This window comes from Xyrauchen texanus, chromosome 28, assembly GCF_025860055.1.
Source record: "Xyrauchen texanus isolate HMW12.3.18 chromosome 28, RBS_HiC_50CHRs, whole genome shotgun sequence".
In the NCBI taxonomy this organism is placed as follows: Eukaryota; Metazoa; Chordata; class Actinopteri; order Cypriniformes; family Catostomidae; genus Xyrauchen; species Xyrauchen texanus.
Window position 1 is genome coordinate 18,715,600 of NC_068303.1, and position 288,358 is coordinate 19,003,957.

Sequence of the window (288,358 nt, forward strand, 5' to 3'; positions counted from 1 at the left end):
TTCCTGTATTACAACACAACGAACAACAACATAACGGAAATGGAGTTCAGGAAATGGTAACTGGTCTGATTGTTGGTGCATCCTAGATAGTGATGTTTAGTTTGTTAATAAAATACTAAAAATAACAGGCCATAGGTATAACAAGTGAAAACAAGTGTTTTGCTCTAGGTTAAGTTGCAATGTTCTAATTATCCACTAATAAGTAGTGTCCTTACATATAAGGGACTGAGATTAATTATTTGGTGAACTGAGTAAGATAACAGGGCTTTATGTATAATTTTAAAAGTCTTTACACATGTTAAATATAATTTTGGCCTAGATTTTGCTCCAGATTTAATTTAAATTAACTGTAATTTCAGCTGCCATGTACTGATAACTGCTGTGATAGCACAAATAAATATATTTGGCATGCTTTTGAAGGTACTGTATGTGCTGTGTATTCCTGTTGTTCTGGTCCTCTGGGAATCTGATTGGTGATATTTATCTAAAATTGTAAAAAAACAAACAAAAAAAAAAACAAGAAAAAAAAAAGAAAATATTTTACTGAACTTTTGCTTATGTTTTTACTATTCTTACTAGTTTTAATTAAGTTACTCAAAAGTCTTAAAGTTCTTTAAACTTTGGCTTTGAATCCTACTAACTCAAAATTATCAAGTACAAAATTGCGGCTGTGTGGAATACCCATAAGCCCTTGCGCTTGAATAAATTATATGTTTGGTCAAAAAAAGGGATTTAAAAAGAAAAATAATCATTATTTAAAAAAATATATACAGTATATAGTTTTAATTCTTATGACTATTGTAGTTGTTTTGTTGTAGCTGGTTGATAGTTTTGATTTGTGTGCAGTCCCCATTAGGGTGATTAATGTCACCTCTGGTGAACTTTGAGCCTGTTAAATATAAGACATTCTATTATACTATAGAAGTTCTGAGGAGAATCCAATGTGCTATATGGTTAACAGAGATTCCAGTCATAATTTCCCCTATACTGTTTAAGACATGCTAAAACTAAATAAAAATAATACAATAAAAGCAATGATACTTTAATCATAGATGAGTTAAGTTTACTTGTAACTAGTTAACAATATTTAAAAAAATTAAGTTCATTGCATTTGTGCCAAATAAGTCACGGAATGGGTGGGGGAAGACAAAGGACCCAAAAGCAGAGATGACAGTTCAATTGGATATATTAACAAATTAATCAAAGTCAAGGAAAGGCGCTACTGGCACCGGCTGCAGAAGACAGATATCCAACGAGCCGCTATGAGCTACTGAAGAGTGTGTTCGTGTGATGAGTGTGTGCATTGTGGTAGTCAGGAGCAATCCGAATAGAGTCATTTGAAGCTGGTGTTGTGCGAAGCAAAACCCAGACGATTCTCCCGAGACTCGGGCAGAAACCGAGCCTCCTCCACATAAACTGGGCACAGAACTGGTGAGAGAGATGGCAAGTAGGCAGTTAACCATACCTCTAAAAACGGGCAACCAACAGACACACGAGCACGCTCCAACTACACCAGAGAGCACAGTTAACATTGACAGCGAACAATAAACTGGCCAAGAGGGGAAACACAAGGAACAAGTAGGGAGTGCAATCAGAGTGAAGCAGGTGGAAAGAGTGAGTAAATCATTGCCGTCATCAGCATCTCCCTGAGAACGATTTGCGTTCCCATGGTCAGCGGCTCCACCTGCAAGACACGATGGAGTGAGAAATACAAACAACCGTATAAGCTGGCACAAATGCCAGAACCGTGACAAAATAAGTATGTTTACTTACAAAAAGCATGCAAACCGAAGTTCAACTAATTTGATTTTTCAACAGCAGCACTGACACACTTCACTTCACTTGTCTATGTTCACATCTGTCAGTATAACTTGGTTTAGTTTGAGAATATTTCCAGTTACGTAGTAAAAATAGACAAAATTCCTGGTCATTTTGCTTCCAAAATGCCAGTTATTAAAAATGTACTTATAGAAGCTTGGTCTATGACCTCATGCTTGCGGCCAAATCACAACCATGCTGATAATTAGTACAATAAGGGGTCAGTATCTGGTTTGGCCACCAGATTTGCCATTTCTTGCTGTGAGATGTTACCCCACTTATAAGGCACTTGCAAGTTCCCGGACATTTCTGGGGGCAATGGCCCTAGCCCTCACATTCCGATCCGACAGGTCCCAGACTCAATGGGATTGAGATCTGGGCTCTTTGCTGGCCATGGCAGAACACTGACATCCTGTCTTGCAGGAAATCAGGCACCGAACGAGCAGTATGGCTGATGGCCTTGTCATGCTGGAGGGTCATGTCAGGATGAGCCTGCAGGAAGGGTACCACACGAGGGAGAAGGATGTCTTCCCTGTAACGCACAGCGTTGAGATTGCCTACAATGACAACAAGCTCAGTCTGATGATGCTGTGACACACCACCACAGACCACGACGGACCCTAAACCTCCAAATCGGTCCCGCTCCAGAGTACAGACCTCGGTGTAACACTCATTCCTTCGACGATAAATGCAAGTCTGACCATCACCCCTGGTGAGACAAAACCACGACTTATCAGTGAAGAGCACTTTTTCCCAGTCCTGTCTGGTCCAGCCGGTGATATCTGGTAAGGACCTGCCTTACAACAGGCCTACAAGCCCTCAGTCCAGCCTCTCTCAGCATATTGCAGATAGTCTGAGCACTGATGGAGGGATTGTGCATTCCTGGTGTAACTCGGGCAGTTGTACCTGTCCCGCAGGTGTGATATTCAGATGTACCGATCCTGTGCAGGTGTTGTTACATGAGGTCTGCCACTGCGAGGATGATCAGCTGTCCTTCCTATCTCCCTGTAGCGCTGTCTTAGGCATCTCACTGTACAGACATTGCAATTTATTTCCCTGGCCACATCTGCAGTACTCATGCCTCCATGCAGCATGCCTAAGGCACATTCACCCAGATGAGCAGGGACCCTGGGCATCTTTCTTTTGGTGTTTTTCAGAGTCAGTAGAAAGCTCTCTTTAGTGTCCTAAGTTTTTATAACTGTGACCTTAATTGCCTACCGTCTGTAAGTTAGTGTCTTAACGACCGTTTCACAGATGTATGTTCATTAATTGTTTATGGTTCATTGAACAAGCATGGGACACATTGTTTAAACCCTTTAATATAATGATTTGTAAAGTTATTTTGATTTTTACAAAATTATCTTTAAAATACAGTGTCCTGAAAAAGGAACGTTTCTTTTTTTGCTGAGTTTATATATATAAAATAACAGTAACGTTAATTCATTTCAACCTGAGGGGCACTGTTATTTACCCTGTAGGGTCCCCTGGAGGTAAATTGGTACGTGTTCCTGATTTGGGTATAGCAGCACATAGCTCTATTTGGGACTATGGAATAGAATAGCCTATGAGAACCCTCCATCCTCAGATTTCTGCACCTAATGAAGAATTCATGAAGATGCCATTGGAGTCGGACTGGAGTCGAGTGTAACAACACACAACATCCCTGCCATTTCTAAGCACTTAATATGCTCAGTCTATTACCACACTTGGGGCCTGATCCACTTTCTAGCCAGCTCAAGTTCCCTATCTCTTAATAAGTTGACCCCACTGAATAATTCAAGTTCTAGTTTATAAAAGAGGTGGACACATATATTGACCCAGGCTCTGTTATGTTGTATCTACATCTTTAGACCTGACAATGTGTATTTGCTCATGTGCATTTGTGATTTCCCCCCTTTTTCTTTTTTTTTCTTTCTTTTTTTTTTATTTTTTTTTATCTAACTCCCTTCCCCACTGAATTTCCTTGGATAAAGATTGACAAAAATACTTTCTCCATCGCCATAATTCCTCTATATGTGAGAGAACTATGGCTGTTTGGTGAAAATTGCTTTCAAAGGTGCCATCACTCAGGGGGCCACAAGGTAGAGTTTTTACTTTGATTGAGTGATGGCCACGCATACAGTTTCATGTTATCTTACTCCTATTCCTTTAAAATCAGTACCTTGCTATTCTCTGAGTATGAGACCTTGATATTCCACTGTTTTCACACAGCTCTTCAGTGGTGGACAGTAACGAAGTAAATGTAATTCGTTACTGTACTTAAGTAGCTTTTTTGCATATCTGTACTTTACTGAAGTATTTAAATTTGGGGAGACTTTTACTTTAACTCCACTACATTTCAAAGTCAAATATCTTACTTTTTACTCTACTACATTTTCAAAATCAGCCGTTCCTTTTTATTTATGAGTGGATAAAACTGGTAACTGGTCAAACGAGCCACCAATCACGGTACAGCGTGTGCACGCTTTGTTTTGAACTTGCCTTGGCGGCATCTACTAAGCGCGAACCAGGGGTGCGTTTCCCAAAAGCATCGTTAGCCAACTATGGTCGCAAGTTCCGTCGTTATCATCATAGTTCAACGAGTCGGTGTTTCCCGAAACCATCGTTCCAACAAACATTCGCAAACAGCATCGCAGAGTTGTGTGGTTGGAACGACAGCTCTCGACCTGTGGTTAGAAGCAGAGTTTCTTGTTATTATAACATGTGGGCTTAATAAATTATTATCTTGAGCCAAATAAGCAAGATGACATTCAGTACAATCAGTATCTTCTATTTAGAAGACATACAAATGTCCTTTATGTCTTTTAGTTTGTCAATAGATTTAAAGCACCGTTTTTGAAGAGTGCGCATGTGTGAACGTGCTCTAGTGCGTAAGAACGAGCCTATGATTGAATCTGGAAATAAATAACTGAGAAAAATATGAGATAGTCCTCAGATGACATGTCCGTAATTTATAGCAAAACATCTAGCATTAATTCGATCGCAAACAGATTCATTAAAAGTAGTTTTTACTCCACCACATGTGTGACATCATTAACCAATGTGGTTGAACAACCAATTTGCGACAATACGGTTTCGGGAAACAGTCGTGACTAGCAAGTTGATTTCTTCAACAGTGCATCGTACTACGGTAGTGGAGCAGCAAGTTACGTCGTTGTATGGGAAACGCACCCCAGAGCCATTAAAAATGAGAGTTGCGAACATAGACGGTTGCGACAGTGATCTCGCCGCCACGCGGTCACGTGATTCGTGTAGCTCTCAATAGTTCCAAACAAATTGTGTTGCCAATGATTTTAAGCGGGGCAGAGAGCAGCAGCTATTATTGCAGCAATTATCGGTAAATATTGACGCATAATTTACATTGCTTATTATGTTGACACTAAAATGACTTGCATATAATAGCATTTTTTTTCTGGGGAGTAGCAGAAACACTGCATTAATACGTTTTTGTGTTTAATTTTGGAGGGAAATTGGCTGCTCCCATAACATAAAATATATATATATATATTTATATATATTCTATGTGTGTGTGTATATATATATATACACTCACCTAAAGGATTATTAGGAACACCATACTAATACTGTGTTTGACCCCCTTTCGCCTTCAGAACTGCCTTAATTCTACGTGGCATTGATTCAACAAGGTGCTGAAAGCATTCTTTAGAAATGTTGGCCCATATTGATAGGATAGCATCTTGCAGTTGATGGAGATTTGTGGGATGCACATCCAGGGCACGAAGCTCCCGTTCCACCACATCCCAAAGATGCTCTATTGGGTTGAGATCTGGTGACTGTGGGGGCCATTTTAGTACAGTGAACTCATTGTCATGTTCAAGAAACCAATTTGAAATGATTCGAGCTTTGTGACATGGTGTATTATCCTGCTGGAAGTAGCCATCAGAGGATGGGTACATGGTGGCCATAAAGGGATGGACATGGTCAGACACAATGCTCAGGTAGGCCGTGGCATTTAAACGATGCCCAATTGGCACTAAGGGGCCTAAAGTGTGCCAAGAAAACATCCCCCACACCATTACACCACCACCACCAGCCTGCACAGTGGTAACAAGGCATGATGGATCCATGTTCTCATTCTGTTTACGCCAAATTCTGACTCTACCATCTGAATGTCTCAACAGAAATCGAGACTCATCAGACCAGGCAACATTTTTCCAGTCTTCAACTGTCCAATTTTGGTGAGCTCTTGCAAATTGTAGCCTCTTTTTCCTATTTGTAGTGGAGATGAGTGGTACCCGGTGGGGTCTTCTGCTGTTGTAGCCCATCCGCCTCAAGGTTGTGCGAGTGGTTATTTCAGGCAAAGTTACTCTTCTATCAGCTTGAATCAGTCGGCCCATTCTCCTCTGACCTCTAGCATCAACAAGGCATTTTCGCCCACAGGACTGCCGCATACTGGATGTTTTTCCCTTTTCACACCATTCTTTGTAAACCCTAGAAATGGTTGTGCGTGAAAATCCCAGTAACTGAGCAGATTGTGAAATACTCAGACCGGCCCGTCTGGCACCAACAACCATGCCACGCTCAAAATTGCTTAAATCACCTTTCTTTCCCATTCTGACATTCAGTTTGGAGTTCAGGAGATTGTCTTGACCAGGACCACACCCCTAAATGCATTGAAGCAACTGCCATGTGATTGGTTGATTAGATAATTGCATTAATGAGAAATTGAACAGGGGTTCCTAATAATCCTTTAGGTGAGTGTATATATGTGTGCGTGTGTCTGTATATATATATATATATATATATATATATATATATATTTAATGGTGTTGTGCAGGTTTATGTGAATGTAGCCTATCATAACATTAGGATGTTAATAATTATGACCATAGACACTCGAGAAAAATATATACAATAAATACTGTAAATGTATTATACCTTATGGGAACAGTCCCCTTCCCTCCAAAATTAAACACACAAAAAATTTATTCAATTCAAATATATATATATATACACACATCTGACTAATTAATGTCATTTTATTAATAGATTGGTGTGCCAAGAGTGACATTAGTCTTCATGTAGATTGAGTTAAGCAAGAGTCTTGTGAAAAATTATAATAGGACATTATGGCCATAAAAAATCATAGTACTTGGATACTTAAGTACATTTGAAGGCAAATACTTTTGTACTTTTACTCAAGTGAATGTTTAAAGGCAGCACTTCTACTTTTACTTGAGAAATATTTTACCTTGAGTATCTTTACTTTAACTCAAGTACATGGTATGTGTACTTCGTCCACCACTGCAGCTCTTGGGAAGTCTGCTGGATTCCAAAAAAAAAGCAGTTAATCTATGCGATAAATGTACTATATTGCATGTAGTGGTTGGCATTTATATAAAAAAAATATATTATTATTTTTTATTTTTAAATGCCTAAAAGCTGTGAGCTAAGAGCTATATATATATACTATATATATATATATATATATATATATATATATATATATATATATATATATATATATATATATATATATATATATATACACATACATACGTACACTGCTGAGCCAAAACATTATGACCTCTCAGAGGTGAAGCAAATAACAAAAATTTATAAGGTGAAGGAGGTTGATCATCTCCTAACAAGGCCACATGTCAAGGCCTGGGTAGATTAGATGATAAGTGAACAATCAGTTCTTGTATACAACATGTTGAATGCTGGAGAAATGGGCAGGAGTAAAGACCTAAGTGACTTTGACAAGGGCCAAAATGTTATGGCCAGATGACTGGGTCAGAGCATCTCTTAAATGCCAAGGCTTGTGGGGTGCTCCTGGTCAGCATTGGTGTGTACCTACCGACAATTGTCCGAGGAGGGACAAACTACAAACTGGCAACAGGGTGTTGGGCGCCCAAGGCTCATCGACACTGCACACATTGTTTAGGAATGGTTTGAGGAACATGTTGAAGAGTTCAAGGTGTTGCCCTGACCTCCAAATTCCCCAAATCTCAATCTGAATGAGCATCTGTAGGATGTGCTAGACCAACAAGTCCGATCCATGGTGGCTCCACCTCACAACTTACAGTACTTGAAGGATCTGCTGATAAAGTCTTGGTGCCAGATACCACTGTACACCTTCAGGGGTCTTGTAGAGATCCACCCCATCAGGCCTTCAGAATTTCCACAGAATCCCTTGACAGTGTAAGTGATTAGGCATCTAAAATCAGATTGTCAGATTCATCAGCCAGTCAGATGGATTTATTTGTTCTGGTGGGTGTGGTCTTTAGGATATGTCCCAGTCCTGGCCTTCTAGCTAGCCTTTAGTGGCGCAATCACGCTTTAAGTGATGCATGTAATTTGAAAGCGAAGAGCTCGAGATCTAGCTGTTATTGCCATTGAGAAAGAGATCCTTATTTTGTACTTAATTGATTAATTAAACAGGACAGGAGGATTCATTTTCACTTCAAGCAAATTGAAAGGTGCTTTTTGCATTTTTATAATAACATCAGGAGTTTTCTAAGTGTAATTTAGGCTGTTTGAGCATTCAAACAGGGGTGAGGGGTGTACTCACTTTTGTGAGATACTGTATATGTATATATATATATAAATATATATATAGACACACACATATAAGTCATAGAGCAAGTGATGAGTGACCTACTAATTAGACACATATACTTGTAATGAGTTATGCAGTTCAAGGTTCCACATTAACCCTCCAACAACCCTGGCCTTTGCCTAAAATGAAGTTCATATATTTAGAGAAAAGAAAAGTCATCCATTCATATGTAATTAGAAGATATTGCTAAATGCTGAAGATGTGGGCTACTGTACATTAGTATTAACCCTTTTAATATTTGTATGTTATAGTGAGCATTGGCAGAGGAATCAATAGAAGATACATTTACAGAGCCATTGGCTGCCAAGTATCAGCTTTTAAATAATAGCAAGAATGACTATGCATAATAAACTGAGAAAAAAACTAGGCACAGAAGGATAAACCATACATTATAAGGTCAGCTTGTTCATTGAGACAAAAAGGAATGGCTTTACAATTATCACGCTCATGTCTTAACATGAATTTTCTGTATTTTCAGCAAATATCCAATTATCAAAATTCTAAAGCTGGAGTTAAGTTTGGTCAATGGACATTTCACTTTCACAAAACTTGCCTTTCTTATATTTTTTCTTGGATTCAGCTCATTTAAGTGGTATTTCAAAGTAAGTGACAATGTAAAAAGGTCACTTAATCAATGTACAATCATGCATCGGGTATGGCATAGTGCAAATTCATAACTGCCTGTATGTTAAAATGTATAGGTCTCTGAATAAGTAAAATACTGTAACATGGCCATAAGAAAGAATATTCTGTTGTATTCTTATATTGATTGTTAGTCTGTTACAGCAATAACAAGACATTTTATAGGCAAAATCCTTGTCCCCTTACAGGAAAATGATGAAAACTACACAAATTATTGGTGTTTTCATTTCGACCTAAGAAAACCTCAGTGCGCCTAACTGTTGTCTGACTAACTGGCAGAATATCTCACCTCCTGAATGTTAAGGAGTACGTTTTCAATGCCTGAGGCAGCTCTACACACCTTGCATATCATGCAAGTTATTTTGCCTCTCACTCCGTGCCTCAATCTATCTGTTACTCTGTCAAGGCTAATATACATTTAAAAACGAGGCAACGTTGGCACTTTTATGCCCGTCCTCACTTTCCTGAGTATCATCTGCACTCTGATGACTGCAGATGCTCATATCAGCTATATTTAGAGCTGTATATATAGACAACATCCAATGCAGTCAATCTAATGACAGCTGTGAGAAAAAAGTGTGTATGTTTTGAAGAAAATATGGTGTGATATGCTGATACTGTGCTAGAATCAGGGATTAACCAGTGCTTGGTGCAAGAATTGCCACTGAAATTGTCATACATGCCCCAGCTATTTAAAATGCGGGAGTGTTAGATAATTTTGTCATGCAATGTATTTAATTTATTTGTTGATCTGCAATCCCCGTCTCGATACGGCTCAGCTGAGGGAAGAACTGACAGACACAAATGGTATCAAATCCTTTCTTCCACGTTTATTGTTCCAGCATTCTGCTATATGGTCCAGAAAACCACATTCCACTGGACCCCTACCAATGAAATAGTTCTTTACCTTATATGGGGGTGACATACATGTTTGAGGCTACGTGCGAAACTTGAGAACGGAGACAAAAACAGAACATCTTTGGAACAGGAAACAATTGTAGATACCCTCAACAAAAGAAGTGTAAAAGAGGCCTTCATTATTCCACATTACATCACCAGAGAAGTTGTTGAGAAGCATTAATTATTCCACAGGGAGCAAAAAATGCCTCTGTAATTCCTAATTATTTAATCTGTTAAAGGAATGTTCAAATCCAATAAAAGTGAAACTCAATCGATAGCATTAGAGGTATAATGCTGATTACCACAAAAAATTATTTTGACATGTCCCTCCTTTTCTTTATATAAAAAAAATCTGTGTTACAGTGAAGCACTTACAATGGAAGTGAATGGGGCCAATTCGTAAATGTTAACTTAATATAAATTTCAAAAATATGAAAAGATTTAATACAGTAAGTGTGGGTGAGAAGTACTTTTTTTTACAAAAAATCTCTCTTTCACCTTTACGTTCTTCTTCTTTGGTCTTTGGCGGTTCACACTCTTTGTGCTTATCACCACCTTCTGGGCAGGAAGGATAATTGAAATTAAAAAAGGACTAAATTATTGATCTGTTTCTCACCCACACCTATCTTTATCTTCAGAAGATATGGATTTAACCAAAGGAGTCGTATGGATTCATTTTATGCTGCCTTTATTTGCTTTTTAGACCTTGAAAGTTCAGGCCACCATTCATTTGAGGTTGGATCTTCAGAGCTGAGATATTCTTCTAAAAACCTTTTTTTTTCAGCAGAAGAAGGAAAGACACACATCTGGGATGGCATGAGGTTAAGGGATAATATAATTTTCATTTCATCTTGAGAAAAAAGTTGTTGAATGTGCAGCTAATAAATTAATATAAAATAATAATAATAATAATACAATAGAATCTTATATGAAAACAATGAACGCTTCTAAATCAAACTAAATCAGTGATTTCAAACACTAAATCTAAATCTACAGTGATAATAGACAGTATTGAGTTGTACAATGTAACATAGTGGTTGGACAAATATTTCAAATGTAGTCTAGAAGTGTTTACAGTTGTGATATATTGTGCAATATTTGTAGCTACTTTTGTATTTGATGATGTCCTTGTTTTTTTCCCATGTAGATTCAGGTCAGTCACATTATTCCAGGACTGATTGCAGGCAAATACACAGTAGGCCTACATGAAATGCATCCCTGATACAGATACCTTAGCTCAGATTACATATTTATGTACTACAAAAACTAATTAATGTTTAGGGAATACTTCTTCTGTAGCAACACCACCTTACCCTTTTTAATTTTTTTTATACGTGGTTCGTACAATCTCAGCCCACGGTTCCTCTTATAAATGTTTAATGCAAGGGCTTCAGAAGACTCATGCAGGGCTCACCCAGATAATTTTGCAGTTTTATCTTCCTTTTTGAACTGTTACAGAGAGCAAATAAACACTTTCAGGTGATTTGAGAGATTTGTGTGTGTGTGTAACATATTATTTGCTTCGTCTAATAACAATTGAAGTCAATGTTCCCTACCATGACAGAAAAACAAATGTGTGTGAGTGTTTCATACATTGACAAACTTTGTGCTGTTGCTTTTAATTATTCATGATTATTCTCAAATGTAAGACCAAATACTGTACACTCTCTGCACATTTTTTCCTCAACATGACATTTCTGTCAGTAGCCCTTCTTTAGGTTTAAGGCTAAACAGGCTTGCAGCCCATGCTGAAATGAAGCTCTGCCCTTTGGGATTGGGTCATTGTTATACAGGCCGTGCACAAGAAGTAAGGTGGAAGGATGGTTGTCCCATGTATAACAGCTGAGGGAATATCTGAACCTCTGAACCTATGATTCATCTTAATGAGTACATTAGTGGGTGAAGTCTCTTCCCAAAACCTGCATCTCATTTTGAGGATATTCTAGTGGTTAAAGGAATATTCCAGGTTCATTACAAGTTAAGCTCAATCGATAGCATTTGTGACACAGTTTTGATTACAGCAAAAAATTATTTTCCTTTTCTTTAAAAAAACTAAAACAGATGTTACAGTGAGACACTTACAATGTGCCAATTTTTGGAGGGTTTAAAGACAGAGATGTGAAACTAATAATTTTATAAAAGCACACATACATTTTTCTGTTAAAACTAATTTACTATTTGAGCTGTAAAGTTGTTTAAATCGTTATTTTTACTGTCGTTTTAGGGTTTGTTGACATTACATTGTCATGGCAACAAAGTTGTAAAATGAGATATAAATTTAATCATAAAAGGTCAGTAAGTGTTTGCCTCACTTGAACCCAGGATTTTTTTCTTTTTTTTTTCTTTTTTCTGGTTCTCAATATGGTCTTATTTCATTCCATTACATTGCAGCAAGTACTAGAAAAGATTTATGTTTCCTCTAACACCTTCCATCACAATATTCAGATCTGAAATGTAGGTGGTGCTCTAACTCATCTCAGCCCTCAAATATGTGCTTTTCCATAGAAATTCAGTCTAATTTTCAGCTCATGCACCACCCCAATTGTTTCATCAAACAACTCAGCCAATGGGAGGAGTTCCGGTAACACTTTAGATTACAGCCCTTATTTAAAGTGTAAGTACACAGAATTTACGGCGTACCTATTAGTAATAACAGTGTACCTATAAATTACTTACGTGTAGGAACAATATGCAAAGTTTGGGGAATAAATATATATATTATTACAAAAGGTACGCAGTGTATGTAATTGCCAAATTGCTCGGAAACGTAAGATTGTTGTTCAGCATATTAGGTCATACATACCACGTAGTATTTGAATATATATATATATATAGGTCTAGGTATTTTTTTAACCACAGGGTACATATTCTATTATTGCAGGATACATGATGGAAATTACAACAACAACAAAACAAAACAGCAAAACTTGAAATCTAGGGAAATGAGTTAATGAGTTTCTGCTATGATTTTATTTAGAATTATCAATGTAGGCTAATTACCTTATGAAAGTGTTTTGCATATAGTCCATCTCAGCTGCAAGATACGCCAGAACCCCTAGGCAAGGCAACTAGGGAAAACAAGGCAAGCAAAATTAGAACTATTGCAAAATATTTGTCTGTAGTTACTGTGTAAATATACCATTTTCCGTGTTGTTACTTTGTAAGTCAAACTTGTTACCCCCTTGTTCCATGTAGTTACAGGGTAAGTGCAACATCTGCGGGCTGTAAATTGAAGTGGTGCTTGTAACTCCCTTGTTTCACGTAGTTACAGAGTAAGTACAACTTTTGCGGGCTGTAATTTAAAGTGGTGCTTGTTACCCCCTTGTTTCACGTTGTTACAGAGTAAGTACAACATCTGTGGGCTGTAATTTAAAGTGGTGCTTGTAACCCCCTTGTTTCACGTAGTTTCAAAGTACAACATCTGCGAGCTGTAATTTAAAATGGTGCTTGTTACCCCCTTGTTTCATGTAGTTACATAGTAAGTACAATGTCAGTGGGCTGTAATTTAAAGTGGTGCTTGTAAACCCCTTGTTCACGTAGTTACAGAGTAAGTACAACATATGCAGGCTGTAATTTAAAGTGGTGCTTGTAACCCCCTTGTTTCACGAAGGTACAGAGTAAGTACAACATTTGCGGGCTGTAATTTAAAGTGGTGCTTGTTGCCCCCTTGTTCTGTATACATTGTAAATCCCAACTCGCTCACTCTACTTACATTTTTTGTGGAAACGGCTTGCACATAAAACCTTTAGTTTAGTACAGCACAGTAACATGAATGTTTTGAGTACACTTGACCCAAATTTAGGTGTTGTTTCTACTCAAAGATTTTAAATGGTAAATGGTCTGCACTTATATAGCACATTTTTAACTTTAGCAGTATTCAAAGCACTTTCACTGTGTCTCATTCACTCATTCACACACCAATGACAGCATAGTTGCCATGCAAGGTGCTAGCCTGCCATTGGGAGCAACTTGGGGTTCAGTGTCTTGCCCGAGGACACTTTGGCATGTGGAGTCATGTGGGCTGGAAATCGAACCACCAACCCTGTGATTAGCAGCCGACCCACTCTACCACCTGAGCCACAGCCGCCCCACAACCTGAACCACAGCCGACCCACAATATAACAATATAATTTTAAATGAAGTACTGTATTTACAATGTATTTCACAATGTATTTGCAGATAAATCATAGCAGAAACTCATTAACTCATTTTCCTAGATTTCAAGTTTTGTTGTTCAGTAATTTACATAATTTATCCTGTAATAATAGAATATGACCCCGTGGTTAAAAAATACCTAGGCCTATATATATATATATATATATATATATATATATATATATATATATATATATATATATAAAATAATATAATACCAAGGTATTATTACAAAAATGTATGCAGTGTATGTTCTTGCTAAAATGCTCGCAAACGTAAGATTGTTTTTTAGCATAGTAGGTCATACATACCACGTAATATATATATATATATATCAGTCAGATCCATAAATATTGGGACAGTGACACAATTCTAATGTTTTTGGCTCTATACACCACCACAATGGATTTGAAATGAAAAGAACAAAATGTGCTTTAACTGCAGACTTTTAGCTTTAATTTGAGGGTATTTACATCCAAAGCAGGTGAACGGTGTAGGAATTACAACAGTTTGTATATGTGCCTCCCACTTTTTAAGGGACCAAAAGTAATGGGACAATTGGCTGCTCAGCTGTTCCATGGCCAGGTGTGTGTTATTCCCTCATTATCCCATTTACAAGGAGCAGATAAAAGGTCCAGAGTTCATTTCAAGTGTGCTATTTGCATTTGGAAACTGTTGCTGTCAACTCTCAATATGAGATCCAAAGAGCTGTCACTATCAGTGAAGCAAGCCATCATTAGGCTGAAAAATCAAAACAAACCCATCAGAGAGATAGCAAAAACATTAGGTGTGGCCAAATCAACTGTTAACATTCTTAAAAAGAAAGAACGCACCGGTGAGCTCAGCAACACCAAAAGACCCGGAAGACCGCGGACTGTGGTGGATGACCAAAGAATTCTTTCCCTGGTGAAGAAAACACCCTTCACAACAGTTGGCCAGATCAAGAACACTCTCCAGGAGGTAGGAGTATGTGTGTCAAAGTCAACAATCAAGAGAAGACTTCACCAGAGTGAATTCAGAGGGTTCACCACAAGATGTAAACCATTGTAAAAAAGCCTTCACAGTTCTGGAACAACATCCTATGGACAGATGAGACAAAGATCAGCTTGTACCAGAGTGATGGGAAGAGAAGTGTGTGGAGAAGGAAAGGAACTGCTCATGATCCAAAGCATACCACCTCATCAGTGAAGCATGGTGGTGGTAGTGTCATGGCGTGGGCATGTATGGCTGCCAATGGAACTGGTTCTCTTGTATTTATTGATGATGTGACTGCTGACAAAAGCAGCAGGATGAATTCTGAAGTGTTTCGGGCAATATTATCTGCTCATATTCAGCCAAATGCTTCAGAACTCATTGGATGGCGCTTCACAGTACAGATGGACAATGACCCGAAGCATACTGCGAAAGCAACCAAAGACTTTTTTAAGGGAGTGGAATGTTATGCAATGGCCAAGTCAATCACCTGACCTGAATCCGATTGAGCATGCATTTCACTTGCTGAAGACAAAACTGAAGGGAAAATGCCCCAAGAACAAGCAGGAACTGAAGCAGTAGAGGCCTGGCAGAGCATCACCAGGGATGAAACCCAGCGTCTGGTGATGTCTATGCGTTCCAGACTTCAGGCTGTAATTGACTGCAAAGGATTTGCAACCAAGTATTAAAAAGTGAAAGTTTGATTTATTATTGTTAATCTGTCCCATTACTTTTGGTCCCTTAAAAAGTGGGAGGCACATATACAAACTGTTGTAATTCCTACACCGTTCACCTAATTTGGAGGTAAATACCCTCAAATTAAAGCTGAAAGTCTGCAGTTTAAGCACATTTTGTTCGTTTCATTTCAAATCCATTGTGGTGGTGTATAGAGCCAAAAAGATTATAATTGTGTTGATGTCCCAATATTTATGGACCTGACTGTATATATATATATATATATATATATATATATATATATATATATATATATATATATATATATATATATATATAAAAAATATTAGAATAGTTACCCCATAGTTATAAAATACTTATAGTATAAATAATTTGTAATTTTACATGTTGTTATCCCTTTATTCCTCATACTTTGCATATTGCTCACTTATACCTACACGTAAGTAATTTATAGGTACACTATTATTACAAAAAGGTATGCTGTAAATTCTGCATATAATTTCGGTAGTACACCAAAATGACAATAGTCATATTATAATGGTCACTTGTTATAGTTTACTTCTATTTTGTTTCTTCATCAAATAGCAATGTCAAATGTAAATCACGTCAATTACTGAAACATCAGCTCCACCCTGAGTAAGAAATATAGTAATAACATGTAAAATATATATTTGTACATGCATATGGGATATATAATTCACAATTGTTGCACAGAAAATCAACGCGTTAGTATTTATTTGTATCTCATTCACAATGATAATGATTGGACCTTGTTGACTGGAGTTTACCAAGGCCTAGATGTAGTTGCACAAGGAATACAATGAATGATATATTTTCAGTTGTATTCTTCAAAGAGTGAGCATATTATAATTGTAAATTATTTTTTTTTATTCTGTTCAGCTCTGTAAATCCATAACACAGTTACATACTGATGATCCATTGTAATCACCCAGGACCAGTCACTTCACATTTGCTGGTGCTATTCATCAATGATTATGTGAAGGGAAGTGATTAGTGAAATTAATCAACCATATGGTGATTCATACAGTGTTGAGCCGGCATTCTGTTTACCGTTCCCCATTGATCAGCTATTCAAATGCAGAGCATGAGTCTTCTGACATCCTGCTATCCAATCCAATTGGGTCTGTGTTCATGAAGATGCCAGTGTCATTCTAATGAGAAACTGCATGGGGCTTCTGTATGGTTTTGAGGGGCATATGAACAGTTATCTATATAGTTTCTAGGCAAAAGTACGGCCAACAGTCTGAAAAATCTCTGTCCTTTCAATTATCTATCCTCCTCCAGTGGGAAATGACGATGATGTGTAATTTTTTTTAAAAACCAGTTGATGAAATGTAATAGATGGGAATAACCCTAATAAAGAAAGTTACTGTAAGGTTAATGAATATTACTAAAAATACATTTGGTGAATACATTTGGCATGTTGTTTTATCAAATTTGGCTCTAATAATACTTTCTTCAAAAACTCACATAAAATAATTAAGGGCTGTCAACAATCTTCAATTTTTAGACACATATCCATTGCTGAGGGACCCAACAAATGGGGATGCAGTAATTGGCAAATAAACTGTTAAGATAGTGTCAAACATCCTCCTATTCTGTCTCTCTAGCTTCGTGTAATGTGCAGGGCTGGACTGGTAATCTGGCATTTTCCCGGTGGGCCCGATCAGGAACGGTCATCGGGAGAACCGAGGGGCCAGTGGGTCAACCGCGATGCGGGCCGAATGGGCCACGATAAGCTAAAATGAGCCGCTGCATTATGCAGAACGGACCACAAAACAGCACCGGGATATGCAGAAAAGGATAGCGAAACCCCCCAATACCCCGCTCAACAATTTTTGGGCCTGTTACTATGTAAAATCCCAGTCCAGCCCTGGTAATGTGTGATTACATCTCTCATCATTGCCTCTCACTCACTCACACACACACATACATACACACTTATGCACATGAACCTGTTCCATAGCAACACAAAATTAAATTAGATCTCCTGGACCCAATCTGAAATTCATTAAAGACATCTCTGGAAATAACGTTTTATTCTAACGCACCTGGTAAAAGCAGATAGACACTCTCTTGAGTCACAGAGCAGGTGAACCTCTTATGAACTAAAATTTTGCCATTACTGGTTTGCAATATGTGCTTTGTGTTAAACCACAAGCAATAAGATTTATTTTTTACAGTTTATGGGCTCTCTATTTGGCTTTGTTTTTTTATAGATTGTTTGAGTTTACATTTTTAATGATTTCCCATCGATATCATTCATTCACTGACCAGTGCAGACCATATAATCTATTCCTGAAGAATTAAAAATAGCATGATTAAAAAAAATACTTCTTCGTTGAAATGAAAAATATATATAGTACAGTGGGGTCCACTAGTGAAAATGCTTTATTGTGGATTTTTTTTACTTCTTTTTTTTTCATTAAAAATAATATTATCAGCATAACAATTTGATTGAAAAGTTGAATTGCAAAAGTACCATGACTATAAAAATTTGGAAAAGTATTATTATATTTGGTATAACTTAATATTGACTAACCCTCTTTTGCTTAAATGACAGCGTGCATGTTAACTGGCATGGACTCCACAAGTGCTGATGATCCATGTTATCCCAGCATGATTTGAGAATGTTCCAAAGAGCATCTTGTGTGTATCAATGGAAGTAAGGGAATCTGGACAGTTGTACAATTTTAATTTAGGATTTCTGAGAGTTATGCTCAATGTCACAAATGTGCTCATTTGATAAATGATATAGAAAAAGTGCAGAATTTTAAATGTTTCTTATTCATTTTTTACATCATAGTTTTTCATTGTTTAAAATGCTTCAAAATCCTAAAGCTTTCTATTTATGTTCAGGTTTAAATTAGGCTTTAAAGTGCGGCCTCAGGCTTTTAGAATCCACTGTATATTATTAACAAATAGATTGAAAACGGCACATAATAGATGATGAATGCTTCTTACTCATACTGCTACCTCTAGAGCTTCATTTAGCAGTCATCTCAGCTTTGAGGAAATTACTGATGTGAGCATGTACAAATAGTATGGAAAAAGGAGAGAATAGCAGGCTCAATTACCTTTTGATGCGATGCACCCACTCCTGGGACTCCAGCGTAGTGTTCGAGCCTCTTATAAAACTGTCTATATCAATATGACATTCCTTTTTGTTTCCACTACACTCTTCCATGAATAAAAATTACAGATTTTCATGGACTTCATGCATAATCTTTTATTGGTCCTTTTCAACCCCCCAACCCACCCTTATGAATAACTGAAGCTATGCATGTTTCCTTTCCACCGTGTCTCTTGCCTTTTCAAGCTTTCCCTATTTTTTAAATTGCATGCATGAGAGATAGTGACTTTCATCCTGGTGTGTCTCTCATCCCAGTAGGGCATCAGTCCTCCATATCATTACAGAACTTGCCACCACTTTTTACATACCCACAATGTCTCTGTCTAGTTTCATGATGTAGACTGCTGATACTGCTACTTTTGTGCTCAGACAATATTGTTGAAAAAACACTGAAGGGATATGCAAACCATGTTGAATCAAGAGTACAAAGTGTATATGATTGAATGATATTGCTATTGAGAAAACATTCTCTAAAGAAATGCAGGGCTATACATTTGTGCGGTCACTCAGTGTGCAAGGAACAAAAGTACTGCACAATACAGCTCCTTTTTTGGTCTTCATTGTTCTTTATTTCACACTCTCAGGCTATTTACTTCATGCAGGCAAAAGAGTTCAAATGAACTCATCCCATATACCTATCTCTTCCTCTGTGTTCTCTCTCAGTCTCCCATTATGTAGCTGCTGTATGCTGACCAGTGGCTGTGCTGTATTAATATTGGCTGACATGGCTTCGGTTTCTTCCCCACAATGCTCTATTTCTGTCACAATCACTGCTCTCATGCCTAAGAGGGTTTCTTCTAACCATTCTACTCTTTTCTCAATGTTTCTGCACTGTATCTGGATTGCCTTAGCTGTCAAATACTGAAATGTTTTACACATATGTTCAAGGTCCACTCCATAATTGTTTGTTTATGTTGTGCTTGCCGATATGGCAATCATTTTAGATTTATATTGATAGCTAGTGTGTGAATGCAGCATCATGCAAATCTATAGTTTTCAGTTACCAATGGAATTATAGAGATGTGCTATTCCCAGTCATCTAAAATATATTAATTCGGATGGTCATGTGATGTGATCTCAACACGGCATCATGTGGCAGACCAGCTCTTCATGTCACGTGAAAGTACAACATTTTTAACATATTTTCCAAAAGTACTATTTCTTTCGTCTGTAAAAAAAACAATTAAAAACATTGAGAAAATAATTACTGAGTGCACCATTGAATTTCTAAAGAAAAGAGTCATTTTGATCAGCAAATCCTAGAGTATTTGTCCAGGCCTCACACAATACAGAAGATCCGAATGTGTGATGACATTAGAACTAATTTACTGCATTAACACTGCCTAAATCTCTTCTGTTATTGTTGTTAACATTTTAATTGTTCGATATGTTTCCACTCCTCAACAAGCTCTAAAGATGCTGACTCCCTCTGTTTTTTCAGTTTATGTCTGCATTCTGATATCAATGCCATTGTGTTGCTGTGTTTGCTTTACATCCTATATATTGTGATTTTATTGAACTTTTGTTCATTTCATGTACATTTAAGATGACATAAAGATAAGTTACTAATTTATACACACAAAAGGTTTAATTGTCATTGTAACTGATATACTATAGAGCATTTAGAAAATGAAATATATAAAATAATAGATGTAACAATACCTAAACATTTGTAAAACACAGACTGATTACTAGACTGTATAATACTAGACTAATTAAATTGACCCAATTTTAGAATATATGCTTCTTTATCTAAAACATATCTCTGAAAATTAAGCTTTTACGCATTCCATAAGAGACACAACAGACAAGTGAATTACAATAATTGAAAGGCAAATACAAAAGCCAGTATCACAAGCACATTGCTGCAATATGCAAAATACATTTCTTACTGACTTTTTTTAGACATCCATAATGTGATGTAATGATGGAGCTGATGCCGCAGATAATTCCAAAGTAATCGGGTGCATATTGATTTAGCAAGTGCTTGATAAAAACACAATCAATTGGGCGGCTGAACATGACAGAGAGTGTCTTGCTTGGACAGTTGTGATGTATGAGTTTCTCTCCTAATGATAGATGCCCAGCAGCTACATTATGCTGACACTTTTGCATCATTTTAAATAAATTACAAATTTTATATTGTATACATTTGTATTGTTTACATGCATCATTCTGCCGCTGACAGAACAGTCTCTGGGAGCCGTGGTATACTCTGGGGGCTTTGGGGGTGGAGCCGTGGAGAGCACTGGCAGAAACAGAAGAGAAGGTGCCCTTCTTCCTACTCTTTCTCCTTCGGCCAGCACAGAGCGTGGTTACGTGGATGGTCGAGGCTACAGGCGCTGGCTCTGGCTCGCTGACTGTGGCAGGCATGGGCTCTGGCTCACTGACCGTGGCCGCTACTGCAGCAGTGAATCGACCACTGGAAACATGATAGGATGAGCCCCCCCAAGAAAATTATTTAGGGTTGTTGAACGGAGTGGAGTTACCTTGGAGACAGGGGCCGTGGAAGGCCTGGAGACAGGGGCCGTGGAAGGCCTGGAGACAGGGGCCGTGGATGGCCTGGAGACAGGGGCCGTGGAAGGCCTGGAGACAGGGGCCGTGGATGGCCTGGAGACAGGGGCCGTGGATGGCCTGGAGATGTCCATTGTGGGAGGAGATTCAAAGTCCTCATCCTCCACACCCACAGTGAAAGGTGAGCCACTAAGTTTCAGTGCCACCTCCACAAAGTTGCACAGTGTCCAGTGAGGACCCGCCGGAGGCATCCGCTCCTTCAGCGCACTATTCAGACCAGCTCTGAAGAAATAGACCAGAGAGTGGTCCTCATAGTGCACCAAATTAGCAAGATGGAGAAACTCACGCACGTGATCCTCGACTGGACGATCTCCTTGATTGAGGAGGAGGATTCTCACAGCTGGTATATCCATAGTATGGGTCAGTCCTTCTGTAACGTTTGGTGTCCTAGGAGTCATGAGGAGACGCAGGAGTAGGAACTTTAAATACTTTAATTACCATCACTGGAGTGGAACAAATGCAAGAGTAACATCAAACATAACAATACAATTCAAGGACTGACAACTACTGACAAAACTAGAGGGTATATATACACACTTGAAACTTGATGAGGGAATGACATACATGTGGGGATAAAGAGGGAGTGATCAGGGCAGTGACTTCTGATTTAGCCTCACCAAACAGAATTGCAAAAATAATGGCCTTTCTCCTGCTGTTTTCCCTTGGTTGGACAAACAAATAGTCCCACCCTAAACTCCCTCTATTTTTTGACCCAATGTTGCTGTGTCAGGCTGGTTAGGATTCTCAAAAGAACAGAGCAATGTTTTGATAGCATCTCAGAGCCACAGTGTTTAGACTTTTCAGTGAGGTTAACCTATGGCTTGTGTAGTTGACTCTGCACACTAAGCTGGGATAGGAAAAGGTCTAAACATCCCAAAAATTACACACTTCACCGTGAAGTCACTTTGAATGACTTTTAAGCAAAGACATTCAAATGGCTGAATTTAATTATTTAGAATACTGTATGTGCAAAACATGTGTGTAAACATCTGTAACACACACACAAACACACGTGCACAAAAAGACTAAATGCAATTATGTTCAGTATTGGTTTTGCTCATCCCTCAAACAGATGTAATTTTAGGATACAAATCTGTGCTAATATCCCAGTGCAGCACTTGAAATATTTGATTTATCAAATTTGGAATCTGTAATTATACTTTTAAAATTGCTTATAGTCTAGCCTGAAAAAAATATAAGTGTTAAGTCATTTTCAATAAAGAAATGCTAACAAGAAGCTCTTCTGTGAGGGCCAGATACCAGTGTATATAGAAATTTATAGCTACTATCATGGTCAGGATTATCTAAACTGGAGAACAGATAATGAGAAGGTTATGCATGAAAATTCTGGTCAAAGATATTAAATATTTTGTGTTCTATGCCTGGAAAATCACTACTCCTTAACACAAAACATTTGTTTTTCATTCTTAATTGTTATTGAGAATGCTTCATCTTGGGTCTGGATTAATGGTTATGAATGTGTTTGAGTGTATGCTTGGGCACGAGTGTGAAGGAATTTACTTTTCCCGTAAGTCTATGGTTGCATGTGGATATAGGCCCCTTGTTTCCCATTGAGGCAGGTGAGTAATGTCTTAACATCAGCAATGGACCTATCAACTTTATTGCAGTTGTAAGGTGCTTTGCATTTGTGGGCACTTATGGTTTGAAACATGAATAATGCAAACTGGTTATCATTTTAGAAAAACGTTGTGTGAGAGCACTTCAAATGATTCACATGCTGAGAAAATGTGCACTCCTGGCACAAGATTTAACTGCCTGTGGAATACTTGTTGAGAAACTAAAGGAAAGGAATTTTAAAGAATCTTTTAGGTGGTTTTATGACCTTATGTTCTACTTGCATGTTGGTCATCTATTCACAAAACAGAGATGAACTATAGTTCAATATTATAATCATAATATTTAATTAGATTAGTTGAAACTAAAGAATTGGCATGACAGAATAAGCAGACTGTAAGGTTATAAAACCTGGTGCTCTACTGTGATATAGCGATCACTTTATAAAAAAAAAATTTTCTATGAATGTATATTTACTACTCCATGCGGTTCAGTTTGTTGGAAAGATGGACGTCAATTAGCTTCTTTTATAGACTTTGGATTAAAATTAATATGCTGTTTGTAACTATTCTATTGCATTTCAGGAGATGCCCACATGTGAAATTTGTGTAATCTTGAATTCTCTTAATCTTGTATCTCAGAATCTTCAATCTTAATATCCCAAAACTGAGTAAAACCTTTTATTATTTTACTTTTATTGTTAGTTTACATCAAAAAGTATCTGATCAGGTGCGACATGTAAAAAAAGCGTATTTGTATCAAAATACAAAGTCAAGTCGGACTTGAAGTATAACTGTAACCTAATAGACCTACTGCTGATTAGTATATCATTAATATTAATCAAACAACAAAACAAATAAACCACTCACTGCTCTTTGCACTGTTTCTTTAAACATTAGTTAAAACTGTCATAATGTAAAGAGAGGCTGGTGAGATTTAGAATGTGTACCCCCAAGTTTTTAGATCATTGCTTTGCCCCTGCATCTGAAAAACCAGCTTAACCAGGTTCTATCTGTAATTTATTGCATATGTATGTAAATGAAGTCATTGGCATTCTTTTCTATGTAAATAAGGCTTATTAGAGAATCTACCTTATTTACAAAAGTCTGCTCTATGTGCCTGTGTGACGCTCTTGTTCTACCAGCTCCGTACGGGACTCGAACTTAGGTCTCCGGCGTGGGAGGCGGGTGCTCTAACAAGGAGGCTAAAAGCTACAGATTAGAGTCAGTCGCTAGTGCACCTCTTGAGGTCAGGAGAGTGAGGTTTACACACTTCACCAGCTGGCTCCTGTTACACCTGACACAATTATCGTTGTGCTATAACACCTAGTGAAAACAGGTGGTAAAATTGTTTTTAACAAAGATGATTGTACACATTTTTTAGTGATCATGTAATTTTCTGAAAGATGATGATCAGCAGGCACAGCTCATTCACTGATAATTCCCACAATTAACATTTTTGGAACATTTCAGGTAGGCAGAGCAAGAAAGTGCATTTTGCAAGTAAAATGTTAACATATTGTCTTATTGTAAGTTCACAAAGATGCCTTGTTTCATTTTAAGACATTACTGTGAATGTTTTTCGTGCCAAAAATTCAGATTTTATATTTATATAGACTTGAGGCTGTTACAACTGCATGCAATGTCACTTTTTTCAGGAGATAAAGCAAAGACCACACAGAATCAATCTGCAGAACCATTTGCCTGAAATCATAACAGTTCTCTCATCTTGACATGAGGGCCTTCCATCAGAAGAATCCTCTCAAAGAGCTCATCCACCTACCTCTGCAAACCTTTCTGTAGGTGTCTGACCTTTGGTGGGCTCAAGGGCTAGCCAGTATACTTATTAGTTATACAGACTAAATAACCCTGAAGGGTCAAAAAAAAAAAAAAGAAAGAAAAAGGCTATTATTATCTTTTCCGTACTCACTGTATATTCTAAATCTTCTGTACTCTGTTTAGTAATGTAGTATTTAATTAAATAACTGTTTGTTAAATTAACTGTGGAATGTAGAAATAGATGGAGTATATTCCCATTGCTGTGAATCCTGCTGAATTAATTATATACAACAGCCAGGTGTGATGAGAAAGTATACACACCACATCTAACAGGACTGAATGGATGTCTGCCCAATATTACATGCCTGTGCTTTCCAACATCCTCTCTATGTCATGGACTGTGGACTGGATATCTTAAAAATGTTCACAGGCTTTGTCTGAATCACAAGATTTTGTGATCGGATAGAAATTCTATCAACTTTTGTATTGACACAGTGATACAGAGATGAAAAATAAATGGTAAGACTTCCATCCATCACTCTGATTTTTACAGTCTGAAGATAATGGCAAGAACTGGACATATAGAAAAACTCTTAAATTTATCATGTTACATTATCTTTGTCTTTCATATTGACTTCATTGTCATCATATCATATCTTGCACACATGTAAATATTTTCAGGAGACATCTTATTAAATGAATAATAAATAAACTCATAACATAGGTATTCGGAGATTAAGCAAGGCAAGCCTACACAATGATCAATGACAATTTTTGGAACGTTTGGAGTAGCAGGGAGGTGTCCATCCTGGTCTAAGCAGATATCCACTGGGCTGCAGACTTGGCCATGACTCCTCCATCCTGACTACACTACTTACAGTACTGTTTTTGCTCAACACTTCTTGGATGACATCATGAAAGTAATCAAATTCAAAACCCATGCTCATTTACTATATTGTGAATCAATGAAATGAAAAAAATAAAATAAAATAAAAAATTTACAGTGGAGTCCACTTGAGAACAATATGTTTTCCCCCATTACAAATTAGATTATCTGCATTACAATTTGAGTGAAAAGTTGAAATGAAAATTTTAAATAAATTTCAGAATTTGGAATTTCCCCATTGTCACACTTTATTTTACAGACTTCTTGTTACAGTGTAATTACACAAGTAAGTACTAAGTAATATTAATCAACAACATGTACTTACTATAGGTTTAGAGTTCAGGTTTGGCTTAAGATTAGTTGCTGGTAATTATGCATAGCCTACATTACTGTTATTACTATAATCACTACATGTAATATGTATAACAAGGACACTGTAAAATAAAGTGTTACCTGTCCCCCTTTTAATGACAGCATGGACATGAGCTTGACTCCACAATTTTGTGTGAAAACTGATCATCTGTGTTATCCCAGCATTATTTGAGAATGGTCTAAGGAGCATCTTGAGTGCTTTAATGGTAGCAGCAAAATCTGATATGGAGTTAATTAGTAATCAAAGGATCAAAGGAACATTGCAATGAAAATAAATTATTTTATTAGTAACCTACAGATAGTGCAGAATTTTACAAATTTTGTGTCCTTTTTATTAGTAATGTTTCATTGTTTTACATTTTTCAAAATTCAAAAAATATATATCCAGGTTTAAATTTGCTTTTGAACCCCAGAATTTCAGTGTGAATTCAGACATACACTCACTGAGCACTTTAGGAACACCTGTACAAATGTAACATTTTTAGTTTATGAGATTATCTAATCAGCCAATCATGTGGTAGCAGTGCAATGCATAAAATCATAGCGATACGGGTCAGGACATTTTAATGTTCACATCAACCATCAGAATGGGGAAAAAGTGATCTCAGTGATTTTGACCATGGCATGATTGTTGGTGCCAGACAGGCTGGTTTGAGTATTTCTGTAACTGCTGATTTATTGGGATTTTCATGCACAACAGTCTCTAGAGTTTACTCAGAATGGTGCCAGAAACAAAAATCATCCAGTGAGCAGCAGTTCTGTTGATGAGAGAGAGAGAGAGAGAGAGAGAGAGAGAGAGAGAGAGAGAGAGAGAGAGAGAGAGAGAGAGAGAGAGAGAGAGAGAGAGAGAGAGAGAGAGAGAGAGTGAGAGCAATGGAGAATGGCCAGATTGGTTCAAGCTGACAGAAAGGCTATGGTAACTCAGATAACCACTCTGTACAATTGTAGTGAACAGAATAGCATCTCAGAATGCACAACACATCAAACCTTGAGGCAGATGGGCTACAACAGCAGAAGACCACGTCAGGCACTTTATTAGGACTATAGTTTTCCTAATAAAGTGCTTGTGAGTGTATGACTGTACATTATTGAATTCATTAAAGCATGTGAACATAAACATTATATTGCTTTGGGATAAAGGCGGGCATAAAAGTCTCTATGGGGCACAGCATGATTTACACAATTATAGGGCATGTTTATACATGAACATCCTTTGTTGTTCCTGGTTAGCAGAGAGGAACATGTCCAACTAGCTATCATCAAAGGAAGAAGACAGTTCTCTTAACAGTGTGTATATTAAGCAGATGTGCAAACTTTTGTCTTGCTCTAGTTTAAAATTAAGAAAAAGTGGCATTGGCTAAATTTACTTCAGTAGTAAAATAGTTTTCGGTTGTCCTCTAGTGGTGATATTGACCTAAGTATGACATGCCATACTGCTTTCTAACAGTTGAAATGTGAGAGTGTTGTGGAGCTCTGGGGCCAATAAAGACACTGCTGACAGCCTGCCAGCCTGTTTATTCTAAATGGCAGCATCAATATGCCCCTGAGCAATAGGAGAGCTTTGGATATGCTATGACACTATCAGGGTAGTTGTGGCTCTGCATCACTTGTGCTTTTGACATGTAAAATCAGATTTTTCTCGTACCTTCTAGACCGTAGATGTGCACATATAATATATATAAACAAACATGAATATGTGTGCATTGCTTATCACTTTTTGTGCATTTTCTGATGTAAAAATAGAGAATACTGATAAATACAGTTTAATTAGGTTTATTGTATCTGATTAAGGCTATTGCAGATTAGTCTAAATTTAAAATAACTGAAAATGCAAAGGGGTTGAGGGATGTGTAGAACTTTGAGAATGATGGATGTTCCATCCATCCATCCATCCATCCATCTTCAACCGCTTATCCGAAGTCGGGTCGCGGGGGCAGCTGCTCCAGTAGGGGGCCCCAAACTTCCCTATCCCGAGCCACATTAACCAACTCTGACTGGGGGACCCCGAGGCGTTCCCAGGCCAGTGTGGAGATGTAATCTCTCCACCTAGTCCTGGGTCTTCCCGAGGCCTCCTCCCAGCTGGACGTGCCTGAAACACCTCCCTAGGGAGGCGGCCAGGGGCATCCTTACCAGATGCCCAAACCACCTCAACTGACTCCTTTCAACGCAAAGGAGCAGCGGCTCTACTCGAGCTCCTCACGGATGACTGAGCTCCTCACCCTATCTCTAAGGGAGAAGCCCGCCACCCTTCTGAGGAAGCCCATTTGGCCGCTTGTACTCGTGACCTAGTTCTTTCGGTCATGACCCAACCTTCATGACCATAGGTGAGGGTAGGAACAAAAATTGACCGGTAGATCGAGAGCTTTGCCTTCGGCTCAGCTCTCTTTTACGTGACTAATGGTGCGATAGAGCGAGTGCAATACCGCCCCGCTGCCCGATTCTCCGGCCAACCTCCCGCTCCATTGTCCCCTCACTCGAGAACAAGACCCCGAGGTACTTGAACTCCTTCACTTGGGGCAAAACTTCATTCCCTACCTGGAGTACGCACTCCATCGGTTTCCTGATGGATGTTCCAATTCTGCGGAAATCTTCTGAGCTTTTTGGGGAGTTCTGCGGGCACAGATTCTATGTGGGGTTGCTTATCTTTCATAAATATAAACCAATGTGAACATTGTTCCAGGAATGAAGGTATATTGCCTCTATTTAAAATAGCTGGTAAATTGCCCAATTCAGATAATTTAATTAGCCATTTATGACTATTATGGCTTTTGCTGCATCTGTAAATGTTAAAAGCCTCACAGAAATTTGGCATTTCATGATTCAGGCTTGTTCTTGCTTTTGGAGCTTTTACTGTTCAAATTCTAACTAGCTATAACTGTCAGAATCTCTGTTTCAGTGGCAGTAACAGATTTCACCGCTTCTTTTTGGTGGTGATAAACTGCTCTACTGGGTTAAAGCCTGGTTGTGTGTTTGCTGACATCTCAGCCATTGTATATGATGAGAGGAAGGCTGTCGAGCCATGAAATATTAATGGATATCTAGTCACACATGGTGTGCGCACATATACACAATTTTATATTTATAAATCTGAATTGTACACAGTATTAGTAGTAAGTAGTAAGACTGTATAAGACTGAATGAATTTGGGTATTTTTTTTAAAAAAGACAAAAAGTAATTCAGGACAATTATTCAGAACTCCTCTTCTAATGATCTATTATTAAGTGAGATCTTCTCAAGCACACCCGTGAGAGGCTCCGTTAGAGTGAATTAAGTAATAAGCATTTTAGTGGTTCTCGTCTATATGAGAGATTTCTCTAATTGTCTGCTAAAAGACATTACACATTAAACTCAAATTATAGATGGCACTGTCTGTCCATTTCTTGGAGGAAGGGTTGTGATTTTATCCTGCTGAACAAGTAATTTCTTCACTGCTTTGATAATGGAAAGTTTTATATGGGAAGAAAAAAAGCAGGCTTATTTCTGTCATTTAGTGGAGTGGTTATGTTGGCTTAAATGGGTTGAGATAGCTTTTATGAACATTAGGATGCATCTGAAGAACTGATTGGACCTCTTCAATATCTGTTGTGTAGTCAACTTTATAACAGTTGCAAAGCTAATATATTTCTAAAAGTTAACAGTAGCTCTTGAAGGTTTTGAAATTATCATTGTGGCCTACCACAAGAAGTTTTTGTAATCAACACGATAACACAGGATAACACAAATGGACATAAAAATCAACCCCATTTATCCAAATTTCTGACAATTAAATCGGAAAGAGTAGGTTGATTTTTCTTCAGCTAAAATCGGTCTGTGCGTACCGAAATTTGAAATTTGGCAAATTTGCTGCTAGTTGCCAAAGCGCTAAATTTTGTTGGGTATATGGGCACGTGTGAGCTCCATTTTCTGGGTGAAATGTCCAGGGAGCTTGTTTTCAGTTGAACAGGATGCAATACAGTGAAGAGGAAAGCATATTTTATAAACTGTACCCCTCTAACCCAAACCCCAAACCTAACCAACAGTGGAGTGAAAATTTAATGTTAGAGGCGCAACCTCCGAATCATGCTTATCACTGATTATGCAAACACAATTACTACTTTTATTTTATGTGGTGTGACATTTTTTTTTTTAGATGAAATCAATGACAATTTGACAATTAATCAACTCAAAATGTCCAAGTGTGATCATTAAACAGGAAAAGGATGTCATATAATTAAATAATATACAGTATGCATGTGCAGCGTGCTTCATGAACAAGAGGTGCCGCTGTGATCTTTGGAATGCTCTTGGGAGGCTATTTCCAGTCATGCCTGTGCAGCTCCAATCTACTTGAATGGGGAAACACAGAAATCTCTAAAATGGTTGGTCAAGATTACGATCAAAGAAAATATTTCAAATCAGCAGTAAAATCTGACATATTATCATAAATTGTGCTTCTTTACCACAGATTAGGCCAAAAAAAAAAGCTAATTTCCCAGCTTGCATGGGTAATTTGCATGCACATTCTCAAGATGATAGACAGGAGATATCTGTATCTAAAAGGTGATTGGCTCTTTTACCTGTAAGGCTGGACCTCCTTTCTACATCTGTTTACCGTTGGGCGCTGGCTTCTTGGTTGAGCGTTTCAATTTCTCCCATTCATTTAAATAGAAGTGGCCCATCTCTGCTAAACAGTCTTTGGTGCTACTCATAATGTGTGTATTTAATGTATGAGCAGCAGATAACTCCCATTAACTCCTTCTCCAGAGCAGCTCTGAGATTTCAGCTTGCAAGTATTCCAGCATTACATTTGGAATGGGAAATTTGTTAAAAACAACCTTTAAAAACATGAAGAACACAAAAGGGCTGCCAAAACAAAAGTTCTTCCAAAATAAAAGCTCTGTTCAACTGGATGCATGAAACTGGAAACGTAACGACAGAAAAATATTACTATGGAATAAATGTTTTTTTTATATTCAAAGTAGTGTAATACAACTAATACAAATAATTTAATATGAAGGCATTGTATAAAATTGGTAGTATAGTTTGTATAATAATACTATAATATATATATTATTGGGCCCTGCGATGGACTGGCGACCTGTCCAGGGTGTCCCCCGCCTTTCGCCCAATGTTAGCTGGGATAGGCTCCAGCCCCCCACGACCCTGTACACAGGATAAGCGGTTGACGATGGATGGATGGATGGATATGTTATTGGCAGCCCCCAGGGGTGGAAAGAGTTCTGAAAAATCATACTCAAGTAGAAGTACTGTTACTTTCCAAAAATGTAGTGTGAGTAGAGTAAAAGTAGCTGTCCTAAAAACTACTCAAGTAAGAGTAAAAGTGTAGCTCATGTAAAGGTTCTCATGGGTAGTGAAAAAGTAGTTGCAAAACTTATGCCCCATTATAATGAACACTGTATGCAAACTTTTAAAATACATCATTTATCTATGATAAACACTACATTAATCTGATTCCAAAAAATAAAAGAGAGACATGATAAAAGAAATGAAAATATTAAAAAGTTATTTTCAATACACTGATCACCATTTTAAATCGTAATGTATGAAACAATTATATTAAAATCACTTTATGTGTATGGTTTACATTTCCCTTAACTCTTTCCCCGCCAGCGTTTTTAAAAAAAGTTGCCAGCCACCACCAGGGTTTTTGGCGATTTTCGCTAAATATAATGGCCCGCAGAATATTTTCTTCCATGAATATATGAAGATGCTATATATCAAAATAAAGATCTGAGCCTCTGCTTTTAGGCAAAAAACGATTTTATTTTATCTTAATTTGTTCTTTTTTTATTACCACTTGAACAGAGGTAGGTTTTGTCAAAAACAACATTTCGGACAAAAAGCTGAGAAAAAGGCATTTTTATCAAACAAGTGCTTTAGTATTAGTATGGTGTTCCACTTCACGTTTGAGACGATCGCAGTCTGTTTCTTTGATCAAAGAGTTGCGTACTCTTTCAAAACATGCGCGCGGGTCTTCCTTACCGTATACCACCTAAAACACGGATACCCGGAAAATTCCGTGTTTGGTGGGGAAGCGTTTTTTCATAAAACCCGGAAAATTCCGTGTTTGGCGGGGAAAGAATTAATGCCGACATAGCGTTATTGTTGTGCATAAAACATGTTCAAAACAATGCAAGGAATGCAAAAAAAATAAAATCCTAAATAAGCAGGATCACTTGGCATGTCTTGTCCTGCACAATAGAGGAAGTAGAGCAGGCATGGGAAAAGTTGTTTGGTACAGGGGCTACATCATGCTTAAAAAGGAATGAAAACTATCTCATCATTTACTCACCCTCATGCCATCCTGGATGTGTCTGACTTTATTTCTTCTGCAGAAGACAAATTAAGATTTTTAGAAGAATATCTCAGCTCTTTTGGTCCATAAAATGAAAGTGAATCGGTGGTAAAAATTTGAAGCTCCACAAATCACATAAATCAGCATAAAATTTGTCTAATCCATGTGACTCCAGTGGTTAAATAGATGTCTTCAGAAGCGATATGATCGATGTGGTAAAAAAAAGATTTAATTCCTTTTTTTACTAATTCTCCTCCCTGCTCAGTCAATCTCCACTTTAAATTTCACATTCTTATTGTGTTTTTGGTGATTTACATTCTTCATGAATATCGCCACCTACTGCGAAAATAAAAGAATTACTAGCTAAAATGGACTTAATTATGGATCTGTTTCTCACCCACACCTGTCATATTAATTGTGAAGATTCTTCTAAAATTCTTAATTTGTGTTCTGAAGAAAGAAAGTCATAGATAGATGGCATGAGGGTGAGTAAATGATAAGATAATTATTTATTTAAGTAGCACATGGGTTCCACTTTGATTTAGTTCTTGTATGTTTTAAGCCAAGAAATAGTTCTGCATCAGAATGATGCATGATGCACAATTTTCTGTATCTTTATAAAGGCTATGCATAATTATAATTTTTTTTATTATCTCTATATCAGGTCAGTATTATTAAAAAACATTTTACAAATATTTTATTCTATTACATTAATATTTTAAAGCTACTCAAGTTATTCAGCCAAAAGTAGTGAGGTGTTTTCTCGTTTACTTGTTATTGTTGTTTGATTAATAGCCTTTATATGACAGAACTAATTCGGTTACGTGCACAATTCAAGTCCAACATTTTGTTGCAAATACGCTTTTTCCCCCACTGTTTAAATTCACTTTAGACATAAACGACTGTGTATAAATTAAATCCTCATCAACATGGGCATTGGCGGAATTATAAAGTGTACTTGATCATTCAGGCGTGTACCCGCATTAGCACTCAACATTAGCCTCCTGTCAATCAAAAAGCGCAGCGACAGTCGTCAGGAAATAAAAGTCAATCTTTTATATTTCATCTAGATCAAACAACCAGTGGTGCTCTTGCTATCATGATTGATGTAATGAACATCCCTGTTCTAGATGTAGATCATAGCCCTATAGATAAAACTGCATTAACCTCTCACATCAGCCCAATAATATCAGTGACTGATAGTTAAATTACAGGCTACGTAATAGACACACAGAATCTAGAAAGCAGAAATATGAAACGTACCTTATATATATTGTCTTTATTTTCTATTCAATTTTTAATTATTATTTGTAATTATTATCTATGTATTGTTGCTGTGTTTGTGCACTGGAAGCTCCTGTCAGCAAGACAAATTCCTTGTATGTGTAAGCATACTTGGCAATAAAGCTGATTCTGATTCTGATACTGACGTACCATGGCAGATATCGTATCAAAGACAACATTTTGGTATAGGAGCAACCCACCATCTGAACCAGTGTCAAAAACTAAAGCCAGCGTGTGCATGATAGAGATTGAACGGCAGCCAGAGAAAATAGTTCAGAGACTTTGAACTTCAGCTTTCACGTTGTTTTATATTTATAGTGTCTAATACATTGGCAAGTTTCTCTTGACAATAAAGCTTGATATACATTTTTATTTGCCCATTTGAAAAAAGTCCACTGGAAAACAGTATTATGTTTTGCCCAACTTTTAATTACAGCATGTCAGCTCATTTTATGGGATGTAGACATTTACTCAACGTTTTATATATAAAAATGTGTCTATTTTAAATATTTTAAATAAATTATGAATAAGTTATTTAAGACTAAGTATGAAGTAAATATTTTTTTTTATAATTTAAAAATATATATTTTTGTAATGTACCATCTACCATGATTAATCACAAGTAATCACAGGAACAGTGTGATTAATTCTTTTTTATTATTATTATCAATATATATGTAGTGAGTGTGAGTGTGAGTGTATGTCTGTCTATGTGTGGCCCTGCGATGGACTGGCGACCTGTCCAGGGTGTCCCCCGCCTTTCGCCCAATGTTAGCTGGGATAGGCTCCAGCCCCCCGCGACCCTGTACACAGGATAAGCGGTTGACGATGGATGGAATATATATGTACTGTATATACATAATTTTGTTTTTAAAGTAAAAAATAAGCATATTTTGTAGGGGCCATGAACCAGTTTGAAGTATAATTGTACCCAAGATATTACCAGCTATGTACCATGCCTTGACATTATTGCAGACTCCAAAAAATACAATTTCTTGTCTTTTTTGTCCAGGTCTTTTCAGACTTCCTGCTACGCTATGCCTGGAATAACCCTCATGTTTACAGATTGTTCAGAGCAGGAGGTTGTACTCCCTTGGGTAAAGTATGCACATCGTGTCAAGTCTGTGCTAGCCCTCTGTTTGTCCCGGCGGGACGTACTTCAAGGACACAGCTCCATCAACCCCTGCTCACACAGACACTAACACAACACATTAGCATAATTGGGTGTGAAAATTGCTACTCAAAATGTCTTTGTCTTCCTCTTCTTATTCAAAAGCCATGAGCGGTCAGAAACGGTCATATGATCTAACTCTTTGTAACTAGTGGAGTAAAGCATTCTTGTGGAGGCATCGGATTGATATGAAAACCTGCCGCAAGATTGCCACGAAGCAGTTCATAAGCAAGAGTGTGTATTTGTGTCTTCCCTTTGTCAGTGTGTCTGCTGGACACATCCGGGAGTATTTTATTCTGAGGCAAAGATCAGTAAACTTGGAGAATCTGCGGTCCCGGCAGGGGGCTGTTAAGCCGAACAAACCCATGGTGTTATGACAGACTGAAATTAATGTACTGCATGCTCGCTTCTGTGGCCATTTACAGCAACTTTCTCAACTCAAAACAGGCCATACAAAGAGGAAAATAAAGATAAAGGCATGATTTATTATTGAAGTATTATTGAGCATAACGCAACTGATGTTTTACAAATGTTTATGCAACTGAATATCTCCTCATGCAAATACAGATACATATTTGTAGCTGTTTTGCTTTTTTTTTTACACATTTACTAAATAATGAGAGCCATTGTGGAATCCCTGATCGTGTGCAGAAATTAATTTAATCCTTTTTCTAGTTCGAGTAGTGCACACTTCAGTACCATATAAACATCTCTAATGTTCAAGTAAATAATTTATAATGCCCAATGATTACAATTCCAAAACTATATTTCAGTATTGTTGTTTACTCTCCAGTATTCCAGTGTCTTTATATTAAAAAGGTGAAGTGTGTAATTTCTGTACCACTACCTTCACTAAAAGAACTGCAAAAATAATAATCAAAATCTTATTCAGGTAGATGTAATTCCAGTATAAGGTACCTAAACCTGTAAGACTGGGTTGCCATCTACTTCCTTCAACTACAGCAAGTGAAACTTACACACTCCATTACTCATTCAGTACTTGTACAAGACAGGGACATACATTACTCAGACTGGGGATGTAACACACAGAGCAGATGTCATATGGCTTTGGACACCTCTAGTGTTAGTTCTTGCCATGGGCTGTGGTTTGGAGTGTGAATATGATTCATTCATCTTAATTTCATCACAAAGTCTGTGCCATCCTCTTACGTTATTTTTCTTTCTACAGATATGTATACTTATCCATTTCAATTTTACAACACCATCCTACTTTTTATGTAGGGGTGAAATAGTCAAGGCCCATTGATAACCCCTTTGTGAGAACTTCAGTGTTGGATTGTATGAATGAGACAGCAGATTTAATTAGTCCTGGACAGGGGTGGAAAGAGTACTGAAAAATAATACTCAAGTAAAAGTACTGTTACTTCTTAAAAAATGCAGTTTGAGTAGAGTAAAAGTACCTGTCCTAAAAAACTACTCAAGTAAGAGTAAAAGAGTAGCTCATTTAAAAGTAATCATGAGTAGTGAGTATTGAGTACTAAGTTGCAAAAGCTATGCCCCTTTATAATAAAAATTTGATGCTGCAATTTAAAAATTTAGCATACATACTGTAATTTACGTTCCCTTTTATGGATGTTTTCCAGAAAGAATAAAAAATATACTGTAGGTATTTTATAGGTGTTTGTGACAGCCAACTTTTAAAATACGTCACTTATCTATTATACTGTAAACACTACACGAATCTGATTTAAAAATAAAGTTGCTATATGCTATACTACACAAAAGATCAGCCTGTTTATGACAGAATTTCAATATCTGTCACTTCTACTGCAGGTCAACATTTTTAAATGTTTGCATTAATAGTCAAGATTTCTTCGATAGAATTTTCTATAATTCTTCTATAGAATTTTTCTGGCGGTATTGGCCATAGGGAAAGTGCTGGAGGGATTGTTACATCTCAAAGTGGGGGGCACCCAGACTGACCTGGGCCCCCTCTCCAATGGGGGCCCTCACTGCATCTACATCTGCACCTCAGCGCCTAAACTGGTAAACTTTGATGGTCAGGAAGGCCTTTTTGGGCTGCAGTGGAACTGGAGAGCCAGTGCTGCATTTGGACGGGAGAGCCATACTGTGTTAGAATGAGAGAGTAGAACTGCATTTGGATTTTGAGAGCCATATTGCATTTGAACGGTGTTATGTATACCCTGTCTTGTTTTTTCGTTGCCCTTTGTTTGTCATTTTTGTCACTTTTGTAGCTCCTTAGTTTTCACTTTTGGCACCCTTGTACTACATAGTCTTGTTTTCCCTTGTGTTCACTGTTCATTGTTTTCACCTGCCCTTGTTAATTTGTCATTTGCTTCTGTTAATCACCTTGTCATCTAGTTTGTGTTCTGGTTGTTCATTGGCCCCTTTGTCTCACATTCTTGTATTTAAACCCTGTCTGTTTGTTCAGTCTCTGTCAGTCGTTGTTTGTTAATGGAGGTATGTTGTTAGCCTGGTATGTGTTCCCTGCCTGAGTTCTCTGTTTGTGTTCATCGTGTTTAGTTTTCAGTTTTATGTTTTATTTCCCCATTGAGGGTTGTTCCTTTGTGTTTACTTGTTTGTTTATTTAATAAATTCTTAACTGCATTTGGATCCGCATCTCCTCGTCTGCCTCTCTGCTCAAGCGTTACAGAACGACTGACCCAACAATGGATCCAGCGGTTCTCCGGGCAAGCTGCCGCCTCCTGGACCTGAAGCAAGGAAGCCGCCTGGTGGAGGATCACATTAGGGACTTCCTGTACCTGGTGGGTGCCACCGACTTTCCTGACTCCTCCCTGGTGGTGTTTTTCCAGGCTAGCCTGACCGGTTCAGCTCCAAGAGCGGTTGCCCACGACGACGCGTGGCTGGACGCTCGGCGAGTTCATGGAGGAGACACTTCTGGTATGCGGCTCGCTGCTTACTGTGGGTGTGGTTGAGGATCCTGCCTCTACTCCCACGGCGGTGACCCTCCAGTCGTCCTTGGCTCGTCCTCTTCCACCTGCCCCACCGGTCCGCGAGCTCGCCCCCACGCCTGTCGTCGTCCATGAGCCAGCACGGTCAACTTCGTCCGCCCAGAGGAGGAAAAGACGGGTTTCCGCCTCCCGGCCCACGCCTGCCCCGGTCTGCGAGCCAGAGCCTACGCCTGCCCCGGTCTGCGAGCCAGAGCCTACGCCTGTCACCGTGAGCGAGCCAGAGCCTACGCCTGTCACCGTGAGCGAGCCAGAGCCTACGCCTGTCACCGTGAGCGAGCCAGAGCCTATGCATGTCACGGTGAGCGAGCCTGCGCCCACGCCAGCCACGGCCAGCGAGCCTGAGGCCACGCTGACCAGGAACAGTGTCCCAGCTTCGCCAGTCGCATCAGCCCGGAGGAAGAGGAGAAGGGGAAAGGTCTCTGCTCTCCAGCCTCCGCCTGCCGCAGTCCCATGCCCTAAATCCCTCTTGGCTCTGCTCTCAGCGCCCAGCGAACCTAAACTGGCGCATACCACGGTAACCCAGCCAGTGCCTGTCGCCTCAGAGGTCAGTGAGCCAGTGCCTGTCGCCTCAGAGGTCAGTGAGCCAGCACCTGTAGCCTCGACCGTCCCTGAGCCAGCGCCTGTAGCCTCGACCATCCCTGAGCCAGCGCCTGTAGCCTCGACCGTCCCTGAGCCAGCGCCTGTAGCCTCGACCGTCCCTGAGCCAGTGCCAGTAGCCGTAACCGTCCAAGAGCCAGTGCCTGAAGCCTCGACCGTCCAAGAGCCAGTGCCAGTAGCCATGATCGTCCAAGAGCCAGTGCCAGTAGCCATGACATCCAAGAGCCAGCGCCAGTAGCCGTGACCGTCCAAGAGCCAGCGCCAGTAGCCGTGACCGTCCAAGAGCCAGCGCCAGTAGCCGTGACCGTCCAAGAGCCAGCGTCAGTGGCCGTGACCGTCCAAGAGCCAGCGCCAGTAGCCAGGACCGTCCTAGAGCCAGCGCCTCTCGAGCCTTCCAGGGCTCCTCCTCCCGAGCCTTCCAGAGCGCCGCCTTCCGAGTTACCCAAGCTTTCCAGAGCTCCGCCTTCCGAGCTTTCCAGAGCTCCGCCTTCCGAGTTTCCCGAGCTTTCCAGAGCTCCGCCTTCCGAGCTTTCCAGAGCTCCGCCTTCCGGGCTTTCCAGAGCTCCGCCTTCCGAGCTTTCCAGAGCTCCGCCTTCCGAGCTTTCCAGAGCTCCGCCTCCCGAGCTTTCCAGAGCTCCGCCTCCCGAGCCTTCCAGGGCTCCGCCTCCAGTCTCGAGCCTTCCAGGGCTCCGCCTCCAGCCTCTCGAGCCTTCCAGGGCTCCGCCCCTCAAGCCTCACAAGCCTTCCAGGGCTCCGCCCCTCAAGCCTCTCGAGCCACCCAGGGCTCCGCCTCCCAGGCCTCTCGAGCCACCCAGGGCTCCGCCTCCCAGGCCTCTCGAGCCACCCAGGGCTCCGCCTCTCGAGCCTTCCAGGGCTCCACCCCTCAAGCCTCTCGAGCCTGCCAGGGCTCCACCTCCCAGGCCTCTCGAGCCACCCAGGGCTCCGCCTCTCGAGCCTTCCAGGGCTTCGCCTCTCAAGCCTTCCAGGGCTCCGCCCCTCAAGCCTCTTGAGCCACCCAGGGCTCCGCCTCTCGAGCTTTCCAGGGCTCCGCCCCTCAAGCCTCTCGAGCCTTCTAGGGCTCCTCCTCTGAAACCTCCTACGGCGCCACCCCCTTCGGCCCCGCCTCCAGAGACTTCTAGGTCTCCGCCTCTTCAGCCTCTTACGGCGCCACCTTCCTTGGCCCCGCCTCCTGAGCCTTCCTCGGCGCAACCTCCAGAGCCTCCCACGGCTCCGCCTCTTGGGCCTCCTGAGCCAGCATTGGCTCCGCCTTCCTCAGCCCCGTGTCCTAGCTCTTCCAGGGCTCCGCCTCCAGAATCTCCCGAGCCTCCCACGGCTCTGCCTCCCGAGCCTCCTTCAGCTCAGCCTCCTGCGGCTCTTCTCCTCGAGCCTCCCTCGGCTCTGCCTCCAGAGCCTCCGATGGCTCCACCTCCAGAGCCTCTTAAGCCTCCTACTGCCTCCAGAACCTCCCAGGCTCTGCCTCCCGAGCCTTCTATGGCTCTGCCTCCCGAGCCTCCTCGGCTCCACCTCCAGAGCCCCTCGGCTCTGCCCCAGAACTCCAGAGCCTTCCAGGTCCCAGCTCCTAAAGCCTCCCATGGTGCCTCCCTCAGCTCGCCTTCTGAGCCTTCAAGCCATCACCCCCTCGGCTGCCTCTCGAGCCTCCCTTGGCTCCGCCTCAGAAGTCCCCTTTGGCTCCGCCCCTCGCGGCTCCGCCGGCCTCCCCAGTGGCCACTCCTCCTCCCAGGCCCCCTGAACCGGTCCTTGCACCACGGCCATCTCCTAGGCCACCAAGACCGGCCTCTGTCCTGTGGCCACCTCCCAGGTTCCCCAAACCGGCCCTTGGCCCACGGCCTCCTCCCAGGCCCCCTGAACCGGCCCTTGCCTTATGGCCAGCCCCCGGGCCATCTAAACCTGTCCCTGCCCGGTCAATACCACCCCGGCCTCCTAAACCTGTCCCTTTGTGCCCCCGTGGACTGCCTTATTGCCCCTTGTGCCCCCATGGACTGTCTCATCTCCCTTTGTGCCCCGTGGACTGTCTCATTTCCCCTCGTGGCCCCCTTGGACTTCCTGCCTGCCCTTTGTGCCCCCTTGGACTTCCTGCCTACCCTCTGTGCCCCTTGGACTGCCTCCTTGTTCTTGTGCCCCCCCTGGTCTGCCTGTCTGCCCCCGGTGCCATCAGTTTGTTTTCTGTGGGTTTTCTGTCTTTTGTCTTGGGTTTTTAGGATCGTCTGGAAGCCGATCCTTTGAGGGGGGGGCTCTGTTATGTATACCCTGTCTTGTTTTTTCGTTGCCCTTTGTTTGTCATTTTTGTCACTTTTGTAGCTCCTTAGTTTTCACTTTTGGCACCCTTGTAACTCCATAGTCTTGTTTTCCCTCGTGTTCACTGTTCATTGTTTTCACCTGCCGTTGTTAATTTGTCATTTGCTTCTGTTAATCACCTTGTCATCTAGTTTGTGTTCTGGTTGTTCATTGGCCCCTTTGTCTCACATTCTTGTATTTAAACCCTGTCTGTTTGTTCAGTCTCTGTCAGTTGTTGTTTGTTAATGGAGGTATGTTGTTAGCCTGGTATGTGTTCTCTGTTTGTGTTCATCGTGTTTAGTTTTCAGTTTTATGTTTTATTTCCCCATTGAGGGTTGTTCCTTTGTGTTTACTTGTTTGTTTATTTAATAAATTCTTAACTGCATTTGGATCCGCATCTCCTCGTCTGCCTCTCTGCTCAAGCGTTACAAACGGGAAGGCCGTACTGATTCGAACCGAGAGCCCATGACCTGGACATGGTGTCTCTCGCAACGGGAGAGCTCTTGCTGCATTTAGAGGAAGTGATTATTTTTGCTTTAAATGAGAGCCCTCCCTCTCTGTGATTTATACAGGCTGAATCCTCAAGAGGGGGACTGCACGGCATTCAATGTGAGAGCAAGTAATTCAAGTGAGAATGTTTTTTGCTGCATTTTACAGAGCTTGCTCAGTGCTGCAATTAGCTGAAACCACAAGCATGTGCCCGCATGGCATTTGTTTAAGGGAAAAACAGAGGCGTAGGAGTGGAGAAGTGTTCTTTGAGGAAGGGTGGTGTGCTGACTGCCTCTAGGGAGATGAGTTTTCGAATTTCCCCACGATTAGGTGTTGCAAGACACCTACAAAAACGCTGTATGAAAGCTTGTAGAGACAGAGACATGGTAAGCGTGGTGTCTGCAGACACCTAGGCTTGATTGTTTCCTTGATTAAGTGACTTGAACGTATGTGAAGCAATATCAGGATACAGGCTTGCATGTGAATTATGATATGAATGGGCTGAATCCTCAGCACAGGACTGCACTGCATTCAAAGGGGGAGCATGCAATTCATGGGAAAGTTTTAGGTGTATTTTTACTGTGCTTACTCTGAGCTGTGAGGCGGCTGGGTCTGCATGCGTGGGCCCGCACGGCATGTAATATTAGAATACTTGATTCTTGAGGAAGTGAATATGTTCTGTATTTTAAAGGAGCTCTCTAGCACGGGATCACATGGCATTTTACAGGAGGAGCCCGATTCCATGTGAAAAGTTTATGCTGGTATAAACAAGAACAAATTCTGCAATATGAATGGGTTGAGTCATCAAGGGTGGCATTCGACGTAAGAGCATATGGTAATCTATGTTTGAATGAAATTGATTGGTGCAGATGTGCGGCTTATGGTGAAATGTTTAGGGAACACCTGAAACTGCCCGATTGTGTCAATCACTGGGTGGGTAATGGTTTGTTTGGTATGAGTGGCACAATGTTGGTTACAGGGCTGTGGATGCCAAGAGGCATGGCTTGAAGACGTGCCGCGGTTGTGGCCTATGAATGGTGCATTGCGCTATTTTGCAATGTAATAGAAGACACCACAGTTGTGGAGCTTGGACAGCACATTGCACTGTTTGCGGTGTAGTGGGATTTGTCGCATGGCCTGAAAGAAGCCACAGTTGCAGTGCATGGATGGTGCAGTTTCATCTTTTAAGCTTTATAGAATGTAATAATATCTGTTTATGTTAATAAAAGTTCTTATATGGAATATCTATGATTTACAGTGAAGAAAGTACGTGGGTTCTTTTCTAAAATATCGGCAAAACAAGTTTAAACTTGGTTCAATAAGCCTGTATATGTTGGACATTTAACAGGTTGATGAATACACATCCTCACACGTTTAACACACTTCTTAAGCATACAAATTTTGGTACTTAGAAATTAAAACCCACATACAATTGATAATATTTGACTTCAGTATGATCATATTCCATATCAAAACTTAATAATAGACATTTCCATTGAACAATATTATTTACTGTGTTCAAAATAAATGCAAAGACATAATTTTCACTGTATGACGTTATTTTTATTCACTTATCCTTTCACAAACAGTAGTGCATTCGCGGTGGTGATGGAGATGGGTCCCGTTCCTCCCGCTATATCTTATATGGTGGTCTTGATCACATAAGATCATCGTTGAATCATATTTGACTTCATATATGCCACAGCGACAGCACTTTGGAAATTAAAAACAGTTTATAAAACTCCATATGAACAAATGCCAGCTGAATACCAATGACAAAACAATAATCTGGCATTTCAATATAAGAAAATAAATAAATAAGTTTCATAACTTGTTACATACTGATTGTTAAATAGGATGGTGTTTGTTGTTCCCAGAGGCTGAGTAACTTGAAATAAATTCATGAGATGCATTTTAGGAGTGTGCCATCACAATTATGGGTTGATTTTTCTTCTTCGTCTTTGTACTTTTCCTTCAAGACAACACTTTATTGTGCTTTATCTGGTAAAAATATCAGACATATTTCTCACAAAAGACTTATTTGAAATTATATTTTATTTGAATATCAAACACAGTATGATTAAATTACAATTAGGTTTGGTCCATGGGAGAGAACCTTTCACTCGTCGTCTTGGGAACGATCATAGTTTTTGTAAACAATGGCAGTCTGGGAGTGATTTTTGAATGGCTTTTACTGCAATTCTGTTTGGTGCAGCTAGTAGTGCAAAAATGACACACTTCACCTTTAAGACATACATAGAAACTGTCTCTTAGAGCAATAAGCCGACACTATGTATATTTGAGAAGTAAGCAGCACTACGTTTGACTGGTGTTATATAGAGTAATTGTGTTACCTGATTATTTCATATCATTAGTCATACAAAGCACAATTGTTCTGTTTAACGGTGCTGTAAATGATTTTTACATGGAAAGGTATGCCAAATTATTTGCTATTCCTTGAAAGATATTAATGAAATAAGTGTCCTGAGATCTCTAATTGGTCTCTGTAACAGCTCTAGACTCTATAAACAGAAAACAAAAATCAGTCCACGGGCTGCAGACAATGACGCTTTATGCCTGTCAATCATTTTGCACATTCTCATAGCATTGTAGTTAAAGCGAATTAGTGAGTCATATTGCCATTTTTATGCCATGTTGCTCATAGCAGTTGTCAGTTGAGGGCGCTTTTTTCTGCTGTTGTTTCTGACAACCATTTCTGCTCATGTCTGTCTCAAAGCTCATTTGGTATCTTTGGAGTGCAGGGTTTTGGAAAAAGGGGGTGTGGCTAATCCAACGGCTCAGTTTGACAGCATGTGGAAATTCTAGAATGCTTAAAATCGTTTACAGCACCTTTAAATAAGCACCAGTAAAAAAGTATAGTAACAATCTATAAAATAAATAACTTATGTCTATTTGCTAGGAAAAAAATTAAACTAATTTATTGGTGCTGTGGAGTGAGACAAAAAGAAGTTTTGTGAATAGGTCAGAGCTGAACTTTATCATGAATAAAGCATGGATGTTGACTAATCAGCATCCAGGACCAGAACTATCCATTAGCAATGTGCCCAAAGCTAAAAACCTTATTCGGAAAGGCACGAATAATATATAAAATAATATAAAAAATATATGTATGACTGATTATCCAAAAAGCACAATAAACATATCCAAAATTTTAACGAACTAAATAATGGTGTCTTATCATAAAAATTCCTGATAGAATTACGGAACTTCCACTTGTTTGTAGGCTATATTGAATTTATTATCATTTCTTTTAATGTTTGAATTTGTATTTATTATTCACTTCAAAATGTGTGCTTGACATTTTACATATTGCTTGACATCTCTTGTTGTTTGACATGCACAGACAAAGATATAATATATCTGAAATACCAGGAGAAACCACAACATATTCCACAGTTAATGTAATGTAATTTATAATTGAATCTTCATCTTGTTGGGGGAAAAGAAATTAATAAAATAATGTTTTTAAAAATAATAATTGTATTTTACGTGTATTTTTTTTAAATAATTATAACTATTAATATTAAAAGGCATATATAAGGCATATTTAATTAATAGAAACTAAATGTAAGAGTAACATTTAAAAATGGGCATTTCATTCAGTTTTGATGCACTTCCGGAGGAAGCCCACACCCGAAACTATCCGAATACAGAGATACAAATACAAATACAAATACAGATAATGGATTCGCTGCACACCCCTACAATCCATTTTATATTATTCTATACTGTAAATTATCTATAGAAAACAGATACCCTGATGGTATAATAAACAAACAAACATCCCTTAATTTCTAATTCTAAATAAGATATCCTGCTTTATTTAATCAGCATTCATAGCAACATTAACTGATTATTACCTTAGCAGAAACAATTCTAAACTGTTGCTGTATACAACCAGACTTCATAGTGATGTATTTAGTTTACTGGCAGTGGAGACAGAGGAACACAGCTGGATAGTGCAATGCAATTAGCATACTGCTCCAGCCACCACCAATCAGCAGAACCTAACATCATTACTGTCTGTATGCTACATGATCTGTTTCACTGAGAGGTGAATCAATTACATGGAATTAACCTTGCCTGGAATACAAAACAATTCCAGTATGAAAAGAATGTTCAATATGAATTTAAATCAAAAATAAACTTTGGATCAATTATAGCGCATCTAAGAACTAACATCAACAAACAAGAGTGTCCAAGTTAGGAGAAATAAACCTGGCATCAAAATAATTAAAAGTGCTGGTTCCTAGACCAACATGATCCTGTAACACCATTAAACTGGATTAATCAGTGGTAAATCATATTTCCAATGACTGGCTTTGAAGATACTTGCACGGAAATAGATAATGGCACTTCTGTTTAACCCAGGGGTCAGATTTTTTCATATACAGATCGCAGTAGTTTATGAGAAGAGGGCTTTGATTAGATTCTTCTATCCAATTACTCCCAATGTCATTATCATTACATCAGCTCGCTCTGGATTTAGCACCCTTCACAATGTAAAACAGTTTACTTCTCTGTGTTCTTTCTATTAGTGTGAGTGAATCTTTTATAAGAACTAAACATGTTTTGCTGAAAGCAGATCGAAACATGTTTAGATGTCATTTACCATTGCCATGTCAGCAAATTAGTCAAGTTCATCTAAGAAATCTGAACCAAACTATGGTTTAAGAATAAGATAGCCTTATCACTAATAGGGACACATTGTTGATTCCAGACCAGAATGTAACTGTTATGTGAACCTATTTAGTTCTGGTATTAAGGTTGTTCCATTTCTATAAGCTTCACTATAGACCAGGACATTGTGAAAACACAATCACAATTCATATTTTGTGTTAACAGCAAAAAATGTCTCATTGTGTGGGATTAAAAAGCATAATGAAACATCCTCGAGAGTGACTATGGAGAGTGGCTGTAACTTACACCACCAATCACAATTCATTAACCTCTTATTCTCCATAAAGAGCTGGTGTGTCACCACAATTTAACTCACTAACCTGATTTAAATGGCCAGTGTCATATTGACCAAGACACATGCATGTAATTAACCCATGAAACCAAAGACTGAATAAAGTCATTCAACCAAGAACATGATGGCAACGCATGCCTAATAGCAGGTAGTCATTATATGGAATGTAATTACAGAAGAGCAAGTAAACTGAACTAAAAACAAATCAATTCTGGACTCCAGTTAGAGAATTTGTAGTTGTCTGACAATAAATTAAATTCTGAGCTCTACAAAGACATAGGCTACAAGAGGAAATGTGGCCATTATCTGCTTTTTGACAAATATGCATGTCTGTGGAGGCCTGGAGACAATCACTGTAGTCTTATAATCTAATCTAATAAATAAAAGGTACAAAGCTATGTAAAGGTAAAAGGTTCAAATAAGAATGACACTATAAAAGATATTAAAAAAATAAAAGATCAAGGGTGTATTTTTTTTAGCATAAAATAATTGATGTGGAAAAGAAACCATAAGCAATTTATCAGTTGATTTCCTGAAAAGTGTAAATAATCTATCAAAACAGACTGATTAAACGGCAACAAGAGATGAAATGTTATGTTGCTGAAATCGGTCTGTGTTTACCGAAATTCGAACCACTGCCCCCTGTGGCTGAATCTGGAAGTGTTGTTAAGGTGATTTGTTCACAGGGTGGTTGTATTTTTAGATATGGTCAACATACAGTCAACAAGAATGCATACTGTGTTAATCCTACCCTCAAACCAAACCCCCAACCCTAAACCAAACCATCAGTGCAGTACATTTTTTATTTTAGAGCGAAAATGCAACCTCCGAATCATACTCACCACTGTTTATGTGAGTGCAATTACTTCTTGGTTTACATGACACCAGAACCTGTGTGTTTGAGAAACTTGTTTGAGAACAATCATTATTTTGCAGTTCCGTTTGGTGACACTAGTGACATAGAAATTATACTTTAGCTTTATGTTGAACAACCTTTATCTGGTTTAAAAAAGATGTATAAATTAATACAAAATTATGTACAAACTACACTATTTACAACAGAGGCTGGAATAATTATTTAAAATTCTTCTACACTGAATCAGTTACATTCTTTATATTCCTTCCATATGAATATATCATGAAAAGAATGTGCCATCACTGCAAATACATGTTTTCATCTACTCATTGCATTCATTATTATTATGTTCAGAAACAAGTGTGAAAAAGGCTGGATCCATCTTCAAATTTGTGGGCATATACCATAGACATGTGTCACACATAATTCAAGCACTCCTAAACTTCCTCTGCATCAAAAGCTCCTCTGCTTAATAAGAACTGACAAGGCATGAAGTGAAACGATTGAGACAACGAGCTCTTGCAACTGCACTCACCTCACAGGACTCTGTGTTGTACAGTCCAGTAGTGAAACTATGATACTAGTGCTTCAGCTATGGGTGTGACGTCCAATGACCCACTCTAAAGGCACATGCTCTAACACCAAAGCCACCAGCTAAAATACAGTGTTAGCATGTATATTTTATATAATTGGTAAGGGATCCTATTAAAAACAAAGCATTTTCTTTGCATGCTCTTAACTCAGGTTTCTAAATGAAATCTGACAGATTTCACTGCAAATCAAGTAATTCTGACTTTGCCAATTGCATATGCCAACAATGTAATACTGTATGCATGAAGCTCTGTAATTTCATAGCATTAAAGCACATCCTGTTGAAACGACCAGCATGCAGGGCTGTAACCGCAATATAATCAGATATGGCCAAATCCCCCCCGCCCCATATTTTTATGGAACATAAAATGATAAATAATGAATGATATTTTAAGCAGCTCTATTCCATAGAATAACAGTTTATAGTGAGCAGGTGCTTTCAGATTTCAAAAAGGACTGAGACTATAAAGCACTATTAAAGGTTTGGTATAAAGATTTCACAACAGTAGACCATATGACTTGTGGACTTTACTCCAAGCTTTCTGGGGCCATAGAAAAGCTTGTTGTATCTAATTTTATGTTGTTTTATTGATGTTTGATGCTTTGGACCTTGACAGCAGTGGTCAATATGAAGTGTTTTTAAAAGAGCATCGTTTGGATTCTTGAAGTAAAGATTGTTTTAAGATTCCATGTAGGGAAAAAACTGTGAGGGACAACTTGAGGACAGTAAATCATTTTGTGTATTTTCATTTTGCAAGCCAGCTGATGTCATGTCACTTTACATATACATCAGTGATTAAAAGAAATTAAAATTATATTAGTCTTTTCTTTGATACAGCACAAAAAAGAAAGAAAAGATGACTGAAATAGGCAAACTGCTAACAATGCAGACATAGTGTTTGTCTTGTACTTTGTGAACTTAAAAAAAACATATCATTAAAAAAAAATAATTATCAAATTTTTACCATATTTAAAAAACGCATTTAAAGTCTTTATTCAGACAATTATTGCATTTACCGCATTTTCGTTTTAAAGGACCGAGGCACCAGTGACTCCCCCACCCCCAAAATGATCATTCTGGTTTACGTTTTTCTTTTCAATAGGGCTTGCTTTCTTAACCAGTTTGGTTTCATTCAGAGAGAACTCTACAGTTTCATGAATTATTTCTCCTTTTCTCATGCTATAGTCAGGCATCACATGCAAGACTCACGAAAGCTGTCTTGGCAATTGACAGGCCTGTGATATATGAGAACATGCTATATGGGAGAAGTGAAGAGCAGCCAAGATTGATCAGAGCTCAAGACAGTAGCTGAAATTTTTCAGGAACAGTTAGTATGAAAACTCTCAGCTTCTTTCTTTTTATTGGCTCCATCCTCCTCAATGTGGGTAATTGAGGTTGTGCAGGGGGATGGAGTCAGGGGGAATCTATTTCAGCTCGACATAAGGTAAAAAGTATAATTGGATGGATGGCCGTGTCGTGAATGCAAAATCCTCATGCCTCAGCGAAATGTGGTGGGTAATGTTTGCCTTATCTTCTCAGTCACACCTCCTTTGTGCCTGAAGGAGCATCTTCTGAGGTTATAAGGAGACAAATCAAATAGGCGAAGAAGATTACAGCTGTTTTGGTCACATTGTAAGCATGCCTGGCTGCATGTACAGCGGTTTAATGTCCATTTTCGTTTCCACACTGCTCAGTCCAAAGAAAATTTATTTTGCTCAGAGATTGCTCCTTCAAAGCTCACAAGACTTACTATATCAGCGATCTCTAACCCGGTCTTATGATAAGTTGTAATAGTACGAGATAGGGAAATCGTCCAAAATGGTATAAGTTAATACATATGACTTTTTCCATGGAGAAAAATAAACAAACCAACAAACCATTTTATTGCTATTATTCCAAAGTTTAACCCCAAAGCTAAACCTAGCCATTAAGTCTAACCTAAACTGACCCATGATTTTATAACTTTTGTGTACCATGGAAGGAAGAAAATCAGGTTTGGAAGGAGATGAGGGAAGCAGTTTACAGGTTATTGACATATATCGATACTTTCTATTGAAATAAATATTTGGAATGAATCCCGTAGCTTGGACTGACAAAATGCAGATTAAAAGTTATGCTTCTGACACTAGATGTCAAGAAAAATAGTAACAAGTTCCTTTGCAGCCAAATTATTTGGCAAAGTAATGTCAAATATCATATTTCACTCACAGCTTCTTTGCAAGACATGGCCATTGACTGAATTATTTACCGTGGATAATGATGACTTAAGAGGGGTCCCCAAATCAATATAGTGTTGAGACATCCCAAGCATGAAGGGGACTTTGTGACACTCTACATTGATTGTGCCCTATCAACAGGGTTGGGAGGGTTACTTTTGAAATGTATTCCACTACAGATACAGAATACATACTGTAAAAATGTAATTTGTAACATATTCCATTAGATTACCTAAGGTAAGTAACATATTCTAAAAACTTGGGATTACTTCTTTAGCACTGGTAGATTTGTTCCCTTGTTTTGACTAAAATCTCTGCCAGGACAGTAAGACAAAATACATATGTTCAAAATACATTCTCTGAAAAACCTAAATATCTTATGCAGTGTTGCTTTGAAAACAAGATAAAGACAATTGATCTTTTTTTAATGATTTTTACTGAAAAACAATACAATAATTCTAGTCAAGACTAATATTTTTTCCCTAATATCAAAGGTCTTACTAGAGAGAAAAAAAAAAATATGATCTAACAAGGATTTTCTTGATAAAAAATTATCTGATCATGCCTGTTCATGGGTTTCTGTAGCTCAACTGGTACAGCATGGTGCTCGCAACACCAAGATCATGAGTTCCATTTCCAGGGAACACACAAACTGATAAAATGCATACCCTGAATGCACTGTAAGTCACTTTGGATAAAAGCTTCTGCCAGATGCATAAATGTAAATGCATGTAAAATGGCTAGAAATAGTATTTTGGCTTAGCATAAAGCTAAATATTCACATGACAATTTACAGTTTATTTTCATTTCTGCTGCTCCAAGATTCAAACTTACTTCTCTGTCTGCTTGTATTAAATTAACATCTTAATAAATTATTTTCACCACTGTCCAAACACTCTTTCGATCACATAATTTACATGGATTAAGGTTTTCCAACTGAATAGACTAAATATTAAATGAAACAAATGACAATAAAATGCAAAGTAATCTCTTAAGTAATCAAAATACTTTTTGAATGTAACTGATTCTGATTACCAACGATTTAAATTGTAATTGTAGTGGAATACAGTTACTAATTTTTTGTATTTTAAATATGTAATCCCATTACATGTATTCCGTTACTCCCTAACCCTGCCTATCAATACCCCCAGCTGGTTTTTAAACCTGTCATCTCTGATCATACATTCACTAGCCATTTTGGGTCCTGCTCCCTGAAAGTCAGCAACAGTGTACAGATTCTAATAAAAAAATAGCTTCTTTTTATTCAGAACAGCACTCTGAAGAGTGAGCCTTTATTGATTTTCCTGCTGCACCAGGAGGTAGCACCAAGACTCCTGTCAGTTCAGTAATTTCCCAGATTTTGAAGTTGCTGTGACAGTTTTTTTGAAAGCAGGTTGATGATGCAGGTGTGCAGGGTTGGGAGGGTTACTTTTGAAATGTATTCCACTACAGATTACAGAATACATGCTGTAAGATATAATTTGTAACGTATTTCATTAGATTAGTCAAGGTAAGTAACGTATTCTAAAAACTTTGTATTACTTCTTCAGCACTGGTAGATATTTTCCCTTGTTTTGAATAAAATCTCTGCCAGTACAGTAAGACAAAATAAACATGTTAAAAATACATTCTCTAAAAAACCTAAATATTTTATGCAGTGTTGTTTCTAAAACAAGATCAATCAAATTGATCTTGTTTTAAGGATTTTTTAAATATTTTTACAGGAAAAATATTGGAAAAAATATATTTCTATTTTTTCTGCTCCAAACTTACTTCTCTAACTTCTCGTATGAATGTAACACATCACAAGAAAGTGTTTCACCGCTGTTCAAATGCACTTTGGATTGCATCATTTATATGTATAAATGTTTTCCAACCGAAAGGACTAAATATTAGATGAAACAAATGACAATAAAATGCAAAGTAATCTCTTCAGTAATCAAAATACTTTTTGAATGTAACTGTATTCTAATTACTAATGATTTAAATTTTAACTGTAGTGGAATACAGTTACTTATATTTCATATACGTAATCCCGTTACATGTATTCCGTTACTCCCCAACCCTGCCAGTGTGGTAGTTTCATGTACAGTACCTACCTTTGCAATGCCTTGCACTTTTGCTAATATTCTTTTCTTGTGACAGCTATGGATCGCGAATGGCCATCTCGGTGTGGAGCACTCCAAATCTTTTGCTGTTTTTGTTTGTTTGTCCTGTGTTTAGTCATTTATTTTTACAATCAGTTTTACCAGGGATGAACTGCTGAACATTTAGCATCACATACCAGACAGTCTTTTCCCAGTTTTTGACCAGTCAGTCACTTTGCTGGACATTTTAGTTGGAGGAGCAGCAGTGCTGTTTAAGTACTCTAAGAAACGGAAGCGAGCCGGCGCGCTGGTCAAGCTCCGACAGAGCAGCTTTCTAAAAGCACTGCCGAGTATTCATCTAAAGAATCTCTGTTCTCTTCCTAACAAAACGGACAAACTACTTCTCCTCCATAATACAAACAAGGACTATTCAAACTCTGCTGCCTTGTTCTTCAAAGAAACCTGGCTGAGTGAAGCCATTCCAGACAGCGCATTACATCTGCCAGGCTTCCAGCTGTTCAGAGTGGATTGCAGAGCAGAGTTTTCCTCGTTCATTCTGGTGAGTGTTTACATTCCTCCAAAAGTGGGTGTGAGCACCATGCTGAATCAGCTGGCTGATCAGATCACAGACACGGAACAGGAATACTCAGACTCACTTATTATAATTCTTGGGGATTTTAACAAAGCAAACCTCACAGGTGAACTGCCAAATTACAAACAGAACATTACATGTCCAACTGGAGAAAGAAATATACTGGATCACTGCACACAACATTAAAGGATGCATATCACTCTGTTCCTAGAGCAACTTTGGGACTCTCTGATCACTGTCTGGTTTATTTTCTTCTGACCTACAGGCAGAAACTTAAATCAGCCAAGCATGTAGTAAGGACTGCACTGATTGGAGTGTTTTTGTAGCTGCAGACACCAATCTGGCTGAGCTCACAGATATTGTGACATCATATATCAGTTTCTGAGAGGATATGTGCATTTCTACTAGGACTTATTTAACGTTAAACAATGACAAACCATGATTTACAGCAAAACTTAGACAGCTTCGTCAGGCCAAAGTGGATGCTTACAGAAGTGGGAATAAAATCTTGTACAATTAGGCCAAAAACACACTGACATCTGACCTTCTCTTGGCACAAACATCATCACCTCCCTCCTCCCCCCTCCTGCTACTCAACCTGCACTTAAGATCTGTGAAGAGAATGTGTGCCGGGCTTTCGGAAACAAAATACAAAGAAAGCATCAGGCACTGACGTTGTTTCACACATCTGTTTAAAAGCTTGTGCAGACAAGCTGGCCCCATCTTCACACAGATCTTCAACAGATCACAAGAGCAGTATGAAGTTCTCTGCTTCTTCAAATGCTCCACCATCATCCCTGTCCCAAAGAAACCCAAGATCAAAGGACTTAATGACTACAGACCTGTCACTCTGATGTCTGGGATCATGAAGTCATTTGAGAGACTGGTATTGGCCCACTTGAAGGACATCACTGGACCCTTTCTGGACCCCCTTCAATTTGCTTATTGAGCAAATAACTCTGTGGATAATCCTGTCAACATGAGATTGCATTATATCCTTAAACATCTGGACAGACCAGGGACATATGCAATGATCCTTTTTGTGGAATCAGTTTGGCTTTAAACACCATTATCCCAGCTATTCTTTGGACTAAATTAAACCACTACTCTGTTCCCACGTCTATCTGTCAGTGGAACACCAGCTTTCTGACAGACAGGTAGCAGTTAGTGAGACTGGGGAAATTCACTTCCAGCACCTGTACGATCAGCACTGGTGCCCCCCAGGGATGTGTGCTCTCCCCACTACTCTTCTCCCTGTACACCAACGACTGCATCGAGAAGGACACCTCTGTCAAGATCCTGAAGTCTCGAGACACTACTGTCACTGGCCTCATCCTAGATGCAGGTGTGTCTGAACATGCTTAAAACAGTGGAGATGATTGTGGACTTCAGGAGAAACACCCCTGCATAAAGAGCATACAGCTTACAGAGCACTGTGCACCAGAAAAGCCAGGCACAGGAACAGCTTTTTCCCTCAGGCTATCCATCTCATGAACAGTGAAAACTTCCCAACAAGCTTAGTCAATTACATTTATTTAACATATCCTACCTCTTCTGCACTTTACAATCCTTGCACTATCTGTATATAACATATTGTGTTTGTATATATGTATATTTTTGTGTCAAATTGTATATTTTTATAAATACTTTATTTTCTATTCAATAATTTTTTTCTTTATTCTATTTTGTCTCGTTGTTATATTGTTTGTGCACTGGAAGCTTCTGTCACCAAGTCAAATTCCTTGTATGTGTAAGCATACTTGTCAATAAAGCTCATTCTGATTCTGATACTGATAAGAAGCAAAACGTTTGGAAGGAAGGGTTTGAAGTTGGAAAAAAATAATGTGAATTAAAAATGGATTACATAAATTGTTCTAATTGTGTGTGTTTATATGCACGTTCTTACACTGATAAGTCTTAATAAACCAGCAATGTTTAAGGCCATGTAAAGGTCATGTTCCTTTATTGGGTTAAGGTAAGGTTATATTGAAAACACTTCAAGCAAAAAGCAATCTGCACACATAGATTTTTGACCATTACCCTGATTTTTTTACAGGCTTATCCAATGTTTTTAGCACATTCCTTTGTATGTTTTGACTTCAAAAGTTGATAATTATCTGTGAATATAAATCTCATGTAAACACAATTTTCTTGCATTGTCATTTTCTTTTTTATAAGCTGTTTTTTGGTAGTTAACAGCATATTGTTATGCATGTAATCACACTGACTCAAGAGAAAATTTTCAGGCCACCATTTTTTTCTGTTAGCATTTTATTTTAAGATTAAAGTGTTTGATTGATTTTACCCAACATATGGCCCTATTTTAAGCATAAAAGCATTAAGCACAGCCTAAACTCATAAGCACAAAGTCAATGGGTATGGCCATGAAGTTTTGGTATTTTTGTGCAAGACTGCGCTAAAGCTAGGCACAAGTGGGTTTGGCAAAATCGTGCTCGCAAGGCGCTAATCGGGTCAATGGAGGTTCTTCTCCGGCACCATCACTTCCTAATATACAGTCCATTCCCTGTCAAGCCCCAGCGATATAAACAAAGACAGTACATTCTTAAGAATTTGGTAGTGTAAATGAACTATAGACAAGAATAAAAATATGGATTTACATTATTTTGTGTGTCCTTGTTAAATTATGACACGTGCCTTTCATACGAATGGAAAATGTGGTTCAGGATATGAATGTAGCTAAGCTCCGTTAAATTATAGACAATGAAAGTATTATAAATTATTTTCATCTACTGACACACAAATCATGGCTAGTACTAACAGTGATTGTATCGGCACGCACTTCACTTCTACCGGTCGACACTGATTTTGAAAACATTTATTTTTCAAATTTTCCACTCGCAGTGCAGCACACATCTGCACATCAGACAGGCAGACACACTGACAGCCAGACAGAAGCCCCTCCCAGCTCCTATCCCAGTTGTATTTTTCTAGGCTTGTGTGGAGGTGAGTGGTGATGAACAAAAGACTAAGCTACCAGTGCCTCAACTTTACAGCTAGTTAGCCAAAGACAAATATTTTTTACTTGTTGCTTGCTAACATTAATGATTCGAAGTTAGATAAAGTTTATCTAAGGCAATATATCATGGCCACACAGGCTAATGTACTATATTTAATGGAGACAATACAGGTGCATACAGTAAAACATTTTGTCTAATATCATCATCACAAACGACACATTGATATGTAAATCTGGCATTAACTAATTATAATGTGCTAAATTGCATACATTCAATAAGGCACTGCAGGTGAATAGGATAAACAAAATAACTTAAGCACATCACCCATAAAGCATATGGTGTATTCCAATAACACCAAAATAATTAAAACGATTTATTGCAAAATAAAAAAATTGTTAGTGAAACTATGTCCCTCTCCTTGGTGCAGTCATTTATTCTAAATATATACTTGAAACTAATAGCATAGAAAACATACACATTGTGGAATAGTTTCCTTTGCTGTTGCCTGCTCTTGTGATAAACCCAGTGAATACTAAACACCATGCTCTCTGTGTGAACTGTTATTTTGTAGAAATCCATTGAGAATGAAACAATTGCATGAGTGTGAGGGAATTAAAATAAATTGGTAAGGAAGTCAGAGTTGTGTTAATATATTTGACATTTTGTTTAAAAAAAAAATGTTTTAAATAAATAATTATGAGAAATGCCCTCTTTTTCCACTTGACCCCTTGCCCCCCAAAATGTCTGTAAACATCCCTGCATGTGGTTGTAAGACCAATGACTCTTCCATCCCAGAAGTTCAAGGGGTTCTGTGGAAAATACCTGCAGACAACTGTGCTGCTTACAGAAAGAAGGCTTTGTTTCAGTTCAATGTCCTTGAAAGCATGTTATATGTATAAGACATGTCAGATGACAATGTAGAGAGTGTTGGTGGCATGTTTCTTTCCAGTCCAAATGCTTTTTTCTTTTACTGGCCTTTGTAGGAATGATATGACTCATTTGACTAATTAGAGTGCATCATTGAACTGATTTCGTTTTTTTTCTATCTCATCCTACAGAAAAGACTGAATACTTAGTTAAATATATATTTTATACTTATGCCCGAGTTCTGGAGCCAGTGATGCTCTAGACCAGGGGTGCCCAATACGTCGATCGCGATCTACCAGTCGATCGCAAAGGCAATGCTGGTAGATCGCACACAATTTAAATGTACTTTCGTTAAATTTTAATAAAAATAAATATAATGTCTTTCCTTCTTTTAGTTTCTGTCTGACTTGCACTTGACGAGTAAATATTGACCAGGCGAGGTTTTGTTTATTCAGTTGCCATGATAACTAGGTTTGCGCATACGTGCCTTCCAAGGACTTCTGAGAATAGAGCGCGAAATTGCGATGCTACTGCCTGAATTAGGCAAAACTGAATGGAATCAGACATCTCGCGCTCTGTTCTCAGAAGTCCCATCTCGCGCTCTGTTCTCAGAAGCCTGGTCAATATTTACTCGTCATCAGAATAAGGTAATTGCCCTAGCTATTGTAATCTATTGTGCTGTAGGTGTTTTGGGTTTATTTTTTAAACTGAATGATATCAACATTGAACATTATTATATATTTTTTTATTAATTAGAAGATGAATTCCATGTAGGGATACATGCAGTAGTCCCAACAAGCATTTTCTTATTTTAAATGAAACTGTGTTTTTTTAGTTGGTATATCTTATTGAGTTGGTCATTTAAAAGTAGATCATCACACAAAAAAGTGTAGGCACCCCTGCTCTAGACACTGGCAATGGTGGCTGGCCCTTCAGACTCCTTAGATCCAGAGGTCTGTTTGATGTCTGAGGCAGAAGTCTGCCTACACAATTGACCCCAGGCACAGAGACTGGGCCTTGATATTCCAAAGCTGTTCCTTCTCTATTTTTACTTCTATGAGCCAGAATCATTAAGTCAAATGTGCAATCTGTATTTGTTTCTCAATAAAAAAAAAGCAACCTGACTTCATAGAATGAATGTAACTAAACTACATTTTCGTTTTAAGTGCTGTTTTCTATATTTTGTTGTAGTTTCCTGGTGAAATGAACACTAGAGGCGCTACACCAACTGTGTGTTTTATTCATTTTCACTTAAATCAGGGGTAGGTTACTATGGTTGATTATGACTTATTATGAACACATATTTTTCGCTCTATTAATCACACCCTGCTATGTTATGATATAGAAACACTTTTACTCTAACGCATCATTTGAAAACGCTTGTATTGTATTACAGACCCACTTACATTTACACATCATGATTAGCTTCCGCTCTAGCTTACCTGATAGAGTGTTTGACTTTGGACTTAGAAACTCAGTCTCGATCATAGCCAAGGACACTCGGAGTGAGAGTGAAATGAGATGCCATAGAAGTGATGCGAAATGATGTGGTTGTTTTAGTAAATGTACTTTTAATGTCGAATTTGGTTTTAAAACACTAACTTTTAGGTTTAAGCCTTGGATAAGAGTGAGGATACCTGTTTTGTTTATCTCTCATTTATCTTTTAGGACACTATTGGTTAGGTTTAGTATAAAGTTTTAGATTAACGAGGTACGTGTCACTCTTTAAAACATCGACCTAATATTCACTTTCAAAACCTTGTCTGATTACAACATAATTTCTCTGGCTTTCGGTGCCCACCACTAGACATTTCTCTTGGAAACTGCAGCCAAATGTGTAATGAAGCACACAATTTTTAATTGCAAAAAATGTTGCAATTGTCAAGTAAATTTCATGAGGTCAGGCTGAAAAAAGGTTTTACACAAAGAAATGCATAGCACATCGCAAAAATATTTTATCAGGTCACCTTAAAATGTGCTTCATGTGGTAACATCTAAATAAACCTTTTCAATTTTTACATCTTTTAATCATCCTTAATACATTAAGTTACACCAACAAAACTAATTTTAAGAGTTAGATCAGGTAAAAATATCTCCTAAAGGTAACAATTAAAGGTTACCACTTTTTACAGTGTAGTGGCTACGATCTTGAGATAACATGAACAGCCATGTCTTAGAGTTTTAGGTCTCAGTATAAAGTCAAAGGGGTATATACAGATATATGTATACGTATATAAACCCCTTCAACCCCTGGGGATGGGATGAATATGAACCAGTGAAATTCAAAGCGTCTTTAAAATGAGCATCTTTAATCTGAAAAAAAAAAAGCAATGCATTTCCTTGTCATTGCACTCTGAAATAAAATCATAAAGGTAGTATGGAGCAGGAATGTAAATGAGTGGTGCTAAGTTCATTTATAGTACAGTGGATTGGATATAATTAAGTATGAGAAACTGAATAAAAACAGAGAAGAAGATGCGAGAAACCAGAGGAAACCAGATGCACATAAATAGGTCAGAAAAGGCAAAGAATTCAACATTTGGATTTGACCTTGTTCTCTTAGATGGAGCTGTATTCTTCCACCTTGAGAATCCCAGGAGCCATTTGAGGGATTTTCTCCCTCTGTGTCTGTCCAAGCATGTTTATTTCTTCAGGACCCCAGTGGGCTTCAATGTGAGAGCAGCTTTTTCCATTCCAATATGAAAGACATTATCATGGTTAATGGGCTGGAACAAGAAATGGCACAGTATGGGAATCGTCCAGATTTAGAACTGCAAACTCCAAAGCCTACTCTCATTTTACAGAGAAGGATGAATGAAACCAATGCATGCACAAATATATATTTTTAAATACTTGTTAGCTCTAACAGAAAGGAGAGATTTCAAAAAGTCAATTTAGGTGTACAGTGTGGCTTTATAGTTTTCCCTTCAAAAAATTTATGTTCAAACAACCTTGCAAAGCTGTGATTTAAACAACAATAATCTTCAATATGCCAAGTCTATTTAGACTTGGCATAGGTTTTTACGCCAGATGCCCTTCCTGAAACATCCCTCAGTATCTGGGTGTCTATTTAAACATCAACAACAATAATAAGTAATCACTTTACCATTTAATCACATGTAATTACACTAGTCAATCTATAATAACAACAATTAGACCTTGCTGTTAAGAAAAGGGGATTGAAATATCACTAACGACAATGCAGGTCAGCAAAAGCAACAAATGCCTTTGTTACAGTCTAATTAATTTCACACATTAGGACTAAAATCATGAAGGAAATCAGTGGACCTCCAGTTAAATAAAGGGAACTTAATTTGCCAGCAGTTCATTCAAATAATAAATACAGCCTCGTTCATTTAAAGCAATATTCTCACCCAATCACACAGAAAGGAATAATACATATGGCATACAGTTTTATAACCACAACAAGGTGCCTTGATGTCTTTTTTTCCCAGACCTATTTTAAAAACTCAAGCTTTTTAAACTCAAGCATCCTGTGTTTTACAACTACATGATTTACACACACTCTCCTGACACTTTAATGATATGGCTTAGATTCAAATGCCATCAATATTAATGAAAATATAGCATTGTGAAGGGAATGGGTGAGAAGGCGATTACACAGTATCTTCAATATTGTCGCTTAAATAGTGCAATAGGACCACAAGACAGGCCTCCAAAGTACACAAAAATGTCAGGGATCAAAGGGTAAGGGAATAGGAAGTACTGTAGATAAGCAAAAGAGACAAGGGATTAGAATGATGGCTCTGAAAAGCTGTGGTCTACAGTGGTTTATTATGCAGATGCCCTGGTCACTCTTGTCAAAGCCAGTGCTGTTGGAGCATATAAAAGCATTCACATTGTGAGATCTTGTTAAGTTTTTGATGTTGGTGGGGCTGAAAAGGAGACATCTCATTGCATACCAGATTTCCTGAGAAAACATGTTGATTTCTAAAAAAATAATGGTTACATTTAAATTGGATACTAATAGACATGGTAAAGGAGAGACTGTATATTCTTAGAATTGTTGAATATTGCTGTGCTGCTTGTCTGTTATTTGTATTTGCAGACCTTTTAGGGAGCACCAAAAAATATTTGTTGAAACCAGACAATACCTCATTGATATCCTCCATTCATTTCCATATTAGTTAATTACTTGTTTAGTGTTGGTCTAGCTTTTTGGAGGGCACACTGTAGTATGGTCTTTCTGGTGAAGCTGGTTGACCACAGCTAGTTAAGAAGTCTGGTGGGGACACCAGCAAACCATCTGAAACACCAGTTGGAAACTTTGAAACTGTATCTTCCTAAGCTACTCATAACTTAACTAAAAGGGATAATTCACCCAAAAATTTTAATTCTCTCATCATTTACTCACCCTCATGCCATCCCAGATGTGTATGACTTAGTTTCTTTTACAGAACACAAACAAAGATTTTTAGAAGAATAATTCAGCTCTGTAGGTCCATACAATTCAAGTGAATGGTGACCAGACCTTTCAAGCTCCAAAAAGCACATAAAGGTAGCATAAAAGTAATCAATACTACTCCCTTGGTTAAATCTCTGTCTTCAGAAGCAATTTAATCACTTTAGGTGAGAAACAAATCAATATTTAAATCTTTTTTACTATAAATCTCCACTTTCACTTCCATAACATGAAAGTGAAGATTTAGAGTAGAAAATAACTTAAATATTGATTTGTTTCTGACCCAAATAAATCATATAACTTAAGATTTAACTATTAATTTGGATGACTTTTTTGCTGCCATTATGTTATTTTCTTTTACCATTTTCTGGTCACCATTCACTGGACATACAGAGCTAAAAAATTATTCTAAAGATCTTCGTTTGTGTTCAGCAGAACAAAGAAAGTCATACACATCTGGGATGGCATGAGGGTGAGTAAATGATGAGAGAATTTTAACTTTTGTGTGAACTCTCCCATTAAAGTAATTAAACTACACATTTTCTTTAAAAGAAAGAAGAGTAAGTTACTAAACAAATACTACAAGTTACTAAAAAAAGTTACCTAACTACTTAAGTTATTTTAAGAAGAAAATAAGTAATAAATATATAAAGACAAGATTATGTTATTTAACTTGAGTGAATTTAAACAATTAGGGTGACAACATTAACATAAACTAGAAAACACGCTTTTTTATATAACTTGAAATATCGAAATATAATGTTGAAATATAGTTATAAACAGCAGTATTTTTCAAAATATTTTGATTAAAAAAAGAAGGTAAAGTCCCTTTAAGGCTGCAGCAAATCATTTATTGTAGTGAATCATTTATGTGAACCCCTCATTTACATGCAACATCCGAATGAACTGACTTACTAAAATTATTTGGAGTTATCAACGTTAAGTACAGTATAAAATAATTGTTTTGTAACCTGTTCATTTACAGGAACTATCAAAAAGAACCAATTCATTTAAATTATTCAGATCCTAGTACTATAGTACTTTGCATGTGTGTGTGAAAGAGAGGACGGTTTAGGTTAGCACCTTTGATAGCATGGTTCTGTAACGATTGAGCAGCGAGGCAGACGAGGAGATGCGGATCCAAATGCAGTTAGACTTTATTTAATAAACAAGTAAACACAAAGGAACAACCCTCAATGGGGAAATAAAACATAAAACCGAAAACTAAACACAATGAAAACAAACAGAGAACTCAAGGCAACAAAACAGAGAACTCAGGCAGGGAACACATACCAGGCTAACAACAAATAACGATAGACAAGGACTGAACCAAAAACCAGGGTATAAATACATGAACATAGGAAAAAGGGGCCAATGAACAAACAGAACTCAAACAAGATAACAAGGTGATAAACAGAAGCAAAATGGCAAATTAACGAGGGCAGGTGCAAACAATGAACGTGAACACGAAAGCTAACAGAGAAACTATGGAGTTACACAAGGGACAAAAGTGAAAACTAAGGAATGCAAAAGTGACAAAAATGGCAAACAAAAGGGCAACAGTGAAACAAGACAAGGTAAACATAACAGAGCCCTCCCTCAAAGGATCAGATTCCAGACGATCCTAAGGAACAAAAAACGAAGGACAGAAAACCCACAAAAAATAAAATGAGGGCACAAGGGGCAGACAGGCAGACCGGGGGGGGTACAAGAACAAGAAGGCAGTCCAAGGGGCACAGAGGGCAGGCAGGAAGTCCAAAGGGGCAACGAGTGGCAGACAGGCAGTCCAGGGGGGCAAAGAGGGGCAGACAGGCAGTCCAAGGTGTTAGTTCAAAAGATAACTCCACGTTTAGATCAAACACTTTTTTATTGCCTCTTTCCCCAAACCCAGGAACAACCACACCACCTCAAATAACTCTTCCTCTCTCCCCCGAAGAGGGGTGCTACTTCCACCCTGCTCCCACAACAGTACCCCCTTATGGCGAGATATGCCATTAAGATAACACACAGGAGTAACAATCTCCCTCTCTTTAAAGAGAAAAAAAAAAAAAAAAAAAACGACCAGCTAACCTGTCATGGTGTATTAAATAAGAACAACAATATAACATAAAAGGTTATTAGTAAAGGGAGGGGAAACTCATGCTTGAGTTCATTTAACAGTCCAGCATCCTTCATAGAGAGCCTTAAGAAGTGAGGTTGAGGAAGCTCCCTTTTTTGTAAGACAGTCTGCAAGTTGATCTTTTATTTCAGACCATAACACTTGACCAACCCTCTTAATTTGGATCAGTTCTTTTATCGAACTGATTTCCAAACGCAGTCTTTTCTCAGCAACAAACTTAGTAGACTTCAGTGCATCTACAAGAGAGAAATTATCGGTGACACAGATTATGGGTACAGGAGAAACAGTACAACCAGCATTCAGTTCAGAAAACAGAGTTGACAAAAAATTGCATTATCAATCCCTCAGACATAGCAAGCGTTTCACCTGCAAGAGTGCTTCTGACAACTCTCTTAATTCTCTTAGATTGCCATGAAATTGGAGAGAACTGCCCATTTTCACCCATCAAAACAATGAAGTACCCACCTTGAGTACCCCCATCTGAAAGATTTGCAAACGATGCATCAGTGAATGTAACCATTTTTAAGTTACTGTCTTTCCCAAGCTGTTGAAAATTCTACTGAACTGACTTTTTCTTGAGTTTACAGACTACCCTGTTAGCTTCATTAATGTTCTGAACTGTAGCTTGTTTGAGACAAGATGCCAAATTACTTGCATCAAACATGACATCAGGCCTGCTCTGTCTAGCAACCCACAGAAGTTGACCTATCTTTGACCTAAGTTGTTCTCTCTCCTCTTCTGTGAGAGGTGAAGCGGACTCTGCTGCTCGTGAAGGTGTGATATGTATGGGCTGTAGGTGCTGAATGTATGTCATTTGGTGTATTTGTACCTTCTTACCCAAAGTCACAAAATCCACACCCACATAGGAAAAGTTATTGTGAGCTTCACGACCTACATTGAACTTTGACCTAAGGTAAGGTATGACACTCTCTGAAAACAGCTGTGAACCTCCCCATATGAAATCATCAACGTGACAAGCAAGTACACCAGTTACCTTCGTGTCCTCATCAAGCCAGTAGAAAACTGCAGGGTCAACCTTAGACACAATACCTCCTGCTTCAGTCATAATGCTTTTAACTCTGTTATACCAATACAATGAGGCATCAGCTAAACCATACACACATTTTCTTAGTTTCCAAAGTGTCCCTGTGCCATTGGCCTCCAGTGGTGGTTTGATAAAAATGTCTCTGGACAGCTCCATGCCTTGTAGGAAGGCAGATTTTATGTCCATTGAGTGAAGTTCCCATTGTCTTTGACATAACACTGCCACTAGAAGTCTCAGTGACTCTGAGGCACAAGTCGGCGAGTCCTTTTGCAGCTCAGAAACTTGTAGCTCCTCAAATCCTCGTGCAACAAGTCTTGCTTTGGGAACTAATCCATTTTCAGCCTCTTTCAAAGTGCACACCCATCGAGTGGAGACGCACTTTTGTCCTTTGTCCTCAACTTCTTCAAACACCTCGTTCTGTCTCCAATTTTGTATTTCCTTTTCTTTTGCTTCATCAAAAGACACATCCTTAGTCACAAAAACATCCTCGTGTGTATCCGAATTTGAAGCCTCTTTCTGGACACGAAGATCCTCTAATTGTGACAGATCTGCTGATTCACTGTTACCAGCTACCTCCGCGAGGCTCAAGTAGCTCCAAGTTATACCAGTTCTTATATTTTCCATTGGCTTTTCCAGCACATCCTAGCACCTTTGCTGTTTGTGAAACACCACTTGCTTGATTTCTAAATGTCACAATTTGTCCAGTCTTTATGTTAATGTTTCCAATGTCTGGTCTCTCTGCTTCTGCATTTTCAACAGCAGGTAAAGGATCATTCTCTGCGTTTTCTACATTTGTCTCTTCTTCAATGATGTCCACTGTACGTTGTCCTTGGTTATTCTCCTCAGAGACAATCTGAGGCTCTTCATTTTCATGAGTAACTATTCTTAACCTTAGTTGGTGCACTCTGACACAGGTGCCTCCATGTCTGACAAAAACAACTGCACTATCCTGTCCAATGACCACTCCAGGCCCTTTCCATTCTGGACAGTCCACTCGTTTGTAATAAACCTTATCTCCAGGTTCAGTATCGCTCGTCAGTGGGCCGTAACTGTTTCTTTAGAGCTCTCCGTATCCTCTCCGAACATTCAGCTTCTGTAAAAGCCTTTCTTGCAGCATGCAGGGCTGAAATGTGCTTAGCAACCCATTCACTCTTGGTAGTCCCCTCTAGAGCCGGTGCTTTGTCTATTAACACTGAGGGCAGATTAGGATTCTGCCCGAACCCCAGCTGATGTGGACTGTACCCATGGACACTTTGCATACAGTTCTTTGCCATCAAGGCCCAGTCCATTGCAGTGCTCCAGTCACATTCAGTACTAGCTTTCACTTTCATAATGATCTCAGTTAGGGTTTGATTATGACGCTCCAACAGTCCATTGCTCTAGGGGCTGTAGGCAGGTGTTGTCTTAACTTCAATATTAAAGTTCTCGGCCATGTCTCTCACTTCTTCATTATTAAACTCGCCACCATTGTCACTGAATAGCTTTTGCGGTGGGCCATGTACACTAATCCAATCGTGGATAAAATGCTTGACAATTTCAGAAGCCCTCTTGGTGATGAGGACACTACCAGCACTAAAACGAGTAAACTGGTCAATAATGTGTAGGTACCAGACCCCTGGCTCAAGCTCGTGCAAATCTATAGCAACTGTTTCATTATACGTAGATGCCAGTGGTAATCCGACAGCAGGTTTCGGTTTGGTTCTACAGTATTTCTGACATGCTTCACATTGGTTTATGATCTTTTGCAACAGGCTGGGGCATTCTGCGTCCTTGTTGCCAGAATTATCCATCAGTCTTAGTAGTTTGTCTGCAGAGGCATGCCCAAACTGTTTATGAAGCTTTTCCAAAACTTTCATCTTCTCACTTGTGTTCATCTTGTCTGTGATTGACAATATTTCATCTTCAACAGTTAATATCTGATCAGAGTGAGCAGGATTTTTATTTTCATTGTCCACAATGTTCACACAATAATGTCCAGAGCTTGTAAAGTCTAGTTTGACCGGCTGGTTGAACATTACTGCGCTGTCATTTTCCATGTCCAGAACGGTCCCTGCCCTTTTTAATGATGTCTTACTCAAAAGCAGGGGGATGTTTACAGGTACCACTTCTGTTTCAATATTACACTTCATGTTGCCAAACTTTGCAGGAATCTTGACTCTTTTTCCTGAGTAAACTACTTTTCCATCTCCAAACTTGAAAGGCCTATGACTTTCTGCTTCTGTTTCTTTCATCATCTTTACACTTTTCTTCTGTAATACAGTACTGTAGTTGTCAAGCCACTCTTGTCCACAGACTGTCCTAGTACAAGCAGTGTCTATTATTGCTGAGCCATACCATTCGGTCATGAATATTTCTGCATCTGTCGGTGATTCTTTGGTGTACAGAGTAATATTACACTCTTCCATGTCAGTTTTATCTTCTGTAATCTTAACACTCTCACCTTTATGCGGACAATCATTGACCCAGTGATATGTACTTTGGCACACTGCACATTTCGATCGCCGTCCGTACTTATCTAGCGGGTTAGTACCGGGCTGTGGAGTTTTCTGGTGAGCGCTTTGCTGCCAGGACTTACTTTTCTGCCGTCGCTGCTCTGTCACAAACACGGACTCCTGGCTGATACTTTGTGCTGCCGCGCTCGTTTTTCCGCCAAATATTCTCTTCAGAGCGGACTTCATCGAGGCATAAGTTAAGTCAGTGCATGCAGTTAGAGCCAACTGCCTATCCGTCGTATCCAAACACGCAGTATCCAAAAGCTTAAAAGCTAAAACTGCGTCGGGTAGCTCCATGTTGTACTTTGTCATCCGAGAATAGCGCTGTTCGAAATCAATAATATAGTCCGCCATGGACATGTTCGCTTCTTTCATAATCCGGTCGAAATCTGAGTAAGCATCGTAGATCCTGTCCTTTTCCTCTTTAAGGAACAAAGCATCCAGTTTCACTAACAAAGTGGTCATTCCAGTGTCTTTATTTAGATCATCTACCGGAATTTCCATCGCTGTATCCCGCGCCCTTCCTGATAGCACCAGGGCGACGGCAAGAGCTTGTTTTTTTTTTTCCAAATCGGTAACTCTGGTCCAAATGTTGACTTCATTCTTCCAGCTTTCGTAGGGTTTTCCTTCTTCAAACGTTGGTGGAACCCTGTAGTAAGCAGCCATCCTCTGCTACCAATGTTAGTTCAAAAGATAACTCCACGTTTAGATCAAACACTTTTTTATTGCCTCTTTCCCCAAACCCAGGAACAACCACACCACCTCAAATAACTCTTCCTCTCTCCCCCGAAGAGGGGTGCTACTTCCACCCTGCTCCCACAACAGTACCCCCTTATGGCGAGATATGCCATTAAGATAACACACAGGAGTAACACAAGGAGGCCGAGAGGACAGGCAAGCAGTCTATGGGGGCACAAAGGGACAGGTTTAGGGTTGCCAGGGAGGTATCGACCGGGCAGGGACAGGTTTAGATGGCCCGGGGGCTGGCCATAAGGCAAGGGCCGGCTCAGGGGGCCTAGGAGGAGGCCACAGGACAGAGGCCGGTTTCGGTGGCCTAGTAGATGGCCATGGGGCAAGGACCAGTTCAGGAGGTCTGGGAGCTGGCCTCAGGGCAAGGACCGGTTCAGGAGGCTTGGGACCTGGCCACAGGGCAAGGACTGGTGCAGGAGGTCTGGGAGCTGACCTCAGGGCAAGGACGGGCTCCGGTGGCCTGGGAGCTGGCCAAAGGGCAAGGATAGGTTCAGGAGGCCTGGGAGCTGGCCACAGGGCAGGGACAGGTTCAGGGGGCCTGGGAGTTGACCACGGGATGTGGGTAGGCTTGGGGGTCCTGGGTGGTGGCCACAGGATAGGGGCCGGCGGAGCCGCGTGAGGCGGAGCCAAGGAGGACTTCGGAGGTGGAGCCGTAGAAGACTTGGGAGGCGGCGCCGAAGGAGGCGTAGCCAGGACCGTGGGGGGCTTAGGAGGCGGAGCCGGAGGCGAGGCCGAGGGTGGCTCTTGCGGCGGGGCGGAGGGAGGCGGCGCCGTAGGAGGTTCTTCTGATGGTGAGCTGGAAGGAGCCTCTAGAGGCGAGGCCCTAGGAGTCTCTGGGGGCGGAGCCGCGGGAGGCTGAGCCGTAGGAGCCTCGGGAGGCAGAGCCGTGGGAGGCGGAGCCGTAGGAGGTTCGGGAGGCGGAGCCGCAAGAGGCTGAGCCATAGGAGGCTCGGGAGGCAGAGCCGTGGGAGGCGGAGCCATAGGAGGCTCGGTAGGCGGAGCTGTGGTAGGCGGAGCCATAGGAGGCTCGGGGGTGGAGCCCTGGAGGGCTCGAGAGACTTGAGGGGTGGAGCCCTGAAAGGCTCGTGAGGCTTGAGGGGCGGAGCCCTGGAGGGCTCGTGAGCCTCGAGAGACGGAGCCCTGGAAGGCTCGAGAGACTTGAGAGGCAGAGCCCTAGGAGGCTCGGAAGGAGGAGCCCTGGAAGACTCGAGACTTGAGAGACGGGGCCCTAGGAGGCTCGGGAGGAGGAGCCCTGGAATGCTCAAGAGAGTTGGGAGGCGGAGCCCTGGAAGGCTCGGGAGGCAGAGCTCTGGAAAGCTCGGAAGGCAGAGTACTAGGAAGCTCGGAAGGCGGAGCTCTGGAAAGCTCGGAAGGCGAAGCACTGGGAAGCTCAAGAGGAGCTGACTCTTGGACGGGCGTGACCACCGGCGTTGGCCTTTGGACGGTCGTGGCTACTGGCGCTGGCTCTTGGACGGTCATGGCTACTGGCGCTGGCTCGGGGACGGTCATGGCCACAGGCGCTGGCTCGGGGACGGTCGAGGCCACAGGCGCTGGCTCGGGGACGGTCGAGGCCACAGGCGCTGGCTCGGGGACGGTCGAGGCCACAGGCGCTGGCTCGGGGACGGTCGAGGCCACAGGCGCTGGCTCGGGGACGGTCGAGGCCACAGGCGCTGGCTCGGGGACGGTCGAGGCTACAGGCGCTGGCTCACTGACCTCTGAGGCGACAGACTCTGGCTGGGTTACCGTGGTATGTGGCGGCTTGGGTTCGCTGGGCGCTGAGGGCAGAGCCAAGGGGGGTTTAGGGCACGGGGCTGCGGCAGGCGGAGGCTGGAGAGCAGAGACCTTTCCCCTTCTCCTCTTCCTCCGGGCTGATGCGACTGGCGAAGCTGGGACGCTGTTCCTGGTCAGCGTGGCTTCAGGCTCGCTGGCCGTGGCTGGCAAGGGCTCAGGCTCGCTGACCATGGCTGACGAGGGTTCAGGCTCGCTGACGGTAGAGGCCGTAGGCGCTGGCTCGCTCACAGTGACATGCGTGGCGCTGGCTCGCTCACAGTGACAGGCGTGGACGCTGGCTCGCAGACCGGGGCAGGCGTGGACGCTGGGGCAGGCATGACAGGGTGAGCCTGGGACGGCTAAAGAGTCGCCTCAGTAGGTGGAGAGGTAGAGTCCTTCCCAGCATGGCCCACAGTCAGCAGGGAGCCGCACAACAGTAGGGTCACCTCCAGGAAGTCGCGGAGAGTCCAGCCGCGTGATGCCGGCGGCGGCCGCTCCTTCAGCCAGCCACACAGGTTGTCCCTGAAGACCACAAGGGAGGTGTCCGGGAAGTCCGTAACAGCCGCAAGTTTAAGGAAGTCGCGGACGTGGGCCTCAATCGGACGGTCCTCTTGCCTCAGGCAGAGCAGGTGGAATCTGGCACGTAAAACCGCTGGATCCATGGTGGTCTATCGTTCTGTAACGATTGAGCAGCGAGGCAGACGAGGAGATGCGGATCCAAATGCAGTTAGATTTTATTCAATAAACAAGTAAACACAAAGGAACAACCCTCAATGGGGAAATAAAACATAAAACCGAAAACTAAACACGATGAAAACAAACAGAGAACTCAGGCAACAAAACAGAGAACTCAGGCAGGGAACACATACCAGGCTAACAACAAACAACGATAGACAAGGACTGAACCAAAAACCAGGGTATAAATACATGAACATAGGAAAAAGGGGCCAATGAACAAACAGAACTCAAACAAGATAACAAGGTGATAAACAGAAGCAAAATGGCAAATTAACGAGGGCAGGTGCAAACAATGAACGTGAACACGAAAGCTAACAGAGAGACTATGGAGTTACACAAGGGACAAAAGTGAAAACTAAGGAATGCAAAAGTGACAAAAATGGCAAACAAAAGGGCAAAAGTGAAACAAGACAAGGTAAACATAACAGGTTCCATCGCTGCGTGAGCAATACAGTGTGAAAAATGTCATGTTGTGCGATGCTAAACTGCTACTTATTGGAAAATTTTGCTTGTTACAGGAAAAGCTATGCTATAGAGTTGTTCAGCTTGTAGTCCAAAAACCAGGAAGAGAATTTGTTCCCTCTTTTGAACTTATAAGAAAAATAAGGTCTGTGTTAAACATTACTTGACGATATGTAGACGCTTTGTTCTACAAAATAAATTACCTGATGTGAATTTTGAAGCTGTATTGAATGACATACTTTTTTTTTTAAATGCACAGCGGCTTCAAAATTCAAGTTTGAGGTATGATTGTGTGCAATGTATGTTGTATAAAAGTGTACACTCATCATCAAGTAATGTTTACCACAGACCTTATTTTACTCTTTAAGTTCAAAAACCGCATTATAAAAACCCATAGGAAAATCCAGAGGGAACCTATGGTGAATTACTTATGAGTTCACATACATGTGACATCATGGAACAGAACAGCTCTGTTGTAAAATAGCTGAGCTTCTAATGACAGTTACTATGAAACAAGGTGTTATTTCATTAAATGCCAAACCAGATAAAGCTTCTATTATAGAGGTCTATCTCTCTTCTAACTATTGACTATAAACTAATTACATCAGTATTCACTAAAGATTAAGAAAAGGTTTAAATAATGTGATTAATGAATATCAATCAGGTTTTTTAAAAGGTTGTCATATAACTAACAATATTAGGCTGATGCTTGACCCTTTGGGCTATGCTGAGAATGATTCTATTATTTTCTTCTTTGACTACAAAGCGTTCGATAGAACATGAGATCCTGTTTAAAGCTTTTTGGATTTGGAGATTTTTTTTTAAAAGTTGTTAAAATGTTTTTCACAGATATTAACAGTTCTGTGATTGTCAATACCTCTATCTCCAAAAGATTTAACATTAATTGTGGAGTACATCAAGGATGCCCATTCGCCCCATTTTTATCTATTTTTGTTGGCAGTCAAATTATTATCAGTTGGTATTGTTAAAATTAATCAAACTCAAGGTCTTACGATTTTTGTTAAGGAATTCAAAATATCCAAATTTGCAGATGACACTACTTTATTTATAAACATTTTGTGTCAATGACATTTGATTGTCATTTTATACATACAAATGATGCGATCCAAATTTGAACAGCGGTGAAACACTTTCTTATGATGTGTTACATTCATACGAGCAGACAGAGAAGTAAGTTTGAATTAAGTTTGGAGCAGAAGAAATAGAAATAAACCTTGTGTAAATTTTACGCTAAGCTAAAATGCTATTTCTAGCCATTTTACATGCACATGTTACCAGACACGATCATATTTTTTTATCAAGAAAATTCACGTTGGATCATAATTTCTTTGATATTTGGGCAAAAATTGTATTCTTGATAATAATATTTGTATTGTTTTCCTGTAAAATATATATTTTTTAAATCCTTAAAACAAGATAATTTAGATTTATATTGTTTTAGAAATAACACTGCATAAGATATGTTTTTGAACATAAATGCACAGAGAATGTACTTTTAGCATGTGTATTTTGTCTTACTGTACTTGCAGTGTTTTTATAGTCAAAACAAGTGAAAAAATACAAAGTATTTAGAATACGCTACTGACCTTGAGTAATCTAACGGAAAACGTTACAAATTACATTTTACAGCATGAATTCTGTAATCTGTAGTGGAATACATTTCAAAAGTAACCCTCCAAACCCTGCTTTATCTTTATTTGTTAAAGACTCTATTTGTAAAGATATTAATAATATTATTTATTATTTTATTTTGAATAATAAATCTCAGAGATTAAAAAAGGTAATTACCAATAAGTAAGCTGAAGGAGATCTGGAGGATATTCACTTCGGGGATGTAAATAACACTTTCAAAATAAATTGGCTTAAAAGATTTCTACTCGATCCTCATTCAAATTGGAACCATATCCCTTGAAATTTTGGTTAATATGGTGAATAGTTTCACCAGCAAGCTCTTCTTACTTGGAAGATTTACTTCACCCATATTTTTTCTCCTCACACCTCTTTGCTTTAGAATAATTAATATAATAACTAATATAACTACTACAAATAGATGTTTATTGTTACTTAATTGTTTTAACAGAGACATAAGTCACCTTGTGACAGGGCGGAGACATGACGGACATGTCCGTAAACGATCTCTCTTTCGTCGCACCACCGTACACAATCGGCCTTTATCCCTCTCGGAGGCTTAATATCTTTTCTGCAATCTTCAAGAATGTTAAATAACAAAAAAATCCAAAGATTGTATATGATATTTATTCTCAAAACCATAAAAATCCCCTGCTATATTAAACAATATATTTTGTATGTTTGGAATGTATAATGCTATATGATTTATTTTCATATTTTGTGTTAAACATCACCAATTAAAAAAAGTAGTAAAGTGTGTAACATCGGTACTGTTAGTTATTTCCCAACACTGCAAAGCGCAACATATGGTGGTGACCAGGGCTGGACTGGTAATCTGGCATACCTGCTATTTTCCCGGTGGGCCGACGCACTTTGGGGCCGATCAGGGGCAGACCGAGCGAGCCAGTGGGTCGGCTGCAAAATGGCGCTACGATATGCAGAAAAGGACAGCGAACACCCCCCGCACAACTTCTGGGCCAGTTGCTATGTAAAATCCCAGGCTGATTTCTCTTCCCAGTCCAGCCCTGGTGGTGACAATGCTGGCCTTTTCAACAGTGTTTTCAGACCTGAATGAGCTGTGCCTCTGATGCAGCTGACAGCTAATTGACACAAACAGCTAACTGTTTCTCTGACAGTGATCAGATGACAATGTTTAATTAAGATGGAGGGAATATGTGTTTGAAGGAGGGAGGGAGAAAAAAATGTATTGCTCATGGCTGTCTTCTGGGCATGGGCTAATTCGCTTTCAAATGAGTTTATAAACCCTGTTTCATCTGAACTGACGAAGCACAACAAACAGTAAAAAATTATATATAGTCTCCACTCATGGGCTGAAAAAATATCTAGTTAAGGAAACTCATTTTAAAATATTCAATGGGGTATACCTGTCAAGTGAATTTTTAAGACAACGGTTTAATTTTGAAGAAAATGCCTGTACTTTTTGTCAAATTGACAGAGACAACTGATCGTCTTTTTTTTTTCTTGTTTTTCTTCAAATACTTTTTGGGAAAATATGTCTTATTGGTTGAATCTAAGATTCACTCACTGCCCACTTTTGCTAGGAAACATGTTATGTTTGGAATGCTGTTGGACGAGAAAATAAATGAATTTCTTAATGTAATGTTGATACTGGGCACATTTTTCATTCATAAGTCCAAATGTATGAAGACAAAACCTTATTTTTCTGTATTTAAAAGAGAATTGATTTGTAATTTCTTTCCAGCGTTGGAATGTATGAAAAGTAAAAATGCCCAGAAATTGGCTGGAATAATAAGAGACCTTGAGCTCTTAAAAGAGGAATAAAGAGACCCCTCTGTATTTGTATTTTATACATTTAATTTATTTTATTTTAACTGATATGTGCCTTGCTTAATACTCATTTACCTGTACTTACCAATGCCACTGTAGATGTACATTCTGTTTTTTGTTCTGTTCTTGGTGTTCAATAAAAAAATTAAGTTAAAGTTGATTGTTTCCTTTTATTTAATTAGCATTAAATGTGCTTTAACAGCATTTGCTTCAGATAAAGAAGTTAGAGATCAGTTAAAGCGGTGGATTTATTAGCCATACTCGCTAACATAGCCAGCATCTGCAGTTTTTTCTCTCTCAATTGATTGAACTATTGATTGATTCTTATGTTTACTTTATATATTATAATTGTCTATACCATAGTATGTCTTCTAAAAAAAAAAAAAATGTAAACTCCATATTTAGATGTAACATTATCACTGTTAAAGGAGACAATAAATAGATTACAAATAAAAGTTAAACGATCGTAACAAATAAGCATCCCAGGAAACGATCTACAAACAATAAAAGAACATCACTTATAATGTTAATTGTGCAAAAGCAAAACAAATTTAACAGATTGATTCTTAAAGAGTAGGTGCTGATAACCTGGTTATAATCCTGCTGAATATACTCGAGGCAGAGAAACAGCAGGAGAAAGCTGTTGTTGTTGCTGCTGCTGACCCTGAGCTGCCTAAATACGACCAAAGCTTTGAATCAGAACACTAATAAGATTCGTCACGACATCTGGATATTCTCTCTGCTAAATGTGACATGGCAAATCATTACATGAGATGACCTAGATACACGTACATTTTGTCTACAATGCTCACACTGTGAGCATTGTAAGAACTTAAGTAGCTTGTGAACAGGTTCGTTGAGCAATGGAGGAGTCAGGAGACAGAGAAGCAGGTTTGAAATCAGCACTTTCATTTCTTTCACGAACATACGACGGTCACCGCCGTAGAAATGTAAACATAAACAGAACAATATCACACTCAGTCTGTGGAGCTTTCTGGATCCACACTCACTCACTCACTCACACTCTCTCTCTCTCTCTCTCTCTCTCTCTCTCTCTCTCTCTCTCTCTCTCTCTCTCTCTCTCTCTCTCTCTCTCTCTCTCTCTCTCTCTCTCCACACTTGGCGTCCCTTTAAATGTATCTCTCCGTATCACTACAACAAGACACAGGTGTTAGAGATAATTACAAACCAGGTGACAAGCCTTACCGCTCTCTCTCTCTCTCTCTCTCTCCCGCAGACTGACACACGACCCCGCCCCCAAGTCACATAGCTGTATAACGCAGGGTTAAGAATATAGGGGATGTGAACATTTTATATTTCAAAACTTTATATTTAAAGACAGAACACATGCACGTTTGTTACGATCGTTTAACTTTTTATGTCATATATTTATTGTCTCCTTTAACAGTGATAATGTTACATCTAAATATGGAGTTTACATTTTTTTTTTAGAAGACAACATACTATGGTATAGACAATTATAATATACAAAAGTAAACATAAGAATCAATCAATAGTCCAATCAATTGAGAGAGAAAAAACTGCAGATGCTGGCTATGTTAGCGAGTATGGCTAATAAATCCACCGCTTTAACTGATCTCTAACTTCTTTATCTGAAGCAAATGCTGTTAAAGCACATTTAATGCTAATTAAATAAAAGGAAACAATCAACTTTACATACCTGAGATCCACCTGCATGCCTGTGCTCAGCCATGACGTTTGAGCCGCGTCTCAAGCTAATGACGTAACTTCCAGGGAGGCATCACCGAGCCCGTTGTACACGCCCCAATCCCCTGACTCCACCCCCACGTCAAAACAGTGCCATAAAGTGAAACGCAGAGAAAAGTGAAGCGCAAAGGCAAAACGATATCACGAGCTCACACGTGATGGAAATGCAGATTAAAAGGAGCGTTGCAAAATAATTAGTAGGCATTGCAAAGAAAAAGATGTGTGGCAAAATCATTGCTGCCTAAAAATCTGTTGCAGAGATAAAAAAGGATCAAAGTTCTTTAGTTTCTTTTACAACAGTCATTGATTTTTGCAATTAATTATATATTGGTTTTTACTATATTTTCTTTATATTTTGCAATTCTTTATTTTTGTTTGCAAAACTTTCTTTTTTCTCTCGATATTTTATTTTACGTTTGTGATACTTAATTTTTGTTTTCAAAAAAAAGTTTTTTTTTGCTCAATACTTTTTTCTTTTGCAAAACTTTATTATATTTTGCAATACTTTATATTTTTGCAAATATATGTGGCATGGAATTGATCCCATAGGAACTCCTTCAATACTTTTTAAAAGAGTACAAAAGAGGACATTTCTGCAAATTCTAGGCAAAGGGTGAATACTTTGAAGATGCTAAAATATATTAAAGTTTTTAGTTTTTGTTTAGTCACAACATAATTCCCATAGTTCCATTTATGTTATTCCATAGATGAATTAACTATTATCCTAAAATGTGAAGAAAAAAAATAATAATAAATAATGAGAGTTTTTCAAAACTTTTGACACTTTTGACAGTGTACATTTGTAATATTTTATTTTGTTATCAATGTACAGTACGGTTCTACTCTTTAACATTAGTAAATTCATTCCTGTATTTACTGTGCATTTTCAAATTGAGAATCAATGGGTTCATCCAAAATGTGAAAAATGTTGCTTTCAGAGGCTTTATATTGAGTTAGGATGAAAATAAGATGCATTTCAAACTGTTGAGACCAGAGCAGACAGACAGCACACTGGAGGATTAAGTCATTCACTGAATAGCTTTCTAAATAAAAAGCATCCTAGCTCTCTATGCAGCTAAGAGCATTCAATCCAAATTTCCTATCAAATGTCAAGTTTCAGGCTGCAGAAGATTTTTGAAACACTCAACATGTTTGGCAGACATGAGACAATGGTAATCAGTACATAGATTCAGAAATTGTCTTGAAAAATGTATTTTAAATTGGAAGTGATTGGATGACCTTGGCCACTACTTTAATTCAGAATTAATTATGCTAATAATTTCTGTAACGTCTCAAAAACATGAAACACTCCTGGGAACATAATAAACAATTTGATGAAAAAAATAGCACTTTCTATAGCTTGGAATTATTGAAAATTTTACAATTTAGTCCTGCTGTCCACATATGTATACATTCTCAGGTAAACTATTAGCTCTAGAATGTATTTATTATTTAGCTGGTTTATTAGGTGCTACTAGTTTCAAATCAAAAGGGGAAGTGGGAAATGCACAGAGCAGTCACGCTCGAGTTTCAGAAGTTTAATGCCAATTTGTACTCATGCACGTACATTGATAACTTCACAAAAAAGTAACAATAAGTACCATGGTACTGCCATGTTTTTTTATATTTACCATGGAATTCTTGAAAGTCCCTTTCAGCACAGTTTATATACATTTCAGTTATCAAAGTGCCAAGGTATTACCTTCTTATATCATCACTACCGATACCACCACAGTCCTTTTTGGTAAGGGTATTTTACTCTACACAATAAAAAGAATAGTGCCTTATCCTGCTGAAAAGATGTTTTCTATTTCAATTCTATATAGCCATTGTCATGCTCATTGTACAAGATTATTCATTTCTCCTGTCATGCATTTCATAGTGTTTCCCCATTTGTACTAGTTTTCTGTATAAATTCGAAAAGTATTGTGTCAAAGGATGGAATTGAAATACCACGGACTCCTCCTCCATTTTGTCTGCTTTGGTTGCACATATTCAGTAGGTGAAAGAGAACTCAATCACATTCGTTGCCTGGAGGATGGACTGTCTGCTTTTGAACCTGCCCTCCCCCATCCGTGTGTGTTATGAACAGAAGAAGACAGATCTATATATATATATATATATATATATATATATATATATATATATATATATATAGAGAGAGAGAGAGAGAGAGAGAGAGAGAGAGAGAGAGAGAGAGAGAGCGAGAGAGAGAGAGAGAGCGAGAGAATGCTCTCCCTGTTGGAGACTCTGAAGTTTAGGTGTGACTTTAATGAGATTTTTTTAACATCATAACGATGGCCTTGTCTGTCCTATATTATTTCAGATGTAATTTCCTTATGTTGTAGTTTAATATGTTATAAAAAAAAAAAAAGTTTATTCGTCTTTATTGCAACAATTATTTTAATTTGTCCTCTATCCTTGATGTCTATTTTATTAGCTAAATATGAATTAAGCATATTATGAATACCCATCCCTTTATGATGACCAGGGATTCACTACTTTTTTTTTTGGTAATAGAAGATATGAAGTTATTGGTCAGCAGATTTTCTAGGACCTCTCAGTGACTTTCGGTGACCCATTATGACAGGAATGATTATATGTCTTCAGAGGGACTCATTAAAACAGCTCTATTAATTTGATGAGGCCACCTGCTCAGGAGAGAGAGAAAGAGCAGGTGAAATATCACACCAATGGAATCAGTCATAAAGGGAGTTTACCCTGTTGGCCTATAAAGCTTTAAGGTCTCTGTGCATCTAGTGATATTCTATATACTCACTGTACTTGAGAGCCTAATTGAATCAGTAAACTTAGAAACCCATTATTCATCATTCATACCTCAAAACCTGGTAGACATCAATCTGTGGTGTGATTATATTCTCAAATTTGTTTTGGATCTAGCCATCTGTGTAGAATCATCTCTTCAACAGCACTCTTGTGTCTAGTAACAACTATTAACAACTGCACAGTGAACAATTGCTTTAATGGGAAGCAGTCATTACTTTACACATTCTTTTTCTTTTTGCACAGATGAGATTATCAGAGAGAACGTCTTGGTTACTGTCATAACCTCCATTCCATGATGGAGGGAACGAGATGATGTATCGATGTAGTGACACTAGGGGTCCCTCTTAGGAGCCTCAAACACCTCTGATCTTTGAGAAAAGGCAAATGGGAATTGGCAAATGGAATTTGCATGCCACTCCCCCGGACATACAGGTATAAAAGGAGCTGCCTCACAACCACTCATTCGCGCTGAGGAGCCGAGACAGGGTCCCGGCCACACCCTGGGCCTGGTATGCCAAAGCGATGGCATCCTCAATCCAGTGGGCAAGTCTCTGTTTGAAGACAGAGTTCCCTTTCCTTTGTCCGCCAAAGCAAAGAGCTGCTCAGAGCCTCTAAAGCTCTGCGTGTGGTCCAAGTAGATGCGCAAAGCATCCACTAGACACAGCAAAGATAAGGCTGGGTCTGCCTCCTCCCAGGGCAGCACTTGCCTAAATGGGGTCATGGTAACCTTGGGCACATAGCCCGGTCGGGGTCTCAAGACCACGTGAGAGTACTCCAGACCGAACTCCAGGCAGGTGTTGCTGACAGAGAACGCCTGCAGGTCCCCAACCCTCAGGATGTTTGCGTAGTCAGGAGGGCAGTCTTCAATGATACAACCTTTAGCTCAACTGACTCTAGGGACCAGCAGGACCACGGAGAGATCCCATGAGGGAATGAGGCGTGGCATAAGAGGATTCAGCCTCCTCATGCCTCTAAAAAACCTGATGATCAGGTCGTGCTTCCCGAGGGACTTACCGTCTGGCACACCATGATGAGGTGGTCGGTAAGTCCTTCGGGAAGCACAAAAAGTGCCTCGTCCCTCATTGTCACAAAATGGTGAAACTCATAAATATTAATTAGTTTATGTGCAGATAACATCAGATAATCTTTACTGTTTTGATAAAGAGTTGTTCTTGATGGCCAGTTCTCTGTTATCAAAGCTCTGGGGTTTTGTTAGTAGATAAATATATTATTTTTTTGGATTCTAATCAGCCATAATACTTAAACTTTTTAATTGAATCACAATTGCATCTGTACAAATGTGTTTGCATTTTGCTTTGCAATTTAACTGGGAAGAAGCACAAGCAAACAGCACCGCTGGATCGCCACTTATTAAATCACAAGAACAAAATGGAAATGGACACTTACCTGACGAAAGCCATTTAAAAAACTGGCAGGAAAAAATGGGCAAAGGCAAAAAGTGGTAGGGACATGTCCCACCTCTACCACCCCAAAATGATGCTTTTGAGTATCTTAGTAAAAAAAAAAAAAAAGCCTGTATAAAGATACTATAGGAATACATGGAAGTGAATGTTTTTCTCCAAGGCAAGATGACATTTCTGTTGTTGTCTGAAAAGCTGGCCTTGCTGCCTTTACTTAAAAATAGGCAATTTGCTAATTTGAAATGCCTTTTCAATCTATTTGAGTAAATCAAATGCCAAAGAAAGTCAAGCTTCAGCAATGATTGTATCCACAATACATTTAAACATTATGGAAATTATATATCATATAATTTCAATCGTACTCTTTAAAATATAATTGTCAGTACCCATATAAAGACTAGAAATATTTTTAAGAGATAAATAAAATACACTTCTCCAGTAAATTATAAAGAGGAAACATTATTTGTATTTATACACAATTTTATGATAATGCAAACTTAGGAGTCTATACATGTTTTTTAAAAAAGGCTTAAAAAACTGTACAATACAAAGCTGAAACACTGAGAAAATGTCATATATTTTAAATAGTAAAAGTTTAAAATGCTTGGCAAATCTGTTAAATGTAAATTATTAGTAGCAATCACAGAATAAGGTATAAAAGAAAGAGAAACATGAAATTATTTTGAAAGAATAAATAAAGATCTCATGCAGCAACTTTTAAATAAAGAATCATTCAAAAACATAAAAAGTAATTCAATAAATTCAAACAAATTCTTCACAAACCAAATAATCTCTTTTCTTTTTGTTTGTTCTTCATTTCTATTTAAGAAACAGCAGACACACTTCTTTCAAGAGACATTCACATCAGAGACTGAAGATAATTCAGCGGACCAAGTATGGAGAAAGTCCTGTGTAGTGAAGATGTCAACAGATAATAGCGGTTTGTATATTTTAACATTTTGAAGTTTATATTCAAAGGGAAGGAAGGTATTATCTTTTAAAGTTCAGGTAAATACAGTGGAATTATTTACCACGTTAAAATTTGCTGGATGTTGCATGATTAGAGAAGAACAAACACATGCATACATATCATTCTGATGCATTTAGATACATACAGTACACACACGCACATACTGACATGAATCCGTACAAACACACTTCAGTCAGATGTTCTGAGAAGTGTTTGAGACAAGCTCTAATTTATGATCGGTCACCAGCTGCACCAATCAACTAAACAATCTGTCTCCAGGAAGAAAGTCATGTCGTCTGCGGTCCTTTCATAATGCAGAGAAACAACTGTAACTAAATAAACAGATGACAGTGGCACAGCTTCTGCATCTTTATCCAATCAAGTGACATCTCACCAACTGGGGACAAACATGGCTTCAAAATAAATCAAGGGGACCCATGACGTTTTTGCATGATGCAGAAGAAACATTGCATGTTAACAAGTTCTATTGTTGTGGTTATTTAGAGTTTATAAAAGGCAAGAATTTGGGGGGTTTAAACTTTTTTTTTTTAATTTTTTTTTTTACTTTTTTGTTTAATACTAAAAACTATATATTTTTTTACACACTTTAGATCATAAATACACTATACACTGCAATACGATGCAAAATACTTTTGTTTCTCAAAGGGAACATGATAAATGTAGTTTACTTGGGAAAGTTGGTTTAAATACTAGCACCAATCGAAAACAAAGATACTTCTTGGGATTCTTTCAGTTTAAGGCACTTTCTTGTAACATTAAAAATATCTCAGGACTCAGCTCCAATTTTATTTTCTCTGTTTCTTTTTCAGCATTTTAGGGAGCTTATGACCTGGCCGACTGTTTCAATACCTTCATTTGTTGCATTTGCCAAAATAGGCAACCCCACAAAAAAAAAATAACTCCTCCACACTCTTCAAAAGTCTAATTTTTTCTTCAATACAAGCTTACCCAACAGTTATCTGCAAGCTAGCTTGTTAAATGATTTACTTAATCACAAGTCACACAATGTTTTGTCTCTCAGACCTCCATCTCCTGTTGTCCAATTTGTCCTGGGATTGTGGGCACCGCAATGTCGAAGCAGGTCTCCATCATCACTCGAGACTTGCATAGATTGAGACAAAAATCTAGCTCTCCTGTGGCCTGAGCCAAAGCCTCTAAGTAATCCTGTGACTCCTGGTCCAGATCTGGGTCCACATCAACTATTAAATACAGAAAAAAAAAAAGAAAGAAAAGTGAAATAGAAAAATATTAAACAGTAATTTCAATAATAGTTTTGAAACAGTATTTTACACCAGTGATTCTGGCTTTGATTTAGCATTTAGATTTTACATTTGATGTCAAGTGACAAACCAAACACATCACCAGAATCTTTAATAATATTAAAGTAACACAAATGTCCTTGAAATCAAACATGGCAATGTATTATTCTTGACACAAACTGCAAAGGTCTAACAATATACAAAAAATATTTTAACATGACACAATCTAAACTTGCTAGTTGACTTCACATGAAAAATTTGAGGAAGATTGACAATTTTGAAAAAGCATAAACAGCAGCACGTTATATTTACCAGCCTAACATATAGAACAAACGCTGGGCCAAGTGTTATTTTAGTAAAAGCAATTTTTCATGTGACCCTATCAGAGCAGAATTGCAACCCATTTTATTTTTAATAATTTGGCAAAATTACAGGTTGATCGGAAATGACACCCAATACAAATGTTTCGCAGACAAGTGATATTTACCTTGAACTTTCTTTGTTTTCTTAAAAAATTACTTGTTTCTTATTTCATCTTAAAGGGATAGTTCACCCAAAAATTTTAATTCTCTCATTTACTCACCCTCATGCCATCCCAGATGTGTATGACTTTTTCTTCTGCAGAACAAAAAACAAAGATTTTTAGACGAATATGTCAGCTCTGTAGGTCCTTACAATTCAAGTGATTGGTGATTGAAATCATTTGAATCTACAAAAATCACATAAAGGCAGCATAAAAGTAATTCATAAGACTCCATAAGAAGTGATCATATCGCTTCTGAAGATATTAATTAAACCACTGTAGTCTTATGGATTACTTTTAGGCAGCATTTACATGCTTTTTGGAGCTTGAAAGGTCTGGTCACCATTTACTTGCATTGTATGGACCTACAGAGCTGAGATATAACTCTAAAAATCTTTTATTGTGTTCTGCAGAAGAAAGAAAGTCATACGCATCTGGTATGGAATTAGGACAGGTAAAAGATGAGAGATTTTTCATTTTTTGGTGAACTATCCCTTTAAGCATGCTTTTTACTGACACTTTTGTAAACTTGGTTAAGGTAGTGGTTAAGGGACACGTAAGGTTCTTCTGAAAACTTTATAAGGGGGCAAATTGTTTGATGTGGTGGACATGATGCCATGTCCAATGTATATAAATAATTTTCCCACAATAAATATTGGAATGTTTTTTGTTTGTTTATTTCACTTCTTTTTAGATTATCATAGTTCAATTTATGCAATAACTTGTAATTGTTAATGGATTTTCTTATTGTACTATTGAAAGTCTGAGTCAATCTAAAATCTATAAATAAAAGGCATTTGCAAAATACCAAAAATAAATGATGGCCTTGTAAAAAGCCAGGTCAGGTTTAATGTGACATACAAATATCAAAAAGAAACAAGTTTAAATCTTTTATATTAATATAAAAATCAACCCTTGAGGCATGAAAATGCCAGCAGTTGAAGAAACATCCTTATATAAATATCTTTAAATAAATATATCCAGATAGAGGTGATAGTTATGGGAAAAGGGCTTATAGAAACACCATCATCATTTTACTGGGCTCTGAAGAGGGGCCTGATTTATACAGCATGACAGCCCCAATCATGGATTTACCCAAGACAGCAGTCACAGATGAATGGTAAACATCTCCTAGCCATTGGGCAGGTAGTGATTGCCGAAGAGGAAAAATAATACCTTACTGATTCAAGAAAACACACACCCCTTAGACACGTATATTCACACTGACGGAGTCCCACTATCTATCACCTTTTATCTTCTCTATTATTATTTTACATTTCAAGATTCCTGTTTTTCTCCCACATACAGTTTACAAAAGCATTTGTTCTAGCAAAGCAGATGCAGCTAGCAGAGGCAGCTATTGTTGTATTGGTGCTTTGTAATACTCAAGTTGCATCTTCTCTCTTCTTTTTTCTAACTGAGGGGCAATTACACAGAGATGCAGAATCAACAAAGCTTTGTTGCTGCAGACTCTAAAATGTATTCTTATTGTAATGTAATTAATTCAAAGCAAAGTAAATAATACAAACAACTTTATTCAGCAATATCTTCTTCAAATAACTATCTTGCACTATTTGAGACTGAAGCTCTTTGTATTTGTTTGAGAAAATCCTGAAGTAAAATATTTAAAAGAAATTTAAAATGCTGCTTGTGTAATGTGGTAACTCTCATACTCCGGTCATTGTTAACCCAAAGGTTAGACGTTGAAAAGTCTTTGTCCTGAGTTAGTAGATGTTACTACTTCAAACACCTCAACAAATCTTTTCACAGTTTAGGTTTATTTTAAATATTCTCAAGTCACACTGTTAGACTTCTCTTCTGAGACAATGGTTTAAAGTTTTAGGTTTTTAACAAATTTCTGTGAATGCACCAGCACTCACTGTTTCCCCTATCATGCAAATCGCTAGCACAATTTCAAATGCTTCAATTAGAGTCAAAAAGGGAGCCATTAATCTATATGACATTACTGGGAAGACTATGCAGAGGAAGACGCATGATAAAATGTATCATTCCTATGCTTTATGCATGTTAAAGACTTGTCATAAGAAAGTATATGCTGGCTAAAAGCATGCAAAATTTGCAGTATAAACAGAATGCTTTATATGAATATCACAACAATGAGTTCTGTGAATTCCCAGCCAAAAGGGCATAAATAAAGTGTGTTACATTCTATGATGGTAGTCAAATGTACATATGGCACACAATAAAAATACTACCTCTCATCAGTATTGACCACACGAGTAGTGTAAATGTATCATGGTTATATTGTTTGTCGCAGGGATAATAAGACACTTAACATACATTCTCCAATCCACTTGCTGGGGTCCATCATTAGACGAGTCTTGGCATCCTCCAACTCCTTTTTCAGCTTGTCGTGCTTGGCCCTTAGCTCCCTGATCTGCTGCTGCCTCTTCTCCAGCATCCTAAGGCGGGCGTTGAAGTACTGCAAACCCTGCAAGTGTGGGACAGTGGTAGTGTGAGCTGTGAGTAAGCTGTGCACAGTAAACCACAGACCTACACATGTAGTAAGTGTCTGCTAGTCTCTGTTTGTGGCCCTCCTCACAGTATACAGTGAAGGGGCTTTAACTGAATTGATTCAATGCTCACTAACCTATACAAAGTTTCTAAATCCTCAGTCCTTTGGTCAGATTAATTAGGGCCAAGCTGGAAAAAAACTCCTAGAGGCACATTTGTTTAAGGGATTAAAAAGGGAGATCAAGTTCAAGACATAGAGGTGACTGAAAGGTTGAATTACAGGACAGATATTTATCCTTACTCCTATCATGTGTATTCCATCATTGACAGGTGGGCATTAGACAGTTTCAAATGAAATCACTTTTTTTTTGTTTAATACAGGGACGTGTTAAATATAATTGTTAATATAAACTACAGTTTTTGTACAAATGTGTCAACTTTTATCTCGGTTGAGCAGCACAGACTATTAATTTATTCGCATTGGGGTCACCCTCAGGTATAAGCACTTTATTTTATGTTTTCATTCAACATGTATGTTCATTCAAATTGAATCAAGCCCACTATACAAATGGCCAAGGTAAACATGCTTACCAAAATGAGTAAGCCAATCAGCTTCTTCCTAAAGTTACGCTATCTGATGTGTCAACACAAAGTTAACTACAAAACTAATGCATTATGAAGCGCTAAAATTAATCTCTGCATTATATATATATATTTATTAAGCAATGTAGACTGCCGTGTCTACATTACAATTGCCTTCAGGTTAAGATTGTTGTCTTTGCTGGTCAGATTAGTAAATTGCTGCTGTCCATTCCAGTGGTTCTGAACTGTGGGAAGAGTCATGTGTGAGGCCTGTGATGTTGAAACTGCTGTAATAACTGGAAATATTTTTGTTGTATGTCAAAACAAGCTCTTCTGGCACTATAGTTCATTGTATGAACTATAAAAATGCTCTGCTCAATATATGACAATCTTTAATTTGTGTGATATGAGCAATATTACTGTTCTGAATTTAAAACAATTTGGATCATGAAGTTTGCCATTGTGACAATTGGCAAACTTCAATAATAATGTGTATTAAAAATCTTTGATGCTTGCTCAGTCTCAAAGCCAACGGCACATGCTTGGTTTAACAGTAGGTTTATTTTTTGTAATCTACTGTACTAATACCACCATGCTATATGTAAATATCCCAGCTGTGTGAACAACAGATGATGAAAAACTCATTAAAGCTGCCATTATGGAAATGCCCACTGCACATAGGATGCAATTTCACAATGTATATCTCGGTCTCAAACTGCATAAATATACTGTAACCTAGAAGTTATATAACCTTCTACCTACACACATATACACAGACTCACATAAAACAAGAGGGCGAACAGCCAAATGATCATAAATCATTTGATCATAAAAATGATCTTTATGATCAAATTGCTTCACATTAATAAACACAGATTTTTGTCCTCTCAATTGAAAATAAATCAGAGCGCCATTCGACTGAGTTACTGTTGTTTCCTCTCGTCTTCTCCACACAATTGACTGTGAGATCAGGGTTGGGAAACTCACAGGGAAACAGTTAATGACCCATGGACGTGCTATGTGGAGTGGGCCATAAAGACCGATCAGGCAGCCCACAGATTGTAAGGCCACACCTCATTCATCACTGACCCCGCTTACCCCTCCCCACTGTTCTAATCTATTTCCAATTCTTTCTGTCCTACACACCAGTCATCCCTGTCTAACTCAAGCTATCAGTCCAATCTCAAATCAATTAGCCAACATAAGTAATTATCCCAGAGATAAGCTTTATTCCTGACCATTGAAAATTTCACAGGATGTGATAGAAACAGCAGAAAATGCTTTGATACTTTCGATTTTAGTCTAAATTCGAATCTAATTTTGTGGGCTTTTCTGTCATTTACGCCATCATACTGGGACCCTGCTGCACAGAAAAATTAAGTTAAAGCTCTATCACATAAACAGGAAACTATGGCAGGATTGTTTTATGAAGAATACAAAATTAAAATGTAATTTGCATAACACAAAGGTGTAATAACTTTACTCCAAATCCACTTGAATTGAGTCATACCTAATTTTTATTGCTTGTCACATAGACTACTAGAACACATTAACAGTTTAATTTTTCCTTTTGACTTTAGGTATATACTTAATATAAAATGCATCTTTGCGTGTATCACAGTCAGTCGCAGTATGCATTGAACATATCCGACCGTGCATGAGACAGAATGGCAAGAGAAAATATTAAGTATATCCTATCCTTACCTCCTTAAGGTAACAACTGCACATTTACTTTTTATACAAAGAGCATGCAAATAGCACAAATTGCATACTAACCAGAATGCACATGCCAAGCGTTCTTTGACATACAGAGTCTTCTTACCTCTGTCAGCCCTTCTTTGCGTCTCTGAAAGCGTTCAACATCATCAATCTCATACACTTTGATCTCAAAGGGCTCCTTCATAGTCCCCCCCAGTGGAGGAAGATCCACCCACTGGCCTGCGGCACCAACTTTCCTGCCCAGGGAAGAGGTGTCTGGCAGGGGAGCCGGAATCAGTCGGCGTCGCTGTAGGCCTGGAGGAGTCACACAGGGCAATGTGGGACAATGATGAACAGCAGAGTTTGTGGGCATTCTTTTAAATATGTATGAGTCTTGAAAGTGGGTACAGCATTTAAGGCTGTAGTGATTCCAGCTTATGTTGATTATATATGCATTAGGAGCAAGACAGGATTATTTGCACCAGCATCAAATATTCTTAATAAGGTTGGGTGCATAAATCAATTAGTCTAAAATGGCTAGACTGGATGCTTTATATTACACACACACATATACATACATACATATATACACTCACCTAAAGGATTATTAGGAACCCCTGTTCAATTTCTCATTAATGCAATTATCTAATCAACCAATCACATGGCAGTTGCTTCAATGCATTTAGGGGTGTGGTCCTGGTCAAGACAATCTCCTGAACTCCAAACTGAATGTAAGAATGCGAAAGAAAGATGATTTAAGCAATTTTGAGCGTGGCATGTTTGTTGGTGCCAGACGGGCCGGTCTGAGTATTTCACAATCTACTCAGTTACTGGGATTTTCACGCACAACCATTTCTAGGTTTTACAAAGAATGGTGTGAAAAGGGAAAAACATCCAGTATGTGGCAGTCCTGTGGGCAAAAATGCCTTGTTGATGCTAGAGGTCAGAGGAGAATGGGCCGACTGATTCAAGCTGATAGAAGAGCAACTTTGCCTGAAATAACCACTCATTACAACCGAGGTATGCAGCAAAGCATTTGTGAAGCCACAACACGCACAACCTTGAGGCGGATGTGCTACAACAGCAGAAGACCCCACCGGGTACCACTCATCTCCACTACAAATAGGAAAAAGAGGCTACAATTTGCAAGAGCTCACCAAAATTGGACAGTTGAAGACTGGAAAAATGTTGCCTGGTCTGATGAGTCTCGATTTCTGTTGAGACATTCAGATGGTAGAGTCAGAATTTGACGTAAACAGAATGAGAACATGGATCCATCATGCCTTGTTACCACTGTGCAGGCTGGTGGTGGTGGTGTAATGGTGTGGGGGATGTTTTCTTGGCACACTTTAGGCCCCTTAGTGCCAATTGGGCATCGTTTAAATGCCACGGCCTACCTGAGCATTGTTTCTGACCATGTCCATCCCTTTATGGCCACCATGTACCCATCCTCTGATGGCTACTTCCAGCAGGATAATGCACCATGTCACAAAGCTCGAATCATTTCAAATTGGTTTCTTGAACATGACAATGAGTTCACTGTACTAAAATGGCCCCCACAGTCACCAGATCTCAACCCAATAGAGCATCTTTGGGATGTGGTGGAACGGGAGCTTCGTGCCCTGGATGTGAATCCCACAAATCTCCATCAACTGCAAGATGCTATCCTATCAATATGGGCCAACATTTCTAAAGAATGCTTTCAGCACCTTGTTGAATCAATGCCACGTAGAATTAAGGCAGTTCTGAAGGCGAAAGGGGGTCAAACACAGTATTAGTATGGTGTTCCTAATAATCCTTTAGGTGAGTGTATAGTTATTGGATAAACAAGGATGGATGGATGGATGGATGGATGCTTGGACCGATATGTTTCCACTGAGAAAGCTGATCTTCAGAAAGCTGACGGCATCTCTACTTGGGTGTGGCAACAGGTGATCACACACGCTCAGTCTCTCTCTCTCTCTCTCTCACACACACACACACACACACACAAACACAAACACGCTTGCGGTTCCTGTAGTGAATGACTCTTGCCCACCGGCTTCTGCGAAATAGGGAGAAAAACCCCCGCTTGGACCGCTATTTGACCACTGAGAAAGCTGATCTTCAGAAAGCTGACGGCATCTCTGCTTGGGTGTGGCAACAGGTGATCACACATGCTCAGTCTCTCTCTCACTCTCTTTCTCACACACACACATCCATCAATCCATCTTTGTTTATCCAATAAACAGCACAAGCTGTGATACAATTTCTGAAGTGAACTTTATTAATTACTAACGAAGGCTTTTATGCATCATTTGGTTTCTGATTTTGATCTGGCGCGTAATAAAGTAGTTCCACGTAAAAATTTGTTTTTATCACTGTACTTGGTTTTTCCTCATTTTTTTAATTTACTTGTTCATTAAATATATATTTAAGTAATATCACACGAGCAATTGTGCTACATGGCCTTAAATCAGCACTGCTGTGATTTGGCCACAGGCACAAGAACGCAGGGCCATATCGCACTCTTGCTCATGTGGTATTGCTTATGTATATATATATATATATATATATATATGTATGTATGTATGTATGTATGTATGTATGTATGTATGTACATATGTATGTATACATCTTTACATTCAAATTCAAATTTAAATAGGTATGTATCATATTAAATAATAATCAGAATCAAATGTCTAGACTGTTAATGGCCAGCTACATAAATTATGTTCAAGTGTAGAAACATGCTTCAGTGCATTGTAGAAATGTTGTTCTAACTTTTGTCTAATAAACAAATGAAAGAGCCCAAAAATTACTCTTTTTATATCTATGATAGGAATAATCTATTGAATTCTACACCAGTGAGGGCATAAATCCAGAGTGTTTTGTTAATAAAACCTACCATTGGATCTCTTTTTTGGAGATTTTGAGGCCTTTGTTCGGCTCGACGTGGATACTCCACTCTCACTCATTGAGTCATGAGCAGATGATGCACTGCCTGTGGTTTCACTGTCCCTGATCATGCTCTCATAGCCACTACTGCCTCCACTGTGATAAAAAAGGGCAGTGCGGCCCATGGCTGGTGGCAGTTCACCACTAAGTACACTGCTGTTGTCACTTCCATGGCCGCTACTGTAGCGTTGAGGACGGCGAGGGGCAGTAATCTTACTGTACGGAGAGGGCAGAGGAGCAGCCAGTGGTTTCTCGCTGGCTGATCTGGCATTATTGTTGCCATCTGCTGGGTCAGAACCCCTGAGGTGTTTCTTGGAGCTACCAACTGCTAATTCGCTGACCCGACTATTGGCTGCACGAATTGCTTGCTTTGTGCCCATAATAGTGCCCCTCCCTGGTTTACCATTGGAGCCTGTGACTGAGCGAGTTGGGGCTTTTCCAGTTGGAGGTAGACTGGTGTTCCGTGCAGCTGAGACGGCAAGGATCTTGGTGGATGAGCTCACAGACTTTGCTTTGTTGCCATTCCCAACAATGGCTCTAGGAGTTATACTGGTTTTTAGCTGTCCAAGCTTACTAATTCCAATGGTAGATGGAGGAGAAGTGGTAGCATGTATAGATATGGAACTTTGAGTCCCAAGTTTTGGTACCATTTTACTAGATTTGCCAGTGCTGCTGATACTGACGTTACTGTTCTCTCTTGAGGTTCCTGATTTTGCACTTACTGATGTTAAACTGTTACACCTTTCAAGGGATATGAGACTACCAAAATGCCTATCATTGTCTTCTTTACCTCTATGTGATCTGAGATTAGAAGCTGTCCTCAGACTGGATGATTTAAAGCTGAAGGATTCCACCCTAACTCGAACATCAAAGTTCTCCTCGGAAACTGATGATCTGGAGGAAGAGGATCTTGTTCCATCATTACCCACAGACTTTAAGGCACTAGGAGACAACATAATACGTGTTTTCTGGTCCAGGCTAGACTTTCTGACAGGTGGAGCAGGGGGTGACATGCTTCCAGACTTAGGGAGCATACTACCCTTCTGTCCATTAGCTCTCTTTCCTAAAGATGAGAATTTCAAGCTTCCAGTTGTTTGTGAGGCATTACCCCATTTTGTCTCAGAGGAGCTATGGGGCACAGACACCATGCCAAGTGTGGTGGCTCCTCGCCTGAGCTGAGGCATCTTACTTAGATCTCCTTTCTTAATGCTGGATTTTTCACAACCATCCACAACCCTTTGAGATGTTGACAATGTATGCATTTTTGGAGGGCGAGGTACACTGTTGCTATTCCCAGTTGTCTTTCTAGATGGAATGCCACTCATGCCATTTTTCGGTGGCTTGCTAGCAGGGCTAAACTCAGAATTTCTGGCTGAATATAACCCACTACTTGTGTGGATCCATTGTTCATCTATTCTGCTTCCTTGGTGTTTTAGATCATGGCTATAGCTACTACTAGAGGATGAAGTTTGTGTGCTGTTTCTGGGGAGAGAAGAGGGAGAAATGTATGAGATCTGGGCAGAATGTGAAGTAGTAAGTCTATTAGATCTTAATAACTTTGGACCACCAAGGGTTGCTTTGGTACTGTCATGAGACAGAGGGCACTTCGATATGGACAATTTGTCAGTGGTTGCAGTATCATAGTCTAGTTCCGAAAAACAAATTCCACTGCCACCTGAACAGCTATTTGTTCTTTGTTGGGAGAAAGACTCAACATGTAAACCACCAGGTAAATCCATCATGGAGCTGTTGTCTGGTCCCCTGCGCAAAGCCTTTGAAGAGAGGCTTGTTTCAGAAATTGTGTCATCATTACTTGGGGTACAAATGTTTGTTATGCAAGCCCAGGAGCTGATTGAAGATTGTGCTTGTGTGGTGCATCCAGCTGTAAGCTCCTCTTGTGACTTTGAAGCAGCAGCTTGATTCAGCTGGGACCTGCTCATCTGGGATGTGTAAGCATCAAACTCATCATTGATGCTACTGATTATGCTAACAGGGCGCGAGCCAGATGCCAGAGCCTGCAAAGAGCAGTCGTTGTTAAAGCTCATGATGCTAGAGGGTCGCCCATTGTCTGGAACCAGACCAGCAGGCAACTCCTCGACCACAGTATACACAAGCTCATCCTCTCCATTAAGCTCCACCGGCTGTTGCAGTGTGACTGTAGTCCTTAAAACATCTCTATCAAAGCACCTGTTCCTTAGACCAGCACGTAGGTGGTTCACCTCCATAGGACTTCTACTAAGGTGATGGGCTCTGTCAAGAATTTGGGAGCCACGTTCTCCCTGAATAAGGTCTTGCCGGCTCATACCCCGTGGAGTTGTTTGTGTAGCTAAACCACAGTCTGGGTTTCTTGAGATGTTCTGCAATGAGGTAGAAGCATTGGATTTTTGTATAGGCCGTTTATTGAGGGGGACTTTTTCTCTCACAACAGGCTCAGTATCTTGCAGAATCTTGTTGGCATCAGATGTGTCCCCATGTTGCAGCTGCGCAGGCTTTTGTAGAGAGGACTTGGCTGTCCTGGCCAACACTGAAGTCCCTTCTGCCACTTTGTCTGCTGCAGATTTGGGGACAATCTGTTGGCCTTTTTCTTCGCTAGTAAAAACAGATGAGCTCTCACTGCCATCAATACACTCAAGCCGTACTTGTAACTCCGCAAAGGTGTTGCATTTGAAATGGTCTCCATCAGACTTGGGTCCTTCCTTTACATGCCTTTTGTTTAGGGAGGGAATGATAGGAACAAATGCTGGGGGGCCTTCATTGTCGCTAAGTTCACGGTCAGAGATAGGGGCCCCACCGGGTCCCACATAGATCACCGTATCACATGAGTGCTCACTGCTGGAGGAGTAATCTGGGTCATTGGAAAGCAGTGCAGGATGGTCTGGGTCAAGAGCCACAGTACAAGGGTGAAAGGGACTTCGTCTGATGTGTCCTTCTTCACAGGAGCTCTCCCCTCCAGAGGAACTGGATGCATACTGAACAGAATAACATACCACATAGGCATCAATATACTTTTGCTGGCATATACTGTAGCTGTTTCACACTGTGCAATCAATTCTGAGATTGAAACGGTGTGTCAATATCAACAAAGAGAGACTAAATAAGTTGTCAATACAATTCATTGGTTTGTAAGTTATGCAGGCAAAGGATTTGAGACCAGATCTATAAACTATTAATATATTCTGTAAAAGCAGCTTAATTATTATTTAAAATTGCCTCAGTAATAGGAATGCTACATGACATTCCCCCTAAGGAACAAATGCATTGATTACATGACATTGGCCACTGATAAATTTAGCAGTTAAATTATCACCTCAACATTTGTTTCTCTGACATATCAATTATTCTTTAAAATGTCAATGGTTCTGATGTACAAATTCCATTTGTCATCTACAAAAATCAATCAGGAAAAACAGAAAAAATTATTATTAGCAAGAGTCACACAAGAGTATGAAATCATGATCTACTCCTGATTGTTTACAGATCAAAATGAGAAAAAAAGCTTGCTTCATTAGAAATTTTATTTCCAACTGCTTTCATAATGTTGTCTTGAACAAAGTGTAGAGCAATTCTAATTGTCTTATAAGGTAATGTAGGCCCCATAAATTGTGACCATATGACATAATGAAATGTTGCAACGTCACATGTTCTTGCGACATTACATTTTGTCATACGATGCGCAAGAACCACTGAGGTCTGATGTTTTCAGCGTAGCCGACTTTATTAATGGTATGATTTGATTAAATCATAAGTTAAATAAGTTAAAAACTTAAATTACAGTCAATCATAACAAGTGATCATATGCCTTCAAAAGACTTGATATATGACATTGTATTACTTTTATGACACTTTTGGCTGCTTTACAAAGCATTAAATCGAGTCTCCATAAAATGAGGATCTATTCATTAAAATTATTTCCTTATGTGTTCCACAGAAAAGAAAAAAGTTCTGTGGGTTTGGAACAATGTAGTCCTACTTTGTCTTTTATGAATGTACACACACATTCATACAATATTATGAAGGATCAATGTATAAGTTTAAATGGATTCACATACCTTGGATTTCTTTTTCCTCATGCGGTGTATGCGGGAGGCAAGCTGCACAGTGGTGAGAGATTCGGCATAATTGGCTGGCGAGTCAGAGATGTGGGCGATCATGGTAGTTCTGCAGTTGATGTTGCCCAGCGATTCCCTTAGTAGCATGGTGAGCTTGCTGTCTCTGAATTATACATAAAAAAAAAATCTTCTTTTTAGCTAGAAAGGAAGCTAGGCCATTCAACGTTCTACCCTTCATGGAAAGATCATGGAAAGGTTGTCTAAAAATAGTGGATTATGAATCACACTTGAATAAAAGGCAAGCAAAGAAAATGGGCTCCCCTGACTATTAGAAATCCCTCCTTTTTATTCTCACTTTCTAGTGGCCTGTTTTATTATAATTATTATTCTGGTGTGGAGGATGTCCTTTTTTGCAGCCCCTTTTAAAATAAAAAGATAAATGTGTTGCTCTGTTTACTATCCATTGAGTCTTTATAAGTTCTTTCAGCAAAAATCTATGTGGCAGGGCAGAGTGCGGAGGGCGGGGCCGGGTCGTGATTCCACACACCCGGCCCCTAATCAGGCTAATCAAGCCTCAGAGAGGGATAATGGATGAGAGAGAGAGATTTACAGACAGCTGTCCAACACCTTTGTGTGTTTGTCTTTTTGTTTAAATTTCGTATTAAAATATTATTTATATTCTCAAGCCGGTTCTCGCCTCCTCCTTTCCATTAACCCCTTTACACTGGTGCCGAAATCCGGGAAGGAGGAGGGATGCGCCGTAGCACAGTCCTCGCATGCCGGTTCTCTTTTCCATTAACCCCTTTACAATCTCCAATCCTCCTGGACCACATTCCCATCAATACATTCCACCTTAGTTCAATTTACCCCCTCTCACTGGCTGCCTTCTCTCCCTTCAAAGTTGGTTAATTGGCTTCATTGATCTGAGAAGTGAGAGAATTACATCCTAGCATGATGACTCATTGGATGCTTTAAGACAAACCACAACTATTAACAGTGGTCTATCATGTTCCACTTTTTCCTTACAGTGATAATCTGAACCATTATTGGTAGGGCATACCTGTATGGCACATGCTTTGCTCCGTTGGCCAAGGCTAGGATAACATTTCCGAGGGCACCCAAGGACAGACACTGGCCTCTTCCGCCATCTCGTGTTTGGCTCAAATCAGACTCACAACTGCCCAAGTCCAAGAGATGCAGCCGGCTCTGACCACTAGACACTATGCAGAAAGTTGTGCACAACATGTTAAGAATCTGACTGCCATTGTCCATGTAAAAACCTTCAAAGTGTTTTATCGAAAGACATAGATTTAATGCATGGACTGGAGTCATATGTATTAGATTTATGTTGCATTTATGTTATTTTTGGAGCTTGAAATTTCAGGTCACCATTCACTTGCTTTGTACAGTATGGGCCTTCAGATCTGAGATATTCTTCTTAAAATATTTGGTTGTCATAAGAAAGTCATAAGCAGCTGGGATGGCAAGAGGGTGAATAAATGATGAGAGAGTTTTCATTTTGGGGTGAGCTATCCTTTAAGTTGGGAAAGGATAATGGATTTTAACATAAAACAAACTTCACACAGCACCTTTAAGACAGTTTTTCATTTTTTTTTTTTTTATTATTATTTTATGTCTTGGTAACCTTTCAAAGGCCACAAGCACTGCATGGCACTTTGTTGTGGGTGACCTTATTAGAAAGCAGTTGGATATAGCATCTCTAGTATGTAAGTGATGATTCAACATTATTGGAAGTCCATCAAAAAAAGCAATAAAAGTAAGTACAGTTAGTTAGATTACAGCCCCATGTAGGTCACTAGACCAAAATTCATTCAGTATCATTACAGGAGAGAAATGATGCTCTCATTTCACTTTGAGATAGAGGCCATTAACATCACGTCAGCAAGATTTAGAAAGCCAGCGCTCTAGAAAGAGACCCTGAGGAGTGGGAATGCAAACGAAGTTCTCATTTCATACTGTGCTCAATAAACATTTCTGCAGAGAAGACTCCAGCCTCATTACATATTACAATCTATTCTGGCTAGTGTCAATGACAAGCACCCAGCCCGCATTGCAGCAACAGGAGTGCAATACTAATGATTATTCGAATATTGACTTGCTGACTTGACAGGTTGGTGTGGTGATGTGGGCATGGCCGAGTGATGTCTGTGGAGAGTGAGGCCGGGAAAGAATGAGCAGTAAGGATTGATACCTCTGGAGGTGAGAGAGAGAGAGAAAGGAGAGAGAGAGAGAGACATGCAGCATTGTTTACGTGTGTGCATTTACATTGTGCTGAAAAGCAAACCTTTTGATGTTATGTTGAAAAATTTGTAAAATAAAGAATTTATTTTGGACATTTACCCAGCCTTCTCTTCCTCCACATAAATGTCCAAAGTAAATTCTTTATTTCTTACGCACTTTTCAGTGTAACATCAAAATGTTTGCTTTTCAGCACAACGTAAATGCAAATAATGCTGTGTGCCTGTGCCTCTCTCTCTCTCTCTCTCTCTCTCTCTCTCTCTCTCTCTCTCTACTACGCCAGTCCTGGATTGCCCTTTTATCCCGCTCTCACTGCAACACAAAACAGCTGTTAGAGATAATTTCTCTCAGGTGTCAATCCTTAGTGCTCTTCCTCTCCCGGCCTCATTCCACAGAAGTCGCTCGGCCACACCAACATCACCACAGATGCTACACTCAGTAATGAAAATGTGCTAACCCTTCTTGTTAGTGTTCACGTAAAGCCGACTAAATAGAGGTACCTAATACTCTGTGTGAACAAGGAGAGCATGGTAATGGAAAGTCCAGGGATTTGAAAACCTCAAAATTCTAGTGATGTATAAAAACATATTTTAATATAAGGGGTAACAACTTAATTTGTGTAGTGGAGGTAAATTGGTCCTGAAGCAAAAGGATATTAAAGGGATAGTTCAGGTCATCATTTGCTCATGCTCATGATGTTCCAAATCCATATAACTTTCTTCTTTGGAACACAAAAGTAGATGGTAGGCAGAATATCATTGACTGACAGCTTCAGTCACCATTCACTTTCATTGTATGAATACAAAATATGCGTTGAAAATGAATTATCCTTTTGTGTTCCATGGAAGAAAGAAAGTCATATGAGATGGAACAAAGGGTGAGAAAATAATGACAAAATTATATTATAGATATTATGACTGTTCTAAACATACAGTATTTTTGCATTTTGAAATTACAACATTGAAAGTAAAAATCTTGTGTTAAGACAATAATAATTTTGCAATTGGATACTGAATAGCTTAATCATTTTATTAAATTCAATAAATTAGCTTTCCTTTTCTGGTATTCCTAAATAAACATGGGGAATAAGATCACAGGGAGTCATACTTCCTGCTTTGGTGCTCTTCTCCGTACGGTACTGAGAAAGGTGCAGGGTAAAGAGCATGTGAGAATTCTGACGGTCTTCTTCCTTACAGTCCCATCTGTTAGTGCTGCGTGCTGCCAGAGCTGCATCCAGTAAAAATGCCGCCCTCTCTGCAGAGTATGCCCGCAACTCACTCTGGTTCTGCAGCTGGATATAGAAAAAGAGTGTGAGAGAGAGAGAGGGAGGCAGTTGCAAGGATGTTGAGACAGGATGTTACAATAAAAGTGGTCTATTACATATTACACCTGTGTGGCAGAGGGGAAAAAAAGATAAATGGATAGTGGAAAGTCTTTATAGTGACAGAGTTGAGTAATTGGACTAAAAGCACAATTTCTGCCAGCGGCACTAGGCCATCAAACAGATAAAAGTAACAGACTTTATAAATTAAAAGTAGTGATGACTTGCAATACAACCAAGACATAATTCACCTAATTATGCACAATGAACCCCATGAGTTCACATGCTGAGATGGTTTAATTTTGCCATTTCTAATTTCTTTTTTTATTATTAACATGAATTTCAGAATATCTTAGTATTTTGTATGTACCCTTTTGGCTTTAATAACAGCATGCACTCGAGCTGATGTGACCTCAAAAACCTGATGATCAATGTTTCTAAGAAGGTTCCAAGAAGCATCTTGTTTGCTTCAACTGAAGCAGAAAATCTAACCTTTATTACTTTCGAGTTAACCTCATCATTGTCACAAATTTGCTTCCTTGATTAGTGAAATAGTAATAATGTAGAATCTCACATATTTCTGATACATTTTGTCACAACATTTCTTAGTTTAAAATAATTTAAATTCCTAAAACTTTTTGTTTCATTAATATAATTTAGGTCTAACTAATATATTGAATTCCAGATTTTCAATGTGAACTTTTGAACCCCAATTTACACTCATTGACCACTTTAATAAGAAAACCTGTACATCTAGTTGTTCATGCGATTACCTACTCAGCCAATCGTGTGACAACAGTGCATAAAATCATTCAGGTACGGGTCAGGATTTAATGTTCACTTAAACCATAAGAAAGGGGAAAAATTTGATTTATGTGATTTCGACCGTATTAAGTATTTCTGTAATGCTTATCTTCTGGTATTTTTACGCACAATTATCATGGAACGTAGTGTTCCTAATACAGAGCTAAGTGAGTGTATATATAGTAAAAGCTAACTCCCAACAGTTCATCATGGCTATTGCACCTGGGACCCGCAGACTGGGTCCTCTCTCAGGGCAACTTCTGCGCTCTGGCTGTCCTGGGAGGCCCCAGTTGAAAAGTCAGCCAGCAGGTCTCTTAATAGCTCCTCCCTGCCACAGATTTCCACAGCAGAGACTCGAACTGAGAATCGTGTACCGGCCTTATCTTTCCTTTCCTCAATGAGCTTGAAAAGCCAAGAGATAGCACAGGGAGACACGCCCAAGCACTGTGTAGAACTGTCCCTGCCAATCATAGTGTAGGTTTTGCCTGTAAAAGAATGATCAATTATTGTAAGAAAAACTGGCAAAGCTAATCAATTAAGAGTGTTATTATCAGTCATTAACTTTCATCTGCTCTCCTCATTTAATTCTCAGTGTTAATTGTTTAAGAATTTATCTAAAGGGTAATTTCACACAAAAATAAAAATTACTCACCCTCTAATTGTTCCAAACCTGTATAACTTTTTTTCAGTAGAACAGAAGAGAAATTCTGAAGAAGGTTGATGCTGCTCTTTTGTTCCATAAAATGAAAGTGAAAAATTTGTGTTCCACAGAAGGAAGTAATACAGTTTGGAACAACATGAGGAAGTAAATGAGGGCAGAATTTAGGGCAAATTATCCCTTAAATATATATATAAAAAAAAATGTTTAATTAGTAACACATATTCCTTATTTCAGTCCACCAGATTAAACGTTGCAGTACATACGGTAATAAAATAAGTTTGCAGCATTTGTCAACATGACACTGTATAAAAATGATATTCTGTCAACTGATTAACTTAACTAAACTCCCTAATGTTATAAAAGTAGGCATATAATATGATTTGTGTTAATAATAGCTCTGTGTATATAAACTGCCCCTGAGCTAATAAAATTAAGCCACAAGGATGTTAGTCATGAGAGAATATGCCTTGCTAAGGCAGAGAAAATGAGCAGCCAAACTAAATATGGGTGATTGAAGCACCACGGTGGGAGGCACACAGACTCTCACAGTGAGGGGCTGAGCAACAAGAGATGAGGAAAGAAAAAAAAACTGAGCGTTTTTCAAACATGAAGTGTAAAACGAGGGCACTTTGTGTTCAACAAACCGCTATTGCTACTCAAACACATATGCCCTCCCTCTGTTTTTCTGCCTCCTAGATAGGGAGTTTCAAGTGTAGCCAAACCATTAGTACATTCCCCATACTTTCCCATTGCCAAAAATTAATACTGGTTCAGACAATGGATTCTGATCAATGCATTATCTGTCTTAATATGGGGCAATTGTGACAGACTGAGTTCATTTAAAAAGAGGAGATGAATGTAGACTGTGTTATAAGGTTAAGAAACAGAGATGTTTACCAACCAAGGTTGGCTTGACCAAAACAGAAGATGCAGCCATCTGCCCCATTGACCACAGACTGGATAACCTCTGCAACTGTCCCCGAGCACACTTCCGCCTAAACAGAGACACTGACATTGAGAGACATATACCAAACTGCAAGGAACCAAAAGGAAAAAATAGCCTTATGCATTTCTAATTCATATTAATACATATTAAGATAAACAGACAGACAGACAGAAATTTAGATTGATAGAAATGTATCATATGATGATCAAATTATCGAGAATAGTATTATAAAGAGTCAATTCATGGTGCCTGGATCACAGTGTTTGGGCGATGTTGAATAGTGCCAGATCAGGGTAGTGAGTGTCCTTGCACTCAGAACCCACCCGCAAGATCGGGAACTATGGCTTGCATATTGCCTTGTAAGGCTGACAGCACTGAGATGACTATGCAACTCTGTAAGAACCAAGTCATAAAAGCTCTCACAGAGAAGAACATCTCCACATACATAAACACACCATACTCAGCAAGGACCATAAAATGCAATCTCACCCACAGCTGCTGCCCTCTCTTATATACATCACTTCAGGTCATTCTAGAGTAAATACTTATCCTGTTTTGTAATGTAAAATCTTTTTTGATCATACATGTTTGGTATCATTCAAGAGGTCTCAGTGTGACTGGTAACACCTTCTCATTCCTTTTCAGCAAAGTCAAATCACAAGAAAGATTTAACTTAGGAAAATACTGCATTCTATCAAGGCATAAAGCACTTTTAATCCTATCTGGCAAATACATAGATATTATATAATTTATTCTGTATTCCTCCGAAATCATTTATATAATTACTGGAGCTTTAATATAGGAGAAACCGCCCTGGATATAGGCGGGCAGGAAAAAGCCATTTAAAGAATTTCAGTTAATCATTTTTATCATTACTGGAGCTTTAACATAGGAGAAACAACCCTGGATATAGTTGGGCAGGAGAAAGCCAATTAAAGAATTTCAGTTAGAATATTGGGGCTAAAAATAGAGTAAACCACCAGGTAGGACAGCCAACTGATTACAGATCAAAAGGACAAAAAATAGAAGAGGATTTAGAGTAATCAATAACCTAAAAATGTTATATTAAAAGAATGATCAGAAATTAATTAGAGCTTTAATATAAATTAGAGGTCAACTTAAAATTAGAGTCAGATTCATATAAAATTGGAATCAGATAAAATAAATAATGGAATGAATTTGTAAAATGCAACTTAATGATAATTGCTTTACTTCAGAGCTTAGAAAAGACAGAACAATGCAGAGACCTTCAAAGGGCAATTTATTCTATTCAAAGGGTTCCACTCCATAATAAGTTTGTGAGTGTGCCCTTCGCCCTCTTCCTTCCTATTTTTACAGTCTCAGCAATACATTTAGGCTGTGATTGCACCTCTACCTGATTTTGATTTGCATAATTCCATGGTCAGGTGATAAAACATAACAGATGTAGAAACAACGCTATCACAGCGTCCACTTTATAATTCCCCATATAACATCTTGGTCATGTCAACCTTCTCTGAGATGCACAAAACAGTGTGGACTCACAGATACAGATTTCAAACTGTGGAATAATGTAAGTGTGTGTACTTTGGAGCTTGAGGAAAGCTTTGGGAGTATTATTGTAAGAACTACATCTGATGTTTGCTTGTTTAAAGCCTCTTTTTTGAACAGTGTGGAGTAGTCATTGATCATCAGACATGATGTTTCTGGGCCAGGAAACCCAAAGACTCTAAACTCTCAAAGAGTTCAGGAGGTAGAGCTGTCCGTTATCTTTTCCTCTGAGATTCTTAGGTGCTCTGGGCTTAGAATGATAACCCTAACTCACCAACACAAACCTTTTATCTCCCTCAAAAACCAAGTGAAACTTTATATCTTCCTTACATATTTCTTTGATCTCTGAACAGATACGCTGCCTGTTTGACAAGAATAGTTAGCAAATTTTTGCTCAATACAAAATTAGAAGCAAAGACAGGAAATGAGAGGAAGATATTTGGTATGAAAACATGCGTGCTTTTGCTACTCTATTTGTCAAGAAATCAAAGTAGCTGTACTCGTACTGTACCTGTGAAGCATCTTGTGTAAATACAGCATCAAAGGTAAACATCTTCGGGGCGGTGGCAGAGACGGAGTGTGTGCCAGTGGGAGGCTCACAAAGCGTCAGCTGCTTCTTATGGGTGTCTACCTTCATAAAGGACATGGATTCTGAGGTGTCTCGGGATCCTTTGGCAGGGCATATCCGCACCATTACTTTCACCTGTAAAGCACACAATTATTAAGCCATCAAAATTAAGTGTGTTCTTGTCAATGAACTGGTAGAGTTACTTTATCTAAATTTATAAATTTATATAAAACTGTAAATAATTATAGATTTAATTTGTGACTAACTCCAAAGCCTAAGGCTCATTGAGATTCTTGACTAAAATTGAGGCTGAATATAGTCAATAAAAACATAAACGACTTTAATCTGTTCCTACAGAGGGAACATTCTGCTGTAAAACATGTTTCATGTCTGGATTCCCCAAATAGACATGTCATGTTCTGGCCAGACACTTCATGTTAAAATGAAACTGACGGCAACCAAGCAACAGCCTCTTCTCCAATAGGACAACATATTTTTTTTCTCTCTGGATGTGGGTTGCACTATCAAATACTTGGAAAGTATATACTTTTTACTGCACTGAGCACAATTCTGGAAATGTAAGTGTAATACTAGCAGAAGGATTTTGGAATTTACTCTATCATTGATCTCATGCAATCAAAATACAGCCTCCGCTTTATAAATCCATTCATTTCATTGTTGGCATACTTCTATTGTTTTTACCCCCTCCACCCCATCACCACATGTTTAGGTCCCATCCTGGGCAGGGGTATGCTCGTCCAAGCAAGTATCCGAGCACTGAACCGTAGGATGGGGCTCACTCAAAGTGATATATATACTATCTCTAAATTTGTATTAATCCCAATAATCTCTAGACTTTTCTGATAGAACAATACATCCAGATAAGGTTTAACCTGTAGTCAACCCCTGGAACATGGCACAAAAGACCTGGACATGGACAGACATCCGCAAATGTGCCCTTCAGAAAGAAACATTCTACATGAAGGACTGACCATCCATAACTATGCTCTACCAGGCTCAGAGATTATATTTTCAATTTCAAGAGAAATGGCATAAGATTGTAGCTCATGCACTGTTTTATTGTCAAGTTCTCTCTTGATTTCATAAGATATCACAACAATTGCAATACACGGTCCAACTTTTTATTAGGTGTCTTTAACTACTATATACTGACATTAAATTACATACAATGTATTTATTGTGTAACTACATTTTGTACTGCAAAATTCTCACAAGATTCACATTTACTGCTATTGAGGTTGAGGTACTGTACTGGTGGGTTTAGGAGGGATAGGTTTGGGGTTAGGTGTTTGGGTTTAGAGTAAGGGTTGGGGAAGGTATAGGTTAACAGAGTAACTACAGATGTAATTAAAAGCAGTTGCTTTAAATACAAGTACAAGGCAACAACACGTACTGTATGCACATAATAAGTACATTGTATCAAATTCTTACATACATACGCCACAGTTAAAGACACCTTATATAAACTTGGTTCGTCAAAAGCCTCATATAATGTAGTAAATCAAACTGGCTTTGCATGGTAGTTTTTAAGCACTGGCTAAAATGGCTGACCTTGGTTGATTGCTGCTTCTAGGTGATAGAATTACTTATCAACAGAAATTATCAACAAAATTTATAATTTTGGGGAAATGGTTTGAATTTACCCCAAAATTATCTTATTAATGCAGTTGAAAAAACGAATTTAGGGGTATAAGCTATGTGTCTGATGTCTCCATTATCTCATTGAAGAGTAACATGAGATAACTATAATAAGCACATGAAATATTAGACTTAACACTCAAGATTCCAAATGGTTTGGTTACTGGAACATGCATGACATATACAGTGGGTACGGAAAGTATTCAGACCCCCTTCAATTTTTCACTCTTTGTTATATTGCAGCCATTTGCTAAAATCATTTAAGTTCATTTTTTTTCCTCATTATTGTACACAGAGCACCCCATATTGACAGAAAAACACAGAATTGTTGACATTTTTGCACATTTATTAAAAAAGAAAAGAAAAACTGAAATATCACATGGTCCAAAGTATTCAGACCCTTTGTTCAGTATTTAGTAGAAGCACCCTTTTGATCTAATACAGCCATGAGTCTTTTTGGGAAAGATGCAACAAGTTTTTCACATCTGGATTTGGGTATCCTCTGCCATTCCTCCTTGCAGATCCTCTCCAGTTCTGTCAGGTTGGATGGTAAACGTTGGTGGACAGCCATTTTCAGGTCTCTCCAGAGATGCTCAATTGGGTTTAAGTCAGGGCTCTGGCTGGGCCATTCAAGAACAGTCACGGAGTTGTTGTGAAGCCACTCCTTTGTTATTTTAGCGGTGTGCTTAGGGTCATTGTCTTGTTGGAAGGTGAACCTTCGGCCCAGTCTGAGGTCCAGAGCACTCTGGAGAAGGTTTTCGTCCAGGATATCCCTGTACTTGGCCGCATTCATCTTTCCCTCGATTGCAACCAGTCGTCCTGTCCCTGCAGCTGTAAAACACCCCCACAGCATGATGCTGCCACCACCATGCTTCACTGTTGAGACTGTATTGGACAGGTGATGAGCAGTGCCTGGTTTTCTCCGCACATACCGCTTAGAAATTAAGGCCAAAAAGTTCTATCTTGGTCCCATCAGACCAGAGAATCTTATTTATCACCATCTTGGAGTCCTTCAGGTGTTTTTTAGCAAACTCCATGCAGGCTTTCATGTGTCTTGCACTGAGGAGAGGCTTCCGTTGGGCCACTCTGCCATAAAGCCCCGACTGGTGGATGGCTGCAGTGATGGTTGACTTACTACAACTTTCTCCCATCTCCCGACTGCATCTCTGGAGCTCAGCCACAGTGATCTTTGGGTTCTTCTTTACCTCTCTCACCAAGGCTCTTCTCCCCCGATAGCTCAGTTTGGCCGGACGGCCAGCTCTAGGAAGGGTTCTGGTCGTCCCAAACGTCTTCCATTTAAGGATTATGGAGGCCACTGTGCTCTTATGGACCTTAAGGGCAGCAGAAATGTTTTTATAACCTTGGCCAGATCTGTGCCTTGCCACAATTCTGTCTCTGAGCTCTTCAGGCAGTTCCTTTGACCTCATGATTCTCATTTGCTCCGACATGCACTGTGAGCTGTAAGGTCTTATATAGACAGGTGTGTGGCTTTCCTAATCAAGTCCAATCAGTATAATCAAACACAGCTGGACTCAATTGAAGGTGTAGAACCATCTCAAGGATGATCAGAAGAAATGGACAGCACCTGAGTTAGATATATGAGTGTCACAGCAAAGGGTCTGAATACTTAGGACCATGTGATATTCAGAATTTCTTTTTTAATAAATGTGCAAAAATGTCAACAATTCCGTGTTTTTCTGTCAATATGGGGTGCTGTGTGTACAATAATGAGGAAAAAAAATGAACTTAAATGATTTTAGCAAATGGCTGCAATATAACAAAGAGTGAAAAATTTAAGGGGGTCTGAATACTTTCCGTACCCACTGTATGTCCCTTCCTTACACTCATAAACAGATGACAATGTACATAATGACGGCAAACTGAAACAATATCCCATGACTGAAGCAGAGCAGTTCATTTTACTGTATCTCAAAGGGATAATAATGTACTCCACTTTATGTGTTTAACGCCTTATTTTATAGTCCTCCCATTGGGGACACTTTCAGAATAGAGAGCAACAAACAGCCTGTAAAGTTTACAGTCCTCCACTGAGATAAAGAATTCAATTGCCAGTGAAGAAGGGACTCTGTTGCCCAATCAGAATTACAACAGTGTGTCCCTTACTCATACTGAGATGGCAGGCCACAAATATCTTTATTTACCAGCTGGTTTAGATAAGCAAACCAAACAATACATTTCTTTTTTGTTGTACTATTGACACTAGCATAAACAAAGATAATAGGCAATAAAGATTGTTATAGACTGAGCTTTCTGTTCCGTGTTAGCTGGTCTCTCAACCACTTAGCTGGTCTGTTTGCAAGTTTTAGTAGAGTTTAGAGTTAAACCCATAAAGATGTCTATATATTCCTTAATAATTGAGTTATACAAATGCAGGTATCTCCAGACCTCCTATCACACATGCTCTTGACATCCACAGTTGTTGTTTTTACCATCATCTCCTGAAGTTAAGCGACAATTACATCTTCTAGCGCTTATTCGTGACAGCTATGGCTCAAATGTGAGTGTTGCCACCATATGGACCCACTAAATTGTGCAAATAACTCCAGGCAAATGTGCATTCTTGCACGTTAAAAGACACACAGTTAGAAAAATCAGGCTGCGTGTGTTCAGTGCTCAAGCACTCTGCTCACATGAGATTTGCGTCTTGCGTCCTGTACACAGACGTTCAGGGTTCGAGTCTGACTGAAGTATACTTAGGGCCCATCAATGGACAATAGTCAAGTAATTTAGTTTCAAAGCAGCTTATTAGCTACAGAGAATTATGCTGTAACAGAAAATGATGCTGTAATGTCTGTAATGTACTCATTGAGCAGTTTAAATGAAAAATGCTTTAAAAATTATTTGTCTTTAGGCCCCAGTGAGCAAGCCAAAGGTGACTGTGGCAAGTCGTAAATAATATTACAGTATATTTCAGGATGTTGGCACATTAATGGAGAATTTGTCATCAGTTGAATCTCATGGATGAATCTCTAATAGTGTTGCCTGCAACTTGAGCACACTACTGTGACACTGCAGAGTTGTCAATCAATCCATTAAGAGAAAAAGCACCAGTGATTTGTCAATCAATCAAGTATTACAGATTAACTGAATTTGCACAACCTTCACTGCATTAGAGCTGCCTTCCTACAATGACCTGTTTTTCTCTACCTGCCTAATAGTGCTTTGTCATTTCCTTCTACTTAAAATAAAGTAAACGAGAGTGCTTGTATAAACTTCAAAAACAAGTGCCTCAAAATAAGCAGGTATTACACTGTAGCTCAATGGGACTCATTAGCAATTGCTTCACTCTCTTCATCATTCTTGATAAACCTCATTAAAAACTTGAAGGTGTTAGCCTTTGGTGTGACTTTATAAAACTTTTCATTTCTATTGTGCAAATTTTCGTTTGTGCAAGTGTAATATATCAACCCAATTAGTTGCACAATTAAGGAAATGCTTGATTAATGCAGCCCTCCATCTGCAATCGCTATTATGATGTAATAAAGGGACATCTGCTCAGGTGTTCCGATCCTCTTTAGCCTCTTTCTCACAGAGATCCCAGAATTAATCCTGGGAAAAGCCATTCCGGCAACTGCTCTGGGACTGCATCATTTGTTCATTCACACGGCAAGAGCTTTCCCATAATCTGTGCTCGCATTCACACACATCCTGGGACAATCCCGTAAAGACAATGTGACATCACGATGTGACGACTAATGTACAGCGTCTTGAGTTTACTCCACATTCTGCCACATTCTCTCGAGAAGCCCACTCTTTCATCCTCTTGTAAACAAATAAATAGCGTACGGTACTACTAAATTGATGGTTAAATTAATTTGCTCAGATGGCGAGACACTCCCATGGTCCCTATATGAGATTTGCATGATAGCCAACTTTATTGATTAGATTCTGGCAGTTAAGCCTACTTTTATAAATAGCTGATCATTTTTGTTTTGTATGATGTTAATTGTTTTTGTGTTATTGACTGCTGTGTACCAACTGAAAAGCCTCCTAAGGTCAATAAAAATTGAAAGTGAAAGTAATAACTGTAAAATAATAATAATAATAATAATCATGGTATCAAGGTGCATTGGAATATAATTAATAAAAAAAAAATATATATATATATATATATAAAAAACAGATCATTTTCAATGATACTGCCCTGCAACAGTTGTGCATTCAGTTATCATGTTTGTAAAACGGTCCTACCTTCCTCAAAATAAAGAAAACTAACTAGCTTAAACAGACCAAGTAAAACTCTGTTTTTTTCTTCTTCAGACATTAGCATTAATTATAATAAAATAATTAAGCAATTCATTAGGCTATTTACTTGCCGTTTATTTGTTGGTTTATTTGTTTCCTTTTTCGGCACCAGCACTGCCATTTTTCCTGTATTACTAAAGCACTTTTGAATCTTTTCAAATAAATCGTGTTAGTAATATACACATTGGATGCTAACTGGTGTGCTGAGATTAAGCTTTGAGAAGCATATGGGCAAATGTCATATTTCCGATCATGATTTCTACAAGCTGTCAAATGTAAAATGAAAGAAATAGCCTATTTGGGAGAAAAAACATTATATACACCAAATATATAATAAAACATATTATATACATATTATATATATATGTAACCTATAAAAAAATACCAAAATAATTTGGTAAATAAATTTTCTGTATCGTTATGTTCTTGCCCTTTTAGCTTAAAAAATAAATGCATGAACAAACAGATGGCCTGTGATTAGATTGCCAGCACTGTTGTGAGTTAGTCACCTAAAAAGCTATATCGAGTCATTACAAAGCTAGTAAAAGCGTAATGTATCTGGCTGTGCTTCTTATGTAAGATGTCCTATTGTAATTAGCCTATACCTACCGTATTTTCACTCACATTCATATTCACAAATTCCATGGGATGCTCACGGATATTTTACTTCAGGTTTAAAATGTTCCCTGCATGACATGGTACTTTTTTCGTCAATATCTTCAAACTTGGTAACCGTCATTAACATTTTTAAATACACAAAAATGTATTTCATTTATCATGATAGGTTGGTGAAGCTGTAAATGTAGCTGATTGTTTTTTTATTATTTTATTTTTATTTAACTGATATTTACAATGGAAATGCAAATTTCTTTAATTGTATATTTAAAAAAAAAAAATAATAAAAAAAAATAATTCCTGACACATACCCATGAATGAAAAAAATGGCAAAGATTTATAATAGCCTGTTTTTGATTTTTTTGAAACCATGGTACACCGTGGAACTGTTGAATTTCTAATCAGCACACAAACTTTCTCCTTTGCATGTTAAAAACGTCATCACTACGTCACACACCCTTCACGGTATCGGCTCTGCTTTTGTTCGCACAGACGTGTGTGGAATTGACCCCGGCAATCTTACTAGGGTCTGATCCCGGGATCAAATTTTTGGCCAGTCCGGCACTGGCTTGCATTCACACAGAAGGCTCCCCGGCATTGATCCTGCCAATATCCCGGGATCAGAGCCCAGTGTGAATGAGATTTTTGAGACTTCAGAGATGGTGACCTCACTGTCCTTAATGGCTGAATCATCTTCCTGTAAATATGACACCACCTGCTGATGTTTATGTGTCAATGGTCTATTAATTTACAGTATCATTATTAGGCAGATTGTCAGTGCCTAATCTCTAATGCTAAGAACAGCCATTAACTTCTTACATTCACACGGAAAAGAAATCCTAAACCAGATGCTAATGTGCAATATATCTTTGAATTTATTTAGAGCACATCACCTGTGCTGCAAGAGGGTCATACTTGGGTCAGAGCAATCTTCAATGGCTTTCAGAATCCAGGGTGTCTTAGGGTAAGGAATGAGTTAGTTACCCAAAATAGAGGTGACATGCTGAGATGATGTGAGTGAGTCCCATAAGAGAATATATATAGTATCTCACAAAAGTGAGTACACCCCTCACATTTTTGTAAATATTTGATTAGATCTTTTCATGTGACAACACTGAAGAAATTAAACTTTGCTACAATGTAAAGTAGTGAGTGTACAACATGTATAACAGTGTAAATTTGCTGTCCCCTCAAAATAACTCAACACACAGCCATTCATTTCTGAAACGCTGGCAACAAAAGTGAGTACACTCCTAAGTGAAAATGTCCAAATTGGGCCCAATTAGCCATCCCGTTTCAGAAACGAATGGCTGTGCGTTGAGTTATTTTGAGGGGACAGCAAATTTACACTGTTATACAAGCTGTTATACAAGTGTCATTTCTTCAGTGTTGTCACATGAAAAGATATAATCAAATATTTACAAAAATGTGAGAGATACTTTATATATACTGTATATATGGAACTGTTTTATTGCATGATAGAAAATATACTGCTATATGTACTGTATAGCTGTTGTTGCATCTCAATCTCAAATAAGATAAGTAAAAGGGTATGACCTCAAGCGAGTTAATATTAAGCAGATACTGTTAATACAAAGTGACTCAAAATTACACTAATTGTGGAACAGTCCTTCTAGACTAATTGTGGAACAGTCCTTCTAGACCAAGTGGGATTAAGTGCTTTGCCTAATGGGTACAATGGTGCTTTAGCATGACAGTGATCACAGTAACTCTCCAGTCCCTAAGATTAATGGTGTTTTTATAGTGGCAATACACATATCTTCCAACACAATGAAAGGTCAACAGATCACTGCATTGACAGTGTGACAGGGGTAGATAAAGGTGGAAATGGACCGAGATAGATACTATATTAAAATAAAGCATTTAATCTACAGTACTTCACTATAATCCCTTTATATTCGTGTAATCTCCACCATAATCTCCACCATATTACCCCACTGCAGGATTTGATGATAATCTGATACATGACCACATTGAAGGATCAGGGCTATCAGTTTGCTCATCCCTACTACCTTAGAGATATTACATAATTATGCAATCTCTACAGGCTCAGACTATACTGTACATATTCCTTTGCATTATTATCCCTAATGGTAAGTGACAATATTTCCATATTGGATTTGCTGATTGTTTTTCTTACAATAAGGGTAAATACTCACAAAACAATTTGGACAACTAGCTACTGGGTATTCAAATAATCCAAACAACCATTTCCGCATTTGACAGGTGCTTTTATCCAAAGCGACAGACAGTGCATTAAATACATACACTCACTGAGCACTTTATTAGGAACACTATGGTCCTAATAATGTGTTTGACGTGGTCTTCTGCTGTTTTCGACCATCCGCCTCAAGGTTAGATGTCTTGTGCCTTCTGAGATGCTATTCTGCTCACTACAATTGTACAGAGTGGTTAACCGAGTTACCGTAGCCTTTATGTCAGCTCGAACCAGTCTGGCCATTCTCTATTGACCTCTCTCATCAACAAGGCATTTCCTTCCGCAGAACTGCTGCTCACTGGATGTTTTGTTTGTTTTAGACACCATTCTGAGTAAACACTAGAGACTGTTTTGCTTGAAAATCCCAGGAGATCATTAGATACAGAAATACTCAAATCAGCCCATCTGGCTCCAACAATCATGTCATAGTCCAAATCACTGTGATCACATTTTTCCCCCATTCTGATGGTTGATGTGAATATTAACTGCAGCTCCTGACCCATATACGCATGATTTTATGCATTGCACTGCTGCCACACAATTGGTTGAGTTGATAATCGAATGATTAAGTAGGTGGACAGGAGTTCCTAATAAAGTGATCAGTGAGTGTACATTTTAGCAGCTGGTGTGTTCCCTTTTAATCAAACCCATGACCTTCCTCATAGTTGTTCTAATGCTCTACCAGTTGTGCTACAGAAACAACCAAAAGTAATGCTCAAAAACTCTAGTGTTCAAATTAGAAAATAAAATAAATAAAAACAAATCATCAAGAGATTGGTACTGGCTAATAAGTCTGTGTATTTAGCGCCCATCTCCTACATAGACACAGCTTCTTAAAACATTGTGCTATCATAAGAAACTGTGGCATGTCCACACCCAGACTGTCCAGCACTAATAAATAGCCCTATTCTGAGAGAGAAAAATGCCTTTCATCCATATGCCCCCTGATGTCATCTTCTGACCCTTCTGTTTCCATACATTGTGTTTCCCACTCCCACGGCCTGTCCGTCACTTACAGAGAGGAATGCAGTTTGGAATTCTGAAGGAGCTTCTTTGAATACCAACAGCCTGGGAATCAGAACAACTGGGCCAACCCATGCTGTCAAACATAGCCTGCTTTGATCGTAACTAGCCAAGACTAGCCAAATCAATAAACCCACAGAGCATTCTTGAAGCTTTTTTTACATGATGTCTTTTCAGTAATAAAGAAAAAAGTAATCCCTGCAATATACAGAATTAAATATATGTCGTCATGTTGAGATGTTTTCAAAATGTCCTGAACTATTATTCTTTTTTCAGTCAGATCTCAATAATTTTTTACTAAATGTTGACTATGTCTTAAAAAGGATAATTAACCCCCCAAAAATTATTATATACCCACACTCTTGTTTGGAGAGTGTTAGGAGAGGTTAGTAAATTAATATTAATTTTTGTGTGAACTATCCCAGAATATTTATATGGGTAAGGGTAAATATCCCTTGAAGACTATGGTTACAGAAGTAACAAACTTCTGAAAATATATTAAATCTGCCAACATTTATAGACCAAAAATATAAATAAAATATCAAAGCAGAAGCATTCAGCAGTAGCATAAAGACTTTACCTTTCCCATCCCGGGGCTATCCTTGACCTTTGACCCTGCTCTGAGGAGGCACGGGGGTACAGGTGGGGGTGAGAGCTGCAGGGCAGCACTGAAGCCATCTGTGTAGAAGAACAGCTCTTCTGGGTCAGGTGGGGAGGGTGGCAGAGGCTGAGGCTTCTTTCGTCTGGAAAGATTCAGCTTCTGGGCAGCCCTGTGAAAGAGCAGCAAACAGAAAATGATCAGGTCAAGGCATCATGACCAAGAGGTTCCTTCTTAATAACCTGCATTGCAATACTGCTCCATTTATTTCCTCCATATTTGACATCAACACATTTAGAATGGTATACTATGCTCAAATAAAACAGCTTAGGCTATCCTAAGCTGGTTTGCTGTTCAGTAGGTTTAAGCTGGTCTGGATGGGAGACCAGCAAACCACCAAAGCATGTCTTGAGTTGTTTTATTCAGCAGGGGAGTAACAGTATCTGTGTCCATGAGAATCCAGCATCTAATAATAAAATGAATAATACATAAAACTACATGCATTGATTTATGATGCCTGTAAATTTAGGCTCTATCCACATAAACATCCCTAAACACACACAGAGTATGCAGACAAGAATTATTTTCTTCATTCCTACAACTGGGCAATCCTCCAAATAGATGTTCCAAGCGAGTGTGAGCTAGCAGATGATGACAACTCTGTGGTCAATATCAAAGGATCGTTCTCCTCTAATACCTATTTTAATCTTGTTTTCTGAGTGAACAAATCAACGGCCTGCAAGGTTCCAGTCCTTCACCTATTCATTTATTACCAGCCAATGCTGAAATTTCTCCAGCCATTACAATAATGCACAGTGCATTATTGCTGGATACAAACTGGTAATTACAAGGGTATTATGCTATAAATGTGCTTTATGTGGACAGTTCATAATTCACTTAAAAACAAACTAAAAACGTTTGCGAGGGTTAGGTTTAGGGGTAGGGTTAGGGGATATAATCTATAGTTTGTACAGTATAAAAATCATTATGTCTATTGAGAGTCCTCATAAGGATAGCCACACCATGCTTCCTCAAATCCTCTCTCTCTCTCTCTTTTTCTCTCTCTGTCTGTCTTTCTCTCCCTCACACCCTCCAACTCCTTCAACACAGCCTCTTCAGGGGTGAAAAAAATAACAGAGGACACTGTGTAATTACAGTCTCCATGAAGGACACAAGGGAGGCCCCCTTAAGAAATGTGTATGTGCTATAAACGATGTGAGTGGATGTGTGTGCAAATACAGACTCACAAACAACAGAAGCAAAAGAGCAATGAACATCATCTTCACCATGTGTATGTTTTAGTGGAAGGAATTATACCTTTAGGTTCGCATGCCGGATTCTATTCTCACAGTCTGGAGTATTACATTTGTATCATAAATATGAATGAGGGAAAGAGATTGAGAGGGAAGCATGACTTGAAATGGGGAATAAGAGGCAGGTAAAAAATAACTTGAGTAAAAGGAGGATGGTTTTATTCTGTTAAACCCACCTATGGATACAAAGCCTCTTTTTGCCTCCTCCTTTACACACCTCACACACACACACAAGCACGCATTCACACAGTGCCTCTAACATAAAGAGAAGAAGACCCACACCCACACATTGGGCAGAGAACTGCATTCAACCTGTCTGACAGCACGACAAATGCTTTACAAGCTCTTTAGAAAGCACAACGCAGTCACACAAAAGATTGAGATATTAGTCAGTAGCCAAGAGAGGTGAGTGACCAGAGTGGGTGAAAAGCAGCATGGAAGAGTGAGCTCAGACATGCTAGGCTGGCCTTATGCAGATGCACCCACCTGTTAATTCTCCCTTCCCTGCCCTGCAGTGAGCAGCCTCCCTCTGAATTTGCTAACATGGAAGAACTGTTGTTAGGTTTACTGCAGGTGAGGTTTTAGGGTTGTAACTTGTGCATGACAGACAAGTAACGAAACTGAGAGCAAACCTGAGAAACAGTGGCGAGTTTTGACCATGGTTTCTAATTCACAATCATCTGAGACCATTATGCATTTCCATGTTGGTCTAGCCTGGTTTATGCTGGTTTGGTGCTGGTCTAGTTTGGAGACCAGCATAACTATGCTGTTCACCAGCTGGAGAAGTTATTTGACCAGCACCCAAGACACAACATTAAAGGAATAGTTCACCCAAAAATGAAAATCTACTCATTTACTCACTTTCATGCCATCTGAGTTGTGTATGACTTCCTTTCTTCTGCTGAACACAAACGAAGATTTTTAGAACAATATCTCAGCTCTGTAGGTTCTTTAAATGCAAGTGAATGGTGGCCAGAATTTTGAAGCTCCAAAAATCCCATAAAGGCAGGATAAATGTATGCAAGTATACAACTACCATACGTAGTATAGTTCCTCTGAAGCGATGCAATCTCACTTTCAGAATGTGAAAGTAAAAGTAAAAGTGGAGATTTATAGTTGGAAAAAAAATATTTAAATATTGGTCTGTTTCTCACCCACCACACTTATCATATCACCTCTGAAGACAGATTTAACCGCTGAAGTTATATGGATTACTTTCATGCTGCTTAATGTGATTTTTGGAGCTTAAAAATTGTGGTCGCCATTCATTTGCTTTGAATTATATTATTCTAAAAGCTTTGTTTGTTTTCTGCAGAAGAAAGAAAGTCATACACATCTAGAATGGCATGAGGGTGAGTAAATGATAAGACAATTTACATTTTTGGGTGAACTATCCCTTTCAGTGATTATCATTAATGTTGTACAAGTCCTGCCGAAATGACCAGCATTACTGGTCATAAGCTTAAGGGATAGTTCATACAAAAATGAAAATTCTGACATTTACTTAACCTCACATTGTTCCAAACCCATATGATTTACTTTCCTTCTTCCGTGGAACATAAAAAATGTTAGTCTTACTCACCTATGAATTTCATTGCATCCTGTTTCCATGAAATGAATGTGAATGGTGACTGAGGCTACTGTTCTGCCTAACACATCTTTCCCCCAAGAAAGTCATACAGGCTTGGAACAACATGAGGGTGAGTAAAGGATGACAGAATTTTCATTTTAGGGTAAACAATTTCTTTAAATGCTGAACAATATAGTAACAAATTAACAACCATGAGGAGTTTGCAAGAAAGAGTGTGAACAACCAGAGATTCTGAAGAGAAGAGAAATGCTTAGAAAAATGGAAAATGAATGTAATGATTAATACAAAAATCCATTATACTTACAGTTCTCTCCAATCCATTATCTTAGTTCAGAGGTCATAACAGCAGAGACGTGAGAAAAGCAGATTTTTAACTTGTTCATTTCAGACTCCGGTAAGAGCCCTCCATGGCTCCCAGCACGTGTAAGAGTGGGGCGGGTGTGGAGGGTGTGACCTGGCTGGAAGCGTGGGGGGCTAGAGGTGTCTGCTGGAGGATGGCGTGATGAGATTACTATCACTGTCATCAGGGGTCCATTTCATGCAAATTCCAAATGAGCAAATGAGAAGAGGATGTAAATACAGGTGCAAGGAGATGAGAGGCAGCAGGACGAGAAGCAGAAGCACTCATAACGACCCCATGACAAAGTTTTCTGCTGTAGGAGCATGTACGAAGCTCTCTTACACCAAAGCATTTTCAGGTATGCTCTCTTTTAACAGAGTATTCTGAGTTTCAGTCCAGGAGTTGGTTATAAAAATTCCCAGAGAACCACATTTCCATTCACCTGTCAGAAACTGATGAGTTCTAACCTCAGTGATAATGACTTCTCTTCAGTTCTTTCTCTTTTCCACTGACACTTCTATTCTGATCAGCTTTTTATCGTCACTTGCTCACTTCCACTTTCTCAATCTTTCTTTCTTTCCCTTTTTTCCACTTCTCTCCAAGAAAGCCCTTGCTTTACCTCTGCATTGAGGATGGGCGGGGGCACGTCTTCCCTCTCCACTGTGCTGTACTTCTTTCCTCTGTTCTGTGGTATTCCTCTCTGCCACTAGCTGTGGAATGACAGAACTCCCAGAGAAGGCAGTGGAAAAGGAAAATCCCCTGGGAGAAGGAAATAGAGTCGATTCCTGCATTTGCTGTTGCTGGGAAACCCTGGCAGAAGTCCAACGGTCCCCCTCTATGTCTCCGCTCCACGTCTCTCTCAATCTGTGAACCGCTCTCACCTTTTCCCTCTTGCTTTGTTGCACTCACTCTCTCTCACACTCTCTCTCTCTCTCTCTCTCTCTCTCTCTCTCCTCAGCCCAGCCCCCTTTCCATTCCCCTCCCAGACACTGTGTCAGTACACAGCTGCTGTGCAAAGTGCCACTGATAGGCAGCATGCTCCACACACTTGCCGTGCGTTCACCCACACACACACACACACACACACTCTCTCTCTCTGGCTTTCTTTCTCTCTCTTTCAATCACACGAACACACTTCACTGACGTGCAAAGCATGCACTTTCACACACACTCACATCACATGGCATGAATAGTTCATGAGTGCAGAGGAGCCCCCTTTTCTCATTCTGCTGGACTTCAAAGAGACTGGTTTATTGTGTGTGAGAGTGAGTGTGTGTGCTAAAACAGAAGCAAGGAAACACAAAACTATGTTTATAATGAGTGTCTTCCTTTCTTTCCATGCACTTTTAAATGTGTCAATCCATTTACTATCATAGACGTACAACAATAAGAAACTAAAGAGTTTATACAAACCTATAGATTTCACAGGATATAGAGAGAATAGACTGAAAAATTAAGGAGGTGGGGGTGTGTGATTAGTGGAATACAAATAAGGGCCGCATGGATGGATGGATGGATGGATAGATGGAAGGAGGGATTATTAGCGAGGGATGGATGGCAGCGCTGAAGTATAAATCAATAGACAAAGATAAAACAAACAAAGAGTGCATGAATGCTGAATGAACAGGTAAGCTGTGAGATGTTAATGATGACATTAGCCCTCAAGCAAAGCTACAGACCTCCACTGCATTCACTAATAGCCAAAAAAACAATGTAGTTAACTATTAACCATTCAGACACTGCATTTAGCTGCTCTGGGAAAAGCAGAGTGCCAATTTACATATAATATTTATGTGTGTGTGTTTGGAATGATGAATTGGTATATTAGATGAAACAATGAAAGTGAGATGTTCTGAATTCTGGCAAAAAGTATGACATATAGCCCTGCAGTACTGTTGGCAGACTTAGTCTGATAGCTTTGTCTAAGTAGATTCCCCTTCACTGTAACACCATTCCCTCAGTAATCCACAATACGCTCAATGGTCAACCTGACAACAAAATAAACTCAGATTACAGGTGGGTAAGAGTTTGTTTCAGTGTCTCCCTAAAAGCAAAAACCAGCTTGGACCAGAGTGGAACTTCATACAGGTCTAAGCTGGTCTGTTTAGCCGGGACTCCACTGTGTCTTGTAGATTTCTTATCCTATCTTTTACGAAAGAAAAAAGGTGTGCAAAAACTGGCATTTGAATAATTGGCATCTTGGAGTTCTGTCCATCTTTGCCAGATAGCAAGAGTCTTCCAACCTGATGGTCATTAGCAGAGACAGCCTTAAGGTTACTTAAGGAAAATGTGTCACCTGCCACTATAATCCCTTTTGTCTTGAAGCTCCTTAAATGATTAGAAGTCTAACATCCTTATTTTTTCACACTTTAATCCTCCACATTGTTATGTATTGTTTGGTCACCTTGAATCAGATAGCCATTAGAAAAATGCTGTGAAATACGTAGCAGCTGATAAACTACCTATCCTGTCTAGCTCTGACCACTGAAAGCTCAGAGGTGCTCTCACTTGTGCTGACCATTCAGATGTGTCTGCAGCTGCAAGGGATGAATAAGAGTCTCACTCTGGCCCAAAACATTGTTGACCATCAACAGAATTTAATCTGACAGCTATGTCTTAAAATTGCAGGATCTGATAAAAGGCTATTTCTCCAAAAGAGATTCTTGGAAGTAGAGTGGAGATTGGTTTAGTCCTGACTAGTAAATAAAGTGATAAAGTTCCATATTGTACTGTTAACTGTATATCTCTGACAACTGCAAAGCTTTGTATGGGGATATTCACGTTGACATGAGGAATCTTTGAAACAGCAGAATTATGTAGGTTGCATGATACAAGTGATATATTTTACTGAAACTACAGGACAAATGGAAAGATGCAACATAATGCATCTAAAAATAGCCCCATCTAAATGGGGAATCGCGATTTTTGTTATTAGTTATATTTCACATATGTATAATAAATTCCCACATTGAATCAATATGAGGTCCACACATATTGAGAAAAGTGACTTTGAAAACTACATAAGAGGCCAAGAACAACTTGAACAGAGGGCAAGTTGTCCCTACAGTGATTGGCTGGTTGCTGCTAGACTGAATGCATCTAGATGAGGGCCTCGTTTTCCAATAACTATTGATCTTAGCGGTTTTCCAAAACTGCACTTAACCTTAACGTGCAAGGATGCGCTTTCTTAAGGTGCTACTTAAGAGAGTCTTTGTCCGTGCAACAGTGCAGAAATGTGATCGTATAGTGCTGCTAGTCATTGTAACATTATTATATTTCTGCGCAACTTTACAATGATTGTAATTTCATTGTAAAAAACATTTTTCTTAAATATTCAACCTAATTAACTACATATTTACATAATTTTGTGCAGAACAATCTATATCTTTAACACAATCTGCTTCCATAATCAGGCGTGCATGTGTAAAATTTTCATTTTCTCTCAATATGAAAGCTTCCAGAATTAGTGAAGACAGTGAAGGCCCTGTGTATGATCCTGCTAATTGAAAGCATTCATTGAATATTACGAGGTTCACAGTGTTATCAGTGCAAAATAAGGAGACGTTTATAAGATAGCTGAGGTCTAATCTTTACTCCTAAAATTGAAAACGGTGATAGCAATGCTGCATGTGTGGTGCTACACAACTTGTAGTGCTGGCGAGAGCACCTTTGGGTTTCGGAAGAGGAGACAAGGATTCGCCAATATATACTGACAATTTTCATGCAGTCATTTACTTTTTTCTTCTCTCTCTGATTTTAATCTATACCGTTGTCTACATCAATCATACCTGCACTTTGCTGTTACCAACAAGTCCACACAACTACCTTTATTTGTTAACTAATTCATCTATTCATCCATTTATATGTATTTTGGTGTAATTTCACGTTTGTCCTGCAGGTGTCTGCATAAGTCTATGTTTTTACGATGCTCTTAGCGCTGTACGAGTACTCCAGAGCACTTGTAATTCTACAAGCATTTCCAAATACTACTTAAGTTACGATGCTTTTGGGAAAGGGGCAGCAAAACTAAGACGAATCATAAGATGGGTTCTATAGGTAACTCCTTTTTCACTGTAAATCTTGACAGCAGTCTCCTTGGAGTTCATGATTTCAAGTTCAGTTACACTTTCTTTAGTGCCATCTAGATATCTGCACATGCGTCAAGCACTAGAAAATGTAATCGAGCTTGAAATCATGATCGTGTCTAGAGGCAGTAATGGCAAGATATATAGTGAACAAGGAATTATATTTTGGTCTGTTCTCACCCAAAACCAACTGGATCGCTTCAGAAGACATTAATTAAACCACTGGAGTCCTATGCACTGCTTTTAATCTGACTTTATCTCATTTTTGGAGCTTCAAAGGCCTGATCACCATTCACTTGCATTGTATGGACCTACAGAGCTGAAATATTCTTATAAAGTTTTTGTTTGTGTTCAGCATAAGAAAGTAAGTTATACACATCTGAGATGACATGAAAGTGAGTAATTGATGAGAGAATTTTCATTTTTGGGTGAACTATCCCTAACAATTATACATATGAATTAGCACTTTCAGGGTTTGGACTTCAGACTCACCCCTTTAACCACTATGCTACCATCGCCCCATTTGTGTAAGTAGATTCACAATTATTCAAGCTTGAATTTAGCTCTACACTTATGAAATGCATTTCTTAGTACTTCATCTACTGTATTTCTTTTCAAGTTTACCTAATCACTGGATATCTTACATGCAAAATTCAGAAACATAAAACATGTTTATGACACTGCTGCTCAACTTTTCTTCACTGATTGCTTCATACTGTACAGTGCTTGGTATTCTCTCACAATAGAAATGTGACTCTGAACAGGGTAATCCACTATGCCATTTCTTTCCTTTTAATCTCAACGTACATTTTGAGGGTTGTGGTCTTAAATAATGAAAACACAGACTTCCTCCTCTGTCATGGCATGTAGGACCTCTTTCATTTTAACTCTATTCCCTGGTTAGAAACAGCATGAAGCCACTGATTCATATATGAGACACCATTGAGAGGATACAATGCCAATGGCTAGAAAAAGATCATCTTAAAGGGCATTGGAGCTCAATAATTGATGCAAAATCAAAATAGTTTATCTAAAACACCATGACATCACTCAACACCTTCTTTTGCTTGCCGACACCTGTGTTACCTGCTGAGCAGCCACTCTCTCAACTCTTTGTCCTAATGTTGTATGGCAGCTGCTTTGAGCTGCTGTCATTATTGAGTTCTGCTTCATGCATTATGTGTTGGGGCCCTTTTGACCTGAGTTACTCGGGAGCCTTTGTCATGTAGTGCAAGGGGGCATTGCCACAAATACTGGAGCAGCTCTTTTAACAGCATGCCTGCATGTCTGCATGTCTGATGTTTTTAGCGACTATTAGCACATGCTGTTTAGATTCAGCCTGGTAGAACAAACACTGATTTAATTGCTGACAGAGGGTGATTGTAAAGAAAGGATACAAAGAGAAGCCAGGAGCTAATTTTGATCAAACATTCATGTTCAATATAGTTGCAACCAACAGGTCGAGCAGTAGTTGATGGTATTGGGAACTGCTGGGGCTCAGCTGCTTCAAGGACTAGGCACCTCCTCTGCTGATCGAACCCTGGATCTCCTGTTTTGCCCACAGTCATAATGTGGAGGAGAAGGGTGTGGGGTTTAGACAGTGGGATAGAGGCACAACCCCTGTTCATTTTCAAAGGAATACTGCCCGACTGGAAAACATCAAATACACCAGCTCTGAGACCCAAGTATTAGCTCTGTCAATATCAGCCTGCCATGTGTTCCTTTATTATTTTTTCTCCCTTTTTTCCACCCTTTCAAATGAGAATGAAGCTCAGTTTACTGTACCTATGATTTATTTTTTTCATGTTTCTAACCTCTTGAAAAGAAGTTAAAATGCAAAAAAGTTTTGTGATTAAAAACAAAAATCTGGTAATCTCTAGTGATCTTATTAACATTCATCTATGAGGATACCTAAGAGGATACCTCAAAAGGGCGAGAGCAAAAAGAAAATTATTTCAGAGGCCACACTGAACTTGTGTATGTGTTTTGAGTATTTCTCATTTTAAGCAACAGAAATGGAAGTAGCCTACTTCTTAACTTAAAGTAACATTTGTATTTTGTGCTTCTAAAATTACTGACCTTCATACACAGATTGTGCTACTAGAAGGCCTTCTGTCCACATTAAATAATTCAGATGGTTAAAATTGCAATGGAAAACATTCAAATTTGATAAATAAGATTAATCTAAGGCACAGATTGCATGCATTTGGGGAAAGGGGATGGTGACAGTATTGTTATCTCATAAGCAGGTGTGGTGCTACATTTTCATGAAATAGCTCAACATTTGGTCAGATTTTGCTAGTCAGAACAGTGGTCACACACAGAGGAGTTTCCAGCATTGAAGGACATCGGGGCTTAGCCCAGACCATTTTATTTTCACACTAGCAACCACTTCCCTGTAGTCCAAAGCTGGTGAGAGGGTATTCTTTGAGTTTTGCTCTCGCTGGGGCTGTTTCTACAGTTCCTAAATCTTCCACTCTTGTACTATCCTCGACTAACTCATCCTCTCTCCTCCCTGAATCATCTGTGATGCAAAATAACAGATACAGCACATAACTTATTGCAAATAAGCTTCAAACAACTAATTCATCAAGTGCTATATATGTCAAATTGTAGACCAATACCATTGAAGAAGAGCAGATCAGTGGGATTGCCCTAATATCTATCATGATTCTTGAATTTTCATGTACATTAACATAAAGTCATCACAAAAGAGTTATATTATAGTGAGTAAAGTGCAGTAAAGAATTTTTTTTTAATATAAATAATTTATATTTTTTGACATAAATAGTCAAAATGATACATAAGATCCTAAGTTAAAGCAATACATGAATGACTTTAGTCTAAGTTCATTGACACACCATGGCATCGAACTGTATATAATTATCCATGTTCATCTGTCAAAATCCTTTCATTAGGATCATTGGGACAAACAATGTTTCACTTTTAACTTTCTCTAAAGTAAAGTGACTGATTAATTGTTACCAGTTTCCATGCCTGATTCTGGCACATCTTTGCTACCCTCAAAGTGTATATTTACTACAAACTAATATCATAAAACAAGTCAAACATACATTTTATGCTAATGCTTATTGGTTATCCTTAGAGAAAACAACACCTGATAAACAAGAAAATTATGCTCCGGATGGGACTCGAACCGCGGTGTCCAGCGTGAGAGACGGATGCGCTAACCACGCTTTAGACTTTAAGGACAAAAACAAATGTGAATTCTTACCCACTAACTTCTTTCGGAAATTTTAGAAGCCTCATTTTTGCTGTCTTTCCTGCTAACTGCTGTTAACTCGCCACTAAGTAACGTAAGTTGATGTCAGCTCCTCCCCTACCTGCTGCATATTCAACAGAGAGGAAGAAACGGAGTCGCCCATAGGCTACCGACAGCAAAGAAACTTATTCTATAGGCTAGATTATGGCTATGTCTATTTTTACAGGCTGTATGCAGTATGTGCAAAGCCAAAACACAATGAAATAAGGCAACTTATGATTTCGTGGGTTTACATAGGCTATTGTCCGGTTTCATATTTGTCAGTCAACTTTTCAAAATACATTCGGGGCTACACTCAAAACATTCGGGGCTGAAGCCCCGGCAAAATCGGCTGCCGCCGCCTCTGGTCACACATACATGTATTAGATGTACACTAACAGTTTGCATAGTGGATATTTTAGAGTTTCTTTTGTAGAGTTTATTATGCCTAATCCTAGGTCAAAGGTATAGTTTAGTGTAAAATCATCATGAACAATAATTATATTTTTATTTATATAGCGCCTTTCAAGAACCCAAGGAAACAGAGCTCAACATACAAATTAGTTTCAAGCAAATAAGAAAGCAATCTATCAGGCATACCAAACATGAAAATGGAGACATGTAGAATATAATACAGAGATAAAAGCTGTACGAGGATCAATCAGATTGAAAAACCTTTAAGTTTAATTCTTAAAGGTCTGGAGCGATGTAGATTCGCAAAGGTTTTGGGGCAAGTGTTTCCAAAGCCTTGTTGCAGTAATACTGAAAGACCTACCACCGACAGTAGATAGTTTGAACATAGGCATGACAAGCAAGTTTCAAGCAACAGATCCCTCATATATGAGGGTGCTAATCCATGTAAGACCTTAAAGACTACAAGAATTTTGAACTGTATGTGAGCCTTTGCAGTTTGTAAAAGATAGGAGTGATGTGAATTGATTTCTTGTTGTGAGTGAGAGCATGAGATTGAGAGTTTTGCACAATTTGTAAGCGGTGAAGTGCTTTTGTGGGTAACCCTGAAAATAAAGAGTTACAATAATCTAAACTAGAGGTTATGAAAGCATCTTTAAGGTTAAGTAAAGAATGTAGGTGGGCAATAATGTGGAGGTGAAAGAAAGGATTTAACAAGTTGGCTGATATGTGCTTCAAAATACAGTGTAGGGTCAAATAACACTCTTAGGTTTTGTATAATGGGTGAAGGCCTAACCAGGACTCCATCAATATCAATGGAAATGTCATGATGTGAAGAGATCAGGGATTTTGGGCCAGCTATCAAAATTTAGTTTTTGTCAGTGTAAAGTATTAAAATGATGTGCTGCCATCCAGACTTTACGATCTTGGAGGCAAGCAGTAATGGAAGTGAGTGCAAGAATGGATTTGAACTGGGAGGTGATATTGATCTTTGTGTCATCAGCATAACTATAAAAACTAAGCCCATGGCGACGAATGATCTGGCCTAACAGAATCATGTAGATTAAAACAAGAAGTGGACCAAGAACCGATCCTTGAGGTACACCACGTGTAACAGTGACAAAGCGAGATTTGTATTTAATAATACTGATAAATTGTTCACATAGATATGAAGTTAGCCACTGAAAAGCTATACCAGTAATACCAATAGCAAATAGGTGAGTAAGGAGTGCGGAATGACAAACAGTATCAAAAGCTGCGCTCAGGTCTAATAGGACTGGGAAGCTGAGGGCACCAGAGTCTGATGTGAGGAGAAGGTAATTTACTACTCATAAAAGGGCCGTCTCTGTAAATTGTAAGGGGTGGAAACCCGATTGAAAAGGTTTATGCAAGTTGTAATTTTCCAAGTGAGACTAACTAAGTGCCAATCACCTTTTCTAATACCTATGCTAGAAAAGGAAGGTTGGAAATAGGCCTAAAGTTACTAAAGACTGTATTATCAAGACCTTGCTTCTTGAGTACTGGAGTGATAGCAGCACTGGTACGTAGCCAGTAGCAAGAGACCTGTTATTCATATGGGTGTTAGGTGAAATGAGAGTAAACAAGGAGTTTGTAAGCCCTTATCCATCATTACTCAGAGTTTGGGGGTGTACCATGGGGAGGAATGAAATGAGGGAACAGCTCTAGTCTTAAGCAGGGAAAGTGCATCTAGTACATTAAAGATACAATTTAAAAAAAAAACAATTTGCAAATTAAGTCAAGTGGACAAATTTTTTAGCAAAATGTTGAGTTTACATATAAAAACAAGCTAACTGAAAGTTTACAACTATTTTGTCGAATGAATATAAACAAGTTGAGAAAACTTAATATTTCGATTACTTCATTCGAGCAATTAACTTTCCGTAATTGCGTAAGCACAATATGCAATCGCTGTAAAATGCACAGGGTTTACCACTTCAACCACATTGTCAAAGGGAGTGGATATTGCCTTGTCAAGGTAAGTGTTCTTTTCTAACTAGCTTTAATATAGAAAATAAGCTAAATAAATTACAGTTTAAAATACCGTTTTTATGCTCCTAAAAGAATACATTCATACTAAACCCTGTGTTGAAAGAAGTGAGCCGGCTAATTAGCGAGCTTCGTATTTCAGTCACCCAGCTAGGATTTGAAAGGTATGTATCAAAATGTATGGTTAGAAATATGGTTACAATTTTGATTTTCTCAACCAACTTCTTGAGGAATCACCCTGGGTTGCTTTTTAAACAGAATTTAAGGAGTTCCCATCTATGCCTGGATATGCCCATCATTGGCTCCTTTTCTTTATTATTCGGTCAAAGTCATCCATTTCAAAAAACTTTTTTTTTTTTTAATACAATTTAATTTTTGTAATGAAATCGATTAATATGTTGGCACAATTATATTTTTGTCTACAAATCTCATTTGAAACATTTAAGAATACTCCTTCAGATCAAAACGTTTTTAAGATCATGAGAAACATTTCAGTGAAGTGACTCCAAACTTTTGAACAGCAAATGCCCTTTTAAGGATTGTGAGTTGACAACCAATGTCCAACTTTTAGTAGTCACATATCTTGTAAACATAAGTCTTGACAATTTAAAGACTTTAGTTCTTCTGTTAAATTTCAAATGTAGGATTTAGAAAGCGATGAAGTAGCATGGTCTGAAGACATAGGAGATCCTGTGCCTGATCCACAGTCAGATGTTACAGAGAGCATGCACTGTTCCTGTAATTCCTTATGGACATGAAAAAAACTCTTATTCAGAGCCTGTGTAGCATGTAGAACAAGACCGCAAACTTGCGTCATCGATCCTTTATATGCAGACAATTTTGCATGTTTCAAAATGTGCAACTCGGGAGATATTAAGTTGGATCAGAGATATTGTTTCATTCTAAAAGGTATACAGCAAAACAATCGATCACGGATATTTTAAGTAAATATGAAAGCCACATTAATGAGTCTTTGAGACTGAACTGATATCAGCTGAAGTGCCCAATACAAATCATGCTTTTACAGCGAATGCTAAGAAGGGCACAGTCACAACAGAATATAGAAGGAATGCATATTTTAAAGAGTATTTGCAAATAATTGATCCTGTGGAGTATCGGATTGATAGGTACCAAAATACCTTTGTGTATGTCTCAGTGTTGAGAGTTCTTGCAGTTTTACTCAACAGAGCAGATGTCTTGGAAGGAGCTGATTTTGTTGAGGAGGAGTTACCAGGACAGTATAAATGTACACGTAGTGGGCAGTTTTACAAAGAAAACCAACTTTTAGGTGTTCAAAGTGACTGCATTTCAGTGGGTCTCTACATTGACCATTTTAAAGTTTGCAATCCCCTGGGCATTTCAAAAAAGATACAGAAGATCACGGCTGTTTATTGGGCGCTGCTAAATTTGCCTGCCGATCTACACTTCCTGCAATACAACTTACACTACTTGGATAAAGCAGTGATATAAAACAGTTTGGCTATGACAAATTGTTTTTACTGTTAAAAGACATAAAAGAACTGGAGCAGCAAGGTGTGTTTGTTGAAGCTCTGAAAACACATCTTAAAGGAACAGTGCATGGTGTATGTGCTGAAAATCTGGGGGCTCACAATCTTGCTGGATTTCAAGAATGTTTTCAAGCTGAGAACCAGTGTAGATTTTGCAAAGTCAGAAAATACGATATACAGTGCATCCGGAAAGTACTCAAAGTGCTTCACTTATTCCACATTTTGTTATGTTACAGCCTTATTCCAAAATGTATTAAATTCATTATCTTCCTCAAATTTCTACAAACAATACCCCATAATGACAACATGAAAGAAGTTTGTTGAAAAAAAAATTTAAAAAATCACATGTACATAAGTATTCACAGCCTTTGCTCAATACTTTGTTGAAGCACATTTGGCACCAATTACAGCCTCAAGTCTTTTTGAGTATGATGCTACAAGCTTCACCTGTTTTTGGGCAGTTTCTCCCATTCTTCTTTGCAGGACCTCTCAAGCTCCCTCAGGTTGGATGGGGAGCGTCGGTGCACAGCCATTTTCAGATCTTTCCAGAGATGTTCAATCAGGTTCGAGTCTGGGCTCTGGCTGGGCCACTCAAGGACATTCACAGAGTTGTCCTGTAGCCAATCCTTTGTTTTCTTGGCTGAGTGCTTAGGGTCGTTGTTGGAAGATGAACCTTCGCTGCAGTCTAAGGTCCAGAGCGCATAGGAGCAGGTTTTCATCAAGGATGTCTCTGTACATTGCTGCATTCATCTTTCCCTCGATCCTGACTAGTCTCCCAGTTCCTGCCGCTGAAAAACATCCCAACAGCATGATGCTGCCACCACCATGCTTCATTGTAGGGATGGTACTGGCCAGGTTTCCCCCAGACATGACGCTTGCCATTCAGGCCAAAGAGTTCAATCTTTGTTTCATCAGACCAGAGAATTTTGTTTCTGATTGTCTGAGAGTCCTTCAGGTGCCTTTTGGCAAACTCTAGGCAGGCTGTCATGTGCCTTTTACTGAGGAGCTTCCGTCTGGCCACTTTACCATACAGGCCTGATTGGTGGAGTGCTGCAGAGATGGTTGTTCTTCTGGAAGGTTCTCCTCTCTCCACAGAGAAATGCTGGAGCTCTGTCAGAGTGACCATCAGGTTCTTGGTCACCACCCTGACTAAGGTTCTTCTCCCCCGATCGCTCAGTTTGGCTGGGTGGCCAGCTCTAGAAAGAGTCCTGGTGGTTCCAAACTTCCATTTACAGATGATGCACTGTGCTCATTGGGACCTTCAATGCTGAAGAAATTTTCTGTACCGTTCCCCTGATCTGTGCCTCGATACAATCCATCTCGGAGGTCTACAGACAATTCCTTGGACTTCATTGCTTGGTTTGTGCTCTCACATGCACTGTTAACTGTGGGACCTTATATAGACAGGTGTGTGCCTTTCCAAATCATGTCCAATCAACTGAATTTACCACAGGCGGACTCCAATCAAGTTGTAGAAACATCAAGGATGATCAGTGGAAACAGGATGCACTTGGTCTTTTCAGACTCAAGATGCTAGTTGTTTTCAGATTCGAACCACTAAACAGCACAACTCCATTACAGATACTGAGAGACCACCTTGAGCTTCAAAACAGACTTGGTGTAAAAAAAGAATGTGTCCTCAGTAAGCACCTTTCTTTCTTTCACCCAATAACTGGGTTCCCACCAGATGTTCTACATGACATGTTGGAGGGGATTGTTCCATTTGAGTTATCAATTTGCTTGATCCAACTCATCACAAAGAGACAGTTTACTCATCATACCCTGAACAATTGCATTAAATCCTTTCTTTATAAGGATCTTTATAAGACAGATTAAACAGACCAAAAGTAATTTCCCAGTCAAGCTTTTCAAGAAAATCATAGGTGGGAATGGGCACGAGAATTGGGTATTGATATGCTTATTACCATTGATGATTGGTAAACTTGTACCCAATTCTGAGCCTCCTTGGGAAATTTTTAAAGACTGGAGAGAGATATGGTGGAGTTGGTCATGTCAGACCAGTTCTCAGAAGCAACCCTGTGCTTTTTAGAGCAGAAAAGTTTAGAACACAGACAACTTCTAAAAGAAACATTCCCAAACCTGAAATTGCAACCAAAACATCACTATGTGGAGTACTACCCACACTTGATTCGCTGCTTTGGGACATTAGTCGAGCTCAGGGGTGTAAAGTAATGAATTACAAATACTCATTAAATATTTTTCCCAAGAATTGTACTTTTAAAGTCTGAGTACTTTTAAGTAGTTTAAAAATGTTATACTTTTACTTGAGTATATTTTAAGTGCAGTAACTGTACTTTTACTGCGCTACTTCCCTGTCCTGATTTTATTTGTATCTATCAACCTGATTGGCTAGGGAGAGTCTCATGACTCCTGTCAAATCAAATCACATGTAAAAAGCTTGAACTGTTTTGGATGTGGAGAATGCCTCAAGCATAGTTTACAGCTGAACATCATGGCCGCACCTGGAAAGGATTTTTGCAGTGAAAAAGGGCAATTTCATGATCGTGTCATGTGAATTTAACTTGCTCAAGCCATATATCATCATTAATCCTGCCTCTAATTTGAATAAACATATCGAGGTAAATTTTATATTTCTGCTTACTTGATTATGTATGTCTGTAATGTAGACTGTAATTTAACTATCTATCACTGAGATTATTGGGCTGATGTGAGAGGTTAATGCAATGTTATCAATAGGGCAGGGCAATAAAATTATCTAGATGTTTATCGGATAAAAGAGAGATGTCCTCGATCAAACTTTTGAGTAGTTTTCTATATTTAGCCTATGATCTACATCTAGAACAGGGATGTTCATTACATCAATCGGTATAGCAAGAGCACCACTGGTTGGTTGATCTCTAGTTGAAATATAAAATATAGATTTTTTATTTCCTGACGACTGTCGCTGCGCACTGTTTGATTGACAGGCGGCTATTGTTTGAGTGCTAATGCGGGTACGCAACTGAATGGTCAAATACACTTTATAATTCCGCCAATGCCCATCTTTATGAGGATTTAATGTAAATGCAGTCCTATGATGTAGAACTACGGCTTAACAAAGGGAATGAGAATTTTAAAGAAAATGGAATGCTGCTCACATTACCAAGAGAAATGAAAATTGACATCTTGGATGGCATAGCTCATGCAATTATTTCATTCAAAGCTTATCCAAACGATCAAGAGTTTGAGTCAGTGGCTGCTGCACTGATTGAAAAGCATCCTTGTCTTAAAGACCATGGAGATTTAAACGGATGCGCCCGGTCCCCAATCGGCTTGATGAGGCACACGAGGGATAAAGGCGGCCGGTGACGATGGTTTGAGAGAGAGAGAATTACGGGCATGTCTGTCATGTGTGTGTTTATGTTTGTGCTTTTGGTTTGAGTTCAGTTTTCATTATATTATCATTTATGTTGACAAGCTGGTTCTCGCCTCCTCCTTGCCCATCCTTGAGCTGTATTACAGTCCCAAATTATGGTTACAGGAATAAAATGTGCACATTATTAATTTCAAATTAATGGAAAATAAAACAGCTCATTGTAACAATTAGGAAGGAGGAAGCTGGGACTGGCTTAACAAGCACGTAGACATTTAATAAAACATTTTCAGTGTGTAACAAAACAAAAGCCAGCTATGTATGAACATAAAGAGACACACACAGACAGGTTTCATGCATCTCTCTCTCTAATCTACCGCTGTCTCCTCTCTTTATTTACTCCCGCTGCCCCTCACTGGAACGCGAGACCGATGTGGCACACAGGTGGAAGTCATTCACCACTTATCTTCCTGGCTCACTCTGCCCAGACACTGCTCGGCCCCACCCTGTTCGCCACACTCACATAAAATCTAGTATGATTTCTTGAATATAAGCTTCAGTACAAAAAGGAAAAAAGGTCTGGGTTTGTAAGCTTTATATTATACACTATTTATAGAAATTGCCAATTACTTATTCAGCTCCATCTCTCTGAAAACAAACTGGGACACAGGCTAAAACTTTGGCCCAGATTAATCAACAGAGTCAGTGTTGATGTATCTGTGAGCGAGAAAGCCAGCAAGGTATGTCTAGATGGATAAAAAACAATTAACACAAATAATACAGAGTGATACTAGTCTGTCAGCAGACAGTATGAATTCAGAGGCTAAGCAGCACATTTTCAAGAGATGATTACAGGTGCCACTGTATGTGTGCTACCCACAATAAAGATAATAATGTGTGAAAAAATCCATATGAAATTACAAGACCATTGCGCAGTTATGAAGTTAAATTAGGCTAATTCAATAAAAAAGTAACAAATAATAATAGTAAAATCAATAGTTTTCAGTTACCAATGCCATTGTAGAAATGCACAATGTAAAAATGTATTTACTCCATGAGCAAACGTGTTTGATAAAAGGGGGGTTACCACGATAAAATAAGTAATAGTAGGCTTGTCATGTGATCTCAATATGGCGTGTCCTGGTCCATGTAAAATAAAACAGATTTTATTATATTAATCATGTAAGTACTGATGATTTTAAACATATTTTTAAAAAGTATTATTAATTTGTTTAGTTGTAAAACTGGTTTTAATTTAGACTAGATTAACTTAGATTAATTTAAATTTCCTGCAATTACTTTTTGAAACTTCAAAATTGTGCATTGTGAGAGGACATACAGAGCTGAGATATTCTTCTAAAAATCTTTGTTTGTGTGCTGCAGAAGAAAGAAAGTCATACACATCTGGGATGGCATGAGGGTGAGTAAATGATGAGAGAAATTTTATCTTTGGGTGAACAAACATTTTAAGTCACATATTGCTTCAAAGTTACATAAAAGCAGCTATGAAGCAGAAAAAAATAGGAAGTGTGGACACCAGTAGTAAACGCTTCAGTCAGTTCATACAACAGAAGCCTTGGATTTATATTGCTATGCTGCAGTAAATCTAGTTACATTTTGAATTTTGCATTGAAGCACCATGCGCCGCCAGATCCAATTTCCATATAAGCTTTTACTTTTAAGAGTTTTTTGCAAAGGTATAACTTATCTTTAACCGCTTTAAACTCTATATGGAGAAATGCCTAAAGCTGACATATTTATACAAAGTGCATATAGCATCATGCAAAGAGAGAGGTTATTGTCGAACCTAAAAGCATTTGTTGAAAGCAGGAAACAGTTACATGATGAATTCCAAACCTCAGCACTAGATGCATTCATTATGAGCAATTTTATTCAGTCTAAACAGGTGCCGGCTCTGTTGGTCCCCGTTGGTCCCTGTTGATTATGCATTTCAGCACAGCAGGACGATAATACAGTGCATGACTACAGCAGATAATACACATGCAGCATGCCGATGAAAGCCCCACAGAAAATTACATGAGAGAGCACCTCGGCCACAAAGCAACATCAAAGCTGAGGTGAGACAGTCCCATCTACAGGAATAAAGAACCCACTCTGCTTTTATCTGTCAATCTTAAAAGGAAAGATTATCGCTAGTCGTCAGTTGTAAAAATCCACTTGCTCTAGGTACTTGCTTTTTGCACACCTATGCAGAATTCTGCATCATGCTAGGTCAACCGTCTACCTACATGACACATATAAGAGACATAGCAAGCATATATATGTCACAAATCACTGATCTGCTATATCTAGCCCTGACACTAAAGGTTACTAGGATTTTGATTGCAGGAGATGTTACTATCCTTCCTCCACAAGTCTGATTTCAAATAGACAGTATAGCTGAGTGCTCATTTCTCCACTTAAAGGGATAGTTCACCCAAAAATGAAATTTCTCTCATCATTTATTCACCCTCATGCCATCCCAGATGTGTATGACTTTCTGTCTTCTGCTGTACACAAACAAAGATTTTTTGAAAAAAATCTCAGGTCTGATATTCCTCACAATGAAAGTGAAATGGTACCAAAATTTGAAAGCCCCAAAAAGCACATTATGGCAGTGCAAAATAATCCATAATACTCCAGCAGTTAAATCCAAATCAATATTGTGGCAGGGCGGAGGGCGGGGCCAGGTTATGATCATACACACCCGGTCCCTCATCAGGCTAATCAAGCCTTCGAGAGGGATAAAGGCAGACTGTGGAGGATTGTGCGGGAGAGATAGTCTACGGACATGTCCGTCATGTGGGTGTTTGTCTTTTGTTTGAGTTTGAAATTAAACTATTATTTGTATCGTCAAGCCTGTTCTCGCCTCCTACTTTCCATTGACTGCTTTACAAATATTTAAGACCTTTTTTACTATAAAATCTCCTCATTGCCCAGTAGGTGGTGAAATGCATGAAGAATGTGAATTGACAAAAACATAAAAAGAAGAATGTGAAAGTGGTGATTCACCGTAAAAAATGACTAAAATATTGAAATCACAGCACTGAAAACGTTGATTCATACAGACACAAGGCTTTGACCACCCAAAAGGGGTGAATTAGAACTACGGGATGTCTTTAAGAGTATAGTCACGCAATCTTACTGATTTGTTTGAGTTTGATCGCATCCGCATCAGAGCTTGAAAAATTGACAAAAACAGTAGTTTTAAAATAGTAGGTTTATATTTTTTTTATCCAAGTTGTCCTTCTCATTTTTCGTGTCTGTTCAATTGTCACATTTGTAGTTCTATTATGTGTACAGTCCCATTCCTTTTTATGTAAATAGAAATTGTAAGCTACTTTGGACCCTGCCCCCACAAAAAAAAATAGGAAATTATCTTTCTTTAATTTCAACCAAAAATGCCTTACCTCGAGAGAAAAATAAAAGCAACAAGGATTCCAAAATTACATGTTAATTTTCACCTCCTCCTTTCTACTTCCTCTCTCATATTTATTTGGCCTTTTCTGCCACTCTTTCTTTCACAAGAGTGCAACCATGGCAACTCTGTGCAAGGTGTGGGTTCCAGGTGGACGTCAAGGCCAGGGAGAGGACACAAACACTATGCCTGACATTTGAGCTGCTCTGACTCCTATAATTGAGGAAAGTATAAAAACATTTTGTAATGAATATGCATATCTTGCCACAGGCAGTCTGAGCAATAATCAGAATGTATATTTGTCAGTTGTTCCTCATTTACATAATGGCACATTTTCTCATTCTGATGATTTCTGAATGAGTGAGCATATCTGTTTGAGGTGGTGAGAAATCATTGCACTGAACAGAACATGACCCACCTTATTTATCAACCACTGTGTGCATCAAAAAGACAGACGTGCTATTGCTGACAGTGCATACTAATTCACTGGATTCAAGTGAGCTCAAAGGGACAAGGATTAGTGATAATACCTAATGATGCACACAAAAGCACAGGTCATACGGTGATCAGTGTCTAAAATCAATCGCATGACTTACCCACTGCCCCTTTATTACTTCTTTTTACAGGAATTTAATGGCCAAGGCAAATACCCTTGAGGTTATGTCTGTCAGTCATTTACAGGGGGTGGTACTAAAGGTGGGGAGCTCGAGATGGGAGCGCTGTTGTCAATAGGCTAATTGTATGCACCGTCACATCGCAATTAGTGTCTCGCACCTCTAAGTATCTCATTCTATTCCCAGACATTCAGCCATGCACACAAATTCCTGCCTGCCCTTATAATATGAGTGACTGTAGCTTGTTCTTTTGTCTTTGTTGTTGACCAAAATAATGATGACAAATCAGGAGACTAAATTCTGTCTTACTGGTTTGGGTCTCTTTTTATTCGACAGTGCAAACTGCCTCAGTTTTTAAAGAAAGAAATAGATTAAATATTTCAAAAGTCAAAGGAGGTTTTGAAAGTGAATTTATTTATATTCATATCTTTCGGAAATATCCTTGAGGGAATCACAGCTTTGAATTTTTCCAGTTAGATTTAATTTCAAAAAACACAAAAACAGGATTGAATTAAGGATAAGCCTTACCAAAGACAAATCCTCTTTGCATTATTATGTAATACTTTTTAGGAACAGTCAAGATCATCACAATGTATCTTCTGATAACACATTCCGGTAACAGTTTGTTATATGTTTGCATTTTAGATTAGTAAATGCATTCGGTATGATGAACTAACAATGAACAATATTTTCTACTGCATTAATTAATCTTTATTACTTATGAAATTAGGAACTGAAAACGTTCCAAGGAATGAAAACAAAAACGGAAAACAACCGAAATCCTTTGCAGAACGTAACCAAAAACAGGAACGAAGCCCCTTTCAATTGTTCAACTATATATAATTACTACATATACATGCAAGGTTTATCCAGATATAAGGAGAATTATTAAGGTAAAAAGAACATTTCTCAGTTGTTTCCAAGTTTTCACTGAATTATTTTTAGATATAAAGCATTTCAGCATTTATACAGATTTTATGCTGCTGAGTTCTGACAGCAGATTTGTAATGAAAACATATAATTAAGATAAAATAATTAAATACTTGCTAAATAAATATTACATAAAAAAAATTATAATTCAGCCCAAATAAGATAATAATTTAGTCCAAACACGCCCAAGCAGTGTGTGCATGCAAGCAATAGAGAGATTTTGGCTATTAATAGATTTTAGATGGCCAGATGTATTTTTGAAATTTTGGGAATATATTTAATATAAAGAATATATTTATTGAAAAGACATTATTTTATATAGGCTACTATACTCTATATTTGCTTGATATGATTTCTATGCTGATAATTCCCCCACATGGGAAAATTATTGTAATTGTTTATTATCACTTAATTTGGTTGAAGCAAGTCCCTAATTTTGAGCGTGTTTATTCAGACCAGGTCCCTTTTTTGATTGCAACTGGTACATCACCCACACTTAGTACAGAGAACTGTCATAAAAATATTTAAAAATATATATATATATATATATATATATATATATATATATATATATATATATATATATATATATATATATAACTGTTATTTAATTTCATTCTAACTGGTTACCATTTGGAAAAGAAGCAGTGGGACACTTGAACCTGGAAAAAAAATTTAAATTCAGTTTCTGCTCAGAAGGTACCGAAATGATATTGTCAACGCAGTTCATAATGCATTAACTATTGTTAATATATACAACAAAAAAACAACATTTTAAAATGTATTTTAGATGCTGAAATTAACATTTACCAAGATTAATTAATGCTGCAGAAGTATAGTAAATTGCTAGTTTTATATTGTGTTGAATAAAATAACCACAAATAAATACAATGAGATAAAAAAAAATTATAATACAATGTCCTTTAAATGTTATACTAAAACATCACTGTTTAGAAGCAATTTTTACAGACAATTTCTTTAGTGCATTAAGATTAACCATTATCCCTAAGGATACATGCACAATCCAGCTGTGCGCAGACCTCTGACATTTGTATTAGCACTCTCTCTCAGATTGCTAAGCCTGAGCATTGATCGATGACACTTCAACACATTAGGCTGGACTGCCTTCAACATCCCTGCAGTCTCCACGGGCACTGAGAAAGCATTGCAGTGATGTGACTGGCAGAGGCAATTGTGGATTCTGGATTTGTGGGTGTAAGGAGGCTGAAGAGGCACTAAGGGAGGCACATGGGATCTGGAGCCACACACCTCAATCAAGAGGCAATTGATGGCTATGCACTATGCATGGTGTTCTGAGGCCTTGTGTGGCTGTACACTTAGGACAAAAAATGTCTTCACACAGATATCTAGGCTTACCTGAGGAAAAATGAGGCTGCTGAGCTGGTTTGGGGCGCAGGCAGGATAGCTGGCTGGTCTTTGTTTGATGGTTTGTATTCTGATGAAGATACTGAGTGTACAGCACAGGCCTGGCTGGACCTGGAGGCTTCTGATACCAAGCTGTCCTTTTCTAAGGTGTGGCCCTGTTGGGAGATGAATGACTATTAAAGGAACATTAAGAAAGGAGGATAAGAAATTACAAAAGAGCATTGTAAATGTTGTCGCAAAGCAAATTACTTTATAGAACTGGCGATCAATTAAACTGGAACCATCATAAGTGAGGTTTCTTGGAAAGAGCATGAGATGGATAGGAAGCAATGTACATCTTCCATAAATTAGACAAGTGAAAAAGTAATACCAACAGTGAACCACCTTTTTGTAGACAGTGACCAACTGAATGAGTAACTTAATAACTATTCACATCCAGTGAACTTTCCAGTTTTATTGTATCCACCCTTTGACAAGTTAGTTGTTAGTTTCAAAAAGGAGACACATTATTGAATCTACAGGAGCCCCAGATGATTAATCCCCCACAATTCTAGTTTGATGTGTACTGTCAGTCTTAAGTGTGATGAAATGGTGCCTTTTCCACTGATGATAAGAAATATTTTGTAATTTGTTCACCGTTTCACTATTTTTTCCTGTTGATTAAATGTGTCATCGCTCTAGTAGTTTATGCTGGATAAGCTCTGTGGTTGTGACATGCTTATGTCTGGAGAAGAGTAGGATGCTGAAGAATGTGTCATACAGCTTTTTCCCTGTGCTCTGTCTTTGGGTAACAGGATTACAAACACACATAATACCACAAGCACAGTCTGCTGTAAAATAATGAAATCCTGTGGGACACTTAGTAAATGCTTACTGGTGCCAAAAAAGACATTGGTACTCATGCAATAGTTATATGAAAGCAGCCAAGCAGCCCATGAGCCCAAACATGGGGCCATTTCTCAGTGGTGCTAACAAATATAATTTGTGACATAATGACAATATACAGTAATTGATGTGTACAGCATTGGGCCCTATTTTAAGAAAGTTTGCAAAGTCAATGGGCCGTAAATGGCATGGCCATGAAGTTTTGGTATTTTCGTGCAAGCATGAGCTATTTCGGATGCACAAGGTGCTAATTGGCTTGGTCAAGAGCAATTTAATTCAGAGGTTCTTCTCTGGCACCATCTGCATTATATTATATAGTTAATTCCCTCAAGAACCAGCAATATAAACAAAGAAAGCATGTTCATAAGAAGTTGGTAGTGTAAATCAACTGTATGCAATGAATTGAAAGAATAGAAATATGGATTTACTTCATTTTGTGCATTAACTGCATATAATGGCACGCTCTTTTTATACGCATGTTAAATGTTGTTCAGGATATGGATGTAGCCTCCATTAATAATAATTTTCATCTATTCATCAATTAAATTCATTTATTGAAACATGGAAAAATGTAACCAAAAATATTTCTAAATTCAAATTACACTACACTGAAAATATAATCAAAATAATGAATTGGTAAAAAAAAAATCATACCAAATCCAAACATTTTACCCTCTCCAACATTTTTACCTCTCCACCAGCCCCTTTTGAAGTGACTTACAAATCACTATATGACAACAGGTGTAAAAATATCAATAAATATTAGATCATAAATACAATCGTAAATATAAATACAATAATAATAATAATAATTGAAAAACAAACCATGACCTATAGACAGTTGTGATGAAGAGGAGGGGTGGGGCCGGTCCATGAGAGTGCACGGCCGGACCCCAATGGAGCTAATCAGCCGAGGAGAGGGATGGAGATGAGCCGGATGTGGCAGTTTGAGAGAGAGAGAGCCACACGCAGCTGCCGTGTGTGTTTAAGTTTTCATTAAACATTAATTTGATGGTTCGTCCAGTTCCCACCTCCTTCTTGCACCTACATTGGTGCCGAAACCCAGGAAGGAGGAGAGATGAACTGTCGTGGAGACCTTGCCACTGCAGTCCACCCAAAGGAGCAGCCGCGGAGGATTCGATACCGGCTGCCTGAACACGGAGGAACGGCTGCTGTCCGTGAGGGAGGAGGGGCTCGCTTCTCGGCCACCAGTAGTGGTGGAGCCGCTGCCAGGTGTGGAGGGGCTTGCTACTGATCGGCAGAACATAGAGGGGCATCACTGACAGCAGTAAAAGTCAGAAAAACATTACATTTGATAAAAATACATTTGATATAATATCAGTTAATTTGATATTAACTGGTCCAGCACCTGGGAACAGCATTTAATACTAGCATGAGTGCAGCGATACACAGTATTTTTACAAAGTTTAATTGCATAAGTTGTATTTAAATGCATAAATATTTTTACATTTAGAAGGCTAGCAGCAAAGTAAATATATAGTGCAAATTATGGTGATTTCTGTACTGCTAGAACACCAGCTAAGAATGTTCCACCTCTTTCTGAAACAGAAAATATGATTGGTAAGCAAATATCCAATCACGTCTGAAACGAACATTCTGATTGGCTGGTCAGCAAAGTTAGAGTGTTTATCTTGTCCATGCCTTCAGTTGCACTTCATCTCCCCCTGCTCTGTGCACATTTAGAGAGGATATCTGTCTACTTACACAAATACACACACACAAGTCACACAACTGTGCTGCAGCATTACCAAAGTATATTGAAAAATGACAGGCCAAAAGCCTACTTGATACTCTGGTGGCCATACGTACAGTATCATCACTCAGTTTAGGTGAGCATACGCAAAATCTTTAGAAGTATATGTGGGCATACAGCATATGCCTCTGTAAGCCCGAGACCACACTACTGATGTTCATGTCATGCTGTTCTAAGTTTGTCAGAAACTGACAACATAAAAAATTCTGCTCTCATCATTCAACAAAATGTAAACTTTGACATTCATTTTCATAACATACAAAAATCTTTTATTTTCAAAAGTTTTGTGTACACCAGAATTAGAACATACCTTCAAATGTGATGGAATATGTGTAGTATATTTATTCTAAAATATAGCTAAAGTTTGTTCCCATCTATAGCAAATTATCTCTATTCTTTGTCAACCTAACTGTTTGAATACATGTCAGCCGCTTTTAAAGGTATGGTTTTTAAATGTGGTGATGTTATCCAACTGGTTGAGGATCTGGACAGGTAGTGCCGAGTTTACACTACACGATTATAAGCCTGATTTTCGCTCACCGACAGTTTTGTGGAGATCGCCGACAGAAGCCTGAAATCGTGGGCAAATAGGAGCTCACTCCCTTGAGCAACGATCGCAATGTATGAACTATCAAAGACGTGATTTAAGAGAATCGCTGATGCGTCGCCGATGTCAGCAAGATATCTAGAATGTTAAATATCTGTACCTGTCTGCAATTCCAAATCATGCAGTGTGAAATGTATTTTGACTGAACACAACAGCAGCGTTGATCTACAGCCAATGAGAGAGCAAGAAACAGCGCACAGGAAGTTTCAGTGGGAGGAGTCTTAATGTTGGTATCAAGAAACTCTAATTGGACCGAAGCAATGGAGGAAACATTTGTGGAACGTTGGCAGGAGCACCAGTGCCTATTTGACGTTTCATCTAAACTGTACCACAACCGGGTGGAGAAAGAGAAGAGTTGGAGAGAGATTGCCAATTCTTTTGGACAGTCAGGTAAGCAAATAGGTCGATATCTCAGTAGGAGCTACTTATTCATATTGTAACCAAATAAAATATATGATGCCTTGAGGCGATTAAAAACATACACATCATATTCTGAAATGCATAACATATGATCATGCATTTGTTTTCGTATCTCGGGTCACTTCTCGCATGTACTCTGTTGTGAAACTTAATTTGGAGTCCAGGCAGATTCGTCAGGGATTCGTCAATAGTGAAATGTCTTGTAATGTGTTCACCCGTCTCAGATTTGTCATGTCATTTCAAAACGCTACAGCCTCAGTGACAAGACAGACAGTTTTGTAATATGAACGGTACCATGATCTGACGTCTTTGAAAGTAGTGTAGTGTGTAGGAGCCATAACATGAAGGTAGTATTCTGTGATCCTAAAAACTAGAAAACTACTAAACAAGGCATTCAAGAAACTGACCTTAAATGTAAAGTTTAATTAGCTGCATCAGATAAAATGCACCTGATGTCCGTTATGTAAGAGCATACAGTATGTAGATTCTCACTGTGCCAGATAAATACTGCTAGTGTTCTGATTTAAAAATAAATAATATAAAACAATCACCCCTCCCCCATTAACACACACTCTTGACATATGTATTCATCCACATACTAGAATTAATAAAACAGAGGAAATGAGAAGGCATGAAGTACAAGAGAGTCTGGGAAAATTGGAGTAGCTGTGATCTGCTGACAGCTTGATGTAGAGATAACGAGCAGAGGAGAATCTCACTCACATGTGCAGGATCTTCAGCTACAGAGAAAATCATCTCAAACATCCACCATGGCAGTGTGTGCTAATCTTCACTCCAGTGGTAATTACATCCTCATGTCAGGGTCCATAATTAGAGCACAGCAGATAGATAGTCATTTTGATTACAGAATGGACAGGCTGTTTGCACTATTACTTAAACCTCATGTTCTGTTTAAATTGACTACTGTCTTTAGGTTTAAGGTGCCAGAGAACCCAATGATTTATGTGTAAATAAGTTATGAAGATTTGACCTGATGCTTCAATTTTAACTATCAGGGTTGATGAAAAGTTTCTAAAATCAAATTTAAGACTTTATAAGACCCTTTTTAAGACCTGAACAAACAAAAATGAATACTGTATCCCCATACAAAAACAAACCCAAACAATCTTCATGTATCACAGACTTACAGACTTACTTATACAGGCCGGGGCACAAATACAACATGGACATAATCAGTAAAACAGGGCAGGCTATGTGCAAGTTTAAAATATTTATGACATGTTCCCTATCGAGAGGTCTCTCCTATTGCGTAAGTAGCTTACGCTATGGGAAAACTCAGTTTCTCGAGAAATATTGAAGTCATTATGTAAAACGCATTGCAGCTACACAGCAGACAGTAATGAGCGAGGCAGCTCGGTCATTGGCTGTGCTGCGGCAACTGCTCAAACCAATGACTGGGCGACTCTGAACGCGCGACCAATGGGCGCTACGCCTCGCTCGCAGCGCTCAGAGCCCGCCGAAATTAGCATAGCCAGGCTATATAATGGGCACCCCGTCATACGAGTTCCTTTAGATTTAATCTTCTTCAGCGAAGACCTCCTCTTCGCTGGATCCTCCGGATTGTTGGGAGTCTTTCGCCTGCCGTTGACAAGCCTACAGCAGGACTGCTAAGAGGACGCCGGCGCCTTCAGCCGCCTTCGAAGCCTTCTGCTACGCCATCCGGCGCACATCACTATATCCTTTTTACTAAGCTACTTTGCAAGTGTTCGCCTTTGCGACACTTTTTGTATTTAGTAAAAGAGCAAATTCGAGGCATTGTTCCAAATGCCTTCGACCTGCGCCTCGTGCAGAGGCCTTCTTCCTGACAGGGACCATCACATTATCTGCACTCGCTGCCTGGGACCTGACCACGCAGAAGCTGCTTTCACTCGAGGCGGATGCCCCGAATGTGACTCCCTGGGCCTCAACGAGCCGCGCGCTCGCCGCCGTCGCCGCTGAGCGAGCCTGCTACCACCGTGCTGCCGCCCCCTCTGTTCGAGCCACGCAAGAAAAAAGCGCCACTCACGGAGGCCGCCAGAACACGCAGACTTCAGTGACGTCACACCAGGCCAGTCCCCGCGTGCTTCACCACCACACGAGAACTCCCCGCCGCCAGTCCAATTCACGCAGACGGACCAGCACCCCTCCAACAGAGCGGTGGGTCTCATCTCGTTCGGCGCACCAGGGGACGACGGTGAAAAGGATGACAGCCTTTCCAATTGGCGCTGCATCCGACGACTGGCCGGGCTCAGCCTTCGACCCCGCGCCGTCAACATTAGCGGACACGAGCATGGGCACCAGCACGGTAAGAGAGTTCGCTGAACGCTTCACTGCAGCGAGCAAAACGTGTAAAACATTACCCAGTCCCCTTACAGGCGGCTGGAAATGTCTGTACAGCAGTCAATGGGCCAGTCACAGAACTCGCTCACCTGCAATCAAATGCCGTTTTAACGGCAACACACAGAAATCACAAGAGTCATTTTCTGCCTGTGTCACTAAGGGGTCACGTGTCCACACTAAAGTGCGCACTCCCACATATCAATACTGTCCAAACAGTGCCGAATACTTTCCCAGCTCGAGCTGGACTCCCCATAAATGTAGACCGTGTGCCTATTGTCATGTATGCACCACTACACACAAGCACTGTTCCCACAGATATAAACACTTCCCCAGTAAAAGCGGGAAATACTATAAATGTAGCGCGCGTGCCTGCTGTCCTGCACGCACCCCTACACACAAACACTGTATGCATGGCCAAAAACTCCACCGCTAGCGGGAGGCTTTATGAAAGTGGCGCGCGTGCCTATTACAATGTATGCACCCCCACCTGTAAACACTGTCTATACAGTTTCAAACATTTCTCCGGCTGCGAGCATTACGGAGATAGCGCGCGTGCCTGTAATCTCACACGCACCCCTGCACTCGGCACTCAACACAGCTGCTCAGCGCGCGCCCGCGCCTCTGAGAGCTGTAAACTCAGTGTTAGCACATTTTTCTGCCTGTGTTACTAAGGGGTCACGTGTCCACACTAAAGCGCACATTCCCACAGTTACAAACACTGTATGCATGGCCAAAAACACTCCGCCGCGAGCGGGAGGCTTTATGAAAGTGGTGCGCATGCCTACTACAGTAGATGCACCCCCACCCATAAGCGCTGCACATACAGTTTCAAACAGTTCTCTGTCTCATGCCGCAAGCATCACAGATGCGCCGCATGAGCCAGAAACTCCCGCTAAGAGCGGGAAGCTTTATGAAAGTGGCGCGCGTGCCTATTACAATGTATGCACCCCCACCTGTAAACACTGTCTATACAGTTTCAAACATTTCTCCAGCTCACGATGCGAGCATTACGGAGATAGCATGCGTGCCTGTAAGCTCACACGCACCCCTGCACTCGGCACTCAACACGGCTGCTCAGCGTGCACCTGCGCCTCTGGGAGCTGTAAATTCAGTGTTAGCACAAGGCAATTTGCCGGTGGGGCCCATACGTCACTGCGACACGCCCCCAGCCAACATTCAGCCCATATCTGTGCGAGCAAAAGCCTGGGAAAAAATCCCCGACATGCCAAAATTGGTTTTGAACATAATAAAACACGGTTACTCACTTCAATTCGCTCGCAGACCAGCCCGCTTTTCAGCGGTGGTCGAGACGAAAGTGAGGAAAGATGTGTCACATGTTCTACGCACCGAGGTGCTCGAACTGATAGAGAAGGGCGCTATAGAAACTGTTCCTCCCTCTATGAGCGAGGCGGGCTTTTACAGCCGCTATTTTCTCGTCGCGGAAAAGGACGGTGGCCTCCGCCTCATCCTAGATCTCAGACATCTGAACAAAGCTTTTATGATTCAGCTCGTTCAGAATGTTAACAACCAAACATATCCTCGCGCAAGTTACGCCCGGGGTTGGTTTCTATCAGTGGATTTGATACTTTCACATTCGATAGCGCCTCATCACAGGCCTTTTCTGAGATTGGCTTTCGAGGGACAGTCATACCAGTACACAGTACTACCATTCGACCTATCATTGGCCCCCGTACATTCCACGAAACGTATGGACGCGGCACTTTCCCCTGAGACAGCGGGAGTGCGAATACTGAATTACCTCGACGATTGGCTAATCATAGCACAATCAGAGGGTCAGTTAACGACGCACAGGTCTTGGATTATCAGCCATCTAGAATGCCTGGGTCTGAGAATCAATTTTGCAAAGAGCGTGCTATCCCCCCAGCCAGAATATCTCTTCTGGGAATAGTGCTAGACTCAGTGCAGATGACAGCGCACCTCTCATCAGAGCGCGCTCTCTATTCGACGCCTTGCAACATCATTCAGAAAGATGCGGCACCCGTCAAACGATTTCAAAGAATGCTCGGTCTCATGGCCTCGGCATCAGCTGTACTCCAGCTAGGATTGTTGCACATGCGTCCTCTCCAGCGCTGGCTCAAGAGCCGTGTCCCCACTCACGCGTGGCGCTCGGGCCACTTTTTGATCAGAGCGAATCACGGCTGTATAAAAGCCCTGACGCCCTGGAAAGCCATCAACTGGTATCAAACCGGCGTGAGTCTGGGCGTGAACACGCGGAGAAAAATGATCACGACAGATGCCTCCAAAATAGGATGGGGGGGGCCCTTTATGAGGGCAGGCCTGTCTCCGGCTTTTGGTCAAACCCGGAAAAGCGCCTACATATAAACTGTCTGGAAATGAAGGCGGTCGCCTTGGCTCTCAGAGCCCTGCTTCCGTACCTGAAAAACGAACACGTCCTGGTCCGAACGGACATGACGGTAGTTTCAGTATATAAATCGCCAGGGTGGACTTAGGTTGAGCTCCTGCACTCTATGGAGGGCCCTCCATGCATGGCCCCTCAACGGGTTCCGAGAACCTCCCCAGTGGAGTTTTGAGAACCATCACTGAGGCGCGAGCACCCTCTACGAGGCTTATATGCCCAAAAGTGGAAAGTGTTCAGTGACTGGTGTGATACCAAGAGCTTGAACCCCAAATCGTGTGAGATACCAAGTGTACTCGCATTTTTGCAAGAGCTGCTGGAGGCGGGTCGCACACCCTCCACGCTCAAAGTCTATGTGGCTGCCATAGCGCGTCGCACAATCCTGATAAAGGACATTCATTAGGGAAAAACGATCTAATTATTCGTTTCCTAAGAGGCGTTAGGAGGATGAACCCTCCTCGCCCCCCCTCGGTGCCGATCTGGGACCTGGCCACAGTCCTGGACGCACTCAAGAGTGCCCCGTTAGAACCTCTCCGAACCGTGCACCTTAAACAGCAAAACTGCGCTCTTGCTGGCGTTCGCTTCAGTCAAGAGAGTGGGCGACCTGCACGCGCTGTCATCAAGCGCTGCTTGCCTGGAATTTGGACCTAACGACTGCAGAGTTGTCCTTAGGCCAAAGCACGGGTATATTCCTAAAGTGCTCTCCACACCCTTCAGAGCACAGGTGATATCTCTGGCAGCGCTATCGTCCCCAGCAGACGAAAGTGGCGCTAATTTACTCTGCCCCGTCAGGGTGCTCAGAGTATATTTGGAACGTTCTGCCCTGTTCAGACAGACGGAACAATTATTCGTATGCTTTGGCGGCCGCACTAAAGGTCTCGCAGTCTCAAAGCAAAGAATATCGCACTGGATAGTGGATGCTATAGCGCTAGCTTATGAAGCCAAGGGCCTTCAATGCCCCTTAGGCGTCAGAGCTCACTCTACGAGGAGCATGGCCTCCTCGTGGGCTTGGTCGTGTGGGATACCCATTTAAGATATTTGTGCGGCGGCGGGCTGGGCCTCGCCTTCGACATTTATCAGGTTTTATGACCTACAGGTCCCCCTCATTGCATTCCAACATTCTATCAGCCTGACTGTAGAATGGACTGGAGTATGTATATGCTGAGCATTATCTCCTCCCTTACAAGGTCCGTCTCTGACTGACTTAAAGGATTTTTTATGCATATCAGCACATAGAAAACTCAGTACATAAGATATGTGCTTGTGTTTGTACTATGAGCGCCCACCATGGACCACCTTGGAAGGCGCTCTATAATATCCCATTATGTAGCTTCGCCCTTGGCCGGCTCGTGGAATAATCACTTTGCTTTAAGGCTCAGGCATCTGCCTCTGGCTTTATAGAGCGAAGTCAGCACGCACGCCGTTTTACATGGTGTTCCCATAGCGTAAGCTACTTACGCAATAGGAGAGACCTCTCGATAGGGAGCGACTTCGGTTACTAACGTAACCTCGGTTCCCTGAGAGGAGGAACGAGTATTGCGTAAGCTGCCGTGCTTGTGCTTGGTCAGTTCAGCTTCAGTCGATTGAACCTAAAGGAACTTCGTATGACGGGGTGCCCATTATATAGCCTGGCTATGCTAATTTCGGCGGGCTCTGAGCTGCGACGCGAGGCGCGTGCCCATTGGTCGCGCGTTCAGAGTCGCCCGTCATTGGTTCGAGCAGTTGCCGCAGCACAGCCAATGACCGAGCTGCCTCGCTCATTACTGTCTGCTGTGCAGCTGCAATGCGTTTTACATAAAGACTTCAATATTTCTTTTTCCCATAGCGTAAGCTACTTACGCAATACTCGTTCCCTCCTCTCAGGGAACCGAGGTTACGTTAGTAACCGAGTCGTTTTCCACATATATTACACAAATAATTGTAATGTAACATTATATAAATAAAAACAAATAAGAGGTCAACCAATATTGGATTTTTCTGAAATTATATTGTGTCGAGAAAAAAAAGGCAATTAATCTACCAATTGTTTTTAAAATTGGTAGCATATATTAAATGTTCTTAGTCTTTCCTTCCTGTGATAGGGAGGGCCAGACAGAGGCTACAAGAGTCCAAATTAAATTAAAATCCAGGTACAGTTTATGGTACAACCAATATACCAATAACCAAGAAAAAATAAGGATTTAAATAAATAAATCAAAAATATTTTATTCAAAGCACTGAACAACTTTAATGGCTGAAATACACAGGGGACTCTTATTTTGAAATGTTTGCGCTTCACTTAGCTGCTCATTCAAACAGATAAGGGAAATAAAATGTATTACAATATAAACAATTAAAAGTAAACATTGTCATATTTCATCAAAACTACACCATCAACAGATCAACAGATTATCATAAGTGAACCCTTTCATAAAATTCCAAAAAGGATTAATGATTGCAAACTGCTCTGCAACATCTGGAAACACTTACAGGCCCCTGCGTGCTTGGAGAAAATACAACTATCATGATTTTACTTTGAAGGATGCAGCGCATGCATTTATTTAATTAAACCGTATTCTTTTGAAGTTTGATTAACACGTTAGTTCATATCAGTTTTCCTGTCTTTCCGGCTCCAAATTTAAAACATCTTTAAATATTAATTAACACTTTTGTTATATCATTTAAGATATTTAAGACTTTTTATGACCTTAAATTTTGGAATATGGAATTTAAGACATTTTAAGACTTTTTAAGGATCCACGGAAACCCTGACTATGTTTTCTGACATATTAAAAGGGCCACAACCAAACCAGTATGACTACCTTTCTTCTGTGTATAACAGAAGGAGATGTTTTGCAGTTGCAATAACCATTCACTTTCATTATATGAAAAAACATTTAATGAAAGCGAATGGTGAGTCTAAAATACTTCCTAAAATCTCCTTTCTCCACCAAGAGAAAGAAAGTCATATGGGTTTGGACTAGGGGTGTAACAATTTTTGGTAAATAAAAATGTAAACGTATAGTTTCCCACCCACGGTTTGGTAAGCATTTGCACCATGGTTCATCTCAAGTCTAATGACACATCTGGAGCATACAGTTTGTGGAAGAAAACCAAATGGTAAGTGGAGAGGTTAAGCCGCTGTGAGAGAAGCCCCCTGTGTCATCCAAGACTCAAGTCAGGACACATTTTTGATTTGCAGTCATTAACACCAGTGATGGTCAAAAACATTGACAAAACAGTCACTGTTTGCAGAGATTGCTCAACGCGAGTGCTGTAAACTCATGCTGATAAATCTAATTCGATAGCCAATTATGCCGACAATAACTAAAGTGCTTGGGGTGTTCATTGCCATCGATATGTTGCCCTACTTCAATGTTGAAGATTTGTAATTTCAGCGTATGATTAAAACACTCAAGCCGCATTACAACATTCATTTTTTGTATCCATTTAATAGGAAGATTATTCCTTCTATATTGATGTACAGTAGAGTTTGAAATGCACTTCATGATGCATGTAGCAAAATAATGAAGGTCCATCCATCCATCCATCGTCAACCGCTTATCCTGTGTACAGGGTCGCGGGGGGCTGGAGCCTATCCCAGCTAACATTGGGCGAAAGGCGGGGGACACCCTGGACAGGTCGCCAGTCCATCGCAGGGAATAATGAAGGTATTACATTAAAATGTTTATTCAGTAATTAGAGAAAAAGCCATGGTTTTACTATTGTAGTAACTATGACTGCTGTAACCATGATGGCTTTATTGGCAGAAACCTTTCTTTTGATACAATAAACCATGGTTTTACTACATTAATACTGTAATATCCATATAATCATGGTTTTACAATAGTAATATCGTAGTTACCATGACTGTATGAACCATGGTTAATTTTGTGGTTATGCTTCTTTTTTTAATACAATGGTGAAACTATGGTTATTGTAGTAAAACCATGGTGATACTTCGTAAGAGCAAACATGATGAAGTGTTTGTTACAAAATTGAGTATTCTTACCTTTGATTTGGCAGTAGTCATTTTTTATGAGCATACCCAGTACCAAACTGTACCAAACCCGTGACCCTAAAACAATGATACAAGCTGAACCATGTGAAATTTAAAACATTACACCCCTAGTTTGGAACAACATTCCGGAAAATTAATGATGACAGAATGTTTGTTATAAACATGGGTGAACTATGCTGTGACAAGGAGGAGGGCACTGGCCGTGCACCCTCGCGGCCCGGCCTGAGTCTCGTAATCAGCGGGACAGTGAGCCGGACACGCCAGTTTGAGAGAGAGATACTCAGCTGCAGTGTGTGTTTATGATTGTTTTATGTTGTTTTAAGTTCAGTTACATCATTAAAGTTATGTTGACTTCTGCCGGTTCCTGCCTCCTCCTTGCCCATCCTTTACCCGTTACATGTGCCTTTAATAAGTTAAATATACTGTAAGTTTGGACACTTCTGCCAACAGACATGTAAAACCAACAGTGTGGATGGCCAGTCGGTGTTCTTTCTCAGCAAGGAAAGGGTTCATCCATCAATTCTGATTTCTGTACAAGGGCCATGAAAATCAATTTCTGTTTATGTCAAGTTGAGGTACATTTCTTAATGACCTTGCCCTGTCATCAACACTACAATCCAGAGCTTTTATTTTATCAAGCACGTATACATGCACCAATGCTGACTCTCACTCTCTCTCACACACAAACCCACAGGCTTACAATAATGTGTTAGATGGGCACAGCTGTGTTCCAATAAATCCCAGCAGCAGATGGACCTCAGTGACAGCGAAGAGGTCACATTGGACTTTAACTTTGACATTTATAGAGCATTCACTAGCACACATGGTGACAGGAGAGAGCAGCCCCTCTACAATTCTATTAATTATCAGGTTAAATTAAATGTTGTTAAACAACAGAAATCAGCTAGCAAGAAAAATAATTAATAAACCCTTATATTAACCTCCTCCCTTGTCATATATTACCAGATATTATAGCTATCATTAAAAAAAATTATATATACATATCCAAGTCTGTAAACTTAAATTTACTCTGCTATTTCTGTATTTTTGAGTGCAGCAGAGGAGAACCTTGATGTCCTTCACAGGATCAGACCACTGCCAAGTTAAAGCGGACCAGCATGTGCTACCTGTGTGTGCATTCTAGCACACAACCATCCCAGATAGACATCAGGTGCCATTTTTTCACCCCAGGTGATATAACAGTCCCATCTGTTGACAATTTGCACTTTTGGCTCCATTCACACATTCAAATAAAGCTCATACAGGGCTCCTCAAGGCCTTAAAATAGTCAGGCTGCCAGATAAGGCCCATTAGTGGGCTGCAGGTGGCACCAGCCTGGGGACAATGAGCCCTGTCCTACACTACAGAAACACAAAGTATGAATGCCTCTAGCTGCCTCCAAGCTGATATTTTGTATATATTAAGTGGGGTGGCATGGATGGAAGACATGACTAATTCCACCCCTGGTTCCTTGTACAGCTTTGCAGTATGTTGAAGCTGTATTGCAGACTTTTCTTTTGGATTGCTGGGCTCCAGTTACAGTAAGTTTTGGATGATGGTCCCTGAGATGCAATGTTGGTGTGGCGATGTGTCCACCAAGCTTCTTAACTAGCTTAACCAGCACGACTCCTAGGTCTATCAACTTTACCAAAAAGATGTGCTGGTTGACAAGTTCTTTTGCTGCTGAACCGCATGGCAATCGTGGGGTGGAAATGTTCTCCAGTGGACCAACAGCCTTGTGTTTCTGTGTGGTTTGTATGTGCTGTGACTTTCAAGGTCTAATTGCTTTTCATAGCCTGTGAGATGAGTGGGAAGAGCGCATTCAAGATCACATTGTATTCCTTTGACACAGGGCCAATCAGCTTGTAGAGGTGTTACCCATAACTGCACACTTGTTGCCTTTGGAAAGACAGCATACAAGCAATTCATTCAAACAAACATGATGGTAGGGAGCCTGTCTTCCTTCAAGAACTGCATATTCCACAACTCACTAACACTATTTTACACACTGAATGTGTTTGATTTTAAAAACAATATTTTATACCAGCTGAAATCATGACTAGATATGTAAATATGAATGGCTTTAGAATATATTTTGACTGTTCAGCATTGTAAAATTTTCATGCTGGATAAATGTGAATGCGCTCATAACTTTGTGTAAATGTGTAAATGCATAAAGCACATTGACTACAGATACAATCCTATTTTACAACTATTTTCAATCGAAGAATATCAACAACACTAAACAGAGTCTGAGACAAAACAGACAGCTTGAAAAACTATTACATTTCAGTAGTAACTAATTGCAGTAGAAATCAGAATGCCCAGTTCAGGCTGTTACAGAATATGCTTATTACACAGCCAAAGGCAGTTATGGGTATTCCTACAAGCTGTTCTGCGTAGTAGGAGATGCTACAGTGCATCTGTGTAAATATTCACATATTATTACAGGTACCAAGCAATTTCCCAAGCTTAACTAGTCAGAACTAATTACATATTGTGAAATTGACTTTCTACAATGCAGGAAAAGTCACCTTCCAATCACTTTAAAGCGCAAATACTGCTTGGAAACTTGACATTCCATATTATCGATACTGTGCAATACTGCAGATATTGTTGAGTTTTGTATGACAAATTTCTTATATTTTCCTCATTTGTAAGTTACTTTGGATAAAGGTGTCTGCTAAATGACTACATTTATCACTGACAAGAGAACGATGTGAACTTACAAGCAACCTTGCTAATGCAACAAGCATATGCTGTAAAAACAATTGACATATAGTTGTATCAAGGTGTTTTTTTTTAGTTGACACTAACCATCTTATGATGGTCAGCCATCAAGGCCAGCACCAAACCAGTATAAACCAGCCTAGACCAGCATATAAATTATTGATGGTCTACGCTTGTCTTTTAAGCAGGGTACACACAAGACAAAACATGGGAACAAACACCTTAATAACTAAATAAGGAAAAAACTAACTTCTAAAGATGACTCCATTAAAATTCACAGCACAATGCATTTGTCTTCAAGGGTGGAAATGTTCTCCAGTGGACCAACAACCTTGTGTTTCTGTGTGGTTTGTATGTACTGTGACATTCAAGGTCTAATTGCTTTTCATAGCCTGTGAGATGAGGGGGAAGAGCGCATCCATTGTGTTCCTTTGACACAGGGCCAATCATCTTTTCTTTACAACAATATTGCCTATCATGTAGAGGTGTTACCCATAACTGCACACTTGTTGCCTTTGGAAAGACAGCATACAAGCAATTCATTCAAACAAACATGATGGCAGGGAGCCTGTCTTCCTTCAAGAACTGCATATTGCACAACTCACTAACACTATTTAACATACTGAATGTGTTTAATTTTACAAACAATATTTTATACCAGTTGGAATTATGACTAGATATGTAAATATGAATGGCTTTAGAATATATTTACATATATACAGGGTTGTTACACTTTCAAGATGGATTAATGTGCACGCTCTTATAACTTGTTGAAAAGATTTATAAATGTGTATATGCATAAAGCACATTGACTACAGATACAATCCTATATTACAACTATTTTAAATCGAAGAACATCAACAACACTAAACAGAGTCTGAGACAAAACAAACAGCTTGAAAAACTATTACATTTCAGAGGTAACTAATTGCAGTAGAAATCAGAATGCCCAGTTCAGGCTGTTACAGAATATGCTTATTACACAGCCAAAGGCAGTTATGGGTATTCCTACAAGCTTTTTCTGCTTAGTAGGAGATGCTACAGTGCACCTGTGTAAATATTCACATATTATTACAGGTACCAAGCAATTTCCCAAGCTTAACTAGTCAGAACTAATTACAATACATTTTGTGTAACTGACTTTCTACAATGCAGGTAAGGTCACTTTCCAATCACTTTAAAGCGCAAATACTGCTTGGAAATTTGACATTCCATATTATCGATACTGTGCAATACTGCAGATATTGTTGACTTTTGTATGACAAATTTCTTACCAATTTCCTCATTTGAAAGTCATCTGCTAAATGACTAAATGTATCATTGACAAGCGAAGAATGTGAATGTGCAACAAGCATACACTGTAAAAAAAAAAAATTGAAATCTAGTTGTATCAAGGTGCTTTTTTGAGTTGACACAAATGTCGAGTCAACTTTACATTTACATTTATGTACATTTACATTTATGCATTTGGCAGACGCTTTTATCCAAAGCGACTTACAGTGCACTTATTACAGGGACAATCCCCCCGGAGCAACCTGGAGTTAAATGCCTTGCTCAAGGACACAATGGTGGTGGCTGTGGGGCTCGAACCAGCGAACTTCTGATTACCAGTTTACCAGTTATGTGCATTAGACCACTACACCACCACCACTCCTTTACATATTAAGTTATGAGAAGTTGAATTAGCAAGTGTATTTGTCATCTCAACTTACTTAAAGTTTTCTGAACAAAGAAAGACTTGCTAGCTCCCAGCACGCATTGCAGCATGAATAAATAATGAGGTTAGTATTGTTGGCTTATTTTCTTAATATTTGACTTTATTTGTGCTGCAGTTGTTGTTTTTGTCATTATTGTTGATTAATAGTTGTGTGGCGATGTTAAAGCTGCACTACGTTACTTTGTGCTCTCTAGCGACATCCGTGACTACGCACCCCCAGTCAGGCTAATCAGTCAAGGAGAGGGATACAGGCAGCCGGATATGTCAGTTCGATAGAGAGAGAACCACACGCAGCTGCTGTGTGTGTGTATTTATGGTTTTGCGTTTATGTTTTAATTTTTCATTAAACATTACTTTTATGGTTCGTCTGTTACATTGGTCCTGAAACCCAGGAAGGAGGGGGAATGAACTGTCGTTGTGTCCTCGCCACTGCTGTCCGTCCAAAGGAGTCACTGTCTGCCGCCTGGATGCAAAGGAATGGCCACCATCTATGAGAGGAGGAGGGGCTCGCTGCCAGCCGCCTGGAGTGGTGGAGCCACTCTAGCTCTAGAGAGGTGAGGAAAATCCTGCCGGCAAGCGCAGCCTGAAGGACAACGATCTCACCCAGAAAGGAGTTCCCCGGCCTGAGGCAAAAGAGGGAGGAGTATGACGAGGAGGAGGGCGGGGCCGGGCCGTGACTACACACGCCGTCCCCCAATAGGGCTAATCTAGGAGAGAGATAAGGCAGCTGGATGCAGCAGTTCGAGAGAGAGAGAGAGAGAGAGAGAGAGCGAGAGAGCCACACGCAGCTGCCTTGTTTGTGTGTTTATGTCTTTGTCTTTATGTTTTAATTTTTCATTAAACATTTCATAGTTCGACCGGTTCCCGCCTCCTCCTTTTCCATTTTAACCTGTGTTACACTGATTTGAAACTTAAAATTGCAAGCAATTTGCGGAACAATGCATTATGTCAGTCGTGTTCTGGCACTGGTGGATGAATCTCCCAATTTTAGCTTATCTGGACATCGCCAATGTGTGATCATGACTGGAGCTGGAGTCATAACGTGCAGCGTGAAGCATTTACATGTTTCCATTTATCATGGTATAAATATTGGGGCTTGTACTTGCTTGTTTTGATTATTGGGGGGTTACCTCCCCACCATTCCCCGTGGAATCTACGCCCCTGGGTAAGGACATTGGTTTGATTGTTTATGTACTCAATCAATAAAGGCAATTTGTTCATTTTTAACCAAAAAATCTTACATAGTGCAGCTTTAAGAGCTTATATTTAATTTGATGTTTGTCGAGTATCAGCATCAGTGAGGTTTGTGTGTCAAGTGTTGACATCTATGCACCTCCAAATTAAACTATTACACATTTAGCCTGTGTTTCTCAAGAAGGGATCAACCTTTAGTGCAAAACTTGCAGGGTTTACTTGACAATTAAAGTTAGATTCACTGATCACTAACTTTACAGTGGCAGACCTAAAAGTTCAGTAAACTACAGTGAAGTTGTTATAACTTATTCCAATTTAAGTACTCAGCTTACTAAACTGATTAAAGGCGAAGTATGTATCTTGATGTCAAAATAAGTTCTCCTATCCCAGTTTATTGTTCGTTGACATCTATAAGTAAACCATTAGTGGGTTTATCTTCCCCAAAAATATAAACACTGAGCCTCCCAGGCACTATCAATTATTGATATTTATATTTTGAGGGGCCCGCTCAGCTCCACCCATCCCTTTCTAAATCAACTATAGCGTGAGTTTGGGGCGTGGTTACTTGAACTAGCTGTTTAGTTAAGGGAATATGAACAACCATGGCAGACATGTTACAGAGAAAATAATGTATCTTTGCCTACAAATGTTAAAGCCACAATTTGAAGACTTGCTAAAAGACAGAGACAGAGAACAGAGTAAACCCAGAGTGAATATTGGCATCACATTTACAAGGTGGAGGATACAAACACACACAAACACACATAAACACACACAAAAGGTCAACAACTGCGATCTCGCCTAGGGTGCCAAAATGTTCAGAAACAGCGCTCTCATTATGTAGGTAAGTAGTTACCAGAAGAACCATCCTACCTCATTTGTATAATATATATAAATAACGCCCTGTCCTTCACAAAGTTCATAAAAACAAGGGGTAACTCACGTTCACACCAAGTTTTTCATCTTAATTATCTCTGTTAGTATCAGCCATGACAAATGGCTCATCTGTGACAATGGGGTCACAGCGAGCCTTCCAAATGCCCATCAAATTGCATTCCATATCAAGATGACTTAATGCTCAATGTCCTGGCAGGAAGGTCAAGTAGAATTGAGAAGGCCAATACACAAGACATGCAGCAGCTAATCTACCAGATAATGATTAGTGGTAGACTGATATATCGCAGAGGCCAATAAATCATCAGTTATTCAGAATTTTTGGCCAATGTGTTTCTTGAGGGTGCTGAGAATCGCCTGTTTGCATGTGAAGTGACAGAGACATATAAATGACCAGTCATGGTTTGTTTTGTTGAAACTTGCCATTGTGTTACTACAATAATAGACTGGTGTGTAACACAGTCTCAATTAAATGGTCCACATATCAGAGCAGACACGTTTGAGCTCATAATGTTAATGTTAATACCTATCTCTCTCTCCTCAACAGTTCCCTGTAACTGTTAATTTTCTTGTCTAATGATAAAAAGACACAGATCAATAAAACTAATATCATATACCATCTTCAAATATGTGCATATCTCGGTTAAACAGATTTACTAAACCAACCTCACACAACTTCAGCAGATCCAGCATACTGAGGAACGCTCATAAATCTCCCTCTGAAGCATGTATTCTAACAGTCTCTCCTCAACAGTTCCATGTTTCTTTTCTAATGATAAAAGGCAAATATCAATAATACTTCTATTATATACCATCTGCAAATATACAGATATCTAGTTTAAAAAGATGTAGTTCATGAACCTCACGAAAATCCTTTTTCTTCCCATCGAGAGCTCATCTAATATCTTCCTCTGAAGCACGTACTCTATCAGCCAGAATCAGAAACTTCAGGATCAGGATCAATAGTTCCTCTTATTCACAAATCATGATGGTCAGTCCGTGACAATCCAAGCAGGTGATCCAGGTCATTTAAACTGTCAGGAGATTGCTGCTAGCACTGGATCCACACAAGCACGTGAGTGCAACTTCAAAGTAAAAGTGCTTCACGTGTGCTATGAATAAATGTCTTATTTAATATGCACTGTATGTGCAATTGGTTTGATGCTGTATTTTTTTAGAAAATGTGATTGCTAACATGAACCTGAGATCTGCAACCCGGCCCGTGCCCGATGGGACCAGAGAACCCGACAGGTTACAGGTTGGGTTCGGGTCGGGTCAGTTTTTCAAGAAAGACTTCAGGTTCGGATCAGGTTCAGGTTTGTAATTAATGAAAAAATAGGCATACCGAACGTGCACACACTCTCACCCACAGACACGCGCAAATAGACAAGTTAGGGGGCCGTTCACACCTAATGTGTTTTTGCACACGTCTGTTCTGTTTCCCCATTGTTCAAACACATGCTGGACAAATGTCTTTGACATTTGCACCATATTTTGCTTTTTCTTCAGCATCTCGCACAAGACTGGCATATTTTAAACACCAAGTCAAGTTAAAAAGAACTTAAAATTGTATAAAACGCATGTTGCGCTCCTGTGCTCTGTTTCATTGTTTGCACTGCGTCTAGATTGTTTTGAGCTCAGTTGTCACAAAGATTCAACATTCTAAACAAGTTCAGGCTGCATAGAGGGGACTGTGCATTGTATCATATTATTCCTGATTGTTCTGCACCAAGTGAAGTTTCAGCAAATAAACGGTAAGGCAATGCTTTTTTCCCCTTCTGCTCTAGTGTACTAAAGGGCTGCTGTGCCTCGTTAAATCTGTATGTTTACTGTTTCAGTACTGAAATGAAAGTTGCCTATATGCTTAAATAAAATACAGCCTATTGTAACAGTACTTGCTAGGAGCAGAAATTAGATTGTAAGCAATTTGGGTTGGGTTTGGGTAGGGTTCCAGCTTAAAATCTGACGGTGTCGTTCGGGCCGTGTAGGGTTGGGCCACATGGTATCGGGTACGGGTCGGGTTCAGTAGCAGACCTCTAATGTGGACATACCATCGATGGTTGCTGGACTACTGTGTGTACTGTTATTTCCTTCTTACTAATATTTTAACCATTTCTTCGTGTGCAAATAAACAAAAATCAGAAGAAACTGCTATCTACCATTTAAAATACATAATATTTTTAGATAATTTTTTACAAAGTTAAAGTTTAGTGTGAAATTTAGTAAATTTAGTGGTAAACAACCCCCTCATTTTTTTATTTATTTTACGTTTATGTTATTTACTATATTAAATAGTGTGATATATAGGCATTGTATCAGCCTATCGGCCACCCTGCTCTCTGGATATTGGCAATGGCATCGGCCATTAAATAATGATGTTTGGCTAATACAAAGTCACTCGGTATACAAACAAGGAATATTGCCAGAGTTACGTTTTCTTTTCAAGGAATTTAATAGGGATTAAGTCTTTGCATTGCAGTAAGAATTAGGACAGCAAGTATCTCAGTGGATGCTCTTAACACAGCCTGACAACAGGTTACATAGTCTATGAACCACACTTTACTCAAAAACCTTGTGGAATTTTGTCCTTGTTTGACATTCTGTTGTGCCACAATCCTCAATGCATTAATTGTTTTTGTTTAGCACCATGCAAAATCAATTAAGACATAGAAAAGAAGCATCTCATATCTAGAAAAATATATTTAGAATATCCCATAAGATTGCCAGAAACCTTTAAGTCACCTTAAGCCAGAACATTAACATCTGATACGAGACATTATCTCTCTGATTATTCTCTCTAAGGTCTCAGAGTTCTGTCTGAACAACCTCTTAATATGTGTTTCTCGGCCCTGAACTTGATGTGTACTCCATATTGGTATAAATATAAGCATAAACCCTGTGATGAGGGACTCCTTTATAAAAAAAAAGCTAATACATTACTCTGCTCAAGGTAAAGCTATAAACCAAATGACTAGGCCATAATCACACAGACGAGCATATTAGCAAGTCAAATATGATGTGTACTCTGTGGCCTTAAAAGACCCCTGTAGAAACAGGCACCACAGTGGCCTTGGTGAACCACTAGAATGGATCTCAGAAAACTTCTTGAAGGAGAGCTCCAGATTGTGTACCATCCATCAGCTGTAGGACAGTTTAATCCTTCAGACCATCAGACTGATTTGATGACCAACAATGACTATCAAACAAACAAAATCAGTCTTCCTAAGCATTAAACTTTACAAATTCTACACTAAACTTAGATTTATTACATTGCATAGTACATAATGCTTATTACTCTTCTGCTTATGTCTCATATAATTAGGCTTGCATTCCACCATTGGACATTATACAGTGAATATTCTGGGTTCCCTGTCACTCCATTTGAACTCCTGCATATTTGGTGGCTCTGCAACTTTAAATGGTTCTCCAGTTTTTACCCTCAAAGGTAATTCCAGAGATACAAATTGTACAGATTCATGAACCATTTCTGGAAGCTTCAAAACTAGACATCCAATAGCTACTCTTACCAAAGTGTGAAAATGGTCCGAAGATCTCGTCACATGCCACACTCCCTCCAGGAAATGTTGTGCATGGAAAGGAAGAGGTGTGACAGTGGCCAAGCAGGTTCGTTTGCCACCAACTCGAGCTGCTTCATTTTTATTCAAATGCATCTCCTGCTGTTTCTCCCTGGGTAGTGGATCACAGAGGTGCCCAGTGAGGTGTTGACCACTTACAGTTGGAGAGCCATGTGTGGGCCATTCCCAGGATGTATGGGGTGAGATAACACTGTGGGATGCCACACGTGGTGGCAGCAAGCCAGAAAAGGGACCAGACTGTAGGTCAGGCACATCGTCCAATACCAGCCCCAGGGCAGAGTGGAGTGCCAGGCGTCTCAGGTGGTGAAGTGGGGTTCCACACACATCACAGCTGCTCTGGGCACCACAGCCCCTGGGAGGCCATTCCAGTGTCTGGAGCTTGTCGAGGAGAAAGGACGCAATTCTTGGGTCCTGTAATGAAAGTCAGCAAAATGTTAATGACAAGTTAAAACAACACAGCTGCTAACGGTATTAGTTTGGTGTTTACACTTTGTTTTGGTTTAACTAACAGACTGATTATCACATCTTAGATTGCGCTTAACTGGGCTTAATTTAGTGCATTATGTATGTAGGACCGGACATGCATAGCACATGATGATGGCAGAAAGCTTTCAAGTAAGAATCAGCAGTGGCAGTTCAGTCCACATGTTGACACTAATGGGGTGTTTTTCGATGCTAATAATTGTTGTGAAAATCGGTCTTGCCTGTCTACCTTGAAAGAGCATACTCGGAGGGAACGGAGGACATAGAAAACATTTATTAGAGTATTGGGATGTACTGCTATATGTAACTGAACAACCATCTATTTTTCATCTTTCGATCAACTATGTGACTGAAACGTTTCATGAAAAAAAATATGCAAAAAATGTATAAACAAAATAACTGAGAAATTTATGAGGAAAGGTCTAGCATTATTCACTTGCAAATGCCACTTGGTTTGATATTTAGTTTATAATGCAATGAAACTCATTTTAATACATTTTAACTGCCGATTTAAGTGGACAAATTCTTTTTAGGGCCACTGTATAAACAGATAAATAAACTTACATTCAGTAGAACATAAGTTACACAAAGTGATCCTTAATGTTAAACTTTTGGTGAACTTGGGCATTCCTAACATCTGCTTCTTTTTTAAAAAATTTAATCAATGCACTCTCTCTCCATGCATCACAACATTGTGTGTAGTTTGATTTAAGGATTTTAATAAACTCCTTTTGCCTGCTGTTACTTTATCAGAGCCATGACTTCACACAGTTCTGGGTTTCTATGTCTACTGCCGACACCCTCAGTGTATTTTTGCGAGAGTGAAATGGAGGTCAGGGGACAAAGCTCAGACCTCAGAACAACTTCTCACAATGATTGAGTGCTTTTGTCTGGGGGCGGAGGACTTCTACAGATGGTTAACTGCAGGGGAAACCGTACAACATTGGCATGCCAGATGCCTTCAATCTGCTTCAGTCGGCATGCATGCAACCCCCTCAAATTGTTAGAGCTGCCTCTGGGCATAATGCTTGGCTTACACCCTTAAGAGGAAGCACCCTGGATGTGTGAGACTAGTCCAATGATCTGATCATTTTATGGCCTTAGATCAATACTCACAATAATGAAAATGAATTAGTTTGGACTAAATAGAAAAAAGATCAAATCTGATTCTGCAAAGTTGTTAAAGGGTTAGTTCACCAAAAATGAAAATGCTGTCATTTTTTACTCACTCGTTCCAAACCGGAAACTTTGAAAAATGTACTGATTGCTCATTACGTGCAATTATTAGATTTAATACAGATGCAAAAGTACCATAAAAGTGATCTTGTGTGCTATACTCCAAGTCTTCTGTAGACATTTGATCGCTTTGTGTGAGGAACCAGTTTTGTGAACCAGATAAAATAAACTCGAATGATTTGTTCATTAATAAGTCCGGTTTGAAACAACGTATGGGTGTGTAAGTGACAATTTAAATTTGGTTTAATTTCTTTAAAATTAGTTTTAATCATTATTAAATTGTACTTCCAATTATATGTGTTAATGTACTCTAAATCTTTATCATAAAAAGAAAGTATATTAGTTTAAGGCTTCGTAGATGCTCTGTCAACAATTGTCCTTAAAAGCCTTTCTGTGTGTTCGTTTAACCACTGTGAATCATAAAAATGCTTAATGACATCTGCAGAATGTAAAATGACCAGATGATGTGAATGCATGCACAAACAGAGTGTGTTAGCCCCTCCACCATTCAACAGACACAAATGCCACTTGTTAAGTGCTAGTCACACCACAGTGCTGCAGGGGAGTGCCTTCAATTGTATAGCGATTTGAAGCCAAGCTGCTGTCTGTACCCTTTATTTTGTCTGTTGGCTTCTGGTGCCCTCATAGGCAAACTTGTAGAGGTTAAAAAATGCTTTATTCACAAGTCAATGCCTTTCTATGAGCCGGTGCCCTATAGGCCCCACCCCACATGTGTTCACAATGGCCACTGCATTCTGATAGACATGACAAAGGAATGAGGGTGACCAGGCACACTTTAGGACAGGATGACAGAAACATTACAGACCTTGAACCTCTTTAACAACAGTAGTAAGAGGAAATTTGATACAGGCAATCTGAAACACTAGCCAGTAGACTTTACCAATAAAGAACTACATAGTGCAGTGGTATTAAATAAATAAATATAGGTGTAGCTTAAGCTTCTGGGGATTTGCACTGTCAGACCCCCTCCCGATTTAGGCTTTAAAAATAAAAATGTAATCACAAAAACTTTTGTGGTTTAGATATTGTCATTTTGCTACCTGTGCTTGTGAAGTGAAATGATGGTGAACCTCAACAGATTGCACCCTAAATTACCTTTACATAAACATTAAATCCTTTAACAGAAGTTTAACAACACACACAACGCAACAATATTATACATTCTCCGTATCTGTATTACACATGTGCATAGCATTGTAACAACAATGATAATGTTCAGAACACTCCATAGGCTACTCCGATCAAGATGACACATATGCTAAGGTAACCTACAATACTGTATCTGCAAATTAGCCTTCTAATATAACCAAAATAATAGTGTTACGCTGACCTGGATCCTATTTGCTCCTTCAAGAATACAGTTCGGTGACAGTGAGAAAATCGCTTCAAGTTTAAGTTCAATGACCTGATGGAATACATCCCAATTGTCAGTTTATGTGTTGGGAAATCTGACTTGGATGCTGTTCGCTCCTTCAAGTTCGCTACTTCAAATGACATAATGCATCCCTATTGTCATCTGCACGCTAGATCCTGTGGCCGCACAGTCTGAACAAGAGGACCACGTATCTCAGTTTTTTTATTCATCTGACATCTACAACCTGCAACTGTGTACAGATTATATCAAATTGTCTCTTGTGCATTATGTTCATATTACTGTAATTTGTTACATCTACATGTTGTAACACCTCTATCTACAAGTGCACAGAATGTTGCATTAATTTAGTATAGTCTTTAAATACCTGATTATAAAAGAAAAGTCAAATTATTCCAAAGATATGGTTATATATGGAAATTATGTTGTTTATATAATATAGAACACAATAAAACCATAGGAAAATCAAAATACATAAATTGAGGAATGTTTATCATCTAGCTAAAGAAAGATCTTTTCAGTTTTATCCTCAATCCAATCCTTAAAGTTTTTGGATTTGTGAATATCTAACAAAGCATATATGAATTATCACATAAAGACAAGATATTTTATTACCTGCTTTTTCATCAGTAGTCCATTCAAATGAAGATAACACTTATTCTGGCACTTGACTAGTTCAGGTTCATGTAACCTCTCAAACCATGGCTTCTGGTCTGCAGTCAAGCCACAACTAACTGATCTTGGAGACGGTTTTGCTTACTCGCAAATTTGTGTCATAAATCACATCAAGCAAACAATTGAGAATGATCCTCATAAGCACAGCAACAGACGGAGTGTTTTGTGTGCTGGAGGTCAGGGGGTGGCCTGGATGCTCCTCTAGCAGAAGTCAAAGGCTAGGAATGAACAGTTGTTTTGCCTTTAATTCACAAATGCCAACAAGTCCTGATGTTAAACTAAAAATATTATAAGATCATATGGATGTTTTAGACAAAAACAGGTGAGAAGATAACCAAAATGTAATGTAAAATGTTTTCAACAAAACGTCTTAATAAACAAATATTCTGGTAAATTAAGAGAAGAGAATTTATTTGGCTATATCCCTGCTAACATGGCACACAAATGCACTATACTGTATACAATTAACTCCAGCAGCATATGCCCTCTGTAGGTCTAGAATGGTTACCCACTGAAGCTAAGCAGGACTAGCACCTGGATGGGAGACCCCTTGGGGAAAACTAATGGCGCTTTTCCATTACCAGTACCAGCTCGACTCGGCTCGCTTTTCGCTCCGTTTTCCATTGCAGACAGTACCGCCACAAATAATACCCGGTCGTCATAGCGACACCGCAGGAAACTGCCGTGACGTAATCTTATACGCGACACACATCCGCTACCCACACACACAGGACAATGGAGGAAATCGAGTGTATGCTGTTTTTGATCCTCGGGATGTGGCTGTTTCTCACAGCAAGAAGACAAACGTTGTTTCATGAGAGGCTGAGGGCAGCAAAACGAAACACTGCTGAAAAAAACAGGAGAGTTTGGGAATTACTACAGAGTTCAGACTACGAGACGAATCCGGTTGTTGACAGCCGACGCAAGATGTTAAGTTATGCTAACATAGCTAACGTTTGCATATGTGTAAATACTATACTATACGCAAAGTATTTAATCAACTTTATAGCTACCAGTATTACGTACTAAAATGTGCATGGTTTATGTGTTTCAGATCTGTTTAGCTTTGTAAAGTCGCCGCGGCAGACCGTCTGTTTGGGCTTTCAACCGAGCTACCGATTCACTGACACTGGGAAAGAAGCTTTGTGTGCCTAGAAAAGTGATGTACTGTAAATGTAAGAATAAAATGTAAATAGTGTATGGGCCAGAGGAGGCAAAACCCACACTGCTTTGCATAATGTCTAAGAAACCCCCTAGCCCATGTTACAATCAATATAACGCAAGTTATTCGTGCCTTATTTACTCATGCTTTCACTATAGCAGGCCTGATATTTTAGAACAGTCTACCGCCATCTCTTAGAATCATTTAGACAGAATCAGAATTTGAATCAAAAGATAAAAACCTATCCCTTCGAGCTGGCCTACAACTAATCCAAAAGCCTGTCCTTGGTCAGTGTAAATTTTAATATGTGGTATGATGTCTTTCCTTTTTGTGCTTTGGGGTTGTACATAGATGGATTTGTAATCGCATTATTTTATGTCCTATTAATTATTGTTGTCAACCAGAGTTTGTTTTTATTGTGCTTTATAAATGGTTGGTAAAAATAAATTTCCTCTCCTTGGTTACTCTGACTAATTTACCTTCTGCAAGGCAAAGTTGTTCTTCCCATCAACACACAAATTGCCCCCTGTGCTGCCTCCAAGGCAACCCTTACCATGTATTCAACTCTTTTAATATTCATGCTACCAGGAGTCTTCAAAACACCTGTGTATACATCCCATCCCTGTGAATCCCTTTCTCTCCCTAAATGGAGGTGTATTCTATGTTAAAAAAATTCAAAAAAATGCATTTGTCACAAAATACTTTCAAATAAGAGACTCTAATTAGTATTGCAAATTAACCCTGGTCAAAAGTGGCTTTATACAAGCTACATAAAATCCGGTGTCGGAACTGGTGTACTTAGTGCACAAATTTGTTTGAGCATAATGCACATAAAGGCAGCTTATGTAGCTTGTATAAAGCCACTTGTGACTAGGGTTAATTTACAATACTACTTGGAGTCTCTTATTTGAAAATATTTTGGGACAAATGCATATTTAGTTTTTTTATTAATTGTTTTGCTTTTTTTTTTTTAACAAAGTATAAACCTCCATGGAGGGAGAGAACAGTTTTCACAGGGAAGGGATGCAAACACAGGTTTTTGGAAGACTGTAAGGAGAATATATGGTAAAAACGGACTTAAATATTGATCCGTTTCTCACTTTGGTTTTTTTTAACAAAGTATAAACCTCCATAGAGGGAGAGAACAGTTTTCTTTTGTTTTGGCAATTTGCATTATTTGTGCACATCACCACCTACTGGGCAGTAAGGAGAATATATGGTAAAAACGGACTTAAATATTGATCCGTTTCTCACTCACACTTATCATATCACTTCTAAAGACATTAACCACTGGAGTCCTCTGAATTACTTTTATGTTGCCTGTATGTGCATTTTGGATCTTGAAAATGTTGGCACCCTTTCACTTACATTGTGTGGACCTACAGAGATTAAATATTCTTCTAAAACTCTTTGTTTGAATTCTGCAGAAAAAGAAAGTCATACACATCTGGGATGGCTTGATTAAATAATGAGAAAATTTAAATTTTTGGGTGAACTATCCCTTAAATATAATAATAAATGACATTTTGTTTGACAAATGTTCAAAAAAATGTATGAACTTTATTTAGTATTTTATTTACTCAAACTTTGACCAAATTTTAACATTGTAAAAATAACAATTAAACATCATTACAAATTAGATTTAGTGTGTTTTATATGGTATCACTTTCTCCTGGTTTCTGTTTAGTCTTCCCATTTAAGTAATTGTTTGCACATAAAGAAATAGTAATACATAAGGAAGAAAGAAGAAACAAAGGTGCACACAGTAGTCCAGCACCCACAGACAGTATGTCCACATTAGCAATCGCATTCTCACAAAAAGACAGAATCAAAATAATTGTACATTCAGTGCACAGCTGAAGTACTTTTACTTTGAAGTTGCTCTATCGCTGTCATGTGGATCCAGCAAGAGTAGGAATCTACTGACCGCTTCCTATTTACTCTGCCCGGATCGCCTACATTGAGTGATATGAACTGACCATCACGCAACATTTGTGGGTCAGAGGGACAGAGTTTTTATCCAGGCTAAAAATAGGAATAACTATGAGCTTCTTCACAGGAAGAACATTAATTTACAAAAGTTTTGTGAGGTTTGTGAATTAAATCGGTTTAGACTTTTAGATATTTACCTATTTATCATTAGACAAGACAGTTAACTTTTACAGGAAACTGTTGAGAGGAGAGAGAAAGTGAGAGAGAGAGAGAGAGAGAGAGAGAGAGAGAATGAAACACTCAAGCACTTTAAACATCATGAGCTCATACTCATCTGTAGCTGCTCTGATATGCAGGACCATTTATACGAGACAGTGTTACATGCGGTCAATTATTGTGGTAACATGATGGAAACTAAACGAACTGTGATTGGTCATTAACATGTCTCAGATGGCTCCTTCACATGCAAGCAGATGATTCTCGTAGTGGCTTGAGAAAGTAATCGGCTAAATGGGAAAAATGTATTGGCCGATGCAGATAATTACAAAATTTTGAATATCGTCCGAAACATCGGCTTCTGCAATATATCACTCTACTATAATAGTATAGCATAGCATTGCATTGAACAGGATACTATACTGTAGTATAGTACAGTTTACAGTATAGTATAATCTAGCCAATTAGCCTATAATTAATAAATGGTTTACTTTTCTGAGAATATTCCTCCGACCTCTGCTTTATGTATTCTATAAATCTCTGTTTTACACTATGAACTTTGACATATGAAAGCGTTTTAGAAATGCAATAACTTGTTTATTCTGAATGTCACACTTCAACAATGCATCACCAAGCACATCCCCCTTCATCATCTGAAAAGGCATAATATAATTTTCTGCAACATTTATACAGCTTCTTTTAATTCACATCCAAAGCAAAACCTCACACATCTATATAAATTCCACAGTATGTCATAATCTTTACAAAATTGCTCTTATAAATTGCCTTTTTGTAACTCATATTCAGTAACTCATAAAAGTTCCAGGAGTCTTTCTAAAACATCTAATGCTACTTCTCGCCAAGGGCTCTTTTGTCATGTCCTTGGTGTAGAGTTTCTCTCCTTGTCAGTGAAAGAGTTTATATAAAAAAAATTGCTTCCTTTGCCATCACTCATCAATCTCTGAATGATCATACGGCTTTGATACCAAAGATAATGCCGTTAACAACGCAGGCATAATTGACGATGAGATGCAGGGAGAAATTGTAGTGATGGCACTTAATAAAGCAATTATGTTCCATTACAATAACATCCCGTCCAATAAGCTCCCATTATCATGAGCAAGCCCAGAGATGATGACAGCTTTTAAATCACATGCGGGTGGGCCTATATTACATTCAAGTGGCCTTCTATAGAAATGCACTCTTTTATGATTTAACTAATGACTCCCAAACAATTGCACCAACCTTGTTTTACTCATTTACATGTTTTGTCATTAAAAAAGTGCAGAATTGTTGCAGCAAGGAATTCATATGCTTGTAATAAACAAAGGTTATAGAAAGGTTTTCCACACATCTCACAGATATTTTCACATTAAGGATGTCAGAGTTATTGAGAGTGTGAGGATTTAGTTCTATAAGGAACAACCAGACAAAGCAGGAATATACATGTATATCTAACATGGGGTAAAAGAGCCAATGTCCCACCACAGTGACTTAGCAAAGACTTGTTTATCCTGGGTTTCTCTTCCATTTTAAGTCATCCATATCAAAAGCGAGTTCCTGTCAATGTAATGAGACAGTTACATAACTGAGATGACATATACACATACATCACGGCTGCATTCAAAGGAATACACTGCTGTCTCCGTGAAAGTTATTGCATAACGCACTGAAGTTGCTGGAATATCGCAGGAAAAATACAAGGATGTAAGAAAATCGTATATAGGTAAAAGCAGGGAAAACCTATTTTACCAAGCTAGCTTTTCTTTTTGCCTAAAGCAAAGATAGGAGCCATCTTTGAGCCATTTTTTATTTTTTAAAAGATATCAAGCATACATTATGTAGAACAATTTTAGGTCAAATAAAAAGACTTTTAGAGTGCCTAACAAAATCCTTCCAGTAGCAATTTTAGTGCAAGTACTGTATGTCATCCAGTATTGAACACTCTAACATTCTCATAAAAATCATTAGTGTCCCACTGATGCATATCATCCAAGTCAGTTAGCTAGATGATTAATATAATCATTCAGAAGAATAAGTCATAATAAATGAATGGAATAAATACATTTTTCAGATGGCGCTGCCATCACTTCTTAGTACGAACATAAATATTATTCTCATATTCCCATATGCCCATTTCTTACAATTTGTATCAGCTGCTCACATGAGCAGCAGCTCTACAACAGAGGTTTCAGTTAGAGAACATTTTAGTAGACATAAGTAGATAAAGTCTGTTGATAACTATAGATATTGAGAACTTAAAAAGAAATGCAAATAAAATGTATTAGGGAAAAATATTTTCTTAGTATTCTGAGTGCACTTTTGGTCAAAAAGACCAAACTCAAATGCAGATTTGAGGGGTAATGGTGACTTGTCGTGCACATCCATTAGGAGTTAGATTTCAAGGCACCACAGACAGTTTCCTCTAAAATGAAATACATTAAAATACATCAAAATATACAGTACACACCATAAAATATTTGACAGTCAGAATATACTATATGAATTGTCTGCTTTTTTACAGAGGTACAGTAGTCATAGTTTAGTGTAGTTGCATGTTTCACAATTTGTAGGTCATTCCTTGATGGACATTTTTTGATCTCCATGTTACTAACCTCCACATATCCAGACCTCTATGGTCAAACTGCTGCCACTGAAGTTAAGTGACCTTCTTGGTCAAATTTCCCTATTCATTAAATCTTCTCTTGATGAAAAGGCATTGCACTAGATTATTCTTTAATAAAAGTGGTCTTAAACAATAAGATCAATATTAATATTCTATTATCTTCTTTGGGGGGGCTGTAATTTAAAGTACAAAACTTTATCCTAATTTTGGTAAGGTTCACCAAGTATAGACTTTTTGTACACAGACACAAAGCTAATATGATTTAAATGTGGCATTTTACAGCTATAAATATAAAAAATTTTTTATGATTTATAAACAAAAAAACATCATGTGCCCATAATACAGATAACACAATGTGAAATTCTATGCAAACAATATACTGATGGTCAGTGCTGGGTGGTAACTGATTATATGCAATTTGGATAATAAAAAAAAATCTGATTTAAACAAAAGTACTTGTAATTATAAAAAATTACATTTTAAAATATTCATAAACAGAGTTCAGTAATTTTTTATGTATTACAGGATTACATATTCATTTATTGATCCCTATCTTATTCTTCATTCTAAATCAGCCTACAGCTGATATGTGTTCGGTAAGTCTTCCAGTGTTTTCAAAGTAGAATTGCCCACATTAATGCCAAACCTATTAAATTAGTGCAGTAAAAAAATATATATATTTTCACCAGCGGCTTTTGTACTCGCCATTAAATATGTTCATTAATGTGCTTTTGCTAAATTTTTGAAAAAAAAATTACAAAATAAATTTTTTATGTTGATTTACAAAAATAACTTGTCTAATCTGTACATTTTTTATGTAATTATTTATTTATTAACAAAGGCAATATTTCATAAGCCATGCTGAATGAGGGATCTGCGTGTCTGTTTACTACACACCACAAAAAAAGGGAGAATGCTCTTTGAAAAGAATGGAGAGAATAATGCGTTAATTATTTTTCCAAAATGAAAAAAAGATGCAGTTTTGGTGCAAATAAAGTTGAAGCAGCATTTTCCCAGTGGTTTCCTGCTCATTGCTGGTTGTGTAAAGTTTGTGGTAGGCATGTTTTCAATTAATTTCTATGGAAGTCGAGTGCTACGCACTAGAGGTGGATTGTGGGATTGACAGCGGCACGGAGCAAGCATTGAGGGCAGTCTAGAGCGTCAAAAAATAAGAAATATATCCAAATAACAAGCGATAAATGCCGGGTGGCAGCCAATCACTATGAGCTGAAGTAGTGACGTCTGCTTCAAAATATGCCTTTAATGCTGGAGATTCTGTTGGATTCAGTGCCTTAATCACATCATTATGTTTATTTCTGACTTCAAAGGATTAATTGTGGCTGAGTAAGGAAGAGTGTAATAAATCAACACTATTTGTACAATGTGGGCATTTGGAAATGAACTAGGCATCTTTCTAACTGTAATCGCACACATAAAATTATATTATTGCTCGTCAACTAAAAACAATGAGAGACAATAAACATCTGTTTGCATGTTACAAACATGCCCAAAAGTGGTAGCTGTTTAGTGTGCTGAGCAGGGCTGAGTGGAGTTTTTCCGCGCCGGTGGAAATTACGGTTATTCATTCTGCCTGATGAAAATGCATGTTATAAAACGACGGCAAAATGTGATAAACGGTAAAACTATCTGTGCCCAAACTAATGTGTTTATGAAAATAATAATAATTAGGGATGTCGATTTAACAGCGTTAATTCAGTGCGATAAATTTTATATAAAAATAACGCTTGAAAAAATATACGCAATTAATCGCAATGCCCCCTGACTGTAATATGGAAGATTCCTGAAAAATGCAAGCTTGTAGTACCACCTGTTTACTCCAGAGGGCAGTAAGTGAAACTTCAGCTGTATGGTAATGCTCAGTTTATACAGAGAATAAAACAACCAACCATCAGTAGAACAACACAAACATGCGTTACGTTCTTGCGTCCAAAACACTTGATGGAGCGCAAATTCGCACTAATGGATCTCAAGAGGTGTTCTAATTATTAAACTATATTTAACTTGACACAGTGACCTAAACATTTTATATTTATGACGCAACACACCCGAGACAATACACAAGCATGTCTGATGCAGGTGTACATTGACGAATCCTTAAACAAGCACGCATAATAAATCTCGAACTGATTGACAAATTCACTTGTGAAATGGATTGCTGTGAACTGTATGCCAATGATTGACTTATGATCAATAATATGGTAGTAAACAATACATTGTATTCTAAAGCCTCGTTTGTATTGTATTATCAATGATTATCTCTTCTGCCACAAGAATGTAATGCAATTTAATTATCTGAATATTTTTTATTTTTTATTTATATATATATATATATATATATATATATATATATATATATATATATATATAAAGATAATTATGCAGAATTATTTAATCATTATATATAAAATTATTGCTATATGAGGGGCTTTCTCGGCAAATATTTGTATATGCGATTAATCACGATTAATTAATCGGGACACCATGTAATTAATTAGATTAAAAAAAAATATCGATTGACAGCCCTAATAATAATAATAATAATACAAAAAACATGTATTGCCAGCCTGCATTCTAAAGCAGTATAAATTTGTATTTTTATATCGCAAAAATGGATGCAGTTGGCTGATGCCTAATTTGTTTTGAGGCTAGATCAGCTAATGCGCATGAGCGTTCTTGAGTTGATTGTCAGCCGATGTCTTTACCTTGATTGGCTCTTTTACCTGTAAGGCAGGAATTCCAATTTCTCCGATTCATTTATTACCAGTTGTCCGTCTTTTCTACAGTGTCTCTGAAAATACTGTATACAACATGTGCAAAAGTCCAGCAGTTTATTTATTTAGTCTTTGCTTTATTTAGTTATGCTGTGTTTGTTTGTATGCAGACCTATTCATTGTAGTGTATCGTAGGTTTGGTTTAAATATTGTTTATTTGCTGATTATTTTAGTTTTCTGCTACACCCGGAACCACTTCAGCATGAGCCGCTTAGCAAAAATAGGCTTGACGGCAAAACTATACACTCACTGCCGCGTCTGGGATGCATCACCTCGCAAATCATGCTTGCAATGTGAAGGGTGTAATCTGTTAACATGGGTGCCGAAACGAAAACATGCCATATTCATGCCATAACATCATATTTATTTGTCCTTGTCAAAGCTCTGCTGTAGTGTGTCCTCTCACGTTGCCTATGTTTTTCAACAGGCACCCAGCTGGGTTTTTTTTTATATGGCTCTCACATACTGTACACACAAAGCATTATCTGTACAAGTTATGTGTGCATTCTGCTATATATACATCCAAATTTAAGCTAGATGACGTCAAGAACATCAGCCTCAGAACAACTCAGAATTCATCTCATGACCAAGTGTAATTAAATGAATGTGACTAAGTTATACAGTACATGTCTCTACACCATTAAAAATAATGCAACAAACCCACCTTCAACTATAAAACATTGTAAGTATTTGTGCACTACACATAAATAAAGAGATGAGGTAAGGAATTGTGGAGAGCGGTTTAGAAATGTCAATGAGATAACAAAAAGTATTCCATTATTTTATTTAAATGTCAGACTAAACCCAGACAAATAAAGCTGGCAAGCTGTTGCCACATGTTCCTACAGGTGTGGCAAAAGATAACATTGAATCCAAAAGAGTGGTAAAATTCTTGATTGCAGAAAGTGGACTTGACCTCTACTTGCACCCTCTCTAAGAATGTCCTCTTGACATGCTGAATATTCACAAGACATCCTGAGACTCAACATAAGAGAAGGGGTAATAGGGCTCCTTTGTTGATAACACTAGGACCTCAAAGTTATGATTATGTGGGGTCACATCCCATAACACACCCAAAATGTTGTTTTATGAGCTCATTAACTAAGAAGACATTGTGAAACTAGGCTGGATGTCTTAATAATGTACGATTTGTTGTACACCAATAAATATTTATATATATATATTTTTTTAAATGGTTAGAAATTCACTTCAATGTTTGTCCTTAATATTAATAGCTTACCCAAAAATTTACGTTCTGTCACTATTTAATCACCCTCATTTTGTTCCAAACCTGTATGGCTTACACTCTTCAGACAGAAAATGTCAAGCTCTATAAAAGCACTATAAAACTATTGTAACGTATGACCTTGTCCTGTTTTTCTGTTTCCCCTTTGTCTTCCATTTTGATACTTTCGTCACTCCATAGTTTTCACTTTTGAACCTTCTGTACCTCCATAGTCTTGTTAGCCATCGTGTTCATTGTTCATTGTTCTCACCTGTCCTCGTTAGTTTCTCATTGGTTTCTGTTCATCACCTTATCATGTTATTTTGAGTTCTGTTTGTTCATTGGTCGCTTCTTGTATTTATACCCTGCCTTTTCGTTCAGTCATGGTCGATCGCTGTTTGTTGTTATGAATGTTAGTTTATGTTGTAAGCCTGCTCTGTGTTTCCTGCCCTTGTGCTCTGTTCATGTTTATTTCCCCATCGCGGGTGTTCCTTTGTGTTTGTTTAATTAATAAATATACTGCGTTTGGATCCTCAACCTTGTCTCCCTCGTTGTCCCTGCTAATTCGTAACAGAACGATCGACCACACATGGATCTAGCAGCCTATTCAGCCAATTATCGGCTCCTTAGCCTCAAGCAGGGGACCGCCCTTTGGAAGACCAAATCCAGGACTTCCTTCCCTGGCAAGCGTCTCTGACTTTCCGGAACCAATCCTGGTGAGCTTCTTCAGGGGCAATCTGAACGCCTCACTGAGGGAGCGGTTACCACCGCAACGCACGCAGTGGTCCCTCTGCAGCTTCATAGAGGTGACTTTGCTGGGTCGGCGGATCGCCGTTAACCGTGGGCGTTGCTGAGGAGGACTTTACCTCACCACCCACAGGGGAGACCCTTCAGCCATCCCTGGCGCTCCCAGTCACACCAGCTCCACATGTCAGCGAGCAAACCCCCACGCCAGCCACTTCCCCAGAACCCACACGGTCAACCTCGTCTGCCCGGAGGAGGAGGAGAAGACGGGCTTCCGCCTCCCGGCCCACGCCTGCCCCGGTCTGTGAGCCAGACCCCTCGCCTGTCACCGTGAGCGAGCCAGAGCCTACGCATGTCACGGTGAGCGAGCCTGCGCCCACGCATGCCGCGGCCAACCAGCCAGAGCCTGATGCCTCAGACGTCAGTGAGCCAGCGCCGGTAGCCTCAAGCATCAATGAGCCAGTGCCTGTAGCCTCGACCGTCCCTGAGCCAGCGCCTGTAGCCTCGACCGTCCCTGAGCCAGCGCCTGTAGCCTCGACCGTCCCTGAGCCAGCGCCTGTAGCCTCGACCGTCCCTGAGCCAGCGCCTGAAGCCTCGACCGTCCCTGAGCCAGCGCCTGTAGCCTCGACCGTCCCTGAGCCAGCGCCTGTAGCCTCGACCGTCCCTGAGCCAGCCTGTAGCCTCGACCGTCCCTGAGCCAGCGCCTGTAGCCTCGACCGTCCCTGAGCCAGCGCCTGTAGCCTCGGACCGTCCCTGAGCCAGCGCCTGAAGCCTCGACCGTCCCTGAGCCAGCGCCTGAAGCCTCGACCGTCCCTGAGCCAGCGCCTGAAGCCTCGACCGTGCCTGAAGCCTCGACCGTCCCTGAGCCAGCGCCTGAAGCCTCGACCGTCCCTGAGCCAGCGCCTGAAGCCTCGACCGTCCCTGAGCCAGCGCCTGAAGCCTCGACCGTCCCTGAGCCAGCGCCTGAAGCCTCGACCGTCCCTGAGCCAGCGCCTGAAGCCTCGACCGTCCCTGAGCCAGGGCCTGAAGCCTCGACCGTCCCTGAGCCAGCGCCTGAAGCCTCGACCGTCCCTGAGCCAGCGCCTGAAGCCTCGACCGTCCCTGAGCCAGCGCCGGCAGCCATGACAGTCCAAGAGCCAGCGCCGGCAGCCATGACAGTCCAAGAGCCAGTGCCGGCAGCCATGACAGTCCAAGAGCCAGTGCCAGTAGCCATGACCGTCCAAGAGCCAGCACCCCCCGAGCTTTCCAGAGCTCCGCCTTCCGAGCTTTCCAGAGCTCCGCCTTCCGAGCTTTCCAGAGCTTCGCCTTCCGAGCTTTCCAGAGCCCCACCTACCGAGCCTTCCAGGACTCCGCCCCTCAAGCCTCTCGAGCCTTCTAGGGCTCCGCCCCTCAAGCCTCTCGAGCCTTCTAGGGCTTCGCCCCTCAAGCCTCCCGAGCTTTCCAGAGCTCCGCCCTCCGAGCTTTCCAGAGCTCCGCCTCCCGAGCTTTCCAGAGCCCCTTCCCCCGAGCCTCCCAGGGTTCCACCTCCCAAGTCTCTCGAGCCTCCCCGGTCTCCACCCCTCAAGTCTCTCAAGTCTTCCACGGCTCCGCCTCCCGAGCCTCCTACGGCTCCGCCTCCAGAGCCTCCTATGGCTCTGCTCCCAGAGACTCCAGAACCTTCTAGAGCTCCGCCTCCTGAGCCTCCTACGGCTCCGCCTCCCGAGCCTCCTACAGCTCTGCCTCCAGAGACTCCCGAGCCTCCCTCGGCTCCGCCTCCTAGGCCTTCCTCGGCTCCGCCTCCTACGGCTCTACTCCCCGAGCCTCCTATGGCTCCGTCTCCAGAGCCTCCTATGGCTCTGCTCCCAGAGACTCCAGAACCTTCTAGAGCTCCGCCTCCCGAGCCTCCTACGGCTCCGCCTCTAAAGGCCCCTACGGCGCCACCTTCCTCGGCTCCACCTCCTGAGCCTCCCTCGGCTTCACCTCCAGAGCCTTCCAGGCCTCCGCCTCTGGAGCCTCCTACGGCGCCACCTCCATCGGCCCCACTGCCAGAGCCTTCCAGGCCTCCGCCACTAGAGCCTCCTAAGGCGCCACCTCCATCAGCTCCGCCTCCTGAGCTTCCAGAGCCTCCCTCAGCTCCGCCCCCTGAGCTTCCAGAGCCTCCCCCAGCTCCGCCCCCTGAGCTTCCAGAGCCTCCCCAGCTCCGCCTCCTGAGCTTCCAGAGCCTCCCTCAGCTCCGCCTCCTGAGCTTCCAGAGCCCTTCTCAGTTTCGCCCCCGGGACCTGTCCCTATCCTGAGGCTGCCTCCCAGGCCTCTTGGACCCGTCCCTGTCCGATGGCCACCTCCCAGGCCCCCTGAACCGGTCCCTCTGTGCCCCCCGGGACTGCCTAATTGGCCCCGTGTACTGTCTCCTTTCCCTTTGTGCCCCCGTGGACTGTTTCATTTCCCCTTGTTGCCCCCCTTGGACTTCCTGCCTGCCCTCTGTGCCCCCTTGGACTTCCTTCTGCCCCTCATTGCCCCCCTGGACTGCCTGTCTGCCCCGGTGCCTTCATTGTGTTTTTCTATGGTTTTTGTCTTGGGTTTTGTTTTTGGTTTGGATCGTCTGGGATCCGATCCTTAGATGGGGGCTATGTAACGTATGACCTTGTCCTGTTTTTCTGTTTCCCCTTTGTCTTCCATTTTGATACTTTCGTCACTCCATAGTTTTCACTTTTGAACCTTCTGTACCTCCATAGTCTTGTTAGCCATCGTGTTCATTGTTCATTGTTCTCACCTGTCCTCGTTAGTTTCTCATTGGTTTCTGTTCATCACCTTATCATGTTATTTTGAGTTCTGTTTGTTCATTGGTCCCTTCTTGTATTTATACCCTGCCTTTTCGTTCAGTCACGGTCGATCGCTGTTTGTTGTTATGAATGTTAGTTTATGTTGTAAGCCTGCTCTGTGTTTCCTGCCCTTGTGCTCTGTTCATGTTTATTTCCCCATCGCGGGTGTTCCTTTGTGTTTGTTTAATTAATAAATATACTGCGTTTGGATCCTCAACCTTGTCTCCCTCGTTGTCCCTGCTAATTCGTAACAACTATCACATCAGGGTTGCAGCCAGCATGCTGCACAAGTCTGTGCTTGTAGCTTGCTAGCCTGCTTATCGTTGCTTAGTCTTATACGTTCATTGTTTTATCCTTTGCCATTTTACCACTTGCTTAGTTTTTTTTCTCTTTCTCTGTTTCAACTGAGTGTATTTTACCGTGCTCACCCATTTCTCTAATTTTTCTTTTCTTTTTTCCCGGTTGTCTACATCTTTAATCTTGACTGCATACAAACATTCTCCTCTGTGTTTTACACAGATTATTGCATCAATCTCAAACATCTATGATCAGGAACCACATAGCACCACAACTCTAACCCTTGCTGCTCAAGAACAACCATAACAACAACAACAGCAAACAATTGCGGTAAGTCATGGCATCTGCTCATGTTATTTCTTCCTGCATTGCATGCCACATGTTTACTATAGCTTCTTTTGTCAGCAGTTAGGGATTCACATAAATGTAAGGAATTGGTCAGGCTGATGGAGAAGATTAATGTGTTAGATTCACGCATCTGAACACTAGTGGAGGTCAGCGAGAAAGAGAAGCCGGTAGATACTGTTTCGGATGCGAGTAGTACAGCAAGTTTTATAGTAGTGTTCAGTGTCACTGAATGGCTGGAGTACGGAGAATAGCATAGGATTTATAAACAATTGTAAGAGTTTTTGGGGTAGACCAGACCTGTAAAAAGAGACAGACTCCAATACTCCAGTTAAGATGCAGCTCTCCTCTCTAGTAATTTGGCTCATAGTTTTAAAAGTGATAGTTTTTCACTGACTGGGGCCCAGGTCAGGAAGATGACAGACTGGTCAATCCGAACGTCTGCTAGCTGCCTTGAGATGTCACACAGGTCACATAAACTACAACACATAGAGACTGTATAATACTGATATCATATAGAGACTGTGTCTGTTCCCTGAACTAACAAACATGAACCCTTCACTAAATCATTTAGAAAAATTTTATCGAAACATTAGATCTCTTTCTGGCTCAGGTGGACGCTAATCGCAGGGTTGGTGGTTCGATTCTTGGCCCACATGACTCAACATGCCAAAGTGTCCTTGGGCAAGACACTGAACCCCAAGTTGCTCCCAATGGCAGGTTAGCACCTTGCATGGCAGCTCTGCCTCCATTGGTGTGTGAATGTTGAAAGTGTGTGTGAATGGGTGAATGAGACACAGTGTAAAGTGCATTGGTAACCTCTAAGGTTAAAAAAGGCGCTACATAAGTGCAGACTATTTACCATTTACCATCTTTCAACCAAAGAACTAATTGTAAATTAAATTAATACAGATCACTGAAACCTTACTTAAACCAGATTCATATATTAGTTTAAATTAATCTACTCCCCCAGGACATTGTTATAAACATAAGCCTTATCTGAAGGGTCGAGGAGAAGGTGTTGCCACAATTTATAGTGAAGTTTTTGGTGTTAATCAGAAGACAGGATATTTTTCATCCAGATCCAGCTCCGTTCCTGCTTGGTGTCAGACTCCACTACTACGTGTTGCTGAGTGATGACGACAAACTACAGCCGGTGCTTGCCAGACATCACTTCAGTCTTTTATGATGGACTTCAGAGGATGAATTGATGCCAACTCCAACTGTAAGACATTATATACTTCATATGCCACTGCCCAAACCTTAGATTTAGGATGGACCCCACCGAACCTCACTGAAAGGACCTGCCGGTTGAACTGCAATGCACCTCATTGATCTCTGCCTGCATCACTTTTGATTATTGATGGACTACACTCTTGAAATGGAATACATAGACTATCAATTAACTGCCAAAAAAAGTCTTCATTAGCCAACTAACAAAGGACAATGAATCTATGTGAACTTCTTTAGTTAATCCAGGATGGACTTCAAAGACCTTAGTCATTAATCTTTCAGTTCATACAAAATCTTTGTTTAAACACTGGCCCTTAACACTTACTTAGTTTACAAATTTTAAACCATGACTTGCACTGCACAGAAATAACTAATATTGGCATTATATTCATGCGGTTTAGCCAGAGGGGAACTGGCCCCCACAGTGAGCCTGGTTACTCCCAAGGTTCTAAATACTATTATTTAAGATTTAATAATTTATTTTTATACACAATTTACAATTACACAATGATGACTAAGACTTTAATGATATTACAGTTTAATTTTCTGTTAAAGTATGATTTACTGTAAAGCTGCTTTGAAACAATGTTTGTTGTGAAACGAGCTAAACAAATAAAAATGACTTGACTTGGTCCAAATGACTACTGCGGCATATTCAAAGTCTTCCGAAGCCATATGAGAGCAATTGTTTGATGTATAGACAGGAATGTAAGTTACATAATTAACGACAGAAATTTCCATTCAAATTACACAATCAATAGGTAATTTAGTAAGGCTAATATCTGTTTCCAGTGCAGCTTTTGTAATACCTTTGTACAATAAACTTACAAAGATTATGATTCTCGCTGTTCAGATATAAAACATGGATATTAAAAATAAATAATTTACCATTCTGATTGCATGGTAATCCTAACTGATTATTCAGATTTTCAGCCTTTTGTATGATTTTTACCAATATAATATGGTGTGGGCAAACATAATCTACAAGATATCAATATGAATATTAAATCATTAGACCTATAACTTTTCCTTTAACGAAAAGGTCCTATGAACTCTGCTAAACTTTTTATTTATGCCAGTCTGTTTGCAGTTGAAGACATTCTGACTTTGTTCTATAACCTTAAACTCAGACTAGGTGTGAGAAAACAGCTATCTCCATAACACAGCCGTTCTGGGCTCCGTCCTCCAAAACATCAACATCTCACATTCCAATCTTACAGACATCACCAATGACAACTAATATAAAAGTGTGACCGCCAGGCAGGCTGTGACTAAAACGAGATAAGGAGGTTGAAAGTAAGACGTAGACAACCTGGTAGCATTAAGTGACAAGAAGGACAAGTGACTAAGTCAAAGAAAAGTTAACACATACATAGCTGTAATCACAAATTCAAAGTATCCATAATAACACTGGATACATAGGGAAAGCAGTAATGAATATCCCGGTGTCTGCTGCTCTGGACTGATTGCTTTGCTACAGCACTGGCATGCAGAGCTCATGGGGAGAGAGTTGTAAACCTGTAGCTTTACTGCTCTAGTGGCTGTTGAAAGTGAGCGTGATGAGGGTTATAAAGCAGTTGTGAGTTTAAATATCCCTGCTTTGACAAGGCATGCGGGGCCTCTTTGGGCAAAACCGTGGTGGTGCAGTATCAAAGCATTCTCTTGAGCACACCTAAATATTAAAATCTCTGAAACATTAAGTTGCACTGCAACATGTGATACATTGTGAAACCATGTAAAGTGCCTTAGCTACTACCTGCTTTGTGCCAGGAATGGATTGGGCTGCAGAAAATTATTTTCTTACTCAGAATTTTTGTTTTGTTTTTCCAGTAATGATTGCTAAATCTCATTTAAAAATGCATATACACTGGCAGCCAAAAGTTTGGAATAATGTATAGATTTTGCTCTTATGGAAAGAAATTGGTACTTCTTAAACTACTTCAAAGAGTTAACATCAAAAAATCCTCCACGTGAGAGCTTTGCAGATCCTTGGCATTCTAGCTGTCCATTTGTCCAGATACTCAGATGACATTTCACCCCACACTTCCTGTAGCACTTGCCATAGATGTGGCTGTCTTGTCTGGGACTTCTCACCCACCTTACAGTCTAGCTGATCCCACAAAAGCTCAATGGGTTTTAGATCCATAACACTCTTTTCCAGTTATCAGTTTTAACATATCCAATGTCTGTGTTTCTTTGCCCACTCTAAACTTTTCTTTTTGCTTTTCTGTAAATATTTTGTAATTCTTCCCATAAGGCCTGCACCCCTGAGTCTTCTCTTTACTGTTGTACATGAAACTGGTGTTAAGCAGGTATAATTCAATGAAGCTGTCAGATGAGGACATGTGAGGCCTTTATTTCTCAAACTAGAGACTCTGATGTACATATCCTCTTGTTTAGTTGTACATCTGGACTTCCACATCTCTTTCTGTCCTTGTTAGAGCCAGTTGTCCTTTGTCTTTGAAGACTGTCGTGTACTCCTTTGTATGAAATCTTCAGTTTTTTGACAAGCCTTTAATCCTCAAAACAATAATTGATAGAGGAGTTTCAAGAGAAAGCGGTTTCTTTTTTGACGTTTTAGTCCTAATATTGACCTTAAGACATGACAGTCTATTGCATAATGTGGCAACTCAAAAACAATGTTAAGCTTCATTTAATGAACCAAATAGCTTTCAACTGTGTTTGATATAAATGGCGATTTATAGTGATTTTCTAGTACCAAATTAGCAATTTCAAGGATAAGGTGTTGGAGTGATGGCTTCTGGAAATGGGGCCCGTCTTGATTTGATAAGTTACTTTTTCAAATAGTGATGGTGCTGTTTTTTACATCAGTAATGTCCTGACTATACACGTTGGTGAATTAAAGTACCAATTTCCTTCCGAAACAGCAAAATCTGTACATTATTCCAAACTTTGGCCACCAGTGTATACACATATAGCGGCCACTCAATCCTATGATGATACCGCTGAGAGACTAAGACAGGGACTTTATGCACTTGTGACGCATAAATAAAAACATCGATGAGGTGGCTGATCTTTTGCTAGCAATTCTTTATTGCTGGTTGATGTTTCTTGATGGTACAAAGTTTAGTGGTCAACAAAGAATACATCGCCACCTGCTCACCCCCTCAAACCTATCTTAATCAGTGAACAGGTGACTAATATTCACATACCTACGTAATCCCGCGACACCCCCACCATGATCACGTGACAATCAAAACATTAACTCGTTCATGTCTACTACAACATATAAGATACATTTAAGATATCAAGACTAGTTGTCAGAGAAATATAACAAAAAGTTAGAGTTATGCTTAAAGCAAGATGACAATTTGGCAACAGGTTAAGAAAAATTAATTTAATTCAAAGTGGAAACAAGTTTATTTTTCATTGGGAAATAGTTATTTCTTGTTTTAAACTTTAACCTCACAACATTTTGTTACATTTCCCTGAAAACAATATTTACATACCCTATGTACGTAGTTTTGCTTCTCAAAAAATATTGTTTTTAAAAGGTTTTGATATTTTTTCCGGGGAAAACATGACAAAATATTTTTTGTGCATTTGGGTGGTTGTCGAGCCCCGTATAAAATATACAAAGCAAATAAATAATGATTAAAAAGGTGAAAAAGTGAAATTTGTCCTCAATGGGCCTTTTTAGGATGCAGTTATGGATCCTGGCAACATAAATAGTAATTTGCAGCAAAAGTCCCCTCACCTGCTAGAAGCCAAACATTTAGAGGGTGGATGTTAATCAAGTCAGTAAAATCATATAATATGTGAAAATTAAATGCAAACTGCAGCTTAGATCATTTGGAAAAACTCAGATTTGAACACAGATCTCCTTGATGTTAAAGTCAGGGCTCAACTTCTTAACCACTCATTGTGTGTTATTTAATTTGGCATCTTTTGCAATATAAAAATACATATTAAATAAATACATATTAATATGAATTGAAATCAATATACTTTATATGCTATAACAATTAGGTATAAACTACATAAACGTTTATTGTGAGTTTACAGTATATTCCTGGTTACTAAAGTAGTTGCCGAATTTTCACAATATACTGTAGTATATTGTATATAATATTTTGCAGTAGCAGTTCTACAATATATAAATATTTAAATACAAATGTGCACTGTGAATTAACAGGACCAGGAAATTATCGTAATGTAGCAGCATTGTGTTGTAAGGTGACAATGATCATCTATTTATTTATTTTGATCTAAAATGCTTGTGCTGAGTGTAGTCTGTGCATGCCTGGTTGACAACTCATACAAAATGTTCATGAGAGACAACAACTATAGTATAGCCTCAACACTACAAAGAGAACAAGGCAGTGTGATATTGTCATTTCTTTTTTACAGTTATTTGTAGTTTTATGACAGAAAATGGCCTAGCCTGTATTGATATCACAGTAAGATTCAGTATTTTATATAGAGTTCAGTATTTTATTGTAAAATCCTGCATAGTGATATTAGAATATTTATCAAGAGAAACCTAGTCTGTGATGTGGGCTTTCAATTTGACTTATATGATGCACTTATCTCAGTGGCAGCCTCTGAAAGTTGATTGAGGTGAGGCTCAGTGACAGAACTGAATTACAGCTACCAATCCAGAGCATTGATCTTCTTCACAGCTCACTTAGCCTGTTATTCAATCTGTTCCAGTGTGGTTCTATCAGCTTATCTGCCCCATACAATCTAGCTGATCCACCCCACTGCTCCGTCGAACTGCCATTGCCTCAGGTTAATGAAAGATTCTGAGGGAAGCAATGACAAACCTTTATATATTTTCCCCAACTCTCCTTCTTTTGTTGGATTTGCCCATTTTCTGCACTTCTCACCACTAATTCTCTCTGCTTTCATCTGATTGTCAGACTTTCTCTTTTTCTCACTCTGCTGTTATTGTTGTGTCTCTATATCTCATGATTACTCATATCCAGTGTAGTCTCGGCAGTGATTTCAAGTTCAAATATCTCGTCATGTCTGGATAAGCCAGCCTGGATCAGCATGGGCATTTATGTTGGTCTAAGCTGGCCTTTTCCATAAGATTGGGGGGGAAAAAACAACTATGGAGCTTTAACATGAAACCTTTCCTGTTTGACATAAAACTTCTTTCATTTGGTGCCTCACCCACTCAGGTGGTGATTTGCAGGGTCTACGAGCATAGTGCAATACCCCGATAAGCTGCTGGCTCTGTTCCACAGTCAGGGCACTTTACAACCTGCTCCTCACACATGCTCCCACTCATATATTCATCAGTCGTTGTGTGTTAGCTGTGAATGAGCACTCCAGAGTGATTAATGCAAATGCTGCATTGATCTCGGTTCTGCGCTCAGCTGCAGGAATGGTCCTGCTTTTTACCTGCAGGACTATGGTACTACTCACCCTGCCTCTTTGACTCCACAGACAAACAAAGGTCACTTTCATTAGTTTGGACTCAGAGGCAAAATTACTCGGTGGCCGGATAAGCATACAAAAGCTCCATGGTAGCCAGACGTGCATACATATCCTTGTGATTAATGGACGTAGTACAGTGTATTGGAATATGAAAAAACTGGAAAGGTGATTCTGTATCAAAATATTTTTGTAAATAAGGGAGATTGGGCATACTTACCACACAGGCAAGTTGTTACAAGGGCTATATTTGAGTTACTATTAGGTTTTGAGTCAATGTTTTGCATTTCCAATTACAAAATTGCTTGCTTCTCAAGCACTCGTTTTGTTTGTTGGTTTGAACACCTCAAAACTGTCTTAAAGTAATTATCTAATCTTTTACTCACCATCATGCTCTTCCAAACATTTATGGCATTCTTTCTTCTGTGGAACACAAACAAAGATACCTTTAAGGTGTACTTTGGTCAACAAAAGGCTTATGGTAAACAATAGAAATTGAAAATGCAACGTCTTTTTGATGTATAATATTTCTAGGATTGAGTACCTGGAAACTGCATGCAGAATCAAAGCATCACCTTCTTGAAGCTGCACTGTGTTTAAATTGGGCCGGATATCAAGATTTATAGTGAACAAGGATATAAATTCTAGTTTGTTTCTCACTCAAAGCTTTCGTATTAAATCAGAATATGTGGAATGTACCACTTGAATCGTATGAATTAATTTTATGCTGCCTTCATGTGCTTTTTGCAGCTAGAAAGATTTGATCCTCCAATGACTTCCATTGTATGGGAAAAACACCTCATGTTTTTATATGTTCTTCGAAATATCTCCTTTTGTGTTCTGCAGAAGAAAGTCATATGGGTTTGGAACGCATGAGTAGGAGTAAATGATGAGAGAATTAATTCGTTGGGGTGAACTATTCCTTTAATTTAAAATACTTTTTTGAATTCTGTCCTCCAATCTAAAATTCCAAAATAAAATGAACACATTAAAATCACTCTGGCCACATTTAGACAATGGTCAACTATATTATGAAGGTTGAACTGTATCCTCACTATGCCCTTGATTTTTCATAAATGTCAGGTTATGGCAAGTTGTCACATTATGTATATACGACTTATTACTTAAAGTTCTGTTGGCCAAAACAATGGTTTTATATTTTTGGATTTTACCTTTATCATTTCATGCCATTTCATAAATTGGTTTTTTGTAAAAGCTTTTAATTAGCCAATATTTTAAAGTATTTGTCTATACTAACTTTAAAAATTACCTTACATTTTACTCAAGTAAATATTTCTTTTGGTTGATGAATGGACAGTCAGACAGACTAGATGAGAATTGAATGAGCATTAGGAAATTGAAACCGAGACAAATGCAAGAAAACCTTGTGATGCTTATTCCATCCTTCAAAATGGGTTGCTATGACAACCACCATACCATCAGTGTGATGTTTGATCTGTGATGGACAAGTTGTGACCCAAAGGGCATGACATAATAGGATGGAAGAGGAATCGAATGACAGAGAAGGGAAGGGTGATAACATGTCATCTGGTCACAAGCATTCTAAAGATTACCTATACATCAGAGTAAATCAGAATCTCTCCATGTCCAGACTTTGAACAAACAGGTTGGAAAGAAATGGCAGTGAGGAAATGGACCAACATAATAAACCTCTTCAGAACACTGAAGCTTTCCCTGAGTGGGGATGATATAGCTCCAAGCTGGCTTACTGTATGTTGTAAGTAAGAAATGTGTGATCCTCAGAAGAAGCCTGAATGAACAATCACCTTAGTCTTCCCCTATTGCCCTCTATAACATATTGTAGTTTGAAAACTAAAAAGAGCACAGCCTTCACTTGCAGTGCCAAAAGGTCACCAGCTATCTAGCCAAGGACAAAGTGATTGGGAGAATAATCTCAAAGAGGGAGGGAGATGTCCTTGGTATTGTAACAAACCTGTGGAAAAGGAAGCCATAGTCCCCTCGGGAAAGTACCCCACTTGCTTCTCCTATAAACTGTGGTCATGCCTGGCAGACTGACTGCTGAGGCAGCAGGGACAAGTACAGATTTAAATTCTCATCACATGGACCAGCACATCATTCCATCCCAGTTTATTTCTTTGAGATTGCTTCACCCCCTCCAGTGAGACCAGTGTGGGCATATTCTGAGATAGACTTGCCCAGTGAATTTATGGTGAGGTGAATTTCAGTATAGGGTCCTAGCTGACTGTAGTAATCATCATTTTAACCTAGAATGGACTTGTTGGTAAGCAGTCCTCTCAATAGTACTTACAGTAAATATGGTAAGAATTGGAGGATCCACTTACATACAAGTCTGGACACAGGAGGGCAGTCAGGTGCATACTATGTTGTCTAATCCCAGAACTAGGAAAATGTTTTAGGGGGACTTTTCTCAGTAACGGTAAAAGCAGTACCAGTTCTATGTAGTGCTTGAGGGCACAAAGCACCCTCAAATGAAACTTAGAACACCCTCAAATGCAGACCAGGCCAAACTACTGCCCGCAATTCGATTTATCATGAATGTTTTTTATTAGATCTTTCATTTATCTGGCTTTGGACCTATCGCGCATTCCCAAGCTTTTAATATGCTGAAGGTTGCCAGATAATATATGCAACACACAAATCAAAGATTGCAAACACAAATTGGAAATATTTCACCTCATGTCATACTTAATTTATGCAAGCTGGCAACCATGTGTGCGAGTGCACATACATTGTCTCCACAAAAAACAAACAAACAACAACTTAGCGCTCAATAGTGCACAGAGGGGACACGCGAGTAAAAAAAACAAAATACGTTTCTTTACATTAAGTAGCATTTAAATTTTTTTTAAAATTATGATACATCTCCACTTTATACAGAGCACCCCCACTATTTTAGATTTTGATCTGGAACCGGGCCTGTGTAAAAGGAAATTGTGTTGGAAGATCTCAGCCCTTGAGTTCTCTACTCCGGCATTTTAGGGGGCAAGCAAAGGGCCAGCACTCACGATGACAATAAATTGGGAAAACAAACACACTACAGCCACTCTTCACTGTAAAACATACGGTGCAAAATAGCCCTTATGTCTTAGAATGTGTCAAATACTGAGATAATGTTTGTATGAGTGTGCGTGCTTTCGCCTGACATAGCTGACATACTATGTAAATCAAAGAAATAAGGCACGCTATATGCATAGGATAAAAAAAGGCACAGGCTTTCACTTACCATATTCAATCTGATTGTTGAACCTGTTTCTTAGAGCACATCATGTTAATCCTTGGTTCAATGTGATTGGTACTTCTTTTTGATATATGGAATAAGTGTCTAGAACTGTGGTTTGGCTGGTCAATGTTATTTTTCATTCATCAACGTTTTTACAGCAAAAAGAAGTCAACTGTCTTATCTTTGAACGTCAGGTGTTTAGTTTGTCTTATTAGTTTCACGGGTTTAAAACTATCATTTGCAAACACCTTGAAACATACAACATGTTTTTGGCACCATTCTGAGTAAACTCTATAGACTGTTTTGCTTGAAAATCCCAGGAGATCGGCAGTTACAGAAATACTCAAACCTATACGTGTGGCACCAACAATCATTCCATGGTCAAAATCACTGAGATAAAAGAAAATGGTCCATTCTGATGGTTGATGTGAACATTAACTGAAGCTCCTGACCCATATCTGCCTGATTTTATGAACTGCATTGCTGCCACATGATTGGCTGATTAGATAATTGCATGAATAAGTAGGTGTACAGGGTTTCCTAAAGTCCTCAGTGAGTATATATTCTAACATGAGTATCAAGCCTTTCTTCGATAAAACTGCCAAAATAGAATTCTTTATAGTTAGCTATCTTCTTTTTGCAGGTCTGCTACATGAGGATAAATTCTTTAATTCATGTGGTAAGCCACTGTGATGTGATCATAATGATTTGAAACGGAGGTAAATCCCTCCATAATGCGATTCAATTTGTTATCCATTGATGAGTCAGATTGAATTTAGACTGCCACTACTCTTTTTAATTTAAACCCTTTATCTGAAATACGACTCCATGAGACGAACTTATTGTGTCTTGTATTGACAGCCCCATTGTGTGCTAAAAGAGGCCTGAGAGTCTTTCATTTAGCTTTTGTTAAACTTCAGCAGGGATATCTTACAGCTTAATCTGTCTGGACCTAGACCTGATTGTCTTCGCTGACAAATAATTTAACTCGAAGATAGCCAAGAAGAAATTTCCACACACATTTTATAGCTTTACTCTTGCACCACATTTCATCTTATCTCCAGACTTGTAATCGGAGTCTAAGAAAGCAACTATTTATCCTATCTGTGCTTTAGGGAAGGCAAAGAAGCTTGTTTAGACTTCTTTTCTTTGAGGTGAATCGTTTCATATAACTACATCAAACTACATTACCAGACATAATATTGTGTTGTTTTATTAAAACAGACAATTACTACACAAAATGTGCTCTTCACAGAACACTTATAAGATGAGGTCACAATTAATTACTATTCAGAATAAGATAGCATTACATACCAAATGTTCACATTTAATGTGCCAAATAACTGAGCAACACAAATCTTCAAGAAATGTCTGAATTTTTCGATAGTAAATAAATATAGAAAGATCCATATGTTTTCCAGTTAGGCCTGTATTTACATCAGATTTGCTTACTATTGTGATGGAATTATTTTCCAGAGTAAGGGAGGAACTGGAAAGCAATTATTTTGAGTCATCTAGAAGAGCAGGAGTATCCCAAAACAAGTCAGTGAAATATTTTTAGTATAAGGATTGTCTCCATAACAAACCTTGAACTTTTTTTGTTAATAAAGAAAAGCAGTTTCAGTTTTACAGCCAACATTGTTAGCTGCAGTGTAGGTTAAACACAGTCTTTGATGGCTGAAGAATTTAACAATAGAGTATAAACAAGGTGATGTTTTACCAACTCAGCTGCCTTGTGGTAAACCTACACATCCCTGTGGCAGGGTCCATCTGACACACAAGTCTTAAATCAGGATGTTATGGACAGGGTTGGGGATAGTGCTGCACGATTAATCATATCGCAATCGCGATGTCAGTCTGTGCGATTATTTGCCGGCAAATGCTGCAATTTTATTAAATAAATAAGTGCATGTGTGGACGTGACAGCCCATTCTCTCTGAGAGCTGTTTGCAGATTTTCTCACGCTAATAAAAATGACCAGTCAGTCTCAGTTTAGAGAGTGGCACGTGTGGTCATGTCATGTGAGTTTCCAGTGTTCAGCTTGGAAATCAGGTGAAGATGGATGCCGAGCAGACCGACACTGATCCGGTGGTCAGAAAAAATAACACAGAAACACAGATTACAGCTTGGCAATATGTCTTTATTTCATCAATAATTAAAGTTCATATAATACGGGAGCATGGCATGTAATAAGCACAACTCCAAAACTGTCATTCTCTGTGAGGTCAGAGCTGCTTAAACCAGTCACAGAAGAGATCCAATCCGAGCGTGAGTCGAGACCGGGAGAGATTTAAAGCTCCGCAGGCTGATGTGCACTCTAACATGGAGACAATCGTCTCTCACCTCCACTGTCTGCAGCTTGCAACGTGTAGCATCATGAGATCATCATGATAAGAGCAATCTTGTGAAAAATAACATAAAAATTACAACAATAAAATGTGCGCGCACGCACGCACATGCACACGCACGCACACCAGTTCTAGTGGTTTGAGTGAACCACACTTTTATATCCAGTTTCTTTTTCAAAAGAGTTTATACAAAGTACATGTTACATCCTGCTTAAATATCCCTGTTAGTTTGGACAATATTATTTTCGGGAAAATTTGTATGTTCTTCTTTATTGTTCCATTTTAGTTAGGTGTAATAGAGAAAATAACAAGTTTGCAGTAATGCAAAGGTATTATTTAATTTTGTAAAAATATTTTAATTTGAAAACACTGTTCATTTATAGTAGTTGTTGTTGCTAGTTTGTATGTTTGAGTTGAAAACTACACATTTCAGCATTATCAGTAATCTATTTGTTACTAGTAAGTGTTTACATTCCTCCACAAGTGTGCATGAAAGCAGTGCCACAACAGCTGGCTGATCACATCAGAGACACAGAGCAACAACACCCAGACTCACTTATTATTATTCTTGGGGATTTTAACAAAGCAAACCAAACATGTGAACTGCCCAAATACAAACAGCACATTACATGCCCAACCAGCGAGAGAAATTTACTGGATCACTGTTACACTATATTAAAGGATGCATATTGCTCTGTCCCTAGAGCAGCTTTGGGACTCTTTGATAACTGTCTGGTTTATCTTCTTCCAACCTACAGGCAGAAACTAAAATCAGCTAAACCTGTAGTTAGACTGTAAAGAGAGGATTAATGATGTAGAGCTGAAACTATAAGCCTGTTTTGAACTGATTGGAGTTTTTTGAAGCTGCAGCAACAACTATTTTGTCACAACAAGATAACACGTTTTCAACAAATGACCCTGCATCAGTGTGGAGTGGCCTGAAAGACATTACCAACTAGAAGACACCATCCGCCAACACTGTAGGGAATCAACAACTTGCTGACGACCTGAATGTGTTTTACTGTAAATTTGAAAAGCCTAGTCTCACACCCGCTCTGACCTTCACTTCACACAAACACCTCCAGCAACCCCCATCCTCCCCTAATGCTACTCAAACTGTATCTGTGAAGAGGATGTGTGCTAGGTATTCCAGAAAATGAAGACAAGGAAAGCACAGGGCCCAGACAATATTTCACCCACTTGTCAAAAAGCCTGTGCTGACCAGCTGGCCCCCATCTTCACACAGATCTTCAACCCATCACTGGAGCAGTGTGAAGTTCCCAGCTGCTTCAAATGCTCCACCATCAGCCGACACATGCATGTCTGATGCAGGTCGTATGGTCTTCACCTCACAAATATTTAATTACCTACAAGGTTAAGGAGGTGTCGCTTTAAACTGTTACACCATTTTTACCCAGTCAATCTTTATTTAAGAAACATGCTCCCTGAAATAGATCCACTTTGCTACTCCTGTAATGCTGTAGATGAATCTACCCCTCACCTTTTTTGGGAATGTGTCCACGCGGTAGTATTTGAGAAAATTTTGTTTGTTTGTACGTACCTCTATTTTAACTAATTTTTCTTGCTTTATAAAAGACGTTTTATTTGGTTTTCACAGTTTTGATAACTCAAGTTAATATTTTCTGATTAATCTGTTTATTTTTCTTACTAAGTTTTTTTTTTATACATTAGTGTAAATTTATGTCTATAAAGCCCCTATTTGCACTTTTTTGTGAAGACTTCAAATATTATTTAAATACTCTTTGTACCGCCAACAACTCCAAAGCATTGAGCACCATTGCACTATGTAATGAATATAATGTCTTGGCATTATTTTAAAATATATCTGTAGTATTGTGGCTTGTTTCTAAAAAAAATTATTATGTCTGACGCAGGTGTACATTGACGGGTCCTTAAACAAGCCCTCATAATGTAATCGATTGACAGCCCTTATATATATATATATATATATATATATATATATATATATATATATTATTTATTTATTACACACATATACGCATATATATACACACAAATTAATTTTCTTTATTTACTTGTTTATAGTCAAAACAAGTGAAAAAATGTGCCAATGCTGAAGCAGTAATCCAAAGTATTTCGATTAATTTACTGACCTTGAGTAAACTAATGGAATCCGTTACAAATTACATTTTACAGCATGCATTCTGTATCTGCAGAGGGATATTTTTTAAAAGTAACCTTCCCAACCCTGGTTATGTACAGGTCCAAGTCTTTATATGCTCAGTCGACATGCAGGGACATACAGCCTCCGGCCATTTGTGAAAATGCATTACTAAGCCAACAGGATCACACTTTCATGAAGTATTGAATGTTAGGTGGCTTTGACTTCCTTTTCCATTTTTAATCTTTACATCCTTTATGCACATTGTTCCATTGAACAATGTCCCCCAAGTGGTTTTGTATACAAGCATGGTAAGACCAAATAAACAAGACAGCTTATAATCACACTCTCAATAATGTAATTACACAAACAGAAGCAGAGGAAACAGGTGTCTCAAATCTCAATGTTAAATCTCTTGATATCATTAACAAGTTAAAGTCTAAAACAGTATATATGAAAAAATTCAGTAATTGGCTTTACAAATTTACCAGAAATAAAGGGACTGGAGAATCTCAATCTTCTGTTTATGCACTAAAATAACAGCTAATATCATCAGAAAGCTCGTCACCAATGACAGGCATGACTGCTTCCATTCATCTCAGCAGTTCTCCTTTTTATATAGCCACTCAAAGAGTCCCATCGCTCACGATTAATAGGATCATAAAATCCTGCTGAGCTGGACACTTTTCTAGCTCTGGTCACTGAAATGTATGTTTTACCTGCAATACATCCCACTATCATCTAAAATAATCAGTGTGGAAGGGGGATGACAGTGGAGGCACTGCTAGCTGTATTATTTTTAATGATCATACAAGCCTCTTTTCCACCACACTGTAAAAAAGCCAACTTACAAAAAGTCCTCCCAATAAACATAAAACAGTAAATTGAACTTATTATAGTATATTTTGATTGGAAGTGTTCATGCATGATACTAAGTTCATTCAACAAATTAGTTCCTTGAATGTTAAAAACGAGCAATGTTTTGTTGATCTTACTAAGTTGTTTTCGTTTTCATTGAATCTCGCGATTCTCGTCAGCGTGTGCGCAGTTTGAACATTGAACGCATGCGCAGTTTGAGACATAAGCTACTTCAACACGGGACTTTCAAAAAGTTGATGCAGGAGGTGAGAAGACAACGACAGCGCCAGCGCCAGCGGTTTCCAGAAGTTGATGCTGGTGGAAAGTGGATGACAGCGTCCTGCCTAATCAATCCGATTTTTTCCTGCACAATAACTAGTATGTATTAATCATAATCGCCTATGTTATTTGTCATATGTATTGTGCTCTTTACAAGCTGATGGTGTAACGTAATCACTCCTGATGTGAAGGAGTGGTGTCGTCTGATCAATCCAGCTTTTCTTTAAAATAACCGCTGTGAATTAATCATTTTTATAATCGTCTGTATGTTATTTGAAATATTTCAAGAATATTGTGTTCTTCACAAACTGACGGCCTAATTTCATTTCACAGTGCGTTACTGATTTCGCGCACTTTTTGGTCCTTTTCGATGCTGATGTGAAGGAGTGGTGTCGTCGTGCCTGATCAATCCAGCTTTTCTTTAAAATAACCGGTGGGTATTAATCATTTTTATAATCGACTGTATGTTATTTGTCATGTGATTTTGCGCTGTTCCCAAATAGACGGCCTAAAGTTACTCTAATTTAGCAGTGTTTGTTACTGATTTCGTACACGGGAAATGTTTCAATCGTTTTAATAATAAGGTCATAGAGCATCTGCAGATTTTATAAACAAAATATATATTTTTTATTTTTAGGTGACTGACATTACCTCACATCGGAAAAGAACAGCTCTTAAGGGATTGCCAATTTTTCTGCGTGAGAAGCCAGCATGTTTACTCAAGATGTGCCTGGTAAATTACCATTTCCATTTCTAAATCCTTTTTTTTTAATACTATATTTTACATGTATTCAGGTTACTTACACAACAACGATGATGATAATAATTATTGTTATATGTAAATGTACATTTCCATTAATACCCCCCCTCCTTATTCTCCCAGGATACTGATCCTGTGGACCACTGCACCAAAGGTGTAAAGATTGGAATTCTTACTGTGGTCGAAGATGATGTTGCTGCCGTCACATCACTGCCAAATGTGATCAACCTGGCCATAATCCTATAAGGGGCCATTGTGCTTGAGGACATTCCAGATCTGCCAGCAGCATTCGCATACTTGTTTGGTCTCATGTATGCACTCAACATGGAGTATCCAAAAGAACTTAAGTATACTTTTGAAGTAATACAAAAAATCTTCATGGATCTTGGTGGCATCTGCTCTGCAAGAGTGCAGTCATTGAAGTCTAAACTTTGCTAAATGGACAAATGCATCTGAATGACGTTCTTCCAGTGGCCATTGTTTATTTTATACTTTCATAGTTAATGACTAAAAAACAATACTGTTTTCTTTCAATGCATTCATTAATGTTAAGTATTCACTTGTTACAACCTTTGCCTTAAAGAGATAGTTCACACAAAAATGAAAGTTCTTTCATCATTTACGTACCCCCAAATTCACACAGGTTTAGAACAATTTGGGGGTGAGGAAATGATAAAAGAACTTTCATTTTTGTGTGAACTATCTCTTTAAGGCAAAGGTTGTAACAAGTGAATGCTTAACATTAATGAATGCATTGAAAGAAAATAGTATTGTTTTTTTAGTCGTTTTTGTGGGAACTATCCCTTGAGGCTGGAGTTTCTCCTAGAGTTTTTTTTTTTTTTTGGGTCGAATTAATTGTGTTTGATTTCTATGTAGACACTGGTACGTCCAAGGATCTAGGTCAGTGGATTACAGGCATATCATTGCAATTTTCAATGTTGTTCTGACAAAAAGTGCTGTGCATTTATAACAGCTGAGTAATGTTTGTGGTTTACTCAGATGCTTTCAATTGTTTTGGGTTCTTGGACACAATAGTAACTTGGTTTTGAGGAACTCTTAGGTTGATGTTAAATTATGCAATACAGTAGTTTTCACATAATTTTTCCTTTAAAAATCAACCAAAAATGTTAAATGCATGTGAAAATGTGCCTCATGCCACAAGACAGCTAACGTATTATGGTGTACTTAACACTGTGGATTTCTCTAACATGCATTTGTACCATGCATGGAGTTAAGTGTAAAATGCATAGAGTAAAGAAGTTAAAATGCAAAGTCTGCCATACAGACTTGGTACTGTAATGTTGTTGTTGTGCATTGACACAAAGTGTTTAAATAATAAAAAGTTAAAAGTTATTTGACCCGTGTTATGGTCTGTCTTTAATTTAATTAGACTACTTAAGTAATGAATCCGTCTATATGCCTATAGATAATAGGCCTATTTGTGTTCAGTAAACCAAAAATATTTAGTTCTGTTATTTATTAGGTAAACATGACTATTTATGTTGTGACAACTTGCGATGTTAATGAAATATTTTAAGTTGGGTGGACTTTAGTCCCTGATTGTCAAGTTTACTCAAAAAAGCGCTTGCGATAAGTTGCCTTAAAATTTTAATTTGAATCAGGGCATGATTATAAACCGTTCTCGGACCAGAATTCTCTGCACAGTTAGTTAACCGTACTCAGTCGTTCTCAACCATGCTGTATGCAGCAAAATGTTTAGTGTATCTTGATGATTTTATTATGAAGATTTAACTTGTATTGTAGTCTACATTTATTTTTCTATATGCCTTTTTCATCAGGGCAGCAGCTTACTAGCTCATTTAAACTCAAAATAAATCAATATATTCTCAAATACTATTTTCATATTATACTTTTATAATATTTTGTCAATTAATATACTTTTTAGCTACTCTGAGCACTTTTACAATTCTGCATGTTCGTGTCCGGTGGCAAAAAAGCCCTGGTAAACCTCTTTTCTCTTTACTTAACTTTTTGAATCCATGTGCTGAACGGAGTAAAACCACACCATGGAAAAACACTCCTTAAAACTGGAATATGCGATTCTCCTCCATTGTAGTGAGTGCGTACCTGGCGCTATCGCTACAATGTTAAACTGTCATGCCATCGCCAAAATACAGTTATGTACCACAGTGGAATAAAAAACAATAAGTGCACCAGCTGACCCGGATCGGCAACGTTTGGAAATGAGAACAGTTTGGCCCGATGATGGAAAAGGGGCTATACACTCACCTAAAGGATTATTAGGAACACCATACTAATACTGTGTTTGACCCCCTTTCGCCTTCAGAACTGCCTTAATTCTACGTGGCATTGATTCAACAAGGTGCTGAAAGCATTCTTTAGCAATGTTGGCCCATATTGATAGGATAGCATCTTGCAGTTGATGGAGATTCGTGGGCTGGACATCCAGGGCACGAAGCTCCCGTTCTACCACATCCCAAAGATGCTCTATTGGGTTGAGATCTGGTGACTGTGGGGGCCATTTTAGTACAGTGAACTCATTGTCATGTTCAAGAAACCAATTTGAAATGATTCGAGCTTTGTGACATGGTGCATTATCCTGCTGGAAGTAGCCATCAGAGGATGGGTACATGGTGGCCATAAAGGGATGGACATGGTCAGAAACGATGCTCAGGTAGGCCGTGGCATTTAAACGATGCCCAATTGGCACTAAGGGGCCTAAAGTGTGCCAAGAAAACATCCCCCACACCATTACACCACCACCACCAGCCTGCACAGTGGTAACAAGGCATGATGGATCCATGTTCTCATTCTGTTTACGCCAAATTCTGACTCTACCATCTGAATGTCTCAACAGAAATCGAGACTCATCAGACCAGGCAACATTTTTCCAGTCTTCAACTGTCCAATTTTGGTGAGCTCTTGCAAATTGTAGCCTCTTTTTCCTATTTGTAGTGGAGATGAGTGGTACCCGGTGGGGTCTTCTGCTGTTGTAGCCCATCCGCCTCAAGGTTGTGCGTGTTGTGGCTTCACAAATGCTTTGCTGCATACCTCGGTTGTAGCGAGTGGTTATTTCAGGCAAAGTTGCTCTTCTATCAGCTTGAATCAGTCAGCCCATTCTCCTCTGACCTCTAGCATCAACAAGGCATTTTCAGCCCACAGGACTGCCGCATACTGGATGTTTTTCCTTTTCACACCATTCTTTGTAAACCCTAGAAATGGTTGTGCATGAAAATCCCAGTAACTGAGCAGATTGTGAAATACTCAGACCGGCCCGTCTGGCACCAACAACCATGCCACGCTCAAAATTGCTTAAATCACCTTTCTTTCCCATTCTGACATTCAGTTTGGAGTTCAGGAGATTGTCTTGACCAGGACCACACCCCTAAATGCATTGAAGCAACTGCCATGTGATTGGTTGATTAGATAATTGCATTAATGACAAATTGAACAGGTGTTCCTAATAATCCTTTAGGTGAGTGTACATGTCATATAGACAGACAAGCATGCAAGAGTCCAAATGTTGCATGCCTCATCTTTTTGACCATTGTCTAAGTGTATTTAGATGCATTGTGGGCTAAAGAGGTGGGGAAGTTACTCAGCAGACTACAGTTTCTGCTACACAAAACTGAGGGTTCAGTGAGGCACTAACAATAGAAGTAGGAGGGTTTAAAGGGCAGAAATGTGAAGTGTATGTTTTACAAAATCACTTAAGATTATTTCTTCTGTATTATTTGAGCTGTAAAGTTGTGTAAATATTCGTCATTGCGGTCGCTTTATGGCAGGGGTTGCCAACCTATGGCACGTTTTCCAGCATTAAGGGGTAATCAGTGGCACACCAGCAAAGGTGAAAGAGCATGCATCTTATTTATACAAATTCCGCACCTGCATTCCAATCTACATCTTTATGTATTCCTTCCTCATGATCAAGCAGTGTGCTTACATGAGCTGAATGGGAGGCTAAACAAAAAGTTAAAATGTGAGGAGACAGCAGTATACCCAACAGACTCGTGCAGTGCATGCAAGCTATTCCCACATCACGAGCTGGCAGCTCTTCACTTTTGGTTAATCACGAACCCACTTTGCTCTGGTCAGACTGCGTGAATGACAGCAGTCATCTGTGCAGTCTGTGTTTCAATTGTTTCTTTTTACTTTCAGAACAACGCGTGATGTAAGAAGATAAAAAAAACACTATTAATCCTTGAGATTTCCAACCCAGTATACAGGTACACCCTCCTTAAGCCATGGTCACACTCAAAATTACATTAAAAGAGAAACATGAACCCACATCGTGGGTTAAAATTTATAAAAGAGTCTATTAAACATAAATTAAACCTGGAAATAAAGTTTTAGGATTTTGCAGGTGCGATTCACCGAAAAGGGCTAAAAAGTTGATTGGCTTGTGATGTGTGAATGGCTTGCACGTGCAGTGCAAGTATATTTTTGTGTTAATCAACATAATTATGCAACAAATGCTGTAAACGGAGTTTAACTTGTATTAAAACCAGAATATTCCAGTCTATGTCTGTCCTGTTTCGTTTTCGGTCTCTGTGTGAGTGCACGGTTTCGGTTGTTATTTCCCTGCCGTGCGCAGCTCAGTTGGTCTCATGCATGTTTCATGTTCAGAGCATGGTGTCTGCACTCTGACTTACCTGTCTGGTTCGGTTGGTGACGGGATTCGGAAACTCATGCTCCTTGTCGTGTCTGTTATTGGCATGAGTGCATTGTGCTTATGTCATGTTGGTGGCATGCACTCACGTCAATCATTTATGTCGGTCTCACTGACCTGGGCGCGCAACGCAAGCGCAACGTGAAGCATGTCCATGGTCGTGAACTGTCTTCACGTTGTGCTGTTACACGGTTTGTGTGTGGCCGAACTCTCGCACAGGTGTCCGGTCACGTTTTGTTTCCTGTTGTGTGCATTGCATTTTGTTTGCCTCGCAATATACACTCAGGCTTTATCTAGTGAGGGAATGCTTGGCATTGCTATGCATTCTCTCCTCTTGTCTGTCGATTGGCATGACCATATATTGTCTTATCGTCTTGGCGATGTGCGCTCATGCCATTCAGGTGTTTGTGTCTTGTGAGAGCACATGGCTTTATGTTTTCTCTATTGCCGCGTGTTTCTCTGTCTTGCGTCATACCCCGCCTCCTTGTTTGCCCATTATTAGTTCATTTGTTACACCTGACCTGCCCATTAACCTGTTTGAATTTCTTCCCTATTTTAGTCTCCTCATGTGTGCTGTGTAGTGCCAGTTTGTCATGTTTATGTCAGTCCATCCTGTGCTTCTGTTGGTTCAGTGTCCAGCCCAGTCCGGTCCAGTTCGTCTGCCCCTTCTCAGCTCCAGTGGGCTGCAAGCCTGGATTATATTTTTCTTCTACGGGGTAGTTTATGTTTACCTTGTTTCTTGGTTTAAATAAATTCACACTATATTAAATAAACTCCACCATTTCAGTCAAATCCCTACACTACAAAGATGGATTTCATTAGGACTTGACTTTAACTGTCATTAATTAGAGTCTATTCAACATTGTCAATCCCTTCATGGTGAAAAAGTCCCTGAGATTAATTGCTTTAATGGTTTAGCTGAAAGCACATCCACAAACCTTTAGCGTTCCTGGCTCAGCAAGCTCGAACGCCTGCCTGTTTAGTTCATTCATGATGATTTGACATCGCTGACACAGGCTTTCCCTCCCCTGCTTGTTCTCGGAATGACTTAACTCCGTTACGGACACTGAGCCGGCACCCTCCGGGTTTGGCCGGTTGCCACATTGCACTTCCTCTGCTGAATGAAGCCTTTTCCTTGGATTGAATGCTGGACTCTGCACTGATTCATTGCTTGCTGAAATCTCAACCATCTAATGTGAGATGAGAGCACAAAAGCATTCAATTTGATGGGAGAATTTTAAGTTTTTGGAAATGAATGAAGGCTTCAATAACAACACACTCTCATAATATGGTCCGCACGCACGCACACACACGCACACACACACACACACACGCACGCACGCACGCACACACACACACACACACACAAAGAACAACATGAAGAAGGCATGCTTTAATTAAATTATCTTAACAATGATAAATATAATAATAAATGGTAACCTAACACTTTACAATAAGGTTCAATTTGTTAATATGAACGAACAATACTTTTATAAATCTTAGTTCATGTTCATTTTAACAAAAACTAATATATTAGTTCATGATATCTAATGCATTAAATAATGTTAACGAATGCAACCTCATTGTAAAGTTACCATAATAATTATTTAAACACACACACACATTTGCATCATCTCACCGTGAACCTCCTGTAATCTGGTCCGCGTCCTCCACCTTGAACCCAATTAGAGCGCATGTTTGAGGCTTTAAATGTCCCTGTGTACGCGCGCGACACTGATTTGCTTCGACTCACTACAGGTTCCGTAACGGATTTCCATAACTCTCTGTAACCTTCCCAAGTTTAGTTTTCCGGTTAATACATATTTTAGGCATGCTAGAAAGCAGTCCTGCGAGTTGTCGCACTTCTAAATCCCACATTGAGGACACATGAATTTAACTTGGTCTCAACGTTACGTGAGCATTCAGATAATCACTTCAATGGGCGGAGCAGAAACGACGCTCAAACAGCGCGCCCCAACCCCAACTTTGATTCAGACGAAGTTCAGTTCAAACGTGCAGTTGAAATGAATGGTTAAAAGAGTAAGACATCTAAAAAATGTTTTATGTACAAAATAGTGTCCTTTTGCTTTTATACATGTAAGAATATTTTTTATATACACAGTGGAACACTTTACACCATATATAGCCGACGATATACGCTCTTATATCATGTGGATGGATATGGCACTTCAGGTTGGATGTATTGTGTTGCTAATGTGTTCTAATGCATTTAATTGAATCTCTCTCTCTCTCTCTCTCTCTCTCTCTCTCAATTTAAATTGAAAAGTACTTTATTGGCATGATTGTGTTGACATAATATTGCCAAAGCATTAATACACAAAACAGATAATGACAAGACAAATAATAATAATAAAATAGTAACAAATAACAATAAAGATAGTATTAAAATAAGGTGCCAGGTAATGAATCAAATAAAATAAAAACTACAATAACAATATACACTATACAATATAAAATAAAATAAGCATTTAACTGGACATTATAAACCTAAGAAAATAAAAGTACTGTGACTGAAGTACATTAAGGAAGTGATTGGTTTCTGAGGGTGTGCATCTCAAAAATGAATTTAGCTGCAACTGATGCATGATGGTCCTCCCCCAGTAACACCAGCATCTGATCTTTTCCTGCCAAACTGGAAAACTGTGGCATGAGGTTTGAGAGTTTGTGGAGGTAATTCTCTCTCACAGTGAAAGAGAAAGTGTGTCTCTGTCTCGACCTCACCCGTGTCACAGTGAGCACAGACTCGTTCTTCCTTTGGAAGCCATGTTTGTCTGTGTCGGCCTTTTTCTATGGCCAGACTGTGATCACTGAGTCTGCATTTGGTGATGATCCGTCTCTGTTTTGGATCTATTACAGTGTGCAGATATTCTGCCAGATTATATGTTCTGTTTTACTTTCATTTTCCCAATGGTCCAATTTTTTGCTTTCTTTTATGATTTGGTTTATTCTGATTTGGTTTAGTTCAGCAGTGCTGGTCTGAAACTGGTGTTTGTTAGTGGGTTTGTGAGTTTCAGAGCCAGCTGACAAAGGGGACTGGTTTTAGGCTTCAGCTCTCTCTCTCTCTCTCTCTCTCTCTCTCTCTCTCTCTCTCTCTCTCTCTCTCTCTCTCTCTCTCTCTCTCTGTGTGAGAGAGAGAACATTCTCTCTCTTGACTGACATTCAAATTCTCATTCCACTTATCAGACTCTTCCCCAGAAAATCACCATCACTATGTGTTTATACCAGAGCAGCACTCCCAGAGAATGGCTCTTAACAGTACTTAGTGGACAACCACCAGCTAAATATATCAATTCAATTCAGGCAGGAAAAATTAAAATGAATACAAAACAAATACAAAACATGAGTCAAGAATAATATATTCATCACTGTCAAAGAAATCTCAAAGAAATAAACAAATTAACCCATTTCCCCAAAAATTAAGACAGAATATAAATTGGCATCATATCTGACAAAAATTAAAGACTACCTTCACAGGAAGCTTCTGACGAAGTATCATGTGAGTGAGCACAGTCTGTAGAGACGGGACAGCACAGACAGAGCAGGAGACCCAGAGAGAACAGACTGTGTTCACACTGCACTCAAGGAGTCATAGAGGATGAACTACACTTCCTCAATGAGTGCAGTAAATATGAGACCATCAGATGAATTCAGCAGAGTGAGTAAACTCACCAGAGTTAACTCAGAAACAGATCTTATTGCACTGGTTTGCATCAATAGTTCAAAAGGACGCGTGCTTTCATATCCGAATTGTACCATGCAACAGGCTGTTCTTAAGATTTGCGTTCGAAGGGATGACATATCAATTCAAAGTCCTTCCCTTTGGATTGTCTCTTGCACCGTGCAAGTTTTTGAAATGTGTCGATTTGGTGTTCGCCCCTTTGAAGATGAACGGCGTGCGCATTCTGAATTACCTCGACAATTGGCTATTACTGGCCCGATCAAAGTCTCTGCATTGCGAGCACAGGGACTTGATACTTTTGAGTTTGACCAATGGGACCAATGGCGGTGGAATGGAGACTTTTCTGAGACAGTTCTGAGAGTTTGAGAAATGTTCTGCAAAGCGGAACTCAACCTATTTTCCTCCGCAGAGATAGCCCACTGTCCTCTTTGGTACTCCATGTCCCAAGCCCCTCTGGGAGTAGACGCCTTGGCCCATAAGTGGCCGACGAAATGCAAATACACGTTTTCCCCGGTATGTCTCCTCCACTCTGTCATCAGCAAAGTCAGAGAGGACAAGAAAACGGTTCTGTTGGTTACGCCAAAATGGCCCAACCAGCCATGGTTTCTGGAAACGATGGAGATATTAGGCGGCCCTCTGTGGGAAATACCACTGAGGAGGGATCTGCTCTCTCAAACAAAGAGCACGATTTGGCATCCCCAGCCAGAGCTGTGGAACTTACACGTATAAATCTGGTGCTGAGGGCGCTCACGAGCCCCCCGTTTAAACAACTGGAATCCGTTGAGTTACATGTGCTCTCTTTAAAGACGGCACTGCTGTTAGTTCTGGCCTGTCAGTTCACAGTTCCTGTCTGGAATTTGGTCCGGGGCTTTCAAAAGCCACCATCACACCCAAAAAAGGATATGTGCTTAAGACGCTTTCCACTTCCGTTAGGGCTCAGTGTACCTAGAAGCTTTTTCTTCTCCACCGTCTAATTCGGATGCAGAGCAGTTAGCACATTTATTATACCCCGTGCAGGCATTGCCCACGTATGTGGAGCACACTCACCAGTTTAGACTGTCAGATCAGCTCTTCGTTTGTTATGGAGGATGCACAAAAGGCATGTCCGTCTCCCAACAATGTCTCTCTCACTGGATCGTTGATGCGATCACACTCGCTTATGAAACGCTGTGAATCGCACATGAATAGCAGAATATGTTCGCAAGGTTTTATAACCTAGATGTGGCGTCCATCGCTTCGCGAGTCTTCTCTGTCTAGAGAGCTTACTATTCCAACACCCAGCGGGTGAGCCCTGTCCCCCTGAGTCCTTATTATGGGCATGCTACCTGTTATAATTTTAATACAGCTGCATTTGTAGGCTGCTATTCAATTTACTCCCACTAGAAGTCACAAGCACTTCCAATAGAATAAAGCATCCATCCCTACCTGATGGTTAAATTATTCTGTGTGTATTATTTGACTCATAAAGATCCTCAGATTAAGGTAAATGGGATAAGACTCCGTTCCCATTGCGTTCAAATGTAATGTCGAGTGAAGAATCGATAGGGAACGTTTCCGGTTACTGAAGAAAATTCTGAAGAAATTGTGTGTGAGAGCCCGCATATATAGAGCAAATGCGTGCCTAAAAGGGCAGGGCTCAAACACAATTGTTCAATAAAATTAGATGAATTCAACAAAACAAAAGAAATGAGAAGGGGAGATGTAGAGAAATTATTATTAAAGAGAATTGATTGAATTCTTAATGAGATGTAGTAGGCTATATAGCTATTTATATCTTCCTGAAAAATATTGCTGTGGTCTTAAATCATAGACTAGTGCAATGTGTCTTTCATTGGCTATTTTGGCATAAATCTTAACTTCTAAACTTTGCAGGCCCTGTTAATGAATCCCTGAAACATAGCGATAACAATTTTAAAGTCTCACAAATATGATGTTATTGATTTTTACATTGCAAGGGATTATTGCGATCCGATCTTGAATCCATTTTGAAATGGTTTGTAACATGTCTAGTGATCCGTGGAGTCAGATTAGACATGCCTTGAGTCTTAAATACTGTGTCCTTGGGAAACTCCTCAGCTAGTTTAAACCTAGTGTAATCTGGTAAAGATGAACCCCAGAACATCATTCATGAAATCCACTTTTATCCATCTCTGACAGACAGTATGTCTGCTCAGGACTTTTCAAGTCATTTCGGAACATCTCAACAAAAAGACTCAACTCTTTACAAGGCTTTTCCCAATATTTCTGCTGTTGTGTCGTTATGATTATTTTATCTAATTTGTAAGCACATTCAATGACAAAAAAGATTTTGCATACATTTATGTGCTTCCCTAGTGATGGTTATGAGGTCTAACTTAAGTTTTGAAATGCCTCAGTTATTTCTATGGGCTTTCAGATATCTCTTGAAGGTATACAAGCGTAATTGATTTTCTAACTAAGGCAAGCAATGAGCATACGTCTGTAGCACATAACCTACATATTCTTCTAAAATGAAAGAAAAGAAAGAAGGAAAAAAATATGTATTCCTCTTCATTGATTGTGGACTAGTCCTCCCAAAAGGCAGAGTGAAAATGTCTGTCTTTTTCCCATTGAGAAGTCACGGAGCCAAACATGAATTTACTTGCCAAGAATTAGTGAATTCATTAGTTGTTTTTTTTATTTTATTTTTTTCAAACATAGGAGAGAAAGTAAAATTTCAATTGGAGAGTGGAGTCATAAGATGGTCACCCTAACTTTCTCTGAGGATGTTAACTCATATAGGGTGTATATAAATACATCCACAGGGGGGCCTGAGTACTCAGCAAGTAAAGACTTCTACCCCTGGAGGTCCTGCTGAGTGACTCCAGCCAGGTCTCCCAAGCAACCAAATTGGCCCGGTTGCTAGGGAGGATAGAGTCACATGGGGTAACCTCCTCGTGGTTGCTAGTTGTGGGAAGATCGGATCAATTCACAGACTTGAATCTTTGAGTCTCGTTCAGCACAATGAAAAAATCTTTATTCAAGTAATTTCATTCATTTAAGCAGAATGAAATTAAAATATTAAATTTTCAATAGCCAAATCACACATTGAGCGTGAGATCCGTGTCGTGCGTTCTTTTGTCACGTGACAGCCGTATGTGCATTACGTATACTGCTGTCACGTGACAAAAGAACGCACGACTCGGATCAGAAGACTCGAGAGGTGAACTAGTCATTTCTGTTTCCTGCGTGAGCAATGCATAGCGTATACGACTATCACGTGACAATAGAACGAACAACCAAAAGAGTTGAAAGGTGAACTAATAACTTCTGTTTCCTGTAGAGTGCCTATGCGGTTTTCACATAACAAACGAACAGAGGTTGCGCAATGTGCGTGTGCAGCCAACACAAAATGAACGAATCACTCTCTGGGACTACTCGTTTTTCTGAGTCACATAAAAGATTAGTTCAAAATGAACTAATCATTCATGAACGACTCATCACTAGTGGTTGCTGTAATGTGTTACACTCTCATGGTGAGTTGTATGTGGATCCCGTGGAGAATAGCATGAAGCCTCCACACGCATTATGTCTCCTCGGTAAGGCTTAACAAGTCACATGAAGATGCGCGGTTTGAAAGTTTCAGACTCAGAGGCAACTGAGATTTGTCCTCCACCACCCTGATTGAGGCAAGTCACTACGCCACCATGAGGACCTATAGCGCATTGGAAATTGGGCATTCCAAATTTGGGAGAAAAGGGGAGAAAATCAAAAAATACATCCACAGATGACAAAAACAAAACTACCTCTCAGTTTTTTTTAACATGAATAAAGTCATGTTCTATTTAGCAAAAATCAAATCACATCTCTAGAATGTTCTTATCAAGAATCGCATGTTCTCTGGAATGTTCTTTAGGTCTAAGTAATACAGATATGTGAGTAACTTTTATAAGCTTATAGCAAACAGATAATTGTAAATGTGACAAAACAAAGACAACATAATATAAAAGTATAAATGTAATACTATAGTACAAGTGATTAATAGTGCTACAAAATTATTAAGAGTTTTGTTTAAAAATGTTGAGTAGCCTGTTCAAAGATACATGAAAGCATAAACCAAAACATAAAACTTTGGCCATGAATATTAAAGTTTACATAAAAATTAGTAATTGGTACAAAGTAGTTTGTTATGCAGCACTGCAAAAAAAACAACAAAAAAAACATTTATTAAACATCCAGTCTAACCAGTGTTTGTAGAAAAAAACAAAGAGTAGCTGTAGTTCATTTTTAAATTGTAAGTTTATTTTCATAAAAATGTGAAATGTTCCATTTGAGAGAGAGAGAGAGAGAGAGAGAGAGAGAGAGAGAGCACAGACCTTCTCTATAGGCCAACAAATATTGAATTCAACAAAAATTTTGAATTTGATACCGCAAATTCAACAAATTTAACAAAGCAACAGACCTGGCGTAATGGTGAATGTTTTTCCCATGTCTGATCGAGTGGTCCTGAACATTTCACAATTTTCATTAGAACTGTTGAACTATTGAGAACCACTCAGCCAAAGAGGAACCCACAGGTTACCGAAGTGAAGAAAAGTCAAGTTGAGAGTCAAGTGAATGCCATAGATCCTGGATCATCTGTCAAAACCTGCTTGAAAAAAAACATTTGAAGCCCATTTAAAGACATCTTTACACAAACACTGACTGCACTGCTGTTGCCTAAATAATGCATGGTGCTTATATAGAGAGCAAAAGCATGGGGTCCCACACAGGTTGGTGTGGAATGATGATCCTGCCAGTTGGACTTGTTGGAGAGGTTCTTACCATGTGTGGGCACTTTAAATGAAGTTCGTTCACCCTGAACCTGCTTGCTAGACCGGTTATGAGTGAGCAAACACAAGTTTTCTAACAAGAATTTAACAATTGGAGTGTCTCATTAGTCTCTCAATACTTCACTCGTGCATCTTGTTTTATGATTATAATGCGATGAGTAAAGTTAAACAAACTAAATTAGTTAAATAAACTTATAACTAATTACGCTTTACAGTAGTACAACATTCGGTTTTGAAAACTTTAATTTTACAAACTTTTTTCTTAAAGGCCTACACTTAGATGCACCTCCTTTTCATCAAGAACTTTGGGATTTATTTTGTTACTGATTAAACTTAGTTTAGAGTTTCTTAATATTCACAGTGCAACTTATTATGTGTCCCAGATTGATTAACTAAATTATGCAATGACACATCAATGAGTCATTAATCTTTAACTACCTTGCAGCATGTCTTATGTATGTATTTTTGTTAATTTAGTTAGGTCACTTTTAGGTCTACAATATGATAATCTTAATGTGGTATGGTTTTAAATGTAAATGATAAATATTTATGCTACCTCTATAGAAGTAAGCCTTAAAAGTATATAAGGGGAAATTCAATGAGAGCAAAATAATGTACTTACATTTGCGTATAAATAGGCTTAAAATAATAGGTCTTAATGTTACTAAGCTCAGTACACCAATATTCTCAAATACCATCAAAAGCTGATGGCACTGTATTCTTTAAGAAGGATGTTTTGGTAACACTTTACAAAAAGGTTCCATTCGTTAATATTAGTTAATGCTCAAGGTATCATAAACAATTAACCATTTATTTTTCACATTCTTTAATCTTTGTTAATGTTAGTTAATAAAAAGACTACTGTTCGTTGTTTGATCATGTTAGTAGTGCATAAACTAATGTTAACAAATACAACTTTTGATTTTAAAAATGTATTACAATAAGTTGAAATGAACATTAACTAAGATTAATAAATGCTTAATAAGTATTGTTCATTCTTAGGTCATGTTAACTAGTGTGGTTAACTAATGTTAACAAATGGAACCTTATTGTAAAGTGTGACCAATGTTTTTAACTTGGCATTTAAAAAAGAATGCTATTCTACAGGATATAAGTGTCCATCCCATAACATGCAAAGTCTATGGAATCTGTTGTCTACATGACAGACCAGTTCTTTGAAGTCACAGTGAAGACTTCTAAAATTCCACTACTTTAATAATAAGTTTCAGCACAAAATCATAGACTAAAATGTGTAATCTATTTGCAACATGAGATTTAAAAAAAATATATTTGTGCAATTTGTGCAATAATGTTATAAGTCATGCGTCATTTCAAATGTGTAATTTACAAAGAAATATATAGATCTTTGTGAAGTGGAAAATTAGAATGTCATCTTTAATATAAGCCAAAGTCTGAGGAGAAATCAGTTAAAACATAAAGTCTGTAAAGCCTTATAATGTACCTAAATACATTATGTGTGTGTGCAATTGTGAGTGAATGAAGCACAAGGTGGTGTCCATGTTTTGGCTAAACTTGCTTGTGCGGTCGAGCTAGTTATTGTATGGTACTATCAGATCATTTAATTATTTTTCCTTTTTTTTCAGTCCAGGAAAGAGGCATTTGTATGCATATCAGTATGCAATATTAACCTACTGTGTAATATTCAGCACTTCAATGACGCTTGCGCAACCCCTAATTAACCCACCATCAGTCTCCCTATAGACAAAGACTAACTTGCTATTTTGTTTGCTGAACCTTTTTTTTGGGGTTACAGTGTGAAACATTTACATGTTTCCATTGGGGTGGGGGGGTGGTGGTGTGTGTGGGGGGTTTACCTCCTTAGCTCTCCAGGAATCTACGTCCCAGTTCTACTCGGTAACATAAGTTAATGTATTAGGTACAGTATTATGAACAAACAATTACAAATATAATTTGTACAGGATTTATTCATCTTAGTTCATGTATATTAATAAAATGGTATTGTTCATCGTTGTTTCATAGTGCATTAACTAATGTTAACATATAGGCTACAACTTTTGTTCATTGTAGGTTCATGTTAACTACTGTTGTTTACTAACGTTAACAAATGGAAACTTATTGTAAAGTATCTATCTATCTATCTATCTGTCTGTCTGTCTGTCATCAAATTGTCTTGAGTAGGAAATATTCACGGTTTTACAACTGTACTCGGTCTACCCTATATATGATAACACATACTAATTGTTTGATTAAATATAAGGGTTACTATGAGTTATTATAAGATATGCAGTTTAACCATGACAATGATGTTATAAGAAAGGAGTGCATCCATGAGCATTGTCAATTATATTCCTATTTGTAAGTTTCCTCATGAGATAAAGACATAATCATAATTGCCTACTTAACCTTTCATTATTAACAGGAATCCCATGATGTAAACAAATATTTATCACGTAATTATACCTTTACACTGCATTACCTGGTTCATGACCTAAATTAAGGCTCCAAAATAACAATTTAAATATTTTTTATGATAACTCAGATTTAATCTCAGCCTTACAGTAGTTATACAGTAGGTATCAGTCATATTCAAGGCTGATACTATAGAGTTAAATTGTTTGAAGTATTATTTTTGACAGCATCCTGACAAATTGCTCATCAAGTTGCACGTTGTACTTTCATTTGTATATTTTGAAAAAAAAAGAATTTGTATTGCAAACACATCATTGCCATATTGGAATCTGTTTATTTGCCTGAAGCAAATTAGTGGCATTGTTTGAACATTGAAACATAATAACCAGCATTTTCCTCCATTATTTTTACTGCATAGGACCAAATAATTGTTAGTTCTTTATATGTTTATGTACATATCATATAAATAAATATTTTGAAGAGTATACTATTTAAAGTATTGTTTTTTCCATGTTACTCTTTTGACATGACACTGGATATTTATTCTTGCTGTGTATGTGTATGGGGTCCTTAGCTTACAATGCCATTTATTTTTAATTTTTTTCACTTTCTTTAAACACTGGTCTTTTAATTTAGTTAATAATCCCATACTGCCATATTTATAATTAAATAAATATTTAAGTGCCTGAGTACCAGATTCGTTGATTCTAACGTCATCTAGTGGCTGAAATGAACAATTATAGTAGGCTACCTAAATGAAAATGTGTGACTTGTGATGTTTACTCATTTTCTCATGTTACATTTTTTTCAATTCGTGTTAGAATAACTGTATAACTATTTTCTGTCTAATAATTTGACAAACCATTTTGATGAATTAAAAAATCCTAATGTTTTTCCATAATTACACAATGGTAATGCGGTGTGACAAGCATTCTCTAAGGGATTCTCTAAGGGAGCTCTATGCACCAGATGCTCTTCTTGGCATGTCTTAGGATCACTTTACCATTGAGGATTGATTTCATCCATCCAAACCACTGGAACAACTATCATTAGGGGAAAAACTATCCTCATGTTTTTTGTCAGACCATATCAGGGCAAATGCTAAATTGCACACCAAAAAAATTAAATAAAGATGACTGATTACAATACACCAAAGACACAATCTGAGTCGCACCACTGCCCCAATAGTAGCTCGCTCCAGTATACATAACAGACCAATATGGCCTACAGAGAGTAAAAGTGGGCAGCTACACAAACAGTTATACAATGTTGACAATCCTAAACCTTTTTTCACTAGTTCACAAGGGACATATAATCTATGCAAAAATGTAATACTAACTGTATATACTAAAACAGTTGTTCCAACTTGTTACTTATGAGGAGTGAGAAAAGTTTAACATGTGAACAAGACTGCAGATTCTCTCTGAAACCACATGGCTCCACTTATTATGCTTTTAATTAAATAAATAATGTATCAATGATGCAGTTCACCAAAGGGCCACTGAATATATGCTTTGTAGGAACCATTTCCCTGTCCACTAGTTATTTGTGTACACCTATAAATACATACACACAAAATAAAATGTTTTTTTCCCCCAAATTGTATGTCTGAAAATTTAATTATTTTAAATTAGTGGTGCTATATATTTAAAAATTGAGGCTGATATCGATCTCCGATTTTTTAACACTACGATCAGCCAAAGCCAATACCGAAGTGACTTTTGCCACACTTTTGCGAGTTTTATTGTGCAGTTATATGTTTATGCCCCACAGAGTTAAATTACGGTAACACTTTACAAAAAGGTTCCATTTATTAACATTATTTAACAACATTACTGTTGTTAACATGAACTTAATGTTAGTTACAACATATACTATTACATTTTTTAAATCAAAAGTTGTATTAGATCATTATCAAGGTTTTAACAACTCTGAATTTAAATAAGCCTGTAAAAATGGTCACAAAAGCCCATTATAATACATGTCATGTCTAGTTTTGTCATTACCTATGGAAAACACGGCTCCCTGAACGAGCACTGTGACTGAAAGGGTGAGCACTGTCTGTCTGCTGGTGTATTTTAGCATTTCTGAGCCTCAAGCTGTGTGGAAGGAAAAATAGTTCCGGTGCCATGCAACAATTCGCTCATATAATTCCTTTTTTCCACTTCGAAGCTTATGAGATGCATTAATATTCATGTTATCTAAATAATCAATGTTAAAAAAAAACTTTGATATTTTTATGTGAGGATCGATATTCTTGTTACCACATCATTATCGGAAGTATCGATACTTTAGTATCAATCCACCCATCCCTAGTTTCTATCAAGCTAGATCAGTTCTTGACTTTTTTTATCTGTTCCTGAATGTCTCGCAATTATTTTGTGTTTTAGTATATAGTCTAGAGTTTATTTTGTTCTTTATGTTCTCCTCGTTGTTTGATATCTTCATCATTACCTTCATTAAAAGCCTGCAAATAGATCATTGCCTCTCATTTCATCTCTATTACACAATCGTGACACCATTATTGTTCAAACGTAACTGCTGTAATTTGTGGTTATGTGACCAACATTAATATGATTTAAATTGGGATCCTCACAGAATTGTGCTGAGATGAGTGACTGATGAAGTTTTGAAAGCACCTTTAGAGCACGCATGTTTGATTGACACATGGAGCGACCATACTGAAGGGAGTGAAGCTGAAAGTGCTGATGATCGCTTAAACAATTTCTATCGCTCATAGACGTATGAGCGCTGCCAGCATTGCTGCAGAGTTTGAAGGGGAGGGGGTCAGCCTGTCAGTGCTCAGACCATACGCCGCACACTGCATCAAATTGGTCTGCATGGCTGTCGTCCCAGAAGGAAGCCTCTTCTAAAGATGTTGCACAAGAAAGCCTGCAAACAGTTTGCTGAAGACAAGCAGACGAAGGACATGGATTACTGGAACCATGTCCTGTGGTCTGATGAGACCAAGACAAACTTATTTGGTTCAAGCGTGTGTCGGCAACCAGGTGAGAAGTTCAAAGACAAGTGTGTCTTGCCTACAGTCAAGCATGGTGGTAGGAGTGTCATGGTCTGGGAACTGCATACAGTTCATTGAGGGAACCATGAATGCCAACATGTACTGTGACATACCGAAGCAAGGCATGATCCCCTCCCATCGGAGACTGGGCCGCAGGGCAGTATTCCAGCATGATAACGACCCCATTTGTTGCCAGCGGTTTAGACATTAATGGCTGTGTGTTAAGTTATTTTGAGGGGACAGCAAATTTACACTGTTATACAAGCTGTACACTCACTACTTTACATTGTAGCAAAGTGTCATTTCTTCAGTGTTGTCACAAGAAAAGATATAATCAAATATTTATAAAAATGTGAGGGGTGTACTTTTGTGAGATACTGTATATATAAATAACTAATAGAGCGCTTACGTGTTCACATATTTTTAAAGATGTCATTCCGTAAGTGTTCTTTATGCAAGAGACACATCCCGCCATCAGATCAGCATGAGAGCTGCATTCACTATCTGGGCTCTATTTGATTGGCATCCTTTTCAATGGTGTTCTGTCTTCCATTGTTTCATCCGAAGACGCACTGGTGTTACAAGCCAACATACACAATCTTCTCGCATAAAATTAGATAGAGGTTGTTTCAGATGAATTAATGAGCCTGCTGTCCTGCTGCACAAATGTGTGGCAAGCCCTGACAGGCATGTCAGCCTTGGTGTTTAAAATGATCGAGCATGGTCATATGATTCAGTTTGTATGCCGGCCAACTTGCTTCTCTGGCACTTTGTAATCTGTGGTCCAACCACAGGATGTACCAGTGTCGCACACAGAGATTCGCAGTCTCTTTGCAAAAAAATGCGATAGAGACTGCCCCAGACTGCGACACACAAAGCAGAATTTACAGCCGTGATTTCCTCTTTCTGAAGAAGAATGCCGGGCTTCAGCCCATTCTAGTTCTGAGATGCTTGAATCGTGTGCTTGTGATGCGCCCATTCAAAATGTTAACTCAGAAACAGATCTTATCACGCAGTTTTGAAAAAGACTACAGTGGCAGGGTGACTTACTGTATATTGCCCATTACAGTCATATTCATCTGGATTAGTTATTTCTTAGTCTCTATTTGAATGTAATGTCTTACAATTCCAATAGAATTACTGCTGTGTGACTGATATATACTGTATATATATATATATATATATATATATATATATATATATATATATATATATATATATATATATACACACACATTGGCAGCCAAACGTTTGGAATAATGTACAGATTTAGCTGTTTCAGGAGGAAATTGGTACTTTAATTCACCAAAGTGGCATTCAACTGATCTTTTTATATTACTGATGTAAAAAACAGCACCATCACTATTTGAAAAAAGTCATTTTTTGATCAAATCTAGACAGGCCCCATTTCCAGAAGCTTCACTCCAACACCTTATTCTTGAGTAATCATGCTAAATTGCTAATTTGGTACTAGAATCACTTGCCATTATATCAAACACAGCTGAAAGCTATTTGGTTTGTTAAATGAAGCTAAACATTGTTTGTCTTTGTGTTTTTTTATGAGTTGACACAGTATGCAATAGACTGGCATGTCTTAAGGTCAATATTAGGTCAAAAATGGCAAAAAAGAAACAGCTTTATCTAGAAACTCATCTATAAATCATTGTTTTGAGGAATGAAGGCTATGCAATGCTTGAAATGGCCAAAAGCTGAAGATTTCATACAAAAGTGTACAATACAGTCTTCAAAGACAAAGGACAACTGGCTCTAACAAGGACAGAAAGAGATGTGGAAGTCCAGATGTACAACTAAACAAGAGGATAAGTACATCAAAGTGTCTAGTTTGAGAAATAGATGCCTCACGTGTCCTCAGCTGACAGCTTCATTGAATTCTAGCTTTTCAACACCAGTTTCATGTACAACAGTAAAGAGAAGACTCAGGAGAACAGGCCTTATGGGAAGAATTGCAAAGAAAAAAAACACTTTTGAAAAAGAAAAACAAAAAGAAAAGGTTAGAGTGGGCAAAGAAACACAGACATTGGACAAAGGATAACTGGAAAAGAGTGTTTTGGATCTTAACCCATTGAGCTTTTGTGAGATCAGCTAGACTGTAAGGTGCGTGAGAAGTGCCCGACAAGACAGCCACATCTATAGCAAGTGCTACAGGAAGTGTGAGTATCTGGACAAACTGACAGCTAGAATGCCAAGGATCAGCAAAACTGTCATTGCTGCACGTGGAGGATTTTTCTTTTTTTTTAAGTAGTTTAAGATGTTAAGATTTTATTTTTATTTTTTTTTATTGTAATTGTAATTTTTCACTTTATTAATGTCCTGACTATACACTGTGATCAGTTGAATGCTACTTTGGTGAATTAAAGTACCAATTTCTTTCCATAAGAGCAAAATTTGTACATTATTCCAAACTTTTGGCCGCCTGTTTGTATATATATATATAGAGAGAGAGAGAGAGAGAGAGAGAGAGAGAGAGAGAGAGAGAGAGAGAGAGAGAGAGTTTTGAACAAAGTATTACTGTATGTAGTTGTGCCTGTTACACACACATACATAATTGCACATTCTAGTGCTTTATATTTGTGTTCTTACACATCCTTAATATCTGAAATTATAATAAACTTGCAGCATTTTGTATCTGCAGTGATTGTGTAGGGGTTTACAGCTTGCAAGGTGGTGAGTTATAGTAGTAGCTAATGGGACAATTGGTCCTTTACTTTTATACATAAAAGTGTGAAATTGGTTTATTATAGATCATTCACAGAGTCTAAAATATCTTAGAACCTATTGTGCAAAAAGAATGTGGTAGAGCTAATTGTTCAGTATGGACAGCATTCCATTCACCTCCCTCTCATTTCTTTAATGGCCTAGATGACTTCAGAGGTATACATGTCATTTGTGATCTGCTTTTACCAGTTTGTTATTTCCTTTTATTGGGTTGCTAAGCAGCCCAGGAATATGATACATTTTTTGAGAAATAAAAAATGCTGTAAATTGTGTAACATAAAAACCTATTTAATATTTCCTATCAGACAAGATCTTCATTGTAAACGACAGTGATGTTCAAAGTATGGATCTTTTTTCATAATTCAAGTCATAATTGTAAACTTCTTTACCATCCTTTTGTTCTGTGATCTAATGTTTTTCAGATTATGTACTGCTCTGTGCATCAGAACAGCAAAAAGGACTGAGTGTCTGACAGTCAACACTGTAATGTTGCCAGGCATATTTTTAAGTTAAGTAGTTATTTTTATTAAGACTTCAATCTTAGATTTAATTTAATTAATCAATTGAACTGAACATAAAACTTTGTACAACATTAACTATTCAGAATAATGATTATGGCAATAAAGTAAGAAATATTTATAATTTACAGATTTACAGCTGAAATATGAAGAAACAAGTGACTGTGACGCAAAGTGCAAAATTAGAATATCATCTTAAATATAAACCAAAACATGGGAAGAAATTGAATAGAATCAAGTCTATGTAGTGTTACCTACACACATTGTTTGTGTGAATGTGTGCATTTGCATGTGACTGAAGCACACAATGGTGTCCTGATTTTGGCTAAACTGGCTTTTCTACTTTTGCAGTAGAGCTAGTTCCTGTGGTACTAACAGCTCACATTTCTGTGTGTGTGTGTGTGTGTGTGTGTGTGTGTGTGTGTGTGTGTGTGTGTGTGTGTGTGTGTGTGTGTGTGTGTGCGTGTGTGTGTGTGTGTGTGTGTGTGTGTGTGTGTGTGTGTGTGTGTGCAATGCAGTATCAACCTACTGTGTAATATGCTGCACTTCTGTCTCCTACAAGATTAACCCACACAGTACAATCATATCAATGAAGCATTTGTTGCCTCATCTGAACTCACCATCCGTCTCCTGGTAGATCCAGACTGACCTGAAGTGGAAGTGAAGTTTTGAAGTGGAATGAGAAATAGGAATGCATGCCATTGGGCTTACAGGCTCCATTTAAGTCTCAAGGAAGATGCATCACACAAACCCAATCACACATGTCATGACCAGGTTTAAAGACTCCACTTATCTTCGCATATTTCTGTCTTTTGGTTAATTTCAAGATATCACCTAAAATTTAAAAAACTAAGCTAAAAATCTAAATCACTGAACAAAAAAAACATGCCTGGTAACATTACATTGTTGACTATCAGACACCAAGTCCTTATTGCTGTTCTAATGCACTAAGAAAATTGCATGGACAGAAAATAAGTTTCCATCCTACTGAGACATTTCTCTGTGATAAAAAGATTCATACTTTGAGCATCAGAGTCTGAGAATTTTACTGTAAATAGGTTACACACATAAAATCACACAATTTGAACTGGAATAACACTTAACATTGTTTATTTCTCAATTAATGTATTCTTGGTATGCTGAGCAAAAATATACAAAAAAAGAAAATTGCTAACTGGTAAAAACAAATGACTATGATGCTATATCTATGAAATCATGAAATAGGAAACAGTTTACTTTTCTATAACTAACCGAAAATTCAGAAATTCGAAACACTGCCCCCAGTGACCAAAGTGCTGTTGGGTGTATGGACTTGTGCGAGCTCCATTTTCTGGGTCAACAGGAACGCAAACTCATGAGATGTGAAAAAGGTGAGAACATCATAGCAGCTGTTCTAGATACACAGTACACTGATGAGCCAAAACTTTATGACACCTGCCTAATATTCTATTAGTCCTCTGTGTGCCACCAAAACAGCATCGACCTGCCAAGTCATGGACTCTACAAGACCCCTGAACATTTCCTGTGGTATCTGGCACCAAGACATTAGCAGCAGATCTTTCAAGACATGTAAGTTGTGAGGAGGATCCACCGTGGAGAATTTGGAGGCCAGGATAACACCTTAAACTCTTCATAATTTTCCTCAAACCATTTCAGTGTGGCAGGGCGCATTATCCTGCTGAAAGAGGCCACTGCCATCAGGGAATACCATTGCCATGAAGCGGTGTACCTGGTTCTTCAACGATGTTTAGGTAGGTGGCACATGTCAAATTGATTTCCACATGAATGGCCGGACACAGGGTTTCACAGCAGAACATTGCCCAGAGCATTACACTCCCTCCACCGGCTTGTCGACTTCCCTTAGTGCATCCTGGTGCCACCACTTCCCCAGTTAAATGGCTCATACATACACAGCCATTCACATGATGCAAAAGAAAACATGATTCAACAAGTCGGGCGACCTTCTTCTACTGCTCCAAGGTTCAGTTGTCCAAGTGCCAAATGTAGGTGCTTTCGACAGTGGAAAGGGGTCATCATGGGCACTTTGACCAGTATGCTGCTACGCAGCAGCATACGCAGCAGTTTGTTGTGACACATTCCTCCCATAACATCATTAAAATTTCCTGTGACTTGTGCCACAGCTGACCTTGTGCCGGTTCAGACAAGACAGGATAACCTTTGTTGCCCTTGCACATAGATGAGCCATGGGTGCCACCCTGTCGCCGTTTTTTGTATTTATCCCTCCTCGGACCACTGTCATTATGTACTCACCACTGCTGAACGGGGCATCCCACTAGCATTGCCATTACTCTGAGGTAGTCTGACCCAGTCATCTGGCCATAACAATTTGGCCCTGGTTGAAGTCGCTCAGGTCTTTACTCCAGTCCATTTGTCCTGGATTCAGCATGTTGACTACGAGAACTGATTGTTCGCTTACCATCTAATTTACCCAGAACTTGACATGTGCCCTTGTTAGGAGATGATCAACGTTATTCGCTTCACCTGTGGGTTTTCATAATGTTTTGACTCATCTGTGTATATTTTTAGTAGCATTGTTTGTTGTATTTAAAGCATTTTTGTTGCATTTAAAGCTTTAAGGAGTTTAAGCTTAAATGAACCCTTTCAAGTAATTTTAAGAAGGAAAATTTAGAAATTTTTACTTGTTGAAATTTGTAAACATTTTGTCAAATTAGCTTAAACAAAAGCTAATCATGAAAAGCACCTACAACCAAGAAAAAGCTTTCATCCATGTGGGCGAAATATCAACAGTGAAGCCCTCCCCCCCCAAACCTAACCATTAGTGGAGTCAAAATGTAATGTAAGGGTGCAACCTCCGAATCGTGCTCATCACTGATTTTGTGAATGTGATTGCATCCTGGTTTCAACACGGGATCTGAACCTGGGTCTCACTTGCTGCTGATGCAAAGTGCTTCCGGTCACACCACAGAAGGTATTCTATGACCTAAGGTCAGTGAGTCAGGATAATGTGGCCTATTGTACTGGAAGTTTCGGAAACAACATGCTGACTTCCGTGTGATCATCTTGATCATTTTCCATTAAAGAAATGGGAGGGAGATGGAATGCTGTCCGTACTGAACAATTAGATTTACCACATTCTTCTTGCATGTGAGGCTCTGCAGTATTAATAGCCTCTCTGACAGAACTGTAACAAACCAACACACTTTATATGTATTTAACTGAAAGGACCAGTTGCACAACTTGTTCCTCCTATAACTAATCTCCTTTCAAGCTGTCATCCCCTACACAATCATTGTAAACACAAAATGCTCCAAGTTTATTATAATTTCAGTTATTTATTTTTAGGCTAACAGGTGCAAGGAAAATATATTAAAGTTAAGTACTCCAATGTGTGTGTTTGACATAAGCACAGGAATGTTTTATTCTAAATACTAAATGGAAATGTTCTGATGTTATATAAGTCTATATAAACTTCAGAATCTTGAATAATGTTTCATATTCATCTTGTGAGTAATTATGTGTGCATTCTAAACATCTCACTTATCTCATCTAATTGATTAAGATGACTAAACCTGCAACTTGGACAGGATGAATGGAATTCACATAGGCCCTTGATCTGCTGGCAGAGGAAAAATAGCTGTGACTAACCCATAACTCATTGTGACAAAGTCATCACAGATCACAACCCCAGTTTGTAGGACACAAACACCAGATTAAACATCTGCATTGTGGGTAAATTACAAACATTTTTGAGAAAGACTACAGTGGAATGGTGATTTAGTATTGCCCCTCACAATCACGCTCATCTGGTTTAGTTATCTCTCAGTCTTTATATAAATGTAATATCTTATAGTTTCACTGCTGTGTGAATGATGTCTGAGTTAGTGTTTATATGGACTAGTAGTTCTGGTTCAAGAATAGAAATGTTGGAGTGTGTTTTGCTATTTTGGTTACTGTGATCTCTATATCACATCGAGGCATTCATGTAGAAGACTTTTGTCATGGCCCCTGTGTACAATAGGGTATAACTTGCCTGTTCTTCATTGTCAATGAATATTAATCCCTAAAGAAGAAAAAGCTCAGACACAAGGGATCCATAATTCTCTTTATTGTCTACAGTATTTTTCTGGTTCAATTACCTGTAGTTAGTGTAGCAAATTAATGCAATTAGCATTTCCAAAACAGGATCATATAAAAATGATGTTCCCAACTAAGGCAATGTAACATAGACTCAGCAGAACCAGAAGGTAGATCCATTTGCAGCTTTACTTGTAAGATCACAGAATATACAACAGGCAGAGGTCAGTATCCAAAATATACAGCAACACCAAATCCAATAATCATGGTCACAAAACAGGCAGAGGGTTGAGGCAGGCAGAAAACAATGACAAAGTATTCAGTATTCCAGGAACAGATCAAGGTCAAAATGTCAAAACACGGACACAAAACACAGAAAAACACTCAGAAATGTTAGCCGGGGAAAAAACAAGACTTTGCACTGAGCCCTGTGTTTGCAGTGCTAAAATAGTCCATGAAATGGGTTACAGGTGCATTGTAATCAGTCCCGCTGAGGATAATGTGAATCGTAGTTCATAAGAACAGTTACTACTCGGATGACAGCACTCTCTGGTGGTTATCGAGTGTTCATAACAGACAAAGTGTAAAACACCCTGTATTTTGTAATACTGTATCTATTGAATTATGATGATAACTTTTTCCCAACATATAATTTGGTATTTTGAGGGTGTTTTTGTCTGTTTGTGCAAACATATATTCATGAATAACTAGTGGACAGCTTCTAATGCAGAATGCATGTGGTGGCCGTGAACTCCATCATCGATACATTAATTATGTAATTAAAGACATAATAAGAAATAAGTGGGGTCTGTGGTTGCAGTGAGAATTTGCAGTCTTGTTGATATGTGAACTTTTCTTAACACTCATAATGAACAATTTAAAACACTGTTTTTGTATATACGGTTAGTATGACATTTCTGCATAGATTATATGTCCCTTGTCAACTAGTGGCCAAATTGGTCTGTTATACTAATAATGTATCTTAAAGGGTGCTACTATCTGGGAGCTGAGATTTGACTCAAATTTGTCTCCAGATCTGACAAGGTCTCCCTTTGGCGACAGTTTGGAATGTCTTTCTTACATTAAGAAAAACTATTCATAAGCATTACCTCATGGCTAACCAGTTTAGGGAGCCACTGACCGCAAGTGTCCATGTACACACATTGAAGACATTATTAGGAACAATATTGTCCTAATAAAGTTCCAGACATGGTCTGGTTGCTGTTGTATCCCATCCGGCTCAAGGTCCAGCGTGTTGTGCAAACTGAGATGCTATTCTGCTCACTACAATTGTACAGAGTGGTTATCTGAGTTACTGTAGCCATTCTGTCAGCTCGAACCAGTCTGGCCATTCTCCGTTGACCTCTCTCATTAACAAGGTTTCTACCTGCAGAACTGCCACTAGCTGACTGCATATTTGTATTTTTTTGGCACAATTCTGAGTAAACTATAGAGACTGTTGTGCGTGAAAATTCCAGGAGATCAGCAGTTACAGAAATATTCAAACCAGCCCATCTGGAACCATCAATCATGCCAGGGTTGAAATCACTGACATCCCATTTTTACCCCATTCTGATTGTTGATGTAAACATTAACTGAAGCTCTTTATTGACTGATTAGGTAATTGCATGAATAAGTAGGCGTACAGGTGTTCCTAATCAAGATCTCAGTGATTGTATTTATTTTGGATAGGTGGGGGTTGTGCAACAGATAATAAATATGTATTGTCTGGGCCATTTATTATTACTATATTATTATTGAAAAGGGTGGGGGTGTCAGGACACTCCTGTTATTTGCTTGGGATTGGCCTAGATGGCTTGGAGGTGTTCCATTAAATCCTAAGGATAAATAGATTAAGTGGAGGTCAGAGTCTGGATTGAAGACACTCTAAACCCACTTCTCACATCTTCTCTTGTCTCTTACCTTAACTCCAAAGGATGCCTTTTGCAAAAAGCAACATGAAAGCACCTACAACCAAGCAAATGTGAGAGCCGAGCAGGTTTTTCCAACAGAGAATGGATTGCATAGATAATAATGTTCATCTGTAACAGGTAATGTAACTGAAATATAATGAACACTTCCAAAGAGTATATGAATGTTTTAGTGTGTGCATAGAATATAGGGGTACTTCATACAGAATGTGAAATAATGCCTTGATCGATTAGAGCTTAAATTTATACTTTAATATGCAACTTAATAAAACATAATAAATTGTTTATAGCAAATTGTTTATAAACATTTTAATCGAAGGTTAATAGACATTTCTATTGTTAGTGACTAACATCATCTTGCATATTTAACTCAGCAATATGCAAGTGATCAGTAATCATTATACGGTATAATATGAACACTAAATATAATAATTTTAATAAATGTTCATACTAACGTCTGTGCATTTATACAAAAATTTCCCCCAATCTTGATTTCAGTACCTGTGCTGTTATGCAGCAAAGGCAATCATCCAGAAGTGTAAAAATACCTAATCCATGCTGCTTATGAGGCATTAATTGCCTTCTCTCCCTGTTCACTTCCCCATTCCTTGTGGACATTTTCCCTGTCTTCTCCCATTTCCCCAGTATATCACTATAAATTAAAATTAACGTTACACCTGTAACTAAAAATGTATCGATTAGACTGTGAAAGTAGTACTCCTTCTCATTTATGATGGCAGTCTTAAAAGTGACATTTACAAAGCCAAATAGAGACAAACTGGCCCAGGTTTTGTGGGTGCTGAATTAGGTGTCCATGATCACAGGTGTCACGCTCTTCAGTTTGGGCCTGTTCCCAAAAGTGGAGATCCAGAAGAGGAGAGAGCTGACGTCAAACAAGATTTATTCTGTCAAACATGCTTATCTATTTTGGCTTGACTGCCTGTACGATCAACATTTTGGGGGGCAAGATCTGCTATGATACCAATTTCTTGCGATCAGACGTACCTTTTTCTTTATGTTTTGCATCCTTGTGGGGGCCCTTATGTGCTATAGACATGCGAGGCCACTGCTACATTAAGCCCACAATAGATATGCAGCTGATGCAGAACAGGATTGTGTCAATGGAGGATACTGGGACTGGTTTCACATCCAGTTGATCAATAACCCCTACCTGGATATGACCGATAGTGAAGTGGTGGAATAAGTCAATTACTGTTCCCACAATGCACTTTTAAGTACTTAATATTGACAAATTATTAATAGTAATGACAGTTAAAGGGATAGTTCACCCAAAAATGAAAATTCTGTCATCAATTACTCATGTTATTCCAAACCAATATTACTTTTTTTTTCCAGTGGATACCAAAAAGAGATGTAAAATGTTAGTTGCAGTCACCTTTCACTTTCGTTGTATGGAAAAAAGATGCACTGAACAACTTCTATGGTGTTCCACTGAAAATAAAAAAGACTGAAAAGACAAGTCATAAAGGCTTGGAACAAAAAAAGGGTTAGTAAATGATGACAGAATGTTTGGTGAACTATTCTTTACTGATGCTTGCTTTCACAGATTTCCAACACAAAGGGGCCAATTTTAAGCATGCAAGCATTAAGCGCAGATCAATGTCTTAACTAATAAGCGCAAAGTCAAAGTCAATATTTTCATTAAATCTAGGAGCAAGTGGATTTGGTGAAATCACATGCGCAAGGTGCTATTTTATTCTGGATAGGGGAACCCGGCTTTCCCCATTATTGTTCTGTCATAATCATAAGTAGCCAACATAAGAAAGGAGGATGATTTTCCAGGGGTGATGGCGGGAGGTGTGGTGCAGAAGCTTTTTCTTTACACAGATAATATTTTATTATTTGTCTACGACGCCACTAGATCTATACCTTGCCTCGCCTCTACAGAATTATCCTCAGGATACAGAGTTAATTGGTCTAAATCCGAAGGTTTGACTCTGACAGCGTACTGCCTGTTAATGGCTTTTCAGCCGGGCACATTCAAGTGGCCCAAACAGGGAATTAAGTATCACATTACTGTTTTTGGAAAAGGTCATGAGGCATCGGTGTATTACTCCCTGCTAATTCAGAGTCTGGGTGATGGAGCTTTGGCTTCTCTGAAGAGATTATGGGAGAAAGATCTATATTTGGTTTTGGAGGAGGGAGTGTATGCCAGGATTCTAAAAATTGTCAACCGCAAGTGTGCGACATATGAAATGTAATATTTTACATTGATTCTATTGGACACCCTCTAGATTGTATAGGCTTGGTCTGAAAGACACACCCACCTGCTGACGATGCCAATCAGAAGATTTGGACACAACCCATGTTTTTCAGTGATGTGTTAAGATCCAAGAATTTTGGTTGAAGGTTCAGAGTTTTATGTGTGATGCATTGGGCACTCACATTTTATTTTGCTTCAGACTCTGTATTTTAGGCGATGTGGCGGTCATTAATATAGGGGATATATACATAAAAAATTGGGTCCTAGCCAGTGTTATGATCGGCAGACAGATTGTTCTTAGGGGATGGAAGTCAGCTGGAGCACCCTCATTTCAAGAGCGGTGCACAGCGATGGGGAGGGTGGCGACATTCGAGGAAATGCCATGTAGAAGGCTAGGCAATTTAGATTCTCTCAGGTGGACGACAGCCGCTCCTCCACGACCCCCAGCAGACAGAACGCCTCTCCGCGTTCCTGGTGACTTGTGGGTACACTCCTCCGACCCTGGCAGCGGCCCTACCGCTCCAGGTGGTCAGGGAGTCACTTCCCTCATCCCCTCACGGACGGCGGTCTTCTTTCGACCCCTCCGTGTTTCTGGGGGATGGCAGGGCTCTCCTCCGCCCCTGGCAGTGGCTCCATCGCTCCAGGCGGTCAGGGAGTCCAGTCCCCACTCGCCTCGCGGTATGGATACCTCCCCCGGGTGGACAGCAGTATCGAGGACTCCACGACGGGCATCCCTCCTCCTTCCTGGGTTTCAGCACCAGTGTAAATCAGTTCAATGGAATGGAGGAGGTGAGAACCGGCTTGGCAATATAAATAATATTTTAATGATAAGTTTATTAAACAAAAGACAAAAACCCGGACATACCTGTTGGTTCGATTACACTAAGAGTCCCCATCACATATTGGATTAAAAACAAAGTGACTACTCAATCAAGAAGCATATACAGCCTAATATTTACATGGTCCTCATATTGGCCTCATATGTATCAGAGAACCCTGCCAGGTGCCTTCACACTGCTAACAATAATACTTACTGTATGATACAGAGACAATTATTAATTTGACAAATATGAATTCTTCTTCTTGAATATTTTTTATACATCCTTTACTTATTCATTCATCCAATGAACATACAGTACTATATTTTATATGTTACATGTTAGCATTATAGCCTGCCTTCATATTTATGCATTTTTCTGAAAGAGAGAGAAAAAAAAAGTTGGAACTGCTTTTGTGGGAGAAACATTGGGAAATTTTGTATGCGTTGTGTGTTTTTCACATTGTTAATATATTAATTTTTCCCCGCTTATTCATCTAATCTTGGCTTATTATGTCGCATATGTCACAAACTAGTGAAATGCAAGATTGTGGGGATATGGGTTGAGGATTACGCAGGCGGTGCTCTGTGGTTACTCGTGTAAGAATGCCATGCATGTTTTGAAAGAATATTCCGGGTTCAAAACAAAAGTTAAACTCAACCGACAGCATTTGTGGCATAATGTTGATCACCACAAAAATTTATTTGGGCTTGTCCCTCATTTTCATATATACAGTATATATATAAATATGAAAATGAGGGACAAACCCATTTTACATACAAATGTTACTTAACCCTTGTGCGACCTTCGGGACATTTTTGTCGTTTTCATTTTTTTTTTATTTTTTTTTTTTTTTTATCATTTTGGCTATATGTTAATGCCAATGGTATAAATTTGGCCAAAGGTGTGTATTTTGGGGGGAATTTGGTTATTTCAACCTCAGTTCCTAAAATACTTATATAATACACTGTGTACACAAAATAGTTACACTCAGGACCTTAAGGAATATAAAATAAAAATGCATTTAAATATTTTTCATGAAAGCACAAACAGAGCACCAGTGAAGTTATGAAGATGGGCATCCTTTCCCTCATGGTCAGGGCATCTTTCTTTGCTCTGTGTGTTCTTGGCCAAACCACAGACATGGAAGAGCTTTACTACACGGCTGTTCAGCAAGAATGCAAGCTCAAGTGATGACAATATAGGGATTTCGAACAGGGGGGCTACCTTTGGCCTAGCCACATTAGCCACAGGCTAGTGGGGCTGGTGGGACTTTTCACACCGAGCTGCTAGAGGGTATAGGTGTGGTCTCAAAGGAGAAAGATGGACTGCCAGAAAGGATTCAAGAACTACTCCTGCAGCTGAGGAAGACTACTGTTCAGATCCAGGCCACCGGCCTCTTCACATGCCAGCTTCAGCATCTGGGTTAAGCTGTTTTATGATGCAGATGATTAAAATGTAAATTATGGCAATGATCAGATGGCCAAGTGAAGTATCAATGACTATGTAAGAGGTTGAAAAGGAGACAAGGTCAAAGAGGTGGTGGACACTGTAGATCCTCAAAGCATGGTGATGTTAATCAGCAGTTTTTTTTTAAAGGTGAGAGAAACAGGAACATGATAACATTTTATCTTAAAGGGATAGTTCACCTAAATGTTAAAATTTGTATAAATTACTCACCCTCATGTTGTTTAAAACCCATTTTGAAATGTTTTTTTCTTCGAAACACAAGAAGAGATGTTAGGATCTGATAGCCTCAGTCACGAATCACTTTTATTATATGGAAAAAAAGATGTAATGATAGTGAATGGAAACTGATGCTGTTTGCCTATTATGCATATCTCTTTTTTTGCTCCACAGAAGAAATTAAGTCATACAGGTTTGAAAAAACATAAGGGTGAGTAAATGATGACAGAATTGTGTGAACTATCACTTTTACATTTCATGTGCCAGTTGCAAAGAAAATACATGAACATAAGAAGTTAATATATGCTTTGAATAGTAAGATATCCTTCTCTTGATCTTTAACAGGTCAGTGTCTGCAACCAAAAATATTTTGGTTACCAACTATTACTACAGTAAAATGACCTTTGACCATAATTTGTATTTTTAAAGAAATTATTAAAAGAGGAGTCAGGAAACAGAATGGAAAAATAATTGAACCTGGGTCGAGATTACTTGCCACTGAAACAACAATTACAATGTAGTTTGTAGTAAATTTTTGTTTCCAATAGACTATTAAGGTGCAAATAGCTGTGATGTGTGGCAGGTGCTATTTACACCAGGGTACAAATAGTCACTCCAGAAGAGAAAAAACAAACAAATGTGATATGAATGGATTTATTAAATTAGTTAAATCTACATCAAACACATGCTGAGCAGCCAAAGAGTACTGCATACTTAAAGGGCTATTTCACCTAAAAATGAAAGTTTTATCATCATTTGGTCACCTTTATTTGGTTCCAAACCTGTATGACTTTCTTACTTCCACAGAACACAAAAAGAGATATTAGGCAAAATGTTGGCCTTCCATACAGTGAAAGCAAATGGTGGCTGAGGCTAACATCAAGTCTAACATCACCCTTTTTGTTTCATGGAAGATAGAAAGATGTAAAAAATTTGAAATGACAAGTAAAGTCAATGTTTACTCATATAACAGATTTAAAAGCAACAGAAGTTGACCCAAAGTGCTGCACATTTCTGAAAAACATGAGGGTGAATAATTCAACACAGAATTTTCATTTGTGAGTGACCTGTTTGGGAACTATCATTTTAACAGTACTGTATATAGTCACCCTGTATAAACAAGCAACTCTAAACCATATAAGGCAAAAATCTGTTGTTGTTGTTTTCTGAAGACAAATTTCAAATCTACAAAAGATCAAGTTTGTCTCTCTCTTCAGAAGTTGGAAGTTCGGTTGCCCAGATTTTCACTGAGAAGCAGTCTTATTCATGGATAAGTGCCTGCCAAGTCTGGGCATTAAAAAGATCTTCGAGAACAGTACAGACCTTTCTAGAATCAGCACCGAAGCCGGCCTGAATCTGTCAGAGGTATGAGATTCTTTACAGTATAGGGGGAAGGATGAACAAATATAACGACATGACAAAAGTGAAAGACTAGAATATATAAGAAGGTAATGACACATTTGGGGTATTAAATAGACAATTGTTGAACAGACAATTTTTTATGTTTATTGCACTTTGTATAAATTTAATTGATAAATAAAAAAGTCACACACACAAGTGTCGGACAGCTGTCCGTAAATTTCTCTCTCTGTAGCAATGCCGTCATCGGTTTGCCGTGATTAGGGGCCGGAATCATGACCTGGCCACACCCTCCACCCTGCCACATTCCTCCCTCGTTCTCTCAGGCCAGGGAGCCCCCAGCATGACGTACATCCCCACCCCCCTCTTTCCCTGGGGAGGGGCGTGCCTTCCGCCCCATCTGTCGGCAGGTCATCCCCGTCTACCTGGATGAGTAAGGGGACAAGGGGAAGGAAAAAAATTTATAAATGTGGCTCCTACATGCCGTAACAGCGATCGTGCCAAATTAACAAAACATTTTAAAAAAGAGAGGGAAAGGCCAACACAGAGTAGTAGTGGGAGATAGAGGAGAGAGAGAAAAAAAATTACTTGCCGGTCCTCCGATATGCCGTAGCTTGGTCCTCGGCCACTCCTCCACCCTCTAATGCATTACAGCCGCACCTCCCCGGGAGGATCAGAGGCAGTCCTCCGGCCCCTGGCGGACGGAACGCCCCACCGCGTTGGCAAGGACTCAACTATGGTGCATCCCTCCTCCTTCCTGGGTTCTGGCACCAGTGTATTTGGAGTTAAAGGGAAAGGAGGCGAGAACCGGCTTGATAATATAAAAAATTGTTTAATATAAAACTGAATCAAAAAAGACAAACACACACACAGGTGTCTGTAAATCTCTTTCTCTGTCGCATCGCCATCTTCGGTCGGCCTTTATCCCTCTCGAGGGCTAATTAGCCTGATAAGGGGCCGGCCACACACCCGGCCCCACCCTCCCACATTGACTTATAAATAACCATATTTAAAAATATCAAAATATTTACTCAGCATGTATATTAGTATTACACAGTAATTACAATGTAAAAAAAAAAAAAAAAAAAAAAGTGCCAATTTTCTGTATTTATTAAAATTTTCAGAATCAATAATTCTCAAAACTAAATTATGTATATAAATTATACAAAATGGTGGTGAAAGATATGATATATGACTGTGGTGAACTTTTATCACTAGATAGGAGGATAGGCTTACGGCATGGTGAGCTTACTGTCTCTATGTTAATTAATTATGAGCATACATTGACCTATGTCCCCCTGGTTCCAGGTAGTACAGAAAGTCACGTGGAGGTGGATGAGACAGGAGGGTCAGTGGCCGACGCCTCTAGCAATCTCGTCATGACCCCTCTTCCTCCAAGGCTCACTTTCAACCAACCAACCCTTCCTTTTCGTCTTCTAGTATGAGGCCATAAAATTAATCCTCTACATAGGACAAGTGGTTTACCTAACCAAGAATTAATCATGAATAGAAAAACTACCTATCATGATTACAGTCTACTTCTTACCCATCCAATTACATAAATCAAATCCTCACAATTTGTTTTGCTTGGATAACCAACTTAAATTAAATGTAATGTTCATCTACACAAACTAACAGTTTTCTTTAAAGATGCACTTAGTAATATTCGTGTTTATGTTGCGCTGACACCTAGTGGCATAGATGCATTTTCACATTTTTCTTATGTTCGCATTTACCAATAGGCCATTGTAGAAATACCCTATATGCAGTCAGCCATGATTCACATATTTTTGCAAGTAAAGGTGTTAAATTTCAGGGGGTTATTGAGATAAAACATATGTAAGAACAACAAAAAAAGTAATTTTAGAGTTACACATTTCAGTTTCCTAACAAAACTTCATCAAATTGATTTGAGTAATTTTTTATAAATTGAATATTTTAAGTTTAATTTAATTTTGTTAATAAATTATGCAATTCAATTTGATGGAATTATGTTATAATATTAAAAAAAATTGAGAGTAAGATTTCAACAGTGCTCATTAATATCATTGCAACGCCATATGTAGAATAAATTAGCTTTTTCTTTAAGACTGATGTGAGTGAACACACTATATTCTAAAATGCTATTCTACTATTTCTAACTTTTGAAAAGCTTAGCAGAAAAAAATCAGTGTGCACCTTTAATATGAAATAAAAGAGCATTAGTATAATATACTGTAGTCACAACACAATATGCAGTTTTGTATGCAAGTGTATTTTTTAGTATGCAAGAAAACAAATGTAAATGTATAGTGATTTAAATGGTTTATTTAAGAGGTTTATTGATGTGTAACTCACAAAGTATAGTGTTACATGTCTTGTCATCTTTTCAAGTAACTTTCTTTGTGCTTCTGTTTGCCTTCTCAACTCATTGAGAAGTGAAACTCATTAAAGCACATGATATTCAACATGAATTGAAATTATTGGGTACTAAGATGTTGGCGTTAATAAGTCAGGTGCTAGGCAACACCAGGCACAGTCTCATTGGTAGAATGGGATGAAGAGCTCCAGAACTCTGAGGCGTCAATCATAAAAATACATAGTGCTTCATTTTCTCTTAGCCACTTCAAAAATATAAAACAGAGAATTTGCACAGCATGCTATAATACAAGAAACTAAATAATGAGGCAGTAAATTAAATACATTAATTACTCCTCAACACTTATTTTCATTTTATGACAATTGGTGTATTTTTCTGTGAAATAAGGCAGAGATGGATCAATGCAGACCTTTCGGTTTCTGGTATAAAGGAGACAGGACACATTAAAAGGGGGATAATGCTGCTGCAAAATGGATGCCAGTGGGCCATGAGCTCCTTCTTCAAGCCCAATTACAAGGAAAGTTATATGCATCAAGTCAGAAACTGCCAGGCAAAGTGGTAGTCACTCTCTCCCAGACTGCATTCCGAATGAATTTGACTTCCGTTGTCTGTCAGAAATAAACAGAAAAACAAACAACGAAGAGAGGTTTAAGATGGATGAAACATTCAAGTTAATAATGACAAAATACACTATGACTTCACCTAAGATGTCATTTGTTTAATAAAGATTATAAAGAGTTGATTGACAAGTAAAGCAACAGTATATGAGAACACTTTATGAGACAGTCTAGAAAAGTTAGTAAGACGTACACACTGAGCTTCCTGGACTGTGTGTCTTTACTCCCATTACTCCGGTGATCCACAGAGCTGCTTGTGTTGCTGCGGATCAGAACAGGCATGGAGGAGGTGGATGGGGTGGAGGAGATCGATGAAGAAGCATTGAAGTGGTGGGGTCGCAGGCTATCATCTGGAACACAAAAGGAGAACAGGCAAGTGAGATGAAACAGATAAACAACTAGATAAAGTTTTAGGCAAGGACCACAAATCATTGTGATTTAGGATGAAATTCCATTAGTTACCATTTATTGGTAGCATAGTGCTCTTTACTGATCCAGGGCAACTTCCTGAATCCTTCACTTTTCTAAAGAAAATTGTGAGTTAAAAAAATAAATGCAATGTAATTATTACTGGTAGTAATAGAAAGCAGCTTTGATGATACGTGGTGATTTTGGCACATAAGACATGAAATGAGTATGTTACTTACAATGTTTTTTCTGAGTTTGTCATCTTGGGTGTCGTGGGATGGCTAAGGGAACGACTTCGAGATAGTTTGGCCCTCCGCATCTCCTTACCTGAAAACATAGCTGATGTAATTGATATTGGGAGAAAAGATGTCCAACTTTTTGGAGTCCACTTATTTTCCACAGAAATTTTAGATGAGCACTAATAGGGAAAGTTCATCCAAAATTATGCCATAATGTACGCACCCTCATGTTGTTTCAAACCAGTATGACATTCTGTTCTGTAATCAGGGATTTTCATGCATTGAAAATTTTCGGTTGCCAACTATGTGAAATTTCGGGCCGCCGAAACAAAAATGAATAATATTTGTCTCGTTTTTGCCTCTGTATCTGTGTATGTGCAGTGCGACTGAAGCCTGGTGTTGGTGTGAATGTGCTCAGTGTGATGCACTCATCATCATAGAACCACCTGCAAGGGATCCGCTCTGCTGGATTATTTTGACATGCACCAAAATAACGGTTTTTCAAATACACATCATCACCCTTACTAAAATCTATCATGATTTTACAGCAGTAACAGTAACTGTGGAATTTTTTTTTTAAATGTTGCAGTTTCATATTAAATAATCTATTTGGTGAAATCTATTATACTTTTTTATTACAACAGTGGCAGGTGTAGTTAAAGTGTGTAGGCCAATATTCTTCATAAATAATTTTGTTTAATATATATTTTTACATAAATAAATTCAGCAAGCTTAGTTATAATATTATGGCTGTGTATCATATACTGATTAAAGTGCTTTACTTTAGTGAAAATGTTTGTATCCTACTCAATAACAGATATCGGTTTCCTTTTATTTGGCAATTTTAAACATTTTGTAATCTTTAGTAATCTGAAGGCAAACAAAACCAGATTGTTTACTAATATCAAACATCATTCAAACAGAACATATATTAAACAGGAGGGAAACTTTGTCAATAATTTCTCGATAAATCTTGGTGGTCCAAACTTTAATTAACCTAATTAACCGCTTTATGTACTTGCCCTTATTTAAATAAATAATAAATGTATTATTTCTAAATCAAAATCGACTGGTAGAAGTGAAGAGCGTGCCGATACAATCACTGTACTAGTCATGATTTGTGTATCAGTACAGTTGATTCAAAATGATTAATAATACTTACATTCTCTACAATTTAAAGGAGGATATATCCAAATTCTGACAAGAATAAAATGTTCTATGCATTGGAAAGAAGCGTGTCACTGTCATAGAAATATGCCTGGCATTCATCAATGATGCAGTTAATGCACAAAAAACACAAGTCCATATTTCTATTCTTTTAATTAATTGCACACAGTCCATTTACACTACCAACTTCTTATAAATGTGCAGTCTTTGCTTAAATCGTTGGTGTTTGAGGGAATGGACTATATAATAGGACGCAGAAGCTGGAATATCTGAAGAAGAACCTCAGAATTTAATTGAACCTGATCCATCCCTTTTGCACGTTGCGGCCATGATTTCGCCAAACACACTTGCATCTAGACTTAGCGCATGCTTGCATGAAAATACAAAAATGTTATGCCGATGCCCATTGACTTTGCGCTTATGAATTAAGGCAGTGGTTCCCAACCTTTCCCATCTTGTGGCCCACCCAACCAAACACATAAGTTTCCACAGCCTACTACAAGATGTCAAGGATAATAATTAACAAAATGGATGAACAAAATAAAACAATTAAACCACACAACGTAGAATCTTTGTGACTTACCTAATGTGATGGCTGGTGTTGTTTTGCTGATATCAAGTGCAATATGTCAGGTTGAAGAGAGGAAAGTTGCAACGGAGAACTAGCTAAACGTTAAGCATTATTTATGTATTTTGTCTTTAGTGCCACCAATGCAGAAAATCTAGCATTGCATAACTTTGTTGTTGAAATGTCATAAAAAATCTCAAAGCCTTGTCCGAAAGATCCGGATACTCGGATAGAGTGTGAATTCAAAAATTCATCAAAGATTTTTGTGAAAATTATAAATTTAAAGCACTACCACAAGATAGGTCGATAAGGCTATCCTGCTCCTTTGTACTCAAACTTGCACACAGTTTCACAAAAGGGTGTTCAATCCAGGTAACCTGAACATCTGTAACAGTAGTCACGCAACTGGCTCTTCAGACCTTTGAGTTACTCTTCAATCAATTTTGCAGCTGAGACAGGAAGGCTCAGGGCTTCTTCTGTCAAAAAATCGGAAAAATTCCCAAATTATTCATAATTTTATTTACAAATAAGCCCACATGTCCAGTTTCTTTATTGTGGCTTCAGTTTTATTTTGGACATGAAAAGCCATCACTGATTTGCCCTGAAGACTCAAGTTCAGTCCATTTAAGTGATTCAAATTTCCGAAAGGTAGGACAATTTTGCAAGCCACTGAAAATCTCTCATTTTGACAGTTACAATTTTGAATCGGATAAAAAAAATTCGTACTTCATTCTGTAATTCAAAGAGACGAGTCAGCACCTTGCCCCGAGAAAGCCATGGTAACTCAGTGTGTAAAAGTAGTTGAACAAGGTCACTGCCAATTTCTTCAGAGCACTTGAAACAAATGTGACTGAAGAGGCCTAGTATTTATTAAATATTTTAACTGCAACATCCAAAACACACTTGAGATCTGTGGACATTTTCTTAGTAGCTAGTGCTTACCGATGTAAACTGCAGTAGACGGAGGTCACAATCAGCACCAACCTTTTCACACGCACAATGAATCAATTCCGATGTCCCACCATCACTCTGGCTCCATCTGTACTCAGGCCAATGCATTTTGACCATTCCATTCCATTTGATACAATAAACTAATTCAAAATATCAAATATGGCTTCAGCAGTTGATTGAGTCAGCAGTGACTTACAGTAAAGGAATTCCTCTTGTAATTCTCCATTATGTTCATCCCTTACATAAGCAAGGAGGTTGGAATGGTTTGCAATATCCAAAGATTCATCCAATTGTAGGGCATAAAAGCAACTCTCACAAATGCTTCTAATCAACTGCTGAGTTACATCATCTGCCATTACGTTTATTATTCTTTCAATTGTATTGTCTGAAAGTGAAATCAGATTTAACTGCTTGAGGGCCTTTTCTCCCAACATCCCACCAACCATTTCTTTTGCGGCAGGTAAAATCAAATTCTCACCAGTTGCATGAGGTTTTCCAGCCTTTGCGATAAGCGCTGCCACACAATAGGATGCCTCCACTGCTTTACTATTGTCATTGCCAGTGCGCAAAGTTTAAAGTTTTTTTTTCCTGCTTTGGTACTCTCAAAAAACTTCCAAGTGATGATGTAGTTTGTTTGTTTTCAAAGTTTCATTTGACAAAAATTCTGAGCACACAAAACACAGCAGTAGCTGATTGTTCTCAGTTTCCACACATGGGAACCTAGTGCTAGGTAATCACTGTTGTAATTTCTTAGTTTAGCTTTATTTTTAGTCTTTTCGATGTCAGAAACTGTTGGAGCTGTTTCCTTACTTGTCCTTTTGAGAGACCCTGTTGATAACCACTTATCCATATTCACGTCTGCTGTACAGTTACTGCATCAGGCACAGGTAGTTTAATGAAAAATCGGTTTATTGGTAACACAGAAAACCAATCAGTGAGCCCGTGAAGTGAATGCACAATAATAACAGTCTCATATTTTTGTTGTGCTATTTAGTTATGTATTTAGTTATGGTATTTAATTTTTACTTATAGTATATTTAAGGTTGAAAACCACTGACTTAAGGCATTGCATTGCGCTTAACACTTGCACTCTTAAAATAGGGCGCAACATGTTATAATGGTAACGCTGCATCAAATGGGAAAACATTTTCTTGTGGTAGTTGTCTGCCATGTTTTAAAGACAAATCAAATATTGTATTTATGGCCTCTATTATTCATTTACACCAATCAATGTATTTCGGGGAGTATGCTGACCAGTAGAAGTGGATGATGTTGCTCCTAATGTAGATCCTGACATTCCTTTACTACCAGAAAGACTAGTCTTGCTGTCTCTTCCTGCAGTGAATAACAATTACATAACAAGCAAGTGATCAGCATATAGTGTACTTTTGGAAATGTGACATTTGTAACAAGACAAAATACGATATTTAACAGAGAGGGTCTAAATGAACGTCACTCACGTTTCTTGTCACCATGTTTCTCACCAACTAGTTTCACCTCACTCTGCTGTCGTTCTAGCCGTTCCTATGTATTACACAAACACAATATAGGAACCAGCATTTAAAACTTTTGTGTTTTGAAGGACCATTTATTGAAAAAAAAAATCTAAACTTCCTTGATGTATTGGGGAAATGTTTTTTGGTGTACAGGACAATGACATTTACTGTTAGTTTCAGAATGCAAAACTTTCCTCCTCAATCCAAAAGACCTTCTATTGAAACTAAGTTTAAAAAGGCAGCTCGTTCTGAAACTATTGAATATCTGATGTTAGAAAAGTCTGATACATTGACAATAACTGCACTCATTTACACATCAAATCTGGCTATTCACCAATATGGCCAGCCAATCATGGTGAAGTAATAAGAAGAAAGTATAATAGTAAGATAGGAAGTAGGATATTAATAAAAACCAGGAGAGGAAACTAATATTCCAGTTGGTATACATAACTAACTATAAGAATAAAACATGGGCAAAGTCAAAATGTAATGTAGGCTATAAAAAGAGGCTGGTACCGAATCAATTTATCTTAATCTGACTGCAAACCCACAAATTGAAAGTGATCATAGCATTACAGAATCCACAAGCAAAGAGGTGTTTAAGAAATTTAGATTTTTATAATAGCATTTTTTGGTACAAGTGGACATCAAAAAAGTTGAAATTTTTCACCATTTCAAGTAAAAGAGTCTCTTCCTTCTCCTTCTTCTGATCCAAGAGCTCTCTTTCATGTGTTTTATGGTACTGCAAAAGTTATTTTAAAACTTTAGATTCAGATTACAAAATTATTAAAAGTATTCAGATACAGAATGCTGCTATGTTGTAAGATGGCCTGACAGTATTAGCACCTTAACAACTAAAAGGGAAGGTGGAAAAGGTCACAGATCTTTCATACCTGCTCTGTAATGTCCATTTTGTCTACCTCCAGAACTATCTGAGAAAAAACAGTAACAGTTTGAGGATAATAATAATATCTAATTCACTTGTAATTAATAAACGTATATATTCTTTCTCTAAATGCTAAATCTTTTTAATATAAAGTAGCCTATAGAAGACAAGCCACCTCACCCTGTGCAAAGTTGCCACTACATCTTTGTCCTTTTCGCAGCATAACAATTTTCGCAAACAGAACTCAAGCTGCTGAAGCAGACGTTTTTCTGCCGGTCTGATGGTAGATCTCAGTTTGGGCAGCATATAACATATCTTGTACCTGTCAGGGTCACAGACTCATAGATTACATATTGCATAGCAGAATTGATTTTGAACTGCCTCAGAAATCAATGAATTAGCTTCATGATCCCCCCACACCCATTAATTTTGTATTAATATTTGACAAAAACATATAGATTACTATAAAAGCAAAGGCCTATTAAACCATTAATAAACAATGAATTAAACCATTAGGTAAAACCATTTAAATTTATGGCACAGAAAACAGGGATACAGTGACAGATATTAAAAAGCATTTCTCACCTGACATTGGCCACAGGGTCACTGACCAACTCGAGCGCTGGAATAAGGAAATGTTTACAAAAATATGATTTGGAGAAGAGGTCTATTATGATCTCACACAGATCCAGGTACCGCAGCCTGTTCCAATAGCTTCTACCTTGAGCAAGCTCTAAAAATCAGAAGAGAAAAACAAATTATCATCTCATATCAGGCACGAGGCTGCAGATAATCACAGTCATGCTGATATTCAGTACAACTGTGAGTGTGATTGTGATATTTCTTTCATCCAACATTTTTATATATACAAGTAGGGCTGCAACTAACGATTATTTTTATAATCGACTAATCTAACGATTTTTAGAACGATTAATCGACTATTCGGCAACTACTGCAATGATTAATCGTTAGCTCTTAACCGATTATTCAGCTTGTGCCCGACTTAAAAAGTTGTTTTAAATGTGCTTACTAACAATAAAGAGGACAAAATCATATTTTAAAAATACCTCTAAATGACATTCACTAAATTAAAGGGGAAAAACTACTTGGATTTCTATTGTTTAATTAATTAAACATTTCACTGCAAAAACTCCTATTTTATTAAGTGTTTTTGTCTTGTTTTCCATTTAACATTATCAAAAAATCCTTAAAACAAGATATATTTACTTGAGAAACAACATATAAGATATTTAGACTTGCTTTAAGAGACTGTATCTTAAATATGTGTATTTTTTCACTTATTCATATTTCTGCCAGGGCAGTAAAGAAAAAAATATACTCATATTCAAGATATTTGCTCTAAAAGCAAGTCTAAATGTCTTATATGCTGATTCTCAGGTGAATGTATCTTGTTTTAAGGATTTTAAATATTAAAATGAATTAAATATTATATTCAAAATTCTCCGATAACAATTTAGTCATCTGCAGTATGGCTGCTAAAGTAAATTTTTCAGATATTTATATTTGAAATCAAACCAAAAAAGGCAAATCAAAAACATTTTTTTTTGCATTGTATAATGGGCTAAGACTACACCCTCTCACCTTTTTGTTCACTTGATTTCGATTTTCTTCACCATAAGATACACACTGTGTCACTATGTCGCGAGCAATCACTATAAACAAAATCTAGCTTCAGCAAGCATGCGCCAGTGATGAGCGTCTCCGCACGAAACAGTGTATCAGCCGGGAGAAGTTTGAAACTCTCTCGTGACTCCGACCGCACAGACAAATGACAGTTTCGGAGTTTGTGCTTATTTATAAAGCCCGCTTCCTTATTATTTAAACTTTAGTAAAGGATGCATTAAATACAGTATATAACGGCGCAGTGTTTCCTTTTTAGATCTCTGACAGGCAAGTTTTGCTCAAGCGGAACACCAGGTACAGCTCCGCTTTATTTGACGGTCGCACTGCTTCTGCATTTACTTATTTTGTATTATAATTAATTATAATACTCTGCTATCTACATCACCTTAATCTGTTTGTAAAGTTTGGAGTGCGTCTGTACTGTGAGCTGTTCTTACTTCCTCTCCTCAATCAAGTGCGAGCTGAAGTGCTGCTCTCCCGCGTCATCATTAGCGTTTCAAAAGATCTCATGTTGTGTTAAAAGAAATCAGACGACTATTCGACAGTGAACATTTTTGTAGACAATTTTTTATTGTCGACGTTGTCAATAATGTTGACTAATCGTTTCAGCCCTCAGTAGTATGGAGTAACTTAAGACTTTAAACACAATATGGCCTGGTATTATGTTTAAATTTGCTTCAATAACAAAAATACTTAAAAAAGAAGCAGGATCAACTGTTGCTTCTCGATGAGAAACATACAGACTAACAGCCTGGAACATCACAAATATGGACAAGCAGAGTGATACAAGCAGGGGATCATCCCATTGCTGTTTAACTAAATTCAACACTCATAAACATCCCAGATTTCAGATTTATTTAAAAGTTTTATAAAATGTTGTCATATAATTGTATTTTTTAAAATAAATTCATACAATTTTAATCAAATAGAAAAACAAAACGATTATTTTTCAACATACCATTACATTATTTTTATCCAATAAAGGGCTTCTATACAGATTCTTACAGCACAAAACACAATATTGTGTTATTATTTATGTCAAATACAGTGCACAGCAGAGCTTATAATGAGGTGACATTCCACGTTTAATAGTTGATTCCGTTTTTATGACTGGATTCTGTGATTCCATCCATTTTACGCATTGCGGAAATCATAGGACCCTATTAGAGGAACTGTTTGATTAGAGGATCAGTAGTATAATATAACCATTACCTTGCACTATTTTGCTGATTATCTCTTGCCGCTGTTCCTGTTTGCGATTATAACGCAAGAAAACACATAATGTTCTGGCAGCTTCCCGTTGGACTGGCAGAACATTCTAGGACAGCATAAAGAGAAGAACAGTTTAAATATGTTTGAAGTGGGAGACTGTATATGCAACATTGTGCGTGTAACAAGTTTACATTGGTAGTGATGATGCTGAACATTCTGGGAAGGAAGCGAAAGTAGATCTGGTCTCCAGAGATGACACGGGGCAGACAAGAGTAGCACAGCAGAAGTTTCTCATGAACCCGCCAGCGCAGTGATGATGCTGCTTTCTGTTCCGCCACCACCAGAGCAGGCACCAAGTCTGGTACATTCACCTGCTGTAAGGCCAGGAGTGAGAGAAAGTTATTTGTCAAGTAATTCCTAATCTATTTGTTATTTTGATATTATATTATTTCTAATTTATTTTATGTTCATTTGTGTTCTACAGAAGAAAGCCATGAGGGGTGGCATTAGAGTAAATGATGAGAGAATTGTACATTTTTGGGTGAACTTTCCCTTTAAGAAAACGGTTTATTCCAGGATTTTGCAGTAAGTGGTCTTCTAAAATGTAATGCTTTTGCCATATAAGGAATTATTATGGTAACGTGTTTTAACACACAAGGTGTCTGTCTGAGAATATGGCTCACGTGTCCGCATAAGTGGTGTTCTTATAGGTTTTTGTAGAGTGTGCATGTGCTCAAGTGCGCCCGGATAAATCCCAAAGTCTGATGTAGAGGGAAGTCACATTATTACAACACAATGCATCTGTCACATGACACAGTGGATGCCGCTTTCATGTCTTCTGCAACTTTCTCACATTAAACGGCTTTCTGGCATCAGTTTCAATGAGCTGTTGTAATTTTATATCCATTTGATAGCCGCAGACGCCCCCTGCATAACATCATTAATGCTCTTCTAACTATTTTTATTTTGAGTAAATATTGTGTAAAATGTGTTCTTTTACGTTTTAGCAATTTCGTATAGATCTTTGCAATCGTTTAATTATGTTATATATACAGTATCAGCCATCTGCCAACCTGCTCTCTAGATATCAGTTTTGGCATTGGCCAAAAAAAATATATATATATATTGACCAAAAGTAATAATTTAGTATCATGTACCATGGTATTACCATCTGATGCAATCAGGGCACCAAATTACCTCCTGTGTTTTTATATTTTTTTTTTTATACATAAGGCAAACATTAAAACCAACACACACAAGCAAGATAAACCACATTTACAGGAGCTAGTACCTTGCTCTCAGGTCCTGCTCCTTCCCCTCTGGAAGTGGCCTTCTCCAAAGTCTCCTGAAGATTGTTCAACAGAGCATCGAGTACCTGCAGTCAAAAGCCCTTCAAGTCAACAACATCTTCTCTTCATCACGTTTCATAAAGACATTTCTACCATCCCAACAAAGGCCAGGAGATAAGTTTGTGTAAGATCACTTTGTCATGAAAACAATTATAGGGGTAGTTCAACCACACATGATACGTTAGCCTTGTCACCATACATTTTCATTATATGGAAAAGGCTATGGTGACTGAGGCTGTCAGTCCTTGACATTCAGCCTAACATCTCTTTTTGTGTTCCATGGTTTCTTAACCAAACTTGTTTTTTTGGGTGAATACACTGTCTCCGTCATTAATCACTAAAATCACTATGCCTGATAGCCTACAATATTCAGTGAGTTCTGCATAGCACTATAGTGGATGGTTATGCAGGGTGTGACTAACAGTTCTCAGGGGATCATAACAGAATAAACACTGCCACACTCAGCCTTAGATAGTGTTTCAATTCATCCTACACACAACCTCCACAAAGGCTCGCAAACATGTGCACGCACCCCCATACACACACACTTGGCTTGGCATGTCTGGTGGTTCTAATAAATATTTGCTAGATTGGTGTAAAAATAGTTCACCCAAAAATGAAAATTCTGTCATCATTTCCTTACCCCCAGGCCTTTCCAAACCAAATTTCACGTTTCAAATGTCTTCTGTTCTTGCGTGTCTTGTGACCAAACATCTGGAATATAGAGCTTGAGTTCTATGGACTACTTTTTTGGTGCTTTTAAGAATTTTTGGAGCTTTAAAAATCTGTCAATATTTACTTCCATTGAAAGGAAAACAGAGAATTGGAAATAAATTAAATTCTCCTTCTGTGTTCCACAGAAGAAAATAACAGCATAGGGGTTTGGAACAAAATTAAGGTGGAGTAAATAATGACAGCATTTACATTTTTGGGTGAACTATTCCTTTAAGGTCTAAAAGTGATTAAATAATGTTATATGATATACAATGACCCTAGTCCTAGGAAAGACTGAAGCTTTCTGTGAAGAAAATCACCACGTCTCACAAAAGAGTGTGCCAAGGAAAAGGACATTTCTGAATGAAGCTGTCACACACAGACAGCTGAACACTCTCTTTATAAACAAACATACAAACACATAAACCTTTTTTCAGGTCTCACCTCTAATGAATCATCCTGCAGCAAAGTAATTATCTCTTTGTGTACGTAATGCACATTTGGGCCCAGCAATTTCACCACCTAATGCAGAAAGATTAGAGAAGATTGTATTGTGCATTCTGAACAGGCTTCTTCCATCTACACTAAGTCCAAATTCACTAATGGCAGCAAGTAATAACATAATAATGGCATACAGTATATAATGCTAACAAGTTGCATAACATTCACAGAGCTGTCTGAGTTTTACCAATATTGAAAGTGTGTCAGTTAAATGTGATAAGCGCTACCAAATTCATTTATTTGCCTTGTGCTAATGTACTACAGAATTATCTTTTCTGATCAATCTAATGAACCCATTCTACAGACATTTACAACTATTAAGAAAAGTCTAGGAATTTTGAAGCAAGTTATATGACCTATCTGCTGAAAACAACCATATGTTGTGTTTTGAATGCTGGACCACAACACTGGTGCTGGTGCGTAGGTAATCCTACATAGTTTTTTGACTATCTTAAGTAAAACTTCCCTGGTTAATCTACTGGTAGTGGTCGACATGGCTATGCTGGTTCACCAGCAAGACCAGCATTATCCAGCATAAACCAGACTAGACCAACATGGAACTGCATGCTGGTTAATCTAGACTTTTAAGCAGAGCTGAGTTTAGTCGAGTTGCAGATAGACCAGTAAGAGAGGAGAATTCAGAGGTACTGCTATCTATCAAAATGTGAGACCCCTTAATAGAAAATGTTTAGATAAGAATGTGAGTTTTTACCTCATGGAAACCCTCAGCTGCCGTCTTCCGTACTGAAATCTCTGGATCATGACAGAGACTTGAGAAGGTGTGATATAATTCAGACAAGAAGTGGTTTGGATCAGCAAATAACACCATGGCCTGCAAATACAAATGGAGAAGAAAGAAAAAAAAAAAACATTGTAGGTTGTCATTTCTTACATTTCTCGAATAGTGTGACTTTCATTCCCATGAAAAACAGCCTGTGATCAAACTGGCAAGATTTTGTTTAATTCTACTCAAAAACATCCCTTCAAACTCCAGTCACACAGGAAAATGATAATGTACTAGTCAAGAAAGTAACCTAAATGATAACCTCAGCTGCTTTGAAAATCAGCAAACTGTATAGATCTGCCTATAAGCTCTCAGTCACTCAAACAGACTTTCAGCTGCCTTCATCTCACACTGTTCTCAGAAAGCACAGGTCTATGCTGAGTGACAGACACCATAAATAACCAGACTAACAACAGAGGAGCACTTCAGTGGTTGATGACAGAGTAATCAAAGGTGTAATTTCCTCAAATTAGATATTCTAGAAGTCTTTGCTTCCACTGACAGAGTTAAAAATAAGTAACTCTGCTTTAGAATATTGGCTGGTCAAAAGGCCTTCTAGTCATGAAATTACATGGAAATACTGTTTTAAAATGCAGAAGCAAAATGAAAAGCACATTTTCTAAAGCAACCACATACATTTTGTGTCACTTCTATGTCTCTGTCATGTCAGCTTGAGTTCTTGTCTGGTTTTGAACAGCGCCCAACACTTCATGAGGTGCGCTACCACGCAAGCTAAACATATTGGAATAAAACGTTGCAATGCTCATGTAAATTTCACGAGACCAGGCTGAAAAATCCAAGTGACAGTGAGGCACTTACAATGGAAGTGAATTGGTCTAATTTTTGTTAGCACTTTATTTTACAGCACTGTTCTACATTTATGTACTTTATAATTACAACAACTATAGTAATTACTAGGAACTAACACTAAACCTAACCTGATGGAACTTTATTTTACAGTACTGTTTTACATTTACATACTATATAATTACAACAACTATAGTAATTGTTAGGTACTAAACCTAACCCTAACCTTAATCCATATTAAGTACATGTAGTTACCTAATATTACTCAGTAATTTCTTGGGTAAGTTTCCTGGAAGTACACATACTGTAAAATAAAGTGCAACCACATTTTTAGAGGGTTTAAAGACAAAAATGCGGAGCTTAAAATGTTATAAAACTATAAACTCATGTAATATTTGAGCTGTAAAGTTGTTTAAATCATTGTAAATTAAGTGTTTTAGAGATACAATTGGCTATAACGTTACACAGAAAAGGTTAGAAAGCGATATTATCACAATAAAATCATGTTAACACACATATTGTTTACATTTTGTGACTATACTCTTGAAATAGTGAATATTTAAATGTTTATGGATTGGCCCCATTCACTTACATTGTAAGTGCCTCACTGGAACCCAGATTTATTGCTTTTTTTAAAGAAAAGGAAGGGCAAAATCAAAATAAATGTTCATGGTAATCAATATTATGCCACAAATGCTGTTGACTGAGCTAAACTTGTACTGAACCTGGAATATTCCTTTCAAGCAGAAGTGAGTATTTTTTCTACGTTAAAATCCCTTCTCTATACAGTACCAGCTTGATATGCAGAGACACTATAAGTCATTTGTAGATGGATTTCGCCTAATAGTGTAAACACGAACAATGTTTCCAACTAAGAGTTTTTTGTGACAAAAAGTGTAGCGCATCAAAAAGTTTACCATTTACGGCTTTTCTTTTGTCTGATCTTAAAAATATAATAAAAAAATATGCTCTCGATGCAGCCAAGTGTACCTGACTCACTGAACATTCACTTGACTGTCTGAGGAACTAAGAGCCATTTGTGTTTCTTTTTGTGTTGGTTCTGCCTAGCGGCTGGAGTTTGTTTTGTGGAGTAACACTCCTTTGGGACAGTTTGTGGATGAACTTGCACTTTCTTTGTGCTTATGCCTCCCCCTGGATGGAGTCTGTTTTGTGGAATATTTCTTGCAAATCATTAGAGTGATTAGGGCATCTGTTCCACTCATGTAACGGCCGAATGGGCCAGCTCACTGAACATTTGTTTGACTGCCAGAGGAAACTGAAAATTTTTTTGTGCTGTTCCGCTAATTCAGGGGTCAGGAACCTTTCGGTTGATGTATTTTTTCAAAAGAGCCATACCACAAACGAATCATTTACAATGTTACTAAGTTTTTCAATAAAATACCATGTTTATATTGCCCATAGACTAATCAAAAACAAACAAATAATCCATTAAATGACTTAATTTTACTTCATAAACATTTTTACTTCCCTTTTGGGATGGGTGATATGTAAAAAACATTTGAATGATAATCGCATTTAAAATATCAATATATGATTATATGTTCAATAACCAAGGTCGGTGAATATTTTTGCTTTATTGATTTTGCTTTAAAAATTTAACTAATTTATTGAAACACGAAAAACTTGAACAAAAGACATTTCTAAATTCAAATTGCACTTTAAACTAAACGAAAAATCAATACTAATAATGACGTCATAAAAAAAATCTTATATATAACCACCTCCCCAAATCCAAACATTTACCGGCTCCAACGGCTCCATTTGCCATCACGCAAGTATCAGTATGCAGCAACAGGTGAAAATTACTAGCATACAACTTAAGAAATATATACACAATTATAAATGTAAAGATAATTATAATAATCATCATAATTAAAAAGCCTAAAAAATTCTTGTGTTCCCAAAAATGCTGCCAAATGTGTGTTCTTATTGAATGTGTTTGTATTCCACTTTGGTCATATTTATAATGCCTAAAGAAAAAAAATAGAACTCAATTTTAGGTTCAAGGCGAACGTGTCTTGTATTACCTTATGATTTAATCACTTTCGTCTTTGTTTATTTATTACACCTGCAGAGTTGCGTTCACAATGTGTAAGAGCGAACTAAACTCGCAGTACCTCACGAGATGATCGGAGATCATTTGCAGCATTCTCATAGACTATATTATTCTTGTAAACAGTTTTCAGTTTACATGAACTTGTTTCAAGAGACAGGGTCCCGTTGCACGCCTCTGAACAGTGAATCAGACATGAGCATTGACGGCTTTTCTTTTGTCTGTTCTTAAAAATATAATAAAGTGTGTTTCTTCAAACACGTCAGCATTTCTTGTCATGTGTCACTCCGAGACACCTTTAGCAGGTAGATGAGCAGAATTACTTGTGCATGAAATGCATTTGCAGAGGAGATCGCAAACTGGATTGAGTCTTGTCACATTTTGCGGGTGATATATCATACCCTGGTTGCACATAAAAAATAACGAACATTCATAAAACAGCTTGTGGAAAATTCTCTTAACAGCTAAGATCAATAGTTATTGGGAAACAAGTCCCAGAACTCTATGAATGTTCATGTGTTAGAGAAGCTTTCATTGCACTCAGAGCTCACTGCACACACATCAAATCAGATGCACATCGGTGGCTTTTCTTTTGTCTGGTCTTCAAAATATAATCACGTTTCATCAAATGCGTGTCTTTCTGTCTAATTTCTTGTTATATATCTCTCTGACAAGTCTTTCAGGTCACCTTCCACAGTGGCTGGAACATCAGCAAAATACTCAGCATGAAAAATCCACATTTGTCAGATGTTCATTTCAAACCTTGTTAACCAGAAGTAGGCTGTAAAATATGGGACAAAGGAAACCAAAACAGTGTCATTGACTTCAAGGTTTGCAATCGCACCCACACTTTATGTTGGAAAAGTATCTCTAGAAAGTTTTAAATGATCATGTGTTGGTGAATGGTGAGAGACCCGGCGAGCCACTCATTTTTAACAAAGAGCCATAGGTTCCCGACCCCTGCGCTAGTGCCTGGAGCTTGTTTTGTGGAGGGACACACCTTTGGAAAAGTTATGTGGATGAATCTACATGTTTTTCTGTGCTTATTCTGACTATTGGCTAGAGTTTGCTTTATAGATTATTTTCTGTTGGGTAATTCTGTCTCACCAAAAAAGCAATGCACTTGAGCAACCATCAGCAAATTGTTTTGGGGACTCTCGTAGGCATACATGGACTGTTTGATTTTAGAGGGATGGACGCCGGTCGGCGCTGTTGTGCACAGGGTTAATGCGCACTTTTTCTGTTTTTGTTCTGGGGGATGTTCGGGATTGATTGTTTCACCAATGTTGGAATGTGGTCTTTATAATTTTATTTTTGACACAAATTGTTTTCTCACATGTCAAAATGTCAAATGTTAATACGAGCGGATTGTCTCTCTCCACGTGGAATGTGAATGAGTTGGGGCACCCCATCAAAAGAAGGAAGGTTATTTATTTTCTATTTTCTTAAACGTAAGAAATTTGATATAGTGTATCTTTCCCCACAGGCAAATTTGGGAAGATCTGGGGTGGATATGTTTTCTATAATGTTGGCTCAAGTAAGATCAGGGGAGTTATTAAATGGATAAGTAAACATCTACAATTCAAATGTATTAAACAGATTAAAGATAGATTAGGAAGAGTCATTATTGTTTTAGCAGAAATTCAGGGGCAAAGGTTGATTTTGGCTAATATTTACGCACCTAACACTGATGATCAGGGCTTTTTTATAGATCTTGAAGGGATGTTGCAAGCCGTTGGCACCCCTCATGATATAATATTGGGAGGAGACTTTAATCTTTTGATGGACTCAGCCCTTGATCATAGTGAAGCCAAAGTGTGTAAGCCCCCTAGAGCAACAATGATGCTTCACAGGATGTGTAAAAATCTGGCTTTTACAGATATTTGGACACTTTTGAACCCATCTGGTAGGGACTATACATTTTTTAAGATTTGTTCTAGAATTTTTTTTTATATCGAAGTCTGTTGTGGATTGCTCAGTTAGAAACATCTTAGTCTCAGATCACACCCTGGTGAGTTTAGAGGTGTTGTCACATATGGAGAAAAAGAAACCATATAGTTGGCACTTAAATGTATCCCTTTTGTAAAATCCTGTATTCCAACAAATGTTAAAGGCTGAAATCAATGTATATATGGAGACCAACTGGTCCTAAGTATCCTCTGTGGGCGTGGATTGGGAGGCACTTAGGGGTCAGATCAGTTCTTAGGGGTCAGATCATACAGTATGCCTCATTCATCAAAAAATCCAAAGCACGAGAACTCGTGAAGTTGGAAGGGAATATTAAAAGTGCAGAGGCAGAGCTGAAGTGCCGAATGTCATCTGATGGCCTCAGAGAATTTACCCGAATAAAATACAGATATAATACTATTTTGTCATGGAAAGTGGAGTTTTGGCTATTCAGGGCAAGACAGTCATACTGTCACGATTCACCGTTGTCTGCTCTGTGTTTCTCCCCTGTCACTTGTCATCCCGAACTAACAGAACGACCGACAATAATGGATCTAGCAGCATTCTTCGCAGAACTGACCCAGGCGGATCTATCAATCCGCGAGTACTCCTACTTCTTCTCCAGCGTGGCGATCCACACCGGTTTTGATGACAAGCCCTTGAAGAACATATACCGGATCAGTGTACCAAAACACCGTTGGTGGAAATTGCCGGAGATCGGATCTTACACATGGCAGGAGTATGTGGAGCTCATCTTGGAGAGATTCGCCTCAGAGGAATCACCTCTCTCAATCCAGGGTCTGGCCAATGAGCCAACGCCCACGCCTGCCACGGCCAACGAACCAACGCCCACGCCTGCCATGGCCGACACGCTGGAAGCCTCGTCCATCCCAGAGATAGCGTTGCCAGCTTCGTCGGTCCGGAGGAGGAGGAGAAGAGGAAAGGCTTCTGCTCCTCAGTCTCCGCCTGCCACGGTCAGCGAGCCAGAGCCCGCGCCTGCCACGGCCAGCGAGCCAGCGCCTGTAGCCTCGACCGTCCCAGAGCCAGCGCCTGTAACCTCGACTGTCCCAGAGTCAGCGCCTGTAGCCTCGACCGTCCCAGAGCCAGCACATCCCGAGCCTTCCAGGGCTCCGCCTCTCGAGCCTCCCAGGGCTCTGCGTCCCGAGCCTCCCAGGGCTCCGCCTCCTGAGCCTCCCGGTGCTCCGCCTCTCGAGCCTTCCAGGGCTCCGCCCCTCGAGCCTTCCACGGCTTCAATCCCGGAGCCTCCCTCGGCTCCGCCTCCAGAGCCTCCCATGGCTCCGCCTCCCTCGGCTCCACCTCCTGAGCCTTCTACGATGTCGACTCCCAGGCCTCCAGACCCTGTCCTTGCCCTGTGGCCAGCTCCCAGGCCTCCTGAACTAGTCCCTGTCATGTGGCCGCCTCCCAGGCCTCCTGACCCAATCCCTGTCCTGGGCCGCCTCCCAGGTCTCCTGACCCAGTCCCTGTCCTGTGGCCGCCTCCCAGGCCTCCTGAACCTGTCCTTGCCATGTGGCCGCCTCCCAGGCCTCCTGAACCTGTCCTTGCCCTGTGGCCAGCTCCCAGGCCACCTGACCCAGTCCCCGTCTTGTGTCCCCCTGTCTCTTTGCCCCTTGTGCCCCCCTTGGACTGTCTGTTTGCCCCTTGTGCCCTCTTTGGTCTGCCCCCCCCAGAGCCCCCCCTTCACTCCTTGGACGATTTTGTTTTTTTATTTTTGTGGGGTTTTTTTTCATTTTTTTTTTTAGGATCGTCTGGAATCCGCTCCTTTGAGGGGGGGGGGGTTATGTCACGATTCCCCGTTGTCTGCTCTGTGTTTCTCCACTGTCACTTGTCATCCCGAACTACACTTCCCATAATCCCCTGCTCTCATCACTGCCAGTGTCATTGTTTCCACCTGTGTTTAATTAACTTATCATCATCCTTCTGTATTTAAACCCTGTTGTTTGTTCATTCATTGTCGGTCGTTGTATGTTATAGTTGTCCTTCACTGTGTTCTTGCCGTGCCCTTCGTCGATGTTTCTCATGTTTATAATTTGTTATCCTCCCGTGGATGTTTTGTTTGTGCACTGTGTTGTTTAGTTATTTTTAGTTATCTTGTTCACCTTGTGCTCCTTCATTATAGTATGCTGCATTTAGATCCTCACTCCTCGTCTGCCCTCATCTGAATCCTAACACATACTTTGAGTCAGGGTACAAAGCATGAAAACTTCTGGCTAGATATAAAAATCCGAGAGAGTCTTTTTCTACTACTCCCTCAGTGAAATCTGCTGGTGGTGAAATTTTTACCTCGGCCATTAATAATAATAATGCTTTTAATATATCTTGATTAATTCTATCTTGATCTCTATAGCTCCACATCTTCGTTTACTGATAAGGATTTTAGAAACTTTGTGGAACCGTTAGAATTCAATACTAATAATGACGTGATAAAAAAAATCTTATATATAACCACCTCCCCAAATCCAAACATTTACCGGCTCCAACGGCTCCATTTGCCATCACGCAAGTATCAGTATGCAGCAACAGGTGAAAATTACTAGCATACAACTTAAGAACTATATACAATTATAAATGTAAAGATAAGACGGCTCAGCAAACAAAATTATCTTGATTCTGGAAGAGCCAGATGACTTTGCTGATTTTTTTTTTTAGATCTTTTAGGCTCCACTTTTGCTAGAAGTTTAAATGGAATCATTAAAAAATGGAAAGCTTCTGCCAACCATGACACAAGCCTGGATCAGTCTGATTCTTAAAAAGGACAAAGACCCAAACAAGTGTAGAAGTTACTGTCCAATTTCCCTAATCTAGCTAGATGTTAAAATATTGTCAAAAATTCTAATTGACTGGCTAATTGAGCAAGTAAAGTTATGACATCTCTTATACATATAGATCAGATGGGGTTTATCCAGGGCCGCAGCTCTTCTGATAGCATTAGGCGTTTCATCAATATAATTTGGTCAGTGGCAAATGATCAGACTCTGGTTGCTGCCATCTCACTTGATGCCGAAAAGACATTTGATATGGTAGAATGGGATTATCTTTTTAAAATTTTTGAAATATACAGGTTTGGGAATACTTCTATTTGATGGATTAAGCTGCTTTATAGTCACCTGGTAGCAGCGGTACAAACAAATGGATTAATATCAGATTATTTTACTCTGGATAGGGGCACACGGCAGTGTTGCCCTCTTTCCCCATTATTGTTCTGTCTTGCTCTGGAAACATTAGCAGCCACGACAAGAAAGAAAGATTATTTTCCAGGGGTGGTGGTGGGAGATAGGGCGCATAAGCTTTTGCTTTATGCAGATGATATTTTGTATTTGTCTCCGACCCGATTAGATCTATGCCTGCTACAATCTCTCCCTGTAGATATCCCCCTCTCTTATTTCAAGCAATTTGATAGCATAGCAAAGTCCTTCATTTGGAATGGTAAACATCCCAGATTACATTTCAATAAGTTACATAGGCCGATTGACAAAGGTGTACTAGGGCTACCCAAGATTTTGTTTTATTATGCATTTGGTCTCAGACATTTGGCTCATTGGTCGCTCCCACCTGAGATAGCCCCTCCCTGGTTTTGTATTGAACAGGAAGATATTCCCCCTGTTTTGCCATTACAAAGCCTTTCTATAAAACTAACCGGAGAAGTTAAGATACACCCCGTTATCTCGCATTTGCACTCGGTATGGACAAAAGTGTCCAGAGTGTTTAATTTGGACATTTATTTAAATGTTGTCTCGAGCATATGGCAGAATACAGAATTATGTATTAATAAGTCCCCTTTTTGCTTGTCTGAGTGGATTGTGAGGGGGGTTACTACTCTCGGTGATCTATATGAGAGTGGAATGTTGAGATATTTTGAAATTTGGTTCAACATTTTGGGATTCCCAGATCTCAGTTTTATAGGTGTTTACAGCTGCACCACCTGCTCAGTACTATTTTTGGGAGTAGCAAACACTCCCCTAAGGCAGCAAATAATCTGGGAATGATGATTACTGCTTTTCGGATCACGAGGCATCAGTGTATTACTGACCGCTAATTCAGAGTCTGGGGGATGGAGTTTTAACTTCTATCAAGAGATTATGGGAGATAGATTTAAACTTGGTATTGTAGGAGGTAGGGGCGGTGGAGAGAGAGAGGTGGAGGTATAAATGTGTCTGACTATTAGTGTTGTCACGGTACCAAAATTTCAGTAGTCGGTACCAATACCAGTGAAATTCATGGTACTCGATACCATTTTCGGTACCAAAGCAAAAACAGGTTACTAAACAACACTCTTTTATTAACAAAGTCTACAAAACATTAGCAGCAGAACTAAGAACAGAAATATGCCATTGAGCAACACTTTAATTTAAATATATAATTTTTTAATTATAACAAAACTGAACAATGTATGCTTAAAGTATTTTTGAACACTTATATAAGATTTGCTTCAACTTTTGCAACTTTTAATTTAAGTTTTTACCAAGTACTAAACAAAAGCCTAAAAAAACAAGCATACAATATAATTAATAAAAAACAATTTACAAACTAATGTGCAAAGTGCTCTCTTATTAATAAAGCTGCATATTGCCAATTTTCTTCATGATAAGAAATGCATAGTGACATTATATATATATATATATATATATATAAAGATATTATGATTAAGTCGCGAGCAACCGCATTTTAATCTAGCTGCATTTAGCGTGCGCGCGCGAGGGAGGAGCGACCGAGGCAGAGTCTCTCTCAGCCGGGTGCAGTTTCAATCTCTCCCCCTGAGATCGGGACATTTGCGGAATTCATAGAAGAGGCACCGACCACACAGAGAAATGCCAGTTTCTGAGTTTATAGTTATTAACATGACCTGCTTCTGTATTATTTGAACTTTAATAAAGGAATTTTACTGCATTTAAGATGTTACGCCGGGATGTTTCCTTTAAAGAGCTCCGCCTCAGCTTATTCCACAACGGTACATGCTTCTGAATGTACTTTTTTTTTTTTTTATCATTCCCTAATACTTTGGGATCTACATAAAATAAACTGTGAAAGTTTAGAGTGCATCTGGACTGATCTGTGTAATTCTTCCTCCATCAGGCATGAACTTCTGCTCTCACGCGATATCGTTACAGTTTAATGTGATTTCATGTTACGTTAAATGAGATCAAATACTATTCATCAACGAACATTTTTCTCATCAATTTTGTATTTTCGACGATACCAAATGTTTCAGCCCTAATGCAAATGATAATATGCTTTTAAACTCACCTGCTTTATTTGCTTGAATAAATCCGGGTGTCTGTCTTTATTAAGTTTGATGTGTTCCCTCCTATCGTCAGAAAATTGCGAAAGCAGCGTTTACAAACAGGTTTTTGCTGATCTGTGATGTTTCCCTTTTCACCAGCCTCAAATTACCTGGCTTTTTCCACTTTTCATTTCGACATGATTCAGTTGAGGCTCCGCAGCAGCAGCAGCTTGTCGTCATCTTTTGCTTGTTGTGAGCGTTTGAAAGTTCCCGCCTCTGAATGGGTACTGGGTAGACCCGGTACCGACTTGGTACCGGGGTACCGGTATTTTTGACAACACTACTGACTATTATATATTTATTTTTTTTTTTGTTTGTATGTTTGTTTGCTTTTTTGTGTATATACTCATATATGACCACAGGGATGTTTGTTGGGGGTCAGGGCAGAGTTGGTGATAGCTTACTTTTGTAAAAACACCGGCAAAATTCCCTTTATTAAAGACGCAGAATGCAAAATTCAGAAACCCTTGTTATTGGCCGAGGACCAGCTATGGCGTATCGGCGAGTAAGTGTTTTTTTTACAATATAAATAATAGCTTAATATAGAACTGAAACAAAAAGACAACCACACAAAGGTGTCGGACAGCTGTCCGTAAATCTCTCTCTCTGTCGCACTGCAGCTTCCAGTCGGCCTTTATCCCTCTCTGAGGCTTGATTACCCTGATTAGGGGCTGGGTGTGTGTAATCACGACACAGCCCCGCCGTCCGCCCTGCTACAACTTTAAACTATCAGAACTATTTGTCCAATGCTGAGTTCACTTTCAGAAAATGAGCTTTTGAACATTTGAAAACTTTTCAATATTTTAAATCAAACCCTCTTTATCTCAGATCGCATTTGCTGAGCTTTTTCAGAAAATGCAAATTGCAATATGATGCTAAATTAGGGACATCTGGGAGGCGAAAGGTACACAATTTGCGATATACACACATTTCTGTATGGCTTAAGGGCAGATTTCTTATATGATAAACCAAAACTTATGCGACAAAGTGTTTAAGCATAATGTCATCATGCTCAGCATTTGTATTGATAAAAGGCCATTTGAATTGAAACAAGCAGAAGACGGCACATTTCGGCAAATCGTTTTTTACGCATTTTCACTTTGTCGATAAAAAAACAGCGTGAAAAAATTTATGGAAAATAGTTTATTGTAGCTCTGAGGAGATTTTTAAATATTGCAGTTTGTTTGAGCATTCCAACCATCCAGACCCAGCAACACAGTTTCAACCAATAGCTTTAGTTTGTCTGACAAATGGCAGATAAGGGATGTGTTTGGAAAACCTGTGTTAAAACAATAATTTTTGCAATTGTAGCTGCATACTTCATCTTTTATAATAAAAATAATCTTCCCTGACTCACTGTTCGCAAAAACAAGAAGACTTACCCCAAACTTACACCATTGGCTGAGCCTGAAGGTGACATGTCAGACTGCTCATATAAACAGTGTAATGTTTTGAAAGCAGGAAGACAACCTACAAATGGCTCAGTACGTATTACATAATATACACAATTCCCCTTCAAAGATGTCGAACATGATGTGTTTATTCTATGTAAGGCAGGAAAACTCACAGGGAAGTTGTAGGCACAGTTCCTGCGTACCAGAGCGTATTTGTTCTCCAGCTCCAGTGGGTAGGGCTGGCTCTCACAATGGCCATTTTCATGCTGCAGACCCAGACAGCACAATTTCTTATAAAATTCCAGAAACCAGAGGTGCTGCTCATCAGTGAAAGAGTCTGTTCAAGCAAAAGGTGTAAGAATACATGTCTTTAGCGATAAACCACCTAAACTAGAATGGTGGCTCAGCATGAGCCTGTATTTCAAATGTTCACATTGTCCTTGCCTTTGTCCCCTTTGTCTCACTGGGGGATTGTAATCCAAAAATATTTCCAAAAATGTTTTTTTTAGGTTAAAAAGGAAATGGGCACACACCTGAGAGGCCATGGCAAAGCTTCCCATACTGACAAGACAAGGAGGTCAGTGCTGCTTCATCCGCTTTGAAGCACTTTTCACAGAATGCCTTCACCAAGGGAAATATCACACAAGTTCTGTCATCTGTGAAGAGAGGGTGATATAATTGGAGGGAGGGTGAGAGGCTGACAGGAATTGTGTGAGACTGTTTCAAGACACAGCAAACATCTTTTCCCAAAAGAGCCCCCTGCAACTATCTAAATCTGAAGTCCCTGTATAAAGAGTAAAAAGTTTGAGAAACAGAATGAGAATATATAGTTCGTCCATTGATACGTGCAGGTGCACAGCACATGTTTGAAGCAGTATACTTTGTGGTGTGATGAAATGGGAAAACAACACAAAGTGCAAATATTTCTTTAAATGAATATTTCAGAATTTCTCTGTAATTAAACCATATTTGTGACTAAAGCCCTAATCACACTGACAGCGAGTTCATCGCTAAAGGTCACTGGTAAGCATTCCTGCCACTAATGCCCTAATGTTATTGGTGGGCTGTACATCTAGCCAAAGCTTTTGAAAATCTGATAAATAAATAAAAATAGTCAAATAAGTAAATAATAATAAAAAAGTACAAATAAGATGTTTTACTAGCAAGGAATCAGTTTTTAGCTGATAAAAATTTTCATTCTTCAGCAGTGCACATTACATCATATCATGAACATGACATTGTGTTGCCTCTCCAGGAACCATCACCTTATCATGGTGGAGAGGTTTGTGTGCCCTTATGAACCTGAGGACTGAGTTGTCTGGAGCCAGGTGCTCCTGGTAGGGTCTCCCAAGGCAAAGTGGTCTCAGGTGAGGGGCCAGACTAAGAATGGTTCACAAAGACTCCATGGAAATAACGGCAAGAGGAGGAGTTACCCTTCCCGGAGGAAGCCCGTGGCCCCCATCTGGAGCCAGGCCCAGACGGAGGGCTTGTCGGCGAGCACCTGGTGGCTGGGCTTGCCACGGAGCCTGCCCAGGCACAGCCCGAGGAAGCAATGTGACACCTCTTGGGCCCACCACCCATTGGAGAAATTTCAGGAGTTTGGTGCGCTGGCAGTAAAGGCCAGGGGTCTTGACGGACCAGACCCGGGCACAAAGGCTAGCTCTGGGGATGTGGAACATCAGGAGCCGGAACTGGTGAGGGAGGTGGAGCGCTACCAGTTGGATCTAGTGGGGCTTACTTCGATGCAAAGTCTTGGCTCTGGATCCGTACTCCTGGATAGGGAATGGACTCTATTCTTCTCTGGAGTTTCCCAGGGTGTGAGGCGACAGGTGGGTGTGGGGATACTCACGAGTCCCCGGCTGAGCGCCGCTACATTGGAGTTTACCCCGGTGGACGAGAGGGTCGCCTCCCTAAGCCTACGGGTTGTGGGGGGGAACTCTGACTGTAGTCTGTGCATATGCATCGAACAGCAGTTCAGAGTATTCGGCCTTCTTGGAGACCCTGAATGGATTCCTGAATAGGGCCCCAGTAGTGTACTCCAAAGTGATGCTGGGTGACTTCAAAGCGCACATGGGAAATGACAGGGACACCTGGAGAGGCATGATTAGGAGGAACGGCCTCCCCGATCTGAACCCGAGTGGATGTTTGTTGTTAGACTTCTGTGCTAGTCATGGATTATCTTTAACAAACACCATGCTCGAACATAAGGATGCTCATAAATGTACGTGGTTACAAAGCACCTTAGGCCGAAGGTCAATGATCGATTTTGTAATCGTGTTGTCGGATCTGAGGCCATATGTTTAGGACACTTGGGTGAAGAGAGGAGCGGAGCTGTTAATCGATCATTATCTGGTGGTGAGTTGGGTCTGGGGAAAAAATCTGGACAGACCTGGGAAGCCCAACGAATAATGCTGGTCAACTGGGAATGTTTGGAGGAGGCCCCTGTCCACGAGATCTTCAACTCACACCTTCGGTGGAGCTTTTCAGGCATCCCTGTGGAGGTTGGGGACATTGAACCGGAGTGGGCAATGTTCAAAGCTTCCATTGCCGAAGACGCAGTAACCCTCGAACACCGTGGTGGAGACTGGTGGTCAGGGAAGCCGTCCGACTGAAGAAAGTGGCCTTCCGGGACATGTTGGTAGGTCTCAAGGTACCAACAGGCCCGAAGGGCTGTGGACTCTGCCGTGAGGGAGGCAAAGCAGTGGGTGTGGGAATGCCCATCATGTACGCCTACATGCGTTTTGTGGATCTGGAGAAGGTGTATGACTGGGTCCCCTGGGAGATACTGTGGGAGGTGCTGTGGGAGTATGGGGTGTGGGAGTCCCTTCTTAGGGCGATCCAATCCCTGTATGTCCCAAGCGAGAGCTGTGTCCGGGTCCTCGGCACAAAGTCGAGTTCATTCCATGTGAAGGTTGGTCTCTGTCAGGGCAGTGCTTTGTCACCAATCCTGTTAGTGATATTCATGGACAGGATATCGAGGCATAGTCGGGGTGGGGAAAGGTCGGGTTCGGTGGGCTGTGGATCTCATCACTGCTTTTCATCGGTCTGTGACCTTCAGCTCTCACTGGATAGCTTGGCAGTCGAGTGTGAAGCGGCTGGGATGAGGATTAGCACCTCTAAATCCGAGGCCATGGTTCTCAGCAGGAAACTGATGGAGTGTGTACTCCGGGTAGGGAAAGAGGTATTGCCCCAAGTGAAGGAGTTCAAGTACCTCGAGGTCTTGTTCACGATTGAGGGGACAATGGAGTGGGATGTTGGCTGGAGAATCTGGGCAGCGGGGGTGGTATTGCACTCGCTCTATTGCACCGTTGTCACGAAAAGAGAGCTGAGCCGGAAGGCAAAGCTCCTGATCTACAGGTCAATTTTCGTTCCTACCCTCACCTATGGTCCTGAAGGCTGGGTCATGACCGAAAGAACAGGGTTGTGAGTACAAGTGGTCGAAATGGGTTTCCTCAGAAGGGTGGAGGGCTTCTCCCTTAGAGATAGGGTGAGGAGCTCAGTCATCCGTAAGGATCTGAGCTGTCACTCATGTCACTGAAAACTGCCAACTCTGATTCAAAATAAATGACTTCCGATCTCTTTGTCACTGCAAGTTGCTGTCAGAGTGAACAGGGCTTAACTGACTCATACAATAGAAAAGATGATATTAAAGGGGTAATTTACCCAGAAATAAAAACTATATAATCATTTACTCACCCACATGCCATCCCAGATGTGTATGACTTTGCTAAACACAAACAATGATGTTTAGAAGAAATATACAGCTCTGTAGGTCTTCACAATGCAAGTGAATGGGTACCAAAATGTTGAAGCACCAAAAATCACATAAAGGCAGCACAAAAGTCAATGTCAATGTCAAAATGTCTTTATAGAGCACAATTTATACAACAGACGTTGACCAATGTGCTTTACAACAAAAATGTAAACACAATTCTACAGTAGAATAAGACTTATCAAACAAATAAAACAGCAAGACAAAACACACATAAGCCAGAGAGAAAAAAAAAATATTTTTAGCAAAGATATAAAAACTGACAATGTCAGAGCAAATCTTATGTGTATTGGCAAACTGTTCCAAAGCTAGGGTCCAGCACGTTCACGCTGTTCACAAAAATCCACCCCTCCATCTCATCATCATCACCCTTGATCACCCTGCCACAGTGGTGGAGAATGCGGGAATTTTTGTGGGCAGAGACGGCCCCCAACTGTGATGTCACTCTTCCTCTCATTCGCCGGTTAGATGGAAAGCCTGGAGTGGGACAGAGAAAAAACGGGATGGCATCCAAGCTGCAGCAAAAGGGTAAGTGGCATTTAATAAGCATTTACCCTGTGGCTGGCTGAGGCTGTCATATTAATTAGTGCTTTTCTCTGTTCCCACCTGGGTGCATATGAGAGGGAGAGCTGGCCAGGAGAGGTATGTTTCATCACCACTGTCTATAAAATGCAGAGCGAACCTCTTCTCAGGGAGCCACCTTCAAATCTCCATGTGTGCACACACTGGCATCCTCGCATGCCCAGGACCAGAGCTGGGAGGGTTCAGATGAGTTAATGTGCCGCAGGACCCACTCCTCGTACCCCCGGACAGATTAAATGAACAGCTCACGTTGTGGCCGACGGGCTAGAGGCCCGGCTCTGTGCGTCTCAGAAGCAAATAAATCTAGGTATCGTCAGCATAACAATGAAAGCATACAAAATGTTTCCTAAAAATGTATCCGATTGGAAGCATGTATAAGGAAAAAAGAACAGGGGCAAGAATGGAACCTTGGGGGAACCCCACACAGAAGATGTGCTACAGATGGCGTGAAGTTACCTAGGCTGATTGAAAACCTTCTATCTGTCAGATAAGAATGAAACCATTTGAGAACAGTTCCCTTCATACCCACAAAGTGCTCGAGATGAGAAATAAGGATGTTATTGTTGACCATATCAAATGCTGCACTGAGATATAAAGGAACAAGGATTGCATTATCACCAGTCAACTATTAATAAAATATCATTTAAAACTTTTAACAAAGCATATGAAATGCTGTGAAACCTGACTGAAATTTCTCAAATATAGAATTTACATTCAAGAAAGATTGTAATTTTAATAGAACTGCTTTTTCCAAAATGTTTGAGATGAAGGGCTAATTCGAAATAGGTCTATAATTTCTTAAGTCAAAAGGATCAAGGTTCGGTCTCTTAAGGGATGGTATCACTATAGCATGCTTAATGTGATCAGGTAGGGTACCCGTGTTAGAACATTTATTTATTATGGAAAGAAGACTGGGCCCCACAGTGTCGAAGAGCTGCTTGATAAGACGTGAAGGGATAGTATCATGAAAAAAAAGACATAGGTTTAAGTTGAGCAATAATTTCCTGAAGAATGGAAAGAGAGATGGACTCAAACTAACTCCAACCAGCAGTACAAACAGGAGGTTCATATGGATCATAGGCAGCTGGCAGGATCTGTAATTCTGACCAGCAATGTTATCAACAAAAAATCTGCGATTGTAGCAGATGACTCTTGGTGAGCTTTACATGATGGATTCATTATAGAGCTTATTGTAGAAAAAATTATTCTCGGTTGACAGTTCATTGCAATAATGTCTGAATAATATTTAATCTTTGCAGCCTTTACCGCTTTCTGAATGTTAGACAGAGAGTCCCTTAGAGCTTCATAGTACACCTATAGTTTGTAATGCATACGACTGGTTAAATCAATATCTTCAGCAGTGATATAATAAGTTTGGGTGAGAAACAGATCAATATTTAAGTTCATTTTCAATCTCCACTTTCACTTTCACATTCTTCTTCTTTTGTTTTTGCATATTCACATTCTTTGTGCAAATCACAGAATCAAAGAGAAGAATTTATAGTAAAAATAGACTTCAATATTGATCTGTTTCTCACCCACACCTATCATATCACTTCTGAGTTGTGTGGATTACTTTAGTAAATTTCTGTGATTTTGGAGCTTAACATTTTTGGTACTCATTCACTTGCAATGTGAAGACCTACAGAGCTAAAAGTTTCTTCTAAAAATCTTAGTTTGTGTAAAGCAGAAGAAAGAAAGTCATACACATCTGGGATGGAATGAGGGTAAATTATGAGAGAATTTTCATTTTTGGGAGAACTATCCCTTTAACATACATTTAAAATCAGTTTTTCAAAATTCCTGACATTTAATCATAGAAAACATTCCCTGTCTTAGGTCAGTTAGGATCACTACTTTATTTTAAGAATGTGAAATGTCAGAATAATATTAGAGAGAATGATTTATTTCAGATTTATTTATTTCATAACATTTCCAGTGGGTTAGAAGTTTATATACACTTTGTTAGTATTTGGTAGCCTTTAAAAACTTTTTGGGTAGCCTTCCACAAGCTTTTCAGAATAAGTTGCTGGAAATTTGGCCCATTCCTCCAGACAGAACTGGTGTAAGTGAGTCAGGTTTGTAGGCCTCCTTACTCGCACATATTTTTTCAGTTCTGCCCACAAATGTTCTATTGGAATAAGGTCAGGGCTTTGTGATGGCCACTCCAATACCTTGAATTTGTTGTCCTTAAGCCATTTTGCCACAACTTTGGAGGTATGGCTGGGATCATTATCCATTTGGAAGTCCCATTTGCGACCACGCTTTAACTTCCTGGAAGATGTTTTGAGATGTTGCTTCAATATATCCACATAACTTTCCTTCATCATGATGACATCTATTTTGTGAAGTGCACCAGTCCCTTCCTGCAGCAAAGCACCCCACAACATGATCCTGCCACCCCTATGCTTCACAGAAGGGGTGTAAATCGGACATTTCATCATGATGCGATCTTATATCGATTCTCTTGACCTGCGATCCAATATTTGCCGATACTTCAAAGTCTGCCGCAATACGATTTCAATTTGATTCGATTCAGGGCCCTGCGATCGATATTCCGATATGATGTGCCTATTTTACACAATTAATAATTTTATTTAGTTTTTGCTCTCAAATGCAACCAAAATATAATTTTAATATTTTATTGAGCTCTCTGAAAAGTGCAGATTTAGTATCCACATTAGGACATCCACAACAAAATAAGGTACTTCTGATGTTGAAAGAAAATATACAGATAATAATATAATAAATAACATCACACACAAATGATCATCAATTGACAGATTACATAAAATTTTTCAGTTTAATCCAATTTAAAGTACTTACATACCCATGACTTGTTTCCAACTATCCATGCTATCCGCAGTTTTCTTGGCTACAACTTCCACAGCTGTAATGAAAAATTCTGTAACAGTTAATTGAGATAAATGTTAGTAAGTATATGTAGATATGTAAAGTCTTATAACTGATGCTGGAGCTGAGCAGGTGTTTCTCTTTCCCTTATTAGTGCTGATCAGAATGTCACATTGTCAAGATGTTTCACATGATGGTTGAACTGCTCCATTGTACTTCTAAATAGCAAATTCTCATGTAAAATTCAACGGTAAAGATGGAAGCCCGAATCATGGGAGCTCACATTTTAAGGAGCGACAGGTTGATGAACGCAATGATCCTGTCACTGAAGCCCACATATCGTGGGAATCAATCAATCCAGATTGATGGATCGTTCATCCCAACTGTGAAGTAGGGGTGTGTGTTCTTCTGCTTGCCAGCCTCACCCTTTTTCCTCCAAGCATAACGATGGTCTTTATGGCCAAACGGTTAAATTTTTGTTTCATCAGACCAGAGGACATTTTTCCAAAAAGTAAGATTTTTGTCTCCATGGGCACTTGCAAACTGTAGTCTGGCTGTTTTATGGCGGTTTTGGAGCAGTGATTCTTCCTTGCTGAGCAGCCTATCAGGTCACATTGATATAGGACTTGTTTTACTGTGGCTATAGATACTTGTCTGCTTGTTTCCTCCAGCATCTTCACAAGGTCCTTTACTGTTGTTCTGGGATTGGTTGGCACTTAACATGCCAAACTATGTTTATCTCTAGGAGACAGAATGTGTCTCCTTCCTGAGCGTTATTATGGCTGTGTTTACTTGCGTACTATGGTTTGTACAGATGAACATGGTACCTTCATGCATTTGGAAATTTCTCCCAAGGATGAACTAGACTTGTGGAGGTCCACAATTTTTATCTGAGGTCTTGGCTAATTTCTTTTGATTTTTCCATGATGTCAAACAGAGGCACTAAGTTTGAAGGTAGGCCTTAAAATACATCCACCTCCAATTAGCCTATCAGAAGCTAATTGGCTAATTGCCTAAAGACTTGACATAATTTTCTGGAATTTTCCAAGCAGCTTAAAGGCATAGTTAACTTAGTGTATGTAAACTTCTGACCCACTGGAATTGTGATATACCGTAGTCAATTAAATGTGAAACCATATGTCTGTAAACAATTGTTGGAAAAATTACTCATTTCTGTGGAGTGGTTAAAAAATTAGTTTTAATGACTTCAACCTAAGTGTATGTAAACTTCTGATTTCAACTAAATATATATATATATAGAGAGAGAGAGAGAGAGAGAGAGAGAGAGAGAGAGAGAGAGAGAGAGAGAGATAATCAGGTAGATATACTCTGTATATATCACACTATCAATTAAAAGCACCTTTTGTAGTAATAGAACAACAAAATAAGTAACTCACGAATGAAACTTCATGCAAGATTCAAGAGACCAAATTCAAGTGATATCAAAAGTAGCTTACCACTGTCAAACATCTCCAAGAGGTTGATGATGGTGTCAAAGGCTGCCAATATCACAGTACTGCTTTCATCTTGGGCCAGCTCAACCAGTTCTGGGAGCACTTCAACCTTAGTTAGGTCCACTCTGGGTCAGAGCAATTACAGACAAACAAATCTAACATATCCATACAAATACTGTACATTTTGATAAAGCAGCACATTCACCACCTAGATAAAAGCCTGAAGTGGCACTGTTCTAAATCTTACTTTATATATATATATATATATATATATATATATATATATATATATATATATATATATATATATATATACTGTATTATGACTACAACTGAACAAAATACAGTAACTGAGAGTATAATGGACATTTGTTTTTTCAGGGAGGGAAAGGAACTTTGTAAAAATGGCAGATAAAAACACTTAGTTCATAAAAGTGATATGACAGGCCCAACATCACAGCATTGTCTTAATTAATGGCATGAGTTTGGGGCAGTGCTACATTTTTGTCTGACCAATTGCAAGTGGGAGGAGTATTCTGGGAGCACATCTGGTCGTGGTGGTGGTGAGTGGTCGTGGTGGTGGTGTAGCGGTCTAAGCACATAACTGGTAATCTGGTAATCAGAAGGATGCTTGCTGGTTCAAGCCCCACAGCCCCAAGCCACCACCATTGTGTCCTTGAGCAAGGCACTTAACTCCAGGTTGCTCCAGGGGGATTGTCCCTGTAAGTCCCTTTGGATAAAAGTGTCTGCCAAATGCATAAATGTAAATGTATTCGGGAAAACTATTCTGCTAGTAGCGCAGAAATTATACACATCACCTTAAATAAAATGGAAGAAAATGTTAAAACCACAACACTATACCTGAACTGCTGTCATATCTTCAATGTAGCAGCTTACAGCCTACAATTCACTATGTTTCGTAGATAGTACTTTATCTAATGTCTCCTACCCAAACAAGGTAAAGACTCTTCTACTCATGAGTCAGCCATTTAGACTTTTCACCATAAATAGCATATGACATTTAGAACCTGCAAAGTTATTTTTAATGTCTCTCTGGTTTATTTCTTTTTACCCAATTCCCCTGGCGATGTTCTCCAGCTGGCGACACATGCAGGAGCGCACCTCGTACTCTACGTCCTGGCACAACGACCTGACCAAAGGCAGAAGATCCTTCTTCACTCTGCAGAGAGAAGCCATTTTTGCTTGCAAGTTGCTGTTCATAATTAACCTATTGCCTAATAACTAGATAGTTGTGTCAGCAAAATATTTGTGCTGAAGGTATATCGGTAAGAAATATACTAAAAATGGCTTGCAAAATAAATGTTACATATCATATATAGCCATTCTTTGGCTATTCTTTGGGATTCTTTGGGATTATTCTTATTTTTTTTTTAAAGAATACATTTATTACACAGTGCTCTGGAATACTTGATTCTGTTTGGTCTTTCATATTCCACACATTATATATTTCTTCTAACATTAATGTATATTTATTTATTTGGCTATGTACTAAGCATACTAATGTACAGTAAGACATTATCACAGCAAAAACCCAGAGAGGGTGATCAGAACCCCTTATGAGGCTGCTTACGTATTTAAGAAGCTGAGGCAACTATATGGAAGGCAAAGAAAAAATTTTTGCTGCAAACTCACATCGATGACTCGAACTTTCCAGTTACCTTCCCAAGGATGCGACAGCTGGCCAAACGTGCTGGGACAGACTGAGTGAGCTGAGCTTTCGATACCATAGGACTCAGAATCTGCATAAACAATCACCACAGCAAACGTCTAGGTTACGTATGTAACCTCCGTTCCCCGATGGAGGGAACGAGACGTTGTGTCAGAGAAGCGACACTAGGGGTCTCTCTTGAGCGCCGATATTCACCTCTGGACTATGAAAAAAGGCCAATGAGAGTTGGCAACCAGTATTTGCATGTCCCGCCCCCGGACATACGGGTATTTAAGCGGCGCAAATACGGGAGTTCATTCAGGATTTTTCTGAGGAGCCGGAAATGGTCCGGCCACAACAGTGGCTCGGCTCAGCGACGTGGCAGGGGAGACACAACGTCTCGTTCCCTCCATCGGGGAATGGAGGTTACATACGTAACCTAGACGTTCTCCTTCTGTCGCTCTCTCCACGACACTAGGGGTCCACTTATAAAAGCGCCACGCGCTGAGCCGTGTACGTGAACTGCTGATACAGGAGCGAGCAGGTATTCTTACGTGCAGGACGACTAACTGTATCTGGCTGCACGTACCCTTCCCCAATGCCCCATTTAAGCCATCAGGATTCCTTATTGTTACCCCGGAAGGGGGAACAAGGTGCTGGCTGCCAACCTGGGAACAGGCCAAGCCTGGCCGGGCCTCTTTTCTCTCTATGTTTCTCACATAGAGCAACTTAGGCCGGGGCCCTTACACGCATTGAGGGAAGGGGGTCTTAGCCCTTATTCAGGGCGGAGAAGACCCTGCGGAGGCCACGCCTACCAGAGGCCTGACTTAGGGCCTATGTGGGAAAAGTCGGTGCGGTGGTGGATCCAGCCTATAGAGGGGGGAACATACAGCCCGGCAACCGAGGCAGCCGTGACTGCCTAAGGGAAGCACGGGAGTCCGCTCGCCAGAGGGGACAGAACCGTGGCGTTACACACAGGGGGAGTCCGAAGGAGGCCTTACCTGTGGAGCACCTACACCAGTGCAGGGTAGCTTGCGGTACCCGCAGTGGCTTGGGTCGACGAGTTCCTCCGCTGAACTGCTACCCACGAGGGCTAGGGAGGAATCAACCAGTGTCCCAAACCTGAGATCTCCTGGGAATGAAGGCGCACTGTTTCCCCTGGTTAGGGGGAAGGGCGCTAGGTGCAAGCGATTCACCCGGTCAGATCCTGAGCATGCCACCGAGTTCTACGGGCTCTGTACCTGAGAGAACACGGGACGATACTGACCCAACTCGGATATTGTAGAATCTCGCGAAAGTGTTAGGTGTTGCCCAGCCCGCTGCTCTACAAATGTCTGCTAGGGCAGTGCCCTAGCCAGTGCCCATGAGGACGCTAACACTCCTGGTGGAGTGGGCTCGGACCACGCAAAGGGGGGCACGGCCTGGGTGTGATAAGCCAGGGAAATGGCGTCGACAACCCAGTGGGCGAGTCTCTGCTTGGAGACAGCATTCCCTTTCTGCTGTCCCCAAAGCAGGCGAAGAGCTGCTCAGAGCGTCTAGTGCTCTGTGTGCGGTCCAGGTAGATCACGTAAGGCACATACTGGACACAGCAGTGAAAGGGCTGGATCTGCCTCCTCCGGGGCAGCGCTTGCAGGTTCACTACCTGATCCCTGAAGGGTGTGGTAGGAACCTTGGGCACATAGCCGGTCGCGGTCTTAGGATCACGAAAGTGTCTGCGGACCGAACTCCAAGCAAGCGTCGCTAACAGAGACGCATGCAGGTCCCGACCCTCTTGATGGAAGCGGCGCGATCAGCAGGGCGGTCTTGAGAGAGAGGCCCTGAGTCCAACTGAGTCAAGCGGCTCGAATGGGGGTCTCTGGAGTCCCGTAGGGCGACCGACAGATCCCAGGAGGGAACAGGTTAGGCGGGAGGGAGCTATCCTCCGGGCACCTTTTAGGAACCTGACGATTAAGTCGTGCTTACCAAGAGACTTTCCGTCTACCGTGTCATGGTGGGCCGCGATAGCGGCGACATACACCTTGAGGGTGGAGGGGGACAGCCTCCTCTCCAGCCTCTCCTGAAGAAGCACTGACCTAACTGTGCACTTCTGCGGGTCTTCGGCTCGGGAAGAACACCAGTCCGTGAACAGACGCCACTTTAGGGCGTAAAGATGCCTGGTAGAGGGGGCTCTGGCTTGGCTGATTGTATCTACGATGGTAGATGCTAGACCGGCTAGATCTTCCGCATCCCGTCCAGGGGCCAGACGTGGAGGTTCCAGAGGTCTGGGTGCGGGTGCCAGAGCGTGCCCCGTCCCTGAGAAAGAAGGTCCTTCCTCAGGGAATTACGCCAGGGAAGGGCTGTCGTGAGGAGCGTGAGGTCCGAAAACCAAGTCGGGTAGGCCAATAGGGGGCTACCAGAATGACTTGCTCCTCGTCCTCCCTGACCTTGCATAACACCTGTGCAAGAAGGCTCACTGGGGAAATGCGTGCTTGCGCAGCCCGCGGGCCAGCTGTGTGCCAGCGCATCTGCCCGAGGGGAGCCTCTGTCCGGGCATACCAGAGCGGGCAGTGGGAGGTTTCTTGGGAGGCAAACAGGTCTACCTGAGCCTTGCCGAACCGGTCCCAAATCAGCTGGACCGACTGGGGGTGGAGCCTCCACTCCCCGCCAGGCAAGCTTTGCCTTGACAGCGCGTCCGCTATCACATTGAGGTTGCGGGGATGTGAGTGGCGCGCAGTGACTCCAGTCGCTGCTGACTCCAAAGGAGGAGGCGGCCAGGCGAGCTGTGACATGTGGGGGAGCATACTCCGCCTTGGCGGTTTATGTAGGCTATGACCGTGGTGCTGTCTGTCCTGACTAGGACGTGTTTGTTCCGAGTTAATGGGAGAAACTTCTGCAGGGCCAGAAAAACAGCCAGCACCTCTAGGCAGTTGATGTGCCAGCGCAGCGGGCCTCAGTTCCACCGGCCTGCGGCTCTGGCGTCCGTTACTACGGTGCCCCAACCCAATTTGGAAGCGTCGGTTGTGACCAGAGCGTGTCGGGACACCTGCTGCAAGGGTACACCTGCCCTTAGAAAGCAGAGGTCTGTCCAGGGTTTGAAGGTTTAGCGGCAGGCAGAAGTAACTTTTACGTTGTGCGTGCCGCGGCGCCATGCTCGTCTCGGGACTCGAGTCCGGAGCCAGTGCTAAAGTGGTCTCATATGCATCAACCCCAGCGGCGCCGCCGCGGAGGATGCCATATGCCCCAGGAGCTGTTGGAAGCGTTTTAGCGGGACCACGCGCCTGGCTTGAAGGAAGCGAGGCATTTCAGCACTGACTGAGCACGCTCGTTGGAGAGACGTGCTGTCATTGAGACTGAGTCTAACTCCAGACCGAGAAAAGAGATGCTCTGGACCGGGAGGGAGCTTGCTCTTTTCCCGGTTGACCTGAATCCCCAAACGGCTGAGGTGCCTGAGCACCTGGTCTCTGTGTGCGCATAGTAACTCTCGAGAGTGAGCCAGTATGAGCCACTCGTCGAGGTAATTGAGTATGCGTATGCCGGCTACTCGGAGCGGGGCAAGAGCTGCCTCTGCGACTTTCGTGAAGATGCGAGGGGACAGAGACAGGCCGAAGGGGAGGACTTTGTACTGATACGCCTGGCCGTCGAACGCGAACCGTAGGAAGGGTCGATGTCGAGGGCAAATTGAGACATGGAAGTACGCGTCCTTCAGGTCTACCACTGCGAACCAATCTAGATGCCGGATGCCAGATAGAATTTGTTTCTGGGTGAGCATTTTGAACGGGAGTTTGGACAAGGTCCGATTGAAAACTCGCAGGTCCAAGATCGATCAGTAAGCCGCCGCCTTTCTTGGGTACAACAAAGTAAGGGCTGTAGACACCCTTCTTCGTTTCGGTTGGAGGGACAGGCTCTATCGCGTCCTTTAATAGAAGGGAGGCGATTTCTTCACGCAGGGAATGGGCATGTTGGCTGTGTACTGCGGAAAAATGTACGCCCACGAAGGGGCGGAGACCTGGCAAACTGAATTGCGTAACCGAGTCGAATGGTCGGTGCAGCCAGCGTGGCGGGTTGGGCAGTGAAAGCCACGCCTCTAAGCTCCGTGCTAGGGGCACCAAGGGGCGAGTTTTTTGGGCGTACCGGCGGGGCTTCGCAGCGGTCGCGGAACATGTAACGCGGCGTCGGGAGGCAACGTGGCGTCCCGAGGCTCCGGTGCTGAGAATAAACTCAAAGCACTTACCTTGCTCCACGCACCTGGCAGGGGGTGGTTTCGTGACTGAGGAGGAGGTCTGATGCTGGCGTCCTCTGGACTCGTCTGAACCGGCCGGCCGGGGAACAGTCGTGAGGCTGAAGGCGGGGACACTGCGTCCATGGAGCCGGGACTGTTGAGGCCTGAAAGCAGAGTGCCGTGAGAACGGCATTTACGGGCCAGGTGACCCCAGAGACAACAAGGAAATAGCTCTATAGAGTGTAACAATTTAACAAAAATTCTCCTCCGGCCCTCCACCGGGGAATGGAGTGGTCTTACCAGCTCCGGAGCTAACGTCTCGGTCTCTGGGTCTGTCATCTCAGCAGCGCCTGGGAGCCTTCTGGGTCCTCAAGGGGGTCCGTGAGACGATGGGCGTCCAACTTCTGCGGGGGGCTCAACGCTGGGGCTGCTTTTTTTTTGAGCTGGGCCCACTCACTTGTTAGTTGAGGCGGAGCACCACTTTCTTTCTTTCTTGAAAGCCGCAGGAGGACGCCCTCGGCGAGCAGACAGGGCATGGCCCCTGGCGGCAGGTTTGCGGCAGGGCAGGATGCTTTATTTGCTTGAAAATAGCCTTCGTCTGTTTCTTCACCACTGAGGACTGCTGGGCAAAGTCGTCAAGTGGTGTCACCGAATGGACGGAGCTGGGAGGCGGGGCGTTTGAGAAGCGTGCTTTGTCTGCCTCCCGTACTGCCTGTCCATCGTTGCGTTTCTGGACCACGGAGTGGCCATCACCTGTTCGAGTGCAGTTCCTGCAGCACGTCAAGAACAGGACTACCCAAGTGCAGATTTTGAAGTGCCCTGGCCCGGTGGACTTGCAGGAGGGGGCCATGGCGTGCAGGGGGGAGCGGTCTGGGACCATTCTACCACCGAGGGTAGCGAGAGCAGAGGAGCGAGTAAGCTGGGCTTGCTCAGCTCGTCATGCACATCCGGGAAGGAATCCAGGGGGGGGTGCGGCTGTGAGCGGCGCACATGCAAACGGAACCAATTAAGCCCGGGGAAGCATAGCGGACCTTCTTGCGTCAGGCTCAGACTGGGCGGAGACTCGAAGGTGGCGGCCCAGGCGAGTTATCCGCATCCGACGCCGCTGTTACGCTCTCCGATGCTGCGGTGATGTCATCATCCAATGCTGGGGAGCTCGAGGGACCGGACGGTAGGCCGTTAAGCGGACCGCACTAATCCCGAGCTCGAGGGAAGCAGGCAAGCATGCCGGGGAGGCGGGAGGTTTTTGGGGGATTTACCCAGCGAGCGTCCTGTTATTCTCCCAGATCGTTCTCCATACGCCACGGCGCCTGCCTCAATCCCGTGGGAAGGAGGCGAGGCGTGGGGTGGCTGAGATGGCTCTCTCTCACTACAAGAGAAAGCAGAGATCGTAGCGCTGCCGCGGCTATGTTCTCACACTGAAAACTTAACCCATTGGAGAGAATGCTCATCCCGAGCTCGAACAGAAACAAGCAAGCGTGCCGGGAGGCGGGGGGTTTCGAGGGGTTCACCCGGCGAAACGGAGCCCGTCATTGTCCCCAGATCGTTTTCATCGCCACGGCGCCTGCCTCAATCCCGTTGGAAGGAGGCGGCGGGGCGGCTGAAGCGGCTTTCTCTCACTACAAGAGAAAGCCTCACGACCGCAATGCTGTCATGGCTATGTTCTCGCACTGAAAACATAGACCATTCATAAAAGCGCTGCCTGCGTGTGATCGCAACCCAGGAATGCAAGGCAGTTTTTATGACCGTCAGAGGTGGGGAGACATCAACCACATCCAGAAACTACACAGAGGCGGAAATATCGTCTTTAAAAGACGGCGTCCTGAGAAGGACGTTCAACGCCGCTGTGTTTTGCTCTTTAGAGCGAAATTACTCTTTTAGAATAACTCTTTCGAGTTGTCTGCACTGTCGAAGCGCCCAGGGGCAAGAATGCACAGCCGTGCACGAAGGAGAAAGCCGCTGTTATGCGCTGTCAGATCCAACAGCATGCAGAGCGTCAGAGGATTAACCAGGAACACGTGTGTAACTCGCAGCAGAGTTCATGCATGACCATCGGCTCCGAAGAAATTTTCTGAATGAACTCCCGTATTTGCGCCGCTTAAATACCCGTATGTCCGGGGGCGGGACATGCAAATACTGGTTGCCAACTCTCATTGGCCTTTTTTCATAGTCCAGAGGTGAATATCGGCGCTCAAGAGAGACCCCTAGTGTCGCTTCTCTGACACAATGTGGAGAGAGCGACAGAAGGGGAACTGATGTTGAATTCACAATAACAACTGATTCCTACGACATTTCTGTTAAAACAGAATAGACATGAGAAGTATTGCACTTGCCATTACCTCTTGCCTGATAGTTTCCTTTGGTAAAGAATCAATTGCTGACAGCAATGTCTCCAACCAAGCATTGCTGACCACTGTCCAAAAAAAATGTTAGAGGAACATTTGTAGCTGTAGCTGGTTGTCAAAGACATGCAGATATGTATACATTTCACTCTGGCACAAGATAAACTGCCTTCAAATCACAAGGTTACAAATAATCAGGAATCTCATGCATTCAAGAAGGGATTTTCAGAGAGTGAAAGAATTTCTACACCCAGACTGAATGTAACTGAGTATATAGGACTTTTTTAAAGGGTTATTTATGACTTTCTTTCTTCTGCAGAACACAAACAAAGATTTTTAGAAGAATATCTCAGCTCTGTAGGTTCATACAATCCAAGTGAATGGTAATTAGGCCTTTGAAGCTCCAAAGCGGAGATAAAGTCAGCATAAATATAATCCGTCAGATTCCAGTGGTTTAATCAATTTCTTCTGAAACTATTCAGTTGATAACTGGGTGAGAACAGACCAAAATGTAACTTATTTTTCACTGTATATCTTGACAGCAGTCTCCTTGGCGATTATGATTTCAAGCTTGATTAAACTTCCTATAGCGTCATCTAGCGCTCTGCGCATTTGTCAAGCACTAGGAAGTGTAATCAAGCTTGAATTCATAATCGTACCTATAGATTGCAATGGCAAGATGTACAATGAAAAGGAGTTATATTTTCGGCAACCAAATGGATCACTTCATAAGACATTGATTAAAACACTGGAGTTGTTTGGATGACTTTTATGCTGACTTTATCTCCTTTTTGGAGCTTCAAAGGCCTGATCACCATTCAATTGCATTGTATGGACCTACAGAGCTGAGATATTCTTCAAAAAAATCTTTGTTTGTGTTCAGCAGAAGAAAGTCATACACATCTTGGATGGCATGAAGGTGAGATAATTTTCATTTTTAGGTGAACTATCCCTTTAATATGACTTACTAAGTACTGCTTCACAAAGTCTAGACTTAAAAGCATAGTTCACTCGAAAATAAAAATTCTGTAATCATTTATGCTAGGTTGTCCCAAAAACATGTGCTTTTTTCTTTCTTAGAACACAAAAGGAGATATAAGGCAGACTGAATGAAAGTCAATGATGACTGAGGCGATCATTCTGTCTGACATCTTCTTTTGTTATTCACAGAAGAAAGAAAGTCATATAGGTATGTAACAACATGAAGGTTAGTACATGATGACAATAATTTTTAGGCAAACTATCCCATTAAGCCCAATTTTAGTATATACACTTTGTTATAGGAGCTGGTTCTAGTTTTTCAAACCTGTATCCCTGTGGTCGAGATTTAGAAGAACTATCTGCAAGATTGAGTGGGTGTGTGTCTGGATGAGAACAATGTCATCTTGGAGGATGGTCAGGAAAGACCCTGCTGCGGCAAGCTGCATATCCGCTCCGGCTACATGGAGAACCTCCTGTTATAGGTAGAATAGGGAGCTCTGTATTATAAGTCAGATGCATCAAATAAACAGATCTCTGTATTATAAACAGCATGCATCAAATAAACAGATCTCGGCACCAAAACACAAAAAATTAAGCATTGTTTGGCTTACCCTGACTTTTGGCACCACCCTGCGGAACGTCTCTGCTGGGTTCTGACACACCAGGTTTGGCAGGTTGATAATCACACTGGCTCGCTGGACATCCTGTCCAGAACTGAAGATGAGACAGACCAACACAGAAATATGGCTGATAGTTTAGTCCAAATGCCGATATAAATAACATCAAATGATGACTTAGTCAGAAACCAAAAACAAAAAGATTAACTTAATTCTTGACAGTTGCAAGGAGTCAGAACATTCTGACAAGAAATGTTAACAACATGGCATATGTCCATACCCTTGTCTTGGTCTATGTCTTTTTTTAGTTCCAAAACAGTTCTTAAAAGTCTTTGTTGACCTCCTTTCCATTGTCAGTGTCTTCACTTAAATGGCATGCTTTCAGCAGACTCATGGGGAAAAAAGAGAACATCTAATTTTAAGCAAAGTGAAACCCTTCTTCTGAAACTGTGCCTAAGCCCACAACTCACCCACTGCCACTGCCCACCTTGGCGAGTTTTGTCACATTCTCACCTTGAGCACATCCAGTAGGACTAAGCATTTTTCTTTCATTGGAATCAATGTTTACTACATGTTAGTATACCAGAAACCCTCCCAATCTTCAGACTGTTTCAACAATGCTTGGATTAATACAAAATAAATCTTGGCTTGTTTTTGCACTAGGTTTTATCTGTATTATGTTTATTTGTCCATTTAGTTGTATTAGTATTAGTTACCACTTGTTTGTATTTGTACAGGAAGCACTACTTTCCTAGAATATATTGTTCTATATTGTATGCCTGACATCTGTTGATCACAACAGACTTATATGTGAAGCTAAAGCATTCTTTTAAAGTCCATCTGGATAAGAGCATCTGTTAAATGCCTTAAATGTAAATGTAATGCTTTAAGAGCCACTGAACTACTGCTTTGACATTACACTGAATGAAAATCTGGTAATTTTCACATTCTCTTTTCTCAAGGAGACTGATGTTCCCTTTACAAAAGGCTTCACTACGATGTTGCGCTGCTAAGCGCTACGGGGGGAACAGCTTTAGCTGTGAGCCGAGCTGAATAAATGTGTGGAACACGTCAATGAACATTGACCGGAATTTATAGCCTCGGCTGATGTAATCATTAGATGCACCTGAGGCCAGGCTATAAATGGATACGTCACCAGGTGTCGTCAGAAACTCTTTTTTCAGAGCGATTCTGTTTCTGTGTGTTTCACACACCCTGTCAAAACTTTCTTTCCTCTGTTAGGAGATAGATTCAGTTAGGCAGTGTGCAGTGAACGTTGTTCTATTTTTCTCTTCTGTTTAGAAAATATTATATATATATATTAGGGGATATATATATATATATTTCTAAAAAAAAAAAAAAAAAAAGAAAGAGAGAATGACTGAAAGCAAACGGTGCGTGTTCCCCTCTTCTTGCTCTATAGCTGAAGACGGCACACATCAGTTTTTGCTGTTTGTTTGGGGGTAGAGCACGCTGCTCTTGCGTTGCAGCAGGGCGTGCTTCGCCTCGCTTGCTTCCGGAGTCAGCACTCACGAAAAGATCGTTCGTGGGGCTCGTGCATGGATTTGGCTGAGGAGCAAGAGACGGGTTGATCCCTTTCTCTCACTCTCTCCCCAAACCCAGCTGGTCCTTCACCTGATCTCGAAGCGCGTTCCGATGCTTCTTCGGATCATGAGGTGGATCGCTATTCTCTTCCCGACTCCGAGCTTTCCGTCCGCGATAAAAAATCTACGGAGGAATTGCTCGATGTTGTTACTCGTGCGGTTGTCAGATTGGACTGGCCACGCGAAAAAGAGACCCCCAAACGCTCCAATTAGGGGATAGATTTTATCTTCCAGTCTAAGAAAGGGAACGCCTCATGGGTCCCTTCCCTTTCTTTGATAACCTCCTTGAAGAGCTTTTTCGCTCATGGAGAACCCCTAAAAAAAAAAAAATATATAAAAATATATATATATTTTCTTCCCGTGTTCACATACCCTCAGCGTCATTATATTCGACTATCGTGGGTGCTGAGGCACGGGGGTATTCAGTGATGCCGCCCGGTCGAAGAGACGCTGCGGGCTATCTCTCGCCGGGCTCGACATCGTCACTTAAAGCCCTCTCTCCCCTCAAAGCCTTATGGGACAACCTCCACTTAAGTGGGAAGGGCTTATCAAGCAGCAGGTCAGGCTGGTGCTGCTCTGCACACTGTGCTGTTTTTCAGGCATACCAGGCTGACCTCCTGGGCGACCTGAGTGTGGGTTCTAGCGCTGACGAGCAAGCCTCAGACCCACCTCGGTCCTGACTAAAGGGAGGCTCAAAAGCAAAGCGTGGCGAGTCGTGCTCCTCCTCCCAGGGATTGGGGACAGTCTCGCCACCCTTGCCAGCCCTCAGGACTATAAATTCTAGTAAGAGAAGACCCTGACGGTCTTGCGCCTAGATTAGGGGTAGCTCCCTCGGGGACGGGCGTGCTTCACTTCACCCCTCCGGTACCCCCTCGAAGCCCCTCCATTCCCGCCACCTCTTGGTGTTTCGGGTTGCAGAGGCTTCCGTCAAAATTGGGTGTTTTCGCTGTTCCTGCATTTTATTCAGGATGCTGAAACACCCGACAACCCCTCAACAGGAAGTGTTAAAATATAATACCCATCTCAGAGATCCTGGCAGCGTGGAAACTTCTGCGGATATATCCTTTTCTGTGGGTCTTATAAGAGCGTCAGGATTTAATTCTCTCGCCGCTTTTCCGTGTTTCAACGGCGTGTTCTCACTACCGTAAGCCGGATTTCTTTTTTGTAAAAAAAAAAAAACTCTCAATCTCCTGGTTAAAGGGGCCATGGTATGTGTTCCCCTTCCAGGGAGAGAGTTAGGTTATTACACTAAATACTTCCCGTTTCCCATGGAGGGTGAGGGGGTGGCGTCTGGCTTAGATCTTAAGCTTGAACTACCCGTGGGTGTTCAAGTCCAAGATGATGCCTGTCAAGACGGTCGTGTCTCAAGCCCTACAACTCGTTTGGCTGGTCACCATCGATCTTATGACGCACTTCTATACTTCATTTAGAAGTTCTGCCACAACATGGAAAGTTCCTGAGGTTCACTTCCGGGGGCGAAGTCTTCCAGGGTCAGGTTCTTTCACCCAGCCTAGCCCTTTTTACCCGCACATACACAATGCATGATGTAGCGCTGTCTCCTTGCGACTCCGGGGCATCTGCATTCTGAATTACGTAGACGACTGGCTGATCCTAGCGCAGTTCCAGAAACTGGCAGTTCAGCACAGGGACATCATCTTAGCTCATCTGTTTCTCTGGGGTTGAGGCTCAATGCCAAGAAAAGCGTCCTCTCTCCCACTCAGAACACTGTCTATCGGGGCATCGTATGGAGTTCAATCACTATGCAGGCACAACTGTCTCCCGCTAGGATTGAGTCCATTCAGATCATCCTGAGCAAAGTCAGGGTGATCACTGTTATCAGTATCAACGATTTCCAGGTCTAAGGGCGAACACGTCCACGGTGATCCCTCTGGACCTTCTGCTCATGAGACCGTTTTTGTTGTGGCCAAAAGCCAGGGGATTTCTTCCAAGGGCCAAAACCCCTGGGCTAAATAGGGTTACGCGCCTCAGGCTTCGTTCCCTTTCTATGTGGTTCAGACCCGGTTTTCTGCCTTGGGTCCCACTCTAGGTGCGTCTTGTTGTCGCAGACTGCTAACGACAGACGCCTCCCTGACCGGCGGGGTAGCGGCCTTAAGTGGTCAGTCCAGCTTAAGGGGATAGGAGGGTCGTCAGCTCGGTTGTCTCAGTCGCTGTCTCGGGTTGATGGCTGTATTTCTGGCCCTGAAATACCTCCTCCTGAGGCTGGCATGTCTTGGTGCTTGGTGGACAATACAGCGGTAGCCTCTTACATAAATCATCAAGGAGACCCACGTTCTTGTCAGCTGTATTTCTGACACGTCGGATTCTCCTTTGGGCCCAGGGCAAGCTCCTGTCACTCAGGGCAATTTGCATCCCTGGGCCTAAATGTGGGAGCAGATTTGCTGTCCAGACAGAACATACCGAGGGGCAGTGGAAACTCCACCCGGGGTAGTACAACAAATTTGGGAGAAATTTTACAGAGCAGAAGTGGACCTCTTCAGCCTCTCAAGAGACTGCGCAATGTCCCTCTACTTCTCTCTGAGTCACCCAGCCCCACTGGGTCTGGGCCTGATGGCGCATACATGGCCCAGAATGTGTCGGTATGCTTTTCCCCGGTTTCTCTGCTCCGGGAGTCTTAGCCAGAGTTCAGCCAGCAAGGGTCTTGCCTCTTACTGATAGCGCCTCACTGGCCGAACAGGATTTGGTTCTCAGAAATTATATCTCTCCTCGACGGCTCGCCTTAGGCGATTCGGACAGGAGGGACCTTCTGTCTCAGGCACAGGGGCGATATTTCATCCCGGCCCGAGTTGTGAAACCTTTCATGTCTGGCCCCTAAGGGTACCAAATGAGGTTCACGGGGTTTTCTCTTGAGATTATCGAGACCATTTCAAGTGCTAGGGCTCCCTCCACTTGGAACTGATCTGGGTAGATTTTACAGGGCAGAAGAGGACCTCTTAGCCTCTGTTGATAGCGCAATGTCTCCTCTACTTCTCCCGAGTCGCCCAGTCCCCCTCCCCTCCCCTTGGGAGGGGCTGAGCATAGTAACGCAAATGCACCTGCATGCGTTTCCTTCTACTAAAGTTCTTATTACAGAACCAGCTAACTGCCAGTTTGTTTCAGTTCTGGATTTTCTGTAGAAAGAACTGTCAGCAGGCACTTGCCTCACCACTGCCAGGTTCTATGTGGCCACTGCGGTTTGCCACGGCTTGGTGGGCGGGGTGCCCTCAAAGAGGCATCCTCATTATTGCCCGGGCCTCACGAGTACGCGGTCAAGCTTCGCCAGTAGGTTTCAGGGCGCACTCTACCAGAGGGCTCTCCTCCTCTAAAACCTTGGCTAGAGGTCTCCCTCTGCAGCAAGTTTGTGATGCAGCAGGTTGTCCTCTCCGCACACATTCATTGGATTTTTATAGTTTGGATGTTTTGCCACTCCGGGCTCTTATGTCCTTGAGTCGACATCTCAAGCTCATGTCTGGACAAGTTTGTGATGCGGCAGGCTGGTCCTCTCCGCTCACATTCATCAGTTTTTATGACAAGTTTGTGTTGCGATAGGGTTCTCTTCAGCACACATTCATCGAACTTTATGGGTTAGATGCTTTGCTACTCCGGACTCTTATGCCCTTGAGTCGACATCTCAGCCCATGCCTAAACAAGTTTGTGATGCGGCAGGTTGTCCCCTCCGCACACATTCATTGCACCTTTTTAGTTTGGATGTTCTGCACTCCGGGCTCTTATGCCCTTGAGTCGACATCTCAGCTCATACCTGAACAAGTTTGTGATGCGGCAGGCTGGCCCTCTCCGCTCACATTCATCAGTTTTTATGACAGGTTTGTGGTGCGATAGGGTTCTCTTCGCACACATTCATCGAACTTTATGGGTTAGATGCTTTGCTACTCGGGCTCTTATGCCCTTGAGTCGACATCTCAGCTCATGCCTGAACAAGTTTGTGATGCGGCAGGCTTGTCCTCTCCGCTCACATTCATCAGTTTTTATGACAAGTTTGTGTTGCGATAGGGTTCTCTTCGCACACATTCATCGAACTTTATGGGCTAGATGCTTTGCTACTCCGGGCTCTTATGCCCTTGAGTCGGCATCTCAGCCCATGCCTAAACAAGTGTGTGATGCGGCAGGTTGTCCTCTCCGCACACATTCATTGGACTTTTTTAGTTTGGATGTTCTGCACTCCGGGCTCTTATGCCCTTGAGTCGACATCTCAGCTCATACCTGAACAAGTTTGTGATGCGGCAGGCTGGCCCTCTCCGCTCACATTCATCAGTTTTTATGACAGGTTTGTGGTGCGATAGGGTTCTCTTCACACACATTCATCGAACTTTATGGGTTAGCTGCTTTGCTACTCCGGGCTCTTATGCCCTTGAGTCGACATCTCAGCTCATGCCTGAACAAGTTTGTGATGCGGCAGGCTTGTCCTCTCCACTCACATTCATCAGTTTTATGACAAGTTTGTGTTGCGATAGGGTTCTCTTCGCACACATTCATCGAACTTTATGGGCTAGATGCTTTGCTACTCCGGGCTCTTATGCCCTTGAGTCGGCATCTCAGCCCATGCCTAAACAAGTGTGTGATGCGGCAGGTTGTCCTCTCCGCACACATTCATTGGACTTTTTTAGTTTGGATGTTCTGCACTCCGGGCTCTTATGCCCTTGAGTCGACATCTCAGTTCATGCCTGAACAAGTTTGTGATGCGGCAGGCTGGTCCTCTCCGCACACATTCATCAAAATTGAATGGTTTAGATGTTTATGCTACTCCGGGCTCTTATGCCCTTGAGTCGACATCTGAAGCTCATGTCTGAGACCTCTCGCGTTTTTGTGAGTACACTGCACAACCGTAGGGGTCCGGACAGCCCCAAGTGCGGCGGCGTGGGTATTGCGTTCCCCGTAGCGCTTAGGAGCGCAACATCGTAGTGAAGCCTTTTGTAAAGGAAACGTCTCGGGTTACACGTATCTGACGACACCTGGTGACGTATCCATTTATAGCCTGGCCTCAGGTGCATCTAATGATTACATCAGCCGAGGCTATAAATTCCGGTCAATGTTCATTGACGTGTTCCACACATTTATTCAGCTCGGCTCACAGCTAAAGCTGTTCCCCCCGTAGCGCTTAGCAGCGCAACATCTCGTTCTGCCTTTTTCAGGGAACAAGGGTTACACATGTAACCCGAGACGTTTTTCTTTGTCACCTCAAGCTCTATATGAATGGCTATCTCCATTCATGTACAATAACGACCATGTGGAGCGGAGGGGGGGCGGGGCCGGTCGGAATATCGCGCGCCCGGTCCCCAATCAGCCTGATGAGGCGCTGAGGATAAAAGCGGCGGTGGCGATGGTTCGAGAGAGAGAATTACGGACATGTCCGTCATGTGTGTTTGTTTATGTGTTTTTGAGTTTAGGTTTCTCATTAAAATATAATTTATGTTGACAAGCCGGTTCTGGCCTCCTCCTTGCCCATCCTTCAACTGTGTTACATTGGTGCTGAAACCGGGAAGGAGGAGGGATGCCCGTCGCAGAGTCCTCGACACTGCCGTCCACCCAGGGGCGCCGCTGCCATCTGCCGGGTGGCGGAGTAGCCCGACCGCCCGGATCGCGGAGTGCGGCCGTCGTCCGCGGGGCAAGTGGGGACTGGATACCCCGACCGCCTGGGCGAGGAGCCGCTGCGGGGCGGAGGAGTGCCCTGCCGTCCCCAGAGACGCGGAGGGGTCGAGGAAGACCGCCCGTCCGCGAGGAGGAGGAAGAAACTCTCCGACCGCCCGGAGCGGTAGAGCCACTGCCAGGGGCGGAGGAGTGTCCCCATTTGCCACCAGAAAAGCGGAGGCGCGTTCTACCCGCTGGGGGTCGGCGGTTTCACTCCGGTTCGCCCGAGTGTGGAGGAGTGTTCGAGGACCACGCGACGGTACATCAGAGAACCGGTGAGTGAGCTTTTTCTCTCTCTCCTCTCTCTCTCCCTGTCGCACCGTGTTGGCCTTTTCCCGCACCTGTTTTGTTTTGTTGTTGTTGTCTTCCCCTCCTGTCTCCTCCCAGGGCGAGGAAGGCGGGGATGACCACGCGGGACGCAAGATACACCCCGCCCCAGGGATGGGGGGGTGTACGTCATGCCGGTGGCACCCCGGCCTGAGATAACGCCGGGAGGAGTGTGGAGCGGAGGGGGGACGATGGTTCGAGAGAGAGAGAATTACGGACATGTCCGTCATGTGTGTTTGTTTATGTGTTTTTGAGTTTAGGTTTCTCATTAAAATATAATTTATGTTGACAAGCCGGTTCTCGCCTCCTCCTTGCCCATCCTTCAACTGTGTTACAGACCATTATCAATTGAATTTCTGTAATTGACAGAAGCTCTTTAAAATAACTTTCTTTTACTTACAAAAAGTTTTAGACCTAAAGAAATGAATAGAAATTTAAGCAAAAATGTTTTTTTAAATGATATACACTCACATGTGATGAATACACCAGCCATAAAAAGGTCCTAGAAAAAGCTATTTTATTCTATTTAGGGTGTCTTGCAATTCAATCAAACAAATAAACAATAGTGCATGCATTTGCACCAACAGTTGTCAGTATAATCCCAAGACTTCTGTTGAGTTGGTTTTAGAAGACGAAAAAGAGTCGTAATTTATTTTTGAAACTTTAAAACTCTTTATAAACAATTCTGGCAAATAATCTTGGATGAAATACGTAATAATTTGAGGCATACAGTTGAAAATATGACGGAAACCCCTCTGTGTACTAATTATTTATACAGTACAATGACAGCAGTGTAAATGAGATTTTATTTTCATCATGCTGTAATTGTTTTTCCATTCAAGCTTTTGAACCCCTTGAAGATTAGTGCAGGTGAACCTCACAGTCTTATGTCTATCAGCCACTCATGTGCAGTTGTTCTAAATAATTAACTATAAACAAGTATTCATTACTTTTTCAGGGTTAGGTTGTCCTCATGTGTCTTTTGTTGGCAGAGGGTTAATTAATAACCAAGAAGCAGCCTCACCTGCTGCCAAGTTTGTCTAAGAAGAGAGTAATGTATTAATGCTTTCTGCACTTCTGGAATAGGGTAAATAAAGTGCAGCACCTTAGCAATGCCTGTGTTTATTCACTAAATGACAGCGGTGCCATGCAGACAGCAGAGCAGCTGACAACCATAGAGAGAAGAAAGACATAATAAGCTAAAGACCAGGTGCTGACGGGTTTGGTAACACAATCCCACTCCTACGAGCCTTGAGTCTCTGTTTGCTCCGGCCAGGTCCTAGCTGGAAAGTGGTCAGAAAGTAAAAATGCTACGGACGCATTTGTAATTAGATTTCCCTGGTGAGTGAAGGCTTCACAATGGGTTCAGCCCAGAGGATCATTTTATTGCTCAAAGGTTGCTTTTTCATTGCTCAGGAGAGTTCTGAGTTCTAAGATATTTCATGTAAGTATCAACATTGTCTCATATGTTTTTCCTAAAATTCCTAAAGAGAACTACAAATTAGAGCTGTCAAAATAAACTCATTAAATATTTGATTAAATAAATTTTTTAAAGCATGAATTTTTCATAATCGCAAATTTACCATTAATACAGCATAAACCAGAATAAACACTGGTTTGAAGGGGGGAACCTTTCCGATGTTTCCGCCCGGAGTCATTACACTGACGCACACACCACAAACACACACAGCAGTGATTCGGTTTTATTGATAAAGTGATGGGGAAAGGAGCTCTTAACACTTTTTGTTATTTGTTGTACATAACAAGCCTAGATGGAACACGTGACATAAAACAAGTACAGGTGAAACTCGAAAAATTAGAATATCGTGCAAAAGAACATCCAACTTCTTTTGCAATTACCTTTTGAGGCTTTCCCTCCTTGTGGAGGGTGTCAATGATGGTTTTCTGCACAACTGTCAGGTCAGCAGTCTTCCCCATGATTGTGAATTCAACTGAACCAGACTGAGAGACCATTTAAAGGCTCAGGAACCCTTTGCAGGTGTTTAGCTGATTAGAGTGTGACACTTTGAGCCTGCAATACTGAACCTTTTCACAATATTCAAATTTTCTGAGATTCTGAATTTGGGGTTTTCATAAGCTGTAAGCCATAATCATAAAAATTATATCAAATAAAGGCTTGAAATATCTTACTTTGCTTGTAATGAGTCTATATAATATATTAGTTTCACCTTTTAAGTTGAATTACTGAAATTAATGAACTTTTGCACAATATTCTAATTTTTCGAGTTTCACCTGTATATTTCAGTAAGTAAGGTGCATTTTAATCAACACAGTAGCACGCCAAGTCTTAAATATCACCAAAACGTAGAACTAGACGCTTTTGTCTCCAAGCATTTTTCATGTGGAGATCATGCGATTGCTGAAACCATGTGAAACAATGAAACAATGTTACTTGAATTAGTGCATTTATATCTTTATACTGTGGAAGGCTTTGTTTAGAAAATGTCAATAGAGCATATTATATATTATATTATATTGTAACATATTGTTTTGTTTTCTTTCCTAAGAAGGAAATTGTCTAGGTTATGGATGTAACCTCCGTTCAACAATGAGACGTTGTGTCCTTCCGGCCACGTCGCTGAGCCGAGCCACAGTTGAATGAATCCTGAATGAAACATACTTTATACCTGTATGTCTGGGGCGGGACATGCAAATTCTGTCTGCCAACTTCTCATTGGCCTTTTTTCATAGATCAGATGTATATTCGGTGCCCTAGTGTTGCTTCTTCAACACAACGTCGAAGTGAGCAACAGACGGGGAAAAATGCATTTTGACAGGAAAAGGAGTATAGAAGTCAAATTTCAGCACTTTCAGAATCTGTGATTAATCACGATTTACAGAAAATTTTGCGATTAATCGACTGACAGCACTAATAAAAATAGAAACAAATGAGACAATTGTTGGCATACAGTAAAAATACAAAGTAAAAGTAAGAATGAACATTTTGACAAGAAATGTTTGAATTAATATTGAAATCTCCCACTTTTGATAGCAGACTTTGTTATTTGACCAATCTGAACACAGTTTGTGACTATATGTTCTTTTCAGCTAAGCGATTACCATGGCTGAAACATGCCATTTGGCACCAATCGGAGCTCGCTTAAATGGTTACGTTTTCTTTTTGGTGCTGCAAAAATGGACTGACTGGGCAAGTGACAAATTGTGAGACGCCACGTCACAACGTTACACTAGTTCTCAGTCCTGATTATGGTTAGCGAACCTAGAAATCCGGACTGGGAATGATTTAAAAAGTTGTACCATACCAAATGGTGTTCAGGTGGAAATACTACTGGAACCATTACTCATCGTACTCAGAACTGCATAGCCCCGAATGTGGAAAAGAAGCTATACTTATGTGAGATTACTTGGGTCTACTTCTCAGGAGAAAAATCTGAGAATTTTATTTTTTATTCCTTGATCTGCTCTCCATTTAATCTCATTGCTATCTAGGATTGATGTGCGGTAAGTGAGGACCCAAAAGCGATATAACAAAAAGCAGTCTTTAATGAAAGTTCGTAATTAGATCACAACAGAACACAAAGTCTTCTCCTTGAGAGGCGAAAGGTAAACATAAACTACCAGACCTCTAGCAGCGAGGGGCGAACTGAATAGAACACAAATCCAGGTTGTTCAGAATCAGGTTGTTTTTCCTATGACAGAGAGAGAGAGTGATTGACTTCCTGTTGCTGACGGCACAGCACCTACGCACGCAGCACGAGAGTTTGTTTGTGGCCTGCTTAGCACTGCTTATTCTCATACGTTCAACGTTATAGTCATCGTTCATAGTTATTATTTGTCATTTTACCGCGTCGTTCATAGTTATATCCTTTGTCATTTTACCACGTTTCAGATTCTTCCGCTTTTTCTCCCGTTTCATCTGCGTGTATTTTACCGGTTGCTGCTGACACCTAACTAGAGTCTGTGTTTGTAGCTTTTAATCCTTAAACATCTGCCATTTTTAAGCACGCATCAGGTCTTCCCGTATTATTCTCTTATCGGGATTCAACTGCGTGCATATTCCACCTGCATCCGCGTTCTATTTTTATAGCGATTAAACTGCGTGCATTTTTTCAGCGCGCACCCGTTTTTCTCCTCTGCGGTACACAGATTATTGCATCGATCTCAAAGCACCGCTTATCAAGAACAACCACCACCAACAACAAACAATTTTGTGAGGGATTCAAATCAACCTCAAAACCCTCACCGCTCAGGAACAACGAACAATTTGCGGTAAGTCATGGCATCGGCTCATGTTATTTGTTCATGCATTGCATGTCACATGTTTACAATAGCCTCCTCCGTCAGCAGTGAGGGATTCACTTGTGATAAATGTAAGGAATTAGTCAGGCTGACGGAGAAGGTTAATGAGTTAGAGACTCGCATCCGAGCGCTAGTAGAGGTCAGTGAGAAGAGAAGCCGGTAGATACTGTTTCGGATCGCGGGCACACTTTGGTTCGGCTATAGAGCCCCTGCAGCAGGGCATTTGGGTGGCGTCTCGGCGGCATACTCGTTCAGCAAAGAGACACCACTCTCCCGTTCCTGTTAGGGTTTCCAATAAATTCTCCCCACTCAGTGATACACCCACTGAGAATCATATTGAAAGAGCCCTTGTTATCGGTGATTCTATTGTAAGGAGCGTGGAAATAGAGACTCCAGCCACTATTGTTAATTGCATTTAGGGGCCAGAGCGTCTGACATCAAATCAAATTTACAAGTGCTGGCTAATGCTAAGCGTAGATTTTCTAAAATTGTTATCCATGTCGGCACTAACGATGTCCGGCTTAGCCAGTCGGAGATCACTAAAGATAATGTTAAAGAGGTGTGCAAATTTGCAAAAACGATGTCAGACACTGTAATATGCTCTGGTCCCCTCCCTGCTCGACGTGGTGACGAGGTTTATAGTAGATTAGTGTCACTGAATGGCTGGATGTCTGAGTGGTGTCTGCAGAATAAAATAGGATTTATAGACAATTGGAAAAGTTTTTGGGGTAGACCTGACCTGCTAAAGAGAGACGGACTCCATCCCTCCAGGGTAAATTACTCTCTAGTAATTTGGCTCATAGACTTAATGATATTAATTGACTAACTGGGGCCCAGGTCAGGAAGCAGACAAACTGGTTAATCCGAACGTCTGCTAGCTGCCATGAGACGTCACACAGGTCACATAAACTACAACACATAGAGACAGTATCACCTAGATATCTCATAGAGACTGTGTCTGTTCCCCGAACTACCAAACACAATACCCTCACTAAATCATTTAGAAAAAATTTGATTAAGGTCAAACTTGAACAAAACAAACAAATTAAAAATAAACATCATATAAAAATAGGGCTACTAAACATTAGATCTCTTGCTACCAAAGCACTAATTGTCAATGAAATGATTACAGATCATAGATTGGATGCGCTCTGTTTGACTGAAACCTGGCTTAAACCGGATGAATATATTAGTTTAAATGAATCTACTCCCCAGGTTATTGTTATAAACTTGAGCCTCGTCTGAAGGGCCGAGGAGGAGGTGTTGCTACAATTTACAGTGAAGTTTTTGGTGTTACTCAGAGGACAGGATATAAATGTAAGTCTTTTGAACTAATAACGCTTAATGTGACACCGTCAAATACAAATATAAATAAAAATCTCTGTAGATCCTTTACCCTTGCTACAGTGTATAGATCACCGGGCCTTATTCAGATTTCCTTAGTGAATTTTCAAATTTTCTATCAGATCTTGTAGTTACTGTAGATAGAGCCTTAATTGTTGGTGACTTCAACATTCACATAGATAATGAAAATGATACATTGGGATTAGCATTTATCGATATTCTCAACTCTCTCGGAGTCAGACAAAATGTAACAGGACCAACTCATCAGCCATAATCATACACTAGATTTAATTCTTTCATATGGAGTTGATGTTGATAATATAGAAATTCTGCAGCAGAGCGATGACATCTCGGATCATTGCCTCGTCTCTTGTATGCTGCGATCAGCTACTGTTACTCAATCTACACCACGCTATCGTTTAGGTAGAACTATTCTTTCGACCACTAAAGATAGCTTCACTAATAGTCTTCCAGATCTATCTCATATACTCAATAAACAGCAAAGCCCAGAAGAACTTGATGAAATAACAAAAAATTTAAATGCAGTCTTCTCTAGCACCCTTGATGTTGTCGCCCCACTTCGATTAAAAAAATAAAAAAATAAGCCCTGCACCATGGTACAATGATCACACTCATGCTCTCAAGAGAGCAGCTCGGGAAAATGGAGCGCATGTGGAAAAATACAAAATTAGAAGTATTTCAGGGTGCATGGAAGGATAGTATCTGTAGCTACAAACACGCACTAAAAGCTGCCAGGTCAGCATATTTTAGTAAACTCATAGAAAATAACCACAACAATCCTAGATGTTTATTCAGTACTGTGGCTAAATTGGTTAGGAATAAAGCCTCAACCGAACCAGATATTACGTCACACCTCAAGAGTAATGACTTCATGAATTTCTTTACAGATAAAATTGAAATAATCAGAAATAAAATTGGAATTATGCAATCATCTGTCATAGCACCTCAGAAATCAGAGTCGACTAATTTCCCTCATGTGCATCTTCAATCCTTAGCTATCATAGGTCATGAAGAGCTAACAAAACTTATCGAAACATCAAAAGCCACAACTTGTTTGTTAGATCCAATACCAACTAAGCTCTTAAAAGAGGTATCTCCTGTAATATCAGAACCTCTTCTTAATATCATTAACTCCTCGCTATGCTTAGGACATGTCCCAAGAAACTTTAAAATGGCAATTATCAAACCGCTAATTAAGAAGCCACAACTTGATTCTGGAGAACTTGCTAATTATAGACCGATTTCAAATCTCCCGTTTATGTCAAAAATACTAGAAAGGGTAGTATCCTCCCAAATATGTTCATTTCTACAGAAAAATAGTATATATGAAGAATTTCAATCTGGATTTAGGCCTCATCACAGTACAGAGACTGCACTTATCAGAGTTACAAATGACTTGCTCTTATCATCTGATCGCGGCAGCATTTCTCTTCTAGTGCTTTTAGATTTTAGTGCTGCATTAGACACGATAGATCACGACATTCTCTTGAATAGGCTGGAGAATTATGTTGGAATTTGTGGAGTGGCATTAGCATGGTTTAGGTCATATTTAGCAGACCGTTACCACTTTGTCTATGTAAATGAGGAATTGTCAAACCAAACAAAAGTAAAATATGGAGTGCCACAGGGATCAGTTTTAGGGCCTCTGCTTTTCTCCATGTATATGCTTCCCCTGGGAGATATTATCAGGAATCGTGGAATAAGTTTCCACTGCTATGCTGACGATACACAACTTTATATTTCTTCAAAACCTGATGAGATTTCACAATTATCAAAATTAACAGAGTGTATCAATGAAATAAAAGATTGGATGGCCAGAAATTTCCTTCTACTCAATTCTGACAAAACAGAGGTTCTAATTATTGGACCAAAAAGCTCTAAAAATAAGCCACTAAAATATAATTTGACTCTAGATGGATGTACCGTTACATCATCTTCAACAACAAAGAACTTAGGTGTTATATTTGATACAAATCTGTCCTTTGAAAATCAAATTACAAATGTTTGTAGAACAGCATTCTTCCACCTAAGAAATATTGCTAAATTAAGGCAAATGCTCTCGGTTGCTGATGCCGAAAAACTAATTCATGCGTTCATGACCTCAAGACTAGATTATTGTAATGCATTACTGGGAGGATGTCCAGCAAGATCAATAAATAAACTTCAATTGGTTCAAAATGCAGCAGCCAGAGTGCTGGCGAGAACCAAGAAATATGATCATATTAGCCCCATTTTATCATCGCTACATTGGCTACCTGTTAAATTTCAGTATTGATTTTAAAATTCTGTTATCTACGTACAAAGCTTTGAATGGTCTAGCTCCACTGTACTTAAGTGATCTTCTAACACGCTATATTCCAACACGTTCATTAAGATCGCAAAATTCTGGCCTATTAATAGTTCCTAGAATATCAAAATCCACAAAGGAGGAAGATCCTTTTCATATTTGGCTCTAAACTATGGAATAATCTCCCAAACACTGTTAGAGATGCAGACACACTCTCTCAGTTTAAGTCTAGACTAAAGACTCATCTATTTAGCCAGGCATACACCTAATTTATCCCACACTTAGGCTGCTTTAGTTGAGTCTGCGGAACTAGAAACATTGAGCATGATCTCAAACTCTGCAATAAATTGAATGGCATCTACGCTTACATCTTTTTATTTGTTTCCCTGTCTCAACCTCGGGACTCCTATCCTGAGGTCACCAGAACCGGCTGGATCCAGCACCATTCCTGCTTCATGTTTGACTCCACTGCTACATGTCGCTGAATGATGATGACTAAATCGCGGTCGATTGATGGACTACGATCGTGAAATGGAATGCATAGACTAACTATTGCCCACAAAAGCCTTAGATCGGCCAATTGACAGGGACACTTGCATCTATGTGAACCTCTAC

General features: G+C 39.7%; 2 protein-coding genes, 1 long non-coding RNA gene and 1 pseudogene across 4 annotated transcripts in view; 2 read left to right on the plus strand and 2 right to left on the minus strand.

The window, feature by feature from the left end:
• Nucleotides 1-80,146: 80,146 nt before the first annotated feature.
• On the minus strand, nucleotides 80,147-199,929 carry LOC127622190 (kinesin-like protein KIF26A). Its single transcript, XM_052096188.1, has 15 exons — nucleotides 199,764-199,929; nucleotides 199,063-199,314; nucleotides 159,234-159,713; nucleotides 136,760-136,923; nucleotides 112,552-112,741; nucleotides 102,113-102,304; nucleotides 100,027-100,120; nucleotides 98,687-98,949; nucleotides 97,447-97,630; nucleotides 95,141-95,300; nucleotides 94,081-94,243; nucleotides 89,982-93,000; nucleotides 87,219-87,409; nucleotides 84,641-84,791; nucleotides 80,147-81,756 (listed from the first exon to the last, which is right to left on the minus strand). The coding sequence occupies exons 1-15, from the start codon at nucleotides 199,818-199,820 to the stop codon at nucleotides 81,575-81,577; spliced, it is 5,742 nt and encodes a 1,913-aa protein (XP_051952148.1). The 5' UTR covers nucleotides 199,821-199,929; the 3' UTR covers nucleotides 80,147-81,574.
• LOC127622206 (uncharacterized) lies at nucleotides 191,873-194,043 on the plus strand. Its single transcript, XR_007967957.1, has 4 exons — nucleotides 191,873-192,812; nucleotides 193,047-193,146; nucleotides 193,351-193,446; nucleotides 193,597-194,043. It is a non-coding gene; the product is annotated as an uncharacterized LOC127622206 (long non-coding RNA).
• A 25,446-nt stretch (nucleotides 199,930-225,375) lies between the features above and the next one.
• LOC127622481 (plasma serine protease inhibitor-like) lies at nucleotides 225,376-225,927 on the plus strand (annotated as a pseudogene).
• A 3,722-nt stretch (nucleotides 225,928-229,649) lies between these two features.
• LOC127622194 (serine/threonine-protein phosphatase 4 regulatory subunit 4-like) overlaps nucleotides 229,650-288,358 on the minus strand; it is an 83,418-nt gene continuing 24,709 nt past the window's right edge. The window contains exons 2-24 of one of the 2 annotated variants that reach the window (XM_052096198.1): nucleotides 272,231-272,333; nucleotides 271,945-272,092; nucleotides 270,636-270,709; nucleotides 264,083-264,189; nucleotides 263,502-263,609; nucleotides 262,433-262,554; nucleotides 254,302-254,424; nucleotides 253,942-254,105; nucleotides 242,176-242,295; nucleotides 241,407-241,484; nucleotides 240,191-240,274; nucleotides 239,091-239,273; nucleotides 238,900-239,005; nucleotides 236,629-236,776; nucleotides 236,224-236,365; nucleotides 236,051-236,089; nucleotides 235,828-235,899; nucleotides 235,122-235,185; nucleotides 234,916-234,996; nucleotides 230,976-231,063; nucleotides 230,791-230,852; nucleotides 230,522-230,678; nucleotides 229,650-230,319 (exon numbers count right to left, since the gene is read on the minus strand). In XM_052096198.1, coding sequence (XP_051952158.1) covers nucleotides 230,274-230,319; nucleotides 230,522-230,678; nucleotides 230,791-230,852; nucleotides 230,976-231,063; nucleotides 234,916-234,996; nucleotides 235,122-235,185; nucleotides 235,828-235,899; nucleotides 236,051-236,089; nucleotides 236,224-236,365; nucleotides 236,629-236,776; nucleotides 238,900-239,005; nucleotides 239,091-239,273; nucleotides 240,191-240,274; nucleotides 241,407-241,484; nucleotides 242,176-242,295; nucleotides 253,942-254,105; nucleotides 254,302-254,424; nucleotides 262,433-262,554; nucleotides 263,502-263,609; nucleotides 264,083-264,189; nucleotides 270,636-270,709; nucleotides 271,945-272,065 — 2,289 coding nt within the window. In that variant the 5' untranslated portion in view covers nucleotides 272,066-272,092; nucleotides 272,231-272,333 and the 3' untranslated portion in view covers nucleotides 229,650-230,273. Of the gene's footprint in view, nucleotides 230,320-230,521; nucleotides 230,679-230,790; nucleotides 230,853-230,975; nucleotides 231,064-234,915; nucleotides 234,997-235,121; nucleotides 235,186-235,827; nucleotides 235,900-236,050; nucleotides 236,090-236,223; nucleotides 236,366-236,628; nucleotides 236,777-238,899; nucleotides 239,006-239,090; nucleotides 239,274-240,190; nucleotides 240,275-241,406; nucleotides 241,485-242,175; nucleotides 242,296-253,941; nucleotides 254,106-254,301; nucleotides 254,425-260,952; nucleotides 261,013-262,432; nucleotides 262,555-263,501; nucleotides 263,610-264,082; nucleotides 264,301-270,635; nucleotides 270,710-271,944; nucleotides 272,093-272,230; nucleotides 272,334-288,358 lie in introns of those variants that run through there. The other variant, XM_052096197.1, reaches the window with a different exon arrangement.

Coding starts and splice junctions, on each gene's coding strand:
- LOC127622190 (XM_052096188.1), bottom strand. CDS start 199,820: ATGCGCTCTAATTGGGTTCAAGGTGGAGGACGCGGACCAGATTACAGG. Junction 199,315..199,763: donor CAGATTACAGGAGGTTCACG/GTGAGATGATGC, acceptor ATCTCACATTAG/ATGGTTGAGATTTCAGCAAG. Junction 94,244..95,140: donor GCAAAGCATGTGCCATACAG/GTATGCCCTACC, acceptor TGTATAATTCAG/AGACAGCAAGCTCACCATGC.